This window comes from Lissotriton vulgaris, chromosome 2_1, assembly GCF_964263255.1.
Source record: "Lissotriton vulgaris chromosome 2_1, aLisVul1.2, whole genome shotgun sequence".
NCBI classification, from domain to species: Eukaryota; Metazoa; Chordata; class Amphibia; order Caudata; family Salamandridae; genus Lissotriton; species Lissotriton vulgaris.
In genome coordinates, this window is record NC_141687.1 from 361,730,296 (window position 1) to 362,018,653 (window position 288,358).

Below are 288,358 nucleotides of genomic sequence, written 5' to 3' on the forward strand. Positions count from 1 at the left end.
GTGGTCTGCTTAATTCAGACACTCTGTTCATCACCACCCCCTTTTCTGTATCGTTTTTGGCCACTATAGGTGTGGCAGGGTATTCTCAGACATGAGTCCCTTTCTCACTGCACCATCAGGATTCAAGCAAGCCGGGCCGTAGAAGGCTGAAATGCCAGAAACCGGTCCCCGGTAGCTTGTCTCCTTTCTGGTGAAGAATTGGCTTGGTAGTTTAGTCTGCCCTGTTCCCATGATGCACTGGGCCAGGGACAGACTGATTTGCATATAGCCAGGTTCTGAGCTGGGATGGTGCAGTGAGATAAATAACGGTGATGGATCAAGCCCTGATCTTTGGACTGGGTAAGAGTGGTCTGCTTAATTCAGACACTCTGTTCATCACCACCCCCTTTTCTGTATCGTATATTGCCTAAGTGGCCATATAAGGAAGTACCTGCACTAGCATGGTTACCCCGTCTCATGGTCCACTAAGCAATCCCTCACCCTAAGGGTATCAGAGGGCCTCCACCATAGGGAATCTCTACCTGTGGTGTGGTTTGGCAAAGTAAAAGGTTGGTGTTGAGATGGAGTACTGAAGTGAGGCTCCACTAATGTAGGGCTCAGCTTTCTCCAATCACTATCCACCATGTATGCCTTTCTTTCCATGACTGAGTTGCACTGTGCTCTCAGTGTCAACCTCTGGCTACCTACGGCTGGAGGTTGGGCCCCTTTTGTTGGACCACTGGATGGACAGGTCAGGTTTGGGGCCACTAGGTCCCAGGTTTGCCTGTGCCCAACAGAGTCAATCTAGGGGAGGTTCCTACCTAATGGTAAGGGGGATCCCACAGACGTTTTGGGAATTTTCACCTGGCTAGGGCTGCTGGACTGGGTGCCCTAATCTGCTGATGGGGGCGGTTCCTTTGGACAGGGGGCCCTTTGGGGTCCACTGGCCTCCCTGACCTCTACAGCCCTGGGCTGACTGGGGCAGGGTAGAGAAGGGCAGGTTACCTGCTGCAGATTGAGTCCCACCTTGGAAGGGTCCACTGACATCAGGGGCTCTGCCAGGCTAGGCCCGACTACCTCTGGGGCCGTTCCTTCACAAGGTGTAGGGTCAGTTCCCTGAGGAGGCTGACCCTCACCTAATGTCTGTTGGGAGGGAGACTTTTCTTCCTCCCCAATACTCTCTGTCTGAGTGGAGTGATCCATAGTTTCAGGCTTCACAACACAAACATCTGTTTGAGTTTGGGCTGTGACCATCACAGCCCTACCAACCTTTTCAGGAAGGCCTACAATTTTGGAATGGATTTCTTTTTCTGTCTCAGCCCAGGCTGAGATCTCTAGATTATTTCCCAGTAGAAAATCCACAGGCAAGTTTGTAGACACTGCCACTCTCTTTGGGCCAGTGACACCTCCTCAGCTGAGATTTACTACTGCCATGGCATGATCTTTCTGCACTTCATCAATATTGATCACCTGGTATTTGAACCCAGGTAAAAGTTGTTCTGAGGGGACTAGTCTCTCAGTCACCATAGAGATGCAAGCCCCTGTCTCACTATAGGCCTCAACTTTCTGACCATTGATGAGGAGCCCCTGTCTGTACTTGCCCAAGGTATTGGGACAAGCAGTGAAGTTGGCAAACCCCATGCCATTCTCATAGACTAGAGTTTCTGTGGTAGGGGACATGGATAGGCCAGAGTCCACCTGAGTTCCCCAAGTATACCCAGCCACCGTTTTGGGGGTACTCCCACCACCTGGGGGATTACTACTAGTAGTAACAGGAGGTTTTGGAGTATTACTTGGAGGAATATTTTCCTTATTGTTGTCTTTTGGGCAAGTACTGTCAGTTTTCCAATGGCCAGGTTGCTCACAGACATGGCAATACGGTTTCTTAATATAAGAGGAAGGTGTTTGGGACCCACCCCCCTCAGAGGAGTTTTGGAACCCTGTAGTGGATTTGTCCGTAGATTTATCCCCACCTTTGTCTTGAGGCTTGGTAGAATCTTTCTTCTGGTCACCACCCTGATTGTTAGGCCTAATCCTGGTTCTGACCCATTTGTCTGCCCTCTTACCCAATTCTTAGGGAGAGGTCAGATCAGAGTCCACCAGGTGCTGGTGTCGAAGCTGGTGTTGACAATTACTAAGGATCTGCTCCCTCATAATCAAACTATTCAATCCTGTATAGTCATGAACTTTGCTGCCCAGTAACCAGTCCTCCAGAGCCTTAGTAGCACAATCTACAAAATCTGTCCAATCCTGAGTCTGTGTCTTCTGAGTGTCTCTGAACAGCAACCTATACTGCTCAGTGGTTAAGCTAAACCTATCTATTAGAGCACTCTTCAGGACATTGTAGTTATCAGCATCACTAACTGTGAGGAGCTTATCCCTGCCTTTATCTGAAAAGGAGTGCCATAGTATAGCTACCCACTGACTCTGGGGCACCTGTTGTACTTTACAGGTCCTCTCCAAAGCCGTATTCCACTTGTGGATGTCATCTCCACTCTGGTAGGGAGGGACAATCTTACTTAGGTTTCTATGGTCTTTTGACCTTTCCCTATCTCTAGGGATATTGCTGCCACCAGTGGACTCTAGTCCACACAATTTTCTCTCTCTCTCAAGAGCCAGGGTCTCTTTCTCAAGGGCAATTTCTTGTCTTGTGATTCTTAGCTTGGATTCCCACATCCTAGTCTCATGCTCCCTTCTCTCAGGGGAAGTCATTTTCCTGGGAGCTGAGGCATCTGACCCTATTGAGTCACCAGAGTGGTGGGATTCCCTGGAAATGGATCTCCTCTTTCTGTGCTCAGTGTTAAGCCTGCTTGGGGGCCTGGATGGGAATCTCTCCCCTCCAGCCCCATGTAGGCTTAGGTTGACCTGGTTCAGTTCTCCAACTTGGACCTGATCAGCATCCTCTTCATCATCATCATCCCCTGGATGTACATCATGGGAATCTTCTGTTGAGGGATGCCCCCCCCTACACTACCTGTCTGATCTGGGGTTGCTGACTTTTCTGCATCATACTCCACTAAAAGATCTATCAGGTGTCTCAAGGTTGGACTCTGTCCTTGTCTCAGTTTCCTGAGTGAACATAAACTTCTAAGTTCATTAAAAGTAAATGTATCATAGTGAGAAGGTGCCTTGGGAAGGTCAACTTCTGCTGGGAGAGACCCACTAGGTTCTCCTCTTAAGGACATTTTCTAGTGAGGTGTGGTGTGTGCACCTACCTACAGTAAGTGTTATCTACTAGAACCTCTTTAGGAGTTGTAGCCAGGGTGTGCTAGGCCCTTTGCTCTACAATAACTAAGTTAAGTAGAACTTAAGTATTGTAAGACTTGATTTATATGTACCTTCAGGCTCCTTAATGTGATCTTTCAAATGATATTTTGAGATTATATGGTAAAACAACAGCAAGCTCTAATCCCAACCGCTGCACACCAATGTGAGAAGTTAGCCTGGTATATGATGTCCACTAGTCCACTATTCTAGTTGGCACCTTGCACCAGTCTAAACGACCCTTATGATGGTGGTTGTAAAGTCAACCTTATAGATCAGCTATCCTAGTGGTAGCATGGACCAGCAGTCTTAGGCTAAAACTTCAGAGAGCATGTGAAGCAAGCTGTTTTACCTATTATAATCCCTTGAATACCAAATGACAGGATACCACACAAGGTATATATCAAAATATATATATTGATTACTAACACAACCCCGCTGAACTGTTTATGAGGTCAGAGATCGGGATACATTACAAGTTACTCATTAAGCATACTTTAAGTTGCACAAATACAATTCTGCCCTAGGGGCCTCACCAACCATATACTAAGTAAGTGGTATAAGAACCACTTCAGGAATAGTGAATAGGCCTAGAGCCTAGGGAATCGCTGGGGCTACACTGGACAACCAAGGGATTGGAAGTAGGAGGCCCACGGGAGACGCGTGCAGTGTCTAAACACAGTCGCGAGTTACCAGAGTTATAATGGGAACGTAAAAGTTACAAAGTAGTTGAATAAGGACACTTCCGGATAGACTATGGTAACACTCTTTTAAACTAGGACACTTCGAGAGTCAACACCCTTGGGAGCACTGGAGTACTCGAGTTACCTCACCCAGGGAAGCCGGGTGCATAGGTGTTCTTTCGTGTCGGGTTTCGTCGCTGTTTCTTATGGAGAGCTGCAAAGAAGTGCTGCAGGCGACCAGGAGAAAAGTGTCAGGGTGGATCGAGGATGAGAAGAACCTGAAAGCAGAGGGGACCAGGAAGGAACCAGGCGATGTCGAGTGTTTCATGTGAAGAAGGTGAAGCTTGTCTCTGCAGCAACGAGGACCAGGAGGCGTCGACGACAACCAGGAGCTGGATTCGAGCTGTCCCACAAAAGATCTAGTTGACTGCAGTGTCGGTACCCAGATTGGACCCAACAAGCCTTGGCAAACGCAATCCACGCGGGAAAGGAAGATGGGCTTCAGTTCAGACAAGCAAGGTCTGGGGAGCTTCTCCTTCGCAGGGAAGCTGGAGCAAGCCTAGAGCAACCAGGCAAGTGGTGTAGTTTCAAAAGGAAGTATTCGGAGGGCTTACTAGCCAACGGGCTAGCAACCGGGAATACGCGTCGAGCTGAAATCCAAGAGCAGGCCCAACGCCGCACTCGTGGAGTGTGGAGGGCTGAGTTTTAGTGCAAATGCTGCTCGGGTCTGGGGCTTCTCAAACCCAAATGCACAACTTCGAGGATGCCTCAGAAGCTGCACGGTTTAGCAAAGAGCAGGTAGTCCAGAGTGTCCAGTCCCACGTCTCTCGTGTCCGCCACGGGTCTCAGCTTTGCTGTGGATGTGGATCTGAGTTGGAGAAGTCCGGAAGTCCAGTTCCTGAGTCGCTGAGTCTTCGGGTTCAGGCGGGAACGTCAACAAAGCAAATCGGCAAGTTACTGGTGGTGCCTGATTGCACAGGGTGGTCACTCCTTGGGAGATGTCTTCAGTCTTCTAGTCGGTATAGAACGTCAAAGGTCCAAGAGTTTCGTTTCAGAGTTTCAGTCCAGGATAATCTAATGTCTCTAGACACAGCTCCTATCTTTATACTGATTTTAGGGGCTGGATTACCTGCTAGGCCCCTCCTATGGGTGGACCCTGAGAAGGGGGTGGTTACACGCCTTTTCCTTTGTCCAGTTTTGCGCCAGAGCGGGCTGGAGTGCCCCAGCAACTGGTTTGAACCGGGCTATGCATGGAGCACCTTGTGTGCACCAGGCAGTGTATGGAAAAGCATCTTTCCATTCAACCCACCCTGCCCCAATACACTACAGGCTGACTGGGGAGGTGGTAGCACCTCCCTCGACAGGAAACCTATTGTCCAGGCCTCCCTTGACGGAGTTTTGTCCAGCTGCAGGAGGGCAGACTCGTGTCTGATGCAGCAGCATCCATTTTGTGATGCTGAGGCTCTGTTTAACTTTAACCGGGTAAAGCAGTAACTACATGTCTTCTCCCTCTAGAAGGGTGGAATGCTACCCCCGCCTCCAGAACTGGCGGGGGGTAGTATTCCAAAGTGTTTGACACCTTACACGACATATTTTGATAAAGCCAAACCAAAGTTAGCATTAACCGTGAGGATTATAATGCGCTTAAGAGTATATGGTATGGCTATATCATTGAACAGCTATAAGGGCATGGTTCCAAAAGCTGCAGAAGGGCTCAGCTCATGCTAGAGCACCCTCTCACATAAAACCAAGCACCCTGCCTTCAGGAGTGTCAAGGCCTACCACAGGAGTGACTTATAGGAATATATGTGTCTATATATAAGGGTAGATATAGGTATACTATATCTAAGCAAGGGGTGCTTACTCCACCTTGCCCAAGTTGAGTGATCAGTCTATGGTGTCGGTTTGGATGGCCAGACAGGGGTGGCATAATACATGCTGCAGCCCCTGGTAGGCTTTGGATGCCCCTATGCCCTGGGTACCTAGGGTACACTATACAGGGGCTCACAAAGGTGACCCAATTCCCAATTAGGTATGTACCTAAAGTACATGGAGTCCATTTTACAGAGGGAGCAGATAGCCTGGAGCCCTGAATAGCAGGATCCCAGGCCAACTAAGTCGAAAACCAGCTAAACACTAGCGAAAAGTTGGGGTAACCATATAGTCAGATATCCACCTTCCTACAAGGAGTTAGTACAGCGAGTGCTTTATTCAATAACGGACTACTGAGGGATCACAAAAGCTTTGTGAAAGAAACCGGGGTGCCACAGCAATTATACTTGATACACGCCACACTATTGCAATACATCAAAAAACACTGGGCCCCACAGAGACAAGAAAGTAAAAACCACAAATTGGTTAAGACACTATATTATTTGGGTAGAGGGAGACATCTTATCAAATGGCTGTTCGTGGGAATACGGGCGCATACCACCATAGAGCTTATAGAACTACGTGAAACATGGTCGGGGGACATAGTGCGGGAACTCTCAGACATGGAATGGGTCGGTCTTTTAGAATACCCAAAACAAGTGTCCAGAAATGCTAAGTTTAAACTTATACAAACTATGCTACTTCATAGAGCCTACCTTACCCCAAGTAGACTACAACGGATGTTCCCACCAACACAACACCAATGCCCTCATTGCCATCTGGAAGAGGCCGCCTTAGCTCACATGATATGGGCATGCCCTCATTTGCGACTTTTTTGGGAGTCAGTTAGACTACACATAGTGGCAGCTACGCAGCTAAATCTAGGCAACACAATTGAGGACTGTATCCTAGGCTTATATAAATACTCAAAAAAGCAAAAGGTAGGGAATAGATTTGCCCTAATAATAACAAAAACAGCCATCACTATGCGATGGAAGTCAATGTAACCCCCCACCGTGCACATTTGGCATAGTGAAGTGCTCCACTGGGGTGGAGCTGAGAGCACATACGGCGGGATGAAATTAGGGGACTGTGAAAAAACCCGGAAATCTCTGGAATAGGATGCGATGCTAGAATCCCTTAAAGGAGCGGACTTGGAGCCGGTGGATAACTCCCTGAACATACAATAACCCATAATATATTTGCAGCAAGAGCGAGACACAGTTTAGAACGGATTTAGTTAATAGATGCACGCTAATAAGATGGAGAAGCACAATCCTAGGGAGGGGCGCAGGAACATATACATAAATGATGGTAACGCTGGAGCGAGAGTGGGTGGGGGGAGCGGGGGATGGGATGAGTTAACATATAACCATTATCATCTCTTTTGGTTTTGTTTATTGTAAGGCTAATTAAGAAAGTATAATTCTTGGCTGATGCAAGGCAAAGACGTTAGTGCTGATATAGATAATGTAATGTACAGCTTAATGTATTTTTCCTGCTGAACATCATGCTATATAACACTGCCTTATATGTTGGATTCCCGTTATATGGCTAGCCAATTCGGCTTAATTCGTATTAAATTGAATTTTATTGGCAGAAAACAAGGCCAGCGGGCCGGCCAAAACCTAGGCAGTTGAAGATAGCGAGACAATGAGGTAAAGGCACACTCAAGCCGGTAATTAACACAGCATGTCACCTACAACCCAGAGAGGGCCGGAAGCTTTTAGAGAGAGGGAAGAACCGGAAAGCCGGTCCCACCACAGATGAGTGGCTGCAATGTTAGTGAGCCTCAAGCCTGCAACAAATAGTGCAATTACTCTGGTTCTGCTTTTAACAAAAGCAAAAACAACAAAGTAAAGGAGTCAACTCCCAGACCCATCCATCCCCCCCTCTAATGAGCAAGAGAGAAAGAAAAAGAATAGGAACTAGACTGAAGGCACTTTGAAATGCGGTACTCCACTGAGTCCGAGGGGGACCGGAAGACGGGTGGGGGACGACTCCACTAGGCAGCTACACTTTCCTCAGGAATCAATTTCAAAATCTAAAGGGGGCCAGAATATTGGCATAGTCCATGCTCTTCCCCAACGAAGCCATAGATAATCTCTCCATGCCTAAGAGATGCCATAGTTGATGTTGCCATTGTGTGTGCTCCAGGGTCCTGTTTGATTTCCACCCTGCCAGAATCACCAGGCGCTAGAGCCATCTGTCTCCCTCTAATAGAGTGCAGGGGAAAGGTCAGCGCATTGAGCAACCCTAAGAGAGTGTAAGCTGGAAGCTTGGGAATGGTGGTTTTAAAGACCTTATCATCAAGTATTCTCTCCCAGTATCTAGTAAGTTTTGGGCAGTTCCATAACAAGTGGAGGAGGGTACCAGGGCTACCGCAGCCGCGCCAATAGAGGCCATCGCATTGAGGGTGCCACTTGGCTAGACGGGCTGAGGTACAGTATTATTAGGACGCAATTTTGAAAGCAGTTTCGGCATGACCCATAGAATGTGCTGTGTGGTGGGACCTGTAGAAGACATCTTCACATTTCGTATAGGACAGTGTGCATCCCAGCGCCTCTGTCCAGCCATGTGGACCTTCCTGATGCCCTGGGTGAGAAATTAGTATATTTCAGAAATAAGCCTGCGGTCGTCCTGCTTGCTGAGGAGCCATTTCGCAAACGGCCGCATCGGTCTAATAGCCAGGGGTCGCTTTGCGGCACCCGACACCCAATATATCATTTGAGAATGTAAAAAGAGATCGGAGCCGGAAAGACTGTAATCCCTCTGCAGTTCTCGGAAGGGGATGGTACCCTGAATGTCAAATAGATGCCCCAAGCGCTTGCAACCACCCTCCAGCCATCGCGCAGCAACCTTTTTGTCCGGCCCAGGTGGGAAGTCAGGGTTAGAGAAAATTATTGTCATCGGTGAGGGGAACAAAGTCAGTTTAGCCCTTGTAGCGGCCTTGGCCCAAACGAGAAAAGTGAGGCGGGTAACTGGCGGGGAGTAAAGCCTCCAGGCGTGTGTGGGTTTTGGCAACCAAGCCTCCTGCCAGATGTGGTGTCTTGCCACTGTCTGGTCCATGAAGACCCAGTATTTCTCTGTCATAGGACGGTTCCATTCCACAACATACCGTAACAGTGAGGCTTGGAAATAGCGTGTAATGTCAGTCAGGGCCAGGCCGTCCTCTTTCTTAGGACGTTGTAATAAAGTCCTCTGCAGCCGAGGAGAGATCGGACCCCACACAAAGCGGGTTATCGCAGTCTGGATATCGTGGAACGAGTGCGGCGTGGGCTCCAAAGAGATCGTCTGAAAGAGGTACAAGGCCCTCGGCAGAACTTTCAATTTAACAGCAGCCAACCTCCCAAACGCCACAACGGGAGGAAGATCCTTCTCCTACCTGGCTGCCAAGACGTGGAACTCCCTCACCATCCACCTCCGCCTGACCCAAGACCACCTCGCCTTCAGGAAGCAATTCAAGACCTGGCTGTTCGAGCAGTAGCGGACCCCCCCCCTACCCCAAGCGCCTTGAGACCCTCCGGGTGAGTAGCGCGCTATACAAAAGATTGATTGATTGATTGATCCCAAACCACGTCAAAGGGAGGTGCCGCCAGCGAGCGAGATCTTCAATATGTGAGAGTGGAGAATAGTGTAGTTCACATCAGCTGTTTTCGCTAGGCTTTTGTGAAGGACCAGCCCAAGGTAAGAAGTACTGTCTGTTACCCAGTCAAAGGCAAAGCAGGCCCGTAAGGCATCCACTGTCGGTTGTGCCGCAGTGAGATTAAGTACTTGTGACTACTGCATGTTTATTTTAAAGCCAGAAACTTGGCTGAAGGCCTGAAGATCATCTACGATACCCGGCAATGAGATCAGGGGGTTAGCCACCAAGAAGATGATGTTGTCGGAATAAAGGCTAATGAGGGGGTGATCAAGCCCAAACGGGACACCCGGTGCCAAGGGTTATCCCTAAGCCATTGGGCGAAGGGCTCCATATAAAGGGCGAAAAGCAGAGGGGAGAGAGGACAGCCCTGCCTCGCCCCCTCCCCACCGCAAAGCCGCCCGAGAGCAGGCCATTGACCCTCAAGGGCGCTGAAGGACCGTTGTAGATGCTGGCTACCCATCTCCGAAACCTGGCCCCCAATCCGAAGCGCTCGGGGGTGGCAAATAAATATGCCCAGTGCACGCGGTCGAAAGTCTTTTCTGTGTCGACCGCTATTAGCAGGGCTTCTTTTTTGGACTGTTGCACTTTATCAATTAAGTGGCAAATCCTTTTGGTGTTATCCGCACACTGCCTGCCCAGAATGAAGCCAAACTGGTCAGGGTTGACCAAGCCGGGCATGTGGGAGTTTAGTCTATGGACCAGAATGCTAAAGAACAGCTTTGCATCAACGTTCAGCAGAGAAATCAGCCTGTAGGAGCTACAAAGCTTTGGGTCCTTCCCGGGCTTGGGGATGACCAAATAGTTGCTTGCAGCATGGAAAGCGTAAAGCAATCCGTATCCGCAAAAGAGTTAAACAGACGGGTGAGCAGTGGGGCCAATTCTGCACAGAAAGTCTTATAAAATAGAGCACTAAAACCGTCGGGCCCAACCTTCAGGGGCTTCAACCAGGTGATAGCAGAGATCACCTCCTCCAAACTTATAGGGGCCTCCAAGGCCTCAGCCTCGGTGGGCGGGAGAGGGGTGACCACTGCGCCCTGAAGGTACTCAGTGGGATCAGTCAGAGTGGTGGGATCCGCAGAATAGAGGATTTCATAAAAAGAACGGAAGGCCGCCACTATCCCGGCATCATCCGTAACCGTCGACCCGTTCCTTCCTTGTACCACCTTGACAGCCTGCGCCGCTCGTTGGCTACGGAGGCAGTGGGCTAGCATGGCGCATGCAGTGTGTGTCGCTATGAAGTAGGTGCGTTTCTTGAAGAAGACAAATGTCACCGCCAGATTGTTCAAGCAGAGAGTGGACCGCTTTCCGCTTGGTGGGGTTATTAACACCCCGAGGGTTGAGGCTAACTACTTTAACTCCCATACACGAAGGATGGTCCTACTAAAGTTACCTAGAAGGCCATGGGAGGCATGCTGAGGGGCAGAGCCTAAAAGGGACCCCCGGGGAGGAGGAATGCGGGCAGAGCCGGACAAAAGTGTGTGCAAAGAAAAAGTGCTCACTAGAGAGAGAACCCTCTTCCCCCCAACCCCAGAAATAGAAAACAACCCCTAGAACATTAACCATATCAGGCTCAAGAAGCCCGACCCGATGAAGGTCAGAAACAGTCAGTGTCCGCCAAGGGAGCGGGCCCTCTCCCATCCAGAGAGTAGGTTGGCGACTAACTCCCATCTGGGCTACAAGAGTCTGGGTGCGCGCGGCCCTCCGGCACCGTCGGAGAGAACCATAATGGGATAGGGTCACCTCACATTCAAGCAGGAGACAAGTGCTCCGTACAGGTGGATAGCGAAGAAATGACTGCCTCCCTTTCTTTGGCCATAGTCGCAGTATCCGGCCTGTGGGTAACAGTGCCTCTTCCCACTGTCTGCCAACGGTCAGGCCTGGTGGCAGGTGGATCCGAGGGCTTGTGCTGGTCATCAGGTGAGTTTGGAGATAGCAGCCCCAGAACCGCCTTGGCCTCTCTCAGCGAACTAAACTGTCTCAGCTTGCCGTCGTATTTGAAAATGATGCGGAAGGGATGACCCCAGGTATAAGCAATCCCTTTCTCTATCAGGAGAAAAATGGTGACTGGGCGGAATTCTTGCCTTTTGATCAAAGTGATAGTCACTAGGTCCTGGTAAAGCGTTGGGGAGTGGCCCCTGAACTGCAAAGGATGTGAGTCTCGTGCTTTCCGCAGGATGAGCTCTTTCAACTGGAAATCGTGGATGCAAGCCAATATATCTGGAGGTGGGGCTGTTCCGTGAAGAGGTAGCCTCACACGTTGGACCCTATCAATCTGGATGTCGCTCGTGTGCTCCGAACCTGGTGGAAGAGGGCCTGAGTAAATTCCCTGATGTCGCTATCTTCTGCCCCAGATTTCACTCCGGGGATGCGAATGTTGTTGCGACGGGACCAGTTCTCCTGGTCCTCCTGTGTCCCTGGAGCTCGATGTGCTGTTCCTTGAGCTTCACGATCTCCTGTTGCATCATCTCCATGTCCTCGTCGCCGGATGTCTCGTGGTCTTCCAAAGTCGCCACACGGTCATGATTTCCTCTACATCGCGTCTCACCTCTTTAAGGTCTGCTGCCAGTTGGCCTGTGAGCTCTTGTAAGTCCTCTCTCAAGACGGTGAAGAGCGACATCATGAAAGTCTTCGCTGCAGGCACGTTGGACCCTTCCAGTGAACCTGAGGCCTCCCCCTTCACGTGCCCAGCTATGCTCTGCGGGGGGCCTTCAGCAGCATCTCCTTCAATGAGCGTTCTTTTTCGATGCGCTCCTTCTTGAGTCTAGCAATCGCCATTTGGCAGAGGCGCAACTAGAGCCAAATTTCGGGGGGGGGCTAAGAAAAAATTTCGGGGGGGGGGGCTGAACCTTTAATCAGTAGGCAGAGTGGAGCTGCAGGGACTCTTAGAAGGGGTGAAACAACTGCAAGGCCTAATTAACATTCAAATGGTCTTTTAAAGACCTGTGAAACGTTCAAGTGCGGCTCTGTGTGTGCCCGGGACCTGTCTCGTCCTGGGATGCCACAGACGACGGGGGGGGGGGGCTGAAGCCCGGTGAGCCCAATGGGTGTTGCACGCCTGCCATTGGGCCCCGGCTAGGACCCTGGACCCACTCTGCTTGCGCCAGGTAGTGTGAACTGAACAGTGTGGATGTGTCGGACTGCGTGTAGGTCCTGCACCGCCGTCTGGTGCGCACACTTCTCTTTTCCTGGCCTCGAGGGGGCTGCACTCTCCGCTCTGAATGACCCAGTGGACGGGCGGTTACGAACTGCCATATAAGCACAAACCTCAGGTGCCGTGGGGATGTGTGCAGAGAGTCGTCAAGGTGTGAAGGGGGACTAAGGCGGCAGGTGAGTCGGTACCCATATCAGTCAGCGATCCCCCTGCCAACTGCCTCTGATGTCCGACCTCAGTAGCAAGCTGTATAAGCCCTCCAGTGACAGTGTCCACGGGGCCAGGTCCCCGATGCGGCAGTCCCCCGTGCAACCAGTCGTGGCAGGAGTCAGAGGTAGCAGCCCTCACCAGCGCCCCACAACCGTCCCGCCCCACCGCCCAGCCTCCCGCTTAGCGCACAACTATCAGGCCTACCTCAGCTGTCTTAGAGGAGTAGGCAATGTCCCCGGTCCCAGGCTGAACCGGTGTTCCTGTGACCAGAGGGCCCTCGCTGCAGGTGGCTAATGTTCCCCTCGAGGGGAAAGGTTCGTCACAGGTGCTGCAGAGTGTCAGGGGCAGCCTCGTCACCACAGGCCTGCGCCGGTCACTGTGTGCCACAGTTGATGCCCCCCGCAGGCCAGGCCGCACCCACCAGAGCTCCGCCACGTGTGCTGTGTCGTGGCTCCCCGGACCGCTGGGCCCGCCACGGGTCGCACGGGGAGGACCGGAACACTGCAACCCAAGGGCTCCAAAGCCTGGGCACAGACGCGGGCACGCCGATGCTTGCGCGTCGCCGTCACGGGCCGCACTCCGGGAATCACCGCTGCCACAGAGCGGGTCCGCAGCTCCCACTCGCCTGGAGGGAAGACTGGCCTTTGGTTAGGGCAACCCCGCGTCTCTGCCCGTAAGTGGGCCTAGACCCACGTGCCACGTGGCGTCACTAGGGTTGGTGTCACCCGGTGCCCGTAACTCATGGTGTCACCCCTCTGCTTGCCCACTCCAGGGCCCGGGATAGGCGTATTGAACTGCTCCCATTCGTTTTTTTAACTGTTTTTTTAAGTGCTTGTCCTAATATTATGAATTGTGTATAACTGTTAACTGCAGGTTTGACAATTAGTGTTTCTTTTGTTTTAACGGCACACTTATACACCTTGCCCACGTGGCTAAATACCCTCTTGGATGACTAGTGCGCTATACAAAATCAACATAAATTAACATTTGGCAAGAGTCCTCGTAGAAGTAATCCATCCAGTTTGTGAATTCGTCATTCATTAGTGTTTTCTCATTAGAGAAAAACAACATTTCTGATTCATCAAAATCCCGTTCATGTAGGGAAAAGTGGGTCATGGAAAGAAAAAGTAAGCATCTCTTCTAATATGAATGCACATAATTTAGCATGACAGATATTTTCGAGTTTAAAAGGAAAGATACTCCTCAAGCTGTGACATAAGACACTTCCCCTGCTCTGCACCTCTTCAGAGAAACGGATTTTCACTGCTGTTGTTATATATTCCCTGCTGTATATACAGTTTCACTTGCTGGGAAGTGAATGCTGGCTCTTGCATGGCACGGGGTCCTTTTTTATGTCACTGAACTTTGAACCAGCAGTGTAGGTAGTCCATTCTTTTCAGAAACTGAAAAGAAACCCCTCTGGCCAGTGTGAATATTGGCTACCATATTTATTTTTCATGAAGGCTGGACTCTTGATATTCCATCTGACACCATCTGTTATTCTCCATTGAGGAGGCCGGGGTGTTGGTGGGTAAGCACGAATTAGGTCTGAGGAATCTGAGGTGCATCGAGTGTGGATTGGTCTTACAAATGTGGATATATTTATATTTCACAAAAAATATGGATATGTTTGAACGTAGGTGCCTAACATGAAAATAATTCAAATTGTGCACAATTTTCATGTTTTTCGTTACAACTGATCTCCTTTCATTGCGCATAATGCAAGTTAAATAAGTGCTTTTAAGAATGCACAGCAATGTGACAAAAATATATACTGTTTGCGGTTAAAATCTAGCCTGCCTCACTAAACCTTCGGGACAAGTTGTATCTAACAAACATAAGTGGTTTGTGGGCTCATCAAAGTAGGCAATCCATAAACGGAACCCCTTTTACTAGAGACAAAAATAAAATGATAACAAAATGTTATTATCACTTTCTTTTTTCCTCCTGCTGCGGCAGTGCGCGAGGGGGCGGGCGAAGCTGCAGGGGAGGAGTGGTAGGCACTCCTGTGCTCAATGACTGTTTGGGCAGCCCGTCATGCGCACTCCCGTGTCTCCATGCAGGCTGATGTAGCCTGCATGAGGAACATGCCCATCTGTACAGCCCCTAGCTGAGCGGCATGTCACAGTGCTCAGTCCAATCACAATGCTCCTAGCCTTGTGATTGGCTTAGGAGTGGGAGCCTGGCTGCCTGCTTCCTGTTCTGACCTGGGGTTGGACACAGTCAGCAGGAGAGAAGACTCAGGTTAAGTTTTTATTAATTATTATTTTTTCTTTGAGAGCATCCCGCGAGCCTCCCACATCCTCTCCGCCCGCGCCCACCCGCGAGCCGTGCCAGCCGCCCCTGTTTGTTCGCATTATTATAGATTTGCCGCATTTACCAAATGATCCATCATCTGCAGCATACTCTACAGATTTTAACAAAAACAAAGGCGCTGCGGAAGGCCCTTTGTAAAGCTTGCCTGGCCATCTTTCTGTTGCTTATTGCTAAATTTGATGTGTTAAACTGGTACTAATGAGGTGCAACCAATGCACAAACATTTTCAATAACTGTTAAAAAAAGACACAATAATGAAGTAAAACTAGCATAAAATGTGAAACATTACACCACATAATTGGCCTTTTCTTGCCGCATAATTTTCTCACCTCTGCTGCATAATTTAGCCCTTCCTACGGCATGTTTTCAGTGGTCCCTCTTATAGGGCACTCCTGATCAGCTGGTCTAACATGTCAGCATGTGTGTCGTTTTTTGGCTGTTTGCAGGCCTGTCTTATGGCCTGCTTGGTCAGCTTTTACTGTTGATTTCCCTGCTATGAACATTAAAAATGCCTACGGCAAGCTCGAACCCACGCCGTCTCCCTTTCCTTTCAAAACACTTACACAGTATGACTTTACAAGCTCAAAACGGATGCACTTTGCAAACACATGTAACTTTTGTACCTTTCTAATTTACTAATGGAGGCCTATTTTCTGTCCTAGTCCAACCCTGGACTAACAGGCTAAATGCTATTTTGTTTTTAACGCTGAAACTCCCGTCAATTTATGTTTCTGCAAACGGTGTGATTTACTATCTGGCCTATGTGGAAGGGATCTGTTTATGTTGTTTTGTCTCAGTATGCCAATGTTCGTATGTCTTTCACAGTGTGCTTCCAACCCAGTGTACGTTTGTCCTAGAGGTCAATGTGTAATCGTCACCCTCTATGCCTCTCCACCCATGTCTTCACTCCTTCCAGGCACTCCAATTTGAACATGCTTTTATATCCAAATTATTTTCTACAAAGCTCTATTTTCGTGATCTGTGATTGTAAAGTTTCCAGAAAATTCTATTTAACATTTGCAAGTGGTTTCTAGTAGGCAGGCAGCATTTATGGCATATGCATCGTAGGGCATGCAACGAAGTGCAGTAACTCGGAGGTACATTGGAAGCTCTAGTAGGGAGTAAAGTGCTCTTTATCCAGACACAAAGCCTCATATGACATATTTACAAGAGCCTGTGTTATTTGAGCACGGAGCGGTACAGATGTGACGAACACCACACAGCCTCACCGCACTCAGACCCCTTGAGACCCGGCCCACTTAAAGTCCTGAGTCCATGCCTGTCTTATAATACCGTTCATTTAATCAATAATGGGTTTAGTCTGACGGGGGGTGAGGGGGGGTATTGCCGCCGCATACACGCAAGAGTTAGTCCCTCTGTTAACGACCGCAGTGGCAGTTAGTTCTGCTCCACCCGTGATATTATAAAAACTCTCGCAACTAAGCAAGGAAATAGGACGGAGAATGCCTCAAAACACCTACCACCGGCAGGACTTGTGTGGACTGGGCACCGACGACCCACCTCCGCAATCCGCATGGCATCTCAAGGGCATCGTGGCGCGCTTTACTTTCATTGCTGCTCCATTTTCCTGCCAGGCCTGATGATGTAAAACTCTTTTTTCCGCTCTTTTTAATGAAGTCGTACAACTCACGCTGCACGTAATTTATAACTGCAGAGAAGCAAACTCTCTGCGTACCGTGGCGTACGACGGTGCGCTTGCGTTGCGGGCGGAGCCTATGCCTGCACAATGTACTATAGAAAAAAAAGCACTGGCAGCAGCAGAGAGGCGAGGCTGAGGCTCAGGCTGCACTCCACGGTGCACTGCAGAGCGTCACTACCAGATTGGTGTCACCCCCATGATGGGGTGACACCCGGTGCGGTCCGCACCCCCCTAGTGACGCCACTGGCCGCTAATGCTCGAGCGCCGCCGTCACAGGCCCCACAGGCGGAGGAGGCAGCCGGCACTTAGTCGCTACCGGGAATCACCGCTGCTGCCAGGAGCGAGTCTGCGGATCCTAAGCGCTTTGAGGGAAGTCAGGCTTGTGTTGGGACAGCTCCAAGTCCCTCTGGGGATCAGCCTAGTTGGTGTGCATTATCAAAGCTTTTGTTTTCGGCAAGGCCGGCGGTACCGTAAGGCACGTCCTACACGGCCGACATTATGGCCACGCTCCCGAATTCGGCTGTTTAATGGAAAATTAATCAAATAAAGTAAAAAGAAGTGATACCTATAATCTATATCAGTCGGAAAACTCTTCCCTCGAACAACGAAATACGCGACCATAGAAAAAGAAGCATTGGCCTTTAAGTGGGCTATTGAGTCTCTCCGGTATTTTCTAGACTAGAGGGTAGGGAATTCCTACTATACACGGACCACTCCCATCTTGAATGGCTAGCTCGAAACAAGGAACACAACCAAAGAATATTACGGTGGTTTTTAACTTTACAGCCCTTCTGCTTCACTGTCCACCACAGAAAAGGGAAAGAGAAGACTAATGTGGATTACCTATGTAGATATACTCCCCAGATTATTTTCTTGTAGACAAGAAAGTTAGGGGAGGGGAATGTAAAGAGACGAACCTAAACCCCTACACCAAGTCCTGACTTACCATCAGAGTTGATGGGATGGTCCCCTCTCCAATTTATTGACATACATCATGTTAATTAAAAATTGGGAAACAAACACAGGACGTGACAATAGTAAATAAAAGCATTCCAATTAATTTTATTTACTATTGTCACGTCCTGTTTGTTTCCCAATTTTTAATTAACATGATGTATGTCAATAAATTGTATTAATGTTTTGATCCTATTAGTGTTTTCACGTTTTTGAATTTTCATTTTTCATTGCTTCTTTGTCATGTTTATGTATTAGAGAGGTTATTGTTTGTAAGTACTGTGGTATTAATGTTCATCTGCCCAAAGGGAATTGACTTTTTTGACTTGTGTCTATTGTGGTACCCTATTGATTTACAAAAGGGGGTGGTGATGAACAGAGTGTCTGCGTGGAAGGGTATACTCAGATGTGAGTCCCTAGCTCATTGCACCATCAGGATTCAAGCAAGCCGGGCCGAAGACGGCTGAAATGCCAGAAACCGGTCCCCGGGAGCTTGTTTCCTTCCCAGTGTAAGAATTGGCTTCTGTAGTTTGGTTTGTCCTGTTCCCATCATGCACTGGGACAGGAACAGACTAATTTGCATACAGCCAGGTTCTGAAACTGGGATGGTGCAGTGAGCTAAAAAACGGTGTTGGATCTGGCCCTGATCTTTTGACTGGGTGAGAGCTTTCTGCTTAATTCAGAGACTCTGTCCCTCACCACCACTTTTTGTAAATATTGTGGTACCCTATCCCTTTGGTCTAGGGGTCCCTCTCTCTTTTATTAGAGAGTAAGTCCTTATCTGCCCCTACTGTATCTAAAAGACCCCATCCTCCTCCCCCAGACACGGAGGACACCTCCTCCTCTTCGTCTTCAGGTCCCTCTGGTATTCCCCCTGCTAAAAAGTCACGCAAAGAACATTTTGTTGACGCCTCTTCCCATCCACCGGTCCTGACATTTGAACCGACTGATATCATCCATCCAAACTCCAAGACTTGGTCCCCTGCACCAGAGGTTGCTGATTACATTCAGGCTCATATCCGGGATTCCTTTGATCAGGAGGTGCGCTCTCGGTTACGTTCCGAGTGCCCTCGTCCTGAATTGGAAGATAAATTGGCTGACACCCCTGAGGTCGATCCGACTATTTTGACATACCTCAAAAAATTCACAAAAGATCCGAAGAAAGGGATTGATCGCTCTTGGCGCCTGTGTCAGGATAAGCTTCTTGATCTTCTTGGCCCCCTAACGAAGATCCTGGATTTGGGTTATCAGGCACAGGGGTCGGCATCTGGCATCGACCCGGATGAACTTATTGGATGGGCACAACGGGCTATCTGTTTCCTGGGAAACGCGAACTGTGCCCTGTCCACCGAACGTAGACGTTCCATCTTATTGAAAATGGATCCCCGGTTGTCTGAACTGGCAACGTCTGAGTCGGGCCCCATGGCTCAGGGTCTCCTGTGTGGCCAACCATTTTTAAAGGAGTTGACGAAGTTCGTTGCAACCTTTAGTGGCCTCGACAAGGCGCAGTCTTCTTTGCGCAGGGCCTTCCGCCCGGTATTTGCCAGGGCCGGACGTTCTGGGGGACGTTCGTTCGGCCGAGGTTCTGGTCAGCAGCGTGGCCAGCAGTCCCACCAGGGTGGAGGTGGACAGCGTCAACAGCAACAGTCCTCCTATTCCGGTTCTAAGACGACCTTCTACCCCTCCCGTAAAGGTCGTGGTCAAGGCAACAAAGGAGGCTACGGTGGAAACCAGGGAGGTCGACAGGATTTCTCCTCAGCAGGTGAGCTTGATTCCTTACGACAGTGTTGTTCTGGGGGGCAGGGTGCAATTTTTTCTAGAGAATTGGCGCATGATCTCAAACGATGCATGGATCTTGCAAACAGTTCAAGGGTACCACATCGAATTTTATCACCCGCCCCTTCAGGGTCCCGTCCCTTTTCCCCTTGTTTTTTCCCAACGAGATCGGAAGGTGATTTCCAAGGAAATTGATTCTCTTCTTCTCAAAGAGGCCATTGTGCGCACGACCCTACATCCACAGGGGTTCGCCAGCAATGTGTTTCTGGTGGAGAAGAAAGGGGGGGGGATCTCGCCTTGTGCTCAATCTCAAGGAATTCAGCAACAGAGTGGTCTATCGCCACTTCAAGATGGAGGGTATCCATCTTCTCAGGGATCTTCTACGCAAGGGCGACTGGATGGTTCGCCTGGATTTGAAGGACGCTTACTTGTCCGTTCCCATTTTTCCGCCTCATCGCCGCTTTCTGCAGTTCCAATGGTCGGGGGAGTGGTTCGAGTACACGGTTCTCCCGTTCGGCCTATCGTCCGCCCCATGGTGCTTCACGAAGCTCCTGAGACCAGTTATGGAATTGCTGCGTGCACGGGGGTGCGGCTAATCCTGTATCTGGACGACATTCTTTTGATGGCTCAGTGCCCGCTGCAACTACGTTCCCATTTATCATGGACAATCGATCTGCTTCAGTCTCTCGGATTTCTAGTGAATCCTCAGAAATCTCATTTACAACCCACTCAATCGATAGAGTTTCTGGGTTTCCTTATGGACTCGGTCTCTTGCCAACTTCTCTTGCCTGCCCAGAAGGTCAGGTCTATCAAGAGGGAATTGAAGTCACTGTTGTCTGCACCGAACGTATCATTGCGGTCGATCGCTCGGATTGTCGGACTATTGGCCCATTCAGGCGATCTTTCCGGGTCCCTTACATTATCGGGCTCTGCAGCGTCTCAAGATCCGACACTTGCAGAAGGGTCTTCGTTATTCCGACCTTGTTCCTCTGTCACAGGACGCGAAGTCGGAGATGATGTGGTGGCTCCATCACATGGAAGCCTGGAACGGGAAAGCCCTGTTCGGCTCAACTCCGGACTTGGTGTTGGAGTCGGATGCGAGTCTATGGGGCTGGGGAGCCCGTTGCGGAGACTTGACGACGGGCGGCCGTTGGTCTCAGGACGAATTAGCCCTTCACATCAATTGCCTGGAACTTCTGGCGGAATCTTTTGCAATCCGCAGCCTTGCTCCACAGGCCACCAGCTGTTGCATTTTGCTCCGCATGGACAACATCTCAGCGGTGAGGTATGTGAACAAACTGGGGGGGACACGGTCGAGAATGTTAGCAGAGATTGCGAAGGATTTCTGGCATTTCTGCCTTCAGAGGAAGATCACTCTTATTGCAGAGTATCTCCCGGGTCGCCAGAATCAGGTGACCGACTGGAACTCTCGCCATCTGCTGGACTTCAGCGACTGGCGCCTTCACCCACGGGTCTTTCGAACTCTGTCTCGCCTTTGGGGTTGACCTTGGATCGATCTCTTCGCCTCTCGCCTCAATGCTCAACTGCCCAAGTTTTACAGCTGGCGTCCGGATCCGGAGGCTCTTGCCACGGATGCCTTTCTCCAGACTTGGCCTCCTCAGCTTTGCTATGCTTTTCCCCCGTTCGCGATGATTCCGCGAGTCTTGGCCAGAACGAAGCAGTTTCTATCGGAGATCATTCTGATCACTCCTCTTTGGAGGGCTCAAGCTTGGTTTCCGGACCTTCTGGAAATGAGTTGCTCGACTCCATTCCTGCTTCCAACGAAGTGGAACTTGCTGTTGGATCCTCTGCTCCATCCACATCCTCTAATTCTGTCGGGCCAGCTCCGTCTGGTGGCGTGGCGACTTTCGGGGAACGCTGGAATGTCCCTGGCTTATCTGGAGACGCTGAGAGATTTATCAATGAAGCTTGGGCCCCCAACACGCGCAAGCGTTATGCGTCAGCTTGGCGTCGGTGGTGTGATTGGTGTTCTGAACGAAACCTGGATCCCGCTTCAGCAGATGTCTCTCTAGTTGTTAATTTTCTTGCTTCCATCGCTTCTTCTGGTTCTGCTTACAGGACTGTCAATTCTTTTCGCTCCGCTCTCTCTGCGGGCCATGATTTAGTCGACGGGAAGCCTATTGGGGAACATCATCTCATCTCTACATTACTGCGTGGAGTTCGGATGGCTAAGCCGCCATGTCCGAAATATGTCGCTCTATGGGATGTCTCCGTTGTGTTACGTTTTCTGGAAGCTTGGCCTCCCAACGCTTCTCTGTCTCGTAAGCAATTGTCTGCGAAATTGACAATGCTTTTATGCTTGGTATCTTGTAAGCGTGTTTCGGATGTACGCGCGTTAGATCTCGCGGGTCGTTCTTTTTCCCCCGAAGGCGTTACTTTTACGGTTTCCAGACGTACCAAGACTAATCTGTCTACTGTCACTTACCCAGCGTTTCCTCACAATCCACAATTGTGTGTGGTCCACTGCATAAAAGATTATGAGGTGAGTACTGCTCCTTTTCGTCAGGATTTGTCTGGACAGTTGTTGATTGCTTTGCAAAAGCCTTTAAAGCCTGTGGCGCCAACTACTCTGGCTCGTTGGGTACGCTGGCTTATGTCCGAGGCAGGAATTGATGTCTCCATTTTTGGAGCTCATTCCGCGAGGGGTGCCATGGCCTCTAAGGCTTTTCATGTTGGTGTAAGTTTGCAAGACATTGTGAAGACGGCTGATTGGTCTTCTGATACTGTGTTTAAGACATATTATTTCAAACCCATTGTGGATATTGCCTCAGTTGTGGTGGACAAGCTTTGAACAAGCATAATCTGAGCCTCCTGTCCTGCCATAGAATTAAAAATTTGCAAACATTCGTGACAAGAATTTTCAATTCTATTAAGGACACGGAGGCGAGGATTATCCCACCCATTTGTATTCTTCTGCATTGTTTATGTTGCATCTTTGCTTTGCTATGATCTGCAATGTTTCTTGCATTGATTTTTTCCCCACCCTATGTGATGCTACCTTTCCAAGGTTTTGGGGATATGTGTTACGGCTCTGTTTTTCTTTCAGGTTCGGACCAGAAGTGATCCTTCATCTTGGTCTCTCCTGCACTGTTTTCCGCTCCTTGGATGCTGGATCTGCTGTGTTTCCTGATGCGACTTCTTCGCTTTTGGATGGTTGCCTGTTTCCTGTTGGCCTCTTTTGCGGTTTGCCTTCGGACTTTTCCTTCAGGATGGTCGGTGGTACTTTCTTCAATGACTTTTGACTGTTTATGATTTCCTGGACAAAGAAAGAGGAAGTGTTGTCCTCTATGGTGGCTTATATAGCATGTAGTCTCTATGGTTGCCTAAGGGCTCATGGGAGTTGTAGTTTGCTGTTTTTCTTTACTATGTTCCTATTGGCTGCTGTTGGTAGTAAAGAAATCGAGAAAGCATAATCCTCGCCTCCGTGTTCTTAATAGAATTGAAAATTCTTGTCACGAATGTTTGCAAATTTTTAATTAGCCCCCACCGCAGTGAAATCAATCCCCAGCTCGGTAGCATTCCAAAACGCCCGGTAGTCAGTCCGGCCCTGGCAGCAACTCTGGAGAGTTGTGGCAATTTCCGGTATGTGAGATTAAAGAGGTAAACCGTATTTGGGAGGTTGGGATAAGGGTCGGGGAACTGTGCCCAGTGTAACTAACCCGCTACGGTTTTCGGAAAGGAAGGGGAGGAAGGAGTTCATTATTTTTTTCGGAAACAGGGGAGGAGGAAGGAGCTCATTATTTTGACTTTTGGGTTTTCTTTTATTACTTTTTTTTCACGAGTATCATTGCACTCAGGTTTGTTTCATTTCCCCGCGCCTTCCACCTCATATAGCACACGGGAGACAGAAAAAGTCTGTCTTCTAGAAAAACAACAATTAACTGTTTTCCCCATTTCTTTGGCACAAGCACCTCCGAACTGTGTCATCATTTCTTTAGCACACGACCCTTCACGGTGGTGTGATGAAGGATATTACGTTAAAGTTATGTGGGGCTACAGCTATACTAACCGTGCCTTTTTCTCTGTTATTCTGCTCCCTCAACAAGCCTCATGGGACCCCTTCCGGAACACCGTAATGCCTGGAGGGAACCAAAAGAAGCGGACTTACCGGAAGGATCTCACACTTGTCGGCAACCCTTCCCTGGGAGAAGAACCCCATTGCTACAACTTGATTAGTTATTTGGAGAAGAGCTCCTACTGTATATGTTGGATTTATAATTTGGAATAAACGCCTTTCACAAGTACACACATAAGGCCTCCTCGCTTCTGTTTCCGCCCACCCCTCCCACAGTCAAATATCCAGGAAAGAGCATGTCCGCATGATTGGAGAAAAGTCAGGCATAGAGTGAATGTCTAGGATCAAGGCTGTATCCAATCAGAGCATACATGCTGGAGATCGTTCAGAGGGAGCTCTCATAAAACTTTTCTTAGAGGAGGGAATGGTTGCATGGCAAGTGAGCATTTCCAGCGAGACAAAGCATGTCTAATTAGTTGAAGGCAGATGGACCAGGTACAGAGAGAGATCCACTTTCAGAATTAGGGAACATGTACAAAAAATAGGACGGAGCATGTCCAGATACATGAAAAGCATGTTATGTGTCCAAACACCTGTAGCATCTCTGAACGATGGGTAGTGGGTTTGTGTTTCGGCGCGATGATGGGTATTTGCTCAGAAAATGCATATAGGCACATGCATCAATATTGCTTTTTGCGATTCCTTAATTGCGAAAAATAAGGAATCGCAATTAAGGAATTGCAAAATGCAATGCATCAAGAAATCGCTAACTAAATTGCGATTTCTTAATATTCCTTAATTGCGACTTGCAAATTGCGAGTCGCAATTAAGGAATACCTCCCCATTCATTCCTATGGGCCTGAAGGCTCATAGGAATGAATGGAAAGACATTCTCAATTTGCGATTAGCAATTAGCGAATCGCAAATTGAGAATGCGATTTCAAGGGTGCAGGGGTGTCCAAAGGACACCATGTTGCACCCCTGAAATCAATCTGTGCACATATGTTGTGCACACACATGCCCTTAGGGCATGTGTGTGCACAACATGAAACTTTGAAAAATGCACAAAAGTGCATTTTTCAAAGTTTTCGCGAATTACCATGAGGTTCTACCTCATGGTAATTTGCTCCCCCTAATTGCGAATTCACATTTTTTTAAAGTTTCATGCATTGCATTTAAGGAATCGCAAAATGCGATTCCTTAAATGCAATCGCATTTTGAGAATTCGCACATATTTGCGAATTCTCGAATTGCGAGGGCCTTCACCCATCATACATTCCAAAAGCAGATTTTGCGATCGCAAACGGCCGATTTTTGCGATTTGCATCGTTTGAGATCGCAAAATCCTTTGATGCATGTACCTGATAGTTTGCAAAAAGGGATTTGGCGGGGACAAGGCCAAACAGGATGAGGGCACAAAGGGTGGACAAGATTTCAAAGCGATACAAAAGGGGATGATGGACGGAGCGTTTGAGCAAATCAAACACTCACCCCCAGTCAACTGATCTGGGTTTAAACCATCACCATTCTTTAGCTCACTCAGCCACCCCAGTTCAGACATGGCCATATGCAAATCAGTTTGACCCTGTGCCTCATGGAAACAGTCCAGCCCGAACTGACAAGCCATGTCTTCCCTGGACCGGAAACAAGCATCCTGGGACCGGTTTCGGATTCATAATCCTCATCAGCCAGGCTATCTTGAATCCAGTGGCCAAGTGAGCAAGGGACTCACGTCTGAGCATACCCTGCCAACTTAGGGCGAACAAAGAGGTACAAAAGGGGATGATGGACGGAGCGTTTGAGCAAATCAAACACTCACCCCAGTCAACTGATCTGGGTTTAATCCATCACCATTCTTTAGCTCACTCAGCCACCCCAGTTCAGACATGGCCATATGCAAATCAGTCTGACCCTGTGCCTCATGGGAACAGTCCAGCCCGAACTGCCAAGTTATGTCTTCCCTGGACCGGAAACAACCATCTTGGGACCGGTTTCGGATTCATAATCCTCATCAGCCAGGCTATCTTGAATCCAGTGGCCAAGTGAGCAAGGGACTCACGTCTGAGCATACCCTACCAACTTAGGGCGAACAAAGCGATACAAAAGGGGATGATGGACGGAGCGTTTGAGCAAATCAAACACTCACCCCCAGTCAACTGATCTGGGTTTAATCCATCACCATTCTTTAGCTCACTCAGCCACCCTAGTTCAGACATGGCTATATGCAAATCAGTCTGACACTGTGCCTCATGGGAACAGTCCAGCCCGTACTGCCAAGCCATGTCTTCCGTGGACCGCAAACAAGCATCCTGGGACCGGTTTCGGATTCATAATCCTCATCAGCCAGGCTATCTTGAATCCAGTGGCCAAGTGAGCAAGGGACTCACGTCTGAGCACACTCTCCCAACTTAGGGCGAACAAGGCGATACAAAAGGGGATGATGGACGGAGAGTTTGAGCAAATCAAACACTCACCCCCAGTCAACTGATCTGGGTTTAATCCATCACCATTCTTTAGCTCACTCAGCCACCCCAGTTCAGACATGGCCATATTCAAATCAGTCTGACCCTGTGCCTCATGGGAACAGTCCAGCCCGAACTGCCAAGCCATGTCTTCCCTGGACCGGAAACAAGCATCCTGGGACCGGTTTCGGATTCATAATCCTCATCAGCCGGGCTATTTTGAATCCAGTGGCCAAGAGAGCAAGGGACTCACGTCTGAGCATACCCTGCCAACTTAGGGCGAACAAAGCGATACAAAAGGGGATGATGGACGGAGCGTTTGAGCAAATCAAACACTCACCCCAGTCAACTGATCTGGGTTTAATCCATCACCATTCTTTAGCTCACTCAGCCACCCCAGTTCAGACATGGCCATATGCAAATCAGTCTTACCCTGTGCCTCATGGGAACAGTCCAGCCCGAACTGCCAAGTTATGTCTTCCCTGGACCGGAAACAAGCATCCTGGGACCGGTTTCGGATTCATAATCCTCATCAGCCAGGCTATCTTGAATCCAGTGGCCAAGTGAGCAAGGGACTCACGTCTGAGCATACCCTGCCAACTTAGGGCGAACAAAGCGATACAAAAGGGGATGATGGACGGAGCGTTTGAGCAAATCAAACACTCACCCCCAGTCAACTGATCTGGGTTTAATCCATCACCATTCTTTAGCTCACTCAGCCACCCTAGTTCAGACATGGCCATATGCAAATCAGTCTGACACTGTGCCTCATGGGAACAGTCCAGCCCGAACTGCCAAGCCATGTCTTCCCTGGACCGGAAACAAGCATCCTGGGACCGGTTTCGAATTCATAATCCTCATCAGCCACGCTATCTTGAATCCAGAGGCCAAGTGAACAAGGGACTCACGTCTGAGCATACCCTGCCAACTTAGGGCGAACAAAGCGATACAAAAGGGGATGATAGACGGAGCGTTTGAGCAAATCAAACACTCAGTCAGTCAACTGATCTGGGTTTAATCCATCACCATTCTTTAGCTCACTCAGCCACCCCAGTTCAGACATGGCCATATGCAAATCAGTCTTACCCTGTGCCTCATGGGAACAGTCCAGCCCGAACTGCCAAGCCATGTCTTCCCTGGACCGGAAACAAGCATCCTGGGACCGGTTTCGGATTCATAATCCTCATCAGCCAGGCTATCTTGAATCCAGTGGCCAAAGAGCCTAGTTTAAAACAATTACTGTAATCACACACTGCTCTCCAAACACACATCATCTGCATACACTGTACAGTGCTCTGTAAATGCACCCCAGCTTCACACACTTTATACAGATCAGTAAATGCACCTTAACTTTCGTACACTGCCCTGTAAATGCATTGATTTCATCCTCAGCATCAGTTCCACTGCTGGGGATGGCATCAATGCAGCTCAGATGAGCTATACGTTGGCATATTTCCTCGTATGTACTCCAAAAGCCCGAGTTTCACCCAGTGGTACTGAGGACCGGGTAAAGCTCAAGCAGTTTATCTCCATTTTGCCCTGTAGCACCCATTCATTTCCGAAACCCCCTTCCCCTCACATACAGATTTCCTAACATGTGGGAGTCCCCTTAATCTTTTGGGAGCACAGTGTGGTACTTCACAGGAATGTGGGGTGACTGTACGTTTCACATGTAGTGCGAAGGAGAACAATTAAAAGAGAAACCCAAAGGGGTAGTCACTAAAAAGGGAAAGAAAAGTCAGTAGTGTGAGGCAAATTAGTTCCCTTTTTTACCTATATAGACAGCTACCTACAGATAGGTACACATGAACACAGACACACATCAACCGTGACCATCTCATGTGTCACAAATCCGCTATTATTTGGTTACTCTTGATTTACATTGTTGGTGGAACTCCTCTATGAACCTCAGTCAGCTAAACAGCTGGTAACCAGGAAATCTGTTCAGCTTGTTGTAACTCCATCCTGGGAAAGAAGTCTAGTATGCGTTAGCACTATAATCAGGGAGAGTGGGGGCAGATGTGTGGGCAGATCCAATAACTGCATAATTGCCAACTGTGAGCAAATACTTTTTTTTAAAAAAGGACTTCTTTATTCTATACTACCTTCCAAACTTGAAGCATATTGCATTCTGGGACTCGTTAGCTAATTTATAGTTATAACAAAAATGAAATACCAAACCCAGACATGTAGAGTCTAATGGCTAAGCAGCTTGCTATAGAAAAGGTACCGCAGGAGTCATGAGAGTTTACATTTCTGTGTGTTCATTTATTCGAGTGACAGCTAATACTGGACATCGAGATGGGCAGCTAGCTCTTGAAAATCCCATGTAGAACCTTAATGTATGTTTGTAAAGTACAAAATGTGGGTTTTGGCCAACAGTCAGACCCCCCAGGATATAGCGGCATGGATTAGCAAATTTAGCGGCACAAAAATGGAAATTTAGCGACACAAACATGGAAATTTAGCAGCAATTTTGCTGCATTTTATTTGGCCATTTTTCCTACAACAAAGGGCTCAATAGCGTGTAGAGTGAGTAGCTGTCAAGCAGGGCATAGATCGGGGATTAGCAGAATGCCAAAAAGTTTTGCCAACTCGGAAATCGACATGGAGTCTGTTTTTTTGCCATCAGATGCCAATCGAACTGCTAGATTTACATGCAAAATCCGAGTGGAATATTTCAAAAGCGAACACATTTTTGTACTGAATCAAAAGAGCGCACAGAAACTACGGCCTCTACTTGCTGTTTAAATATTTATTTGTCCAGCAATTTTGGGCTGTCTTCAAAAAATGCAACATTAGAACCCACCTTCCTATAAAAATGTTCTCCTTGATCAATCTATTGGAAAATTTCCAGGAACAAACTTACTTGTGTATCTATTTATTTATCCCAAATTTGTTGGCAAAGTTGGCAGATGGGGCCCTAGTTATTAGCGAACAAAACGCTTTTCCTATAGACTAAGCATTGTAAACATATACAGTGTAACACTGACAGTATACACCTGTGAATGCCATTTGCTCGTCCTAAACACGACGGGCATCCCATCCAGCGCTCGCTTAACTGGGCTGAGTCAACGCTCTTTCTGTGTGTTGTGCTGACATGAGATAGCTAAAGCTGCTTCTAGCCAGACCCGTGAATAGAACCATCAGTCAGGTCTTGTCATGTAGTCCAGACCAGACACTTGGAACTAGTGCGTTAGTTCATGTTACAAGCTGTCTCCATATCTCGACATCTAACTGCTGTCAGGTTTGATCCACGCCGTTGAGTGTAAGCGATTACACATCTTGGCATAAATATATGTCCTTCTTTACTGTGACGCAATCCTGTTTCTTAAGAACAGGGAATGACAGGCGCTACCCGGGCTGACTGGGAAAGATTATGTGCCGGCCGTGGAGCTTCACTGGCGGCTACTATTGTCCCACAATCGCAGGCCGCGTCGTGCGCATTCCTTCATTCGGCCCTCTTCGAACGCGTGGTTTGTCCTCTGTTAGAGCAACTTACAAAGGTGGCCCGCCATTTACCCCCACCCCCCCAAACTGGATCCGATCAAGAGATTGGTTGCCCCCTCCCAGAAATGTGACTTCTTTATAGAGAGAAGTGTGGATGGTGTCGCCTCTGAAAAGTACCGACTTAGCACGTGTTCCCTGTGCAGAAGAGATGCTGCTTTATATGTGGCACAACGTGGCCAGGTGCACTAAATTCACTGTACGCACCAACCTATTATAATCAGACCCCCCAGGATATAGCGGCTTTTGTAAAAATGCAGCGCGATGTCTACAAAAGTGCCGATTTCGCTGGCACTTAAGTAAAAATCGCGGCATTTTTACAAAAGTGGCGATTACGCGGCAAACCGCGAAATCGCTAAATCCTGGAGGGTCTGAACAGTGAGTAAACTGTGGGCAATGAGGAGTGGCGTCACATAGTGAGATAGGAATTTCTCACCTGACCTCACACGCACCTCTCTGGAGTACAAACTGCTTCAGTGCCAGTTAATCACTCCTGGGGAGTTCACAATCAGTAAGTTAATCAAACAATCAATCGAAACAAGCTTGATAAGGTTCCTTACATAAAAAACATAAAAGCACAGTACAGTAGCAAAGACCATAAAAATATGCAATGCATAGACAATTAACCATAAGAAGAAAATACATTAGTATACAAATAAATTAATATCGGAGCTCATAAAAACCCCAATCCATAATCACATAGTAATAAATCAATCACAGATTTTCCTCAATCTCATGGTGGCTCTCTAAAAACATGCCACATTAAAAATAACTTCTTGGGGTAACAATTGCAAATACAGAAACGCGGGAGCACCTGACGTAAATTCAGCAGAGGTATGATAAATACCTTTCTTGGAACCTCATAAAATTTAAAAAACATTTTTAAAAAGCAAATTGTCCTGTGTAAATGTACCATCGCAGCCACAGGACTCCTAAGGGTGACCCCAATTCCTCACCCTGGGGTATACCAACAAGAAATGTAAAATATCAAACCTAAATCTGGTCAACAAGAATCACTCTTATGTGCTTTTAACAATTACCAGATAAGGCTCAATAGAAGGGTGTACTTCAGTAAAAGATGAACGTGTCCACGAGGCTTCAAAAGAGCAATCTCTTCTCTAACGGAAGACCTAAGGCGAGAAATGTTTTCTTTAGCTCATTTCCAATCAGAGCTCATGATTCCTTGCTGTGAGCTATACAGTTCACTTCGACCTATGCTCTGCGAAAGATCATTAATATATTTAAGCCAAGCAATTTGGGATGACCTATCCCACTACATACAATGTTTAAAAATCTCCTTGTTTAATTTTGACGTGGCTCTTGATCAAATATCTAACCACAGCGAAAAAGGACAAAATGCAAATCTGTTTGTTATATAGCCTACCCCTAGTTCTTCGTTCACAGAAAATGTCGGGGCACTGTGCGGGACACATAGGAGGTGACTTCAAAACAAATTTTCCAGTTGGCAATTCAGCCTGATCAACAAACCCTAAAACCTCACTTCTGTAAACTACTTTGGAGATATCATTTCCCTGATCAACTTGTAATAGTGGCTGAATCGGTCTTCTGCCAAGTGATTAACCAAAATTTAAACCTTAAACTTACCTTCCAAATTTTGCACAGATGGGCTTTTATTTCCCTGCTAAAAGTTGTTGAGGGGATTCAAGAATATACTTACAATGTAGTCATGCTTTAAAGACCACAGACTCCGAATTCTAGTTTATGGATTTTATTATAAGGCCAAAAAAAATTGGATATAAACGCATCGAACAATGAGCGAATATAGATACACGAAAATCAATGCAGAGACAAATTTTCACATATAATTAATTTGGCATAGAAGACACAAAGTAATAAACTCCAAAATTAGTATACAGCCCAAGATGGAGTCCTTTCTCATTAGGAAGGAAAGCATAAATTACCTTTCCCTACACTACTCTCTTTGGTTATATTCTTGGCTGCTTCCCCCTACTTCAATTCCCAAAGGTGTCAGCACGTGTAGACTTTCTGAGAAGTACTGACGTCAATTGGGTCAAAATAGCTTAAAGCTATGGAGCTCGTTCTCAGGATGCTCCCTCTCCTCTGAAAATCTAGAAGTCTGATTTCTCTGTCCTTGCGCATAATACAACAAGCATTTACAATGCAACGGTCTCGCCTTTGCAAAAGTTAGAGCTATTGGCATTGTTAATGACAACATTTTTATTTATGAGTTGGTTTTGAAAACAGATAAATAAATGGCATTGTCATTTACAATGCCAATAGCTTAATCTCTCGCAAATGCGAGACCTATTGCATTTGCAATGCAATAGGTTGCGTATTCACACGAGTTTGAGCAATTGACATTGCAAATATCAATGCGTTTTATTTATGTTTCAAAAACCAAAACATAAATAAAAGGTCTCTCACACTGCTGTCTCTCTCATACTGCTGTCTCTCTCACACTGCTGTCTCTCTCACACTGCTGTCTCTCCCTAGAACACACATATGCTGTCTCTCACACTGCTGTCTCTCTCACACACACTGCATGCACACTCGCCATCCGACATTGCAGGAGGTCCCTAGCAACAACATTTCTCAGCATCCACATTCCAAGGAGGGCCCCACCAGACATTCCAGGGAGGGTCCTAAAACTACATTCCAGGGAGGGCTCTGCAGGCCCATTCCGACATATCTACCATCAGACACATTGCTGGGAGGCCCCTAGCAATCTCATTCCAGGGAGGGCCTCGACCGGCACATTCGGGTGGCGGGCACTAGCAGGCATATTCCAGGGAGGATCTCAGTAGACATATTCCAGGGAGAGCTCTTTCATGTACATTCCGGGAGGACCCAAGCAGGCTTATTTAATCGACAGCGCTGGACAGTGAGAAACCCCAGCGGGCACATTGTTAGTAGGACTCAGCATGCAAAGGGGAGGCGCAGTTCAAGCAGGCAAGGGGCAGAGAGCGACCAGTAGGTAGCTTTTCATAAAGAGTCCACCAGGCACATGCCTAGGAGCGCCCACCTGGCTCAAAAAGACTTCAAGCAAGTCAAGTCAAGTCATAAAATTTGTATAGCGCACTACATACCCAGAGGGTTTCAAGGCGCTTAGGAAGGGGAGGAGGATTATTTGTCAAATATCCACGTTTTAAGCTGCTTTCTGAACGCTAGGTGATTCTGGGTGAGGCGAAGGTAAGCGGGGAGTGAGTTCCATGTTTTGGCAGCCAGGTATGAAAAGGATCTGCCTCCCATGGTGGTCTTGTTGATGCGAGGTACAGTGGCGAAGGCTTGGTTGGAAGAGCGAAGTTGGCGGGAGGGGGTGTAGAAGGACAGTCGAGAGTTGAGGCAATCTGGTCCGATGTCGTAGAGTGATTTGTGCGCGTGGGTAAGCAATCGGAAAGTGATCCTCTTATTGACGGGTAGCCAGTGGAGGTCTTTAAGGTGACCAGAGATGTGTTCGTTGCGTGGGATGTCTAGTATGAGCCTGGCTGAGGCGTTTTGGATTCGTTGTAGTTTCTTCTGGAGTTTAGCGGTGGTGCCTGCGTAGAGGGTGTTTCCATAGTCCAGTCGGCTCGTGACTAGAGCGTGGGTGACTGTTTTCCTTGTTTCGGATGGGATCCAGCGAAATGTTTTTCTGAGCATGCGAAGAATGTTAAAGCAGGAAGAGGATACGGCGTTGACTTGTCTGTTCATGGAAAGTGAAGAATCCAGGATGACGCCAAGGTTCCGTGCGTGGTCTGTCGGGATGGGTGCTTTTCCGAGGGCTTCCGGCCACCAGGAGTCGTCCCATGCAGAGGGGGATGTACCTAAGATGAGGACTTCTGTTTTGTCTGAATTCAGTTTCAGACGGCTTTGTTTCATCCATTCGGCGACTTCTTTCATTCCTTCGTGTAGGTTAGTTTTGGCGGTGTTGGGGTCCTTGGTGAGAGAAAGGATCAGTTGAGTGTCGTCCGCGTAAGAGATGATATTGAGGTTGTGTTGGCGTGCGATGGCCGCGAGGGGGCTCATGTATATGTTGAAGAGGGTGGGACTGAGTGAGGATCCTTGAGGTACGCCGCAGATGATTTCAGAGGCCTCGGACTTGAATGGTGGGAGGCGGACTCTCTGGGTTCTTCCGGTGAGGAACGAGGTGATCCATTCCAGTGCTTTTCCTTGGATTCCGATGTTATTGAGGCGTTGTAAAAGGGTGCTGTGGCAGACTGTGTCGAAGGCTGCAGAGAGGTCGAGGAGGATGAGGGCGACTGTGTCTCCATTGTCCAGTAGAGTTCGAATGTCGTCTGTTGCTGCGATGAGGGCGGTCTCAGTGCTGTGTTTGGCTCGGAAGCCAGATTGTGAGGGGTCGAGTGATTTGTTGGCTTCGAGGAAGGCGGCGAGCTGGTTGTTGACGGCTTTCTCGATGACTTTGGCCGGGAATGGAAGAAGCGAGATGGGGCGGTAGTTTTTGAGATCGGTGGGGTCCGCTGTTGGTTTTTTCAGAAGGGCGGTGAGTTCAGCGTGTTTCCAGACTTCTGGGAAGGTCGCGGAGTTGAAGGAGCAGTTGATGACGTCTCGGAGGTGCGGAGCTATGACGGAGTCTGCTTTGTTGAAGATGTGGTGAGGGCATGGGTCTGTGGGGGATCCAGAGTGGATGGAATTCATCAGGCGGATGGTGTCCTCAGTGGAGATTGGGTTCCAGGCGTTAAGGGTGTTTACGGGGGGAAGATGGTCAGCAGATGGTGGGTGGGTAGGCTTCCGGGTTGGTTGTCAAAGCTGTTGTGGATGTCAGCAATCTTGTTGTGGAAAAAAGAGGCTAGGGAGTCGCAGAGGGTTTGAGAGGGGGTGATGTCGTTGGAGTTGGCCGAGGGGTTGGAAAATTCCTTGACGATGTTGAAAAGTTCCTTGCTGTTGTGGGCGTTGTTGTCAAGTCGATCCTTGAATGCTGTTTTCTTGGCTTTTCGGATCAGTTGGTGGTGAGTGCGGGTGGCGCTTTTGAAGGCGTCCTTGTTGCTGGTGGATGGGTCTTTTTTCCAGGCTTTTTCAAGGGAGCGGCACAGTTTCTTGGACTTCTTGAGATCATCGTTGAACCATGAGGCCTTCTTGTTGCCAAGTTTGTGTTGACGTTTTTTCAGTGGTGCTAAGTTGTCGGCGGTGTTGGATAACCAAAGGGTGAGGTTGGAGGCGGCTTCGTTGGCGTTAGAAGAGAGGGCTGGGGAGGTTCGAAGGAGCGATGTGGAGATCTGATCCGTGGTGATTTTGTTCCAGTTTCTTTGTAGAGTTGGTTGGTGGTGGATGATGGGTTTCGGCTTGTTGTAGGTGAAGTGAACGCAGCTGTGATCAGTCCAGATGAGATCCGTAGTGTGGCTGAAGGAGACATGGTTGCTGGAGGTGAAGATGGGGTCGAGTGTGTGACCTGCGATGTGGGTGGGGGAAGTGACCAGTTGTTTAAGTCCGAGGTTGGCGAGGTTGTCTAAGAGGGTGGTGGTGTTGTGGTCGTTGATCTTTTCAAGGTGGAAGTTGAGGTCTCCCAGAAGGATGTAGTCTTTGGAGGGGAGCGCGTGTGGGGTGATGAAGTCCGTGATGTCTTCACTGAATTTAGCGCGGGGTCCTGGTGGTCTGTAGAGGAGGGTGCCTCTGAGAGTTGTCTTGGGGTCGATGTGGATCTGGAAGTGAAGGTGTTCGGAGTTAGCGAGGTTGGCGTCGGAGCTGGTAGAGATGCGGATGGATTTCTTATGGACGATGGCGATTCCTCCTCCTGTATGGTCGGTGCGGTCCTTGCGTGTGATCTTATAGTCATCAGGGATAGCGATGGCGATGTCAGGGGCGGAGGAGGCGTTCATCCATGTTTCCGTTAGGAAGGCGACGTCAGGAGAGATGGTGTCTAGTAGATTCCATAGGTCAATGGCGTGCCTGTGGACCGAGCGGGTGTTGAGAAGGATGCATTGTAGGTGGTTGGGGTCGGGAATCTGTGGTGTGGTCGTAGCGGAGATGTTGTCGGTGCCGCTAAATTTGCAGGAGTAGCAGGAGAACGGTCCATGGGTGTGTCCAGGAGCGGCTTGGACGCAGTTGGGGGCGCGACCGGGGTCAAGGGCTAGGAGGGTGGCGGCATCGTAGGTAGTGCGGGGGGGCTGGGCAGCGCGAGGGGCAGGGGATCTGGCGCTGGGCGCGGTCCAGGCGCGGACGGGCGTAGACGGGCTTACCTTTGGCGCACCTTCGGCGCGGGTTGGGCGCGATCGCTGCGCGTGAATGCTGCGCGCAAATGTATCAGTCATATGTGGATAGTGGGAGGGGAGGGGCGAGGGGGGGTCAGCTGGGAGGCGGTAGCGGGGTGGAGCTACGGGAGGACACAACAAACAAAATGGATGCAAAAATGGAGCCAAAGCGGGTCACAGCCGAAGCAAGCAGGGATCTGGCCACTGAAAGTGTAACACCAAGCTAAGAGCAGGCGATGCGGACAGATGATGAAAAGCCAGGCACTGTATGCCAAGTTATGCTTTCACATGAATCAGACGCTGCAGCGCTAATATGATTAACAAGCTGAAATTAAAGTGACCTTTCCAGCGATTCTGACGAAGCAGCGCCAATGTTAATACAAGCAAATATGGATAACAAGCGTCAGCTGCCTCGATGATGCAGCGCAAATTAGCACAATAGCACAGAGCAGAGCTACGATACCAGGCGCTGCGAGGAGTCAGGGAGCGAGGAGGAGCGGCCAGCTCGGGGCAAGCCCAGATGGTCACAGCGCAGGTTAGGACGGGCCGTGGGTGATATCCGTGGGAGGGGGGGTCAGCTGGGAGGCGGTAGCGGGGTGGAGCTACGGGAGGACACAACAAACAAAATGGATGCAAAAATGGAGCCAAAGCGGGTCACAGCCGAAGCAAGCAGGGATCTGGCCACTGAAAGTGTAACACCAAGCTAAGAGCAGGCGATGCGGACAGATGATGAAAAGCCAGGCACTGTATGCCAAGTTATGCTTTCACATGAATCAGACGCTGCAGCGCTAATATGATTAACAAGCTGAAATTAAAGTGAACTTTCCAGCGATTCTGACGAAGCAGCGCCAATGTTAATACAAGCAAATATGGATAACAAGCGTCAGCTGCCTCGATGATGCAGCGCAAATTAGCACAATAGCACAGAGCAGAGCTACGATACCAGGCGCTGCGAGGAGTCAGGGAGCGAGGAGGAGCGGCCAGCTCGGGGCAAGCCCAGATGGTCACAGCGCAGGTTAGGACGGGCCGTGGGTGATATCCGTGGGAGGGGGGGTCAGCTGGGAGGCGGTAGCGGGGTGGAGCTACGGGAGGACACAACAAACAAAATGGATGCAAAAATGGAGCCAAAGCGGGTCACAGCCGAAGCAAGCAGGGATCTGGCCACTGAAAGTGTAACACCAAGCTAAGAGCAGGCGATGCGGACAGATGATGAAAAGCCAGGCACTGTATGCCAAGTTATGCTTTCACATGAATCAGACGCTGCAGCGCTAATATGATTAACAAGCTGAAATTAAAGTGAACTTTCCAGCGATTCTGACGAAGCAGCGCCAATGTTAATACAAGCAAATATGGATAACAAGCGTCAGCTGCCTCGATGATGCAGCGCAAATTAGCACAATAGCACAGAGCAGAGCTACGATACCAGGTGCTGCGAGGAGTCAGGGAGCGAGGAGGAGCGGCCAGCTCGGGGCAAGCCCAGATGGTCATCAGTATGCATCGGATCATCCTCGTGCACATACCAGACCCCGGGCCCCACCCTCGACTCACCTGGATGAACTGGATGGTGAGTGCGCTCTTGCCCACCCCTCCTCCGCCCACCACCACTAGCTTGTATTTCTCCATGGTAGTTCCGGGGGGCTCCTTTCCGCTCATTCTCGGTCACTGATCCGACTCACAGTAGCATCCAAAGAAAGTTCACAACTGAGACCAAAACTTCTCTCCATAGTGCCCGCTTCCCAATATGGCTGCTCCACCTGCCGGGCTGCTCCCTACCTATGCTAATACATGCTAATTCTCGGATTCATAATCATGAGCAGGTGACTGGCTCTGAGTCAGAGGCCTGCACTTCCCTATTTGGTGAGCTGAGAATGAGTCTGTACGAGGCCCGGGTCTTAGTGCCTGCCGAGCATCTGTTTTGGGTCAACTCAGAGGCTCAACAAGCGGCGCCCACAGCCTCGCCTGACCCCATGACACTCCCTCCTGAACCTTTCTTACAAACACAGAGGTGCTAAGACATTACATTCCCCACCCATGGCAATCACAGCTATTTCTCATTCTACTGTATCCATAGTTCCCACCAGTTAGGGAAGGAAGGGCTCTTTCTCACATCCCTGTGTGCGGCTGCTTCCCTCATACTTAGCAGCCTTCCCAAACCATCCCCTCCCACTTGAGAACCTTGCTGCACGTCAACAAAATATCAGCAAAAGTACCGCAATCTTAGGTTGAAGTTTAATAGCGTTTTTAGTGTACGTGAATCCTACCAACTTTATCGAGTGCCCTGGAGGAGGCTGCATGAAGCGCAGCACTTCATAAAAAAATACAACTATATAAATATGCGTCAACCCCCCCGCCCCCCACACCTTGTACCATCCCTCTCGCATACAACCCCGCCACCTCGGTCTTCAGCAGCACTGCATATCCCCCCCTCCGCCCCACGGACAGCATTCTGGGCGATCCCTTGCAACAGCTGATTCTCTCACGGGTCTCAAGTAAATCAAAAATATAGTTTCCTCCTGCCTCAAAATGATTTGGAATCTATCTGTGCAGTGACCCAATAACATGTAATATTTACTGTTCCCTCCCAGGAGTGGTTTTGCCAGATGTGGTCACACTCCCGTCAGATACTGCTTCAACGTTATGTGCAAACAGGGGGAATTATGCGAAAGCTAAATATCCTACTGCCCAAGTAATCACATCCACCAACTGGAGTAATCCAAGAGATGAATGTCCACATGGGTTGGACGTGCACTTTAAGGGGTGTTCGTCTAGGTGGTCATCTTAAAACATATAGCAAAATATACCAGAAGTCTTAGGGCATTCCTTTATTTAACTTTTGACCATTCAGGACACAGATTATATGATTATAGTTGTAAAGAGAATGTATGGCAAGAACTCATTTCCATCATCTTTCTTGCAACACTGAAATATACTTACCGCACAGTGAACAGTTTGTCTTTGCAGGGCGTCGTTTCACGAGCGCCCTCTGTACGATCTCCATAATGTCATGTCCGAGGTTGTGTCCATAGTGGGTTGGCCGCTTACTGAGGGTTAGGGCAAGGCCTGGCTTTCAGGCCAGGCCATGGTGGCGATCCTCACTGCCTAGAGCCAAAGGCCATGCACAGTGAACAGAGTGAGCTGTCGGTCCATCAGAGTCACACGTCATACATAGGTTGCTAAAAGATGGCGTAGCAGCGCGTTTATGTTGAGAAAATGACGAAGGATAATAAAGATGTGCGGCCTTTTGCAGTGGTTCAACAGAATATCTAATCCTCCGACCCCCACCCTGTATGCCCTCTTCTATTCCTGGCAGTCTGGGTGGGGTGTTTCCCGGTGGGCGGGGTGTTGGGGAGAGAGAGCAGCTGCCCTGGGGGACCGGCTGGTAGGGGGTTCCCCTCCCCGAGGCAAGCCCTCTGCCGGGCTTCACACATGGCGCCAGGAGGGAGCAGATGGGGCATTGGGACGACCTCTACCTGACACCGGATCCTCGGCTGGCATCTTCACTCCGCCTCAGTCCACGGACGGTGAAGAGGCCTCCTCTCTGCACCATCCGCTGGCATCCTGAATAATTCATGCCTCCCTTCACCGTGAATAATGCATGCCCACCGCTTCCTGGGCACCGATTTGTGTTGTTATGTTTGTAGCGCGGCCCAAAAGTATTGTTGTGTTTGCAATTAAACAAATATATCATGCACTGAGTGTGGTCCCGATGTGGGGGTACACTGGCACAAGGGATACCTACCAAATATTAAGGGAATTAAGGTATTCGGGGTCTGAAGTCTCTCTCTCGCTGAAGAAAACAAGCGCTCGCCATAACAGACTCTTTCTGCCGTCCCTTTGAGACTGGCTAGGCCTGACTTACGTTTGTGGTAAAAGCTTTCTTATCTTCTTTATGGGGCGAAACAGATGGCCCCATAAAGAAGATAAGAAAACTTTTACCACAGCAGTAAGTCAAGGAACCCAGTCTGACAAGGACGGGGCTTAAAGAGAAAGAAGTATGTCACTGGGACCTCTTCTCCAATGGCTGGTCACAAATTTTAGCATGAACGGTGACCCCAGCCAATGGAAAAGAGGGGCGGGGCTTAACCTCACTAGTGAAAATACCACTATCTCATTAAATCTCGCCAGCTAGACTGCGCATGTGTGCAGCCTACGCTAGCCGAGACCTAAAAAGGACAAACTCAGCTTCCTCCTAAATGTTTCACATGACAAATCATTTCACTTCTAAAGGTTGTGGTGAATTTCCATTGCTTCTTTAATTAATACTTCTTTTCTTCTAGTGACCTTGAGGTGTAGATAGACCAGGCACAGGAGATATCCTCCCTTCACGCTTCCCAGACTCTTCAAAGACATTCCAGTTATCTCCTTAAATTAAAATAACGATGTTGAATTCTTTATACCTTCAATGGGATGAGAGCATACTGTTCTTGTTCACGAAAACAACTGATTTAATTATTTCTTTTAGCTACCAAGAGTATCGAAACTATCAACAACCTGCAGCCCTGGGCCTACTGTGTAGGCAACTTAAACAACACACAGTTACATTTATATGAATATAATGTCATTCTGCACATTTTGCAAATAATGGTGTCTCTACTACATGTAAATTCTATTTAAAAGTGTATATTACATTCCATGCTTAAGATGTAGATTAAATGCATTTAATAAACATAATAGACTGCACACAATACAAATATGATTGAATGTGTTTAAACCATGAGTATGATGCACCCATATATTTTAGAGTGCTGTGAGTGCTCTATCACAAATCTAGAGGCAAAACTAAACACCGCTGGGTTTGCCCTTATAAAAGCCTCCTTCTTCCTGTGCACCAATGGATGCCAACTCAATGAGGAGTCAATTAGCAGCCCCAGATAAGAGAAGACTCTAGTCTTTGAAAGAGCACTGATGTGATGGTGGTGGGCCCACAAAAGACTGAGACTTGTAAGTTTACTGAGGGCGTGGCCAAGCAGGCTGCGATGGCCGACTCGCTCTGCTGAGGCTCCGCGACCAGGCAGACAAGCAGGCGACACCACATCGTCAAATCTGACACCTAGTCACTTCCCCTGGTGTTGGAACAGAGGCTGTGTGTTATGGTGCCAACGACCTCCTGAATACTGTGGAGCCCGTCGTGATTACTGAAGTTCTTTCCCCCCGGGGCCCGACTGCAAGATGGCGTCCGCCGCACGCACTTGACCCTGATTGTCGCTGAGACCGGATCACCGAAAGGCAAGTCCCCCAGCCCGGGGGTACATAGCTGCTGCCCCAGACGATGACCGCCCAAGGCGGCACTCCCTCGCTCGAGTTCGCTCCCGCCAGCCGCCACATATACCGCAGGCTACGGAGAGGGCCAGGGGCAATCGGCGGCAGCCCGGCGCCTATGATAGTGTGACCTCACCTGAGCGGCAGACTCCCGGGGCACGCGCCGAGTGTGCCTGCCGAGTTGGTCTTTGCCTCCGCCGGCGTGTGGCTGCAGGGAGACGATTTGTTGGTTCCCCCCCGCCCCGGGTCATCACTTGGGGCCTGTTCGCGCCAAGTCAAAATGACTCCAAAATGGTGCCGGCGAAGTGAGATGCTCCAGACCACCAGGAGAATAGCCTTGGGAGATCTACGAGCGGCGCCGCAGGAGGTGAGAGGCGTGGACTGGATCCGACCCCACTGGCGCTGTTAATGCGATCCCTCCGCCCACTGCAGCGCCCAAGAGCTGGCCATATGCAGAGACTACCCCTGCCTGACCCTAACATGGAGGCCTTAGGGGTGCACTGGGCCTGGAGTGCATACTGAAGCTTTGCCCACAAAAACAGTAGACAGGAACCTGAAACCCCCTCGGCGCTGGCCCTAAATACTGCGCTGCTAGCAGCGCGCATAACCGCCAGAGACTAGCAGCGCAGCCTTGAGTGCACAGGGTCCCTCTGAACACCATACCCAGTGAGGGCTGCCGGGTTAGGGATTCCAATCGGGAGAGACTACAGCTGAAATAACCGGTGATCCCAGATACCACACACCACACGTGCTAGGACGCACGTGATTATCGGGACAGAGCGCAACTGTCACTGAGAGTGCCCACCACAAGCGTGACTGGCGGCTCGGCGGGGAGGGCCCAACTGGGGCGGGGTGACCTGCGGACGCACTATGCCCCTTACACCAAATGGTCGACAAAAAAGATAACTTGGCCACACATTGGAACCAGACCAACTACGCCCCCGCTGACAACAGCACAGGGCACGAAGAACCTCACCCCAAACTTCAGCATGGGGAAGCCCAGAGCTTCGCAACAGACAACGCTCCCAGAAACTGCACTGGAGAACCTGCTGCGCACTCATGCACTGGCCAACTGTCCACAACCCAACCGGAACTAACCATCTCAGACAAGCTGGACCAAGTGCTAGTGGCCATCAAACTCTCTAGAGTCTCCATGGAGGAATGACTCGGCACCCTAACCACAGACGTTAGTCTCATCAGAGACGATCATAGAAAATTGGCCGACAAGGTTAAAGGATGGCGAGAAGTTCATAGCAGACCTACAACCTACCGTCAACGCACAACAAAAAATGCTCAGATCTGTTCTGGACCGCCTAGCCACCGTGGAGGAACGTATGGATGATTTCCGGAGGGAGTCGGAGGGACGCATCCACTCGAATACATGGAAGCCTGGGTTAAATCTGTTACCCCAACCAAGGACCGCATGGCTTTCTTCTCAATAGAATGAGCCCACCGGGTTCCAGCCACCCGGACGCCCTCCCTGGCTGATGCTCGCTAAATTTCTGCACTTCCAGGACCGCGACGCGGGGCTCAGGGCCGCCAGAAATACAGGCCCCCCTACAGGTGGAAAACAAACACATCATGGTATTTCCTGACTATGCACAGGCAGTGCAGAAACAGAGGTCATCGTTCCTGGAGGTGAAACGCCAACTGCGGGCCAACAACATACAATACTCATTACTATTCCCAGCCCACCTAAAAGTCATCCATGCTGGCACCAACCACTTCTTCTCCAATGCCAAAGAAGCATGCGACTTGGCAGACCACCACTGCACACAGAACTCCACAGAAGAGGCCACACGGGAGTGGACACAAAAAGCCCCACACAACAGGCGGCACAACTGAAAAAAATCACAGAGACTGCAGGGAAGGAGAGAGTTAACAGAACGTCGCGTCCTGGAATCCCCAGATCTGGAGCAAATCATTCAGGAGCGGCGCTAGGCCCTGCAGGCAGTGACAGATTTGGGGCCTACTCGACCAGGGGAAGACAGATATGGTGCCCCCACCTTTTCTCATCTGAAGGAGAAGATGATAGTGATGAGACTCAATCCAAAACCGACTCCGCCACCTTGCCCCAGGTCACCCCACAAACTCCGATAACGTACACTAAGGAAAACACGAGCTAGTGACCAGAAGTATCCGGTAAGATCAGCGTACATAAATTACCGCACCCCAATGGAACACACCCACAACATGCATCACAACACCTATGATGATTTACTGACCAGATGACCAACATTGATCCTACAAATGCCCTGCGGTGGAGGTGGCAGGCACGCACTGCCACCCCCATGTATTGATTGTTTCTTCTCTAGTTCCATGAAAGTCAGTTTGGACGTATCGGCCTCGCGGATAGGTCCCAGGTATTGGGACAGTTTCCCACCCCCGTTTCTGGTTTTACCGACCTGGTTAACTCCAACCCTTTACCCCCCCCCCCGGGAACACCAGCAACAGGGTAGCCATTACACTTGGGTGGATGTCACCAACCTCCATGTTTGACGAACGCAGGGCCAGGGCACTGCCAGACTCCATAGCACAACCACCCTCCATTGTACCCAAGGGCACAGGTAATGATCACCACACACCCAAATGCAGAGTGCAGACGTTAGCATTATACCCTTAAACACACGGGGCCTCCACACGCCACGCAAACGGTACGCAACATACTCTTACATCAAACGCCAACGCACACAAATCGCGTTTCTCCAAAAGACCCACCTCACAGCACCAGAAATTAACATACTATGGGCCAGATGGCGCGGCAACATATGTGCCACGTCATGCTCTGCATAAGCACGAGGCGTACTAGTCTGGGTCCACCCAGGCACCCCCTTTCAAGAGCTCTGGAGAGTGGTAGACAAAGAGGGTAGATTTGCACTGATGGAGGGGCTCTTAGATGGACAAACCAATCCTATTTGGTAGCATCTATGCCCCGAATATCGACCAGGACAAGTTCTGGGACTCCTTACTGGGGTTCTAGCTCAATTCACATCTATCCCATGGATCCTAGGGGCGACTACAACTGCGCGCTCAACATTACACTAGACAGATCCCACCCACCACCACCACATTCTCCTGCACCGAAGCAGACAGAGCGCTTTCAAAGTTGGGTCACACACTGGGCGCTAATAGACATTTGGAGAGCACACCACCCTCTGTCACGCCTCTACTCGTTCCATTCCATTCTGCATAACCTAAGGATACGATTCGATAGATTCTTATGTTCCTCATCACTGATCCCCAACGTACAGCACTCAGATTACTTAGGCCGCGTGATTTCGGATCACGATGCACACATCTTACGCATTCATTGGAGGCCCCTTCACCCTCCGATGCCCACTTGGCGTCTCCCATGTGACTGTTTGATGGACCAAGTGTTCAAACATGGCCATGAAACAAAACATACAGGACTATTTTACCAACAACACGGGGACAGCCTCTTCCAAACTGGTTGAAGGGGATGCATTCAAGATAGTGGCTCAGGGAGCATACATTAAACAAATAGTAGGGGTGAAGCGCACACTAGAACGCACACTCACCACCACAGAACTAAAATTGACTGCCCTCACAAGACGAGAAAATGCAAATGCTGCAACAGTGTGGACAGCCATAACACAGTACTCTGCTGCCACGGCAGACCTACGCAAATACAACTTTAGAGCCTACGCCTCTCAAATGCATAAAGAAAGAGATAAAATGGGCACACTCTAAGCTTGGCTAGCAAAACAAAACACAGACACAAAACCCATCACCGAGATAATAGGCCCTTCTGGTAACGTAGTGCGATCCCAAAAGGACATCCTAAATGCATTCCAGCACTATTGCACTACGATTTACCGCACCCCGTCACAACTCAGACAGGAGGCGACCAGCCACTATCTGGACCCCCTATCGATCCCACACATCACAGAATCAGAGAAAACCACACTAGACGCCAAAATTCCACTGACTGACGTCACCCATGCCATCCATGCGCAGGCGCGAAACATGGCACCGGACCTAGACGGTCTACCTCTTGAATATTACAGCCCCTTCTCCTCCCTGCTAGTCCCTCGCCTTGTAGAGATGTTCACGGTCGCACTCGAGAGGGGAGAACTACCCAGCTCCCTCCGCGAGTCGGTCATAGTAACGTTCCTTAAACCACACTGAGACCCACAGCACTTGTCTTCTTATCGCCCTATCACTCTCCTCTCGGCCGACTGCTGGGGAAAATTCTGTCCGATAAGTACGAACAAATTCTGCGGGCCCTAGTCCATCTGGATCAGTGCGGGTTTGTACTCAGCAGAAATATGTCCCAAAACATACGTCGCTTGTTCCACATTCAGGATCAAGTGGAAAATACACATCCCAAAGCGGCCTGCTTAATTTTGGACCTCGAAAAGGTTTTTGATACTATCACTTGGCCATACCTTTTCGCTGTACTGCAACGAGCAGGGATAAGTCCAACCCTCCTCGCATACACACGTCTGCTCTACACCAAGCTCACATCTCGTATTCGACTGGGCAGATACATATCATCACCATTCAAGGTAGAGAGGGGGACAAGACAAGGGTGCTCACTATCGCCCATGATCTTCGCCCTGGCGGTAGAACCGCTGGCAATCCGATTACGACAGGAGGGAATCGAATGGGGCATCCCCATAGCGGACACTGTCCATAGCGTCTCCATGTACGTGGACGACCTCCTACTATATATCAGAGATATCACCACGGACCTCACACCTATCTGGACAACCCTAGCGGAGGTTTCAGAGGCGTCGGGTCTTAAAGTAAACTGGGACAAAGCCGCACTCTACCCGTTGCACCCAAACCTCGTGCCGCAAGAGGTACGAATTGGTACACAGAACCTACCTTGGAGCACACACGCCCCCTGATATGTCGGCATCCGCCTGTAACACTCCCCCACCGACATATATGAGGCAACCATCGCAACGTGCTGGCCGGAAGTAGATCGGCGGTTGGATTTTGGAAAAACCTTCCGCTGGCTCCGATAGGCCGTGTGATTTTAGCTAAGAGGATCATTGTCCCCCGTCTGCTGTACCACTTCGCGAACTTACTGGTAATACCACCAAGGGCCTTGTTTTGAGACCTAAACTCGCTCAACAGCTCACTCATCTGTGGGGCAAACAGACACTGGATAGCCCTCACTAAACTGCAATTGCCTATCACACAAGGGGGCCTAGGCGCCCCCTCCTTCGAATCATACTTTCTGGCGGTGCAGTTACAATGGCTCTCGTACTGGACAGCAGGTAGGCATACAGGAGAAAACACACGACCCAGGGCCCGGTCCCTACCCCGGAACTCCATCGCCTACTGCTTCCAGGTACCAAACCTTGACGGACATATCCGTTGCAGGTGTCGGTGGCCCGTCAATGTATGCAAAGAATCCACCGCATGTTGGCAGAGACTCCACATTACTCCCCTCGGCTACCGCTGGTCGGTTGGCCCAAGCGGGAGAAATACTTTAAGTCGGACAACCATGCTCTGTATGTGGATGGATTGCGATATGACAGAGGCGGAAGCTCTGTTCGTAGAAGGTCAGCTCAGTCTATACGACCTACTCATGGAGGACTACGAACTACCCTCGGGACAATTTTTAACCCACCGACAGCTCCTAGAACATTTTTGGCCACACTCTGACCTTTCTACAGGCGAGCCAGCGACACACCTGGTCATTCACACTATCCTACATATGGGTACAGGCTGGCACCTAGTGACATGGCTCTATAAATCCATAAGAGAACTTACAAATAAACCACTGCTTGCTCTCCGAGCCAAATGGGAGGACGAGCTTGAATGTCAACTGCACGACAGGTAGTGGGAGAGGGCCCTAGAGTTTGCCAAAAAAGTATCAAGGAACGCACGTTTTAAAAACATACAGTTTTATGTCCTACATAGAGCGTATCGAACACCAGCACGCCTACAGCGGTTCTACCAAAACACCTGATTTCTCTGCCCCAGATGCCATTCACCAGACGTCACTTTCACCACATGTTCTGGAGCTGCCCCACCCTACGATTGTACTGGTCTATAGTCCTTGAGACACTTAAAGAACTCACAGGTTTTACAGATATACACACCTGGGAGGCAGTCGCTCTCGGAATATTCTGAAGACCAAAAACATACAAAGTGCCCGTCCGCATCACTAGCAACGCTACTAGCTAAAAGAAGCATTGCCATGAACTGGCGAGCCCCACTGGGCCCCCCCTATAGAGGCGTGGGTGGGAGTGGTAAAAAAGTGGGCAGCAGCAGAAAAAGAAACGCTTCAGGAGGAGGAGGTTACAAGACTGCGAAAACAACCCATATCGATGGAATGGGCCCAATTATCACACCAGTAACGGCACTTACAAACGTGAACCAACCCAAACACATCTCAACATACCGCAACAGACTTGGAAGCATGTACCCCAAACGAGAGTACACATGACACCACCCTCACCTCCTCGACCAACACTTGAGGCACACAAAACCACACAGTGCACTACACGGCATACTGCAACCGGCTCAATTGTACAATTACAAATATTTGCCTAAAAACCAGTGCCTTGACATTTACACACTACAGTTGAACTGACCCGGATGCCCTACCCGATGCACACACCCTGGTTCCCCCCTCAATGCATTCCCAGTTCCATTCTCCCCAGTTCTTCCCGACGTCACCTTACAGGGAAGATATGTAGACTGTAACGACAGGTACCCCCTCTGAGTACAGGATGTATGTCCTCCGACTGAACATCACTACTACTGTCAATCAAATAAGTATAATGAGATGTGATGTGATTGTGTTGCAAAAATGTTAATAAAAATATTTCAAAAAAAGACTTGTATATTTCCTCAGTCAGTAAGTCCCATGGGCCTGGGGGTCAAGAGGCCAGGCTGCAACAGCCCTTAGAAGTGAAATTAGGCCATCATGAGCAAGAGAGCGGGAGTGGGCTGAAATGGTAAGCCTTAGATGGCCTAAATCCAGGTGCCCCATTCAGCAGTAAAGTCCTTTACTTCCTAGGCCTCTCATCGAGGATAAATACAAAGCACACAAAGGTTCAGACAGAACGTGAGAAAAGTGCACACAGAAGCGGCTCAAGTGCTCTAACCAAACGAAAGGAACGTACCATGCTTGCACACAGAGGTAGCTGCAGGACTCCTCCCACAGCCTGCCCTTTCAGCAACTAAACCACAACGTAGGTGGGGCCTGCAGTTGCCAACTGACCTGCCTTGCCCAGCCGTCACAAACTGCCTGTCGCTCAGCTTACTAACCTCGCTTGGGCCACATCAGCCAACAGGGTTGGATTGGTAACGCGGGCATTCGGGCATTGCCCGAGGGGCCGGTGTCTGAGTTCTGCTGTGGGATGCTTTTTGGAGCAGTCTGGGGGCCGATTTGGTCGCTGTCTCTATTGTTCGAACAGCCAGCGGCCCAGTGGGTGTCTGAGTGGCCTTTCTACAGGCTGATGGGCACTCGTTACCTCCTGTTAAGCAATAGGCAGAGGTGTCACTCCCTTTGTCTCGCTGGCCGTCCCATTAACGTGTGCACATACTGAGCGGGCACAGGGGGCCTGAGTAGAAGTGGCCTCACTTGTTTCCAGGTGTGTTTCAGCAGTGTAAACTAATGTGTGCATTTTTTTACCCCCGCTTTTTTTTTTATAAGATTATGCCGAAACAGTCATTTGAGGAGTGATTATGCAAATGTGGGCCGATTTTTTTTTGCGTGCCCGGGACGATTTTCAATCCCAATCCAACCCTGTCAGCCAGAGCCTCAGACCTGGCATATGAAGCCATTCCTAAAATGGCCATGCCTAATATGGCCATGCCTACTATCATGACATCACTAAACTGTGACTCTGTCTTGAGGGAGATTCACAGCATGAGCCTGCTCAGCTCACCCCCTCCTAAAAACACTCGATCACTGTTTTTTATCCTAAGCTAGGTCTGTGAAGAGCACCTTCCAAGGATTTTCCGTATGCTCCTACTTTCTCCTTCCATGTAACTGGTAGGGCAACGCCCCTTAATTCCAGCCGCTGCTTGGCTGTAGGCAGGGTCGGATTGGGATCACAATTCGGCCCGGGCACTGACGAAAAAAGTGGCCCATATTCAAGAGGCGTGGCCCATATTTAAGGGGCGTGGCCCACATTCAAGGGGCGTGCCCTTTCATGAAACACTATTTGCACAGACAAGGAATGAAAGTGGGAGAATACTGTTCTTGCACAGGACACAGGTCAAAGGTGCCAATGGCCTACATGCTGAGCAACTAAAAAAATAGCAAGGCCCCTTTCTGTCACAAAATTATTCCAGCCCTCCAGCACAGGAGCTCCTGAAAAGCAGCAAAGCCCCTGCCATTACTAACCTACTTAGCCCTCCCCAGACCTTCAGCTCATGAGCACATGAACAGAGGTAAGGCCCCTGCAATTAGTAAATTAATCAGCCCTCCAGGCCTTGGGAAAATGTCCTGGCAGGGGAGCACAAAACACAGCTTTCTGGATCATCCAAGGTAGCCAGGTAGCCAGGGGGGAGGCTGAGGTGAAGCTGGTGCATGGGAAGTGCCTTCCCAGTGTGTTCTGGCAGTTTGAGTGTTTACCATTTACTGTAGTATTACCCTTGTACCTGTGTATGGTACCCTTTAGTAACTTGCACACGTCACTTTCCTCTGGTATCACACTGTATGCTACCTCTCACTTTTGTTTGCTTTAGATACTTGCACAAGTGCCACCTTTGCCTATGTAACGTTTGTTCTTGTGCTGGAGTGTCTGCCATTTATTGCAGTATGATACCTCTACTTGTACTTTGTACGCTTTTGTAACCTGCACACATATCACTTTTTCCTCTTGTAATGTACCGATTGCTACCTCATGTATTTTGGTTGCTCACTATTGTCACTTTTGATTCATGTAACTTACCGTTTGCTTTTGTAATTTGTCCACTTGTAATTTTTCTCCTCATGTATTATTGCTGTTCCTAGTGTGAAGCGCTCTGACACCTTCGGGTAAGGTCCGCGCTATATAAAATTGCATAAATAAATAAATAAAATAAAAAAAATTCAAACATCACCTGGCCCCCACAGCAAGACCCATTCTTCCTCGTCCACTATGCCCTGAATGTGAAGGGCTGTGGGCGAGGTGCTAAGACTAACACCGTTTCTGGGCTGCATGGGCCCCAGGGGGGCCGAGGTGAAAATGGCTCAAAGGCCTGAGAAACACCTGGCCCCCAGGGAGGCCGATTATTGCAAACAATCACCCCTCCCCAGCCCAGCCTCCTCTTGATTGCTTGGCAGGGCAGGGGTGAAGGAGAGGCCACAGCTGACAATCGCTGTCCGGCCGCACAGCGAGGCTGCTTTCATTTTCTCTATCTGTCTCGTGCCCTCCGTGGGCCGTTTTTTTGTTCTCCCCTTTCCTAGTCCACTCTCTGTGGACTGGGACAGGGGAGAAAAAAACGGCCCACTGAGGCACCGGCCCTTCGGCCCATTCCCGAATGCCCGCCTTGCCAATCCGCCCCTGGCTGTAGGAGGTAGTTTTTTTCCAGCACACACATACATACCAACAGACCCAATTCAGTCCAGAGATATCTGATTTTTTTAAAGTACATAATTACCTATTTTAGCTGTCTCCCACCTAAAATTGCCTCAACTCCAATGCAAGTCAATAGGGAAAATACATCCCTAATTTTTATTCTGAAATCTCCCACTTCTCAGTTTTCAAATGTTGGCATGTATGCGTACAACAAAATGTAAATACTATATAAACTGCACTGCACACATTTCAAATTTTGGGGAGAGGATGTAGCCTTAGGGCTAGAGCGGTCAACTTCGAAGCTGGGGAACCAGGTTCGGGTCTTGGCAACGACGCTCAACACCCTCTGATTCTGGGCAAATAACGTAATTTTCCCGTGCCCATCAAAATTAAATGTGTTCTCATGTAATGAAACTGGATACCCAATGTGTCGGGTCTTGTTCATGCTATATAAAACTCAAAATAATAATAATAAAATATATATATATATATATATATATCAGCAGTTAGGAAAGCATAAAATAATCACATTTTTAATTCATGACCTGTGTGCCACAAATAAACCTACGCGTACTGATGAATCAAATGTTTTATCTGCTTTACAGAATGACCTGACCTTTGTCCCAATAACCGGAACATTGACCTAAAATTAAGACAAGTGGACGCCGGGGTTTCCCCGGGAAATCCGGGACGTCTGACCACCCTAACAAAAATGTATTCAAGGGCTACTTCGGTACTCAATTCGGGGTTATAATAGGTTCCACCTTCCACAGCGATTGCTCACTCTGCGATTGGTATGAGTCTGCGCACTGATCGCCTATCCTCGCTTGTGATTGGGTACAGGGTTCGCCTATCCTCGTTTGTGATTGGGTACAGGGTCGAATACTTTGCCACGATTGGCTAAACTGTCTCTGAGATCCGGAAGTCGGAAGTGAGTAGCTAAATTGGGAGGATGGCGGCTGTCGCAGGTGCAGGTAACAGATCGTGCTACCGGACTGGATGTTTCTCTGGGACGCGGGCGTATTGTCTTGGAAACCGTCTCAACCTTTTAAAAAAAATCAGAATGACTTTATGTCACAGCATACTACCCAGTTGTAATTACTGGGGTTCTCCACATGGCACAGTGATTAGGCTGATCGGGGCACTTGCCAGCTTTTGCCTGGTGTAATGGGTTTTAATGATATGGGTATTTGTATAACACTTACGACCCTCGACAAGGCGCTAACGCCCTTTGAGGAAGGATAGCACCTTACTTCGTGGGAAAACATTGTTACGGATTAACCAAGTCTGATGCTATTTTAGTGACATTGATCTGATAGGATGCTTCATTATTCATATTAGTGACCTTGTCATGCATGCGTGTAATACATTTACCTACAATATGTGTGAGGTTTTAAATCAGTTTGCCATGATGATGTCACAGTGCCTTTCTGCTAGAAGTATATTGTTTCTCAGTATGTCTCTGCCAGAATGTATTCAAGCCAAAGTTGGAAGAGCCCCGGCCTAAGTGGTGTTATTTTATTCAGAGAAACGTGAAATGTGCTTACCAAGTGGCTGCATGCCTTGTGACATTTTCAGGAAGCATATTGTACTAAAGTCTTGTAATGTCGATTGTAAAGTAAAATTCTTAGCCTGTAACATGCTACTTGCTAAAATAATAATTAGAAGCAGTCACCTTGATTTTTTGATTTTTTATTTTTTTATTTTTAAAGACCTTTATTGTTCAATTCTCTTTTACATTTGGCACTTGGCCTCCTACCCACAGGGCCGGCAGCAGGTAATACTGATCGTAGGAAACATTAGCAAGTGAACACAGCCAATGAGCCGGCAATCCTGGGGTCTGGCGGCGTAGTATAAGTAAAGAGTCATGTGAACATAGTTCAATACACAGCACAGTAACAGGCAGGTCTATGCATTTTGTTGTTAGTTTAGACACGTCAATGCTTTGTCAGTGTTGGCATCACTCGAGTTTTGATCCATCCCCACAGGGAGAGGACTATCCGTATGGATACTAAAGGCTATGTGTTCACGATGCCATCCTGTTGCAGGTTGGTGTAAAATAGTATAGCTCACTAAGGCGTGTGTATAAGCGCGTGATGTCGATGGCGCCAGGTTGCGACCGTTGTAACTGGGGCGCAGTTGCCCACAGGCTTAGCAGTTGGTAAGCCTTGTAGTGATGCCAGCGCAAGTGCAGACATCTAAGGTAGCTGCCGGTGCTTGGTGTCAACCGTCCGGTGGTGGAAGACATTGTTTCAGGCCGCGGCCCAAGCCTCTATTGTACGGTGGGTCGTGCCACGTCGTTGTAATAGGAGCATAGTGTGTCAGCGGGTACGTGCTGTCCCGTGATATAGCCATGGTGTGTAGAGTAGTATCGATAGGAACAAGAAAGGGCCTGGTCGGGGAACATGACCAGTGTGGGAACTAGTTCCGGAACTTGTAAAACTATGGGGGTAAACAATAGCGTCTGTCAGCGCGCAAGGGGGGGGGGATGTTCGCAGGTGCAGCAGTGGGTTAACAGTCTGGGGATCAGGTGTGGCGGGGCAATCGCCGGGGTGCGGGGGGGTCCGGGTGGAGGCCCACGGGAGACGACTCCAGGACACAACTATGACAGGGGCCGTTCTCCAATGGACATGGCTAGGATCCGCCATGTAGGAATTGTCGCCCAGTGTGGAGGAGCGGTCAGTGCGTCATCAGCGGCAGGTCGTGTAGCGGGAGCTAGTCGGAACAGGAGCAGCGATGTGGGTGTGGCGCAGTGCAGGTATGTGAGGCGTGGCGAGCGGGTGGGAGCATTAGCATCAGCCCGGGCCGCAACTGCAAGTAAAAGAGGGGGAGGGAGGGGGCGGGGGGGGTTAGAGGGGGAGGACTGTGGCAATCGCAGTGGTCGCTTGTGGTGCCTCCCATCTTTGGCAATGGGCCATTTCTCTTCACGGTGCCTCTTGTTGTTCCTGACAGGTTTGCTGGAAGGCCTTGAGGAGGTCCTCCCAGAGCTGCGCGATTGGAAATTTCCGGAGGCCAGCTGTTTCCTCCCGGATAAGTACTGTGTTCTCTGCCCGTGCCCAGTTAAGGAAGGACGTGTGCCAATGTCGGATGTGTGGGGGGGCATTGGCTTTCCAGTGTTTGGTGATTAAGCTCTTGGCCGTAATCAGGCCCATGTCCCAAAACCTCGTCTGTACTTTGTTCAGTTTTGTGCGCTTATAGAGTCCTAAAATACAGGCCTCTCATATGTGTGGCACATGTTCGTCAATGCTTTGCGCGAGCGAGGATGTGACCTTGTCCCAGTATGTCTGTATGGCGGGGCAATACCAGAGCATGTGCAGCAGGTCCGCCCCCACCAGAGTGCAACGCTGGCAGGCGGTGTCAGTGGCCGCGAAGTACCTGTTTATTTTGTCGGGCGTGAGGTAGGCACGGTACAAAATGTAGAACTGGATGAGTTTGAAACGGTGGGGTTACGCGGGACGTTCGTCGGTCCGGCCAAGATCATTGCCCACTCCTTATCCGTCCAGTCTCTCCCTCTGTCTGTTGCCCACTTCTCTCTGAGTAACAGTGTGGTAGGTTGCGTGTGAGTTAGTAGGGCTTGCGCCAGCCAGTGAATGTTATGGGAGCCGTTGCCCATGACATGCAAGTATTGCATGAAGTAGTGCATCAGCAGTTCTTCCGACATGTCCCCCCAGGAGGCAGTCAGTGTGCGTGTCAGGGACGCATGCAATAAAAACTGTCAATCCGGGAGGTCCGTGCCAGCTGCGAGGTCCGCGAAGGAAAGCAGTGCACCATCAGCGTAGAGGTCGCCTAGTGTTTCCACACCGACTTGTGTCCAGCTGGCTCTGGGGGTGCCCAGAAGAGGAAGTATAGGGGCGTACGGCGTCGTTGTGCGGGTGAGTTTTAGGCATCGGAGGAAGCATTTGCGCGCCACCGCCAAGTGTAGCTGTGCCGGACAGGGGGGCCGAGCCATAGGATGGAACAGTGAGTAAATTTGTGTCTGGGTCCAGATAGTAGAGTCCGAGGCAGTGTCCTCCAGGTTCCTACCGCTGAGCCATCCCGACACCCACTGCATCTGTGCAGCCAGGTAGTACAGTTCCATGTGTGGTACGGCCAGACCTCCCCAATCAGTGGGCATGTATAATTTGTTGAGTGCCACGCGAGGGCGGCCTGCGTTCCAGATAACGCCACGGAGCAGTACCTCCAGGTCCCAAAACACTCTGTTAGGCACGTATGTGGGGATATTCGCAAAGTAGTACAATAGCCGTGGCAGGACTATCATTTTGGCCAATGCCACACGGCTGGGTACATTTAGGGGCAGAGTTCGCCAAAAGCTGATCTGGGCACGAATGGAGGCGATTGCACGCATCAGGTTCCCTTCCAAGATGTCTGTTGGGTTCCGATAGATGTAAATTCCCAAATAACGGAAAGTGGTGGGGTACCACTGTAAGCGCTAGGAGCAGTGACCATGATGTAATTTATAGCATAGGATCACTTGGCAACCGTGCTCTAGAACAGGGGTACTCGCAAACGTTTTCCAAGGGGCTGCAAAGTTTGGTCTTTGGTGTGACCGGGGGCCGCACTGATGTCATCTAGGGAGGGGGTGTAAGGTGGGTGTAGGGGAAGTGAAGCATGTTTATCTAGTGGCTGAACCCAATTGCGCAATGTGAAACCAGAAAACCTGTGATGAATCCCGTTTTCTCCACTTGACCAAATTTGTGTGATCCTAGGCAATTGCCTACTTTTTTTGTCATTGTCACATGTAAGAGGTCCTTGAAATGCATGACTTCGGGATGGGTGCTGTACAAAACCATCTCCTGGTGCTTGGATGTAATCACTAATGAAATTGTTGTCTGGGGGGAGGGGCATGAATGTTTCTAGATTCATGTTTGAAAACCATAACTTAAAAAATATACTTCTGAATGCGCTGCTATAATTTGACTTACTAAGGTAAAATGGTTCTACAGGTCAATGAAATACACTTTTTGAATTTGTAAAAGACTATGTTATTTTTATATGGTTGCTGCCTTTAAGAATGGAAGTTGTGCCCCCAAAGTTAAGGTTCTAGCTACTTCCTTTGCCTAACCTTTAAGTAAGTGTTTGCTGTTTATTTTATTTTTTTAATGTTAGTGCTGAGTTGAGTAAACAGCAGCCCAGTGGGCTGCATGTAGAAGTCAGGAAGGCCGCATGCGGCCCAGGGCCTTACTTTTGAGTATCACTGCTCTAGAACGTCCACACCATAGGTGAATATACTCAACTGTTTGTGCAGTGTATAAACTTCAGTGTGCCTATAAAGTTCATGAACATGTTCATTAAATTGTATTGATTTAATAGATTTTCCATAGCACTTTTATCAGTTCTTTAACAAAGAGGTGTCTGCAGTGGTATTTTTTTTTTTTATCTAGTAGGGGCAGAAAATTAAAGTCCGTGCTCATCCTAGTGACCGCTCATGCTAGGTAAAAAAAGAGTGGAGGTGCATGCAGCCCATCCCCTGAAACCACTTCGATGGCTCCTCTGGGCATGAAGTACTATATAAAACAACAAAAATACAATGCAGTGCATGGCATCAACATGAAGTTGGATTTTGTTTTCTCAACTTAGGTACTCTATTTGTGCTTTGGGGCCTGAATATTCCAAACTGTGGTTGTTCTTGTAACAGCTGTATTTGCACTAGATGACATTATGTACTCCCTGTTTGTCGTCATTATACCATATTTCCAGTTCCGGGCATGTGTGGTATTCCTATTGATTCAATACACTTGCATTCACTTCACAAGTTGGTCAAGAGATAAACTAAACATTACTTTTTCATGCACTTTAGAAAAAGCAAGCATTTCAGAGGAAAAGTGAAGTATGTATTTGTGATGCTAGCATAACAATCCAGGATAAGTGAAATTACAGGAAATATATGTTGCGTTGTGAACTAAAATAGCCCCCAAACTGCATGTCTTTTCAGTACACTTTTTATGTAATGTAGGTATATAGATCTGTGTCAGTGATATATTGATAATTTTGACACTTAATAGGTGTTACTTACGACCCAAGCCAATGTGTTGTGATTTTCTATATCATCCAAGTTGGAAGGTAATCCAACCTTCTAGAAATGTAGACTAAGGTAGAGAATGTGGTGGATGGTAATAGCCTAGGTAGGCAATTGGAGGTGGACACTGAGAGATAGACTGCTCCTGTCAGTTGGTGAAATATGATCAATAAAATACCAAAACTTACTTTGATTGGAATCTTGATCCTTTTTTTTTCCAAACGTATCAAGTTGTGACGAGGATGTGTTTACCTTTCCTAGTTTGTACTGATCACATGCCCCTGACACAGTTGTTTGCTGCAAGGAAGGATGACGAAGTCACACCTTGGATTAAGAGATGGGTATAAGGTGTGAGTGCCTTTTAATTTCCATTTTGAACACATTCCTGGCAACAAGAACAGTGTTGCAGACTGTTGATCCAGACTTCCCATTGATAGGCCGATGTTCAGGATTGTCAGGAGTTGTCATTGTCAGGGTTGCCATCTAAATTGGGTCTGTGAAGATGCCATCCAGAAGGAGGAGTGGAGAGAAGCAAGAGAAGGAGACACTGAAGCTCAACTCGCAGAATTAATTCTAAGAGGATGGCCTGAATATAGATCCATTCTGGAAAATGTTTTGGGTTACTAGAATGTCAGAGAGGAAATGCATTGGACTGGGGATTAGATTTTCAGGGATAAAAGGGTTATTCTTCCTAAGACTGTGACAGACAGACAGAGAGACAGACAGAGAGATGGACAGAGAGACAGACAGACAGACGTAAATTTGGTACATGATGGTCACCTAGGAAGAAGTCTCACCAAGGCCAGGCTACGGGAACTGTATTGATGGCCGGGTCCAGACCGTCAAGTTGAGGCAGTGGTAAAAGATTGTGACTCGTGCCAGAAATGAGAAGAGTAAGACAGTTCTTAATGCATTATTATCCCTAGTTGCTTTTCCAGATGAACCTTGGAAAAAAAATTAGAATTAGACTTTGCTGGTCCTTTTCATCTTTTACTTGAGAATGATCGGTATGTCATACTGTTGGTGGACTATATGTTCAAATGGGTGGTTGTAAAGTGTGTGAAAGAGTTTGCTAGGAGGGTGGTGATACAGTTTTTGAAGGCAGAGTTTACAAGGGCGGGAATACCCAGTTACTTAGTAACTAACCATGGGGTTTTATTGACGTCACAAAAGATGCAAGAATTTTTTAAGGGACTTTCCGTTGTGCATCTCAAAATGGCATTATATTCACCACAAGCCAATGGCTTAGCAGAACAGGTTGGTCAGGTCAAGTGTACAAAAGGCAGTGGATTGTAAGATGCCTTTAGCTAAAGTTTTGGATGAGTTGTGGTGGGCTCCTTGCAATGCTGCCAATTTAGTAACTTCTAAATCTCTCTTATCCTGGATGAGGGGAAGGATGGGAAATAGTAAGCTGAATCCTGCTTGGATGAATGATGGAATTCATGATTCAGGACGACTGTATGATGAAGCAAATTTAATAGTTGCAGAGCAAAAGGTAAAGTCTTCAGAAATACTTACCAAAACAAATATAAGGTATAATCCCAGTCATGATCCTTCATTGGCCAGAACAAATTCTGACCATGTTCCACAGCTGTCCAATGATAGCAGAGTTTTATTTGGGTGTGGACGTGGTGTCAGAACAGCACATAGACCTGGGTGATGGAAGGAATATCAAATAGTAAAATACTGAATGGATGTAACTAGTCATTTTCAGTGTCTTATTGTGAACACATACATCTTGTGTTTGGTCTCCTGAGTGTTCGAGACAGTAATATTCAGATTAACCATATCAAATGTGGCCATGTTTAACATAGCGTTTTGTATTGCTTATTGTTTTGTAATATCTTATTTATTGTTCTTTTGTGGGATTAATTGTAATCTCATGCTTGTTTAGATACTGTTTTTTCCAGTGTAAGGGGGATATGTTGTGATCTTCTATTTCTTCTAGAAGTGTTCACTAAGGTAATGAATGTGGTGGGTGGTAAGACTCTAAGGTGGGCAGTTGGAGCTGGACATTGTCTGTTGGTGAGATCTGATCTAATAAAATGCCAGAGCTTAATTGGATTGGAGTCTAAATCCTTGTATTTGAACCTAACACAATGCCACTCATTGCTCTACCCTAGAAGAATGATAGGTTGAGTTAAATCCTGCAAGCATTCAAATGTGTACTTTGCAAGGCATCAGACTGTATTTGGAGTGTGATCCCAAACAATTGAGCTGTATTAGCAGATTTTAACTTGTGACCTGTAGGTTACATAATCATCTGTGCAACAATAGCATTAATGCACTGAACTGTGTCACTAAAATACAAACCTACCCATCTGTGGAAGGCACATTAACCCTCTAAGCAATTTTATGATTAAAACCTAAGGAGCCTTAATCCCCTAATGTATTTTAACACGTGGTCTCTTTGTGGCTAGTAAAATGAGCCAAAATAGTTTTCCATTTATGTTTCTTTGGTTTTAATTTCTTTGAGGCGGAATAAAAAGACTGTATACTTGTTCGCAGCCCATAACCAGGCTGCTTCTGCCGCTCGTATATCTACTCATGCTCACGGAACCTCTTTGTGTCATCCCTTCAATTTTAGGGCCCCCCAAATAATTCTCTTTGCATTTCAGGCATCGACACCATCCTGCAACTTCCAGAATGCATAAGCTGGCTAAATAAAGCCACGGACTAGAAACGCAGTTTTATGTTGAATTTGAGAGATGGCAGTAACATTAGTAATATTGCAAGTCTACTTTATGCATGCTTGCAATTGTGCTAATACCATGGCTATAAATGCTTTACAGTGTCATTATACAATTGATGATTATTCTTTAAAGTTTCCAAAATTGAATCTAAATATCAGAGCAGAAGTAAATGTCAAGGGTCCTGCTACTGGAAGAAAAGGGATTTTTGGTCTGACTATCTACCCAATACTCATCACTGGCCTGCTATCACAGGACTTTGCATTCACCATCCCATATACTCCCAGATGTTGGAGAGATACCACAGCAAGAGTAGGGATGGAGGGGCTTCTCTAAATATATATAAACCAAGGAGAGAGCGAGGAAGTTGTGGGGAACGTCCTTACCCGCAATTCAGATATACGCATAAACAATGTGGACGGACCCATTGAGAAGAAAGTTTTCAGGACTCACTTTTGTGATTAAACAGTGCCAAGACATCATTATGTTTTGTTAAAAGACCCCTCACACACCAACCTAGTTGGTGTCCTGCTTCATCATGGGGGTCCCAACCGGGCGGCCGAATGCCCCACAGTTGTGCTACAGTGCCTGATTACAGCAGACCTGGTGTGGTGTGCTTGTGTGAAGTGGTGTAGTTCTATTAAAAAAATATCTCTGGGAATCCTTGCCAAATGTGTTTATTAGTGGCGGCGCAGAATACAGTTAAAATCAAAAGTGCAACTAATGGAGTCATTAACTCTTAGTTGTCAGAAGGAGTTCTACATGTTTCAGCCCAAGGAGAAAAATTTGTGGACTTTCGTCAGGACCGGGTGAAAAGTGCGTGAGTGGCACAAATCGTGCCACATGAAAAGTGAATATCCAACACACGCGCTAAGGTGTGTTGTGGTGCTTAGTGGTATCGGTACACCTACTGACCCACTTTGGAAAAACACAAAATAAAGGTGTGTGGCAGAAATTCACGGCCCGGGAGGGGTTCCATCTATACTCACACTTTCGTCAAAACAGAAACCGGCTGAGACCTGCTGGAGTCTCCCGCGGTCCTGGTTGACCTACCACACACCTATCCGAATAAACAAAGAAAATGCCAATGCTGCAAAAGAATTCACATGATCTAAGAGCAATGACCATAACAATTGCCCTAAAGAAACCACTTGTTTCGTTTACAAATCCATACATTTTTTATTTTTGTGTATTTTATATTGTTTGAATAGCGAGCTTTCAATTTATTCAAATGATCTAAAGTGCAAAACAATTTTTTCTTACAAAAAGTTTTTTTAAAATATTTTGAAGGGAGCTCCTTCTATTGAAAATCACACTCTTTCTCTAAAATCTCTTAAGGGCAAACTCCTTCAAGCATACTGTGACACTCATTCTTCTATAATCTCTATCTTCCCATCCAACCATACACTAAATCTCACACCACTCATACAATGCCTACCCTGGGTATTAGGAACCACTTTTTATTCAAGGGAAAGCAACAGTGTTCAAATCCAAAGATTTCAAAATCCTATATGCATCTCAAATCCAAAAACGGCCATCTGGCGAAATTATTACATTTATAATTTTTGTTAAAGATTAAACTAGACAGATTGGCCTAGACAGAACTATGGTCTACGCGTTTCGAATCACCCCTAATGCGGGGATTCTCCTCAGGACCAAGGGTGTCTCTGCAAGACAAGAAAAGATGGAAGAATGTCTTACTAAAAACATGTTCTAGTAACCTCCCATGAGCTGACGACTCAGTCGCAACAATCATCTTACCTCGTTTCGTGTCCAAGATCACGCTGTCAACAAGTCTGAAAATAACAGATTAGTGTGTATAATTATTATATACTGATGTCTGTAAATGAAAGATCATAAACTTGTATTATATTCTGGGGCTGTAAACAACTGGATGGTTTATCAGTGTTGTCTTTCTGGAATACAATGAGGTGAAGCAATACATTAAAATCTGATGCCTTGCAACCGTGCAGGTTTGTATACAGGTTCACTGGTCCTTTAAATGTACCTTGTATCCAAGCTGTCTGTCCATTCTGCTTCAACTTGTTTTTTTCTTGTGTCCAATTTTTGTTATCAAGTCTTTTTACTCTATGGGAGAGGGGTGTGAAAAAGTGGGTTTCATTTGAGTGGCCTTTAGTATGAAACATATCAAATCTCCAAACAGCCTCATGTTTTTGCTCAGAACATGACATCCGAATGCAATTATAAATCGCGCAACATGCGGGCCATTGATTCACAGATGGCCTGTTGGCAGACGTGTCAACTTCCTCCAGGTTACTTTCCAACCTGCCTATTTAAGTGTATCTGTGTTCTACAGAAAAAAATGACAAATGCTTACTTATCGTATTTGTGTTTTCGTATGCTAAATTCATACTGCTTCCACTGTTCAAGCGGTTGTATCCTTGTTAAACTTAGGGAATCCCAGTTCGAACGAGCTAGATATTATCAATTTTATTGGAGATTACATTTGATACTCCTAAAAATGCTCGATCTTGTATCTCTACCATCATTGTCAGCCCGCTCACTCTGCCTCTAGTGTAGAACACACGTTTAAGCCTGTGGCCGCTCTATTGCATGGCGCCTTACCGTTTTCTCAAGTGTAATGCTCCCGGTGCGGTCTTTCCGTTGCTTTGTGTTTGGGACTCGTGTTTCTCTAGTCGCGTATGTTTAGTATTACCCGGCGCCCTAATGAGAGCGTCATGAACCTCAAAGCACCATGGGACATGTAGTCAAATGGTACAAGCTGAAATCGCGTTCTCATTTCTTCACAGCTTGTGAAGTGATTATTTGAAATGACCCTACCTTACCAGATTTCAACAAGGCGAACCTTTTAGGACAATATAACTATAAAATCTAATTGAACCTCATAGCAGGGCACCACGATTCGATATTGATAGCAGGACTTGGGTGGCACTTGGCTCGTGGTTGCTCATATAATATCCATAAATTCAGCAAAGCGATGTATCTCCTCAAGCTGACCCTTAATGTCGTCGTAAGCCTCCTCAGTACATTGAACTTATTACAAGTTGAAAATCTCTGATAGTTCATTCAAACCTTCCACCGCTGAGTTGAATTTGATGATCCATGTAGCTTCTCTCTTTGTTAATTTAGCTTCAAGGTCACCACCTCTAGCATCATGTTCAACTTTAGAAATTACGGTCCATTTTAGGTCCTTGTCTGTATAGGCAAGTGTGTTCCAATGGTTCACCAGAGGGGCAGTATGCAAATTTTTTCATATTCTTGACTTATGTTGCGAAATGCGTTGTCTTATTTCCTGGTTTGTTTTGCCAATATAAAGTTTATTGCATGGTCACAATATTCCATACACGACATTTTTAGATTTGCAATTTGTAAATTGTGTATGTCTCCAGTAAATCCCATTATGTGAAAAAACATCTCCTTCAATTGTTAATGGGCAGCAAATGCACATTCCACACTTATGGTGGCCGGTGATTGGCGGCAATCCAACATAGTCGTATTGTTGCTGTATTTTGTTTTGGTTAATGCTGCTCTGACAATTTAGTTGGCAATGCTTTTCTCCTTTTTGAAAGCAAATAGAGGTACATCAACTAATTTTGGATCGAGATTTTTCACAAGATGCCAGTTTTGGTTAATCTCTTTTTTCAACCAGTTGGACGTAGGACAGAACGTTGACACGCAAACAATTCGTTCTAGTGGATCTTTTTCCTTTTTAGTAAGAAGTGTTTCGCGGGGTGTCCACCATGCTCTCTTTAGTGCCCGTTTCACCAATTAGTTGGGATAACCTCTTGAAATGAGTTTTTGTTTCAAATTGTTTGCATGATGCATATATTCATCCTTGAAGGTGCAGTTTCTTCTTATTCTTAGAAACTGCACATAGGGCAAGTTTTTTATCAGACTGCACGGATGATTGCTTGTATAATGTAATCCCTTATTTCTGTCAGATTTCTTCTTGTGTAGCGTGGTTGCTAGACCTCCTTGAGAAGGGTAAATTTCTACATCTAAGAAGGACATCTTTTGTCTTGAATGGGTCAGAGTGAACTGAATGTCTGATGTTCTACAGTTCAATCATTGGTGAAACTCGTGTAATTGTTGTTCCTCGCCATCCAGTTGTTTACAACACCAGAATATAGTACAAGTAAGATCAACAATAGCCGCCTCAGTTTATGATCTTTCATTTACAGAAATCAGTATGTAATAATTTTACACACAAATCTGTTATTTTCAGACTTGTTGACCGCGTAATCTTGGACACGAAACGAGGTAAAATGATTGTTGCGACTGAGTCGTCAGATCATGGGAGGTTACTAGAACATGTTTTTAGTAAGACATTCTTCCATCTTTTCTTGTCTTGCAGAGACACCCTTGGTCCTGAGGAGAATCCCCGCATTAGGGGTGATTCGAAACGCGTAGACAATAGTTCTGTCTAGGCCAATCTGTCTAGTTTAATCTTTAACAAAAATTATAAATGTAATAATTTTGCCAGATGGCCGTTTTTGGATTTGAGATGCATATAGGATTTTGAAATCTTTGGATTTGAACACTGTTGCTTTCCCTTGAAGAAAAAGTGGTTCCTAATACCCAGGGTAGGCACTGTATGAGTGGTGTGAGATTTAGTGTATGGTTGGATGGGAAGATAGGGATCATAGAAGAATGAGTCTGTCACAGTATGCTTGAATGAGTTTGCTCTTAAGAGATTTTAGAGAAAGAGTGTGATTTTCAATAGAAGGAGCTCCCTTCAAAATCTTTAAAAAAAACGTTTTGTAAGAAAAAATTGTATTGCACTTTAGATCATTTGAATAAATTGAAAGCTCGCTATTCAAACAATATAAAATACACAAAAATAAAAAAATTATGGATTTGTAAATGAAACGCAATACGTGGTTTCTTTAGGGCAATTGTTATGGTCATTGCTCTTAGATTACGTGAATTATTTTGCAGCATTGGCATTTTCTTTGTTTATTCTGATAGTGGCGCAGCCTTGCTGCATTTAAGCCATACCCGTATTGTTCTTCAGCTACCACACACCTAAGCACGTGTGTTGGATATTCACTTTCATGTGGCGCGATTTGTGCCACTCACGCACTTTTCACCCGGTCATGATGAAAGCCCACTAATTTTTCTCCTTGGGCTGAAACATGTAGAACTCCTGTTGACAACTAAGAGTTAATGACTCCATTAGTTGCACTTTTGAATTTAACTGTATCCTGGGCCGCCACTAATAAACACATTTGGCAAGGATTCCCAGAGATATTTTTAATTCGCACTACACCACTTCACACAAGCAGACCACACCAGCTCCACTGTAATCGGGCGTTGTAGCACAACCGTGGGGCATTCGGCCGCCCGGTTGCGACCCCCATGATGAAGCATGATACCAACTAGGTTGGTGTGTGAGGGGCTTCCCTAAATATACCTTTTTATATGACTCACATCATGGGGATCACGTGACTGCTGTTTCTGCTTACCACAGGGTGATCCTCAAGTTTATTTGGTACACCAGGCCCAGGATTGATCATGATTACCATGTAAAGTTGGACCAGGTGCCTACATTAATAGTAATATCAGAGCCATCTGCTTCACTCTTCTCTTGTCAAAATGTTAGCAGAGCCCTTAAAGCAGTTGCCCATCAAACAACACATTACTCTGCTTCTTTAAAATCTGCAAGTGTTTCATTTTAATGCACTATATTGCATTAATGCATTGAGTGGTGATTGATTAGCAAAAGTTACGTCTAAATCTAAATATGTACAATTTAAAAACACTTCCACCCCATAAAGCCCTTATTGCATTGCTGCGAGTGAACTCATAGACAATTCAATTTGAGATAGCACATGTGATGATTTTATACTTGGGTTGTTCACATTGAGAACCAAATCTCTACTAGGGTCTTGAAATTGCAGTCGGGGTAAAATAAGACCTAATGCAGTAAAGTAATGTGCTTAAGACCACACAATGTGGGCCAGTGCTGAACCCAGACTTTGAGTCGATGTTCCCAGTTCAGTAGTATACATCATAGCCACTAGGCAGTTGGTGAAGCAACATTGCTTATTTTAGTGTTGAAAGAACATCACCGTATGGGCAGCCCAAGGTGCTGGGAATATGAGAGTTTCTAACGGAGTGAGCAGAAATGGTGTCTTGACAGGCTTTTTGGCTCTATTTCGGAGTGATAAAGACTTTAAGCTTGCTCACATCTAGGATATCTATTCTTAGATGTGTTGGCCCTTTAAAGCCCTTTCTTCCAGACCTAGAAGAGGATAGCTGCTTTATATGATGATAGATCCCTTACTCTAATCCATCTATTGCCTATTGGCTTTGCCTTTCATTATTTTGCCTATAGTAGAGGTTGGATCCTGTGGTCCTGACTTTATATTACACATTAGTATTGTTTGTGTAGGTACTCTGACAGAGCTAAGGGTTATTTCATCCTTCTCAGGCCTACAAGGCCCAGAACTAGAGACTCCATTTTGCTTTTTATCCCTGCAGAGATGAGATGCTTTAAGGGAAAAGGTAATATTTTGGTTTTGAGCTGTTGTTCGCCCTAAGCGAACCGGAGAGAACCGGCCAGAGCTGAATCTAATCAAGAAGTGTCCCTGGGCTCAGGTCTCTAGACGAAACAAGCAGCTGATCACTGTGGGAGCGTCTAGAGCGAGGAGCCCGGTGCATGGACCTGGTGGGAGGAGGCTGCTGGCTGGAGCTTTCCACTAGAGGAGAGGAATCCATATTAGCGAATTGCAGGAGAGGAGGAGTGGTCAGTTTGGTTCTTGAAGAGTGGAGAGTAGGATGTCTGCTGGAGCTGCAGAATACAGTGCAGTTCTATTGGTTTTCTGGAATGGAGAAAGAAGGCAGATGATTGCTGAAGCTGAAGAGAGAGCAGTAACTATCAGTTGGGACTGCCAGTTTGTCAGAGAGCATTAAAGCAGATGGAGGAGTTGAGGCTGTCAGCTGAAGTAATTGAGCCAGAGGCGTGGAGCTGTGGTGACGGAGGGAGAGACAGAGAGAGCCCTGATCCCACCAGAGTCAGAGAGAAATCTTCCTTCTAATAGGTGAGGTAGTCTAAACTAGTCCAGTTTACACTTACACCTTAATCTTGTCCTTATTCCCTAGGCTATTGTATGTCTAATCCTTTTCTTTCAGCGGTGTGTTAAAAGTTCCTGTTAGTTACAGAGACCCCGTAGATAACCTTGTGTGTTACAGTTCCTGTTAGTTACAGAGACCCCGCAGATAACCTTGTCCTTATACTGTATGTTTAATACCTTTTCTTTCAGCGGTGTGTTACAGTTCCTGTTAGTTATAGAGACCCCGCAGATTTATGTATGTGTATTCTATTGCCATTTTGTAATAAAGATACCCCAGTTCTTAGTGAACTAGTGTGCATGTGTTGTTCTTATGATAGAGAGCGTTTTTATTCCTGCATACAGTGTGTATATCTTTTGTCCCCACACAGTGGAGGTAACCTTGTCTCCTAGTCAGGTATTACTGTTTGAACAGATGCTACCCCTGATCCGGTAAGTGGTAACTGAATAATTAGGGAGAGAGAGGAGCCCTGGAACTGAGGGATAAAGTATATACTAAGTAATTCGGCCATCCCATAATATTATTGTAGTAGCAAACCTTTAGTGGATAGTCAGAGAGACTTCCCAACATAGAGAGAGCTGAAGGTATTCATAGGAAAGTGGTCGTCATTGGTAAGTGGCGTTAGTGAGAGCACTGATTGTGGTCAGTGTGTATACCCGCAAGATTGCGGCTTGAGTGAGCACTGAGGGTAGTCAGTGTGTAGATCCGCCGGATTGTGGATCATGTTGTAAGTGAGTGAGCACCGGGGGGGATACGGTGTTTAGGTCCGCCGGATTGTGGACTGGATAAAGAGAGTGAGCACTGAGGCTGCAGCTCAGTGTGTAAGGCACGCCGGATTGTGTGTCGAGTGAGCACTGATGGTGATCAGTGTGTAATGGTAGATAATCAGAACTGCCCCAGGGTAGATTAGTCTGGACCCATGTGGTCGCGAGACTATGAGGCATGAGTGTGGTGTAGGGCATGGACGTCCTTAGTAATCAGTGAGTATTCCTAGTAATCCCTATAGATTTAGTGGTGTTTCTAATGATATAAGCTTGTATATTGCGAGTTCCCCATCCTCAGGTAGGTACCCAGGTGCCTGGATAGATGGTCCTGAGGAGGGAGGTGGTTACGTTCCGGCTGGGTTGGAGGGGCTCTCAGGAGCTGATCCCATCTGGTCTAGAACCCGGTCGTTACATCTGGGAAGATCAATATCTGCTCCATCTAATTTTACATTCAAATGTATTGTGCCGAGGTGTATTTTAAAAGCATAATTAGTACACCATTTAAAAGTCGACTTACAAAATGAACACATCACATGCTAACTTGATCTAGAACTATATACAAATCTGTCTAGATACAATCTAGGGAAACTATGTATTGATTAGTCATCCAAACAATGATGAGTATAGCAGACCACAACATTTATATATTAGTATCAAATGCTTCACATAACATAGGAAACAAGCGCATCAATAGAGACCATTATATTGGCAAAACAGCGAGTTAATGGGGCCCATAGAATTTTATCTTAAGTTACAAGCTTTCAATGAGACAGATCTGCAAAATGTAATTCCAGTCATTAAAGATACAAACACCTGCTTGTTTTGCTTTAAACAACAATATCAGTGAAGCAAATCCAAGGAAAAACACTTTCGTTCAGTATGCCTGTGTATAGCATACATGCAATCTGCCCTTTGTTTAGCACGACTCTGCGTTTTGAACGCAATTAGAGAGTGATGTACTCGGGATGCTTTGCTTATGTTTGAAATGGTCAACGGTTCCATGGGCCAAGGACCCTCTCGCTCACTTAGATGTCATAGATGGGCCAGTAAGCCCCATTTTACAATTACCCCTCCCCAGACCTAGCCCCATCCACCGTTACCCCACAGCCCCGTCCCCAATTCTTGTACAGTTTTCCCAGCCAGTTAGAGACCAAGCGTTCAAGGCTTTAACAACAAAGATTACGGTGCGATTACAAGTGGTACAGTATTCCTGCTTTTGACTGAGAAGGGATTATAATTGGCCCATAAATTCCAGGCAAGCAGCCACCTGCTAAAAGAAAAAATGGAAATTTGCCCAAGTAGCAGGCAAGAATTTTGTGAAAACATGCAGGAATTGGTGCAGTGACACTGATTTCAGCATGTTCTCTCCGATTCGAGATGTGGAAAACTGAAAATACTGCTTTCTATCTGCCATGCTGTGTGCAGCCTTATTGTGACTTATTACGAGGCCCCTTCTAATCGGGCCCTATGAGTGAATACACCATATCTGTACGACCATTTTGGACTCCGCAGCCTCACATCCCTTTCACATGTGTGAGATAGAAAATGAATACCAAGACATGCACACAGTAAAGTATTATTACCGCTATGTACATACTTATGTGTTTCTTTGTTCTGTGTATTTCACTGTGTATGCATTAAAGTATGTGCACCAGAATGTACACATCTTTCATGCATTCATTAGCATACGTTGCTTATTCTATAGGATTAACCTTTGTTCATGTATTTTCATGACAGCCAAAAAGAGAGAATGGCTAAAAATGAGTTAAAAAAAACCAATTTAGAATCTGCACTTGTGTTTTTCAGCAAGGGCACTACAAAGCATGTTTCAAATTTACGGGTACTAGACTCGCTTTCTAGGACAAGGATAGTTGTAACGTGCGGGATGACCAGCAAACTAAGTTGCTGGATACATATTATGGGGTGGGATCCCAAAGTGAGCCTGCACAAAGGGCTTTGAGGGCATGGTTCATATTGGCTTCTATTAAGGATAGAAAATGGACCTACAGTGGTTCCATTCTCTTCTGAGTACCACTGTTGTGTGGAGGGCTGCTGCCCCACTCACGTAAAGTTCCACTTCTGTGTGCTTAACTAAACTTTAGAGCTAACAACCGAAGTGTATATTGTGCATGTTTAAGAATGTAGTTTGCCTGGTATTTGTAAGGTGTACATGTGATTGAGCAAGAGTAGTGGATGCCTGTGGAATGTCATTTTGGATATGCCTTTCTTTTAGCACAAGACGTACGTGAGATTGTGATCTCTGATGGTGGAATTGTGTTGACATTCCAGAAGCTGGAAGGAGGAGACCCACACACGGAATTGAGGGGAAAAAATAGGGCTCCTTTCAAATTTAAGATATGCCTTTGTGCTAAGCAACACTCTTCTGAATAGACTTCCTGCACTATTATTTGGTGGGCAGTAAGGGTGAAGGTTGAGACTGCAGCACCAGTTGTGCAAGGCGAAGGGAAATCTCAGAACCTATTCGGGGTCCATGGGTCAAGCACGGGCTACTGATCTTCATCCATGGACCCTGGAATCATTTGCCTTTGATGTCCTGGGACCCGGTCTAATATGGCTATGGCTCTGTAAAGTGGGCCGAGTACAGCCCATTCAAATTCTGACTCTCAGTGGTAGTGATGAAGAGCAATTACATGCTTCATAGGAAGATAGTGTGAGGGTGCACAAACTCGGCACTCAACAATCACCATGCATTGCAACAACTGAATACCCCAACTCGGTGCTTTTCTTAGATTAAAAAATAGTACTTTAATCTACTTTCTACACTTTTAAAATGTAACACTACACAGCACAGAAAATAGTTATAATTCTCTTTCTGGTGCTTGGAATTCTGCATCTTGTATTCTGTCAGGTGTCCCCGCCCTCCTTCTCATGTCCAATGGCAAGTCTAGGTAGGTCTCCCCCGGGGTTTACTGTCTCAAATTAGTATCAATGGTTTGGTGTTGTTTACACTTAAGTTCTGTTGCCAGCATTCAGCGCCTTTAGTAATTCTCAAACGTTACAGCCTCACCACAGTACAAGCCCTGGAGTCTGATTATAGCAACAGCAGGGACCTGCAGCTTCATTTTGCTTAGCTCCTGCTTCTGTGAGACACACACAGGCTGGATGTATGATCCACGATTGGGTGAGGACCACAGCAAAACCAACACAGAAACCCATGTCCTTACAGGCAGCTGCTAACACTGGCTAGTAAAGGACCCTCTTCTGGTTCACTGGTGAGTTATGATTTGCGGGCCACCAAGGTCACAACAGCATGATGGCAGCCACTGTAGGGGTGGTATACTCCACCTTGGCATGCATATTCATGATAGAGGCACTGTCCACATTGAACACAAGCTTCTTGGGGGCGTCGACAATAACCATGATTCCTCGGGGAGTTGTCCACTTGAAGAGTCTGCTGCCAGCATGCCTCAACGCATGCAGATCGCATTCCTCCGTTTTCCTTCATCTGGCAGACCCACGCAGCACCAGAGGTCAAGTTGCTGTGGTGTTTCAAGTCATTCACAAGTCTGCAGGGTTGGCAGCAGGGGCGGCTCTAGGCTCATGGGCAGGGAGCGTAGGAAGGGGCCCCCGGAAGAGGGGGTACGGGTGGGGCAGAGCGCGGAGGCCAGTGAAGGGGGTGGGTCAGGGTGTTTGGAAGTGGAACAGAGCTGGAGGCCACCAAATCCCAGCCAGGGGCCGCCACGCAAATATGTATCCATCCTCAGAGGATTATTATATTAAGGATATATATTGGCGTGGTGGCCCCTGAGGTTTGGTGGCCCTGTGCAGGTGCACAGCTTGCACATGCCTAAGGTCGGCCCTGCTGGCAGGCCCTTTCCTTCTCCTAGTAGCAGGTTGGCGTCAATGTACTTCAGGTGAGAGATTCAGCTTTTTCCAGCAAGGTCAGACTCCAGGTGATGTCCTTTCCACCCCTGTGGAGCTGGCTGAAATGCAGGCTCACATCTCTGATTACACAGCAGTCCCCTGAGTACTCTGCAGTGATGCTCATTACAGCAGGGTACTCTCAAGCCTGGAGTAGTCTCAAGGGAGGCACGAAGAGTTTCGAGCTTTCTGGATACAGCACATCTACAGCCACACTGAGGAGGATTAGGAAAGAGACAAAAGACTACTCCTTCCTAAAGGAACCTTCTAATTCTTAACAAGTGAAAGAGCAGTCCCACCTTTACCGCCACCTCCCACCTTCCACGAAATGTCAGTGCTCCTCAGGAAGACTAATCTGCAGCTCCTCTCAGCAAAGGGACCTAATCCAATTTCTAAAGAAGCCTTTTCTCCCTGTCTCCACTTCAGTGTCTGGATCTTCTCCCTCCAGCTTTAGAAATGTCAGAAATATAATACCACTGCCTGAGTATGAGTAAACAACCATACCTCTATTATGTGTACAGCAACAGGCCAGGGGTTTCTAAATTGGAATCCACAGGCCTCTAGTATCATGGTTCACTCATACAAACAATGCATGTACCTCGTAGGCCACATGCACCCATAACATACACTCAGGATGTTGGTGTTAGGATCTCGGCAGGAGCAAAGAAGCTGAACTTTACACTAGTGAGCCAGTATGCCTCCTCTCCTGTGACGGGTGAAAAGATCTGTTCACAACTATGGATTCACTGCTTTAGATGGCAAACACATGAGAGGGACGGTAGTCTTCTGTCAGTTAAGTAAGAGCTTTCGTTTTACAGTACTGGTCCAAGGCCTTACTCGTGTCAAAAACAAGGCCTAGATTTTTGCGCACACACACTGGGGGAAAATAAAAAATAGAAACAGGATACTTAAGACCCTCAGTCAGGCACTCAGGGCAGGGTAACACATCTGTATACCATGCAGGCGACTCTGCCATCCAAGCAGGGACTGTTTAGGTGAGACCCAGGCTTTGTCTGCCCAGGGTTGCACTTTCAGTTGGCTGATGGCAGCTAGACACAGGAATAATACTCCTCGTTGAGCCTCTGTTGTCGGTGCTCTAGGCTGGAGATAACCCTGCTGTGAGAGCCATTGCTCTATATAAAAACTATGTCTTGAGAGCAGCCTGGAAAGGACACCCCGAAATCTATTCTGACCATGCAGAAAGTGGATACACATATCCTGTCGGCTTTTGCTCTATAAAAGTGAGACCCACATCCCCATTTGTTGTTCTAATGCCAAGTCCTCTATAGCCAAGGAAGGGAGTGCTACTCGGAGTACTCGAGAGGACTGCTTTTAAACCAAAGCTGGTGTCTGCCTGACAGCCAGCTTCTCGGAGGTGAGAGGACATCACCTTAGTCCCATTCTTTGCTGGAAGTCCTGCATCAAGCCAGCCTTCCTGCTGAAAGAGGGAAGGAACCTGCCAACCCTGCAATAGGAGTGACTATCAAGAAGGATTGAGGTGCCATGGATCCCTGGTACAGGTCAGACGTCCAGAAGAGGAGGACTGAGGAGAGTAGTCTGTGCACTCTGGTCTGTGGGGAACCTACAATCTCTCAGGAAGTAGTTCCTGGCAGGAACTGTGAAGACGTACCCTGAGAACCCCACAGCCTGGTTGTGGCTCTGATCTAAATCCAAATAAGCCTGTATGTGGCTTAATTGGCCGGACGAAGATCCGTCTGTGTGTGGTGGTATTGCCCTGAAGAAGTTCAGCTGTATGTGGCTGTGTTGCCCAGAAGGCTCTATATGCCTACACCAATCCCAGAGAGCATGCCTGCACAGGGTCCTACCGGTCAAGCATTAATACACAGGCCTTGTGTAGCTCTCAAAGAAGAGCCCCAAGGGAGCAACTGGTGAGTCCACTTCGGGAAGGAGTGGGTACGCTGAGATGAAGTTAGGCGACTGCCCAAAATGACTGTTCCACCACTGATGATAAGAACTGAGCCACGGAACTGTATCAGACCTGAAACTACTGAACTGCAAGAGACTGAGTGCCAATACCATAACGGAAAAGATCTGCACCTGAGCCCTAATCTCGCTTTTACTTCAATCCTAGACACCGAGGGAAGGAGCTGGGGCAAGGTAACAGATAAAGGCACAGCCCTACCAAACATTGGCCAGGGCACTAAATTGTGATGGGTCTATATTTGTGTTTAGTATTCTGTTTTTGTGTCCGTAGAAGTACTTTTCTTCTTGAAAGAATTGCACTGAGTTGAAAATTCATTTATTGTGTTGATGTGTGATTGTTGAGTCCTGAACTCGAGCGCCCATGCCCTCCCTCCTGAGAAGCCTGTGACTGCTTGTCATCACTACTACTTACAGTTAACTGGTGAAGGGTATTGTACTTGGCCAAGTTTCCAGAACCATAGTAGGACAGACACTGAGACATCGGAAGAACACATTCTCAACCCCTATGGTTGATGCCCAGTAGCCCTTGCTTGCCCCATGATACCCTGAACAGGGTTTGACATGGGAATGAAATACAGGGATGCAGGTGAAGGTAGCGCCATGGATACCTAAATCTTTAAGCCAGATACTTTTACTGGGGTAATTATCTGTGTCGAACACTGCAGACATGTTGAGATGAAAGAGATTCCTTGCTCAGTTATGGTCACTTATTGTTTTGAAGTTATACCACAAGTAAATTGTCAGACTCCTGTTGAGGGGGGGGGGGTGCCACAGGGCAGACGGGGAGTACTAGGCCCCAACCATGGCGGTTGAGGTAATTTGCTCAAAATGTTGAGATCTGGTGGTTCTAAGAACGTCGCAGCCCCTGAAGGGTAGAGTGGCCCTCTTAACTGAGGATGAAAGGATATGTCCTCCGTATGTAAATACGAATGACAAAAAAGTATCCCTCCTGAAGTTCAAGAACCTCCACAATGAGAAAATTGGAGGTATCTTATGTGCCGTATGAACAAGATGTAGTTGATGAATTGCTGCTACAGCTGTACCCGGTTACTGAATGGATTGTTGGTGTAGTAGAGGCAGGCAATGCTTGGAGCAAAAGTGTTCCCCGTGGAAGTCCCATGGTGCTGTAAATAGATGCGATCTTCGAAAGCGTAACAATTCTCAGTTAGTGCTAAATCTGTCAATTTCATTATCCAATGGAATGGGGCAGCCCAAGTCCATTCCTGTTCTAGTAGTAGATTGTTGTTGCTCACACGTAGACTTTCCCCCTGCGGGATTCTCAACTTCAAGACCAGATCAGTGTTACTGTTGTAAGGTCATATTCTTCCTCTTTCAGTGTCATGAATGGTGACTCACATTATGGCAAATATCCTCCAACCATATATAATTTTTATTTACAGGTACAACCCTGAGAGGCAGTGCATGCTTTCGGTAATTTGCATGCCACACAAAAAAGACACATAAACACGTAATTTGGGGAGTGACACATCAACTTTCCTGAAGCAGTAATCCGAGGCAAACAAAGGGCACACTTGCTTATATGCTTCCTCACCTGAAACTACAGAAGCTGCATTCCCACCTCTACTATGTAAAAATGGAAGTGCTCTGGGAGAACTAATCAGCAGTCCTCTGCTAACCGTGATCTCACTGTATTTCTAATGTTGGCTCTGTCTCCATCCTCCCTCACTGGAGTTCTGGATCGCCTCCCTCAAGAGACAAGAATGCATTCAATATAATTGAACTCTCTGGGGAAGCTGAATCCACCACCCAGCATGTGCCATGCAAAACGGATCCCACTGATCCTAGCACTCATTCTTGCCACTCACAGTACAACTACCATACATGCTGCACACTCACTGCGTATACAACTCACTTGCCACACATACAGAATATCAACGCCAGGACTTTCAGCTCACCCAGGAGTGGAACTGTACAGAAGAGCATGTCAGTAGACAACACTCTGTTCCACACATAGAAAAAAGGTCTCAAACACTGGTATACCAACACCACTGCTTTATATTTACTAAAGGCATGGACAGTATCCGCTGCCCATTATGATGGTAAGATTTGTGGGGAGCATGCGCTAGCCTTTCTTCTACTGGCTTTTAGAGAGTTAAAAACATCACACTCTGAATTATTGTGGCAAATAATGGGTGATTTTAGTCCCAAATTAATTAACTCGGGGCCAAGTGAGAGGTGCCAGGATCTCAACAATGAAATCGAGCTATCCCGTTGATGCAGAAACAATTTCAAAGACCAGACAAACATGACCAAGATCTAAGCAATGTTTTAAGCAACCTACGCCTATGCACATTAAACAGCAGGTTTGAGGCTGAAACACCAGCTGCTTACTCCCATTTCTCAAGCTCGAAGATAACTACACTTGACTATATTTGGGTGTCATTAGTCCACTTCCCTTATGTAAGCAAGTTCGCAGTACATCCATCCATGGCGAGGGACCAAGCTATGTTAAAATGTGAAGTATTAGTGCTAAGAACCTGCCGTCCCAACACAAAACCATATTCGGAGGCAAGGGGACCTGGAACCCATCACAAGAATAAAATGGAGTGAATACTGAATGTAGATCCATTGGGACCTCTGGCCACAATTTTACAGTAGGAGGATGGGCCCAGAATGACCCATGCCAATAACACAATCATTGTATGGATTAAGAACATGACACATTTACGTGAAGTAAAAGGGAAATATCCAGATTAAAATTGAAACTAAACCAAGCCCTCAGAGCTCAATGTTTGGTCAAGAATGGAAATTAATTGTTGAGGAAAAGGTAGGCAAAATAAGATCGAGCTATAGGAAAGCTTTATACGCCAGATAAAAGAAAGAGGAAGCCAACAGGTGGGTTCAATTCCATGAGATAATCAAGTCGAAAGACCAAGGAAGTTTTGGATATCCATAAATAGCATGTCGTTGGTAAATCGCCAGCAGGAAGCGCCTAATATCTCCCCAACGGACTGGGAAACTTACATTAAAAGTCTACATGTGGACTCATCCGTAGGCAGTTCTGTGCTTGCAACATCGTACCAGGAAAGAAGCATGGGCATAATGGAAATAACAGAAGCCCAATTTTAAAAGGCAATCATTGCAATGCGTGCCAATGGCACACTAGGCCAGAGTGGCATCCCATCTGCAATATTTAAATGTGCCTCCAGAAAATGGGTAGTGGTCATGTCTCCATTATTTCAATCTTATATCCTCGGCGCCACTATACCAGATATTTGGGGAGGCTCGCTTCTGGTACCCATATATAAGAAAGGGGACCGCACTTGCCTGAGGAATTATAGACTGATGGCTCTCCTTGACACAAGGGGAGAATTGCTATGCAAGCATAGAATTGCAGAAATAGGAAGCAGGTAAGAATCTGGTTCCTTCCACCCAAACATGATTTTAAAAGGGCTGCCACATTGAATACAATCTGATTTGCATCACTGACATGATCGAAGAAACAATGGCTGCCAAAAACAAGGCCCTATATGCAGGGTTTATAGACTTCACAACAGCCTTTGATAGTGTTTCAAGAGAGAAACTCTGGTCTACATTAAACAACTGGAGCATTCCATCTCCACTATTAAAGGCCATCATATCACTGTTTTCAAGCACCAGGGTAAAGATTAAAGTGAGCTCTGGGTTGTCAACAACTGCAGAAATTACAATTTATAAAGGCTTAAAGCAAGGCTGTATGCTGGCTCCAGTATTATTCAACCTTTACCTGTCCGACCTAAAAGACCACCTGGAGAAGGCAAGGATGTTTCCTCCTAGGGCAATGGCCCTAAGAATCCAGACACTTCAGTATGCATATGACCCAGTGCTCCTTGATAGGTCGCAAATAGGCCTGCAGAGACTCTTAAATTTGCTGCCCAATTATTGCGAAGTCAATAATTTAAATATTAATGTCACAAAGACTTAAGGTTATGATCATTACCCTTAAGCGTATAAAAAGATAAGCAAGTTCATTCAAGGTAATAGAATTGAGACAGTCGACTCCTACAAGTATCTGGGGGTGTGGCTGGACAGTAGGGGTCGTGCACCACCCCACATTCTTTCTCACCAGGCAGCAGTAAGCTCTTTGACCTGGGTGTTATGTGAACGTCAAAAGTCAATGGTGAGTCTCGATCTCTGCCCCATTTTAATGGTGGTGGCTAGCAGGCTATAACTAACGAGCGCATATGGGGCACTGCCATTTAGAGATAAAATGGCTGAATAGGGAGCAAATCACTTGCTATAAGAAGGATTTTTGCTGTACCTAAATGTAGTTCACATGCCCAAATTCGCTTAGAATTCAGCTTGACTTAACAACATCTGATAATGAATGCAAAATCTTTATCCTACTTACTAAAACCTGAGTAAGAACAAACTGACACCTTCAAACATACTATAAGGGCAGTAATAAACTCTTCACAGCCCAGCTGGTGTTGATGGTTGGACACTTCACTGGCTAATTTGGAAGCCCAAGACTTTTGGACATGCAACCTCATAGCTATCCAGATATCTAAACTACTTTTAAAACAAGCAAAATGAATATCTGTGGATGGGGATGTGCGGTCATTGATGGGAAAGGCACATGGTAGCTGGGTAGCCATGCTTTATGAATCGGGTGTTCTTCCAAGTTACTTTTCCCAACCATTGGGTAAGGAAATGAAAAAACACTTGATGAGAGTAAGATTTGGATTAATTCCCTTTAAAAAGATATTGATACGGCTGGAAGGAACTTGATGATAGCAGGCAATGTAGACGATCATCATTAAACCACATTGTCTGCATTTGTGTAAAGTTACTTTCGTATATTAGATTCTGGCTGCCACCTATACTTCGATTATTAAATATTCGATTATGCAAGGTTGCTGTACAATACTGCTTGAAAGGCAAATCCACAAAGCTATAGGAACGCTTTTAAAAAAAATGTAAGTTGAAATTTCACGTTTGCAAATGTTTGGTACAGAACAATTGAAATACTTGTATCAGCCAGACGACAGATAATGCAGTCACCACAGGCATGCCCATGCGGATTTGCAGAAAAGGGTTGTCCAAATGCCTGCAGGACCTGATGCATATGGCACTTTGACTGTCCTTCAATCGAAGGGCCCCCAAAGTACACTCCCTAGGAGCCACAAATTTCACTTTAGCCATATTGTAAAATCCCTCGCACATTGGCTCTAAGAGAGGGCTGAGAACGTTTGTTAGATTTTCAGGCCGATCTCTTCTAAGCACTTTAATTCGAGGGTATCCCACTAGTAGAGTTTTACTAAAGTGTGTGTTAAATTTTAAATAAAGACGTTTTTAATTCGTAGGGACTTATTACTTGACCAGTTGTAAAATAGATATTTTGAAAAATATTGTACTATTGGGATGATTTTAATTAATTCCGCAATAAAGACTGATTCTGATTCTCATTTGAATGCACCTCTAGGTCGCAGAACAAGTTCTGGACCTTGCATTGCCAGCGACAGGCCTAGACCTCTACCCCACAAACACTAGAATATTGTAGTGGCAGTGCCAAAAAAGTCAGATTACCAGTTTCATATGCAGTCTGGGGCTCGGGGCAGGGATACCCTTCCATGTAGCATGCAGGGAACATTCTAATCACAACAGAAATTAACGCATATTTCTCCAGAAGGGGTGTGTAGTGCAAGTGTTTTGTGGGATACTGTAGATATATGCTTGGAGAATAGCTCATTGCACGTGTATTAGATTTTGTTGGAGAATTGTTATGTTAGGTCTTCATATAATTCTTCAAGGGGCGTACAGAATTGATGCTTTCATTTAGATTTCTTAATCTAAGTGCTTTATTTGCTTCAGTGATTAACCTATAGGTGCGATTTTGTTCATTTTGCCAGTTTTTTTTTACGTTGCCCACTAATTCTCTTTAGTGTCTTTGTTGTAATTACCATGCCATCAGGTCATTGGAGTGATGGGTTGTTTTCTGTTTTTACTCCAGGTTACACGTCTATCTTTTTTTAAGTCTGAAAAGTATAGGGATAGCCATCCGCTTTCAGGCTCAAAGTTACTGTTTATATCTGCGGGGAGGTGGGCACCTCATCCAGAGATTTGATCAGCTATTTGTACATTTTGTAAATGACATGCTGGTTGAGGAGGAAGAAGTTGAGGTCAATATGACAGTCAGTACCAGCATGTTGAAGCCAGTGTTTTGGTTGAGGAGGCCAATGTTGTTCTAATAGCGTTCCTTATTCTGCTCTTAGAGGGCACTGTCCTAGAAGATCATGAGAAAAGGGACCAACTGTGTAAGCCCACCAGTAAGGTAGTATTGGTGCAAATGGAAAAATCTGGTTTGAGCTGAAGATATTAAGGGTTTGGTCTCTAGGGTGCATTGGACTTCTAATTGTCATAGGTTACATGTTCATAGGTTCCCGAACAAGAGGCCTGCTGGGGGTCTGTTCAAAAAGTGAAACAATTTTTTTGCCGTTTTTTAGGATTTTGAAGGAGGTGACTGAGAATTAGGTTTGTGCTTGAGGTAGTGTGCCTGTGAATGGTCAGGATAAGAGTGTATGTGGTTTCTATCACTCTTATTGCTTACTGCAGGCTTCCTGCTTGTGGAAACAGAAATCGGAAAGCTAGACGGCTACAGTGCTGGTAAAACCACTTATGGTTTTGGACAAGCACCAGGTCCTCAGTGATATGTGATCAATCTCTTAACAAGAAGGATGTACATGTACAGTTTTTTCCCGAGTGCAATAATGTTTATGTTTACACAAACTGTTCTCCAGTGGGAGGTACTAAGGACATATATTGATGTTATTGTATTTCCATGCAAGACAAATTATTACTGTATTGATATTTGTAAAGTGCAGCAAATACTTTGAAAGGTGTTCCATCGCTGAAAAGACAGAGCATTAAACAAGGCTAATAGCCACTTATGGAAATGCAAAGATCTTTAAAGACTTTCTGAAATTCAGAAATCTTACGAAGATTGTAAAGAAGGTCATTCCACAATTTAGCTGCTCTGAGCGGGAAAGATTTCCCACCTGAGCGAGACCCCTTAACTGTAGGCACAACCAGCAGGCAAGCCTCTGGAGATCGTAAAAAGACGAGAAGGATTGTAATTAATGAATCTTTGAGCTAAATATTGTGGTCCTGTGTGGTTGACCGTTTTAAAACATGACATAATGCCTTAATAGTATTGACCAGCAGCCAGTGAAGAGCTTACTAGGCTCCAGAGGCATAGCTTTTAAGCCCGAGGGCGAATTTGGGTTCTTCTTTCTGGACTCTCTGTAAACTACTCAAAACGCCTTGGTCTAAAACTATGAAAGGGAATTACAGTAATCCAGGAAACTCAATATAGTTGCCTGGATAACTACATGATGGCCTTTCATGGGAAAGCATGGCAAGATTTTCCTTACCAATTTCTGATGGAAAAAAACAGTTAACACCCTGTGTTTTACCTGTTCTGAGAGTAGCAAGTCAGGCTCCAAGTAGACCCCATATTTTAGACATTCAATCAATCAATCAATCATGGGGTATTTATTTAGCGCACATATCACACGTAAGTCTCATGGCGCTAGCAGACAACTCTGAAAGATCGGCTATGGGTTTCTGCAATTAGATGTCTAACAGCCATGTCTTTAACTTTCTACGGAAGCAGTTATGGTCATTGATGATGCGTAGATGTAGGGGCAGTTTGTTCCAAAAAGTTGCATCAAGGAAAGAGAAAGATCTCCCTCCATTTGTGGTCTTGCGAATTTTGGGAAGTACGAGAAGTGATTGGTTACTAGATCTCAAAGTTCTGCCTGATTGGTCACATCTTAGCCTTTTGGCCCAACAGCTCGGGCCTTTTCCGTACATGTTTTTGTGCGTTAAGCACAAAATCTTAAAACTTATTAGTTTTCTTACTGGCAGCCAATGTAGAAGTTTCAGGTTGGGTGCAGACGGGAATCTTGGTGGAAGATTAAGAACTAATCTGGCTGCAGTGTTCTGCAGAACCTGCAGCCTTGAAAGAACATCTTCATTTATAGACACCAACAGGCATTTCCATAGTCCATGCGGTTGATAATCAATCCCTGGACTAGGGGATTTCTCACCTCCCGTCGGAATCCATTTAAAGACTTTGCGTTGGTTACGCATGATGTCAAAGCAGGAGCTAAATATGTTATCTATCTGGTTTGACATTTATAATTTATTGTTCATTTGGAGACCCAAATTACGGACCACCTGTTTTGGAGTTGGACAGGGGCAGAGATTTGTGGGCCACCAATCATGTGACCAATGCTCATGAGCCTTGCCATAGAGCAAGATCTCAGTTTTGCTGCCGTTTAATTGCAAATTATTAGTATTCATCCACTTATCAATGTGGGACATACAGTCTTTGAAGCGTGACTTTGTTTCCATTGGTTCTGGGCCAAGACTGATCAGAATCTGAGTGTCGTCGGCATACGACACAACCTCCAAACCATAGGATCTGATCACTTTGGCCAGTGGGGTCACATATAAGTTAAAGAGTGTTGGGCTCAAAATCGAGCCCTGTGGCACTCCCATTTTGACTGGTCTACTGCACAAGATGATATTTCCCACCTGTGCTGTCGTAGCTCGGTCAGTTAAGTAACTCTTGATCCACTGTAGGGCCTTCCCCCTGATACCAATCTCCCAGAGCCGATGTTCAAGAATGCTGTGGGAGATGGTGTCAAACGCTGCTAATAAATCCAACAGGACGAGAATAGATGACTGCCCTCTGTCCAATGCCAGTCGGATGTTATCAGTTACTTCCAGCAGAGCTATTTTGGTACTATGGGCTGCCATGAAACGATTGAGAGGGGTCTAACAATCCCTGGCTCTCAAGATGGACAACAAGCTGTTGGTTCACCAGCGTCTCGAGCATCTTCCTAAAATACGGGAGCAGTGATGTTGGACGATAGTTGGAAAGAAGTTTAGGATCTGCAGTAGATTTTTTTTAGTATTGGGCTAACTCTGGCGGATTTCCATATTTTGGGGACTTCAGATTGTGTCAGTGACTTATTAAATAAGTCGGTAAGGTTATCTAACAATGCTGGGGCTATGATTGAAAGAAATCTTGATGGCAAGGGGTCTGTTGGTGAGCCAGATTTTAGTTTTTGCACAACTTTGGTCACTTCTTCTGAGTTACACTGGACAAATTCGTCCAGAATGTGAGGAGGGTCTAAAGCTGTCCTGGGAGGATTACCTAAGACAATAATGTAGTCTTGTGGGGGAAAGGAGTTATTGCAATTTTGTCGTCAAAGAATTTAGAGAGGGCGTCAATCCAGTCTTGGTGGTGGTGTACATTTTTTTTTAATTTGATAAAGCTCCTTATTGGAGTTAGCTGCCTTTTCAATCCGATTTAGGAGAAATAGTTTTTTTGTTTGTCTGATGTTTTCCATAGAATTGTGATGGATACATTTATATATTGCACGATCTATTAGATCTTTAGTTTTTCTCCATTTCCGTTCCGCTGTCCTTCAGGAGAGCTTTGCTAACTTCAGTTGCTCCGTGAACCAAGGGGCAGCTCTGGGTTTAATTTTTAACATTGTAAGAGGGGCAATTTTATCTAACACATTGCTTATTGTTTGTTCAAGGGAAGTTGCTACCTGATCAATGTTGTCATTTTGGCAAAATTGGATGGGGTTGTAGTGGGTTGTAAAAAGGGGTAGGATAACTTTCTTTATTTATTTGACTTATAAAGTGCACTATCACCTTGCAGGCATCCTGGCGCTGGTGGCTCAAAAAGAGCGGGAGAGTGTCAGGCGGGACAGGATGGAGTGAACAAGTTACAGTTATTTGGGAAACAGCCAGGTTTTGATCTTTTTCCTAAAAGGGAAACGCTATGATCTTCACCAGAGTAGTTCTTTCTTTCTTGTGGTCGGGTTTTGATAGTGTAAGCTGGGATAACAAATTTTATTAGGTCATGGTCAGACCATATTAATGGTAATGGTGGGTTAACCTTAATCTCTGTAGAATTAGTAAACAGTAAGTCAAGCGTGTGACCAGCGATGTGTGCAGGCTCTATTACCAATTGGGCTAGCCCCAAAGTGATCATACTTGAGATTAACTGATCTGTGTCAGGATCAAGAGCTAGTTCAGCGTGATAGTTAAAATCTCCTTTTAGAAGAAAGAGATCTGAGGCCAATACGTATGGAGCGATTGTCTCAAGTATCTTATGTGAAAAATCGTTTTTGGGCCAGGAGGTCTGTATACTAATGCTCCTCTCCACACACCTTCAAATGAAACCTCCATTTTAAAGACACATAATTCCAATTTGTCAATACTTATGGTTTCTAAGGCGGTAATATTCACACCTTGGATAGTGCCTATGAGTAGGCCTCCTCCTCCTATTTTTTTTTCCTATCCACACATATTGTATTGTGGTGGAAAGGCAGTGACCACATCTGTGGAGGCATACTCTTGTAACCAGGTTTCTGTAATGAAACAGATTTCTGGTAACTCAGTATCCATGAGGCTCCATATTTCAACCGTGTGTTTGGGAATAGAACGAGCGTTGAAATATATTGCTTTTAATGGTTTTGGGATTTTGGTGTGATTCCGGTAACAAGATGTTTGGGTTATGCTTGGTGAAGCTAATGTGTTAGAACATGATGTCCTTTGCATCCTACTAATAGCTGTGTCTCCTAGTGTGGCTGAATGTCTAAGGTATGGATAATTTAAATCTTTCAGCTACTGACTTGAATATTTAAACAGAGTCATCGTGGTAGCTTACTGGGTTGAAGAAGGAGACGCAGGGAAGTATAGAAATGGGCAGGGGTCCAGGCAGCTGGCAGCGTTCTGGCGCAGACGGGCTTGCTTTTGGCGTGCCTTGGCGCACCTCAGCGCGCATCCGCTGCCCTGCCCCGCCTTTTGTAGGGCTGGAGCCCAGTTGGAAAAAAGTAGCGTGCCAACTGCACTTCCAGTAGGCAAACCGGCAGACCGGAAGTGATAATTGTGCCTTCTCGTTCCTCCGCTCAACCGGCGCAAGTCGTAGCGGAACGTGGACTCAGGTAGTTGCTTCAGAGGTAGGTGATGACAAAGTGTCAAAGTGAAAAAACATATACGACGCAATTAAAAAGAGGGGGATAGCACTTTCTAATCTCCTCTCATTCTTGGCTGGGGCTGGTGGAGTATGCCAAGACGGTGGCCAGAAGTCTAGTCTTGTTGGTGTTTATTATTTTGAATGAGATCTTCCGCTGTAAATGTATAACTTTTTCTCTTTAAAAAAACAAAATGCTGTTTCGTTGGATCATTCTTAGGTCTCACTCACACACCCCTTTACCTGTCTGTTGTTGAAGACATCTTGTCTCTGATACATTAAAATCTATACGTTCTATATTTTTTAAGAAGAATTTTATTGGCAGAAACGTAGAAAAAGAAAAACGTTGCGTGCAGAGCAGAGGGAACATCAGGTATTCTTAACGTGTGCCACATCCCACCTTACACTACCCTGAGATTGTGCGACCAGTATGGATTTGTGCAATAGGGTCCGCATACAATAAGAAGGTCCAGACAACAAAACGTTGCCCTACCCTTTCCAAAGCGTGACAGCGTGGAGGAAGCTCCAATCTACATGTATCCAGCCCATTTTGGTAACTGCTGACCCTCCCTCAGAATCGCCAGCAGACACGTCCAGCCTTTGGAGCATTTCCTCTTCACTGTGTTCTCATTAGATGGCGTGTCACATGTGTCCTTCCATTGCTTGTATTAAGGGAACTACGTTTTTGTTCTTCATTTAGCACTCCATGAGAGTTGAGTTACGTTATTGAATTTTTAAAGCGTACTGATACCTATGCTGGTGTTGTGGCACTGAAATAGACCTGAATAGAACATTTTCAATAAAACCAAGCTTTTAAATTGTTGTGAAAACATAAATGTCCAGAGGTTTTCCGCAGGGTCACAGGAAGCTTGTTCCAATCCACATATTCGCAGCTGCCACTGTAAAAGACCTCTCCTCCCCCACAATCCGAGCCCACTTGAATCCTGGAATTCTCACCAGAGGGGCATCAGAGGTTAATGGATTACAGCTATGGACATAATAAAATAACTTTTATTAGATGTAGCCTGGTCCAGACCTGTACATGGTTCTATGGACAAGACACATAGATTTAAAAGTGATCTAGTCACAGGCTAGTGTAGGGTATCCAACGTTGCTGATGCTGAGAAAAATCGGGGCGTCCCAATGCCAGTCTTACAGTTGCATTTGGAATCCTCTGAAGTATTGTCAGTGATCTAACAGCTGCACCCAAATGGTGAGCCTTGCAATGATCAAAGAGACTAAGATTAACCTCCTGTGCCACCACCGGGCGCACAGCAGATTGAAGAAGTGGGAGAATTTTTCTCAACACCAGGAAGCAGGAAAAACCAGGTGGCGGAGGGATATCTGTTTTTCAAGAATCACCTTATCGTCCAAGAAGAAGCTGAGATGCTCAACTGGTTCGGCCTTGCAAAAAGGATTAGCCCAGGACAGGGACCAAAAATCAGACATAAAAGGACAGATAGAAAAAAATTGCCCATGGTCTAAAGCATCTGTTTCATCTGCATTAATCTTCAGGGTATTAATAATATGTGTTTGCTTGATCTCTCTCCCTTATGTGTGCTGCCTCTTTCCCCAAACCCCTCTGCCTGGTTGCTTCCCTCTCTCCCCATGGCTAGTCTATTCCTTCCCTGCCCTCCAATGCTCATCTGAACCCCTTCCATCCCTGCTGCTCCTGCACACTTAGTGATGTTAATTTCTTCCCCATACACACCTCTGTTCCTCATCCACCCATCCCTGTTACATTCCTTTTTTTAAAATAAATAAATTTATATTTTAGGAGGGCCGAGCAGCTGAACTCTGTTAATGAGCCGCTCCTTTCTTTTTCATGTTCTGTTGTGCATAATTTTTTAATTTGCAGGTCTAAGGTTGGTGCCCGCCATCTTGCATGTGACAAAATAATTTTACAAAATGGCTGCTGCATCTAGAAGAATGAGTGTGCATGTTTTTCTTTTATATAAACCACTGTCAAAGCCAAGTGGTCTGTATTAGCAAAGCCAAAAGGGTGAGACCAGTTTGCTTTACCAATGCTTGTTGTAACAATCAGTGTTAAAAGTTGAAAACCACTAGAAAATAATGCCACCGAATCTCCTCCTGTGCTACTGTGAAGAAATGGAGAGTGTTATATGGTGTGGTTGTGTGCCGTCACCGTGTGATACACTTACTAACCCCTTTAGGTCCAGCTGGTTTAGTTTGTTAAAACCATCTAGCTCAACCCTGGGTATCTGTGGCCCTGAGCAGCAAGGCTTGCACAAAGGAACAAGTGTAAAGCATTTAAACAATTCAAGAAAAAATCAGTGAGACACTCAAGAAATCCGACACCAATTGAAAAAAAATAGACTGTATTTTTAGACACCACAACGAAAAAGATCCACAGGAGGGTTTGGGGTTATAGATTTTACAAGGTACAGTAAATATGTACTTTTTACATAACTGTTAACAAGCATCAGCAAATTCAATTAATTTGACACGAAGAAACTTTATGAGCAAAAACTTTGGTTGCAGTTGGTTAGAGTTACCTTGAGCAACCAACTCCGACATATTTAATTTAATTTAATTTGCGTGTTTATATAGCGCTAGAATCACTCCCGGGGGAGTATCTCCGCGCTTCGACCGCTGCGAAACCCTTCCTGGCTTCCCTGAGAGATGGTCCCTTAATGGGTATCTCCAGGGTGAGACCAGGCATCCCCGGCGGTCTGGTGGGGCCGTTAGTGAAGATGAGGCAAGCTAATGCCCAGAGTTGCCGAGTGTGATCGTTGATCAGAGTGGGCACCGAGGCGAGAGAATTATCGAGTCCGCTGACCCTGGTCCAGAAACCTGCCGCGCCGGGAATCGAACCCTGGTCCCGGGCCGTCCTGTGCTCTCGGGTCTGCCGCCTCTAACCAGTGAGCCACACTACTTCACTGGAGCCAGTCAGGGGTACCAACATGGCCTAATCAGGTGAAAGCAGTCTCCAGGAACGTTTATCTTTTTAAATGGTTTCCTATAGTGATGATGCTGTGGGTGCGTTGCAGTCGAGGGGGGTCTTCCTGTGGCTACTTCTCAGACCACGATTACAAGGTCCTGGTTACAAGGTCAACATCCCTCGAAGTCCTCTCTGTTCTGGAAGAAGTCCAGTTGGCACCAGGCTACCAGTCGTACAGCATGGCTGTCACAGCCAAATCCTTCCTTGGGCGATAACTTGTCTAGTGGGCAACCAAGCTGCACTCTGATGACTTTCCCGGGCTGAGGGAACTCTAGTGCAAATTTGAGTATTGGTCCTGGTCTCTGGTGCTGCGCAGCAGCGGTTGGTGGAGATGTGCAGATTCTGGGCTCCCAACTTGCCCCAGCAGACTTCTCAGCTGTTGTGGCCCTGGTCTGTGATAAGGAGATCAGCCAACGGAACTTTGGAGTCTCTTTTCTTCAGCTGGGCTCTGGATATGACTCGGGACACAGCAAGCACAGTCCCTTCTCCTATGCAAGCCACCAGGTTTCAAAGGTGCACTCCATGACGGTGCAGCCACTCTTTAACAGGTTCTTGTTTCTTGGTGCAGCAGGGTGGTCCTTCTTCCAGTCCAGCCAAGAGCTGAGTTCTGAGTGCCAGGGGTGCCCTGAGCCTCATGGTAAAACCGGTCAGTAGCCATTTTGCTTCCAGGTTCCCTCCCTCCTGATGACCACTTCCTGGGAAATGTGTCATCTTACTATCCCAAGAAGCACCAGTCTACCCACACCTCACATGGCAGAACCCCTCTGTCAGCGTCTAGAGCTCCCAAGCCCAGCCCAGAAGTGTGGCTACCAAGGGGGCTACACTCTCCAGGAAATCTAGTTTCCCCTTCTCTGTCCATAGTGCCAACCTGTTTTCCTAGACAGTGGAGCATCCCTTCTCCCAAGTGTTACCCATTTGCCCTCCAAAGGCGGTATTTCCCTTGAAGCTCGACCCATAGGAAAACACTCAAGTGGCTTCCTGCAGGAAGGAGGTAACACCTCTCACCAGTGCTGGCTTCTATAGTCTCCTTTCCTAAGAGTCATAGCAAGTCTTCCCAGGAGGGCAGAAAGCTGTCTCAGGTACATGCTCCTTGTGCAACCCTCTAGGGCATAAGAGACATAATGCAACAAAGTGGAAACTTTGTAAAAGTTGCACACTGCAACTCGTCCCATTAATTTTGACTTGAGGGTCAAGTTGGGCTTAATGTTGTCTGAAACCCTGGAGTATCCACTTTGGTCGCACTGTTTAGGAGTTAGCACACCTGAGGGGTCATCTTGTAACCTTGTACTTGCCAATGGAGCAACCAAGTATTTTACAATAAAAATTACAGTTTTGCATTTTTACAACCAGAACACGTAAAATACATGTTCTGCCTTTAAAATATTTGCACTCTGCCTTAGAGCCTGCCATGGATAACTTAAACATATTGCCGAGGGAGGTTTAGCTTTGCCATTCCTTTACATGGCAAAGTTGAAGTTGGGCTAGAACTTTAAAACTGCTCTTACAGTCTGCAACAGCAGAATGGGAGACTGTGTCACACCCAGGGTGGCACAACCAGTGCCACTATTTAACTTCCATACCCCGGGCACTCTGTGTACCATATACTGGGGACTCACAGGTAAGTTAGCCTATGCCAGTTGGGTTTAGCCAATGTAACACACGGTAATGGGTCGAGGACTGGCACTGATGTCTGGTTAGCAGGCCTCATTGCACTCTCAAAGTCTACAAACCTTCAGCATCAGTCCAAAAACTTGGAGGTGACCATAGAAAAAGAGGCATTTCCTTACTGCTCCATTTTAAAGTGGGGTTATATTGTGGGACCAAATTGGACCTTGCATCAGTTCTAGGTGATCTCTGTAGGTCTCTTGATGGAGGCAGTGCAGTGAGCTAGTCCTCTGGACTTTACAGCGGTATCTAATTCCTTTGATCGTGACGTGAACAGACTTCAGATGATTAGTATAAATGGCAGCATAGAGCAATGGTTCGGATCGTTTCTGAAGGATAGATTTTAGGTAGTTTCTGTTTTTTGCACAGAAAGTACTGTGTCTAAAATAGCTCTGTTGCATAAAAATAAAACTTAGTACCAGGGTCTGTGATATTTAGAGTGGAACAGAGGCAGACTGCCACAGCGATGGGGTTAGTTGAGGGCTTGTCAATAATGATTGATACAAGCAATTCCTAGGTTTGACTTCTGAGACAAAACTTACTAACATCATATCCGAGAGAAGGAAAGACGTGCTGTGGCAATCAAGAAAGAGAGCCATTCGCTGGGACAGGAGACTAATGTAGACAGCAGCATTGAAGAGTAGTTGTTGAAACCAGGCTCAAGAAAGGGAAACCAGGATACCTGACAGGGGATCACTCTTCATGGGCAGACGACACTGGGACAAGAACACTGTCCCCAGTATATGGAGACATTGACAACGGAACCAGAAAGTACTTACACTGGCAAACGTAAACATTGTCACAGGAAGCGAAAGTGATTGGAACAAGAAACCCCCAAACTGAGATGCAAACACTGGCACGAGGTCTCACCTTTAAGGGATCTCTAAAATTGGCAGAAATCAACCCTCATTGACCCGCAGCACACCACAGGCACCAACATAAATATTAGTCTTTTCCTTAAGAACTCTTAATTTTAGGGCAAGTCAAATGCACACCACACAACACACATATGCAGACAAACACACTCTCCTGCAGACGCATGCATACGATCAGTTGCAAAGGCAGACAAACATTCATAGGGATTCACAAGACAGTTCGTCATACACTTAAGAAGAGCCCACTATCGGCAAATATCACTGCTAATCCGAGACAGACTTCGGCACTATTCGGACATGACAGTGACAGTAAGCTAGCTGTTCAGAAAACCACCAAAATAACACACCGCAGAGTGTATACACTAGGCTCATGGCAGACATACAAATGTGCAATGTTTGTTAGATATGCAAAGAAGTAAGTGTGCTTGGTCGTGCCCCCCCCCATTCCATGAAGATCACAGAGAGTCTTACATTTTCCTTTGCATCTCTTGTTCCTCGTTCTTGGTGCATTGGTGCACGATAGGTCTCATAATTTGACTCTGTATCTGCACCAATGAGTATTATTCGAATGTTAGTTAGATCATGTCTGATGTCTTACTGGCTTGGTCCAATGGAGGCAACTCTCCTCAATTTGTGAGTGAGTTTACACAGTTTGTACTTCTATTTATGATGATTATGTTTGCTTTCCTCTTTATTCCTTGCTATCATCTGTAAAGCGCTCTGAAACCCTCACGGGTCATGTTCGCGCTATATAAAACTGTATAGATAAATAAATAAGCTCAAAACTGCTGAGACCTGTTGTTCGATTCCTCCTTTCAATGAACGGATCAGCTGGCTGCACTCGTTCACAGTTAGAGGTTGAGTGACTAGGTGGATATTGGTCATTTTCACTGAGATGTGCACCTTCGCAAGATCAGGCATGGGGGTAGATTTAATCGAATTAGCTCTTTTATTAGGCTGCAGTGGAGCCATTAATTTGGAATTGTATCCTTGCTATCTGTGATGAAACAGCTGTGGAACTGTATTGATGGCCATAAAACAAACATTAATGTCCTTTTTGTGTCCGAACCTTCCAGGTGGCCTGACATGGCTCCAGAATGCAATGTCCAGGTCCATGTTTGACTGTTTTTTCTGTCTTCTGTCCTACAGAGGCCTCTCGGGGGAAATGTGCAGCGCACGCTATTGCAGTTATTGCCATCGTTGTAGGGCTGCCACTGTGGTGGAAGACAACCGAGACCTACAGGGCCTCCTTGCCCTACTCGGACATCAATGAGCTGGACAGCCTATCTGTAAGTATATCTGGTGACCTACTAGATCACACATGAACATTCAGACATATTTGTACAAGCTCAAAGATGCTTTATTCGAGTTTTTCTCATAAAAGCACATACAATCACAAATATAAAAACATCGATAAAAAAGCTCCACTACATTTAGAAGACATTAATTCATAAGTAAAATTGTGAATATAATATGCAGGTAAAATAAAATACAGGCTATCCCGGAGTACAATAAAAACAATCAGCTGCCTAAAACCCTCTGTCTGATAGTCCATGCCCATCCAAGATATTTGGCTGTAGCTTTAACTAGGGCAAAAAAGTGCTAGTGCAAATAATTCTTAAAGCTACATCGCTACTGGTGGTGCCTAGGTTTTTGCACACTGGTGTTGACCAAATGTGCCTGGGTTCTACATAGGTTCTACAAGCAAATAAGAAGTGACCAATTGTTTCCTTAGGTGCCCCACAGGCTGGACAGTTGCTATTGGATAACCCCCCCCCCACCTGCCTGTTAGAGACCTAAGGGGGAGAGCACCAGCTCGAATTTGAAAAAGGAGCTTCCTATCCCGAGGCGAGGTAATAGCATCCCAATAGGGTTCTAAGCTGGGATACAGTTTAGCTTCTAAAAAGCCTCCAGCCATAGAACCAGACTTGGTGACTCTCCAGTTCCAAGTAGCCACATCTTCCCAATAAATTTCCTTTAAAGCTTTTTTGCTTGGGAATGGGGCACCCCAGAGCAGTTGGAGACCAAGATCACCCAGCATAGTTCTAAGGACATTTAGCCAGCCTATTTTATGGAACACATCCGCTTTGATTATAGCTAGAAATCCCTCGGCGTAATGGTAAAGCTCGGGAGTAGTCCAGAGCCTCCTCCAGTATAGAATCGGACCGAGCCTCGCTAGAGCTACTACAGCCTTCCTGCCCAGATCGTACCTAAGTGGGAGCAAAGGAGTACTTTTGGGAAGACCGGTGATTGCCCTGAGAAACTTATTTTCTGATGTTTGTAATGACTCAAGCTTCTCAAAGCCCCACAACTCGGCCCCATATAGTGCAGAGCAGAGGGCATTGGCCTCGTAGACCCGCAATACTGGCTTAATCGGTTTAGTCCTAGATTTTCTATGCTCCGAACCAAGAGCACCAGCCAATTGTCTAAGCCTTAGGACTGCAATATCTATATGCTGGGACCATCTAAGATCATCTGATACATAAATACCCAGATACATAAAAGATTTAACCCAGATACATAAAAGCTTTGACTATCTCTAGAGGGCGGTACAAAAGGGGGTGGTGATGGACGGAGCATCTGAATCAATCAAACACTCTCACCCAGTCAAAAGATCTGGGTTTAATCCATCACCGTTCTTTAGCCCACTCTGCCACCCCAGTTCTGACATGGCTATATGCAAATCAGTCTGACCCTGTGCCTCATGGGAACAGTCCAGCCCGAACTGCCAAGCCATGTCTTCCCTGGACCGGAAACAAGCTTCCGAGGACCGGTTTCTGGCATTCCAGCCGTCTTCAGCCCGGCTTGCTTGAATCCAGTGGCAAAGTGACCAAGGGACTCACGTCTGAGCATACCCTGCCACACTTATGGCGGCCAAAAGCGGTACAAAAGGGGGTGGTGATGGACGGAGCATCTTGTACCGCTATCTCTAGAGGGCGGTCATTCATACTCAGCTTGGATCTAAAACTTCGATGCAGGACGGTGGTTATCTAACAGTGGTAAAGCCCTGCTTCAAGCAATAAGTTAAATTGTAGATTATCCTCTGCTTAGAAGGGTAAGGTAAAGTGTTAAAGAGTTCGCTACTGGACGATCATTCTGGGTTTATACCAGCCATTTGGGCAGAGTTAGTATCCATTTCATTGAGCCATAGGCTGATGGTTTTGAATAGGTACATCCATTTGCATTCTCTGATGTTTAGTATGGTATTCAAATTGCCTCCACGTGGTGCCAATGAAATCTTTTCCAGTACCAACCATCTGAAGGACTCTGGGGTGTGGTTATGTTCTTTAAAATGTTCCACTAGGGGGGCTCTAGCTGTGGAGCAGCGGATTCTGCTGCAGTGCTGAAATATCCGATTTTTGATTTTCTGCTTTGTCTGTCCGACATACATCAAATTGCATGGGCACAGGATAGCGTAGATGACTCCGCTTGTGTTGCAATTGGTGAGGGATTTCAGGTCTATAGTGAGATTGTTGTACACTATTTGTTTGGTTTCCCAGCATGTAGGGCATGCTTTGCATGTCGTGCATTTAAAGTGGCCAACCACTTCTGGTAGGATCCATAGTCTTTGTATAGTAGGTGCCTGTGGAATGTCCCCCATTGATCGCACCACATGGTCCCTTACACTCTTAGCCCTTTTGAATGCATGCATTGGAGGATCCGGGCTGTCAAGAGTGTCCGCAACCAGACCCCAGTGCTTGTTGACTATTTTCCGTATTACGTTGCTCTTGGTACAGAATGTAGTTACACAAATCATACGTTCTTAAGATGTGGTCCGCATTTTGGGTACCAATAGAGATGGTCTGTCTTGGTACCAGGCTCGTTTACGTGATCTTTTTACAAGACGCTTTGGGTATCCCCTGTCTATTAGGCGATTGATCAGGTCATCGGATTCCTTAAAATAGTCCTCTTTGAGGGAGCAGTTTCTTCGTATTCGGAGAAATTGGCCGAAGGGTAAGTTGTCCCTTAATCCCCTCGTATGATGGCTCGTGTATCTCAATAGCGAATTTCTCTCAGAGGGTTTCCTGAAGAGTGTGGTGTAGAGGTGATCGTCATCCACTTTAATACTAACATCAACATCGACCGATTCTTTGCTCATGTTCATTGTGAATTTTATGTCATCCGATTGGATGTTCAACCATTCCAAAAAGGCGTACAGGGAGTCTTCGTCACCTGTCCATGTCATCAGGATGTCATCTATGTATCGATGCCAGGTGGAGATCATGTCACGATATGGGTTTTCTTGTGCCAGGATACATTGGTGTTCGTATTCAGACATGTACAGGATGGCCAGATCTGGGGCGAATGCAGCGCCCATAGCAACTCCTTTGCTTTGGCTGAAGAATTTATTCTGGAACATAAAGAAATTCTTTGTCATCGCAATTTCTAGTAGGCCCACTATGAATTCAGTAGGGACTGCCGCCGGTTGTTCTCGTCTCTCAAGGACTCTTTTTATACAGTCTAAGGCTGGTCTCTGGGGTATGCTAGTTATAGCGAGACAATGTCCATCGTAACCAGGATTTTGGTTATTTTTATTGAAAGGCGTTAGGTCTATGAAATTGATGACCAGCATTGTATCTCTGAGGTAAGTGGGAGTGGCACGAACCAAACTGCATGGACATTTGCTAACAGGGTACTTGAGATCGAACATCATTCCAACCGGACTACAGGTACGAAACAAACCGACCATCTTCGTTGACAATCCCAAATTCAAAGAGGGTTTCAGTTTTGTGGCCAACAACTGCTCCCGGCACTGGATGGTGCTGGGAGTTGAGACAGCGAAAGATCAGGTGGAACAGCTCACTAAGGAAATTGAAGAACTCAAGGCAGAGATTACAAGTCATTCAGCTTTTGCAGATGCGAAGGACACCTTAGAACAGCTGAAAAAACTCTGAAAGAGTTTGATGTGGAGACTCAAACCAAGAAATTGGATAAGCTTGCTAAGGACATTCAGTATTACGATAGAAAGAAGACATACCCCTACCTACAGCCAGATTACTACAGACAAGATAACCAGGGCCCTTTTTCAAACAGAGGGCGAGGCGGCTACAGAGGCACACGAAGATTTACCAACTTCTCCGACTTCTCCTACAGCAGAGAAAGTTAGAACGAGCAGAACCCACAGGGCGGCAATTATCAACAGCAAGATCAATGGTATCAACCGTCCCACCAACATATGAGTGGACCCCAATCGCCTTTTTTAGGAGACACCCAATAGAGACCACCGAGAGGGAGAGGCAGAGGAGGGGCATGGAGCGGCCGCCCCAACAGAGGCCAGAACCAGCAGAATTGGGATGGTGGCAGACAGCAAGGCCAGAACACCAAACAGGTGAGATTCCAACCGTAGGATCACGGAGAGAGGAGTACCAGGAGGAAGTCCTACAGATGGTAACGGGGGACCCCCGAGGACAAGTCCCAACACCAGCCCAATCATAAATCTGTCCAACCACACACTCACACAGGAGGAGACAAGTGTACTCTGCAAAGGATTATCATTCGTACCTACTTCTCATCCAAACAGATTTAACATACAAGCAGAACTCACCAGGTTCTTTAGAAAGATGAGATTGAAAAACCTCTTCACCAACAAACCACCACCAGCCATGACGGCCTTTACAAATCTACGACCTCCCTCCACCTTCATGCCTAACATGGCATCTGTCTCCCATAAAATATTGACTTATTAGAGTGTGGTGCTAAGGGACGTTCTCAAAGCACTAGTAAACAGGTCCTATGTAAAACACAACATCACAGCAGGAGAAAGGACAGCCTTGGAATAACTCAAACAACAAATCGGTAGTGATCAAACCGGCGGACAAAGGTGGATCCATAGTTATGCTCAATACAGAAGACTATAAGACAGAAATCTATTCACAACTAATGGATGGCATCAGCTATAGACCGGTGGCACTCGATCCAACACAGGAGATACGGAAGGAGATTCTGTCACTCACACAAAAAGCCCTAAAGATGGGATTCGTGACGAACAATGAGCTACAATACCTTAATGTTGAACAACCAAGGATACCTACTATTTACGTACTACCTAAAGTATATAAGAACCCACTGAAGCCACCTGGATGCCTGATCATTTCAGGCTGTGGGTCACTTTTAGAACCACTATGTAAATATGTGGATGTCTTCTTAAAACCACTTGCAGAAGCCACTCCCACCTACCTCAGAGATACAATGCAGGTCATCAATTTCATAGACCAAACGCCTTTCAATAAAAATAACCAAATCCTGGTTACGATGGACATTGTCTCGCTATACACTAGCATACCCCAGAGACCAGCATTAGACTGTATAAAAAGAGTCCTTGAGAGACGAGAACAACCGGCGGCAGTCCCTACTGAATTCATAGTGGACCTACTAGAAATTGCGATGACAAAGAATTTCTTTATGTTCCAGAATAAAGTCTTCATCCAAAGCAAAGGAGTTGCTATGGGCGCTGCATTCGCCCCAGATCTGGCCATCCTGTACATGTCTGAATACGAACACCACTGTATCCTGGCACAAGAAAACCCATATCGTGACATGATCTCCACCTGGCATCGATACATAGATGACGTCCTGATGACAAGGACAGGTGACGAAGACTCCCTGTACGCCTTTTTGGAATGGTTGAACATCCAATCGGATGACATAAAATTCACAATGAACATGAGCAAAGAATCGATCGACTTCCTTGATGTTAGTATTAAAGTGGATGACGATCACCTCTACACCACACTCTTCAGGAAACCCTCTGAGAGAAATTTGCTATTGAGATACACGAGCCATCATACGAGGGGATTAAGGGACAACTTACCCTTCGGCCAATTTCTCCGAATACGAAGAAACTGCTCCCTCAAAGAGGACTTTTTCAAGGAATCCGATGACCTGATCAATCTCCTAATAGACAGGGGATACCCAAAGCGTCTTGTAAAAAGATCACGTAAACGAGCCTGGCACCAAGACAGACCATCTCTATTGGTACCCAAAATGCGGACCACATCTCAAGAACGTATGATTTGTGTAACTACATTCTGTACCAAGAGCAACGTAATACGGAAAATAGTCAACAAGCACTGGGGTCTGGTAGCGGACACTCTTGACAGCCCGTATCCTCCAATGCATGCATTCAAAAGGGCTAAGAGTGTAAGGGACCATGTGGTACGATCAATGCTGGACATTCCACAGGCACCTACTATACAAAGACTATGGAACCTACCAGAAGTGGTGGGCCACTTTAAATGCACGACATGCAAAGCATGCCCTACATGCTGGGAAACCAAACAAATAGTGTACAACAATCTCACTATAGACCTGAAATCCCTCACCAATTGCAACACAAGCGGAGTCATCTACGCTATCCTGTGCCCTTGCAATTTGATGTGTGTCGGACAGACAAAGCAGAAAATACAAAATCGGATATTTCAGCACTGCAGCAGAATCCGCTGCTCCACAGCTGGAGCCCCCCTAGTGGAAACATTTTAAAGAACATAACCACACCCCAGAGTCCATCAGATGGTTGGTACTGGAAAAGATTTCATTGGGACCACGTGGAGGCAATTTGAATACCATACTAAACATCAGAGAATGCAAATGGATGTACCTATTCAAAACCATCAGCCTAGGGCTCAATGAAATGGATACTAACTCTGCCCAAATGGCTGGTATAAACCCAGAATTATCGTCCAGTAGCGAACTCTTTAACACTTTACCTTACCCTTCTAAGCAGAGGATAATCTACAATTTAACTTATTGCTTGAAGCGGGGCTTTACCACTGTTAGCTAACCACCGTCCTGCACTGCTTGCTCTTAGAAACAATTATGACATGCAGGTTGTACTACCACACGTATATGTACTATGTTATCAGGACGTGTACTTTCAGAGGACAATATCCATCAGTAGTTATGACATGTATAGCAACAATGTGAGATGCAACTACGCGTGTAATGTATCCTTGTAAACACTGTCATATATGTCAATGGAGCGACGTATGCTACCAGAGGACAATATTTATTTAGAGTTATGACATGTATAGCAACAATGTAAGATATAACCATCCGTGCACTGTACCCCTGAAAATTTGTTATATATGTCAATTAAGCGATAAATTCTGTGGACATTTCACCCTTGTAACCATGCAGGAGTTAGGTACTACTATTCTAGACACACAAATGCTTTTATACAATCGTGAATCCCCGTACCACCAGCGTTTTTAGATGACTACTGACGAGGCAAACGGAGTTTTGCACTGACTCCCTTTACTTCCAGCCTATCGCCCTTTTGAGACATTCCCTGGCTCACGCCTCACACGTTAAATGAGGAGGCAATTTGAGACCTAACGCGATTGGCCCGTGATGACGAGCCCCTTTCTCAACCAGTACTCAGCGGCTGCACCGCGAGCATCGTCAGATGCAGTAAGGAAGTCTAGAGGACTGACGACGGTCACCGCGCTTGGGTAAGTAATCTTGCCCCCTTCTTTGGAACCTGCATAGTACCCTGTTCCAACAGCAACCCGAGTCCTGCATGTCATGCGGCACCGGTCTGAATGTCTCCTAACCTTGCGCGTTAATAATTTCGAGGATTTTGTTATTTTTTAACGGCGCTTCTTTTCTCAAAAAAGTCCTCCCAACCTGCACGTTAATTAGTCTGTGCAAACTGTTTCGAATTTCGAGCATTTCGGCCCAGCCTGTATTCCATTGAGTCTTGAATACATGCGCTCAGGCACTCGTAGCTCATAAGGCCCCGGGGCTTTTACAATATCTACCCTTTTAAAACGAATCCCTCCCAGCACTGCGGGCCCTACGCGCTCACCGCTCTACAATGGCTTGTCCAACTAGCGCGCACAGATTAGTCCCCATGTACTGCATCTAAATGGCGGTCTTTCAATCTTCCCTACACAGCGCGCTGAATGTTTGGAAACACCAGGATTAATCCCTGATACGATGCCTACACTCCAGTAAGGATCAGTCTCCAAGTAAGTTCCCCTTTCTACATAAGTATATTGCTTCTGGCAGCCCGGTCTAGCTAGATACTGAGCCCCAGTCTCTACCAATTATGTCTTAACAGAATATCAAGGAGCCAGCCCTGGCCCACCCCAAGACGGTACAGATGCTAACCGTTCTTTGATGTATGTAAACCCGTTCTAATTTTTATAAATACAACTGAGTTCACTAACCCTTTCCTAAATGTAACTACAGCCTCCACATTATTCTTGTAGGCTCTCCTTTCTCACTGTCCTGATGAAGACCCCAACATGAGGCCACAATTACCCTTCTAGCGTACTATGGGGGTCGAAACGTAGACTACGCCATCCCAGCACACCATAGGACGCAAATAAATATATTAATTTGACCTATTTGTGATGCAATTTTGGAACCTTTTGTACACTTTGATTGTAAAGGCGTGTTTTGATTTTAACGTGAGGTCTTTAAAAAGTCACACCACCTTTACCCGGTCCCTCACAACCTTCGCACTTTCCCTTCCCTTCCCACTGAGAGCACTCTGAAATGTAATGATTTAATAATTGCACTCAAGTACTTTTGTTTATTGAAATATTTGATACAACTAAGCTGATTAATGAACGCAAATACCAGTATTGCGTGAACACTGATTATGCAGAAATAAATGCATACAAATCTTTCCCTTTTTGATTCCTTTTGATAAATGTGTGTAAATCTATGGTAAATGGTTATGTGGCGACTATCAGCTTGATATGGTACAGACTAAATATTGTACATGAGTCACATTGCACCCCAAATGATGTAGGGCGGTACAGGGTGGAAGTCTGATGGGATCTCTTTGAGCACTTTGAGAGACCCAGCGATAGATTTCGCTATTCATTGGTCATAGCACATATCATCACTGGATAAGAAACACACCTACTTTTCTGACCCCTTGCTATTCTTAAGTTGGTATTCAAGTAATTGTTAGGGCTGTAGCATTGGTTGGTCCTAAAATATTCCCTCGGACCCCCTCTCTTTGTTATAAATTGTGAATATACTATCCTTATAGGCCTTTCTAGCAATGCGAATAGCCGTCAGTTCTCTCCTCTTGATAGCGGAGCCTAAAGCCAAGCGGGCATTCCTGCACTGTGTATTATACCACTTTGCTGGCTTAATAGTTACCCAACTGATCCTCTTTATTGGTTTCAGAAAATGGTTCCTGATAATAGAAAAAAGATTATCGTGGATTTCTGTTACTGTATTTGGGCATCATATGGTTGAATTGACCTGCTCCATGCCCGTTATCGCTTTAACCGCCTCAGCCTTAATGATATCCATAGACCGTTGGTTGGATAAAACATATGGCCATTTTAACCTGCGCATATCATTTGTAGGAACAATCGAGGGGACACTACCCCTCCCTGAAGTCGGGGTCTCATTGTCGGGTGTCCACCATTTGTGCTCAACGCACAACGGGTTATGATCGCTTTCGATCCTCCATTTAACTTCCATGTCGCAGACTAATTTTCAAAGTTTTAAGCTACACAAAACAGTCTATTCTACTCCTATATCGCCCATTGTCAAAGGTGCATGCCCCCGCCTTGTCACTCTTGGTCCTCCCGTTTAGTGCCCGAAAGCCCCTTTCGAGGCAAATAGCATTTAAACAGACAATTTCTTCCGACCATCGAGTGACAGGATTCAGTTCTAATTTGGGGACCCCCCATTGCCTATCCTCTTCCTCCCCAGCAAAGTCGTCACAAATGGTCAAATGTTCAAAAGTGCGGTTCAAGTCACCGGCTATGATAATGTTATTGTCCGGCGAATGGGTTTCAAGGAGGGAGGCCAAAGCCGCTAAAACTTCTGACCTCCCACCCTTATTGCCCCTGGCATAGACATTATAAATGTCGAGCCATCCTAGAGGACCCAAATCCACTTTAATGTATTTGATATCTTTACTTACCACCTCAACCACCTTGACAGTTAACAACATGCTTTGCTGGACCCAGATAGTCAGGCCACCCATATGACGACCCTTAGGACCTTTAGTTGCTGGAACCAAATAATTGAAATACCCCAGGGCAAAAGAGGGTTCACACAGCCACGTCTCCTGGAAAATGCACACGTCGAAGGTGTTAACAAAGTTTAGCCAATCCTGTGATTCCTGTTTAAGGCGCATGCCAGCTATGTTCCATGAAACTAGCTTTCCCAAACATCCCACTCACCATAAGAAAGTCCTGGGGGGGGTGCCTACTGGGGAAGTAGAAGGGGGAGTAGCATTGCAGATAACTGCAACAGGATCAGTATTTCCATTTATCATATCAACCCGACATAAAGGATAAACAGGAAGAGGGTTAGTCTTCCTGCAAGTGACAGCTAGCTCGGTTACTACGCAGTCAGTCACAGTCATTGAGGCCCAAAAGGACGTTAAATCTATCTCTGTGCCAAGCTCTATTTGTTTTCGTAGGTTTTGTATTCCACCCTCCTGTTCCCAATGGAAAGCGAAAGTTATTTGCGGGCATCTTATTCATGGGGTTCCAGTGACTAAAATTGCCCTGAATACCTGGTCTGTAAAAAAAAACCCCAGAGGCAGTATTTCAATGCCCTGTCCATTTGTACTTCGCTCTGACTCCCTAAGGATCCTAGCTACTGGTATCGGGCTATTAAAATTTATGACTATACAATCGCCCTCTCTGTTTTTCCTAGAGCTTCCCAAGCATGCAACTCGGCGGGCCATAATTATATTGTGACCTACCATATGCCCTCCTTCAATATTTTGTGAAAACCAGTGAGTAACCTTGTCCTTTAATTGAAAATAGTCTTCTCTTTCCCCTTGGCGGAGAGGAAGGACTTTGGCCAAGACCACCATTAAAGGAGTGCTTTGGGGGGTAAATCTAGGGTAGATAGGGTGCCTATGCCTTGGACCGGCTTATTTGGATAAATAGGGCCCTTGGCCAGGTTTAGATGGCTGAGCACCGACTTCCTGATGTAACTGCAGCGCCCCTGTGAGGCACTGGCTTACCTCAATACCCAGATCTCTACTCCTTGGGACAGTTACTCTATTGTCACTGTTTAACGCAGGCCCTTTCACTGTTTGGGATGCAAGTTTGCATGGAGATGTTAATTGGGAATCATTGTTAACTGCCCGTTCGCCTACTTGTGTAGGGTCAGCTCCCACCATCTTGTTAGCGGATAAAGAATGTAACATTTTAGAATAGTTGGTAGTGACTTGTTCCAACTTGCCTAAACTAGCAGTGATTATTTTCAATCTCTCTATTAGGGGGGAGTATCAGAGATCTAATTGTGTGTTCTAACTGCCCCAACAGAGCCCCATCACCTTGTACAGCAGCTATTGGCTTAAACATTGGGTGAGGTTGTACCGAAGTAACAGGCTGAATATGGTTCGAAGTGCCCAGAGATTTGGCCCCTTTATACATTATCTTAGGGATTTTTGCTCTTTTACCTTTCTGTCCACCACCCCCTCGCTTTCTTTTGCCTGTAGGTAAATTACATGAAGATGGAGAATCAACTATATGGCAGTCAGGGATAATCGGGGGAGGAGTTACACAGGGGACAGTTAACACCTGGATGGCACTACCTATCTGTGAGTTCTGTGAGCTATTCCCCAAGGAGATATTACTGAGCGAATCTAACTCTATGCTAGTCTGTGGCAATCCCAAGTCACTTAAGCGTTGGCTTATACGGTTCTCTGGAGTGGTGCAGTGCTGAATTAATCCCAAGGAGGACCGGTTGGAAAATAATTCGGTCGACAATCTTTTTTCAGCGTCAACTATTTCTTGATCCAGGGCGGCTGCGACCCGAGTAATATAATTGTCTAGAGTTCCCATTAGACTTTGACTGGTCGATTTAAGTCCAGTCTTACCCCCTTTATCCGATTGAGTGGGCATGTTAAAGGAACAAGACTCCGGTGAATAGGTTGACATGTAGCAAAATAGTATACACGAAACAAATTAGTCCTTAATAGTTATCAAAACGACTAGTACACCTAAGGGTAGTAGCAATATGTTGAACAGAATTTTGGTGGGGTGGCCCAGCCCGGCCTCGTCCGGCCCCAGACGGCCACAGACTTCCCCTTTTGCCCAGGCTTAGCCGGCGCCCGCCTGCGCGCGTTTTGCTTGCAATGTGATGGTAAAGTAATAGGAGGTAGGGGGCGGGAAGAGGACCAGCTGCGGCAAATCAGCGCCGCTGTGCACGCTGGTCCTCTCAGTCCCGCGGGCGATCTTGGGGTCAGTCTCTCAGTCCGATGGCAGATACCTTCCTCACGCTCCACAATGCGAGCGGCGCCCGTGCAGCGGGGGCCGCAAGAAGTTGTTTTTTCCCACAAGGAAGGTCCACGATATCCAGGAGTCCCCAGCAGCAACACCAGCTCTCCCTCCACAAATCAAAGGGCAGGTAACACCAGGTAGGCGCTCTCCACAGCGAAATTTAACCGGACAGGAAGTGGGGGCGGGAAGAGGACCAGCTGCGGTAAATCAGCGCCGCTGTGCACGCTGGTCCTCGCAATCCCGCGGGCGATCTTGAGGTCAGTCTCTCAGTCCGATGGCAGATACCTTGCTCACGCTCCACAATGCGAGCGGCCCCCGCGCAGCAGGGGCCGCGAGAAGTTGTTTTTTCCCCAAAGGAAGGTCCGCGATATCCAGGAGTCCCCAGCAGCAACACCAGCTCTCCCTCCACAAATCAAAGGACAGGCAACACATTCAGACATATTGGAACTGGATGCCCTGCTGATGAGTGAATCCTCAGATTTCTCACTTTCCTGGTGGCACCAAAACCTGTTTCACACTGTAGTCTGATAAAGATGTGCGCCTGTGAGTTGGAAACTTCTAAATCAATTGGTAACTGATTTCACCACTATCGTAGTATCACCAAGAAGTAATGTGCCTTTCTGCTAGAATTTTTTATCTCAAATTCCTGTTGGTCAGTCAAACCCTAGCACGCAATCTTGTGTAATTGTGCAAACCTACCAGACCAGGCTGCTATACGTGCACACCTGCTGGTAACTGAATGTCCATAGCAACACCTTTCCTGGTATTCTAGAGACCCTTCCTAATCCCCAGCCTTCCTACCCTTGTTATCAGTGATCCCATATTGTCTCTTTTGCACCATATCTCAATACCACTCAAAACTTCTAGGCCATGCTACTGTGTTCATTCATCTTTGGGCTGTGATTTATCACAACATTCCTGTCCTTAAGTTATAGGAACCGAGGATAAGACCTAAAGTGACAGTAGGAGATAGTTCTGTGTCTGCTTGTCATAATGCTGTTCCTCATAGTTTTTTGTACTGCAGTAGTGTGCCAGGGAATTCTGTGTGCTCCAGAAATGGGCGTTTAAGCTTTTGTTTCTAATTTCTAAATTAGTTAAACAGCGCCACCACATGGCAGATGGTTATAAGTGCAAGTGTTGACAATTAAGTGCCGGTGCCAGCACCTGAAACCACAGGCTCAAATTAAGTACTGGTGCTGCTTTTGCTCCTTCAGAGTTGCCAGTTAAAGACTGTTCACATTCAAGATGTTTTTTCTTGTGGCCATCGGTGAGGTGCATCAATGAGTTGCAAGTACTGACCGTCTGCCTTTCCCATGCCTCTCGGGGGTGGTCCAGAGTGCCTCATTGATCTGCATATATGGGTTCTGTGGATCTCTGCTGTATTCGCATGGTTTGTGTGTGCTATGTTTCTGTGTCTTTGGGATCCCTGTTTGATTCATTGTCGTTCCTGTAGGAAGTGCCCTTTTTGACCTTGTTACATGAACGTTTTGCCTGGTATTCAAGGATCGACTTGACAACAACGCCCACAACAGCAAGGAACTTTTCAACATCGTCAAGGAATTTTCCAACCCCTCGGCCAACTCCAACGACATCACCCCCTCTCAAACCCTCTGCGACTCCCTAGCCTCTTTTTTCCACAACAAGATTGCTGACATCCACAACAGCTTTGACAACCAACCCGGAAGCCAACCCACCCTACCATCTGCTGACCATCTTCCCCCCGTAAACACCCTTAACGCCTGGAACCCAATCTCCACTGAGGACACCATCCGCCTGATGAATTCCATCCACTCTGGATCCCCCACAGACCCATGCCCTCACCACATCTTCAACAAAGCAGACTCCGTCATAGCTCCGCACCTCCGAGACGTCATCAACTGCTCCTTCAACTCCGCTACCTTCCCAGAAGACTGGAAACACGCTGAAAAAACCAACAGCAGACCCCACCGAACTCAAAAACTACCGCCCCATCTCGCTTCTTCCATTCCCGGCCAAAGTCATCGAGAAAGCTGTCAACAACCAGCTCGCCGCCTTCCTCGAAGCCAACAAATCACTCGACCCCTCACAATCTGGTTTCCGAGCCAAACACAGCACTGAGACCGCCCTCATCGCAGCAACAGACGACATTCGAACTCTACTGGACAATGGAGACACAGTCGCCCTCATCCTCCTCGACCTCTCTGCAGCCTTCGACACAGTCTGCCACAGCACCCTTTTACAACGCCTCAGAAACATCGGAATCCAAGGAAAAGCACTGGAATGGATCACCTCGTTCCTCACCGGAAGAACCCAGAGAGTCCGCCTCCCACCATTCAAGTCCGAGGCCTCTGAAATCATCTGCGGCGTACCACAAGGATCCTCACTCAGCCCCACCCTCTTCAACGTATACATGAGCCCCCTCGCGGCCATCGCCCGCCAACACAACCTCAACATCATCTCTTACGCGGATGACACTCAACTGATCCTTTCTCTCACCAAGGACCCCAGCACCGCCAAAACTAACCTACACGAAGGAATGAAAGAAGTTGCCGAATGGATGAAACAAAGCCGTCTGAAACTGAACTCAGACAAAACAGAAGTCCTCATCTTAGGTAAATCCCCCTCTGCATGGGACGACTCCTGGTGGCCGGAAGCCCTCGGAAAAGCACCCATCCCGACAGACCACGCACGGAACCTTGGCGTCATCCTGGATTCTTCACTCTCAATGAACAGACAAGTCAGCGCCGTATCCTCTTCCTGCTTTAACATTCTTCGCATGCTCAGAAAAACATTTCGCTGGATCCCCTCCGAAACAAGGAAAACAGTCACCCACGCTCTAGTCACGAGCCGACTGGACTACGGAAACACCCTCTACGCAGGTACCACCGCTAAACTCCAGAAGAAACTACAACGAATCCAAAACGCCTCAGCCAGGCTCATATTAGACATCCCACGCAACGAACACATCTCTGGTCACCTTAAAGACCTCCACTGGCTACCCATCAATAAGAGGATCACTTTCCGACTGCTTACCCACGCACACAAATCACTCTACGACATCGGACCAGATTGCCTCAACTCTCGACTGTCCTTCTACACCCCCTCCCGCCAACTTCGCTCTTCCAGCCAAGCCTTCGCCACTGTACCTCGCATCAACAAGACCACCATGGGAGGCAGATCCTTTTCATACCTGGCTGCCAAAACATGGAACTCACTCCCCGCTTACCTTCGTCTCACCCAGAATCACCTAGCGTTCAGAAAGCAGCTTAAAACGTGGATATTTGACAAATAATCCTCCTCCCCTTCCTAAGCGCCTTGAAACCCTCTGGGTATGTAGTGCGCTATACAAATTTTATGACTTGACTTGACTTGACTTGTATTTGATGTGATTTCAACTGGAAGTACACAGGGTTCCTGCTAAACAGGTCTCCAGTGCCAGAGCTCTTTCCCAAAACTGTGCAATTGTTTGCCCAGTTGGCAATCCCTTTAGTGCCCTCTGAAAGTCCCTAATAAGTGGTACCCCCAGTGCAAAAGAAGCTCCCTAAGGACGGCAGTATGAATTGTGCCAACCTAAGGGTCCCCTCACCAAGCTCATGTAAACTGCCACTACAGGCTGCATGTCTTGGTGCAGACAGAAGTGAAAACACGACATGGCACGCAATCTGTGTGCCCTGCCTGCCGACACTGCATGAAGTACAAGTCACCCCTACTGCAGGCCTTACCACTCTAAGGCAAGGTGCACTATACTACATGTGAGGGCACACCAGCATGACTAGATATGCCCCCGTACTGGTCATTTCAATTACTGTCAGTACAAGTGATCAAGGAAGCCATCTTAAAAACATGAGCTGGACACTGGTTAAAACAAGTTCCCCAGCTACATGATGGCTTCACTGAAAATAGGTATGTTTGGTATCCAACATCTCGTAATAATAAACACACACTGTTGCCAATGTCGGATTTAGTAATACATGGGCACAGAGTGGTGCCACCTGAAAATCCACCAGTTACTGGTATGCTGACTGACTGTTTTTTTACCAGCCTGCCACCAGGGAGGGTTTCTGACCCACAAGGGCAATGGCATTTGCTCTCAGAGGGACATAAACCAAGTCTGCTCGGGGAGAGAGTGCTTTGCCTCCCCGCTCATATGATGACCTGCTGATTAGCCTTTCAAGGCATGGTATGCAAATCTGGCTTCTCTCACAGGAGAGGAAACTGTTGCAAGGATCCTGCTCATACACAGAACTGTGCACAGAAACCTAGGACATCAGTGAATTGTGGTGTGTCAGAAACTCACCTCAGTACCTAGAAAAACCCTAACCAGCTAGCATCAGTGTCGCATTAGCTCTTCGTCCTATAGCAAAGTAACCAATGATTAGACAACCTAGAACATGCGACTTAGTACAAACTCACTTCCCAACGTTCCTGAGAACACTCTATCGTATGCTCTCATACCAGTCCACAACAGGAGGAAATAAGAGACACAGTAAGGTTAAAATATTTATTTTAACAATGTGATTTCAGGTGCAGTATCTTAGCCAACATAAGCAGACATATGATTAGAAATAATATGGTCAGCATTGTTACAATTCCATAAAATACAAAAGGAGAAATCATATTTCAATGATTGTTAAAACAGGTCTTATAGCACCTAGTTTTAACACCTTCCTAGGAACTATGTATTATAAACTAAAGAAGGTCTCTTAGATTTGTATGGGGGACCCCATTACCTTTCCGCTCAGTAAGAGTAAATCACCTAAGGATCAGCAAAAACTCTCTTGCATCCCTGGAAACGAAATCTTCCAAGTGAGTGAAATCATGGCAACTGTGAAATAATAAGGGTGCCAGAATCTCATTTGACTCATGGCTGCCAAATTGTTGTGTCTAGAAAGCGTTACTCAATCATGTCGAACAACAGCTACCACGTTATGATAACCTTGATGGCTTCAGTACTCACTGTGCAGAATAGGGGCACAATGTAAGTCTAGAGATGTCGAAAACAAACCTTTTCTAATGTGTAGACCTTCACGAAGCCTAACTTACAAAAACAGCTATGCAGTGTTGTGTGCAAAAGCGGCAAAAGGTAAAATGGCGTTTAAACTTTTAACAAGCTATGCTAACATAACATGCCTGCAAAACAGGCCTTAGGCCACACTACAAAACATACCGCCTTTGTCCAGAGCCCTTGGGCACCTGGATAGGTGGGAACATTATCTAGGCAAGACAGGCGTGTCCACCCGTCAGACTAGTACGGAGCTGCTTTCCTGCAGGCACCCCCCAAAGAAGACTGTGAGACTCCTTAACCTCAAAAATCCAATGCTGAAAGGCACCACCGAATCTGTGTCATAGCCCGAGCTGAAGTGGGCCAACTGTGCCAGCATGGTCCCCTGGCCCTCCAGTGACAAAGCCCACCTGGTACTTGCCCACTGTGGACTTCCCCCCATGCTGCCTACAACCTCTGTTAGCATGCCTCCTCTACACCAAGTGCGCCAGGTGACGGAAATCCGACTCCTTAAGACACCTCTGCACATGTCGCAGCAAAGTGCCTCAATTCTGATTTAAAGTATCAAAAACCTGTTTTCTTCAAACCTGCTATTTCAAGAAGTAATTACCTAATTTCGATGATCTTGGTGCCTAAAGTTACATAAAGATAAGTGTTCTTTTTATAAATTGGTGTAGATCTTATTGAGCCGTGTGTGTCATTTATTGGCTGTGTGTGCTCTCAGCAGAAGTCTAACACTCCTCTTTGATACGCCTAAGGCTGCTCGACCACAATACCCCCTAAAAGAGCACATTAGGATTTCTAGAGCAAGACCCTGTCCATGCTTAAGGGAATACTTGAACTCTTTGAACAATGTACCTCTTTTTTGGCATACAATATTAAAAAAACTGCTTCCTACAATTCCTTTATGTTGCCTGTGTGTGTCAGTGCTGTGCCTTTGTGAACCCAGTATTCTGCAGTGATGTGCATTAGTAGTTCCTCTGTGCCTCAGTAGAGGTGCTCTCCTCAGTCCTGTGTGCCTCAGTGCTGCACTTTCACTATTGCTGTGTATCTCAGTAGCTTGCTGATTTGGTTCCTGAGTTTGTTCATTGGTTTTCATGGCAGAGTGCTGTGCAGTCAAGGTGCCTACATGTTTCAGTGTTGTTCTTGTGTATGCTCAGTTCCTCAGTACTGGACTCTACAGGTACATTGATGTCTCAGTGGTGGGCTGTTCTATTAATCTGTGCTGTATTGTGTCAAGTGTGACTTATTGCTGCACTCCTATAATTACTAATTGTTACAGTGTTGTGGTCTCAGGATTCTGGAGCTTTTAATTTATTTGCCATTGTTGTTCCTGAGTACTCTTCTCGTTTCTTTTGCAGCTCATTTTGACTGTTCCAGTTGAAATTGTTTTTGCTAAAGGTGTCCTGAGTGTGGAGCAATTAAGGAAGATGCCATCGTCTAACCTCCTGGACAGGTCCTCCAAGTTAAACTGTGCGTTTCCCCCAGAAAAATATATTTGCCTAAATGTTTTTAAACTTTTCTTTGTGAGATGCTGCTTACTTATTTTAGCTTGGCAAGAAATAAATTATAAAAGGGTCTAGACACTTTTGTTTATTTGTATTGTTTTGATTGTCACATACACATGCATTTCTCTCTTCCTATTAACCAGTTTTTAAATGTGCATTATAACACAAGTGGTAACTGATATTTAACCTCATATTTTTGTCCTTAGTGAAGACCACATACAAGCGGAGGTATGAGATCAAATACAGAAGAGCTACACCGCAGGAAGAGGCGGCGCTTGGGGGCCCAAGTCTGCAAGGTAAGAAGGCAGTTTCTTCTTACAGCGCCTGCATGACGCAAGTACTACCAATGACAATAGATAAACCGCTTTAAACTCTGTTTTTGTTTTAGCTATGTGAAACTGCCAAAATCAATGTGGAGGCCTCTCACATGCTCTAATCTCCCACTCCAAAAATTAACCTCTTCGTTGCTAGACACCCCCCCCCCACATTGCCCCGCCACCCCGCAAACCTTTTTTTGGCTATTTGGGGTAGTACGCACTTAGGCCCCTGTAAGCGTCTGTTATTTTCCTTGCAAATGGTATCACCAAATGGTTTGTGGTGCTAAAATCGCCATCTTCTCAGCTTTCAGGAACAGACAGACTTTTGTCAGAAAACCAAAAGTTTCTACTAAGTTTTGGCATTTTACTGGGACGTAGCCTATTTTTCCTATTGTTTGTGCTTTAAGCCTCCTGGTTATGTTATTTGATGTTAAAGGAACTTTTAAAGCGCACGTACACCAGAATGTTTCATGGCACTGGAGTCCGAGGGATACTGCCGCTTAAATGGTTTAGTCATACGCCTGGTGGAAGAGCCACGTCTGTAGAAGTTTCCTGCACTGAGCGTAGGAGGTCAGTAATCTGATGTCCAAATGGAGAATTCCAGAGTTGGATGGGATGACTAGGAGATTCAGATGGGAAGACTGAGAAGAGACGTAACCATGAACCGGAAAGGATACATACACTGGGCTGTTGCCATGAAGAGCTTGAAAGATTTTGCAGCTCGGCTTAAATACGCTGCGTTCGGCTATTGGGAGCTAGTGTAATTCTTCCATTAACGGGGTAACCTGGTGCCTTTTAGGATGGTGGTAAATTAGTCTGGCCACCTGGTTTTTGCACCAGTTGCAATTGTTTCGATTGATATGCCGGAATGACAATGTAGAGCGAGTTGACATAGTCCATGTGGGAGATTACTAGGGCAAATACTATTTTGGTCAGGGCTTCAGTAGTAAGGAATATGTTGATCTGGGAGGCGCTAGGGGGCGCACAGCGGAATGGCTGCCTGAACTGCAGCTCCGCCGGGCGATCGCCAACTATGTGACCTAATGCTGCGGTACCCCCGCTAATCCACCCTCCGAGCCCAACCGCGAGTAGGGGAAGATGAGCTGCATCGACCGAAGTGGAACAATTCGCCCACCACTCGGTGATTACTGACTTTTGCCGTGTGTAATGTGTTGAGCGGACGCCCGCCTGACAACATGGCCGGCGTCGGTTGGTGGACCTCCGACTAGCGATGTATCCTCGACATGAGGTCGGACTCCTGCACCAGCGTCATCGTACCGGGGGTGAGAAACTGATGTCTGAGCCCGAATAGCTATTGTAAATTGCCTCTCACCGCCATATACGGCCAATTGCTACTGCCGTGTCTCCGGACGTGTGCCTGACAAGATGGCGGCGCTTGGTACCGGAGTGAAGATATCGTTACCCTCGCGCCAGTAAACACGGATTGGGCCGATTTGTACTCTCCGCCTGGCGGATACATAGCGATCAACTGCTGCTTGAGTCGCTGCTGGTTAATAGCGCTTGCTGCCTGCTCTCAGATAGTGTACCATCGCCGTCTGCAGTACCGTCTGGACGGGGGATCCGCCGACCTCGCGCTCAACTCCGGCACCAGAGGGGCTCACGTGGGAGGCCGAGACTCTAAATCCTGCTGCCTGCGGTGGGGACCGGACCGTGATACGAGTGCTACCTGGCCATATTGAACCGCGCTGCTGCTGACGTGGCCTGTCCGCGACCCCCCCCATAACCCACGCAGCCTGGTGTGAGACGATCGCTGCCCTTCTCCCCGGTCGCAGGGGCAATATTAAAGGCGACAGCCCGAGACTCTGGGCAGTAAATCACGGCGACAGCGGTAAGAGTCACGAGGGCGTCTGGGCCCGCTTGCAGGAAGGCGACGTCCCCGACCGCCATCATGGGGAAACCAGATAAGCAGCAGCCTAAGATCTCCTTTGACAACAGAAAGGCGGCGAAATCTACTGAGGAGGTGGTGGAGAATGGAGGCGCTGCCGAATCTATGCCCAACAATAACATTGAGAAGATCCTGATGGCGATTCAATCGAACCTGCAGGATATCAACGGTAAGCTGGACAACCTGACTTGCAGAATGGACAGCATGGCCACTCGACAGGAGAAGCATGGCGAACGGTTGGATGAGGCCGAGGCTAGAATTTCCGCCGTTGAAGATGAAGCGCGGGCCTCCACCTCCAAGTGCACAGGCATGGAACGACTTCTGGAGGTGATCAGGGCGAAGGAGGAGGATTTGGAGGCGCGCTCGAGGCGCAATAACGTGCGGATCACGGGCCTGCCGGAGACGACCAACACGGGGCGGATGGAGACCTACGTCGAAAATCTGTGTAAGGATCTCTTTGCCGTGGAGGCCTTATCGCCAATCTTCATAGTGGAGCGGGCCCATAGATCGTTGGCCCCCAGACCACCACCCGGTGCCACACCTAGACCGATTGTGGCGAGGATCCTAAATTACCGGGACAGAGACACGATTCTTCGGCTCGCACGTGAAAAAGGAAAAATACAGCATCAAGGCAACTCACTGGAGTTCTACCCGGATCACACGGTAGCGGTCCAACAGGCCCGTAAGGAGTACACCTCAGTGAAGGCTAAACTGCGGGATTTGAACATTGTGTACTCAATGTTATACCCAGCTCGACTTCGAGTGGTGTGGAAGGAGAAGGCGATTGTGCTGGCAACGCCCAAGGCGGCCCTGGACTTTGTTAAAAAGGTGCAGCGTGAGTCGCGAGCAGACTCGCAAAATGATCAACAAAGAGACTTGGACTGAAGCCACCGACGACATCCCTCGTCGGACAGCGGTGAGTTTTGTTGTGCTGTTGACTAATGAGCTTTGCCACATGGCCGCTGATGGCTGCACTGGGCAGGCCCGCCTGGTGCCTAACTCCTAAAGGTAGACTATGGCGCTGTTACTGCACTAATTGTATATCTGAGGGGCTGTCATCCATTGTAGCAGCGGGAACTACTATGCACCTCTGTATTTGTCCTTTGACTGTTACTTGTAACTGCCCCCTGCTAACATGCCTTCTTCACGGTGCCTTTGCTCATGATACCTAGCAGTACTGATGCGGTTTTTGACACGTGGAATGGTCGGCAAGGCCCTTCCCCCTGTATTAGATGGTGCACCACTTCATCGTGAGCGCTAGGGCGTAGTAAACGTGAGAGCATATCGTGCTACGAGGTGCGCGGCCATGCGGTGTGGAGCCTGGCGGTCGTGCACCCACTCCTGCACGCCTCGACTATACTGCCTACTAACAGTCCAGCACCTGCTATATGGGGTGAACTGAACGTTAAGCAGGATGTGGATTGTGGCGGCCACCGCCGTCAAATGGGGTTGGAATGTCGCTGTACTACCCCTATAACACTGCTACTACTTGTGTAATATTACTGTGTACTTGGAGAGTGGAGGGGTCAGCGGTAGATGGTCACATGTATTACGCATTCATAAAGTATATATAGTATCGCCTGCACCTGTCCTCCGGGTGAAGAATTGTGCTCGTGGCGGTCCTCCATGAGGGAAATACCCACCACGAGTTCTCAGTATGGGCACTGAGTTGATGGTTTTGTGTTTGGGGGAATGGTGCTCTGAGGGGATATGGCTTCGGCAGGTTGGGGTTGCTGGAGTGGGTGGGATAAGGGGGGGGGGGTTGTTTGTATGTTTACGAAGACCGACAGCATTGCATATGTATATCTTTTTGGTTTCTCCACCGAGATTGCCTGCCATAGGTATAGTTGTTCTTTGTGCTGAGAGTTGGAGTGCATCATTTGCAGCGGTGGAATGTATAAGAATGTCAGGTTTTGCATTATCTGATGACAATGGGTTCTAGGGATACGGACAGACGGGGCTTGAACGTTCTTACCTGGAACATACGGGGGTTCTCGAAACCTCAGAAGATCAGACAGGTTTTTGCTAGTCTTACCAGATGGAACGTAGATATAGCGTTTCTACAGGAGTCACACCTCGCACCACACACCCACACGCACTTAGGGACGAGGTGGGCTGAGTCCATATACAAAGCCTCCTACTCATCTTACTCCCGTGGGGTGGTCATTTTGATTAGGAAGGGGATCAGCTTCAAGACACAGCATGTTACGCAGGATCCCTCTGGTAGGTACGTGTTGGTGTCGGGCACACTGAGGGGCCAGCGAGTGACGCTTTTTAACGTATATGGGCCAAACACTGACGCTCCGGAATTCTTCCGGGAAGTCTGGGGACACTTGCAAAAACACGCCAGCACACACATACTATGTGGGGTGGACTGGAATATGACTCTGCAAGACGGGCTAGACCGCTCTTCTCATTCACTAGAGCAGCACAAGCAGTCGCGACAAATGGTGTGTCACATGATGCAGGACCTAGCCTTAGCGGATCTATGGAGGCTGCAACACACTGACGCGCCAGGCGCCACACACATAACAGCCTCTCACAATAGCTGGTCCAGATTAGATTACTGGTTGGGTTCAAGGGACTTGGCTCTATGGGTTCGTCAATTACAGGTATTACCCCGCACATTGTCCGACCACAATCCGGTCCTGTTGCAAATGGACATTCCACGATACACCCCCCCCCCTTCCAGTGGCGATTTAATTCCCGGGCCCTCTCAGACACAGTGTATGTGGACACCATTAAAAAAGCGATAAAGGACTACTTTGATATTAATGCACAGACAACGGAAGACCCGTGCCTACTTTGGGAGGCGTTCAAAGCCACAATTAGCGGTGTCTGCATTAGCACCACAGTAGGGGTACTCAAAGACATTAGGGGCCAGATCCGCCGTTGCGAACAGCAGATGAGAGATTTGGATTTGCTGTATGAGACGACTCAGGATGTTTCACTACTACCGGGGTTACGCGACGTGCATACTGAGCATGCGGACTTCCTGGAGTCCGAAATAAAGTACTTGGATCGTGCACATGTGGCTAGAACATTTGGAGAGGGGGGTAGGCCGGGGGCTCTGCTGGCACGGAAAATTTGTGAGGGACGGGGACAATCAGCGATACTGAGGGTTAAATCCAAGGAGGGTATATTTCAAACGCACTCTGCAGATATATTGAAATGCTTTGCAGACTCCTTCGGCTCACTATATCGATCACAACCCACAGCACCAGCGGATGAAACATATGACTATTTGCATGATGTGGCGATTGGCTGGCTGTCGGATACACACAGGGAGTACTTGGCTAGGCCCATAACAGTGGAGGAAGTAACCGAGGTGATAAGTTTCCTACCAAATGGCAAGGCGCCGGGCCCGGACGGGTACACCTCTGAATTTTATAAACAGTTTGCGGACATTATCGCCCCATATTTAGTGGACATGTATGGTGCCTCCTTTGAGAAATCGTTACTCCCCCCCACACTGCGAGAAGCCATGATCATTGCTCTCCTAAAGCCGTCCAAAGATCCAGAGGACTGTGACTCTTACAGACCTCTGTCCCTGATTAACGTGGATTCGAAAATCCTCGCTAAACTCTTGGCAGGTCGACTGTCCCCCTTGATGACCCGACTGGTCCTTCCGGATCAATCTGGGTTTGTGCCCACCAGATCCACCTCACATAACACTAGATCCCTATTTGCACTCTCACATTACCTTCAACCCTCGGTTAAAGCGGTGGCTGTCATGCTTGACGCCGCGAAGGCATTCGATTCCATTGAATGGCGTTACATGATTACCGTCCTAAATAGGATGGGGTTTCCTAAACGGTTTGTGCAATGGGTCTCCTTGCTTTATACACAACCGCGCGCAAGGGTCAGAATCAATGGATATGTTTCAGGACAGTTTGACTTTGAACGTGGCACACGGCAGGGCTGCCCGCTCTCGCCTCTATTATTTGCGCTGGCACTGGAGCCACTAGCTTGCATAGTACGACAGAACTATAAAGAATCTGCTCTGCAATTCGTGGCTAGGCCACTTCACATATCACTCTACGCGGACGATATGTTACTGTATGTCCGTGACCCGGAAACCCATCTAAACCCGTTGCTCAGGGAATACATCCGATTTGGCGGACATTCGGGGCTGGCAATTAACTGGGCTAAATCCTCCATAATACCCCTCACTGACACTACATCGCCCTTTGCAGTAGACTTCCCGTTGGAATGGCAACAAGATCCGATTCGCTACCTAGGGGTCATGTTTCACAGGGATCCAGAGGTGGTCCTACGGGCGAACTACGGGGTGGTACTCTCTAAGCTTGACGACAAAATCCAACGCTGGATTCACTTGCTGCTATCATTAGCTGATAGAATAGCTATTGTCAAAATGAACGTGCTACCCAAGTTGTTATACATGTTTAATAACATACCGATCACGCCACCACAAGCAATATTCCGCCGTATAAACTCCCTGGTGCGGACCTTGATATGGGCGGGCAAACAGGCTCGTATTGACTTGCAGACACTTACACTTCCATTTGCGCAAGGTGGGTTCAGTGTGCCTGATTTTCTCCTCTACTACCTCTGCGCGCAGGCGCAATATGCGGCATATTGGTACCACGCGGTCCCGTATCTCACACACGCGGCCATAGAAGAAGGGGATGCCTATCCTGTCCCCCTCACTGCGATCGTCTCGCACGCACGGCCACCGCTACATGCAAAGGACATAAACACTGTAGACACCACGGTCAAAGCATGGCACAGGCTTGGGCAGTTGGCTCACAAAACCCCGCTGTATGCACCGGCCATGCCATTGCAACATCATCAGGCGCTGTCAGTCACTGGGGAAAAGGTTGGAATGTCCTTGCTGAGTAGAGCTGGTATTGACAAGCTGGGCGATGTGTTTCAAGCAGGCACGTTCAGAGGCCTAGACCAATTGCATTATATCCAAAATCAGACTCCCATGTTTCGTTTCACGTACTACAAATTGACAAGGGCGTTGAGGGAACACTACCCGACATTCCAAACAGAGCCAGAATGCCTTGCACCACTGCAACTACTGATTACCACTAATGATCTCTCACATCTGGTGTCCAGACTGTATACAGCTGCACAATCGGAACTGGCGGGACACACTCTGAAGGCTAAGGGGCGGTGGGATGCACTATTAGACACGCCACTGACGGATGAGGAATGGAGTAGCACCTGCGCTTTAACACAGATACTGACGCCCAACGGCAATTTGAGAATTATCCATTTTAAATTTCTTCACCAAATCTACTACACACCGACAAAACTGCTTAGGTTTGGTTTACAGGAGGAAGACAGGTGCAAGAGGTGTAATAGGGAGGGTGCGGATTTTGCGCATCTGGCCTGGGACTGCGCTAAGGTAGCGGGGTACTGGGGGGAGGTTACTGCCACGCTAGCTGTCATGTTGGAGGATGAGGTGCAGTGCACACCCAAGGTTTGTTTACTGGGTATTGTGCCCCAATTCAGAGCGTTGAAGCGCAGGTTCTGTGCAATTGCTTTGCTGTTAGCAAAAAGGCAGGTGGCGCAATGTTGGCACAGCCGTAAGGTGCCGACGAAGAAAGCATGGCTGCATGATATGGCCATCTGCCGGGACAAACTGCAAACCTATGAGGAGCAACTGCCAGCGAAGTCCAGACCGAAGAACATTTGGTGTTTCTTAACAGACTACCTCACCTCACTGCAGGACAGTGAGGAAGACTAGCTCATGTTTTTTGTCTCATTCTGACATGAGAGATGTCTGGTGCACCAGTTCGTGCCTGATGGTGGCAGACCCTTGGTGGGATCTGAAGCTATTGTCACAGTTGATGTCTAGGCTGTGTGGGATGGAACTGTGAGGCCTTGGTTGGGGTATGTTGTTTTTCTGTTTTCCTTTTCTATAAAATGATAAAATGTAAGACTCACATCATTTGTCGGCTAGGAGGCCTACGGACGGTATATGGGGTAGCTCAACCTTGGAGTAATGTGCTGCTCTTCATGGCGTATTTGTTTTCTGATGAATGATCGTACCAACGTAGCGAGCCGGCCCCAGGGTTGTAGGCTCATGCTGTGTAAATTGCTTTGTGCTAATAAAGGTCTTTCACAAAAAAAACAAAAAAAAAGGAATATGTTGATCTTCTTGATCTTTTGAAGCTGAAAGAAACAGGAACGAACCACTGTCCCAATCTGGGCTTTCTTAGATAGGTCACTGTTGATGATGATGCCCAGGCTTTTAGTTGAACTCGAGGGGAGGGGGTTTCCAGTCCGGTTGGATAGAAGTTGGAATTCCAGGGGTTAGATAGCCCGCTGACTAGGATCAGCTCAGTTTTATCCGGGTTCAATTTCAGGTAGTTGTTGTTCATTCAGTCGCTTATGTATTGCTTGGTAGATTGAAAGTTGTAGACGGAGGATGCCGACTGATCAATATCAAAAAATCAATTGGAGGTCGTCTGCATAGTTGAAGGTGTAAACCTTCCCTTCTCCAAGGAAGCGAATGAGGGGAAGTAAGTACAGGTTAAAGAGGAGCGGTGAGAGGGAAGAGCCCTTTGGCACCCCACAGGTCACTTTTACCTTGGGGGAGGAGAGGTGGAGAGGCGTACAGCTTGAGAGCGGTCTTCCAGAAAGGATAAGAGCCAGGCCCTGTTTCCTGGCATTACTGACCCAGTCGGCCAGGAGTTCATGGTGGACCGCGTTGAACTCTCCGGTGAGATCCTGGAGTACCAGGGCCTGAGTAGTGCCCTTATCGGCCCCCCTCCTAAATTTATCTAATACTTTGAGAATGACCGCCTCTGTGGAATGAGCAGGACGGAAGCCCGCCTGGTGGGGGTTCAAGATAGTTGGAAAAATGAATAAAGGTGCTGAGGCAGCTTGTCACATGGGCTTCCAGAACCTTAGCTACCAAGGGGAGCAGGGAGATGGGGCGTTAGTTCGTAAGAGCTAAAGGGTCTGCCCCTGTTTTCTTTAAGATAGGGACAAATTCCGCTTTTTTAAATACTTTGGGAACAATGCCCTGATTAAGGGAGTTATTCAGAAGTGCAAGTGGGGGATCCAGACATATGATGAAGGCTTCCCTTAATATGTGCGGAGGGCAGCTGTCCGTAGGAGAGCCAGATCCTTCTTTTCTTAGAAGGTTGAAGAAAGCATCCTTGATAATAGGAGGAACCTGCTCCAGCAAGTGAGGGTTCCTGAGCGTAGATGGTTGGGCTTTAGAAGGGGCATTAGCAGGTATGCTAGACTTGATGGTAACAATAGTGCTTGAGTGGGGACGGGTTTTGCTGTGCCTCTATCTGGCTTGGATAGTTCAGCCACAATAGCGAAGATTTCCTTTGATTTATTAGTAGAGCTGAATATCTTGTTGGAGAAATAGGCGGCCTTGGTTTGTAAGATACAAAACGGGATGATGGACGGAGTGTTTGAGCAAATCAAACACTCACCCCCAGTCAACTGATCTGGGTTTGATCCATCACCATTCTTTAGCTCATTCCGCCACCCCAGTTCAGACATGGCCATATGCAAATCAGTCTGACCCTGTGCCTCATGGGAACAGTCCAGCCCGAACTGCCAAAGCCATATCTTCCCTGGACCGGAAACAAGCATCCTGGGACCGGTTTCTGGCATTACAGCCGTCATCAGCCAGGATAGCTTGACTCCAGTGGTGTGCAGAGCACAGGACTCACGTCTGAGCATACCCGTCCCACTCGGGGTGACCTATGCAAAAAAAACAATAATGAATCCCGGAAAGCTATACACTTCTGTAAAGTAGACACAATTCTGAATTGAGCAAGGGGTCTTTTGTTTAGATCCTTCAAAGTTTTCTCATAGAAACAGTTGAAATAAAAAAAATATTGAAATTGAGTTGAAAAAAACAGCCATTTGTGCCAACGTTTACACCTGTAGCTTCCGTGGTGGTAGATTTTTTAAAGCAATATACTGTTACATCCGCTGGACCCTTCTGGTTGTGGTGATATATCGGACTAGTAGGTTCACCAATAAGCCAAGGTACCCAGGGCAATTACTGAGCTGCGCCTTGCAATGGTTTTTCATTCTGTACCGAGTATATAGCAGTTCTATTTGTAAAATATAAAGAGTGAAAATAGGTATTAAGGACACCTATGTATTTCTGAAATGGGAATAACATATAGAGTTTAGAAGCAGTAGGTATTTGCACATCTCCCAAATTGAATTAGAGGACATGTGAATTAGAGGGCATTTTTCAAAATGACTTATTCTTTACACATTCTCTTACATTTGGAAGGCAGAAATGCATAGAAAGTCAATTGGTAATAACACTTGTTCTATAATTCTGTGTTCACCTAAGTCTTCCAATAAAAATGGTACCTCACTTGTGTGGGTAGGCCTAGTGTCCCCGACAGGAAACGGCCCAGAAAGCAAAGTAGGCACATCAATTTTTCCAAGGGAAAACTGACCCTTTTATCGCAATGTGCCTAGCTGTGGATTGTTGACCCTAGCTCAGCTGGTACATAGAGAAAGCAAGCAAACCTTTACATTTTTTAAAACTAGACATCCAGTGGAATCTAGGATGTGTTGACTTGTGTTGCTCTTAACAGGTTCTGTTGCCCAAAATCCCTTGCAAACCGCAAACTTTGCAAACAAACCCTAATTTTTCTCACATTTCTGTGATGGAAAGTTCTGGAATCTGTGGGGTGCCACAAACGTCCACCCACTCAGCATTCCCCCAAGTCTCCCGATAAAAATTGTACCTCCTTGTGTGGGTAGGCCTAGTGCCCACGATGAGAAACCGCCCAAAATGCAACATGGGCATTTCACATTTTGAACTGTGAGGAAAATGTTATAGCTACATTTGAGGTTCCCAGGGGATTTTGGGTAGGAAAATGTTGGAAGATCCATTCAAGCCGCACCTCCCTGGACTCCCCTGGGTGTCTAGTTTTAAGACATGTCTGGGTTTGGTAGGTTTCTGTAGATGGCCGCTGAGCAAAAGAGTCACATTTTCCTCACTTTTTTTGTGAGAAAGTTGTGGGATCACAGCAACGGCACAGGTTTTCTACCACTCCGCATACCCCTTGGTCGCCCGATAAAAATGATACCTCATTTGTGTGGGTGATACAAGTGCCTGCGACAGGGAAGAGCCAAAAAACTGAAGAGACTGAGGGCGAACCAACGTGGGTCCAAAAGGGCAGTTTCTTTGTACGTTTTTATGCAGACTCTGCTTTGTGCACCCACAGAAGTGAGGTATCATTTTGATCAATAGACTGAGGGGAACCCTGGCTGTTAGGAAATGTGTACAGGTGCGATGATTACTGTGAATAGCAAGGACCCCCTGGGTAGTAACAATCTATAGACTCCTAGGGCAGGGTAGCAACATATGCGAGAAAAATCCTAGGACGTCTAGGTATATGAGTGTACAGATGAGACAGGCCAGTTATCAAGAAGGAATAGTAGGGGAGAATTAGAAAAGTTATATAAAAAGTATATTTTTATTTTGTATATTTAAAAATCATATTAGAAATGACAGGGGGTCAAACCAATATGACGGGTTTTAAAATCGCTTTGTCAAAATTACATACAATAATCATAATGAATAAACATAAAATTCATAGTACATAAAATAATGGAATATATTAACAAAAGCATACAAATAATCACATCAAAAATAAAACAAGCATAAGAACTCGACGCGCGTTTCGGCAGGAGACCGCCTTCTTCAGGAGACACAATTTTAATTCCTGAAATACAGTTTAAAAGGGAATTAAAATATTGGTTTGACCCCCTGTCATTTCTAATATGATTTTTAAATATACAAAATAAAAATATACTTTTTATATAACTTTTCTAATTCTCCCCTACTATTCCTTCTTGATAACTGGCCTGTCTCATCTGTACACTCATATACCTAGACGTCCTAGGATTTTTCTCGCACAGGTGCGATGATTATACAGCTTTCTCACACAGGACTGTCAAGAAAATATTACCTTTTAGCAAAATTTGAGGTTTGAAGGGGATTTTGCGTAGAACAAACACTGGGAGATCCACACCGCCACTCCACACACACCCAGGTGCGGACGGTGTGCTGGATGAGCGGCAGGGTGGACGTCACTGGCTGGGGTAGGTGGGGCGGGCATAGGTGTCACGGGTGGGGAAAAATAAAAAAAAAATAAAAAAAAAATTACTTGCAGTCAGCCGCGTCTCACACTTCTCCAGGCAGCACAGTCTCCCAGAATGTCATGCGGCCAATCCTGAAGCTCCTCTCACGCATGAGAGCAGCTTCAGAAGTGGCCTGAGCGCTTTTAAATGGCTCTCCAGGACAGACTGTGAGTCTGTGCCTGCTCTCTCCAACCCAGCTGCGTTACTGAGTTGGAGAGAGCTTTCACTGCGCATGACGTTTTTTAAATGGGTCGGGGCTTTGGCATGCCCATTCTAGAAAGCTCCCATCCCGGACCTACAAAATAAATAGTCTCTGGTTCCTAGTGGGCTTTCTGCCCCCGGGGGGGGCAGATCAGAGGCTATTGCCCCTAACAGCCCCAAGGGATGCAGAAAGACTGTTCCATTTGTTTTCGGGTGTGGGGGGCACTGGCATGCCCTTTTTGGGCAGCCCCTACCCATACTTATAAAACAAAAACTTAATCCCGGGTGCCTAGTGGGCTTTCTGCCCCTCAGAGGGGCAAATAAGGGGCTATTGCTTACCTCTGCTACCGGGGGGAGGACAGAAAGACTGTGGGAAATGTTTTAAGGAGTTGGGGCATTATCATTGCCCATTGAAGTTAGCCCCCACCCCTCTTTTATTAAAAAAAATCCCTGGTATCTAGTGGGCTTTCCACCCGGGGGGGCAATGACCCCAATTTTTAGAAAGACTGTGAAGGTTGGTTTTTTTGGGGGGGTTATTGGCATGCTAATTTTGGGCATCCTCCACCCTTAGATGTACACACAAAATAAATCCATGGTGCCTACTGTGCTTTCTTCCCCCCTGTCTTCTGAAATACTGAATTTTGCCCAAAACATTGGGGGGCGGCTGGGGGGCTGGGGTGAAGCAGAAGCCCTTGCCCAAGGTGCGCTCCCCCCTCTTTGGTGCTAGTGGGTGGAAATCTGCTCGGGGATTGCCCTTTTGCGGCACATCTACCTACGTGATCGAGGGGCTGAGATAGCTCCACGTGCAATTAGGAAGTGCAACTGAAATGAGCCGATCAGCTTCAGCGAAAGTACATCAGAGCGCCAGGAGCGCTGATTGTCATTTCACTGAAAACACCAGAAAGGCCTCGGGAGCTGGGTAAGCTATTCCCCAGCTCCCGAGGCTGTTTTGGACTGTAGGAAATCTCTCTGGTGCTTGCACCAGAGGGATTTCCTGTGCCATGTACACGGACGGTCGGGAGGTATCCGACACACACGAGCACTGTAGTGTTGGACGGCTCCTGGCTGGACAAAGTGTTAACCTTTGATGTCAGAGGTAATTCTTGGAGGGGGAGATTGGAGCTTGTGTGGCCGACAGCAACATTGCAACATTGTATTTTTGCCACTTTTACAAAACTCTGAATCGGGAGGTGTGAGACTAGCCTTTAAATCAGTAGTCTCCGGCCTGAATCATTGGGTGGGGTGTATCTCGGGGGGGGGGGGGGGGGGGAGGGGAAGGGGCAGTGGGTTGGCATGTCTGCCAATGCCTTCTAGTTAGCATGGGGGCATCTTAACCACTTTACCTATTTTCTACCTAAGAGTGTAAGCCACAGCTTTCCAAACTGTGTGGCACGACACATTACTGTGTCGCGCCCCAACCGTAGGTGTGTCGCGTGATGAAATGACTTCTGCCGGGAATCGGCAGAGTCGAGCTGCAGGGGCTCTTAGAAGGGGTGAAACAACAACAAAGTGTTGTTTCACCCCTTCTAAGAGCCCCTGCAGCTCGACTCTGCCGAGCATTTCACAGCTCTTTAAAGACCTTGTGCATGTTAATAGGGCCTATTAACATGCACAAGGTCTTTAAAGTGCTCGGGTGCCGCTGTGAGCGGTCCCGGGGCTGCCACATACGACAGGGGGTGAGGGGGGGATGAGTGGGGGCTGAAGCCATCTGATGCCAATGGGGGTGGGGGCTGAAACCCTTTGATGACTACATCAACCTCTTCTCAGTGAGTCCCCTAAATTAAGCGGTTCTGGAGTTCCTGATTTCGCCCCTTCCCATGGGACTGCCGACAGAGGGAAACGCTCTGGTTTACATTGTCAACCCAGGCTCACAGGCTATCTTCAAACTTTGCCTTATTAGACAGCTGTGAGAATAGGAAGTGATCAAATGCACCGAACACGGGTGCGCTGTAGCATAAAACTCCGATTATGAAGATTAGCACAAACAACCGGAAATTGCGCAGGCCCGGAGAGATCTCTAGTGCAAACCCCCGCCCCCCAATCCCCTCTTCTCCCAACTTTAATGGACGGACATGCGCCAGGGCGCAGGTGAGCTCTGATACTGTATCTTGGTTCAGTCGATGCTGCCTCCAAAATACGGCCAGGGCTGAAGGCAGCGCAAGGAGGGTGGGTTAAAAATAGGATGAAGGGTCTACACAGAGCCCTGCTGCTGGGATGACACCAGGGCCGGGAGGATCACGTCTGTATTTGGGGAATGCTTCAGAGGAGCAGACAATAAGAAAAGAGAACAGGAGGAGTGTGAGCTGATCAGCCAGATGTGTTCTCGGCCTTTGAACGGAAGGAAGGGGGCATCAACCAGAGTTTTAAAGTACAAGAGATGCCAAAAAGCAGACAAGTGTCTTTAGCATTATTAACTCTAATATAAATACAAGTGTGCTTATTGTCTCTTATATAAATACAAGTGTGCATCATGAGCAGCAGTTACAGTGCTTTGAGCCTGTGTGTGATAGGTGTCAGGAAATTATATATTTTTAGCTAGACGGGGCGACGTCCGTCGTTTTTTCCCCGCCCGAGGCCCTCTGGTGGAACAATAGAACATCAATAATTTGAATAGTTTCTTCCAAAGGTAAACCTTCTAACGTCACAATTCTCAAAGAAAATGGCATGGTGTTTGTGGGGTGTGCCTGTGGGTGTGTGTGTGGGGTGGGTTGTGTGGGGAGTGTGTGGGGGGTGTAGGTGTGTGTGTGGGGTGTGTGGGGGGGTTTGTATGTGAGGGTTGTGTGTGTGGGGGGGTTGTGTGTGGGGGGGTTGTGTGGGGTAGGGTATGTGAGTGTGGGGCCTGAACCCACCATAGGTGGTTCGGGCTCGCTCGCTGCACTTCCTCACGTTACCGTGTCCCTGAATTTTTTTTCACAAAAAGGTGTGTCACCAACCTGAAAAGTTTGGAAAGCTGTGGTGTAAGCAGAGCTACAATGAAACTGTGCTCTTCTATACTTTGGCGGGGGGACGCAATCATCGGGGACAATATCACCTACTTAACTCACAGATAAACATATGACCCAGATGGCGACCTAGTAAGTTGCTCGGCTCAATGCAGTTCGCCTCTGATAGCCATTTTGATCCTTGGTAGCCGGGCCCTCCCCTCGCCTGCACCACTCTCCGGAGGCCCGAGAGATGACGACTAGAGTCCTTGACCACTCCGAAGGAGGGCACCCGGTGATCGGGCTCAGAGACGTGGTAGCTGGGTGCAGCCTCAGAGGCTCCACCAGCTGGAGAGGAGGTGCAGATGCTGTGAGGCCCAGGCGAGTAAATGGGGTTGCCTTTCGGTCGGCCAGTGCGTGACTGCTGACCACAATTCCTCCCACAATTCCCCCCAGGCTCAACCCTGCACAGGAGAATCAATGCAGATGGATGTATCGCAACCCAGTGGGACAATTGCAGGGAGGGCTTTGAGGCCCGCCCAGTGTGATTTCTGGCTGAGAGCCAAGCCTGCGCCACATGGAAGCGGGAGCGGTGTGGGCCCTCGACCTTGACCCTACCTTTGGGCTCCGCAACTGAACCAGCGATCGGCAAACAGTGCTAAGTGTGCAGGGCTCAGCTCCCCCAGGAGGAGAATGACCCATCTCCTTCCCCTACCGCAAGATCGCTGGGACTGCTGAGACCCCCACTGAGAGAAGCGACATGAGGGCCCTTGAGAATGGGGCATAGCCACTGGGCTGAGTGTGTAACCCCCTTGAATTGGTGAGTGGGCTCAGCTTGGCAGTGAGGGGTGGGACCCACAAGGAAATCCCCAGCCAGCTTGCAGTAATACCGCAAGATATTGAATACGACCGGAGGGGACACTTCCTAGCGTCACCCCTCATCCATACCTGTACTGAGTGTGCCACCACTTACAGCCCCATCCTCTGCCTCTACAACCTACACCATGGTGAAACTGAAGTGCCTGAAAACTCGGGGACAAGACAGGCTACCTGACAATGGAACAAGGAATTAGGACCACACTCTGGGGATACCCACCGCCCCTGGGGCTGCAATGCATGTACTCACCACCAACCTAGAGGATATATTAAGGGCTGTTCACAATGTGAAGTCCACTCTAGAGCCAAAATTGGACACAGTGGCGATCGAGGTGGAGCTGTTTAGGACAGACCACAGTAAACTTATGGAACGGGTGGAGAAAAGTGAGTTGATACTGGAGATTCTCTTTTCCTCAGTGCGGGACATGCAGTCACACATCAAAGACCTCCAAGATGAAGTTTGCTTTTTGAAACTGAAGGTAAGTGATGCTGAATATCTTTCCCTCAGGAAGAATGTGCGCACTGTGGGCCTACGGGCCAGGTGTCCCAGTAAAACTCTACCTCAAGACGTGGTTTGTGGACAAGGTGCTGGCCGTTAAACAATTGTGCTTCTTCTCAGTGGAACTTGCACACAGAGAACTGGGGTGGTAACCGCCACTGGGGGCGCTCCGCTGACCAGTGGCGTTACCCCCTCAAGCTGACCATCGGCTGGAGACACATTTTTTTTCTGCATACCAACTTGGAGACAATCATGAGAAATGTTGCACGATCCCCTAACTACAACATAGATCGGGGAACACATAGAACACTATTTCACAGAGAATGAGGGGGGTGGCATCTAATAGATTGATAGAATGGAATGCATTTAAGGTGGTACTGAGAGGGTTATATATCAAGACACTCCACTGCATGAAACGCACCATAATGCTTTGGAGGACCGCATATGCACACTAGAATGCGAGGCAGTAGACACTGAACTGGCTCGACAAGCTCTTTTCACAACCCGAGCGGACTACAAGACTACACTACATGGGTTAGGACACCTCAAACATAGGGAGGTAACGGGCAGACAACATGGGGAGGGCCACAAGATGGGACACATGCTTTACTGGTTCCTGAGATCAGACACCCAGAGGACCACCCAGAGGACCACAATTGCAGCGATTCGGGCCGCTGATGGAGTGGTGATCAATGCATTATCCATGATAAACAAGATGTTCAGCGAGTGCTATGCCACACTTTCCACCCCGGGACCGAAGTGAATGAACAGGGGTGAAACAATACTTGAACATAATCCCCCTAGTCTCAGTGCTGCCTGGAGAACTGCATTGGAGGATCCCATCAGCTTGGAGGAAATACAGGAGGTGATAGCCCAAATGACCAGTGGTAAGACACCTGCCCAGATGGCCTCCCTCTGGGATTCTATGCTGCTTTCCCACCATTACTGGTAGCATGTCTGTTCAAGACGTATGAGTCAGCAAAAGAGATTGGTCAATTACTCAAGTCCGTGAGGGAGGCTTTTATAGTGGTTCTGCCGAAACCCGGTAGGGATCACCTAGTAGTTGGCTGCTGTAGGCTACTGTTGTTACTGAACCTAGACTACAAAATTCTAGGGAAAATATTAGTGACATTAATGTATAGCTTCCAAAATGTCTTAATCGCAGGTCGTCATAACTTTTTAAACCTTAGGCTCCTAGTTGGGATCATGAAACGGGCCAAGCACCATTACTAGACTCACTGTGTGGCCTCACTGGACATTGAAAAGGCCTTTGATACTCTAAGTTTGCCTTATTTGCTGGGAGTGCTACGTCAGCTAAGCCTGGGCCCTGGATTCCTCCAATGGGTAAGTCTCTTTTACAGAGATCCGGAGGCAAGAGTGCGCACAGAGGGACTGATATCATCCCATATTCAGATCAGTAGGGGCACCCAGCAGTGATGTACACTTATCTACGTACTAGCTATAGAGACCCTAGCATGTGCCTTGAGAGCGAGGGCACGCGACTTAGGGATACAGATGGATGGAGAATGGTGGATCGAGTACGCAGATGGCGCCATGATATATTTGCATGGGGGATGACTATCGAACAAAACCTCGCCCCAGTGATGAGTGTTGGAGGAATTTAGAAGGACCCTGGGCATCCTCCGAACGCGGTGCTATGCTTAGCAACTGACTTATTTAAATACCTGGGAGTGCATATCTACCTTCCCAAAAAAGATCTGTTTGATGGTAACTTGGGCAAGGCTTTACCTCAATTCGGGACTCCCTCCCTTTCAGGAACACTCTACCGCTCTAATCAATGGGCCGATGAGCTATATCCAAAAAATTGATACTTTGTAGTTCCTAGGTTATTATATTTCTTCTTATTTTGAAAACGCACTTCTTCAAAGATTTGTGGTCCTTATTATGGGAGGTGATATGGGTCCTGGGGAGGCACAGGGTGGGGTAGACTGATTTCTCCCACTCTCAGAATGATGAGTATTTATCTGCTTCCAAAGCAGCAGCGCAACTGCAGTGGCCCAAGCAATGGCTAGCAGGGTCAGCTGATTCTCAGACTTATTATACAAGCACATTTAGATGGTTTGTCGTTATTGTTAGTCCTTTAGGAAGTGGATGAGAAGCGGACAGCCACCAATCTGCTGTTTCGGACAGCTTTTTGGCGCTGGAAGAGGTACGTGAAGGGTGAACCCAGAAAACTGGTGCAAGCACTGTAACTACCCCTCTTGCCCATACCGTAGAGCGTGGTGCTAGCAGCCATACACAACATCGTCCCTGGTTGGAGGCGGACATGAAAGTGTGGGGGGAAATATTTGCAGAAGGGACACTGCAACATTTCCACAACTTGCAAGAGGCTTGTAATCTGGGACGAGCACTTTTCTACTACACCCATAATTTTAGCCGGCATGCTGTAACAGCACTTTACACAACCCTACTACACAGCAATGCACAACAGCCAGGACACCACAGAGTGGTGGGAACATGCGTTAGGTGTGGAATTGTCAGGACAACAATGGGAGAAATGCTTAAGCGCCTGTTAAAGGGGTCTTCAGAAACGCCAGAATGCGATACGTAACGTTTATCTACTTACATCATACTTATTAACCCCACAACAGTTGGGCCGCATGTTTCCAGGATTGGAAACCGCATGCCTCAGATGCGCGGAGGAATCCGCGGATTACCTGCACATGGTGTGGCGCGGCACGGTTATACTGAGATACTGGGATGCCATACTCCATCATACCTCAACATGCAATGGATGCCGAGAGATGTGTATGCTAGGACTAACGGCCCATTCAAAAAACAAAAACATGTCCCTCGATTTATTGACCTGGCATTTGTGCTTGCCAAACAGCGCATTGCCATGTCATGGAAGTCCGCAGTGGCACCGTCACGGGGGGGACTGGCTGGCATAGCTGCGGAAATGGGCCAAAGTTGAGACTGGCATGCTGTGTGGCCCCCCTGAATGAGGGGGCATGAGGCACAAACTACTCAGAGGGCGACACTTGGAAGCTAAATCACACACTCATCCCCAGTGAACAGCAGGCTCTCTGCAGTGGAATAGCAGACACGGGACTGCCTGCGTTGGAGGGGCGATTGATCAGAGCGAGAACCCAAAGCATTTCATATAGGGACTTGGAAGACATGGCAATGCTACGGTAAAGGCCTCTGCTGGTTACATTACTCCTCCGGTAAAACACTTTCAAATAGTTTGTAATAAAGTTCATGTAGTTCAGTTGTTGTTACACAGGTATCACTGATGATACTTCTAGAACTGTTAGTATGTCACACCCTCAGCACTGGAATTGCCTAGAAATATTTGATATTGATGTTAAACATCCCACATACGTTGTCTGTAGCTGTTGTATAAAAAGATAACTATATAATAAAAAAAAACTTAGAGGTAAACATGCTGCCTTATCAGACTCCACCACCTATCTGCCTTCCCACCCTTTACCTGGAAATCTGAAAAAAACTCCACCTTGAGGAAAACAGGAAGAAGGAACAGTTTAGGAACCTGATCTCCACAGCTTTTAATGCCAGTGACCAGTTCCAATAGGACTATCTTTTTGTTGATCAATTTGGTAGCTGTGTCAATTGTGCCAGGAAAAGGTCTAGGGACGTGGGGCAGAGAATTCCACTTGTTTGCTTTTGGAATTCTTTCCCCTCAAATGAGCTTTTTGGTGAACTTGAAAGTAGAGCCAATGCTAGTTTTCTCAGCTATGTAGGGACAAGTATGGCATCACTGCTGAGAAGTTCCTCTTTCTGCATTACTAGCAGCCCTTATGTGAGGTCTTGCCCACACTGCAACCCTTGTGCTGCCCTGACCGGCCCCTGAAACCCTTCTGTGTGCCCTCTGCCCGCTTCCATAATCTCTTCTTGCCTACTAAGCAGCCTCTCTAGGTACCCTGACCGCCTCTCATATCGTTGCTGGTCTTTCCCATCAGTGGTTTCCCTCTGTGGGCCGCTTTGCACCTGTTCTGCCTCTTTATTTGCTGCCTTTTGCGTTGCCCCTGCTGTTCCTGTATGTGGTCCCACCCACATGCTGTCACTGTGTGCCCGCCTACCCCTCCGTGTGTTCAAGCCCTCAGTAGTCCTCCAGTGTGTCCTTGCTGCCTTTGTAGCTCTGTGTGCAGCCGTGCCCTGTCCTGGCAGCCACTGTGCCCCGGCTCATGTAATACTGGTGAAGTCAATAGGTCAAGTTTGTAAGTGAAATTTAAGCCAGACCTATTTGCTTTACCAATGCCCTGCCATTGGGCAAGACAAGAGGGCTACTGTTAAATTACCCCTCGACAATGGACAAGGTGAAAGGGTGAAGGAGACATTCTGCCCAACTCTCCTTATCCTCGGGCAAGACAAGGAGGGATGATTTGTAAACCCCCAACTTGCTTTTTTCTGAGTAGGAGAGGGGGCCATTCCCCTGCTAGCCATTGGGTAAGGTGAATGGGGGATTTAAACATATCTGAACAGTATTTCACAAAACCAAGAAAAGATACCGAATGATCAAAAGGCCGATGGGCCATAAAATGTACAGCGTTCTTGATGTTATTCGCACACACAAATTTCCAATCGGAAATGCCATTTCATAGTCACACGCTATGAGCATCACTAGTATCCTAAATTAATTTCACATTTCCCTCTCCCTACTCCCTCTTTGATACCTGAATAGGACGTGCTAAATATACACAACTGACCACCATGGAGGGGTCTGCTAAAGGAAACATGGAATTAGAAATCCAGCTTCTGGCAAAGGCAGTAATATTAAGGAGACAGTCAGAGCAAAGCCTAAGAGCAATTGCAGGGTCTACTTAATGTGAGAGGTAGTAATATGTGTACATTTGCTGGGTCAAGTGGTAGAGGATCAATAGGCATTGGTAAGCTAGAGTGGCAGGAATAGATGGAGATGGGACAGTGCCAAGGATCTGGTGGAGGCAATAAAGGTAGCCTGGTGCACTGAGTCTTCATTATATTAAGTTCAAAAGTACATATGAAAAATACACATGCCACTGCGTTTTAGTAACTTTTGAACCGTTTGAGCGGGATACACATTTTATTTGTTAAAATTTGCAGATTAGCAGCAGATGATGGATCATGCAGCAATTTGGCAGATCCAGATCTCTTTCAAAGCCTCCACAGTCGCATAATTAGAGTGGCCCTGGCTACATGCAATGTCCCTCTATGAACAGATAGTTATCCAGATAGGTGTTCATATAAACTGCACCAGAGTTGTGAAGCTGAAAGTTTACATCCGACACAGATGGTCATTCTCAGTGCAGTGTTGTAGTGCAAATGGTCTCATGAGACATTGAATTTTGTGTGAGGAGGTAGGAGATTTGAGTGGGTCAGATACAATATGAAACCGGAAATAACACTCCATAACTTCAGTACCCAGTTAGCACTTCACTTTGGAGAACAAAAAGGATGTTTAACAATTAAATAAATTTGTGGGCAACAAGAAGGCCAGCAAGTCGCATCTGCCGAAGCGCAGATCACCCAACCTTAATCCTGTCCTCAATCCTACCTCTAGAGCTGCCGCAGGCGACCCCGCTTGTTACCCGCTGCCCCATGGAGGTCTAAGTGCCAGCTTGGCGCCGTCGTTACAATCCTTCGTGCAACAGGGTGCGTAAAAATAGAGGAAGGTCGGAAATGCATGAAGCAGCCCAAGATGGCGCTGTGACTCCGGATCTGTAGCAGCCCCCGGAGGAAAGGGCGTCCTGCGACAGATTCGCTCCGTGGTTGTAGAGGGAACCTTGGAAAGTAACCAGGCAGGGAAGAGCATACAACAGATACAACCTAGAGGCAGGCTACCAGGATAGTGAAGACGCGAGCAATCGAGTCTGGTAAGAAGACCGAACGCTGCGTCCCTGCAACGCCGAGCGCTGGCTGAGTGGAGCAGCCGTGCAGCGGGAAATAGGGGGTCCCGTGGGTTGCCCCGAAGAGGCAGAAGATAGTGGGGGGACCTACTCATCTAGGAGCCAACACATGCGCGGAGGACGGAGCTGCCCGTTTCCAATCCCGACTGGGGGCAGGCCTATGAGTCTGTGAAGGAGGAGGCGGGAACGCATGTACGCAAATAGATCAAGGCTTCACGGCTGGGCCCCGCCACAAGATACATGCTGGGTGCCACGCTTTCGGGCATGAGACCATGGGCACGTTTGTACTTGGGCTCGTAGATGATCGCCCCAATGGAGAGGGAGCCTGGTAATCACCCAACGGGGCCTTCCATGTTTGGAGGCAGTCTTGTTTACCTTCACAAACACCCGCAGTGACACTGACTGGGACTTCTGAAGCCAGGGACACATGGAGCAAATTAGAGGTGAGGCAACGAGGCAGTGAACCCAAATCAGAGATAGATACTGGCGGCAGGATGCGGGGAAGCAAGTTACTCTGGACTGGCATTGCGCGGCGATCCTAGCTGCAAACCCCACTCCGGAACAGATACAGGGGAGGATGACCTGAATACCGTGGGGGGTGCAGTGGTGAAATCCCCGCGAAGGAAGTGAGCCCGAACCGCAGTGCCGAGTAGACAGACGAGATAAAGGCTCCACATGGAAGCGAGAGACACTGATGGATCAGCACCCCTCTCTCTCTTTTGCTCAACAAAGAGGAGTTTGCTGTCTACTCAGTGGTGGCCCGAGACAACAGTGAGGGCCTTAACCTTGTGGGGATTTGGTAGCAGGAAACGTGGTCCATTGCACCTTGAACAAACCTGAAGGTAGAAACAATCTGGCTGAACACAGGTGAGGGGGCCCAGCAAGCTACAGACTGAGTGAATGTCACTGCGCTCCGTAGCCGGCTGTCAGGGATACCTGTAGACCAGGGATACCTGGGATACCTGTATATGTAACGCTATATTATAAACGACGAATCTTGCTGGTGGGATATCAACAGGAGTACAGCTTCTTAAAGCGACGCTGCGTAAGATGTCAGGGTCAGATAGCCACAAGTGTAAATAAAATCTGTATAAGGGAGAATCACGGCCTTAGGCGGGGGTTCCGATGCGTTCGCTGCAGTCGTCAAAAGTCAGACGCCGTTGTGGTGAAATGGGAGGTTTACTCAAGAGTCGTGGTTCAAATGCCACATCAAAGACAGGGGTCTGTAGGAGACGTGGTCACTGGCTTACAGCGGGGTTCAATGGAGCAGCAGTCATCGATTCGTCATTTATAATATAGCGTTACATATACATCAGAACCAGCCACAGTAGTATTGGAGAGAGCAATTGCAATTGAATCCCATGTGCTGTATTTCCCTAATAACTCAAGGACCTGGATCCTTGCGAGGTACCCCTTCCAATATCTGATCAAAGTTTCCCAGACCAGATTCATTGCCCCACCTTCTGCGTCCCTTGTCCTGATGAAGACCCTCTAGCAAGGTTTACACCACGCCTGCATCTGTTTGGGTCGAAACGTCGACACTTCCTCCTGTGTTCAGCCTCTTCCCTGATTTATCATTTGTGATTCTGTTCTGTTTGAGGCATGATCTTTGAACTAATTGATGAATTGTATTTTCCATTGTGTTAATCAATTATTATTTCTGGTTTATTCAGGTCTTAGTGACCATTGTTATAATTCCCATTCAATACCTTCACCATCCCATCACTACCCTTCCCTGTCCAACTCTTTAGGGGCATCAAATGTGATTTACTATGTATTTATTTTATGAATGATTTTTTACGATACACGTTGTGAATAAAAAGAATGTTGTTATAATTTTCTTGCATTTATTCAAGTTATCTTATCATGGTTTATTCGTTCTAGTATCTGGGACCACATTGTTTGTATCAATTATTCACCCAGGTCCCAGCGACTTTTTGGTTTAACCCGTGTTTTTACAGCGCGATCCTATGGGAAGCATACAAGGCAGTAGTTTTGGGTAGGCTACAAGACATAATTGCGCAAAAAAGAAGGGAGGAAACATGCCAAATGGAAGCCTTGGAGACTAAGCTACTGGACTTGGAGGGAACCATTACCCCTTATACTGAGACTGCTGCATTTAGACAACGCAAGGTAACGAGAAGGGAGGTTCGGGCTCTGGCTGATGGGGAAGTTAAGACTCAAATTCAGGCCACACGAAAGAGACTCTACTAAACAGAAGATAGGGCGGGGCGACTCCTAGCTTGGCTGAACCAGAAAGAAAGAGAGGCGAATTGGATGAGCCAAATAGTGGAAGCAAACCGGAATTATACAACAGCACACAGCATTGGGGGAGCCTTTGCGCGCTACTATGGCGAATTATATGAGGGCAAAACGGAAGTGGGTGATGCTCCGATAACGACTTATCTGAGTGGCATAGAGATGCCTACCCTGCGACCAGAGGACAGTGAGGCCCTGGAGGCAGACTTAACCCTAACAGAGGAACAAGAGGCTATTCATAAACATAAATCCGGAAAAACACCAGGACCAAATGCTGAGTTTTTTTAAGCAATATGGTAGCTGACTGTCTACCCGGTTTCTAAATATGTTCTGTGTGGCAAGGGAGGACGGGAAATTGCAACCAGGCCTCTATTAGGCCACAGTGGTGGTTAGACCCAAACCCAGGCAAACCCCCAGAGAGATGTGGCTCCTACCATCCCATCTCTCTACTAAATATTGAAACCAAGATCTTGGCCTCCATTCTGGCCAAGTAACAGTAATCACCTCACTAATTCATAGAGACCAGTCAGGCTTTATGCCTAAACGGGCAAAGCGTTTCAACCTCGACAGACTTGTGAAGTGGTGGGACACAGTAAAATACAGTACTCTACAGCTGAATCTGTTTTGTTAGATGCAGAAAAGGCCTTTGATACGGTTCATTGGCCATTCATAAGGCAGGTCCTCATAAAATTTGACTTTGGGATGAACTTCCGGACTTGGGTTGATCTACTATACCCAAATCCTAGGGCAAGTGTTAAAGTCAATGGTATAAAGTCCGCAGATTTTTCAATTCAGAGAGGTACTAGACAGGGTTGCCTGCTGTCCCCACCTACTCTTTGCACTAGTATTAGAACCACTGGTGTGCCTAAATAGAGCTAATCCAGTCATACAGGGGTTTCAGGATGCCAAGGGGCTGATGATAGACAAGCGGATCTCTCTTCATGCGGACGACATCCTGCTATACATATCTAGCCCGGACACAACGCTGCCTCTCATATTCCACCTGGTTAAAGAGTTCAGTACATATGCAGGTTATAATATTAATTGGGGGGAGTCTAGTCAATACCCCACGGGCGCACAACGGCCTTGCACTCTATAATGGGGCATCTACACACTGTCAAAAATGGCTTCATATACCTAGGACTGTATATCTCTACGAATGAAGCGGACTGCCTCACACATCACATTAAGCGGGACCTACAAGAATTCCGAGAAGACATTGTCAGGTGGAGACATCTCCCCCTGACATTGCTACGGAGGGCGGCCATGTACAAAATGATTACGCTCCCCAAACTGCTTTATATCCTTCAAAATACGTATGACAAAATCCCAGATGCGATCTTTAAGGCAATTTCAGATGAGGTGCGAACACTGCAATGGGACAGCGGTCACCCACGAGTAGCACTTCATACTTTGTAGCGCAGTCAGTACAACAGCGGAATTTCCCTCCCAGACATACTGGCCTACCATAGAGCAGCACATCTGATAGTCATTAATGAATGGGGACATGCACCTGGTGACCACCCTACATACATTCTGGATAGGTTACAATTCCAGAAATACTCCCATCTGCATTACATTTATGAGGGACCATGAACGTGAAGTTTATTACCCGCAACACAGAGGGTGATTGAAACCTGGAGAGGGGCGGAGAGACAGATGAAATGGAAAAAAGACTAACTAAATCCACACCGCTATGGGAGGGCAAGCGACTGCTAGAGTTAGCAAAACTGCAGGGCTTCAAAGAGTGGAACACAATTGGTATCACAACAATAGGGGTATAATACAGAAAGGAGAATTTATAACCTTTCCAGAGCTCCAAAAGCAGTATAGTTTGTCCAATAAACAACAATACAGATACATACAACTCAAGCATGCCTGGAGAGCGCTAAAACCTGAGATAACAGATATCCCAGAGTATGCCCATTTAGAAGGACAACTTCTACAGGAAGAAATACTGAAAAAGGCAGTGTCCTGGACGTACAACGATAATTCATAATATCTCTGACACATTATCTCCACTTCTAGTGCACCAGTGGTTTCCTCCCATTTGCCTATAAGACATCGACTGGTAAATGTAAACTGATGCATCCCAGAGAAGTAGCAATTAAGCTTAGGTTACACCTAATACAGTTCAAAGTCTTACATAGGCTAGATTATGATACAGCCAGACTCCACACCATGGGTAGAGAAGAGACCCCAGAGTGTTTACGCTGTAGGGTGGATCAGGGTTCCTATATTCACACTCTATGGGAATGCCAATTAATACACAGGTATTGGTTATGGATAGTAACAGAGCTTAACAATTCGCTCAAAACTCAGATCCTAATCGACCCAAAATGCATTCTTCTAGGCATACACCCAGTGGTTGGCATTCCCAGACACATTCTCCTACTGAGTAACCTAGAGCTGATAGTCGCTAAGAGAGATATTGCCAAATACTGGGGTAGCACAGAATTGCCCACCATAACTGAATGGCGGGCAAGTATGGATTTATACATGGAGCATAAAAAACGTTATGCAAGGCAAGAGGGTGCCCCAGAAAATTTAGGAAGACATGGCAGCTGTGGCTGACCTATTAAGGACTACAGGTAATAGACGAGGGCCCCAACGAGACGCAGTTTAGTACACAGGAGGAGGGCACAAAAGGGGTAATATGTTCGGGGTCCATCAGGGGGACAAGTTAAATAAAACATGTCTAATGTAGAGGATGAGATGGTGGGGGGGAAATGTCAAAAAGACTTATGTTATGGTTTAGCCTGCATTTGTACAAAGACTGGTTATAGATTATACTCCTAATTTTGTAACATATGAGCTATACCTGCGGATGTTTTGCCTTTTTCTTTTGAAAAGAAATAAAAACCGTTTTAAAATAAAAAACAACTAAATACATTGTTCAGTCAAAAAAAGATATATGAAAAAACTGACATGGTGCTTGCACATTCTGGGCCTGAATTACAGCCCCAAACACTTTTGGAGCATTTAAGTACAAGGCACTTAATTTCTGATGGTATTAGTGCTAGGGCCAGATTTAGATCTTTGCAACTTGAGACTGCTGAGGTGGCGCACCGGCGGTAAGACTGCCAAGATCTAAATCAGGTCCCAAGTCTTTTTTTAGGTCTCGCCTGCTTAGCTGCGCATGCGCAGTCTTGCTGGTGAGATTTTATGTTTTTAGGTAGCTTTCACTAGCGGGCTTTAAGCCCCGCCCCTCTTTCTCATTGGCCGGCATCACCGTGGTAAACCATTGGGAAAGAGGTTAGTGTGACGTACACTTTTCTCTTTCACAGACGGCCCAGTTGGACAGGCTAGTCTGACTTCCTTCTGCCGTAAAAGCTTTCTTATCTTTATGGGGCCAAACACATGGCCCCATAAAGATAACAAACCTTTTATAGACCTCTCTGACTGAGAACGCATGGATGACCATAGAGATGTACGTGCTGTAGTCATTTGTAAGAAAGAGCGCCCGCATGTTTTCATACAACGGAAGTAAGTCGCCAAAGAGCGGAAGATGTGATTTAGGCTCTCGGCTTGAATGTAAACTAGCTATTACATGGGAGACGCTGTCTTTTCTGCATCCGTTTCATTTGGATGGAAGTGTACTGGGTATGGCGGCTCTCTCTCTGTATGTCAGGGATCCTTGGAGTGAGGTGGACAGCCAATGTTTTCAAAAAGTGCTTTTTTCCCGTTGGTATTCAAACGTATTATTGCTTTAATTTTTTTCAATGTAAATTCCTTCATGACGGCTTTTCCATCTCCCTTCTATTCTGTCCTTCCCCTTTGTATGATTTTCGCTCTCTTGCTCTCAATGTCTGACGGAAAAATAAGGGCCAGTCCTCACAATGCAACCCCCAGCACAAACGAAGCAGTGAGTCACAGAAGCCGGGACTCTGGATTCCAGCCCCGGAGAGGGCGGTGCAGCCTCAGCTAATTCCCGGCCTACAGGGTTGAGTCACCGACCCCTCTCCGCCTCTGCACACAGCGCAGATTTCTCTTTCCCGAGAAACAAAACTCAACGCGCTGTAGTTTCGTTTTCAGAGCCGGGCTCCCTCGGGGGCAGGGCCATCCTGGTTACCTCCTGTTGTGCAGCTCAACCGTCGCCTGCAAATGCGAACTGCAGAGTAGCTGTTCAAGCCTCCCGCCCTCAGAAGGAACTAAAAAGAAGGACGATAAACTCCTGCTCGGAAGCGGCCCTCTTACTGAGGTATGGGTGTGTAAGTAATAGGAGAAATTGTTAAAAGAGATTCTCAATTCGCACAGTTTTCCATTTTTCTTACAAAACCAAAACGTTGAAAACTTTCTAAGGCATGTTTCAATGCACAACAGTTTTGGTGTGATAAAAACAATTGTATAGAGATTTCGTAAGTCTTTGCTCGGAAAACAGAAACTTATACATAACTGCTTCATAAATACTATTCACTACTGAATTAGGGCATGCACTCTTCGATGCGTGCTTTTCTTGTCTGCAGAGAACCTAAGCGGCCATCAATGAGTGCACTATGTCTGTTTCGACTTAATTCAGGGAGGACATAAAACAAGCATTTTTTTAGTTTCTATGCTGCTCCTAGCCCGGAAGGTTTGTGCGTGCAGATCCTTATACAGCAGGCGCCTTTGGTTAAACAAGTTTTACAAGAACCGCATTCACGTTCTATATTCTTCAAAGCGCCTAGAGGCGATCTATTTTGGATTTGTTGAATGGATACAGAAACTATGTAGGTCTCTTAAATGCATACAGAAGCTTCTTCCACTACTTCCTCGGGCATTCCTTCCCTCTCCCTCCGCCGGGGCTCGGGCTGCGGGGCCCTGCTGCTTTATTTGTTTGTGTTCAGCCCAGATCGCAACACGCAACACTTCCTCTCTCCCTCTCTTTCTATATGTCCCTACCTCCCCCTCCCTTTTGGCCGACCTAATATCTTCCTATCTTGTCTTACATTTCCCTTACTTGCCCCGCCGCCCAAGGCATACAATGAATACAAAAAATGGCCCTTAAGGTCTCCCCACTGGCTGTTTACCCCCTCAACCATTCGTGCCAGTAGTTCACATTTACACAGCCAAAAGGGCTGGGCTGTACACATAATTCAGAGAAAACTGGGAACAGGAAACACATTTACTTAAAAGGCCAACTAGGATAAGTGAAATAAAGTCCAGTTGTGATGTCACATAAAACTGTTGTCATGTACCACTTCATTAGGCAGTTTTAAAGGGACTGGCCTCTTATAGGACAGCGCTCAGCCTGGGTTGACACGTTTGCAAGGGCTCCTGTGTGCTGGATATATATATTTCTATCTTCAGCCATCCACGGCGCAGGAGCGTTGTGAGAACATGCTGTGTGATCTTGCTAACCACATTAGTAGGTGAATGTGATCTTGCACTGTTTGTTATCTACTGGCCTGATGTCACAGTTCAATGCACTGAGATTCACTTCTGGTGGTCCAAAGCTGCTTCGGTTGGAATGGCTCGTGGGCTGAGTGGTCTGTCGTGTCAAGGTGTGCCAGAGGCTTAAAGCTTCACCAGCGTGCAAGGGCAATTGCATAGTTATTAAGCCCCCATCACTCCACTTTTAGTCGAGTGTTGCTGTGCTCTCTTTTCCTTCCTCCTTTCAGCACAGGTGTCAATCATGAGACTGTAACAGCAGATGGCTTGATATTGTAAACTGCATTAGTGATCTGACCTTGTGATCTGATCTCATAGTCCGATGGAGTGAGAACAATTTTTGTCCACGTTTAATGCTGTGATGTTAGTTAGTGTAGGTGTTGTAAAGATTTGCAGAATTATGGGGCAGTGAGCGTTTCCACAACATTCTGTTACCACACAACTGTTTGAGTGAAGTTGTCATTTTACACCAGAATACTCAGTTAACACTGGCTCTGACTTTAAAAATTTATTTTGAAAAGTATTTTTTGGTCCAAAAAACCCAGAGTAAGTGATGTTTGTCTCTGGAGCAAGAGTAAATTACTCAAAGAAACAAGCATTTGCATAGCAATAGATCTCGCATTTACGCGGGTTTGAGCTATTGACATTGCAAATAACAATGCCTTTTATCGCTCGCATTTTGTATTTGAAACCTGAAGCGGATTTGGTCCTTCCTGGACTCCTCTCTACTGTGCTTCCTAAGGGCTTCCCACTTGACCCGCGGTCATACAGACTGTTTCGTCAACCTGCTGGGCCTGGGACAGATTACGTAGGCTTCTTGGCCTGGACCAGTTGTATTCACCAGCCCTTCCTTTGCCCAATGCTTCTTGGTTCCTGATTACCGTGGAATTAGTTGTCAAAAACACATTGGCTAAATTCCACAATCATACCATTGGTGACCTCTTTCCTGGGGCCACGCTTTTTCCACATCTGAGGACCCTCGTTTCACTGAACGCTCGTTCATGGACTCCTTTGTTTTGACTAGATTACGCTCCATGATGCAAGCTTAGTTTCCTACATTTCCATTGCCTCCTGATCCTGCTCCCCCGCTTACGCTTCTCATCCAACACCCATCGGGGGCACACATGGTTTCTAAATTATACAAATTGTGCAGTGCCTCAATCACCGCTTTGGACGCTAAAGTTCGTATGGTTGGGAGGAGGATCTGGGGAAACCCATCTAAGACATTCAATGGGAACAGTGCTGTAAGGCTTCAAAGGAAATTTCCCTGAACAGTAGACACAAACTCATCCATTTTAAATTTCTCCGTAGGCTGTATCACACCCCAACACGCTCACATAGAATAGACCCTAGTCGTCCCCACCACTGCCCCAAGTGCAAGGCCCCCTTTGCCGATTTTGCCCACCTCTCTTGGACCTGTCCCCTTCTCCATGATTACTGGTTCCAGGTACACCGTACTTTCAGTGACACTTTAGGCATTAACCTGGTCCCCACTCCAGAAATTGCGTTGCTAGGCTATGTTTCCAACTTCCCATGTGCTGTTCGAAAGCTTGCCGCACTGGGATTCTTGCTGGCGAAGAGGGAAATTGCATTACTATGGTGTGATAGACGACCTCCGAGATTGAAGTCATGGCTTGGGAGCATGGCCTTTTGTAATACTAATTGTGTGGAGTACTCTACACAGGTCCCTAGTGCGTCCAGACCTGTTTATATTTGGGGACCATATCGCTCCTACATTACCAAGATTGCTGCTGACCGTCAGTCTCAACCAGAAAATCACATAGTTCCTGAGGGGATTGGCTGATTTGCCCTGCAATTGTAAACTATATACATCTGTTTTATATCCGCTTGATTTTTTGCCCCTTGATGTCATTTTTGTGGGACTGAGTTTCATGCTATTACATATATGATATAATGTTAGTGTCGTTGTATATGCCTTTATTTTGTCCTTCTTCATTTCCTCTTTCTGTGCCTTCTATTTCACATAGCCCTCCATTTATACAGGTCATTGTTTTTTTTAGTAGCCCGAACGATATACCATGTATTAATGTGTGTGTTGTATGCGCGCTTTCTATTTTTGAAACCATTCCCCCCGCTATATGTAACGTGAAATACATCATTGTCTTATTATTTGAAAATGATAAAGTTTTTTAAAAAAAATGCCTTTAATTTTTGTATTTGTTTATAAAACAAAAAGCGTTGTCATTTACAACGCCATTCCTTGATTAAGTAATCACAAAGGGGGAAAACACATTTTCAATGCCAATATCTCAAAACAATGTCATTGCAAGACCTATTGCATTGTAAATGCTTGTTAATCTTTGGGAGCGCTTGAGGGCTGGGGCTTTAGCCAGGGATGCAAGTGTGGGGAACTTAGCTTCTCTGGCCTTGTACTAATAATGTATCTATGAGACGAGGACACCCATGGGCATCTCTAGTTTGACCAGGACCTACTTGGAAATAGTTCTTTAAATTAATGCTCTGGCCATAAATAGAAATAACAATAGCTCATCAAGCATAAGGTCTAGAGCATAATTCCAGTGGCTCTGGAATCATGACAAAGTCCTCTAGCCAGCAAAATTGGTTGCTATGATGTGAAAGGTGACAGCTTACTGGTCCTTCTGAACTAGAGAAAGGGAGCAACTTAAGAGAATCTCTAGGTGTCAAAGACAGTGCAGGCCAGCCTTTCCAAATATCAGTAGTTGACATTGTAGCTCCTAAATCATGACTATGCATTTCTTGAATATTACATCCACCTAAGCTGCTGAATTGTTTAGACCTCATGTTTCCAGAGTTATCTTGGTCCATCCAGATGTTCTCATTCAGCTCTTTCAATCGACTGGGCCATGTGCCGATCTTCCAGTGGATCAGCTTGACTGTTCCCCAAAAATGCATTCTGGCTGTTCAGCTGGTAAATGGGTTCTCCTCTGTGCCAGTCACAGCAGCAAAGCAATAGCTGGCTTCCCAGACTCGGGCCAGTCGCAATGAGGAATTATAGCAATGCAGATAATCCACTCCTGCTCACGTTGTCCTCTTTTCTACTACTTGGTTAGACGACATTGGTGCACTAATACTGGCTGAGAGGTTCAGCAGCTACAACCCTCTGATGGTCAATACAGGCCACAGCTTACCAGAGAGTCTGCAACATTTGAAAGTTGAGATGCTCCTGTAATCATGAAGTTCCACCCTGTCCTTGTTGCTGAGCAAATTATAGTAAATGGGGAATGGATGAGTTTCAGCTAGGCAGGTCATACATATACTGACCAGAGGGTAATAGGCTTAGACCACCCTCACAACATCCAGGTACATAAGTTTTAGGGAGGGAAATGAAAGGGTGTATATACATATTTGTATATTCGAAATGGACATAATCAGCGTATATTTTTATTAAAGGTTTTGTAGATCTATTCAGTTTGTGTATATTTCTACAGGCATTCCCATTGAAAACTAACTATAAAAGTTCCCTTCACCTTCGATCTATCTGCTGCAAAGTTGACAGAAATTCAGCAGGTACTTGCAAGTCGCTGTGGGTGTCTACTGTAACGAGGAGGAACGTAAGAACGAGAGGGTTGTCAGCTAGCTAAGAAGGTCTGTGGCTGTTAATTGTACACAAAACCAGAGAGAGGGGGGGGGGATAAGGAGCTACGTAAAGGTCCAGTGACTCATGCTCCCGAAAAATACACTACAACCAACGAGAGTCACTGTTACTAACCGAGGAAATCAAAGAAAGAAAGCTGTTGTCGTTCTACTACTGTGATTACTGGGGACAGTGTGTCCTGTACTTGGTGCCCTCACACACCCCGAAGGATGTCATGATTCATCATTGGGCTATTGCTCCTCATCAGGCCGGCGCTGCAATGCCCTACAGGGCTCCCGAAGGGTCATTTTTTTGGAGATCTTTTAGATAAGGCCGTAAGAGTGCGTGGGGGTGAATGGCAGTAGTGTCCTAACGTTAAGTTAAAAAATGACTGGAGGGGTGCCTAGAAAGTTTATTGAGAAAGAGTCCCTCTGTCACTAGTAAAAATCAAGAAGTTAGTGCTGCTGTGAGGGATGTAGTTGCCCTCTGTAGCTAGGTTTGTGACACACCCCAGTAGGTATGTTTTTTAGGCTGCAGAGATTGGGAAGAGTAGTCTGGGCGATTGTTGTAGATGTTCGAATTTTAATGTTTTACTTATGAAAAAGCTAGATAGCTTGGAAAGGGATATAGCCTTTATAAAGAAAATTACAGTGCATCTCCTAAATCGGGAGGAACTGCATAAACAAAAAACATTACAAGCACAATTTGCACTTACAAAAACTCTGGCTATATCTGTGCGACCAGTCGCACCTAAACAGCTAGGAAGAGAGGCCACAATTAAACATAACATACAATTGGCCAATTTAGGAGCCTCCAAAGCCCCAGGGGAATCAAGACTTAACACCTTGGCTAATCATACAGTAGCTAAAACACCTGATAGGCTGAGTTCATATGCTGATATGGCAAAATGGAGTAGACTAATTCCACAGCATAGAGTTATACAGGAGGCAAATGATATAGCTAGGAGAACAAAGTGGAGTACTAATTTACCAGTCACACCCGGTAGACGCTTTAGTGGCACCGTTTACATGACCGAGGTCCCCTAAACTTGGAGGTAACAACTCTCATGAAAATAGTGAGTCCATACGTAACAAGGCCATTCACTGGCTCCATAATGTAAGAGGGTGCAGATCAGTGATCAGAGAGGATTTGACTAATGTAAAAAGACTCTCCCTACCTAACTCAGTAACTGACTGCATTGAATTAAACTTTGCCAACTACGAAATAGCAGATAATCTGGCAGCCCTGGAGTTTAGGACATGCCCTCCTTGGCATTCCAACATTCAGATTAGACATAACCCTTTATGGACTAGATCCAGTGCCGATGAAGCATCAGGACTTAACAATATAGACTGACTGTCAGAGGATATTAATTGGGTTAATTTTTCTCACATACATACCCTGGACAAATATAAGCATCAGTACAATCTCACCATAAGATCCTCTGATATGTCAGCTAGGAAACTTAACGTTGAGTCCACTGATGAGGTTGCATCACCTGGGGAAGAAAAGAACATGGAAGTGGCTAAAGCCCCGAATCATTATCCAATAGCAGAAGAAAGTATAACATCTGAAGTAGCCAACACGAAGTCAGTGGTAAATTTAAACACAAACACCATCAAATTATTTTCCTGGAACATAGTGGGACTCCAAAAGAATATGACAAACCCTGAATGGAATGCTTTTGTAGACAGCTTTGACATCTGCATGTTTCAGGAAACCTGGAGTACATCTCCCCTGTTTAAGTGTGGTCATTCCACTCACTTTATTCCTGCCTCCAGTACAGGAAGGGGCCGCCCATCGGGAGGTCTGTTGGTATGGATTAGTGTGGCCCTGAACTGGACAGTGACTGTCCACACTTATCTTCTCAGGACATTCTTCACATTACTGTTAAGGCCCCCCAATGTGGAAGCTCAATGGAGCTATTTGATGTGTATGCTAGAGGATCTCCGGGAGGCCAGACCTCACCCACCATAGCCATATTGGATGCGGAACTAGCAGCCATTTCCCCAAAATCTGGAGTAATAGTAGGGGGGAGATTTTAATTGTACCTATGAACCCCTCGGTGAGGAAGACCTGACAGGATCTAATGATGAGGACTTAAATCAGTCCATACCGCCCTTATCATTACCGTTAATCAAAAAATGGACACCTAGAGTAACCCAACTAAATGCCTTGACACAAGAACACAACTTACGTGCCCTTAATGGTAGAACAATCTCAGATCCCAACGGTGCAATGACCTATAATCAACTAAGCTGCCCATCTCGCATTGACTGTATTCTGCTCGACATAGGTTCATGGAGTAAACTAATTGACATGGAAGTAAGGCAGAAACACGATAGTGACCACAATCCGCTCTGTATGGAACTTAGTTGGGGTAATGAAAGGGCAGGGATAATAGGCCCACTAATGACCACAAAAGAGGTGGCTCTGTCTAACTGCAAGTGTAAATTAAAATGTATCAAGGTGACATGTCAAGAAGAGAACCTAATTTGCATTAAAGAAATAGTAGAAACAGGAACCATGGAACTTCTATCCTGTAACCTGCTGTATACCAATGAGAAGTGTGCCAATTTCATGGATGCCTATAAAGATCTAACTGAGAAAATTGGCTAATTTTTTGTTATGGAAAACATCAAAGTAGGCACAATGAAAAATAAGTCAAAAGTAGGCACACCCTGGTACACTGCAGGATGCAGAACAAAGAGGCAGGCTATAGCAAATGCAATTAGGAATAATGATCCCATTGCTGTGCGGATGGCAAGAAGGGATTACAAAGCCTGCATTATTAACGTAAAGAAGGAATGGGAGGAAGATTATTGGCAGCAGCTTAAGGACGCCGCAACCTTGAGGAATTCTACCCAGTTCTGGTCTTTGATAAATAACTATGATAGGAAAGGAGCAGAGCCACTCCAAAATCACATAACTGAGCACCAATGGTACTCCCACTTCTCTAGTTTATATTGCGTAGAAGAGGAGATATGCCAATCGTGAACAGAACCAATGGAAGCCCTCTCTACTGAGGAATTAGCAGCAGCAGAGCCCTTTACAGTACAGGAATTTTCTGAGGCAATCAGGTCTATCGTCCCCTCTAAAGCCGCTGGCCCCGATGGCCTACCGGGTGACCTTTATTTGCATGATCCAAAACTGTGGTCCGACTATATTGCCCCACTAATGAACCTAATTCTCCATGGTTACCCTGTTCCAGATTCATGGAAGGGGGCTGAAGTAGTGACAATCTCCAAAAAAGGTGACAGGGAGGACCCTGCAAACTATAGGCCAATCAGTTTAATTGATGCTGTTCAAAAAATAGTTGGCAGGGTCATCATAAACCGAGAAAACAAGTGGTTAGAAGGGAGGAATATCCTGTCCCACTTCCAAGCGGGGTTTCGTAAGAGCGTGGGCACAATGGACCTGGTATTTAGGTTCTGGGCAACATACTGGAAAACTGTAACCATCAAAAAGGGGAACCTATACCTGGCCTTTATTGATCTAAAGAGTGCTTTCGATCTGGTCCCTCGTGATAAACTCTGGAGGGTGCTGCTGGATATGGGGATCCCGCGATACCTACTAGAGCTTACAGCCAAACTCCATCAAGATAATTATGCCAAGATAAGATGGGGTAGGCAGGGTCAGCTAACAGAGAAAGTGCCTGTGAATCGAGGAGTACACCAGGGCTGTGTGATGGCCCCAACATTGTTCTCCCTATTTGTTAATGGGGTGGTAGACCATTTGAGGGAGGACAATGCCGATGCCCCGGTCCTGGCGGGAGAAAAAACACCCTCACTCCTCTTCTCTGACGACACGCTCTTGCTCTCCAAAACCCCTTCTGTACTCCAGAAACTGCTAAATAAATTCAGTCTGTTCTGTGAGGAACGTGGGCTGACCATTAATACATCTAAAACCAAGCTAATGGTCTTGCCCCCTTCAAAGAAGGCAAACAAAATTAACATCACTCTTGATGGGACCCCCCTGGAGGTGGTGGAGAATTTTGATTACCCAGGAATTCGGTTAAACAATAAAATGAAATGGGACTCTCACATCTCCAAGATGTTGATAAACCTGAAGAGAGTGTCTGGTGCTATTCTGAGGAGCCAGCGCATGTCTGCAAGTAGGTCCATAGCCCCTGCACTTGCAGTCTATGAAGGAAAAGCACTGGCTTCTGCAGTTTATGGATCTGAACTTTGGGGCAGTGTAAATATAATAGACTTGACTAGAGCTGAAAATAAGTTTTTGAGGGACCTAGTTTCTCTCCCCACCTCCACTCCCTTGAAGCCTCTTCTCCACGATATGGGCAAACGCTCGATATCAGATATAGTTCGCCTTCGTCCTTTGCTGTTCTGGGTGCGCCGGAGGAGGACCCCAGAACTAGCAAACTACGCTCAGGTAATGGACGAACTTATCGAACTAAACGGTGCGAACAAGATTCTGTGGCTAACCAAACTCAAACAGATGGTCACCAAGGTGGGTTTGGCGGAATCCTGTATTACACAGACCCCCTCCGCCAAAACAAGTAATGAAGAAAATCTATTGGGAGTGGTGCCAGACTGAGGAACTTAGGAACACTAAGTGGGGAGTTTTAACTGCTCAATTTTTAGAGCATAAGCCCATCATGAGGTTCAAACCTTTTTTAGATTTTATTCAAAGACCCAAAGATAGAGTCATCTTTTTAAAAATGAGATACGGGACACTTCCACTAAACAAATTCGTGGTTGGTTGGAAAAGTAGTCAGGCCCCAGATGGCTCCTGTCCATGTTGCCCATGTAAAACTGAATCCTTACCGCATTTCTTGTTTGGATGTAAAGCATATAAATATGCAGGAGCAAAATGGTTGAAATCGGTATGCTTGTTGATAGGGGTAAGAGATTTTAGAGTTGCTCTTCGTATCCTTTTAACTGATACAAGCTCCCTAGCTGTTGTATGCAGAGTTGCTAAATACCTATCAATTGCATGGTATATCCGCTCTAAGTCGCTAAACTATAAAAATGTTTAGAGCCTGCAGGAATAGAATCCTTGTTTGTACATTACTGTTATCAATTGAGAGGTCGCTTAAAAATCTTATTTTTAACTGTATATATGTATTTTTATTGTTTTTAAATGTGACTCATCACTGTATGAAATAGCTACAAATCGCTCTTTTTAATCTATTTTTACTCTCTTGTCACAATGTATGTTTGTTTGTACTTTAATGATATTTTATATCGAATAAAGTATAATAAGAGTTTTTTTAGGTCGACATGTTTCGCAAAATTTACCGGTCTCAGGAGGAGATTCCATGCGCTTCTTCAGGACCAGAACGCTTGTAGTAGTAGAGAGAATGGATTTGTGGCCTGTGGTACTTAATCTAATGCCACTTAGAAGGTAAGGAAGTAGTATTCTGGACCGACAAAAGCATAAAAATAAATTAGAATTGAGTTTTTATACATGAATATTTAAGGCCGCCAAAAAAGTGGCCTGGGTCCTCCATTGGTGGACCAGGTGCTTGTGGTCGTTCTTTTTTTATTATTAGCATACATCATGTGAGGCTATAGTGAGCTATGGAAAAAAGTTAATAACATTATAGGACGAACAACCATATAGGTTTACGTGTGAACGTTTTGAGCCATGGCGAAAATGCTAAATTATGATTGCAGAACAGACAAGACATATTGTACCCAATAGCATTGTCAAGATCGCCATAGTCGGTAGGCAAGCTATGGTGCATATGACATATACATATACTAGGTCCCACCATTGATGGTAAACCTCAGGTCACTGTGTACAAGTAAGAGCAGGTAAGTATTGGTCGTAATGTGCTCACCCAAGATTAGCGGGAGGAAATCCCCATGAGAATCGGCTGAGAGTCCCTCAAGACCTGTTGCAAGCATTCGTAAAATTAGGCATTGGTAGCGTGACATAGAAAAGCAGCACATGGCCGCTCTAGGTGGCCAATTAAACAAACAATGCAGCGGAGAAATATCTACTTGCAGTTCCTCGTAGGAAAGGATGCCCGTACACCTACCCGACCTTACGCCGTCTCCGCTGGTACTGGGACATTGCAGATGCAGTGTTTATGCAGTGCTCTGGAGACCGGCCTGGGGGTGTGGCAGTTCTGGGTCACGTGTGGAGCTGTCAAGCAAGAGATGTGCTTGGAGTCTGCACGCTCGTGCTATATTGAAATGGTCAACCCGATGAAATCGGGGAAGTGTGAGTGGGTATTACTGCAGGAGAAATAATCAGTTATTTCTAGGAATGCAAACCACGTTTGGGGTCGCCGAGTGAAAATGAGAAAGTTAGAGTAAATGTATGGAAATCACGCGTTGGACCGCAGAGCCACGGACGTGCTTGGCGATTGTATAAGCATGGATGGGTGCCATGTTGAGATGGTCATCCCGGTTTATTAAAAGGTTAATAAAGGTAACCAAATTGAGAGATGCCCAATTTTTGTGATGGCACCTATATCGATCTCTTGCATGCTACAATGTGGTGAGACTAGGGAAGAAAAAACCACTGAGTGACGTGATTAATCATGGTGAACAGGTCCTAATGTGATGAGGGTATGGCACTCTTGGATCACGTGTCGTATTTGTTGAGCACTGAAAAATGCTCAGCAGGTAAGTACGCATTTGCTGGTGTCACACATAAGCGATGTGTCCGGTTCTTGGTTTGCATGGTAATTACCATAACCCTTAATAATGTACGTCATGAATGTTGTAGTTGTACTAAATGCCAGGAGGATACTCAATGGGATTTGTAGAGGTCATTTAAGGCCATACTGCATAGTTTCCAAATGTAGTGTTGATATGCTTTGGGCCAAGGTATAAACCAGGCGACTAAGAGTGTCATAGGAGTTCTATCCAAGGGATTTCATCGTTAAGACCCTGCGTGTTCGTCTGTAGTCAATGGACCCATCTCTGTTTTTTCTGGAACAGTGTTGCAGTGTTCCACTGTTCCACTGAGGGTAGGTCTCTAAAATAGTCCAGTAAAGTGGCTCAGTCATGTGTTTCTCTATGTAGTGTGTGCTCATTTTTGTAGTCCTGAGTCTGCAGCGCACACTGCTCCTATGTTCATTCATTCTTACCCTGAATTGTCTGGTTGTCATCCACTCATAGAGGAGATTACAGGCACACCTAATGAGGTAAACATAGTTTTTGGTGTTGCAGTTGGTGTGTGTGTGTTGTGTCCATTTTATGTCACCAAGCTGAAGATTCTCGGTGTGGGTGGTCAGGGTGCAGACATTGCAATTACCACAAGGGTAATGTCCTTTTACAGTCAGGAGGTCCCATAAAGTTGTTTGATCAGTTTAGTGTGAGGTCTGGTGTGGACTAATAAGTCTTTGAAGTTCTGTGTGTATGTAAAGGCGAATCTAGGGCGCTCCAGGTTAAGGTCTCCTGTATTGATAATGTGCCAATCTTTAAGTACTATATTTCTTACTTTGTTGGACTTAAGCATGAATGTGGTCACACATGTGACGACGTCCTCGTGTGGTTTAAGGTGACTCTCCAAAAGGGCATCTCGATGGTTGTTGCGTGCTCTTTTTCTTGTATTTCTGATGGTTTGCTTGGGGTAGCTCCTTTTCTCTAGATTCGCACTTAGCCTGTCAGCCTTTAGTTTGTAGTCATGGATGGTACTGCAATTTCGTCTTAGCCTCAGAATTGTCCATGAGGGAGAATTTCCCTCAGGGCTTTAGGATGGTGGCTGTTGTAAGGCAAGAGACTATTGTGGTCAGTGGGTTTTCGATATGTTTTTGTGGCAGCTGCTATCCAGTTTGATCAATAAAACCAGGAAGGGAATTTCCTTTGTTGAGGTCGAGAGGGTGAACTTCAGTAAAGGATCCTGCCGATTTATTCAATCATGGAATTCAGTACAGCGTTTCTCCGTGCCAGTCCAAAGCATCAGAATGTCATCGATGTAGCGTTTCTGTTCTTTTATCTCCTTGAAAAGGGGATTGTTGTCTGTCAGTATATGTAGTGCCTAAAAATTCGCCATATACAGACATGCCAAACTCGGCGCAAATGTACTACCCATGCATGTCCTGTGGACTTGGTGGTAGATCCTGTGTGGGATCTGAAAAAGTTGTTCTTCAAGGTCAATTCCATACATTCCATGATGAAGTCAATTGGTAGAGGTGTTGTGGTTGTAGTAGTCCTGAGGGCCTCTTCAATCACTCTGATGGTAGCCTCGTGTGTATAGTGCCACCACGTCAAGAGTAAAAAGTAGGGTGATCTCTTGGGGTTCCGGGAGGTTCTGAATGAGGCAGATAGTGGCTTTTGTATCCTTCAAGAATGATGGTGTTGTCTGGACCAAGGGTTGTATAAAGTGGTGACAATATTGGCTGAGAGGTTTGAGGATAACGTTAATCCCAGACACAATAGGCAAGCACGTCTCTTGCTTGATGGCTCCACGCGTGACCTGGAACTGCCACACCCCCATGCCGGTCTCCATAGCGGTATATAAACACCGCATCAGCAACGTCCCAGTACTGTCGGAGAAGGCTTGAGGTCGGGTAGGTGTACGGGCCTCCTTTCCTACGAGGAACTGTAGGTAGATATTTCTCTGCTGCATTGTTTGTTTAATTGGCCACCAAGAGCAGCCATTCGCTGCTTTTATCTGTCATGCTCCCAATGCCTAATCTTATGAATGCTTGCAACAGGTCTCAAGGGACCCTCAGCCGATTTTCATGGGGATTTCTTGGGTGAGCACATTATAACCAATACTTCCCTGCTCTTACGTATACACAGTGACTTGAGGTTTGCCATCAATGGTGGTACCTAGTATAGTGTATATGTCATACGCACCATAGCTTGCCTACCGACCATGGCGTTCTTGACAATGTAACTGGGTACTATATGTCTTTGTCTGTTCTGCAATCAAAATTTGCTATTTTCGCCGTGGTTCAAAACGTTCACACTTAAACCTATATGGTTGTTCGTCCTGTATTGTTATTATCTTTTCTCCATAGCTCACTATGGCCTCACTTGATGTATGCTAATAATTGACAAATACGACCACAAGCACCTGGTCCACCAAGGGGGGACCCAGGCCACTTTTTTGACTGCCTTAAATATTCATGTATAAAAACTCAATTCTATTTTATTTTTATGCTTTTGTCGTTCCAGAATACTACTTCCTTACCTTCTAAATGGCACTATATTAATGTCCAAAGGCCACAAATCCATTCTATCTATCACTACACACTTTCTGGTCCTGAAGAAGCGCATGGGATCCCCTCCTAAGACCGGTAAATTGCACAAAACATGTCGACCTAAAAAACATACCCACTAGGGGTGTCAGACAAAACTAGCTACAGAGGTTCATTACATCCCTCACAGCAGCACTAACCTCTTGGTTTTTACTAATGACAGAGGGACATTTTTTTCCACAATAAACTTTCTCGGCACCCCTCCAGTCATTTTTTAACTTCACATCAGTACACTACTGTCACTCACCCGCACGCACCCTTACGGCTCTGAAAAAGTGACCCTTCGGGGGACCCATAGGGCATTGCAGCACCGTCCTGACGAGGAGCAATAGCCCAATGATGAAGCCTGACATCCTTCGGGTAGTGTGAGGGCACCAAGAACAGGACACACTGTCCCCTGTAATCATAGTAGAAGAACGACGACGGCTGTTCATTGTACTCCTGGTAAGTTTTCTCTTCTTCTAGGGCTTCCTCAAACACCAGGACGTAACTCCTATCCAGTTGCATTTGACTATAGACAGACTTTGAGGCAACTTGGTCACTGAGATCTTCCTCTATTTCAGAGGACAGATTCTGGGCGAGCAAGCTTACCATCAGCTTCATGGGTGAAAAGGTAGCTGTAGGAATGCTCATTGTGAGCTGTGTTTGTGTCAACAACTGACTTAGCTAATAATGCTGCCAGTGTTGAAATAGATGGTGTTATCGTCGAAGGCAGTGTCATCGGTGAAAGGAGGGACATCTATGGATTGGTTGTCAAAGGTGTCATCATTGTCGATGGTATTGCTGTTGACGGGATTTTCGTTGTCGATGACTATCACCAAGTCATCGATGAGACTTGTCTCATAGGAACTCCAATGAGAATGCTGTCGACAACAATGTTTTTTTTATGATTGATGAGGATGATTTCATAGTTACCAGTGAAGACAGCATTTAAGCCAGGACCGCTTATTAATTGGATTTTCGCTCTGTTTTTGTGCATGTTGGCGTTTGTCCTTCCTGTAGTGTTCTTCAGAGAAACTGCAGATGCATTGTTCTTTCAGGAACTCTGGACGTGGGCCATGTAGGCACTTTTTATGGAAAAATTAGAGTACCTCTTTTCTTACTACTTTAAAGCTGGTTGCGGTGTCTATGGTTAGCCACACAGATTCCAGGGGACATGGCCACATACTGCTAAACCTTCCAATTTGAGGACATTTGACCCACAATCTGCCTTATCTGCAGAAGAAGATGAAAATATGCTGATCCCTGCTAAACGTGACAAATCAGAATACACCCTACCACTTTAAATCTGTCTGCAATGTGTCCGACTAGCCAGACTGAACCTTAGGAAATGAATCCTATTATTGCTATCCCTTCCCATTGTGAAGATATGATGCCCAATCCGACTTTATCAGCATTAGAAGAACCAAGTTTGCCGTCGGGAACCAAATACTACCTACCACTTTAGAGCTGGTCGCAATGTTAATTCTTGGATACTTGGTTACATCCTGCTAACCCTTCCCTTCATTGAGAAATGGCCTGCAATCTACCTTTATCAGCATTTAAAAATAAAAGTATGTTGAACCCTGCCAACCAGGAAAATCAAACTATTCTTACCATTTTATGGTTACCCTGGCTGATTCTGTCCTGCTGCTACGCCTAATGGCAGATATGTCGCTAACAACATGCTGATATCAGCATTTGAAGCACATTGACACCCACCCCACCAGAAAATGTACACACTCCTAACGTTAATCAAAAATATTTTGATGACAGTGACATCCTTTGGTGCAGTCTTTAAAATATTGCTCTCAAGTCTGCCCTTCAGCAGATGAGCTTTTACTCACTTGCAGTGTTGTATAGACTCATTTGTATAGTGCTTATTACCCGTACGCAGCGGGCTGAAACACCCAGACGGATTGCAAGCTACGTATGTGAGTAGTTGCAAGTTTTTTTTCTTGTTTTGAGGGTATGTGGGAAGTGTTTTCATGTTGTGCGTGATGACTACTGAGGTACGGTTATTATGTTATGGGACACAGAGTCTGTCCGTGTGATAAACGAGTGTTTGTGACAGACAGAGATGCTCATTTGAATTGTAATAAGGAACAATAGCCATATAGGCATCTACACTGCACCAGCATAACAATAGGGGCAGCAGAATTATATGTGCGTGTACACCAAAAAGTTCAGCCCTTCTGGAGTATCCCTCATGATGGAGCTGTTAGTAACATTTGTGCAGTGTTTAGTCATAAGGGTGTCCACGAGCTTTTCGGATGACAAACCTGTACACCAGAAGGAGAAAGGAGGGACTAATGGAGAAAGCAAAGTGGACTAAATGATATTTTCCAAAGTTTGAAGGGTATAGGGAAGGGTACGTATCCCACTAAACTTCTTCAGTGGATGCAACAAATGCCTTTTTTCTAGTCTCAGTTAACATGAGTGTATCAGAATTGTTTTTTCACCTGTTTTTCTTATCCTCCAAAGGTACTCTGTTTTCAGTCCACTTGGCTTAATATTGTCTTAACAGTTATTAGATCATTATTTCTAAATTGATGATTCTGCCTCAGCACCATCTTATGATAGATCTTTCTTTTTACCTGCATTATTACGTGGGTATTGTAACTGATTTTGAATTATGACAAGCACTGCTTACAAAACCCATCATTCCTTCCCACTGTCTTTAGATATGCTCTTAACCCTCATCCTCTCCCTTTTTACTTTCATGGACCCCAGACACTCAACAATGTTCCTTCCATGATCCCTGTCCTTCTTGACTCTTATTCTCAACCCCTCCCACTTGTGATCCTACTTCATTTTTTCTTACCCTCTTTCCCAGATCAATTTCCCCTCTGCTCTCATCCACACCCCTCTATCCTCATGTATTTTCCCTGTTAATCTGTGTGCAGTCATCATGCCCGTTCCTTCTCTTCCTCACCTTTTGCTGCTAACCTTTACCCTCTTCCCCCAGAAAGGGAAGCGGAGGCTTCAAACTTGTCCATACTGTCAGATGTGTCATATGTTCCATATGGTTAATGCTTTTTTTTTCAGACCCATGACTCTTGTTAAAAAGTGTGTTAATGACCTCTTTATCTCCAGGATGTGACGAAGTTCTGTATCAGCTGGACAAAGGGACCCAGGGTTCATTAACAGTGTACGTGATCCCAGAATCATCTACCCTTCTTCCTCAGGTAGATGCTTTTCTTTTTCAAACAGTCTTGCCACCAATATGCCTCTATGTCAGAAGAGGTCTTGTCCTCTAGCTTGCCCTACCTCTCTGGAGTTCTCTCCTCCAAGATGCATATGGGGAGGGAGAGGGAGAGAGAGAACATTACTATAATATCACTATGCGGGAAGGACTGGAGAGCTATTTTCATGAAGTTTTTCCCATTACCCTACGTTATAGTATTTCAATTATTTATTTTTACAGTTAATACAAAGACAGTACATGTCTCAAGCCAAAGGATTTGGCAGGTAATGGTAGATTGCAGCTAGATATTTAGATAGTGTAGGTGAGCAGCGGGCCCCTGGATGATCTGATTTATAATATTTATGGACGGGGCTGAATGTCATTGCAGAATACTTCATATAACTAAACTAACTCCGCATCAAATGTCGATGCCATAACAAGCTCCTCTACATCATGCGCTGTGCTCTTCGCAAAGAGAAACCTGCCTACCTCAGAAATTAAACTCTTCCTTCACAACCAAAGAAGCATACCTCGGTCAGCACCACTGTCCTTTGGCTCAAACAAAGAAAGGCATTCACCTTACTGAAGGGTGAACATAACAGTCAACACGCCTCTTCTCAGGGACACTCTTTTACAACACATTAGAGCCACCACCAACTTCTTTCCTTTGAAGAAACCAATGCAAATCAACCTCTTCTCCCATTTTCTTTACCCTTTTGAAGTTCATTACAAAACTTATCCACCATCCCTGCCAAAAAGACTGTCACCTGCTCTGAAGAGAGCATCTGCAGCATCAAAGAGGATACACTGTGTCCTCAGTTGAGCAGCAGATTTCTGTAAGGCAAGATTTGTTCTGCCATATTTATTGTCCTTTCTACCCTTTCGGCCTTGCAGGGTATTGGTGTCTACATAGGCAAGCACCGTAGTGCTGTGATGGAGAGTCTGCATCTACCTTCTCTGAGAGTGGAAGAGGTTCTGGCTGTTGTGAACAAGAAAGCGGAGCAGATCGTCCAAGCCATGTGTTTCAATGATGATGCTATTATGGCTGCATTATCTGATCGAATTCCTATTGGCCAGTTTACTAAGGAGGCTTATGCAGACAGCAGACGAGCATTCAAATCCAGCCCAGGTACATGATGGTGGGAGTTTTGTGATGGTTGCTGGATTGGGAGCTCTAGATTACATTATGGGTGCACTATCAGAAAGCTTTTGACCTCATGCTAAACCTAAATAAAAGCTTATAGTGGTGAGCCAGTATTTAGTTTGCATTCTTTTGTAAATGATATATACTTTTACACCATGTGGGTGCACTTTACCATCTCCTTCAGGAATGCTTTGTGGTGTCACCCAACATGTTTTTGATGCTGTCTGATTGGTGTCTGTGGTGTTTTCTGCCCCTGCACCTATCTTTGATCCATTTCTGTGTCTGACAGTTCAATATGCCTGCCCTACTCTCTTGCTCTGCGCTCTTTGTATTGACATAAGTCCCCTCCCTTTGATGTCTCCTCTAATTTGCACTAACTGATTCCCTCTGTACATGCCATGATTTCTACCTCTACCTGGCCCTCTTCTGTGCCTTCTCTGCACCCCCCCTACCTGATTACTTAGACCCCTGTGCCTGTTCTGAACTGTTCATTTGCTCTCTAGAGATCTGTGTCTTCTCCCTTCCGATCTATACTTTGATCACTCACTTGGTCCGCCTTCTGATTGCTTCTTCTGCTGTGCGTAGACTGAGATGCTTGTGCACCCTCCTTCATGTGCTTGCTTTGATACAAATTTAGTAGCATCCTCAGTTGGGACACCTACCCACTCTGCTGCGGTCCATGCTCCTGCAATCCTTTGCCTTCTCGTAATACCCAATACTCTTGCTCTTATCTCTGCTGTCCTTCTATGCCAAGTACTGATCTCCTCTCTCTTGATTCTCAGGCTATGAGATAACGTTCAGCTTGCTGAACCCAGACCCCAAATCGCACGACCTGCACTGGAACATTCAGGGTGCTGTGGACGGCTACATCCAGCCATTCCTGGACAAGCTTGCACCTGTGGCCAATGTTTCTGTAGACTCTCAGGTGGGCTGGACTCCTAATCTCTATTTGTATGTTTGAATGGAGTTCTTTTGGAACTAAAATGTACTTCTTTCTCCACTTTAGATTTTATACTATGCTGTACTTGGGGTCACACCTCGCTTTGACAAAGCATCTTCCGGTTACATCCTGAATGCTCACAGTCTTCCTCATGTTATTAACCCGATAGAGGCCAGGCTTGGTAAGAAGCACAGAGTTAATTAATTTTTCAAGGTTATTACCTTGTATGACATAACGCAGCTGTATTTATTAATGTACTTGCTGAATATCTTTAACAGGCTCTTGGGGTTACTTCAAGTAATACATTGGAACTTAGCCATAAATGGTAACAAAAAGGCAATTTATGGTGAGAGAACTATGTTTGGGGGACTGATTATATTCTCACATCAAACATTATACGTTCGTGGGTAGGACAAGTTCAGGTTGCACCCTGTGCAAGTGATGTACACCTTGAAGAGTTGGGGAGCTGATGAGACTTGGACCCAAAGGAGGTGGTGTTTAAGACCATTTTAAAGGTGCCCTAGAGGAGGCATTTCTTATGCTTTGGTTGTACTGATTCAAATGTGTGGTGAAAGAGGGGACACAGTACTGAATCTGGAGGCATTGAGGACTTGTGGTACTTAGTTGATGTGGAGTTTATGAAAGGTTGTCAGTAGTCAAGAGTGTGAAGGGAGATTTGTCTGTGCAATGTAAGTGGTGGGCATGCTGATCTGCATGTTTGAAGCCAAGGATGAGAAGCTTGTAACATGACCTGTGGTATACTGTGGCAAACGTTTATAACCACAGGACTCTGTTCTAGATCGCGTACATCAGGATATATGCTGGGTTGGGAGTCATGTGGCTCACAAGCAGTGGGGCTGAGACTAGAACTGGAAATCCAGTCCCAATACGGAGGCTTATCGTCTGAGTCTGACTGACAGTCTGATTCAGAGACTGCAAATTATACACCTTTAGATCTCACCGAATATCAGTGGCCGTGTAAACCAGTTTCCTTGCTGGTGGCTGTACATCCTCCGTATGCTACCGACATAGGATTCTGAGACCAAGGCTTGGCTTTCCGTTTAATATAGTGGGACAAGCAGTCTCCCACTAGCTTCAACACTGTCTTTGAGCCTTTTCTTCCTGCCACATGTTGTTTACTCTAGGCACCATATGTTTGAGGTAAAGGCAAAAAAAAAACTTTGGGTGGAAGGCCCTAGGTATTAAAGAATTCCTTTGTTTTCCAACTATTCTGATTTCCCCCTAATATCAGGGCATCTTCTAAATGTAAATGTCCAATTTTTAATTATGCTTAACTGATGGTAGCCATTTTCTGAGTGCTTCAGTTATGGCAGACGAGGAAACTAAAATAAAGAGAGAGAAAATAATTGGCTCAGGATTGCATAATTAGGCCCACTGGAGAAGTATAAAATAGAATTGAAGCTTCATAGTCAGTGTCCTTTATCACTGGAGGGCTGATAAAAATTTCCGGTGCCCTGGATATGTTGTAGATTAGGGGGTGGGGGTTAAATAGGCAGGGAATAGGCATGTGTGGATAGTCCTACTTGTGATTTAGCTTTTACAGGTCTGTCTCAGAACTAAACCGTGGCGCAGCTGAATGGTGATACAACAAAGAACGTTCTACCCTTATGTATTCCTTTCTTGCTACAGGTTCCAGTGCTGCCTCACTTTATCCGGTTCTGAACTTCTTGCTGTATGTCCCTGAATATTCCCATTCGCCTCTCTACATCAAAGACCATGATGGAAGCCCTGTAGTCACTAATGCTTTCCATAGTCCCCGCTGGGGTGGAATCATGGTAAGGAGCCTCTAACTGTAAGCATTCTCTGCCATAAGAAGCTATGAAGTTCGCATTTGGATAAGGTGAGTGATAGGTATTTGAGGCAATACTAGTAGTCTTGAACAGTTTGGGTGCATGTAGGGGAAAGTGATGCTGAGATGGAGGTAATCTCGTGGAAAGCAAAGAAAAGTCTGAAATCATCTTTTAATGGTGCATATTGGATAAAGAGTCTAGCATAAGTGAGCTGTAACTGGTGTAGTACCTGCAGTACTATTATTTGTGCCAAGACCAAACTGAAGCCAGTGTCCACCCATAAGGTTTGTGTCTATATTTGATAAACAAAATGTAAATAAATCCATTGCTCCTGTAGTTGTGTTATGGCCTCTTGTATGCAATGTTTGGAGTTAGTTTTAGCTTTACGACAAAAATACAAAACTGGCAGAAATGTGTAAAATCTGAAAATGAAGATATTTCACCCACTGTGACATACACTAGTTGATGACCTCTGAATAGATCAAAATAACCTTTTTACAAGGTGGTACTCTAAATGAGTTCTCTTGTATTGTGAAATCTTTATACAACAAATATGACCAAAAGCTAAAGACCCCTTATACCTGGGGAAATATATAGCAACATCCCCTCAAAAGGAATACCACCAACCCGATCCTGTCAACTAGTTCATTAACCTAGTATGCACTTTGCAGGGATTGTATTTGTTTGTTTGTTTTTGTGTGTCTGTCTGTAGAAAGGCTGGAATTAGATGCATCTCAATGTAACCCCAAGGAACCTACTTACACATTTCAATTATTGCAACATATTAAGAATTCTCAACCCATTCCAGCAATCCAGCTTGAGCAAACCTCCTGGAGGCAAAGAAAGTGCAACCATGTTATCGTGCAAGCAGTGAACCTTAATTCTAAGTCAGTTACAGGTTTGCTCCCCTTTTTAATTACATTTAGGAAGAACCAGTCAATACCTCACTTACACAACTCATGTCCTTGCTCTTCATGTATCATCGAGGGTATCTCAGGATCCCACATCTCTGCCTTCAGGCCTTTCTCTACAGATTCCTTTCTCAGGTGCTACAAAACTCTGCTTGTGTCTCCCTGCTTAATTCTGGGAAAATTGGCACCTAGTTCTTGGAGGGATGTAATACTGAAGCCCGGCCGAGAAATACTGAGGAAAGGAAGACCCTATGGGCAAGAACTAGGGACTCTTCATGACTGGCAGCCAATGTAGTCCTGAGATGGGGAGAAATACAATCATGTCGGGAAAGTTTCAAGATCTGATGCACCACAGCATTCTGGACTATGTTCAGCCATCTGCTCATGTTCTGCGGGAATGTAGAGAAAGAAAAACTATTTAAAGGCCTAAAGCCTTGCAAAGCATGAGCCCCTCCACCCCCCACTGAAGACACCAGGGACTAGAAGGAAAGATGATTGTCAAACTTGGCCCCTAGATTCTTTTCCGCTAATGTCAGTTGGGGAGGTTATGGTAATGTCTCCGACCAACAGCTCTGCTGCCAATTTGTTTGGAAAGGCCTGAACAGAAAAATTTTGGTCTTCATTAAATTGCATTTGATGTGACTAATGCGCATCCAGTCGAAACCGCTCGTAAGTGGCTTAAAGTGTTTCGGGTGGTTGTCGACCCAGTCTCTAGAGTGGAGCAGCTGAGTGACATCCAAGCCAAACAACTCAACATGGGGTACCAATGGGGCTATTTAAATATTGAATAAAGTATGATCATGGATGAGGACTGTGGCACCATAATGTTGTGGGATCTGATCGCCAAGGAGAAAGGTGCCAAAACAAACTGCTTGCCATCCCTTCTCCAAAAGTGACTCAACACAACTCAGTGCCTGGCTGACGACCCCTATATTAGCTAGAGTTGAAGGGGAATGTGAATGGAGATGGTATCAAATGTTGCCAACAGTGGTTCCTTTGTGGCCACTATCGCAGAGTCTGCCTCTTTCCCAAGCAGCATTTTTAAAAAAAAGTATGAAAATTCAAAGTGGCCAGTTTTCCACTGAGTTCTTGTTACAGGAGAACACAGAATTCTGATGACTTGCAGAGCCGGCATTGTTGTCCAAGCATTCCAATTTTCTCTTCAATTGTAGGATAGAGTGAGACATTCTATCCTGGAACTCCAACACCTTGCACACCCTTTGAAGCCCAGACATCTGACTCAAACTACCCTATTTTCACCAGCTTGTCATGTGTGTCATGAGGAGATTTCTGTCCAACAGCATGTGCAAAGATCTTGGAGCTGAAGACATCCTTCTTACTCCCCCAGCCCTTATTCTCCTTAGATGACATGGAGCTCCGGTGAATAAGGGAACTACCCCTGAAGATATATGGGCAGTTTGGGAGGGTCGGTTAACACCACCAAACTCTGCCTCCAGAAGGGAAAATGTCCACAGCTTTCAAAGAAAATAGACTCAGTCATTCCTTCTGTCTCTGACCGTCCAGCTGTGGATTATGTGATAAGAGAGGTTAGGATTTTCAGAGGTTTTTGAGGACAAAGGGTTGTGGGCTATACAGTCACCAGTTTTCTAGAGCGTGTGGAAGATGAGTAAGGTGTTTGGGTATTGTTTTCTGGTCTCTTAGCTTGAGAGAGGCCAGCTGGATTCTGGGAAGCTGGTGAGTAGATGATTAGATCAGTCTCATTGGTTGATATAAAATTTTGATTTTGTCTGGGGAGAAAGATAGGAGCATGTTGTGCTTGCTGTGGTGACTGTTTAGGTTAGTTAATTTGTGACTGATTTTCCCTCTTCTTTGTTCTTTCTCAGGTTTATAATGTGGATTACAGTGAAGAGCAGGAACGTGTTCTCCCCGTCCGTGTTGATATTGACATGGTTAAAGTAATGGAGGTCTTTCTGACCCAGCTTCGGTAAGATGGAAGCAGGAGAGTTTGTCAGCCATTGCATTTCTTACCCTCTGTGGTTCACCAGCACTTTGGCACTGTATTTTCTTTCTGACTTTAATAGCTTGCTTGAGGTCTTCTTTCTCCATAGTATCCCATTATTGAAACTAACTTGTAACCATAATACCTGTACCGTAACTACTGGGGGTATGAGAGTAATTAGATCCGCTCTGTCCTGACATAAAAGTATATTACAAGTTGACTTTAATAGGAAGCAGTATATATATTTTGAAACCGGGTGTGGCATTTGATAAAATATATACTTGTTCATGGAACAGGTTGCTTCATAAATCTACTTGTCCTGTAAACAAATCTACTTGTCCCTTTGGTGCCACGTAGTGTGGTAAAAAATCATGGCAGCAGTCTCCTTAAAGAACTTTGATAATAGCCTCTCTGATTATGTGAGGGCTCATGCTATAGTAGGGCTTGAATATAAGCAATTCACTGATTTTGACACTTTCCCTCAGATCTCTATATTAGGCAGGTAGCGGTCAGCAATAGTTTCAGGGTTGGAGTGCCGTTGTGAGTCTGCGTAAACCAATTAACTTGCATGTGTTAGGGGTCTCTAAGGTTTTCTCATACTGAGGAGGTTGGAAATTTACCCTTGACAAGGGCTGTAGTAAAACGTATTCCAAGGTTGTGAAAAAAGGACTTGAAGAAAAGGGAATTCGTAAACACTCAGCAGATCTTCATGTAAGCAAATCTACACATGCATATTTATCCAGTATTGGGGTACCTTTCATAGATTCACATGCCTGAATCATTCCCCGTCACCGAGGCGGGAGTCCCACAGTAAATAAAAAAGCAGTGCCAAAAGTACATGATAGTAGTAGGCCCAAAGAAAAGGCCTGAGGCCTAGGACCTAGTAGCCTGTCTACATCATTATGCTAAAAAGACCAAAGTCTTTGTTCCAACTAATCAGCTGTCAGCACCCTCTAGAACACTCTCTGCCGAGCCAGTTCTCCCTGATTTTCACCGCACGTCGTCTGGAAGTGAGCCTCGCAGAGTGCCAACTCAGTCTATCCTCCAAGATGTCTGACAAGAAGGCCTTGTTTAAACCTTGCAGAACTTGCACCAAAAAGAGAGTCTATGTTGATGATCAACATAAGGAATGTATTTATTGCCTCTACCCTAAGCATGAAGCTAAGGATTGTAAGATTTGCCGAACCTTCCCTTCAAAATCTCTAAGGGATAGGGAGGCTAGAGTTCTGTTGTGGCTAAAATCTTCTTCTAATGAAGATGATGATCGAGCCTCAACCTCCAGCAAGAGAGCAAGATCTCAGGACGGTTCGTCAAGTGAGGGGAGAAAACATCTTAAGTCCTTCCACTCCACTTCTGGTCCTAATCAAAGGTCTCCTTTTGCTTCATCTGGGCCTATACAGTCTCCACAGGCTTCAGCTCTCAAGGACTCTAAAAGACTATTTTCCAAAACTGTGAGTAAAAGCTGTTCTGTTTCTTCAGCTTTACCTGCGTCAACTATTTCTGTCACGTCTTCAGCTCCTTCGTTGACGGCGATGATTTCTACTACTTCTATCACTTCACCTATCCTGTCGACGAGGATTTCTATTGTAGCTAAGAAAACTGTAGTCGAGCAATCGTCGACGAAGGCCTCATTGACGAACCCGACAAAACATTCATCAACGAAGTTACCGTCGACAAAGCTTCCATCATCAATGAAGACCTCTTCTGTGCCGTCTACGAGTGCCCCTTCGACAAAGAAACCAAGCCAGTCGACGACGATTCCATCAACGTTGAGCTCGTCGACGATGGGCTTGTCAACGCCAAGTCCGCGACGATGGTTCTGTCGACGTAGAGTCAGTCGACGATGGTCCCGTCGACGTCGAGTCCGTGACGATGGTTCCGTCGACGTCGACTCCGTCGGCGTCGAGTCCGTCGACGATAGTCCCGTCGACGTCGAGTCCGTCGACGACGGTCCCGTCGACGACAACAAAAATAAAGAGTACATCGACGGTAACTCCAATTCCAGTGCTACCGTTGCCGACTGTACCATCTGCAGGAGTGGGGACTGCTTCAACTAAGTCCTTAGTGGCGGTAACAACCTTTTCAGCGCCTCTTTCATTAAAAGGCTTTCAGCTTAAATCTTTCCAAAGGCATGCCTGTTAATATATCTCACCACTTACTCCATTTTACCTCCTCGAGACAAATGCCCAAGAGGAGGATGATGATTATGATGACAATGACGATGAGGATGAAGGAGCTTTTGGAATAGCTCATCATCCTTCCGAACTAAACATCAAATGTCAAGAGGATGAGGAAGATGAAGAAACCTACACTGAACACTACTATCAGGAGGACATTGTTGTTCCTCATCACACAGGATACCAGAGGTACTCTCGGATGTCGGATTCCAGCCATCTGCCTCCTAACCTTATTTAGGACTTGCAGGCCATGTTAGCTGATTATAGGCAGCGCTTTCCCCCACAGCAGGTCATTCCACCACCTTAGCCTGTGGTACTTACAGAGTCTGTTCCTCCACACGAGGTTCCGGCGCCAATTTCTCCAGTTACAGAACCTCCTCGGGGGCACCAACCTGCTGAGCCTCCTCGAAGTCTGGACACCTCTTCTGATGAGGAGGTGGAAGAAGGTGAGCTTCCAGAGAATCCTCCCTTGTATCCGTGGGACTAATATATTATCCCCATGCCGTCTCCACCAACTCCACAACCATTGGACTCGCCTACAGAAGATATAGGTGGATTCCATAACTTCATGCAGCGGGCTGCTGCTAGATTTCAACTTCCAGTAACATTGGAACAAACCAAATGTTTCCTACATGATTTTAAAAAGAAAAATTACCAGAGCAATTCCAGCAATAGTTTATATATGGAACGAGGGCATCAAGATAATAAAAAATCCTGCATCCGTGCCTGCCGTGCTTCCACGGATTGATAAGAAATATCGTGCTCCGGCCAACAGTCCATCCTGCCTCATCGGACACCCCAGGCCGGATTCAGTCATTTCACAGGCCGCCCAACAAAGGTCTAAAAATCGGGCCACACCCATCACTACACCACCAGACAAAGAGAGACCCCGTCTTGACCTCATTGGTAAAAAGATTTCGACCATGGCTGCCGCCTTCATCAGGGCAGCAAACTCATTAGCGATCATAGGGCGTTATGATCGCCAAATGTGGTTGGACATGGCTGGTCTGATTGACCTCATTCCAGAGGACAAGCGACAAGAAGCTCGAAAAATTCTACTCAAGGGAGAGCGCGCAGCAGCAGAGACTATCGATTGCGCTCTGGACATTGTCAATACAAATTTCAGACAACTGGTTGGGGCTGCAGTTCCCAGGTGCCAGGGTTGGTTAAAAGCTACCACCTTCCGACCAGAAGTCCAGACAAAAATATTAGATATGGCCTACGGCGAATCTTTGTTTGGCAAACATATTGATGAAGCCGTCCAAGCAATCAAGAACGACACTGATACGGCAAGATCTTTAGGTTCCCTACAATACAAGCGTGGGACCTTCAGAGGTGCTACAGGGCGTGGCTATTCCTCCTCTCCTTCCTTACAATCAACAGAACAGGCAATATCAGCCTCAATATTGGCAAAATTACCAATCCTCATACCACCAATCCAAAACGGCTGGTGTCTCTCGCCAAGGAGGCCGAAAGCGCTCCAACAATCAAGGGCGAGACTCTAATAGAAAACAGTGAGTTCAACCGGGCATCAATCACACTTCCTCCCCTCCCTGTGGGCGGGAAAATGTCATCTTTTCTGGATCAGTGGCAAAAAATGTCCTCCGACCAATGGGTGTTAGATCTCGTAAAAAATGGACACACCCTTGGAATTTGTCAGCAAGCCACCAACCACTCCGCCCAGGGGACCCCCCTCCCCCTCGTCTTCACTTATTGTTCAAGGAAGCTTATCCAATATTCCTCAAGAACGCTATAGAAAAGGTCCCACTACATCAGAAACGGACAGGTTTCTATTCCTGTTTTTTTCTGATCAAAAAGAAATCAGAGGAATAGCGACCAATCCTGGACCTTCGCAGCCTCAACAGATGCCTCAAAAAACAGGGTTTTCGCATGGTCACCCTCTCAGAGATTCTAAGCTGCCTGAACAAGGGAGATTTTATGGCTTCCTTAGACATGGAAGACACGTACTTCCACATTCCGATCCATCCAAAACATCGAAAGTATCTCCACTTCACTGTGGCTGGCACCCATTATCAGTTCAAAGTACTTCCGTTTGGGCTAAAATCGGCTCCAAGGATCTTTACATAGTGCCTGGCCCTGGTAGCGGCAACATTGCGCTCTTGGGGATTCCAGGTCTTCCCGTACTTGGACGATTGGTTAATCAAAGGTCCTTCAAAGCAAAATGTAAAGACTGCCGTTCCAACATGTCTCAATCTCTTTGCATCTCTGGGACTAACTGTGAACAGAAGCAAATCCCAGTTACATCCAAAGCAAATCCTGCCGTTCCTTGGAGCACGTCTAGGCACGATACAATGCAAGGCATTCCTATCTCTAGAAAGACAACCTCGCCTCCAGAAACTAGCACTCCGGGTCACAAAAAGAAAGTCACTTTCTGTTCGCCTGTTTGCTTCACTCCTGGGAAGGTGCTCTTCAGCCATAAATCTCATCCCTTTGGCACGCCTGAAAATGAGACCTTTACAGGAGGAGTTACATCTTCAATGGCAGCAAGCAACCGGTTGCTTCAAAGGCATCATCTAGGTCACACTACGCATGGTGGATGCTCTCCACTGGTGGTCACAGTTACCCAATCTGACACAAGGGCTCACGTTCCTACAAAATCCCCCAGATTTCGTTCTGAGAACGGATGCATCCATGGAGGGATGGGGAGGTCATCTCCAAGATTTACAAATACAAGGCAAGTGTTCTCAGCAGTACAGACATAGACACATCAACAGTGTGGAGTTGCGGGCAATATTTCTATCTTCCAAGGATTTCAGGGTCTTCAGTTCTAGTTAGAACCGACAATACCACCAGCATGTTCTACGTGAACAAACAAGGAGGAACAAGATCGGCAACGTTGTCCAAGGAGGCTCAGGATATATGGGAATGGCTTACACTTCACAACATAACTCACAAAGCTGAACATGTCAGAGGCCTCCACAATACCCTAGCGGACAAACTCAGCAGGTCCTTATCAGACTGCCACGAATGGGAATTAGACCACGTTCAGGTGAACAGTGTTCCAGGCTTGGGGCAAACTGACATTAGATTTGTTTGCAACAAAGCAGAACAAGAAATGCCAGTATCACGCCAGCAGATACCCTCAACAGGGATCAAGAGGGAATGCCTTGTCCATGCGATGGTCAGGGATTTGTGCTTACGCTTTTCCCCCAATCCTGTTCTACCAATGGTGTTGCGCATGATGAAGTTGGAAGGCTGCCGTCTCATCCGGATTGCTCCCCGGTGGCCATGCCAGTACTGGTTCCAAGAACTTCTTTTGCTATCCCAGGACTGGCCGATCCGTCTTCCAACTCCAACAATGCTGTCGCAGAATAAAGGGCAAATACTTCACCCAGACCCTCAGTCTCTAAATTTACACGAATGGCTCCTGACTTCTTAAAATTTAAAGACCTTCAAATTCCTCAGGATTGCCGTGACATCTTAGCAAAATCACGAGCCCAGAGCACACTGAAGACTTACCGTCTTAAGTGGAAGAGGTTTTGCTCTTGGTGTGAATCTAACAGTTTGCACCCGATAGAAGCTCCTGCAGAACAAATTCTTCCTTATCTGCTACATCTGGATCGCTCTGGACTCTCTTTTTCATCAATCAGTGAAAGTCCATCTAGCTGCTCTATCCAGATTCAGGAAGGTTGCTAGAATTCCCTCATTATGTTCACCCTCTTTAATCAAGCAGTTCATGAGAGGTCTTTTCCGATCTTTCCCTCCGGTTAGGCCTCCTCCACCGGAATGGGAACTCAATACAGTCCTCAAACAGCTGATGAAACATTCATTTGAACCCATCCACAAAGCCGACCTCAAATTTCTCACATGGAAGGTCGCCCTACTTCTACCTCTAACATCTGCCAGAAGAGTAAGCGAGATTCAGGCGTTCACTATTAAAGAACCATTCCTGCATTTCTCTAAGGATTATGTCACTCTCCGAACTAATCCTACATTTATACCTAAGGTACCATCACAGTTCCACTTAAATGAACTACTGAAGTTGCGAACTTTCTTTCCAAATCCTACTACACCGGCAGAAAGAACACTACATTCTCTGGACAACAAAAGATGTTTAAAATTCTATCTAAAAGGACAAGAGGCTTCGGAAAATCTGATCAATTATTTGTGGCTTACGGTCAAACCACGCTGGGTACAGCCGTCACAAAAGCCACAATTTCTAGATGGATAGCCTCCGCATCCATTTCTGCCATATCAAATCGAACAGGCCATTACTGCAGGAGTGACACTAGAAAATATCTGCAGTGCTGCGACATGGAAGAATGTCCACACGTTCACAAGACATTACTGCCTTTAATCCACAAGCCAAGAGGATGCGGCAGTTGGTCAGGCTGTCTTACAACACCTTTTTCTTTAAGAACAACTTCAGGTAATCTGTGTGCTTTATTTTATATTTACAAAGATGTATCTAGAAAATATATATTATGCATTTTGATGTATATGTATAGATTTCAATTTTAACAGATGGATGTACGTGATGTTTAGATATCCATGGCTTTATTGCTCTATGAATGTTATTTCTTTACATTTCTGATCATGTGTTACATGCGGAAAGTTGAGTTACTTTACACTGTTTGATTTTTAGTTTGGATGCAACTGGGAGTTTATCAGTACAAGTCTCCCACCATCCGCAACCGACTATTACTTGGCATACTGCTTGCTACTCTGATTCAGGCATGTGAATCTATGAAAGATACCCCAATACTGGATAAGAAAACAAGTTACTTACCTGTAACTTCAGTTATCCAGTATTGTGTATCTTTCCTAGAATCACATGCACACACCCTCCTCCCTGGAGAGTCAGTTCTCTATTTTGGATACTCATTTCCCACTTGTGCTAACCAAAATCTGAGGAGAACTGGCTCTGCAGAGAGTGTTCTAGAGGGTGCTGACAGCTGATTGGTTGTAACAAAGACTTAGGTCTTTTCAGCATAATGATGTAGATAGGCTACTAGGATCCAGTCCTCAGACCTTTTATTTAGGCCTACTACTATCATGTACTTTTGGCACTGCTCTTTTATTTACTGTGGGACTTCCGCCTCTGCGACGGGAATGATTCAGGCATGTGAATCTATGAAAGATACCAATACTGGATAACTGAAGTTACAGGTAAGTAACTTGTTTTCATACTCATGCTAAAATGTAGTTCACCGATATTTTCCACGAGGACCATTTCCTGGCCTACTTCTGTAAATTCTTGTAAATACATCAATCCCGAAAATCTGCACTAATGCAAGGTCATATACCAGGGTGCACTTTTGTGACTTCTTTTAAGAATTGGGACCCTAATTAGGTCTGGCGTTCAGCAAGACATTTTGTTTTTAATAAAGTTCTATCTCTTTATCAATCTGCCATCTGGCCTCACTGTGAGTGACTGCATTTCGCTCTTTTTCTCGGAGCATATTGATACACAAGGTAGTTTTGTTAAGTACCAGGAACTACTATAGCAATATGTGTATTTTGAGGCCCAAAATAATTTCACTTTTTGCCACTGTTTGTTATAATTGTGAGGGCATTGCAGCTCCCACAACATTAAAGTTTTACAATAATCAAGTCAAAACAAGACGTGTATTGACAAAAGCCAAAAGGCCGACCACAATGTCATACTTTTTGGCTTTGCCAGTGCTAGTTTATTTTCGTGTTTTCCATAATCTTGTTGAAACTGGTTGCCCTGATTTTCTATTATGACTCATTTTGGAAATACTAGCATGTATCAACACATTTTACTAAATGATGCTTAAAGAAATGGTACCAAATTTTACATTAGTTTAACAAAACGTGTTTCCTAGTTGCATTTTTTTAACATTTCATTTTGCAAGCAAAGAATCATCAGTCTTGCTTTCCAGCTTCCTCAGTTATCTGCATCTAATCAGAGGGCATTCATACGCAGCCTCATATTGTTGAACTTTGCAAATGTGTGTTCACATTTTGATACTGGAACCACTGTCAGTAGTGCAGTCTGAACTTACAATATTTACTGAGTGCTCACGCTAATAATAAAGGCTTTGTAAAAATGAACCATTAATACAAGTTTCAACAGCATTAACATATGGACGCAAATATTACCTTAACTGCAGACAATGCCATTGTACTGTAATCTGGCAGCCAGTTTGTGCTGCAGGAGGTTCGGCCTACTTGTCCCAAGGACAAAATAAATATGAAACCTTGTTGTCCTTGACCTCAAACAATATATCCTTGGCGTCACGCTATAGGAGTTTAATTTCCACTTGGAGAAGAAGGAAGATCCTGATACTCACTCCCTCCTTACGGAAATTAATGCAGCAGGTCTTACGCAACTGGTTCACTCACCTACACTTCTAGCGGGACATACATTGGACGGAGTCTTTTCCAATCTTGACTCCTTGACCATAGAGCACATATTACCTCTCACATGGACAGGCCATTCTGCTGTCTGTTTTATTATTCTCCCTCTGACGCTGACTCTCACAAAATCTTGCAAACCAGGTTCTTTAAATCCTGGAAAAATATCAATGGTCTTGAATACACCAACAACTTGGACGCCTTGAAAGAAATTGACACTGCTGATCCAGAAGGCGCAGCTATTTACAACACCAGGTGTATTAAGACCGCAATTGACACCTCTGTTCCCATTAAAAAACGTTCTTCTAACAGGCGTTTAAACTCTGCTCCTTGGTTCACTGAAGCAGTTAGGTTAGAAAAGCAAAGCTGTAGACGCCAGGAACGCAAGTGGGGTTCTAACTACGACCCCCACGAGAAAAGCTGTTATAAAGAAAAACTAAAAATTTACGAATTATCAATCATTAGTCAGAAAAGTATTTTCTTTAATAATCAAATCGAATCAGCTCAAGATTCAACTAAACAACTTTTTCAGGTCGTTTCTCATCTCTCTGGCCACGATAAACCTTCCACTGCAGAAGCCTCCCAATCTATGTGCAATGCACTCTCCACCTACTTTCAAGAAAAACTGTGCAATATCTATTCCAATTTTAACAAGTCCACTAACCATGCACACCAGACCGATTCCCACATCACGTTCAATTCTGCTCCCCTTAACTTCTCCACAATTCCCAATCATCCCAATTTTTCATTTAGTCACATTTCGCCTGAGATGGTCCACAAACTAATGATGTCGATCAATTCTGGTTCACCCGATGATCCTTGCCCACCTTCAGTCATTAAAATGGCTCAAGAGAAGATTTCTATTGCTCTCGCAAACATCTTTAACGCTATGATTTCATCTTGCATCTATCCTACTATATGGAAAAAAACAGTTACTAAGCCTCTTCTCGAGAAAACTACTCTGGATCCTTCCAAAGTAACCAGTTACAGACCGATAGCATGTATTCCCTATCCATCCAAGATCATTGAGAAAATCATAAACATTCAACTATCCGAATATATAGACTGCAACAACTGTCTGGATGCCTCCCAATTTAGCTTCAGGAGGGGACACGGGACCGAGACAGCATTAATAAAAGCCTCAGACGAGATACGAATGATCCTTGACAAAGGAGGCACTGCGGTGCTCATACTACTCGATCTGTCCGCGGCTTTCGACACAGTCGATCACTCTATTCTGATCGACCGTGTCGGAAAAGCTGGAATATCATCTGATGCTCTCTCACTCCTGGCGTCCTTCCTGACAGACCTAGAACAATCAGTCTCTATGGGTTCATTCTCTTCTGACTCCTTTACACTACCTTGTGGAGTCCCCCAGGGATCCTCACTAAGCCCAACGCTTTTTAACATTTATGTGACAGACTTAGCGAGGATCATCAAAGCTCATCGTCTAGCAGTTACATCGTACGCAGACGATACACAACTTGTCCTGGCCATCAACAACAATGGAATGAAGGTTGCCAACAACTTCCAAAAAGGAATGACTGCCATATGTAGTTGGATGCACTCGAATTGTCTGAAACTCAACTCGGACAAAACCGAGGTGATGGTGTTTGGGAAACTCACTCCTGCATGGTCCTCTATATGGTGGCCGCAAGATCTTGGCCCCCCGCCCAATCCTGTTACTAAGGTTAGAAATCTTGGTGTTATCTTTGATAACAAACTTTCATTTAATCAACATGCCAACTCTATAGTTTCGGCTTCATTTTTCATACTTAAAATGATAAAAAAAATCCAGCCCTATCTTCCATTAAACACCATAAATACCTTGATCTCTACCTTACTAATGTCCCGAGTTGATTACTGTAATGCACTCATGCTTAACGCCCACGAACAAGTAGTCCACAAACTTCAGCTGGTCCAAAATGCGGCTGCTCGACTCGTCACAGGTACACCAAAATTTAAGCCAATTTCCAATACCATCCGCAATCTCCACTGGTTGCCGATCAGACAACGTATTAAATTCAAATCCCTCTGCATTGCCTTCAAGATCATTCATGAAAAATCACCAGCCTTTCTTAAAGACGCCCTCCATCCCTACCGACCTTCACGCAATCTTAGATCTGCTGATGCTAATCTCCTGGAAGTAATTAAAACTAGAAAAGCAACCTGGGGAGATAGATCTTTTGCAGTAGCCACAGCTAAATTATGGAACACCATGCCAAGACATCTAAAAAATGCTCCAACATTACTATCCTTCAGGAAGCAATTGAAGACGTGGTTGTTCATTTATTAATCTCCTTGACTCCCGGGCCCAACCTTCGATTTCTGTCTATCAAAGCGCCAAGACACCCTTGGGAATCGTTCGCTCAACAAATTGCATAAAATAAATAAATAAAAACACCCCTGTTTAAAACAACACTCACAAATGTACAATAAGGTTAAATAGGAGTTACGATACAAAAATGAGAACAGAAAACTTACTTGTTTACTTATGTCATGATCAAATATTTTCTTTACATTTATTTTTCAATACAAGTTACAGTTACATCTCTGGAAACAAAGAGAAGCCATGGTGGAACCTGAGAAATCCGATACCCCACATATCTGTATGTTTTTTAGGAGGGAAAACATTGGTGAAGCATCACTTCTCCAACAACCAGAGTTGCACCTTTTCTGCTGTTCATTGATTGCAATGTTCCTAGGCACATCGAACCAGCTAGTTTGGCTGGTGTTTTGTAATGAGGCAAACATTTAAGGTTTATAGTAAATAAAACCTATTGATATGTCCAGTACCCCTTCCTCAATATACCTGAGGCATTGCAAAGAATCTAAGCTAACATAAGGGTGCTGCAAATCACCCTGACTGTCTCACCCAACATGTTTTTGAGTGGATCCTTTCAGATGAACTTCAGAGGTCTGGCCTGTCAGAAATTATATTTGGTCCATACTGGTTCTAAACGCATAAACATAGATGCCTTTTTAAGAGGAGGAGGATGACCTTTCAACCGAATCAGAGTACAACTGTTTGGGGTATTTATGCTTCTGAAATGAACCTGTCTGATGCCAGTATTCTACATACCCCATATAACTGAGCCCTCATAGCAAATAGATTGTGTTGAATTAATTTAGTCACCTGGTGTCAACTTCTGGTAGATTTGGAAATCTGAATGTTAATGAAAGATTAATGTGTCTGCAAAATCTCCTTGATCCTTTTTAGAAAAAAACAAGGATGGCTTTGAGTAAAGCAGGATGAAAGGTTCACTAGCTTAACTGGCTTGACAGACAAAAGTCCTTGTAATCTTTAAGCAGTTTTTTGGGAAACAAGTTATAGGCTATGAATTTAAGGGCAATCTGCAAAGCTTTCCAAATCTGAACTGCAGAGATTGCGCACAGAGGAAAATATGTATAATCGCCTATTAATAACACTCAACCTCAGAGGTTCTTTAAGACACATTGTACAGGGCTCCACCAGGATATTTTCGTCTTAGTAACAAAATAGTCATAACATTGTTAATAAAACTTAGAACATAGATCATCTCTTTCTCCAAAGCCTATTAAGGCAATGGTACTACTTGTTCAAAGATTGCTTTTGGGTGTAAGACTAAGTTGCCATCCCCAGGTTGCCTATTTTGCCCTGAGAAAGCAAGATGTTGAAGACCAGATATTCAGGCATGAAGTCCACAGCCTAAATGAGATGTGGAAATGGGTCACCGAACCCCTTCCTTTGACATCATTAGAACCCTTTAATCTAGATAGAAGACAGAAAAAAAGGCTTGGCTGTTGCAAAATCAAATCAGTAGAGCTACCTCTGAGACAGCTACATTGGCTCCCGGTGACTTTTAACACCATCTCCCATAGCATCTTGGAACATCAGCTCTGGGAGATTGGTGTCAGGGGAGACGCCCTCAAGTGGTTCAAGAGTTACCTTACTGGCCAAATCACAACAGTACAAATGGGTAACGTTGTTTCATGTGAGAGACCGGTCAAGATGGGAGTGCCACAGGGCTCTATTTTGAGCCTGACTCTTTTCAATCTGTATATGACGCCGCTGGCCAAGGTGATCAGATCTTATGGTTTTGATGTCCTACCTTATGCAGATGACACGCAGATCTTGGTCACTCTTGGCCCAGACCCCGTAGAAACAAAGCAGCGCTTTGAAGAATGCATGTCCCACATTGATAGGTGGGTGAGTACTAATCACCTTCAATTGAACGGAGGCAAGTCGGAGATTATGCTTTTTGGTAAGGCTCAGGAGCACTGGGCTCATGATTGGTGGCCCACCAGCCTTGGCCCCTGTCCAACCCCCAAACCGACTGTACGAAATTTAGAATTCTATATGCCGGATATTTATGCCTATATACGGGCAATGTGAATTGTACCTATATAAAGGCATGAATCGGGAAAATTCATACGGAATCTAAATCGTCATACAACACCCACTCCACTTTCTTACGTACGACATTACTAAATTCTAAATATATCTATACATGAAGTACTAAAAGCATGTTTCAAATAAATCGTGAATAATACATTCAAACTATTGCATTGGTGCTGTACACATTAAAGCAATGTTTCATTCTGAGCATATATTGACATTGGAAATGCTAAATGAATGAATGATTAAAATATACATTTATGAAATGGCTCAGAAGAAAAATTACCGAAACCATTTCATGTCAGGTTACATAAAAACTGTTTGTTTGTGACAAGGACATATATTGTCTCTGGAAGTTTTCAAAGAATTCTTGTTCTCTATGAATAGTTCTACTATAAGCAGATTACAAATTTGGGGAAAAAAAAATATTAATCATAGGAAAAAGAGTTCCGAAGTTAGTACTTTGTTTTGGAAAACGAAGGTCAAATTCAAAGTCTCTCAGAACACTGTGTGCCAAATCAAAAGTCAGTGTTAGGGCTCAGAGAAAAAATTAAATCTTCTACGTCTGTTAACAAAAAGCCGTCTACCATTGTAGGCGAAAGTTGGATTACCTCGTTTAGAAGATTAACCGCACAAATATGTGAAGCATCGCCGTCAGCATTGGTCGCATTAGCAATGTTCGTACTGGATGGTACCTGCGCGCCTGTTTCCTCTCGTACCTCAGCAGTTGCAATTTGCGTCTGTGAGATCTCAATGAATGCCGTCCTCCTAATTGGTAGCCGCTGGGGACAACACAAAGCATAGGCCGTTACTGGTTTATGCAAAGTATCATCATCAGTTGGCATGACTGCTGGGAGTGTGAGACAGGTGTCTAACATGCATTCTTCTCCGCATAGCAGGCAGCGTAGAACAGGTAAGATGCAATCTTGCCAAATTGGTCTGAATGACAGAAACCATGTGGTATTTATTTCTCGTAGACGAGGTAGTCCCCAAATTTGGACGATGCGCTCACGACACTTCATCGCCAGTAGAGTTGTCTCCATGGAGAACTTGGTGTCGCTGGTGAATCGGCTTGCCATATTGCAGCAGTAGGAGCAAAAATAGTATCCCTGAGTCCTAAAAGGAGGGGGAATCCGCCAAACACAGAGTGCACAAAGTTTGGAAATATTCCTAGGACTGCTTGAAAAAGTGCTAACAGTCCAGAAAATACGGTTTAAAATACATGTACAATACCGCTTGTATCAGACATGTTTAAGATACGGCATAAAATTTCTGAAAAAATGTATAGGGCAGTTTATAGTCAAAAGGGCATGTATCTCGGCAGAAGTCCTTGCGACTTGTAGATCATAGGTTTCTGTGGCCGAGGTCAGTGGCACAGTTTTTTGTAAAAGAATGGCTTTCATTCTGCTTAGAGTATCAATTCGTATAGAAGAGATGTTCACTGAAGGCCAAAGTGGCGACTTCCTGGCTGTCTTGGTTTTTGGCAACAATACTTGCATACAGCAAGTGACCCTGGATGACAGTTACTAGATATGGTATACCTGGCAACATGCCACAGCAGCTGTGATCGTTCAACATGAGGTAACTTCCATTTGAAAGTTGTCCAAAATTGGATCAATCACCGCAGCTGGTGAACCTTGCAAGTGGCAGGATAAATTATTAGAAGAACTATCACAACCCCCATGTAAGTTTATACCCTGACAAAGGAGAGAACCGCTCAGTGCGTTTTCACAGTGTGTACCGCTAAGAAACACTTCTCGTCCCCCACTCCAACATCTGTGTGTGTATGGTAATTCCCAGGATGTCTTAATGTATTCTTTACCCAACCTTTCATATGTGCCGTCTGATATGTGTTTTAGGCAATACTGAAAATGGAAAATTGTAACAGGCAGAGTGATTGTTCCATGTATAATCTATTCAGTAGCTGGTTTCTCTGCTACCGTAAATGGCAATCTTTCCAGTTTTTCAATGCTCAGCACCGTATAGTCTGCTCCCCTTTGTGCCAATTTGATCTGTTTATAAGTGAGATTGAATTCTGAAAACAGTGACGTAGTATTGATTAAACTCCACGGCACATAGCCTGAACGAAGGTTTTGCAACTCCAGCCTAATAGCATGATAGAACGTAATTGCGACTGACCATGTTGCAACATGACCAAGTCCTGTTCCATGATGTCTATGGCAGAAGACACTATGCTGTCCAATGAATATATCTGTGTTTTTAAGATATCATGCATGTCTTAGGGCTGACTACTTACAACAGACCCCACACATAAAGCTGGACATATCTTAGACTGCATCAGCTCCGATCTCAACACCATTACTGTTTTAGCCCCCCTGCCCCTAACCTGGACTGATCACAAATTCATTGCATTTAATCTTAGAACCAATGAAATAAAGGTAACCAAGCCAGCTGTGGCGAGCAATGAGAAGCCCACCCCGCGTTGGGCTAAAATCATTGACCACCCTGACCTTACAAGCTGGGTAAAAGAGAGCAGACCATCCCTGCATGGGGAATTGATCCCTGATAACCATTGTTATGAGGGGTGGATGAGATCCATAGGGGATAGGATGACCTCCCGGGGACCACAAAAACCGAAATCCAGACAAGGGAAAACATCTGCTCCCTGGTTCACCTGTGGATTAAAAGACACATTACAAAAAGTGCAAAGACTAGAACGGAGATGGCGTAGACACTACAATAATGATGATCAGGAGGTCTTTAAGATAGCTAGGAGAAAATATCACGCATCAATCAAACTCTCTAAATCGACTCACTTTACAAATTTGATTGAAGCGTCACAAAATAAACAAAAGGAAATTTTCCAAATTGTAAACAGTTTTAGAAAATTTCTGTCCCAGGAAATCCCGCCTTCTCAGACCTTCTGTAACGAAATAGCAACGTATTTCGAACAAAAAGTAATAAATCTCACTAAAGATTTTCCATCAAATCTCTCAAGAAGATGAAGAGAATACTCAGAACAAAGTGTCTAGGCCAGTTAACTGGGACACCTTTGCTATGATCAGTCTTGAAGATCTTCCCAAGCCATTTCCAAAATCAAGTCCGGCTCACCGTTTGATCCCTGTCCCCCTTCACTGCTTCAAACAATTAAAGAGGAGGTAAACCCTGTGATCAATGCTATTCTTAATTCATCACTCCAAACTGGAGAGATTCCAGCTTCCTGGAAAATCGCAGCGGTTAAACCACTACAAAAAAAGGCCTTACGTGGCCCCTCAGTTCTATCTAACCTAATCTAATCTAATCTCCCAACTCTCTGCCCTATGTAAATGTGCTGAAGCTTCTGTCAATAAGCAGCTCTCAACATTTTTGGAGGAAAATTACATCCTTCACCAAACCGAGCAGGTTTCAGAGCGAGTCACTCTACAGAATCTACACTTCTGTCAACCAGGGAGACCATAAGAGCTGCATTGGATCTGGGTAAGAGGGCAGTTTTGATCCTCCTAGATCTATCTGAAGCGTTTGACACGGTGTCCCATGCTATTCTATTACATCGCCTGGTCAAGGCAGGCATAGCGGGCACCGTGTTAAAATGGTTTAAAAACTTCCTGATGCACAGAAGACAGATCACCATGCTTGGACATTTCTGCTCTGAAGAGAAGATGGTTGGTTCAGGGGTGCCTCAGGGCTCTAGTTTGAGCCCTACCTTGTTCAATCTGTACATGGCCCCCCTGATCAATCTTATCTCATCCTTTAACATCAGCACTATAGCATACGCCGACGACACTCAATTAGTTCTAGTTTTGGATGAAGACTCAGATAAAGCCGAACTGGTTCTGAAAGAGTGTCTGACGGCGACCTTTGACTGGATGAATAAAAACCACCTCAAATGTAACTCTGCCAAAACAGAAATCTTACCATTTGGTAAAAACAACCTCTTCACCCCACATACCTGTTGGCCAACAGAAGCAGAAGCCCCGCCAAACACCATCATAGCAGCACGTAATCTGGGAATAAAATTCGACGAGACTCTCTCGTTTAAACAAGAGGCTAGAGAAGTTGCTGGCTTTTGTTTCAATATCATAAAAGGCCTTAGGAAATTTTTCGATCTTCTGCCTCTATCAGCCTGTCGCACTGTTGCAATCGCGTTGATCACATCAAGGATAGATTACTGCAACAGCCTTTATAGAGGGGTGGTGAAATCTAACCTGCATAAACTACAGATGGTACAGAACTCGGCAGCGAGGCAGGTTCTCAGATGGCCTAGAAAATCTTCGGCCTCGGCCGCGTTGGATATGCTGCACTGGCTTCCCATCCAAAAACGCATCCTGTTCATGGTCCTTGTGATTACTTTTAGGGCCTTCCACAGGCGAGGCCCACGATATTTGTACAACAATTCAATAGATACCACCCCACAAGAGAACTCAAGTCAGCTACTGCCAATCTGATGACTGTCCCCAAATTCAGACTGGCCACAAAAGGAGGAAAATCCTTGGCAGTCATAGGTGCCAAGGCATGGAACAAACTGCCTCACCATCTTCGAGCAATCACCTCCGAACAGACTTTTAAAAAATCCCTCAAAACCTGGATTTATAGTCTAGCTGACTCATTCTGCAAAACACTTGTTTAATCCCCCCTCCTGTAAAACACCGACGAACAGTAAAATCCTACCATCATATCAGTAATGGAGTTAAAGCGCCATGATGCTCCCTGGAGTGACCGCGCGCTATACAAATATTTTTTCATTCATTCATTCATCTTGGAAGACAGAGTCGTTAACCCATTGTCAACCACAGAGAGAGTTTTCTCTAAATGAATATGATCAATTTCTTGTATCCTTTCTGCAGTCTCTGCTTGCGTAATCTTCCATGCTTCATTATAAGCAGCATAGATACCAGCATATATATAAACATTTATAATGCAGTTTTCTTGGTCCTAGCAAGAATTCCCCAAGATCAGCGCCAGCTTTGAGTAAAGATAAGTGTTGCTTTACATCGTTAAGTGTAGATCTTTGTAGCCAATCAAGGCAGAGTTTACCTACACTGAATGTTGTTACTATTCCAGGATGCTGTCTTTGTACATATCTTGGGTCTGGCCTATTGAATGTGAAACCCTGTGTTTTGTTCAGGAATCTATCTTGACAGTTGTTTGTATATGTGGGCCAGATCAACCATTTATTTCAATCTGGATCTGTTCTGTTGTGATGCAAAATAGTATGTACGTCAACCTCCCCCTTCCGAAGTGTTATTACTATCAGGTGTAGGTGTAGGTGTAGGTATGGACGGATTGTTCATGTCTTTGATATTGGCTAACCCAAGGCAAGACATCTGTTGGACAGTGTCATTCAAAAACATAATTTGTTCAGGGATGATACGGGCTCTAAACTTAGCTTCTACCCCCTGTACCTGCCAATCTTTTGTACCCCAGACCATTTTCGTCTCCATGTTGTCTTTCCAAAAGTCGAAACCTAGTTTAGACAGTTGGGCATAAAAGGCTTGTGGTAAATATTTTACCGTATCATTTTTCCATATAATTACAAGTTCAAGAATAGCTCAATAAATGAAAGGCAGAGTCTGGGGTGTCTGAGTCTTAAAGGGCTTTAATTCAGAAATGACTCGAGTCAATGGAGATCTATTCCATCAATACAAGGGTTCGGGCATGCAAGGGAAGATGTCAGGAAAGATGTCAACGATTTATTCACAGTACATGGCATATATAGTAAAATGACACAATAGCATTGCATACAGTAGGCGTGATTAGTGAAATGTATATGATAAGAACATATGTGCGTAGCAAAAAGGCGTGAACATGGGTGTGCACAGAGGCGTGAACTAGAAACGTCACAGAATAGTGTCATAAGTGGGTGGATGCTTAGTGAATTCTTGCAGAGTCAGCTGAAACTTATGGCCGGGATGCGCGCACAGCTACTATGACGTGTGATTGACGTATGTCTGGAGGAAACTAAGAGTCTGACTTTTAACACTAGTAGAAGAGACATAAGTCTGGTATGTCAGATCGACCTGTTCCTAAAACATATCTGATGTCTTGTGTTTGGAGGATGTTCATACTGGAGGAAAAGGTCTTTCGGGCAGAGGCTATGCTACACTGAATGTATGCGTGTCTAGGTGCAGATGCGCGGAGCCAGGGCCTACCATGGTAACGGGAGCAATGAATTACATGAAGAGGACAGGAAGGCTTTACCCTTTACTCTGCAGCCGGGGAGCTGTTTACTTATTTTACTAGACAGGAATGTGTTTTCGAGGAGGCTGAGCTGGCTACGCTGATAACTTGAAGGCAAAATACTGTTTTTTGGCAGGCAGAGCAGGCCGAGCCGGGCACCGCTCGCTTGGCAGGAAGTAAGGCAGAGGTCAGGGATGCATGTCATCTCCACGTTGCAGCTCTCGGAGACAGAGACAGGAAAAAGTGGTTCAATGGCAGGAATCAGGGCCTAACTCGGCAGAGCCAGGAAAACGTGAAAGTGCACCATGTAAAGACGGTGGCACGGCATACTTAGGAACTGAATTATCAATCCATTCATGGTGGATCTGGAAGAGGACATGTTAACGTTGGACGCAAACGTATTTGCGTCATCAAATTCGGTTGCAGAGGGAAGTTACATGCACTTTAACTCGTACATGGAGGCGATGGGGTACTCGTTAGGGGACATAACTGACCATAAAAATTCCAATTACCTCAGGCTGCAGAATAAATCTGTTTGGTAGTTGTTAACATACTCTTCATTCTTGTTTTGTTTACATTTTTAAAGTTAAATGATTCTGCATTGGATGCATTGAACCCTGAACAGTATGGAAATGTCATTGCAAACGTTTTTGAGCTGCCCTTTGGAGGCGTAGGACAATGTTACCATTGGTTATACATTAAAACATTTCTAGGATCTGCAGATTTGTGCAAGAAGTGATGACCATAATGATTATAACAATACATTTGTTCATAGTCTGATGAACCTTCTAAATATTCATGATTTGGGAATACTGCAGACATTTCTAGGTCTGACATCATATTATTAACCGTCTCGAAGTCCCAATCATCCGAAAAGGTACTAAATTAAACAAAGTCACTTAATGAAATTTTGAATAAGTGTGTAATCTTAAACAGCTCAGACGGGCCAAAAATGTCACATTCTGTTTTGTCCCAATCTACATCACCAGGTATAGGAACGGCTTTGATGTTCACTTATGACAAGTCTCTTTGTTCACGATGGGATGATTTGTGTGGCTTCAGGAGTAAGTTGGCCTTCTTACTTGCTGTGTCCATTTTGACATATCTTCCATTTATCAGCATACCCTGAGTTATTACCAAAGTCAACCAAACTAGAAGAAAGAATATTCCCAGCACAATCCAAAGTTCAATCCATGGTGAAACCAGATACGTTTTTTTCCAGGGGATGAAAAAAGTCAGTTGCTTGTTCTTTGAAAGTTCTTTTTGCTGGCGTTGTTTCAGGTTCGCTGGGATCCTCAGAAAACGTATCAAAGTTAATGAAATAGCCAAAGGCAGTTCTGTCAATAGTTGGGATTGCATCAGGATTCGTTGAAATTAATGGAACCACTTGTTACTTCTTTGTAGACAGGTGCTACTTCGTTGTAGACAGGTGTTTCTTGACAAACTGTTATTTGGGTCTCAAGAGGTACAAGTTCCATAGCTTTGTTGCATAGTCCTTCTTGTCGCACTGCAGATTCCTCAAAGGTGATGAGTCTCTCAGTTTGAAACTCTTGGATTGTAGCTGGAGGAGTGCGTCTGCTACATTGGCGGGTCCACTTGGCCTACTGCTTAGTATCGGCCACATAGTGTGGTTTAATCAGGTCAATAGACACAAACCTGTTCTCCTTTTTACCAGGAAGGGGTGGCAGTAAAACTGTTCTTGATCTGTGGATTGCTAGGACAGGTACTGGTTGTCTGTAAGAAGGCCCAAATTCCTTCTTGTCCGCGATCTTTTCTCTGACTAGATCACCAAGCTTTGGGATCCTTGCTGGGACGGTTGGTTTTTCCCCAGTGGTCGTTGGCTTCAGGAACACGTTACTTTGTTTCATTCTTAGTTTATTTAAGTCCTGTAAAACAGTCAAACGATCTTTGATATCAAATTTCTTTTGGTCCACCACTGATGTCTGACAATCAAGGTCTGCAACCAACATTCTTGTCCCAAAAAGCACCTCATATGGAGGGATACCCCCTAGAGAACTTCATGGCAAGTTTTTAAGACTACGTTGGACACTTATTAGATGTTTGACCCACCCGTCACCCGAACCTAATACCCTAGCTGTTATAGATTGCTTTATGTCCCGGATTTTTCTCTCCACAACCGAATTTGCCTCAGGATGGAATGGACTAGAATACTGGAATGCAGCGCCCAAATTGGCCATGGCCTCTTTGTAAGCTCGAGAGCTAAAACGCAGGACCCTGGTCAGAATGTAGCGTGCCGATTGTGTATGTGCCCATAAAGACTCACAAATCTTTTATAACAGTTCGTGCATCAGCCGAGTCCTGAGGCCACATCCAAACGAACCTTGTCTTAATATTTGTGGGATTGCATTTAGATAGTCTAATGCTGCCTAACAAAGGTGTCTGTACTGGGCTTGCTATGCTATAGTCGGGAATCTGGCGGCGTTCTGGGCAGCGATCTCTTTTGAAGTCTATGGAGTCAATGACAAACATATGAATGTGAGCATTCATTCCTGGACACCAGCACATCTCTTTTACAGTTCATATCGTTCTAGAGATCCCTTGATGTATCAGACCCTCTCCCAAATGTGCTTTGTATATCAAAGCTACTCTACGTTTCCTGTTTGGAATTACTCTATCCCCCCCACTCCAGGGATTCGAGCAAAAGGAACGTTGTTTGCATCAATTATATATGTGTTTTTGAGTGGAAACTTATTAGGTAACACTGCCCGCTGCCTTTGCATGTAGCATTGACGGCCAGACACTTTTCTAAAAAGTTGGCTGCCAGGTTTTTGCCTTCACTTGATAACTCATATCCTAGGAAGAGGCCGTTGAGATGGGCAATTCTTAATTTTTTAAAATTTAATTTATACCCTTCTGAGGCGAATCCTAATATAATGGTGTTCACCCTGTTCAAGTGCCTATCCAAGTTATCGTCTGTCAGATAGAAGCCATCGACATATGACCAGACCCCCCAGGATATAGCGGCATGGATTATCAAATTTAGCGGCACAAAAATGGAAATTTAGCGGCACAAATATGGAAATTTAGCGGCAATTTTGCGGCATTTTATGTGGCCATTTTTCCTACAACAAACACAGATATCTTAGTTTTTTTAGTTATTTAACAACATGAAGCTATGTATTTTTGATTTCTTTACAATGTAGACACTTTGGGGCAGATTTACAAGCCCCTTGCGCTGCTTTTACGCCGCTGTTGCGTCACTTTTGTGACGCAGCGGCGGCGCAAAAGATGCACCATGGTGCGGGGTATTTACTACGTGACGCATCTCCCAGATGCGTCACGTTGCAAAGCCCTGCGCCAGAAGAGGCGTACCATTGCAGGTCAGTTTGTGTCTTGCAATAGCCTTAGAGCTTGGTGCCACTGTACCTGCTGCACTAATGATGGCTATACCTATCGCCCCTTTTATTAGTAAGCACGTTAAATAGTGCAGTGTATTTTGAACACGACCTGATATCCCACCGGATGCCCGTTCGACAGACCTAACCACTAGAGAAAGAGCAGTCAAAACCGCCAAGTGGTCACTTGTTAAACAGTAGCGAACTGCATGTTGGTACTTGTAGTTTCGTTGCAAAATGTCAGCCTACAAATCGTCTCCGATTTAAAAGCGGGGACTGGTTGAAGTTGACACCCATGACATGGGGCCACTTGACGCCCGTGTTAAATTTCTCGCCTCTAGGATTTTTCCCATGGCTCACTCCCAGGGAGAAATGGTCTGCAATAGGTGAGCTCAACCCTCTGACTTCATCCCTTGTCCAGCGCGCCTCTGCAGATACCCCGTCCCGTGTGCGCCTCAGCTCTCTCGGCTGAGTGGTTCTGTCTGTTTATATTGAGGGACAGACATTTCTGCATGGCGCTCCGTCTCCAAGCCAGCGAATAGGGTGACCAACTGGCATTGGTGCAAATTCAGGACGGTGAGTGTAAAAATTCAGGACAAAGGGTCAAAATTCAGGACACAAATTCAGGACAGGAGCTCAAAATTCAGGACAAAACTTCAGGACAATAGGTACGTTTTACAGACACATCAGAGGTCGCGCAATAGTATATAAGTAAGCCAAGCCATTTCCAAACATATTCAACTGTTTGCAAACCTATCCATCATGTATCCTTCCATCTATCATTTCACTCATCCATCCCTTCATCCATCCACCCTTTCACTCATCTCCATTATCCATCCACCCTTTCACCCTATCCATCTGTACACTTATCCATCCACTCTTCATCCCATCCATCCATTCACTCATCCATTCAGCCATTTACCCTTTCACCAATCCAGCCATCCTTTCACTTACTAATCCTTCCACCCATCCACTATTTTAGTCATCCATCCATCCTCCCTTTCTCTCTCCATCAACCCTTTCACTTAGCCATCCTTCCTTCCATCCTTTCACCCACCCATCATCCATCCATCCTTCCCCTCATCATCCATCCTTCCCCTCATCACCCATCCATCCTTTTCCCTCATCATCCATCCATCCATCCTTTTCCCTCATCATCCATCCATCCATCCACTCTTCATCCATCCATCCTTCCCCTCATCATCCATCCATCCATCTACCCACCCACTCTTCATCCATCCATCCTTCCCCTCATCATCCATCCATCCTTCCCCTCATCATACATCCATCCTTTCACCCGCCCCCTCATCATCCATCCATTCCCTCATCATCCATCCTTTCACCCACCCCCTCATCATCCATCCTTTCACCCACCCCCTCATCAACCATCCATCCATCCCCTCATCATCCATCCATCCTTTCACCCACCCACCCATCCATCCATCCATCCTTCCCCTCATCATCCATCCATCCGTCCCCTCATCATCCATCCATCCTTTCACCCGCCCCCTCATCATCCATCCATTCCCTCATCATCCATCCATCCACCCTTCCCCTCATCATCCATCCTTTCACCCACCCACCCATCCATCCATCCATCCTTCCCCTCATCATCCATCCTTCCCCTCATCACCCATCCATCCTTTTCCCTCATCATCCATCCATCCATCCATCCTTTTCCCTCATCATCCATCCATCCATCCATCCACTCTTCATCCATCCATCCTTCCCCTCATCATCCATCCATCCATCTACCCACCCACTCTTCATCCATCCATCCTTCCCCTCATCATCCATCCATCCTTCCCCTCATCATACATCCATCCTTTCACCCGCCCCCTCATCATCCATCCATTCCCTCATCATCCATCCTTTCACCCACCCCCTCATCATCCATCCTTTCACCCACCCCCTCATCAACCATCCATCCATCCCCTCATCATCCATCCATCCTTTCACCCACCCACCCATCCATCCATCCATCCTTCCCCTCATCATCCATCCATCCGTCCCCTCATCATCCATCCATCCTTTCACCCGCCCCCTCATCATCCATCCATTCCCTCATCATCCATCCATCCACCCTTCCCCTCATCATCCATCCTTTCACCCACCCCCTCATCAACCATCCATCCATCCCCTCATCATCCATCCATCCATCCCCTCATCATCCATCCATCCATCCCCTCATCATCCATCCATCCATCCCCTCATCATCCATCCATCCCCTCATCATCCATCCATCCTTTCACCCACCCATCCATCCATCCTTCCCCTCATCATCCATCCATCCTTCCCCTCATCATCCATCTTTTCACCCGCCCCCTCATCATCCATCCATCCCCTCATCATCCATCCATCCATCCCCTCATCATCCATCCATCCTTTCACCCACCCATCCATCCATCCTTCCCCTCATCATCCATCCATCCTTCCCCTCATCATCCATCCTTTCACCCACCCCCTCATCACCCGTCCATCCATCCATCCCTGCATCATCCATCCATCCTTTCACCCACCCATCCATCCTTCCCCTCTATCCATCCTCTCATCCATCCATCCATCCTTCCTCTCATCCATCCTTCCCTTCATCCATCCATCCTTCCCCTCATCCATCCTTCCTTTCATCCATCATCCATCCTTCCCCTCACCCATCCATCCATACATACATCCATCCTTCTCCTCATCCATCCATCCATCCTTCCCCTCATCCATCCATCCTTCCCCTCATCCATCCATCCTTCCCCTCCATCCATCCATCCATCTCCTCATCCATCATCCTTCCCCTCATCCATCTTTCCCCTCATCCATCATCCAGCTACCCTTCCACCCATACATCCATCTATTACATTTTCCCTCCATCCTTCCCCTCTCATCAATCCATCCATCCTCTCTCATTATCCATTTATTCAATCTTTCATTCATCCATTCACCCTTTCACTAATTCATCCAGCCCTTCACTTACTTACTTACTCGCCGACCTTGCCATATTAATTTTGAGCTGAGCCCTTTTGAGAAGAGGCCCATCAAGAACTTCACCCTCGCTGCAGGGGCCGTTCCAGGACTGGGACAGAAGCCACCCAGGGCGGAGACAGGATCCACCACAGGGGGGGACAAGAGCCATCACAGGTGTAGGTGGACTGGAGCCACAACATGGGGGGACAGGAGCCATCACAGGCGGGGGGTGGACTGGAGCCACCACATGGGGGGACAGGAGCCATCACTGAGGGGAGGGCAGGAGCCATCACAGGAGAGGGAACATGATCCACCAGGGTGGGCACAGGGGTGGGCATGCAGTATTCTAGTATCATCTTGGGCTCCTCGCCCCCTCCTTCACAAGACAACGAGAAGACAGGCTCTCTGTCCAAAATGCCACCCCCCACTGTGATGTACAGTACTTACAGGAGATACTCTAAGAGAACTGATTGAACTGATTGTCCTCCATACTCTGTTCATCAGTGTGGGTGCGACTGTGCCATTTCTGTATTTTCTTAAATTATAGACTGCATGTTTGAAGAACCGAGGTTTGCTTACAGTTTAGTGACAGTAATTACGCTCTGTGAAGAGAACCACGTGCTGCCTCGGTGTAATCAGGGGTGTAATCTGGCCGAGTCTCGGATGTTTGGGGCCCTGGGTAGAAATGGAAAGTGTGAGCCCCCCTCTAAATAGCAGAGACATGACACATTCAGGGCTGTTTGCATGCGAATAGATGTCGCAGCTCCTGAACCTGCAGCCCCTCTCTCTCAGTCACCTTCGAAGCACCTCTTAACAGGTCATCAAGGGCTGGAGGTGTGAGGTTTGCCATCCCGCTGTGACGCTTCAATGCTGCTGAGTATCTGAGGAGCTTTGGTGCAGCATCGGAGACAGAGGCACAGAGGATAGCCACATAAAGCAGACCCCCCAGGATATAGCAAAAAATGCCGCGATTTCTACAAAAATGCCGATTTCGCGGGCATTTTTGTAAAAATCGCGGCATTTTTTAAAAAGTGCCGATTTCGCGGCAAATCGCGAAATCGCGATATCCTGGAGGGTCTGTATGACAATGCCTCGTCATCATAAGTTTGTAATCACTCTATTAACCTTGCTGAGAATAACCCAGGACTAATCTTGAATCCTTGAGGGAGACAACAGAAGTGACGCTGTGTCCCCATGATTGAGAAAGCGGTCAAATACCTACTTTCTGGTGGAATGTTTTGACAAAAGAAACCATTAGAAATATCTAATGTGGTTTTATATTTTTTACGCACAATATTATTAATTAATGCCGTACTGTTTGCATTTTGCACTGCAAATGTTTTGCAACTGGAGTTTGGTTGTCTGTAATCCAATACTAGACGATATGTATTGTCTTTTTTGGAGACAGGAAACAAAGGATTGTTCATTGATGAGGTGCATGTTTCAATCACCCCCTGGTATTCAAGTTGATCTAAAATCTCCCTGACTTGTTTTTTATCTTCTTGCTTAACTGGGTACTGCCTTTGTGTAGTTGGTTGATTTTTTTAACTGGATTTTATGGTGATGTGAGTCTTTATCCCATCCTACATGATTTTTATATAATGCAGGAGCTTGGGCTACTGCCCATTTCCTGGCATAGGTATATTTTAAATGTATTGGAATGTGATTAGAGAAGGCTGGCATAATGATGTCTTTGCCATGTGGGCAGTCCCTGACAAATTCTGGTGGCCAGTCTTGTTTAGCTATAAGAATGTCATAACCCTTAGAAAGTCGCTCCCAAAAGAGTGCTTTAACTTTTCTTGGTATGTCTCCCGCCATTCGGAGTGTTATTTAATATAACTTATGTGGAGAACTAACCCTGGTATCTGCAGTTTCAACTTGAATGAATTCATTCAAGTCCACTGTCTCCAGAAGACCCGTCAGGTTCTGGCGAGCTATTGTGACTTCTGCTGCGCTGTTCAACATTGTCTGAGCCCATTCTCCGTTCTTGAGCTGTGTCCTCAAGATCTTTGGCATGTCTGATATTTAAACCTGCTACCTTTTTTTTGGTGAATTGAGATTTTTTGTTTTTCTGAACGTGATGATCGTCTTTGGACTTCAAGCATTCTTCCTTGTTTTCTGACCGTCTTCTTCTTTCGGATTTCTGGGATGAAGTCTGAAAGGTACGAGAGGAACGTGTATCAGTATCTTGATATCTATCAGGTTTTCTCAAATGATCCCTATTCCTGAGGTTATACCTCCTTTCAGAGGGCTCCTTTTGAGGAGATCTACCTATGGAATGAGAACGCTTCTCTTTAGAAGTTTGTTTGCTAGTTTCTTATCTTATCTTAGGTGCAATTTATAAAGCGCACTGACACCGAAGCTTCCTGGCGCTGATAGACAGGGCAAGTGAGGGGGTAGCACAGGAGGCGGAGTACTAGCAGAGGGTGGGGAAAAGATGAGTTTTTAACAGTTTTCTGAATTTCAGGAGGGAAGGGGAGGATTTGATTGAAAGAGGAAGAAGGTTCCACTTCTTTTTAGAAGGAGTAGGAATGTTTTTAGTAAAGACCTTTTCAGGACTTTCAGCCAGTTGGGGGGGTTTCACTGCTTTCCCACCCAAACTGTGTCTGCCTAATTCTTCATATGATTTTTCAATTATTCTGGCTAGGTCTTGTGGTTGCTCAGTTACATCAAATTCCCTTAATTTCTGGAGGATCGCCATTGATGCTGCTTCACCTTTAATGTTAGCTAATATTATTGCTGAAACCTGTTTGAAATCTTTTAGTAGTTTGATACCTAAATTTAAAGCAGGTTCTGCCCTGTATTCATTTTGAATCTGTTTCAGGACATCAGGTATTACCACCATAGACGAACACCATGTGTTTTAGTGTAGATAGCAGCAAAGACTGTATCCCATGTGGTGCAGTCCTCCAGATGTGGTGTGATCCCCATTGGTAAACAGATTGTTAAAATTCTGTGTTTCTCATGAGGGCTAGTATTAGGAAATACTGCTTCGATTTGGGTAATTTTTTGAGCTATCCAGAATGGAATTTGTTCACGTTTTGCAGGTAATTTACCTATGACTGAGTGTAAAGTCTGTGGTGTAATTTTTAGTGTATTCCCCTGGTGAGAGGTATGTTGTGGAATAACTACTGCAGGTTGGACTGTAAGAGTCTGCATGACATATTGAACCAATTGTCTATAAATTCGGATTAACTCTTTGAGTTGAGTTAGTAATTCTGTATCTGACATTTTGTCAATGTCAGGATGTGGTATATAGCCGGCTAAAACTGGCCAGGTTGCTCCTGGTCTACCAAGCGGACCGAGCCTGGTAATGTGATTTAAATGTTTTAGGGCACCTTTAAACCAGAGCTCATGCTCCTGGTATGTGAGTGGAATTTCAATATCCTCGAACGGAATGTATTCCTCTGGTGGTTCATCTTCTTTAGAGAAGTGAAACATGTGTGTTACTAGATTTGCTTCTGGGAAGACTATCCATGAATAGAATACCTCTGTCTAGTAATATTCATGTGCCTCTATCACAAAAACTGCCCTACCACCTCTTGATGTAAGGCCATGTTTTATAAGTTTTATGGTGATGGCTTTTCTTAAATTTTGAGGAAGGAAAACCTGTACAGTTTAAAGCTTGTACGGTGTTATCGCCTGTAGCTCCACTGGCCCCTCGATTATATTCGTCAGGTATTTTGTTGACTGTAAGTTTGCAGAGCAAGTTTTATGGGAACAAAGATAAGGTGCACAATATTTTGGAACACTGTATCCTTCAATGTTGGACAAACCAAAAAGCTAATACATAGGAGTTTTCATCCTACTCCGCTATGGCGGATATTATCCTTTACCCACTCCAGACGTCTATTGGAGTATTACGGGAAAAGGGGTCCCCGAGAAAAGAACAATTGAGTTACTTCAGTATCTAGCGTTAAATTAGTGCCTTACCAAACCATTGGGCGCCATGTAGTGTTGTTCCTATGTTCCCAATAGGCTCTGCGCATTGGAATAATATACACTATAGATTTGACATAGAACTGAGGTCAGTATGTCTCTATCGAGTATACTAAACTTAATTGTGTGTGCCAGCTAACTCAGAGGTCACTAGAAACTTTCTCCAGTAAACAAGAAGGGATTAGTCTCTGACAACCGCATAAACATGACAACTTTGTTTCCCCTAGAAGCGGAACAATATCTTCAGAGTCGTGGAAACAATAGATAACTATTTCACTCAGTCAATCGTGCATGCTTCGTTTCTACAGAGTTGCATAGAAATAGTGAGACGGGCGTTTCAATAAAAAGGGTTTATTGAACAGTCTCATTTCTCATGCAAGAGATATGAACTGCTACAATCGTTAGACAGAATGCAAAGTATAATGCATACAGCGTAAACAGTCATATAAAATAATATTGTAATAGCAATGTCTGTTGCTATGACACATATAAAAATACATACATAAATAACACAGGCTAAAATCCTCAACTGGTGCTTCTAAAATACGCCTACCCCAGTGTACCTAACCTAGGTCTAGTACAAGGGAAGAAATAGGTGCTGTCTTTAGCATAGGTTTAGTTTTGCCAAGAATTGCCAAAGGTTTCTCTAGGTTTTAATCAGCTCCATACCTTGGAATGAGAGCGGTTGGTATCTCCTTCCCGGGACTCGATGTCCCAATACCCCCGCAAGGGGAATGAGAAACAACTGAAGCTGGATTCTCAGCAGGAGGATGACAGATTCTGGTCAGTGCGTCAGCTGGAGAATTGACTTCCTTTGGTACTTACTGTAGCGAGCTGCGTCGTGCAAGTAGGTAGTTGAACTGCACTGAACCACACCGTGCTTTGCCATAGCAAGTTAAGGTATATTTATACCTTGAAGGTGTTTAGGAATGCCATCTTTGTCGTAAAGTCGGGCATATGACCGTCATGGATGAACCCCTAAGGAATAGATGTTCATGCATGATAAATGAGTTCTTGGAGAAATCAATATCCAAGCAAGGGGAAGTACCTAACTGCTTAAGAGTCTGGTTTTCCAAGAACTCGTTGTGATGTAGATGAACGGATGGAAGTAGCAATGCCTATATTTGGGTAGCATGGACTATGCCTAAATAAGGACTGGATATTTATGCCTATATACGGGCAATGTGAATTGTACCTATATAAGGGCATGAATCGGGAAAATTCATACGGAATCTAAATCGACATACAACAATATGGACAACCAATTGTCCATGAAAAGTCGGACCAACCATATTATCGGTACCTGTTTTGGAGTGATGTGTAATCTGCTAAAGGTCTTCAAATGGATCCCTGTTGAGGCCAGGAAACCATTAGTCCAGGGACTGATAATGAATCGTATGAACTACGGAAATGCCCTGTTGTTCTCAATCAATGAAAGTCTTCTTAACAGACTTGAAATCTTGCAGAACACTGCGGCTAGGCTGGTCCTAAATCTTCCACCTAGATCTCCCTCCGCCCCTTGTTTAGGATCCTTACACTGGCTCCCGGTCAGAAAACAAACTCTATTTAAGATCCATTGTCTGACACATAAACATATGCATGGCAAAGGTCCGGGATACTGGTCCAAAAAACTATGTTGGTACCAACCTCGCAGGGTGTTAAGATCCAACAACGAATCATTGCTTACTCCTCTTAGAATCCGTACCGTCAGAAAAGGAGGCAGATTCTTTTCCTTTGTCGCCCCGGCATCCTGGAACAAAATTCCCTCAAACTTATGTACCATCACTGATCACAACTGCTTTTGCAAGAAGCTAAAGTCATGGCTATTTGACAACTAAGCAAGTACTCTATCAGAGCCGTCTGCAAGCGCTATGGAACTTCTGAGTGATGTGTGCGCTGTACAAATTTCCCTGATTTGATTTGATTTGAATTTAACTGATATTTCTACTTTCCAGACCGGAACCCACATAGGCTTGCTGTAGAAGAAAGTAACCTTTCTGATAAAGATTTGTCAATATACCGTCATCACAGAGGTGGACATATGCCATTCTGTTTGCAAACTTGACACACAGCTATGTCTGATGGAAAAGGAAATTCCAAAGGCATAGAACAGCTGTCATTGCTCTAAAGGCAATGTTTAATACTTTTCTTACGCAGTCAGTCTTCCCCCTTACCCGCATCTGCTTTGCTTCATGAGTCTTGATTACCTGTATCCCTGTTCAGATTCACTGATAAAATGGAAACTCTCCAGTTAAGGAGTGGCCCTGCAGGTCTGTGGTAAGGGAGGAAATTGAAGGCATAGGTAACCACTCAACAGATGTTGGAGACTGTTGAGAAGCCTACGTAAGATAGCGAGGATGGGCCAGAAATAGAACAAGAACTCCAACTGCATGAAAAATGTAACCTAAACCAAAACCTGGATTTTGGCCACAAGGTATTTGAAGATGTCCATCCTATTGTCTTTCATAAAAGTCGTGAAGATATTCAGTAACAGATCATCCCCAAAAACCTATATCAAACTCACTGAAATATCTGTGTGGGACTGATAGCAATGCTTCTGGCCTAAGGGTTTGATTATAAGTGGCACAGTAATTGCTATCCACCCGAAATTATCAGTATGAAGGCCTCGCAGACACAACAGTGTCTGCTGCACGAGAACAATCATCCCTCATGCTATGGAGAGGCTACTGGTGTTACCAGTTCAAGGCAGTGAATTGGACAGACTACATTCCAGAGAGCCCTATGTGCACTACGTCAGCATACAAATGTAAAGCGTCAGCACAGGGCTTCGAATCAACTATGTAAAGAGTTAGCACAGAAATTCGAGTCATTAGAGGGTACCTTTAATTGATGTCTGAAGCATTTTCAACATGGATTCTTTTGTATTCTAGAAATCGTTTATTTTGTTTTTCCTGATACTTTTATGTAAAGGAAGGGACCGACTGCTGTTTTTCCCTCTCTCAACCAACCTCTATATCTTGAAGGCTGCTTTTTCTGGGCTTTTTTTCTGGGTTATTGCTATGTTACCGCTTTTGGACTGTATTGCATTGTTTCACAAGGCTTTTATTCTCTTCTTCAACTAAATTCTGCTTTACGAAATGTACTGGCTGACGGTTGCCAGCTTTTGGTTAAATATAGACTAACTTTCCCTGCCACTTTTCTAATCTCAGGTCCTTGTTCGTTCTTATGTGCAGTGCTGGTGTTCTTTTGTCCTGTGCTTTTTTTTCTCTTTTTTACCTGCTCTTTCATATCATGCTCTAACAGAAGTGTAAGTCTCTTGTAGCTTATTCCAGCATCACTTCTGACAAAAAAATCTTAGTAACCGGATAGAATTATTGTCTATGGCATTGAAGATCTGCCCACTTCCAGCCACTACCTGGTTCATTTTGAAATCCCGGTTCTCGAAAGGACTGCAAGTCTACTCACACATTAGTATTATATCGCAATTGTAAGTCAGTCAATCAATCCTATAACCTTTTGCAGACACACTCAAGTAAGTTAGTCTTTATGTTGTCAACTTAAAGGTATAAATGAAAGTTAATACCCAGAGAAATGATTTTAGACCAGGTGGCTTCTATCAAAACTAACTAAGAAGGGGACCACCAAATCTGTTCTATGCCCCTAGTATAGCTTAGGACTCGAGAAGGGAAAGGAATCGCACATTTTGTATGATCCCCGTGCCAGAAATTGACTATACTAAACTAATGGATAAACATAATCGTCTTTTTAGAAAGACGATGGGAAAACTATTATTTACAAACCATCTTCTCTGCTTCAAATTCTGGTCAGAAATTCTTCAAACTTGTCCAACAGTTAAACAATCTCGCAGCCAGCAATAGTAGTATTTCATCAACACTAAAATTAGTGAACACCTTTTCCTCTTCTTTTTCTATAACAAAGTGAAAAACATCAAGGAAAAACTTGCTTCATATTTGATGCCACAGAATGACACACCCTGCCTCAGTGACTTCTGATTCACTTTAGAGACATCTTTCACCTCCTCTGCTGCCTCTCAGAAGAGAAGTGTTAGAAATTGATAGCCACGCATAAACCCTCAGGATTCCTCTTGATACTTGTCTGTACAACTCAAGCCTCTGAGTCAATCTGCTCCTCCAGCTATTCCACAGATCATCCCTGACTTTGTAAGCTCTGAAGAGAAACTTGTAGCCTTCTAAAATGGAGTTTGTACGCCCTAGCCTGAGAAAGTCCGGAGGATCCACCCACCTTCTATCTGATTTCATTTCTACTTTTCATGGCAAAACTCATGCAGACTGTTGTCACTTCCCAACTACAGTCATTTGTCGAAACCAGTAATCTGTTAAATTCCTCCCAAACTGGTTGTAGACTGGCCATGGTACCGAGCAAGAGATCACCTCAGCCACTGGTGATCTTAGAATATTGTCAGGCAGCAGAGATTCGGTAGAATTATAATTCTATCTCATCATTCGTGGCCCCAATTTCAGTCTTGTACCTCTGACCCGTGTTATACTAAATTATTATATAATGATGGAAAGTCATGCAAAGGGAGTGATAGGTAAAAGTAAGTATCCAAGCATGCATACATAAAGGATAGTCTGTATAAAGTATATCCCAATGTTTCAAGACTGAAATTGGGGCCACGAATGATGAGATAGAAATCAGAAGGTCATAATAATAGAACTGATACGTATTTGGAGACAAGGACCCCAATTCACAAGGTTACGACTCGTTAGGCATTGAAAATAGTGGTAAGGCGAATATGAAGATAATGGCTTTAATATAAGGGATCGCAAGCAATAAGGCTATATCGACAATGTATTTGAAAACTGGCGAACTAGAGAAAACAGACTCTTTCCCCATGATGGAAAAATAGAGATTGGTGAGACAGTTCAAGAATGAGAAGGTGATTACAAGAGAGTGAACTTTGAAACTATATCCCTGAGGAAGTCATAGTGTTGTAGAACTACACGAGGAAACACGTGTTGGCTGGTGTACCGTGAACCCATGTTGTGGAAGAATATGGAAATAAACAAAGAAGAACTTTAATCTGGAGAGTTCTGCACTGATTGTTCATAGAAATTGGGACTGTGACATATGCCAATTGATTTGTGTCAAAACTGTTATCGATCTTACAAATAGAGTGCTCGGAGGGACCTGGTTTAGAATTAGTTCTGCCCAAAAGGAACATTGTGGGTGTTGGATCCGCACCCTCTCTCCTTGAAGCACCACATGTGATTGTGATTATATACATACCCTGATAATATATTGGAGAGCGCCCATTTGTCTGTAGGTATCCATTTGTCTGTAGCATCTCATTATGTCCCCTGAAGACCACATCATGTCTACCAAGGTACTGTTCAACAGCTCTCATACTGTGGTGATGGTTGATCGAAGTATATAGGGATTCTATATCCATCATCAAGAATAAATAGTCTGGGCACCAATCAATACTATTGATCTTTACCAAAAAATCAGTAGTGTCCTTCAAATATGAAGGTAGGTTTGTCATGAACGGCTGGAGATAGTAATCTACATACTTGGAGATGTTTTCATTTATGCTACCAATGGCAGAAATGATGGGACGGCCAGGGACAGGGGTAACCAATTTATGAATTTTGGGGAGGAAGTACAGAATGGGTCTGATCGGATGTTCAACATTAAGAAATCTAGATTCTTCCTTGGATAGCAAACCCAACCTTTGCCAATTAACAATCTTTTTACGTGTGGTATCATTGCTTTTGAGCATGGCAAATTGTGTCGATATAGCATAACACGAAGGATCAGACAAATGTCTTTCGGCCTCAATCACATAATCAGACCGTGACCACAATACCGTGTTACCCCCTTGGAGAGAGAGAGAGAGAGAGAGAGAGAGAGAGAGAGAGAGAGAGAGAGAGAGAGAGAGAGAGAGAGAGAGAGAGAGAGAGATATATATATATATATATATATATATATATATATATATATATATATATATATCAAACAATTCCCACCACTTGCGGCGAGGAAGGAACTCAGACCACCTCAACGATTCAGGCAAGATGTTCGTTTATTTGCGTTTTACCTGCAGCCTGCAACAACGCGTTTCGGGCTTCAAGAGCCCTTGATCATATATATATATATATATCTCCAGCCAGTACTTCTCCAGTAAGGAAAAAGGAATCCGGGCCACTTTGAAGTGCAAAGCGTGTTTATTTTTGGCTTTCTCGACGCGTTTCGCAGTAACTACTGCTTTTTCACGAGATCGAACCAACCAGGAAGTGCATGTTAAATACAATCACATGGTACAGTCACATGGTATTACGATCATACACATGGAAAACAGACTACCAATTCATTTAGGGCTGTGTCCAATGTAAATACTCGTTGTGCAAAGGAATGAACATAATAAAGTTTTCATTGAAAAATAGAATAAAGTAGAATAAAGTGCAGAATGCAGTTCAATGATTTCTCATACACCTCCTTATAAATTTAGGCAGTATTCTCGAAATAGATGCTTGGATACCTGAAAGTTTCTTGGCGCCCCAAAGTGCGGTTGCTGCGTGCAGTGCAGCCCAAGTGGGCTTAGTGAGATTCATGCGTGGTAGATGCAAGAGGAGGTGGTTTTCATGCAAACGGCACGAGGCAGTCGTGAATTGATTCATTCATACTGTCAAAACTGGGATTGTGCCCAAGTGGGCCAAACAATAGTCCCTTATACAATATCACAGTATAGTCCATTCATACATTTCATGCTCATCCGAGTTTTAGATTCTGGACAGATTCCCAGGCAATTCTGTAAACAAAGTGAGAGACATGCGGTGAGTGAAAGTACTTAAAGTGACAAATTAAAACACAGAATTGGTTAAAAAACGGCAGACCTATACACAAGCAGAACCGCATGTTAACCTAAATGTACATTCAATTCCTCATGTAGATTATGCCCATTAGGTTGGGTTGTCCTATACTTGATGATCAGTCTGGATTCCAGTCTTCTCATCTCTTTAATACGGTCTCCCCCTCGTTCTCTTACCGGGACTGTTTCAAGGACACAGAACGAAAGTAGATTGGCATTACTCTTGTGGTGTGTGGCAAAATGCCTAGCAATGGGATATTGCTTGTCCCCATTGGTTATGGCTCGCATGTGTTCAAGCACTCTTTTCTTTGCTTGATGTTTAGAACTGCCAATGTAGTGCAACTGACAGGGACATTTCAGTGCATATATAACATGGTCAGTTAAACATGTCACATGTTTGGTAATTTTGAACCTGTCGGTGTCTTTTGACAGTTGAATCTCCTTTATGTTTTTACTGTTGCGACAGGCTTTACACCTGCCGCACACGTAAAAACCTTGCACTGGATTTCTCTGTTTGATCGTCTTGGGTAGCAGAGTCGAACAGAGAAGATCTTTCAGGGATTTGGGTCTTCTGAATGTGAGCTGGGGATGCTCAGCAATACCTGGAGCCAAATCCTTGTCAAGTTTTAAAATGTTCCAGTATTTGCTAAGAGATTTCCTCACCATCTTGGAATCACAGTTGTAATCAGTAATGAATCTACTGATTGTCTCCTTGTTTGACTGGCTCTCAGGCGTATTCGGGCTGAGAATGCCTGTTCTGTCTCTCTCTTTGACTGTGGCCAAAGCCCTGGATATGCATTTGTGGCCATACCCTCGCTCTTTAAACCTTTTACTCATAATGCTAACCTCATTGTTGAAGTCTTGTTCATCAGAGCAGTTCCTTTTCGCCCTAAGGAATTCCCCTACTGGGATGGAGTTGATGAGGTTGGTGGGGTGACAGCTATCAGCGTGTAACAGGCTGTTTCCAGCCGTGGTTTTGCGAAATAGTGTTGTGGTAAGGATATTGTTCCTATTCTCAACCCTGACATCAAGGAATTCGATAGTGGATGGGTCAGTACTGGAGGTGAAACTAAGATTGAACTCATTAGAGTTCAAAACCTTGACGAAATCAATCGCCTCCTGCTGGCTGCCCTTCCATACGACGAAGATATCGTCTATGTAGCGCAGCCAGCAGGCGACTTTAGTGAGGAATGCTGGGGACTGGTATACCACCGTTTCTTCCCAAAGTCCCAGGAACAGACAGGCAAAGCTCGGCGCAAAACAAGTCCCCATCGCCGTGCCAAGCAGCTGATGGTAGACTGTTTCGTTGAATAAAAAGAAGTTTTTGGTAAGGCAAGTGAGTGCCATGTCGAGAATCATCTCGGTATGAAGGAGATATGAAATGGACCGAGCCTTGAGGAAATGTCTGCATGCCTCAATCCCAAGGTGATGGGGTATACAGGTGTAAAGGCTATTTACATCGAGTGACATAAATAACCATTCGGGGTTCCAGGGCATGTTGTTAATTTTTTGAAGGAAATGGCCAGAGTCTCTGAGATAAGATGGTAAGTTTAGCACTAGTGGTTGGAGGAAGAAGTCTACATATCTGGAGGTGTTCTCCCAGCAACTGCCCCTGGAAGATACGATCGGTCTGCCAGGGGGGTTGGATATGTTTTTGTGGACTTTGGGTAGGAGGTACAGGGCGGGCAGTTTAGGGTGTCTATTGAGGATAAAGTTAAATTCCTCTTTACTGATGAGCTTTTTTTCTTTCCAGTCATTAAGCTGTTCAGTATATTTGGCAACACAGGTCGTGTATATTGCCCTGTTGCTTTTTTTCATATTTTGTACAATCACTTAGCTGGGACAAACCCTCATTCACATACATATCACGGGGTAACACCACCATGTTGCCCCCTTTATCGGATTTCTTGATGACGATAGATTTGTCATCACTCAACGATTTGATCGCTTCAAATTGCAATCTTGATAAGTTTTGTCTGACATGGTTATTAGATCTAGATAATTTATCAAACTCTTTGATCATGGCTTTTTCAAAGGTATCTATGTACTCATTGGTGATTTGCGGCATAAACACGGATTTAGGTCTAAAGCCAGTACTCGCATGCAAACCAACATTGATATCATCGGGAATCACATAAAATAATGGATTTTCGAGCGTGTCCAAGTCTCCTCCCAGTTCATGTAGCAGATGTAGTGTTTCCACATCATGGCCTGTGATACTGGTGGGTACTTGTGCAGTCTCGCGAGCCTCAGAGGAAAGTTTTGTAGCGTGCCACTTCTTGAGGCGCAACTTACGTGTGAAGTAAAAAAGGTCAATGCGACTTTGGGTATAGTCAAAAAAGGATGTGGGGCAGAAAGATAATCCTAGGGAAAGTACCTCTCTCTCAGCCGTGTTCAGCTCCCGGGTGGACAGGTTGATGATGGTGTTGGACTCCATTATTTTCCTCTTCTCTGGCCCCTTGTCCTGGATCCCACCGGGCTCGATATGTTGCTGTTGTTCATATTTAGATTGTTCTTCCGGCGCCTTTCCCGCCTTGACCTCGTCCTTTTCCTCCTCCGGATGGCTTGTTTTGCCCAGTGAGTCTTCCCTGGGCCACCATGTTGAACTCCATTAAAATTTTCTCTTTTGGGCTCATAAGCTCAGGGTTGCGTGTTGGTATACTGCTCGCCCCAATTGAAGTTGTAGCTGGCTCCCTTGTATCTCCATGGTCTTTGTTTGCTGTCGTAATTGCTTCGTTCGGAGCAGAGGAAGGTGTATACTCCTGTGTAGTTTTTGATCGCAAGTGATCGTATCGTTTTGCAAAAGTCCACACTTGCCCGCGCTCGTAGTCATTGCGGTCACGTATGAATTTGCTTTCTTTTTTGTCACGAATTTCTTTTTCCAATTTTTCAAGTTTGATTTCAAATTTTGCCATTTCACTCTCAAAGTCCCTCACGTCTTCGTAGAGGCTTTTAAGCTGATTGGTAATGGCCTCTATTTCTGAAGCCAACTTTTCGCAATGTTTATTTGCGTATTTCACCAAGATTTTGAGCATTCTCAGAGAGCATTCGTGACTATTCCCCGCCCATTCTTCCACCATGTCCGGGTCAGGCCCTGACTATTCCCCGCCCATTCTTCCACCATGTCCGGGTCAGGCCCTGACCCGGACATGGTGGAAGAATGGGCGGGGAATAGTCACGAATGCTCTCTGAGAATGCTCAAAATCTTGGTGAAATACGCAAATAAACATTGCGAAAAGTTGGCTTCAGAAATAGAGGCCATTACCAATCAGCTTAAAAGCCTCTACGAAGACGTGAGGGACTTTGAGAGTGAAATGGCAAAATTTGAAATCAAACTTGAAAAATTGGAAAAAGAAATTTGTGACAAAAAAGAAAGCAAATTCATACGTGACCGCAATGACTACGAGCGCGGGCAAGTGTGGACTTTTGCAAAACGATACGATCACTTGCGATCAAAAACTACACAGGAGTGTACACCTTCCTCTGCTCCGAACGAAGCAATTACGACAGCAAACAAAGACCATGGAGATACAAGGGAGCCAGCTACAACTTCAATTGGGGCGAGCAGTATACCAACACGCAACCCTGAGCTTATGAGCCCAAAAGAGAAAATTTTAATGGAGTTCAACATGGTGGCCCAGGGAAGACTCACTGGGCAAAACAAGCCATCCGGAGGAGGAAAAGGACGAGGTCAAGGCGGGAAAGGCGCCGGAAGAACCAATCTAAATATGAACAACAGCAACATATCGAGCCCGGTGGGATCCAGGACAAGGGGCCAGAGAAGAGGAAAATAATGGAGTCCAACACCATCATCAACCTGTCCACCCGGGAGCTGAACACGGCTGAGAGAGAGGTACTTTCCCTAGGATTATCTTTCTGCCCCACATCCTTTTTTGACTATACCCAAAGTCGCATTGACCTTTTTTACTTCACACGTAAGTTGCGCCTCAAGAAGTGGCACGCTACAAAACTTTCCTCTGAGGCTCGCGAGACTGCACAAGTACCCACCAGTATCACAGGCCATGATGTGGAAACACTACATCTGCTACATGAACTGGGAGGAGACTTGGACACGCTCGAAAATCCATTATTTAATGTGATTCCCGATGATATCAATGTTGGTTTGCATGCGAGTACTGGCTTTAGACCTAAATCCGTGTTTATGCCGCAAATCACCAATGAGTACATAGATACCTTTGAAAAAGCCATGATCAAAGAGTTTGATAAATTATCTAGATCTAATAACCATGTCAGACAAAACTTATCAAGATTGCAATTTGAAGCGATCAAATCGTTGAGTGATGACAAATCTATCGTCATCAAGAAATCCGATAAAGGGGGCAACATGGTGGTGTTACCCCGTGATATGTATGTGAATGAGGGTTTGTCCCAGCTAAGTGATTGTACAAAATATGAAAAAAGCAACAGGGCAATATACACGACCTGTGTTGCCAAATATACTGAACAGCTTAATGACTGGAAAGAAAAAAAGCTCATCAGTAAAGAGGAATTTAACTTTATCCTCAATAGACACCCTAAACTGCCCGCCCTGTACCTCCTACCCAAAGTCCACAAAAACATATCCAACCCCCCTGGCAGACCGATCGTATCTTCCAGGGGCAGTTGCTGGGAGAACACCTCCAGATATGTAGACTTCTTCCTCCAACCACTAGTGCTAAACTTACCATCTTATCTCAGAGACTCTGGCCATTTCCTTCAAAAAATTAACAACATGCCCTGGAACCCCGAATGGTTATTTATGTCACTCGATGTAAATAGCCTTTACACCTGTATACCCCATCACCTTGGGATTGAGGCATGCAGACATTTCCTCAAGGCTCGGTCCATTTCATATCTCCTTCATACCGAGATGATTCTCGACATGGCACTCACTTGCCTTACCAAAAACTTCTTTTTATTCAACGAAACAGTCTACCATCAGCTGCTTGGCACGGCGATGGGGACTTGTTTTGCGCCGAGCTTTGCCTGTCTGTTCCTGGGACTTTGGGAAGAAACGGTGGTATACCAGTCCCCAGCATTCCTCACTAAAGTCGCCTGCTGGCTGCGCTACATAGACGATATCTTCGTCGTATGGAAGGGCAGCCAGCAGGAGGCGATTGATTTCGTCAAGGTTTTGAACTCTAATGAGTTCAATCTTAGTTTCACCTGCAGTACTGACCCATCCACTATCGAATTCCTTGATGTCAGGGTTGAGAATAGGAACAATATCCTTACCACGACACTATTTCGCAAAACCACGGCTGGAAACAGCCTGTTACACGCTGATAGCTGTCACCCCACCAACCTCATCAACTCCATCCCAGTAGGGGAATTCCTTAGGGCGAAAAGGAACTGCTCTGATGAACAAGACTTCAACAATGAGGTTAGCATTATGAGTAAAAGGTTTAAAGAGCGAGGGTATGGCCACAAATGCATATCCAGGGCTTTGGCCACAGTCAAAGAGAGAGACAGAACAGGCATTCTCAGCCCGAATACGCCTGAGAGCCAGTCAAACAAGGAGACAATCAGTAGATTCATTACTGATTACAACTGTGATTCCAAGATGGTGAGGAAATCTCTTAGCAAATACTGGAACATTTTAAAACTTGACAAGGATTTGGCTCCAGGTATTGCTGAGCATCCCCAGCTCACATTCAGAAGACCCAAATCCCTGAAAGATCTTCTCTGTTCGACTCTGCTACCCAAGACGATCAAACAGAGAAATCCAGTGCAAGGTTTTTACGTGTGCGGCAGGTGTAAAGCCTGTCGCAACAGTAAAAACATAAAGGAGATTCAACTGTCAAAAGACACCGACAGGTTCAAAATTACCAAACATGTGACATGTTTAACTGACCATGTTATATATGCACTGAAATGTCCCTGTCAGTTGCACTACATTGGCAGTTCTAAACATCAAGCAAAGAAAAGAGTGCTTGAACACATGCGAGCCATAACCAATGGGGACAAGCAATATCCCATTGCTAGGCATTTTGCCACACACCACAAGAGTAATGCCAATCTACTTTCGTTCTGTGTCCTTGAAACAGTCCCGGTAAGAGAACGAGGGGGAGACCGTATTAAAGAGATGAGAAGACTGGAATCCAGACTGATCATCAAGTATAGGACAACCCAACCTAATGGGCATAATCTACATGAGGAATTGAATGTACATTTAGGTTAACATGCAGTTCTGCTTGTGTATATGTCTGCCGTTTTTTAACCAATTCTGTGTTTTAATTTGTCACTTTAAGTACTTTCACTCACCGCATGTCTCTCACTTTGTTTACAGAATTGCCTGGGAATCTGTCCAGAATCTAAAACTCGGATGAGCATGAAATGTATGAATGGACTATACTGTGATATTGTATAAGGGACTATTGTTTGGCCCACTTGGGCACAATCCCAGTTTTGACAGTATGAATGAATCAATTCACGACTGCCTCGTGCCGTTTGCATGAAAACCACCTCCTCTTGCATCTACCACGCATGAATCTCACTAAGCCCACTTGGGCTGCACTGCACGCAGCAACCGCACTTTGGGGCGCCAAGAAACTTTCAGGTATCCAAGCATCTATTTCGAGAATACTGCCTAAATTTATAAGGAGGTGTATGAGAAATCATTGAACTGCATTCTGCACTTTATTCTACTTTATTCTATTTTTCAATGAAAACTTTATTATGTTCATTCCTTTGCACAACGAGTATTTACATTGGACACAGCCCTAAATGAATTGGTAGTCTGTTTTCCATGTGTATGATCGTAATACCATGTGACTGTACCATGTGATTGTATTTAACATGCACTTCCTGGTTGGTTCGATCTCGTGAAAAAGCAGTAGTTACTGCGAAACGCGTCGAGAAAGCCAAAAATAAACACGCTTTGCACTTCAAAGTGGCCCGGATTCCTTTTTCCTTACTGGAGAAGTACTGGCTGGATATTTCTGGGATTCGCTATCCCGTTCGAGGCCCGCCTTTGAAAAGCGGCAGGGTTCCACAGCGACTCAGGTGGTTGGATATATATATATATATATATATATATATATCTCAGGCTTCAGAGGCATTAAAACGCTGTTCAGCAGCATGTACTTTGAAAAGGTAATGCAGATTAGGGAGGGTGTAAGGCGGGAGTAGATCACAATAAATAAGTTAATGAAAAAAGTATTGAGCGCAGCATAGTCACCTCACATAAAGACAATTTAAGTCACAGAGATGGGAGAGTGTAGTGAATGGCAAATTAACACGCCATCATGGAGTATGGGAATTGATGCAGCTGATAAGAAGAACATGTCTATCTGATGTATTCATTTGTATCCTCTTTTATCCATCTTATTGCCTTCTTTCTGCTTACAACAGGTTACTCTTTGGGATTTCAAAAGTGTCCATCCCAGCGGATTTTCATATGGAGAGTCCTGGTAATGAGGTCTTGTCAGACTGGGAGCTGGATCGGCTGCTGTGGACCAGGACTGTCGAGAACATAGCTACTGTGACTACAACCTTGACCTCCTTGGCTCAGTTGCTTGACCAGATTGGAAATATTGTTATTAATGACAATGTGGCCTCAGAGGTGAGTCTTGAGGGCACCGGCTGGGTCTTCAACCATAAACTCTGCCCCATGATCGTTCCCATTTACGGAATCACTTTAGCGCTTCTTTTATATATACACATTAGTTCAGCAAGAATGTGTCTCCTAGTAAAGTTGAACAAATTTCTCAATATCCAGTAAAAGGTTACACAGCTGATCATTCAGAGCTCTGTTTTTGAGGATAGGTAAAGCCTATGAATAGTGAGCTTGCAGTATTATCTCATTAGTATGTGAGCTGTCATGGCTCTGCCACTAACCCTTTGGTATGTGAGCTTGCATGTCTTAAACTATGAGGCCATGGCAGTATTTCCTCTTATTGGGTTTATGTGGTGGGGCAGAGTTGTTACTCATATTGATTTCCCCTAGGTAGATTTGTTGTGTGGGTGAGCGGGTGGATTGCCTCCTTTATTCAGTTGTGGCTTGGTCGGAGAGAGTCCCTCTGTGTTAATAAGGGAAGCGTGTATAGCTAGGCTGAATAGCTGTGCAGAGGGAGAGGCAAGTATAACCTCTGGAAGAGGTATGAAGCGAGACTTGCTATGCTGGCATCTATGCTTAGAGGAAAGCCTGGTTGGGGGAAATTGCAGACTGCAACTTCTACTTTATATTCTCCGAAGTCAGAACTGGTCATTATGACAGGAGTCTAAAATTAAGCAAGTCGGCAGTTCCTAATTCTGCATTGCATGGGATGTATACCCTATTCAATATAGCAGTGTAGTTAGGTCATGAAACCTCGAGAATCACCCAGTCTGAGAGAATGTGATGGCTCCCAAGACAGTGTTCAATCTGACCTCAGTTGCACCACCCGGTATTACTCTGGCATGTATAAGCACCAGGTACTCAGCCAAATAAAACGAGTACTGAGACTGAATGATGGAGTTGTTAACACAATGGCCTTCAGTATAAACGGCACAGCAAGGGCCTGTCCAGAAAGTCCCGCAACCAGTGTTTCCAAAAGTAGACCTGAGCATCCAGTGAGCCTATATGTCTAGATGATGGTAAATTCAATCTGTTATAATTAAATGATATGCTGCTAATATTGACTGATTTCCTCTTACATTATGTGTTAAGTTGGTTGCATTTCTATAGCTCTTTCATGTATTAGTATGGTACTGTTGCTCTTTCTTTAACTGGGCACCTTTGTGTGGTTAATGGCCTTTATTCTATAAGAATGAAGATATTGTTCAAGTGTATGTAAATGTATAGGAACACTGCCACTCCAGCACCTGTTCAGTCCTTGTCCAGGTGCACACTCAGAATGCAGACCTGTCAGAGCCTGTTTGGGGGACCACAGGGCGGACTGGGGTTCCTGGGCCTTAACCTTGGTGGTTGAGGTAGTTTTGCTGCTGGTGCTCAAGGTCCATCCTACTGTGACTCTGCAAACTGGGCCAAATATATCCTTTCAGTAATAGACTTTCAGGGTAGCAAGAGTAAGGAGTTAAATGGAGGGTGAGCAGTTAAATGTTTCTCAGAACGGTAGTGAGGTAACAAAAGATCTGAACATAACAGTAAAACAACAGACAGTGGAGGCCCATTTTGGGAGCGGCAGCCGGCTGGTTTGACTATTGAGGACCCCACACTTAGGTGGTGGTGCTGGTGTGGGGGCTGATGCAGGCCCGTTGGGAAGAATCAAGCCTAGCCCCTCCTCTCTGGAGGACACTTTCAGCATACTGCAGTGAACACCGCCCCCCCCCCCTCCCACACCCCGCGAACATTAAGTTATTGGCTGGGGGCCCTATCATGACTAATGCTTCTGACTGGGCAAGGCTGAGGCAGCCCTGGATGAATGCAAGCCTTTTCTTGCGGCCCCAACTAAGCTGTACCTGAGAGCATCCTTGGACCACGGGGCCCATCTGCGATAGGTGCACTGCTGGAGCAGATGTATTCCTGTGGACCCATTGAGCTGTGGCGACGTATGGCTCTGGTGCTTTAAAGTTGGACTGATAAAGGTGAACGAGAGTGGTTTCTTTTCCTGCCAACTGGAAGCTAAGCTGAACTCGCTGGGCTCCTTGCAGAGAGGGAAGTCCCCAAATTGTGGGGGAGGGGAGTGGGCTTCCTTTTATTGGATGTGAGGGGCCCAGATTGCCGCCTTGGGCCAGGGTAGCGGCCCCAAAATGCAGCAAACGAGAATGGACAAACATATGGACTTTCCGAGATCCACAACATTCTGCGCTGGGCATTAAAAGGGAGGAACCTTGGAGGTTGCTGAGGAGCCCATGAGAGCCGAAATACTAGTGCCATCGCGACCACAAAGCATGCACTAAAGGGTAAGATTGACTCTATCTCCATAGAGGTCAACCTCCTGCATGCAGATGTGTGCAAAGTGCCCTCTTTGTGATAGAATGTGCACACCAGCCTTCACCAGGACCCCTGCCAAGGGCCTTGATAGTGAAGATGTTTAATTACTGCGATCAAGACCGTATCCTTCAATGGATCCGTAAGCACGACAATCCTAAATATGAGTGCTATACCATCCGAATTATCCCTGACTATACGAGCAGGGTACAGGCCCTGCGGTGCACGTTCTTGGACGCCACACAAAAACTCTAATCTTTGAACGTCAAGTATATGTTGCTCTTCCCTTCAAAGTTACGGATGGTGTGCTATGGTCAATCACGATTTTTAACAAGTCCAGAGGTGGTGTGGACCTGGATCGCTACGGTACATCAGGAAACGGACAGTGTGCTGGGGAAATCCACAGGCCCGAGCCTGAGCGGGGGTGCCAGGCCCAGTGACTACACTGAGAGTCGACAGTAGAGCATGAAGACCATTTAGAGGTGCAGCGGGATGGCATGTTGGCTGTTGCGTTGGATGGCTCTCAGAGGGATGTTCTGGGCGGCCATCCAGAAGATGCCACACCATAACAGACATAGAATATATGATGGGCATTGAGGAGGCTTCATGAGATTTGAACATGTATTATACGGTGCGTGCTCCACTTTGACATTCAAGATGGCAAATGATGGTGCTCTTCCCATCTGGTGTCTGGTTCTCTACATAGGGAGGGGATAGGGTGTTTGGAGAATCCTGGATTGTGAGAACAAGGCTGGCTTCGGCCGATGTGCGACTCGTAACCTTACAGCCCCTCCGCATATTTAAATAACTGTTAAGTGTTGGTTACTTATAAACCTTATTCAGACATAGATGCCATATTGAGAGAAGAAAGTGGGGTGACACTCAACAGCATCGCACATTGGAAAACATCTCTGGAATAGAAGGGTTTACGTTTACCTGGGAGTGGGGTTCTTTTGGTTCTGTTCATTTTACTGTTTTGAAATTGTTGTAAGGCTGGACTTATTTACAAGCAAAGTACATGCACACAGACCACCAAGGGGTTGTGGATAGAGGGAGGGAAAGGGACTGGCCTTCCTACACAGGGCATTGGGAGACGATGGGTAATTTTGCAGCAGAGCTTGCCACAGAGGGGCTTGGAGTGACTGAAGAATCTACGGTAGGAGAGGTGAGAATTATCAAATCAAAGGTCAGAGGCATGCAGGTCTACACAAAACGTTGCATGGTGCATACTTACCTTAGACACTATAGGGTGGGACTAGCCCTTCTGCAGGAGGCTGACCCATAGGAGAATAAGAAAGAAGAAATGGTGGAAGCAGTTATACACATCCACTTACTCCTCATATGCGAGGAGTGTTGCCATATGGATTGCTCCGGGGGTGTCTTTCCACCTAAGAGAGGTGTACGCAGATGTTGAGGCCCAATATCTGTTCCTCATGGGAAAACTGGATGGCAGGGACATAAGTTTCTTGAATGTGTGCGGTCCCAGCTACGATGACAAGTCCTACTTCGGGAAGTTGATAAACATGATTACACTGCACATGGAGACGCCCCTAATTTGGGCAGGGGATTTCAATTATATTTTAAATGGGAATATGTACAGGTTCCCCCCTAATCATAACAAAAATCCTGCTTTACTTTGGGCTTGTTAGAGATGTCCTACTCAACGCTAAAAAAGGAACTAAAATCTCAAGGGTTAAACATTTCCGAGACCGATTTGGATCAGTTTGATTCCCCTAGATTGGGCTTTTTGCAGTGCCATGGCGTTCTTCAGATAAGTCAAGTTAGACTAGATTAGCACAGGAGTCAACTTGGGTCCAGGCATATAGTGGAAAATAGAGAAGGCAAATTGAAAATCACTGTGCCCCAATGGGAGGGAAATAGGAGGAGTCAACCCCATTTGGCAAAAATAGGTATAACTGTCTAGGATGGAACGAGGAAGTCAGGGGGATTGGAACAATTGTAGTACTGTAGACGAAGGATGGGAATGGATGCACGGAATTACCTTGTTTTCCTGAATACACGTGGATTCAGTAATGTATCGTAGCAGCACATTTAAAAAAAAATTTGATCAGTATGCAATCTTGTCTTTCCAGGAAACATGACTGTGCAAGGAACCCCCCCAGACAGATGATTTATTATCAGCTTTTATTATAAAAGATTGCTAGTTTCCCGGTAAATGATGCAACCAGAAGAGATGTAACCTTGCTAAATGTTCTTACATTGAATGGCTTTGTGAGTCTTAATAGCTGCGTACCTACTGATATCCCAGCAAGGAAAACCTTTTATGCTTACCAGAATTGTCCTATAGATTATGTGTTTTTCCAGGCACGGGTCTTTAGTCGTATTAGGAAATTCTAGGTATTACAGATGGAGGAGAGTGATCACTGCCCTTTAAGTACACTGCTTAGTCTGGGCGTTGCTTCAGATTAGAAGCTGCTCCCTGTAAAGGTTCGGTATCCAACACGGTTAAAGGCAAGAATGTCTGAGAAGCATTTAAATCAACTGAAGGCTCTTCAATACAATGATAACGACATTACTGTAGAAGAGATACCCCCAGACTTAATTATGTGTTATTAATCAAGGAAGTTGCAGCATGCCTAAAAGTCGAACTGAAGATTTTATGCAAAATGCAAGATGAAAACACGGTTGAGAAATACTCGAGGAACATTTGGTTTGACAATAAATGTAGACTTTTAAAAAGCTGAATAAGAAATCTAGAAAAATACATAAGGGTCTCAAGAAGCAAAGAGGGTATACACTGATTCAAATGATTTAAGAAAAGTACTTAAAAATCTGGTAGCAAATAAAAAATGGGTACTTAAGGAGGAATGTTGGAAAGTCATGCTTGAGACAATAGAGTCAATTAACATCAAACCTTTTTGGAGGTTAGTAAAAAATGGGACATGAAAAGCCCCGGGGAAATCGACATGTTCGAGGGAGGGGATGCTTGGGTAGAATACCTGGAAGAACCTTACAATAAAGATGCTGTAATTACTCAGCGCCCTGTAAACCTTCATATTAATGCAGAAATAAAGGAGAGGTTTTCAGCACCAATAATGAAGAAGACAATTGAGTTATTAGAACTTACAAGGGCAGCCGGGACAGACATTCTACCAGCAATAATAATAAAAAGCAATATTGCTTGGCAGACCAGCTTGCTCTATCCCCTTTTTCAGAAAATCCTCCTGACCGGATGTTTTCCGGATAGTTGGAGGGAAGCAGTTATTAAACTTACGCATAAAAAAATGGGAGCTTTCCCTCCCTGGAAGCTATCAGCAAATAAACATGTTTGATGCGAGTGAGAAGTCTGTTGAAAAATCCTTTTGAGGATGTTGAAAGAATGAGCAGAAGCAGACTCACTAAACCCCCTAGAGCAAGGAGGTTTGAAAGAGGGGAACTTAACGTCAGACCATTGTTTTAGTCTAGGGCATTAGCCAGGAAATCAATAGAGCAATTTGGTAGATTATACTGCTCTTTTGTGGTTTTTCGCTCCGCTTTTGACTCTGTTGATCAAGCCTTGGTATGAGAGACACTAAGAAGCTATGAAATTCCGGATGGTCTACTCCTGATTTTACAAGAACTGCATAGAGATAATTGGGCCCATGTGGAATTAGATCTCAAGGGATCTCTTTCAAGGAGAATAAACATAAGAAATGACCTGAGACAAGGGTATGTGTTAGCCCCCATTTTGTTTTCTTTTTTCTTGGCTTATTTACCATAAACACTGAACCAATCGAATAGCTTCAGTCCTAAAATGAATAGCATGTAAGTTGCCTCTTATATGCAGACGATCTAGTAATTCTAGATCTGACAGAAATTGGCCTCCAGAGAAAGCTAGACATCTTCTCGGATCGTTGTAGGAGGGAAAAACTAATAATAAATATGGAAAAGGCAAAAGTGCTTCCAATTGGGAAGAAGAGGATAAAGTCGGTTTGGGCAACAAATAAAGTCAAAATTGAGACAGTTTGCAAATATAAATATTTGGGGATGTGGTTCTTAAATAATGTGTTGTAGATGGAACGTATTGCATCTCTGGAGGCTACGGCACCCTCATCCATAGTGGGGGGAAGAGGCTAGGAAATTTGACAACCAGTTCGGGGACCCCTCCATAAGACCGGTGCTGGCACCTTATCGGGGAATGATAAGATTTCTGATTCAGTATGGTGCTGAGGTAGTCTGTATCAGTGGGAAATCAAATTGGGACCTTGAAGATGTGCGGTACCTAAAAAGATGACTCTCTCTTCCCCCATCTTCTATAGCCCAAGCTGTTAAAATGGAAACTGGTCTGACGGGATGGACTCATTTAGCATATGCAGAGACAATGCAATTCTGGACAAGAACAGATCGTGCAGAGCTCCACAAAATCTCATCACTATGCAAAAAAGAAATTGTGGAAACAAGTTAACTTGGACAAGATTTGTTAGAGGGAGGATCCTCAATTGCTGCCAGAAATTAAAAATAGAATGTGAGATTAATCGGACTTGCGTGAGTAAATATGAGCTCAGAAGAGCAACTCAACAGGTATGTAGAGAGTAAGACTTAAATTATTTACGGAAAAAGGAATCTATGTCCCTCCTGATAAAATCGTGGATGTGGAGGAGACATTTCCTTATTTGGCGAAACTACCTAAGGTATGGCTACAACGATATTTATTGAAATTTAGATGCAGGGTAAACCAGGTTTTAATTTGTAATGCTGATTGTGGATTGTTTGTGGTTTTTAGCTCAACAAAAGTATTTAAAACCAGAATATGATATTAGGGAAAGGTGGCAAGCAGTTAATCTACTCTTGGATATGCGGTTCTTGGATGTAACCAGCCCCTTGGAGCGATTTTATTGTATGATAAATTGTGGTAATGTTGTGTTTTAACTGTGGGTTCGGCCCAGTTAAGTTAATAATTTTACATGTTTGCATTATGGTTTTATTGTGCTTATGTTTATAGACCAAAGTATAAAATAAATATATGTTTGACTGACTAGACTCTGAGGAGGGAGGGTTTGGCTTGCCAGACATGGAATTATACTATATAGAGCCACAGCTTCAACACGCTGCTCAGTGGTGTGGATGGGCCCAATGATGAGAAACAGGTTGGTTTACCGATTTATATGGAGTGCTGCGGTGGGATAGGCCTGGAACCTTGATGGTGGTGGGGGCGGGACAGCGTCTTCGGGAACGAGTAATGGGCAAATGCCTGTACATTAGTACAAGAAGTATTGTGCAAGGCGAGTCTTAAATTGGTGCACTTCTATGTTGCACATTGTGCTTACTTATCACCGCAGAGATTACATAGCAAATACAGAACTGGTTTGGATGCTTGCCATCGGTGTGGAGCAGCGGAGGCGGACTTCCTGTACATGGCTTGGGGGTGTGTGGGTTGGTGCCATATTTGAGCACAATCACACTGGGACCCTGGGAGGTGACTGACCTATGCATACATAGCTCCATATGCCACTGTCTGCTACACCTCATACCATGCCTTGGAGGAAGTAAGGTTCATTATATATTTTCAATGCTGGGCCTCGTATTGGCCACCAGGAGAATCGCTATTAGATGGCCGGTTCCCAGGCCCCCCACAAACGACCAATGGAACAGGGATATGGGTGAGTGGGCTTTGGCGGAAGAACATCAAATGTGAGAAGTCCGAACTGACGAGAAGGTAGAGAAGGGCTGTTTTGATTGGGCAGGAATGCTGCAAGAACTTTTGGCCCCAGCCTTGGAGGGGAGCTCTGCTAATGGCTAAGTCACTGGCGCACCTACACAGGCGGCCTGTAATACTTACCCCAATAGATGGCTGCTGCTGGGGTTAGTGTGTGTTGGGGCCCCTGCAGAGGATGGTGCAGGAAGGAGAGGGTGCATGAGTAAGTACGCGAATAATGAACACTTGCAATGTCTTGTATACTGAACTGCCTGAAGTTGTGCATTTGTGTGGATTCATCATAAAATTTGAAATAAAGATGTTAAATCTAAGAAGGATGTAGCACCAGGCTTTTCGGATTGGTGGCAGAAATGCTGGGCAGTACGATGTCACCTTGGTGCACAATATTTTACTGTCCAATCACCAGAAAACATGCTGGGTTTTCCTCCTACAGGACCAGGCACTCTTCTTTCGTAACTGAGCAAACAGCCAGGCTTCAGGTGGTGTGTCTTAGTCTACTGTGTGAAAACTTGAAGGCGACTAAGTGTTCAGCCGAAACAAACATCTCTTGGCCATTCAGATCACAAAGTTCACGTAACCTCCCCCTCCCCATAATATTTTGCACCAATTTTTCCATGGACAGAAGCAGCAGGTTCTGTGCTTTTGGAAGTGCTGGTGAGTATGGTAATGGAAAGCCTAGCCGTTGGGCAAGTCTTTTCCCTGCCCAAAATCTTGTAGCCCTCGTCTTTACCTCTCTGGGTCTTCCCGTCGGTAACCGAGCCACAAGTGGTATACCCACCATTTGCCCTTGTTCAGGTTTGAAGTATGGAAGTCTAGAATCCGGAATGTACCAATGTCTGACAAGCTGTTCCTGAGCTAAAAGATAGTACAACTTGTGTTTCAGGACCTCCAGTCCGCCCTTCTCATAAGATAGTGTAAAAATGTCACAACTAACCCTGGGTTGTTTCACAGCCCACACTGGTTTAAGCAGTGAGCTCCTGGTCATCTGGAAAAATGTTGTGTAAGTGGGATGGGTATATTGGTAAACAGATTTAAAAATCAGGTGAGTACCACCATTTTGATTATGGCTATTCTGCCAGCAAGGGACATGGGGAGTTTAATCCAACAATCTATTTGTGTCCATAGCTGATCAATATTTAGGTCATAATTCAGACGCAGTATTGTCTCTATCTCTGTGAAGGATTATGCCCAGATATTACACCGAATCTGCCATCCTTTGAATGGGGAATTCAAAGTCAGATTGAAGCATGTGCTCAGTGAGGGGAAACAGCTCAGATTAGTACCAATGAAAGGCCAAACCAGAACCCCACCAAATCTAGCGATTTCACGGTCCAAGGCAGCAATATTCAAGACTGGTCTTTGGCGAACAATAGTATGTCGTAAGCATACATGGATGGTAGCTTTTGGCAGGTACGAAGCTCAAGTCCTCTGTGTAGATGCCTCATCTGTAATTCTGCACCAAAAGGTCTATGACGAGGACAAACAGATGGGAAACGGGTATAATGCCAAACCATTCACCCGGACCCTAGCTACAGGTTATGGGTATAGGAGCCAAACTAAATTAGTATAGCCTTAGGGCATTTCCATTTTAAGTAGTACTTCCATAAGAAACAACAATTGCAGAGAATCAAATATTTTTTCAGTGTCCAGAAGAACAAGTATGCTTCTAAGTCTGGGTTCAGATGATTCACTGCAGCTCAAATAGTGTAGAGATCAATAGCTCTACAACTGTTAGGCAAAAATCCAAATTGTACTTGAGAGAGACGTTGTTCCATAAGTACAGTCAGCCTAGCTGCAATCACCATAGCTATTATTTTACTATCTATATTTATCAGAGATAATGGCCTGTATGAAGCACATGCCATGGGTACTTTACTGGGTTGCAGCAGTAGCTTAATCGCTGCTTCGCGGAGTGATGGTGGTAGAACGCCTTTGTCCAGGTACTAAGCACATACCTCGGGGAGGTGAGGATCAAGTGTGTGTTTGTATGCTTTCTAAAACTCTCCTGTCCGCCCATCTCCTCTTAGGTCCTTATGTCCCAGCAGGCTTCAGTGGCTTACAGGATCTCCTCTACAGTTATGGGACAGACCAGGAATTGTTGCTGGTCATTGTCTGGCACGGTCCACCCACACCATTGCAATATCATTAAGATAGGCTTGTTTAGAGTTTGTGGTCTCCGTAGAGCATGATGTATATACATTTCTGTAGTAGAGGGCAAATTCTTGGTTAATGTCCTCGTTAGTCAGTAAGGTTTCACCTTGTTGTGTGTGCAGTTGAATGCCATGGTTTCTGTTTCTGTTTCCCTTTAGCAGCCATGCTAGCGTTCTCCCTGGCCATTCTTCCTCCCCATAATCTCAGGCCAGTGTGTATTTCCCCAAGTATTTAATCTCCCTGTCTGCTAGAACCCTAAAGGACTGTATGAGGTGTTGTAGAGTGAGGAGGCACGCATCAAGATAATCTGCTGTGCTGAGTCGTCGAGTAATTTTAGATCTCGCTCAACCTTCACTATTTATTTGCAGATATCTTTCAGCACCCCTAATTGTTTTTTATGGCCATGCCACATAAACTTTGGACTCATCCCATAGTGACAATTGGGTCAACACTGACCTCTTGTTAAGATGGAAATATTCTACTATGGCCTCCTAAATCTTCGAATGGAAAACCTCATCACAAAGGGCATCACTGGGGAAGCGCTGCTGTAGATGGCATAGTCTGGAGCATGGCATTTTCAAGACTAGTTTGACTGGGAAATCATCTGAGAGTATGTGTGGCAAATATAAAATCTCAAGAACCCAGGCAACTGCGGTTTTTGAGGGGAGCCAGAAATTTAAATAAGATTGTGTCCTGGTGGGAGCTGAATAGAAAGTGTATTCCCTCTTCTGACCATGGTGCAAATGCACTGAACACCCCAACTGTTAGTGGTTCCTGCCCCAGTCCAACCCAATCATAATTGGCGGTGGTACACACCATGGCTGTTGGCAACACACCACAGGTTTTCTACCACTAAGGGGAAAAAGGTACATTGAACAGGTATATAATGCAACACAGGTCAAGTCTGTTCTGTTCGATTCTATAGACTTGCAGATTATGCAAAGGGATATGTTAGTACTTCTGCACAACAGCTGTAGAAAAGAAACTACAATGAAAAGGCAGCCTGAAATAAAACACAGGCTATGTCCAGCCGACGCACCGTCATCTGCCGGAGCTAAGTTCTTGGCTTCTCTCTGTCATCTCACACCGATGACCTGTCAGATTAAGGGAGGTGATGACCAAGGTTTGATGTACTTTTTGCAGAGCCACCGTGCGTCCGATGGGTTAACATATACATGTGATCTCCCCTCAATGTCAACCTTTAGTCGTGCTGGGTACAGCATACCATATCAGACACCCTTAGCACAAATCAGCTTGTTGACATCAGCAAACTTCTTTTGGGCCACCTAAACTGATTGTGTAAAGTCAGGGAAAATGAACGGCGTTGTACCTTGATATTGCAGAGGCCCCTACTCTCTGGCAAGATGTAAGGCTGTGTCACTGTATTGGAAGTTTAATACTAGGCAATTTGAGGTCTCGGCTGGGTGGATGTGGGCCCTTTCAACCAGAAACGCCTCTAGAAGCTGTACTTCCCAAAGAGTTAGGAGAGTAATCCCTCCATAAAAACATCCTATGTTTGTAGACTCTGCTATCCCAGAGATGCAAAAATATTGCAGTAAGACCTCGCCTCCAAGTCTTCATTTTTGGCCATCATCGAAGTGCGTTCTTTCTATTTTAGCCACCTTGGTGTTGTTGGATGTGGCATCATCCTCTTGGGCCGAGATGTGCCGCTTCGAAAGCCGATCTGGCGCTATGCCTGTCCAGTGTTTCCGAGAGTCTGTCCAGCATGGACAACATGGAATCCATCTTAGCATCTATAGATTGGAGCCCAGACTTAAGCTCCAGCAGAATGGCCTCTATTCTGGTTCGTAGACCCTCCAGGCAGGCCGTCCGACATGCCCCCTTCGTTGTCTGACATTGTGGTCATCTTGCCTGTAGTTTTCCTGGGATAAAAATGGATTTTACTCTGTCTCAGGTCCCTTTTTTACCACGATGTTCTAAGTGCACAGTTAATTACTGAGAAATAGCAGGGAGAGGAACATTCAAGTGCACACTACTGCGTCAGTCTAGTCTCTTGGTCAACTCAAGTGGGCTTGAGGGAGACACCGGTAAGAGAGGCGCCCCATGGGGGCCTGTTCAAACACAGTGCATCACCAGCAGGAAGGAGCAGTAACTAAGTGTTGGACCATTGCATCAATCACCAACCCCACCTTCAAGAAGCCCTGGTACACAGGATAGTAAGGGTCTCCTCGCTTAAAGCACCCCGCGAGGTCCAATGTTTCTGCCAGGAAATGGACAACTACTCGGTACCAGCCGTGCACCAGTGACTTCCTCACATCAAGGATCTCACAGTTCCAGGCAATGAGAGCCTCTGGCACTACTCCACACAATTGCAAATGGTGAGCGTGAGGATCCAGGCGTTGTCTAACAGGCCCATGTCATGGTCAGGGGGGCCGCTGTTATGGCCTGAAGCTCACTTACAGTCCCTAAAACCTCCAGGCCTTTGAGTCCTGACATGGTACATTCAAGTACCAAGGAGCTCGGCGCAAGGAGTTAGCCAGGCATCAGACAAGAGCACCCTCCGGCGCCAGTCGCTCCGAGGTTTACTCCGAAACCCCAATCTGCTCCCAGGAGAAAGTGGGGTCCCTCTTTACTGCGAGATACATGGTGACTGCAGAGCTCCCTGTTAGGCAGCCATCTTGGTTGCCAGAGTGGTCAGACAGCAGGACCACTTTGGTCATTTCTGGTAGGGCTCATTGAATGGTGCTGCCTTAAAGCAGCCCTATAATTGCCTCTCGATCCATCAAGGTCACTTTTAAATGGAAAACGGGGTTGTGCCATCTCCCAATCATTCAGGCATTCACTGCTAGGATCTGTGCTGCCCAGTAGTAGAGGCAGACATCTGCCATGCCCATAACCCCATCGTATGCTGATTGTACACATTTACCAAAAGCCAGCTGAGGCAGCTATTTCTGCCAGAGAAAGGCACACATTTTTCTTGATAGATCCTCAAACCAAATCTGTGGAATGAGCAGGGCAAGGTTCTGGAGAACGTAAAGTAAATACTGCAGCACCAACATTTTAAACAGGGCTACTCTACCAAGAATGTTTATGGGGATTTTTGCCTATCGAGTAAGGTCCTCAGTTAATCTAAACCAAGGTGAACAAGACTTAACATCTGCGTCATCCCATGAGGCGGACCCTCCTTCATCGGGGCCTGAAGCTCTTGCTCTAGTGGCTCTCACAACAACAAGGCCTCCTGCTGTAGTCCATGCTACTTCTTCTCTTAAAGCAGTTGCCCTTCTAAAAGATCAGCGACTGATGGTGAGATTCACCCCTGGCATCCCTGAGCTCTCATTGGGTGTTCCACCCCACCCCCTCAATATCTGACCATGGCTGTTTTCAAAGGAATCATGAAGCCGGTGATTGCTGGTCACTAGACAATCTCTCTGGGTCTTCAAGAGATGATGACTGAAGTGAAGTCACACCAAGAGATGCATGCTTTATGTCTTCCCTCGTTTACCCTAAACTAACCCTGGTCTGTTAAGATTCTCATTAGCTGTTTAATCAGGCCCCACAGCCCCAAGTGCTTGTGCGTGTGGAGGAGGTCCTAGTCGCTGAATAAGAGGAAGGAGGCCAGGAATTACTTCCCTCAACTCGGGGAAGCTACTCTACCACTCTACCTGGTTTGGGAGCTTGACTTTTCTTTTCCAGAACATTTTTAATTTGGGACTGCAATTGTTTTGAACATTTACATTACTTTTGTGAATGTAAACCGATTTTAACAGTGAACGTAGACGTATACCCTGACATTCCTAATATGTTTTTTAAGTTGGCCACACCCCCATCAAGTTAAATCTGCCTCCATGAACTAATGCTCTATTTTTGTTCTTTTTTCTCCTTCAAAGAACAGTTGACTTTTTTTTTAGGGCAAATGCTGGAAGATTTAATGTGAACTTTATTTATACATAAAAATATTTTATAACTTATAAGTAGTTGTGTTTTGTACGTTTGTATATGTGAGTGTTGGGATGCGTATGGAGGTATGTGATTGTATTGTTCTAATCTGAGGCTTATTGTTAAGGTTAACACACTGCAGTACACCATTGTAACGCACACTTATTCATGGCTAGATGAACAAAATATGGTGCACTGGTAAAGTAAAAGTGAAATTTATTGAAAAAGATCAATAAAAGTGTTTCCACGTGCATTGAAAGTTGTGGGAATGGCAATTTTCACAATTTGAATGTTTTTGTGAGGATGGGCGATTTACTAGTAGATTATAAGGTCATAGGAGTGAAGTTTGATGTACATGCTGGGTTGCACATAGAAAATGTAAGGTGCACTCCAAAGAAGTCAATTGCGCAGAAGCATATTTTGAAAGTTTCTTTTCTTTATTTATATACTGTCATTTTCTTTAAAAAAGGGCACAGCCTATACGTTTCATCCGCAATACGGGTGAATTTCCGACGGGATACACGTCGGAACTCATTGAGGGGAAGTACATCTTGCCTATATGGTCCCCGTCTCGTCTCCGGGAATGGTGCCTTAATGTAGGATACGATGATACTACATTCCCATGACGTCAAGGATTGCGTGGGGCAATCAATGATACTAGGCCAATAGCTTGAGATACAATTAATTTATATGAAGGAATTTTATCTACGAATCCACCTGTTCTTATTTCTATATGGAACACATATTGAGTTTGAACTAGAATCGGATCATTATTTGGGGTTTTAAAAAATTATTGGTTAACGCCAGAACCTGAATACCTGGGAGGGTACTACCTTGATGAGGCCTTTTTGTGAGGACTCTTTTTCAACTGACATAGATCACTATATTTAGGTGCTCTTTACGTAAGCCCTGACGAAGTTCCTGTGGCACTAGGGGAACGAAACTCGTTGGCTGTGCCCTTTTTTTTAAAGAAAATGAAAGAATATAAATAAAGAGATGAAACTTTCAAAATAACCTTCTGCGCAGTTGACTTCATTGGAGTGCACCTTCCATTTTCTATGTACATTTTGCTATCTACGCATCCTTTGGAAGCGGATGTTGGGGAGCAGTTGCACCAACAGATATTTGAAACAGATGGAATTAATGTGCTTGACCTTGGTCTGCTGCTGTGTTTTATGGTACTTTTCTTGTACATGCTGGGTTGTTTGAGTGGTTTTCGGGAAGTTGGAGGATATGATATGAGAGGTGGGATGTACACATGTTGAATAAGACCTACTAGACTAACTGTAGTTGTAGAGTGGGAGCTGGTAGGTTTGTGGATGGCTATGAAGGTGGGATGTTTATGGGAGAGAAGAGCTTTACCCGTTGCTGTTGTGTCCTAGAGGCATATACATTGACCCTCCAGTTTGACATAGGCATTGTTTCATAGCCTTTATCATTTGCATGGCCATGCAAATGATAAAGGCTATGAAAAAATGCTGCCTTGCATTACCCTGCCCTTACAAATAAATATGTCTGGGAGAGATATTTTAAACTCTTCCAAGACACTGTCTGTCTCTCCATCACTTCAGGTTCCTGGTGAATTAGGGTGGTGTTAAGGGTCTCCCAATTGACAACTGTCTCCCCCTCAAACACTATTGTTGCTGGAAAAACGACAGCATGTTTACATTTGTAGCAGTCTACCAATGCCAATAGGTTGTCGATTATATTGAGATTTGACATCTGGGAGGCTGAGGGAAGGAGAATTGGTAAATGGGGAGAAGTCCTCCACAACCAGGGGGTCTCTCTCAGAAGGTGAAGAGAGACCGGACTTCCTCCTACGTTGGAGGTTGTTGCTGGGGAGTCAACTTGGGTACTTATGAGCTGTGGGGTGCATTTAGGAGAGTCCTGCCTAACCAGTAGGAGTAGCCTTACACTAATAGCTACTGGCTGCTGATTTGCAAATGATGTGTGTTGCCTAGAAGGGAGGCTGCTGGCCAGTCTTGACGAGTTTTTGGAGAGGTTGTCATGGGTGAGATCAAGTGTCTCCTCCTTTTCTTATTCTTTGGTGGCCGTGGTTTTGGTGACTTGGAGAAGGATAGGGTTTTGTCTCAGTACTGCATGCCGCACTCTGCTTGTGGATGGTAAGTCATCAATGACAATCTATGCGTCTCCAGGAGCTTAAAGTAATTGAGAAATACAATTTGTAATTTTCATATTAAAAATTAGCTTTAGCGCAAATACAGAAACGTACAAATAGATGAATCTTTTACACGTGATACAATATTACACATATGATACAATTCAAAATTGCTTATTGCTAGTTATTAATTACTATATGGCCAAAAACATCCAATAATCGACTATATTGCATGCTGCAGTCACTGCTGCTACTAATGTAGACAGACCCTTAGGTGTCAGCTGCTGCACCTTGAGCCTGGAAAAAGTTGGCGAACATACGATCCTGGCTCCAGTAGCTGGTAAAAGTATTTTTTTTATTAGTTTTTCCAGCAATGGGTAATAGTGAAGGTTTAGACTAACTTTCTCAAGGCTATTCAAATCTCTATTCATGAATGAAATATTCTCTTAAGAGAGAACTATGTCAGTGAACCGAGATCTTTATTTTTTATGAATCATAATTGTATAAATTAATTTGGAAATTACTGTAGACCGTAGCAGATGTACTGTGGACACAGGCCCGCCTTACTGATGGAAGGCAGAATGATTGGAGATTTTTGCTTGAATTAAGGGTGGGACGTAGTATGGACATCATAGTCTGCTGGATCACTGACGCTGTGAAGATATTCACATGTTAAGGAATAAAAAAAATGTACTTAAATAGTATAAGTGTATAGTAAGGTGACTGTGATACACATGCCAGAAACCACAACGTCAAGGTCTTGTGGGATAAAGTGAATAATATAATTTTGTTATTTCTACACCTATTCCGAGATTACATGAAATGAAATTAAAGTAGTATGAATGAAAATTGATGTGAGCAGTGGGGATGTGGATGACTAGACGTGTTCATAAGGGAGACAGAGAAGGATGTATTTCATGACATAAAGACAGCAAGATTAAACTTATAATTCTTGCAATTAACTTTTCATTTAGGGTTTAGCTTATTTATGGAAGAACATGTTGACCATCTAAGCACTTATGAAAAGATATATACTGAAAAAATAAATGTTACAGTAACGTTATAGTTAGGTGAAATGTTCTGTAATAACGTAACGTTTTAAACTCTAAAGAAAACACAGAAACTCACTAGTTACACTTATCTCAAGTAACTATAACTCATGTCCCAAGAAACACTATAACTCACACCCCAGCCATGCAAAGTGTTCTCAGCATGAATTTCATTGCAGTTGTTGCAGTGATATTATTTATGATGTCATAGAATATCTCTTGAGCTTTATAATATGTGGGGTAATTAGCAGTGCATGCGAAGGTATAGTTACCGGAGGACTTTTATCATTTCACCTAACTAAAGATACTTTGACCTTTAGTTTTTTCAGTGAATGTCTAAAGTTTTTTTTAACATACAGGAATATTTTATTACCATACTTAAATCCAACCCCTGCTGCACACATCCTTTGGAGGTCTGAGGTTGGCCACAAGCCCTGGCCTCTGGACATCCCCAACCAAAGGTAGCCCAACCCCGCACTGCGCAGGGCCTTCAGGTGTGCACGGGTGGGGGAGGTGGGGTGTTGGCAACAGGGCCTGGCCACAGCTAACCCCTGAATGCAACCAACGGGTTGCCGCAGGCAGCCTGGATTGACCCTTTGCTAGGTTCAGCCATCCACTGGGACCAAAAGATGTATATCACGAGGAGGAGGTAAGCAGCCCCACCCTTGCCAACCCTTATTAGGCCCGGGGACACCACCCCAGGGCCACATTCAAACAAAAAAGGAGGGGGGCTGCCCTGGGAAACCCCATCCACAGGAGTCCAGTCTTTTTGGGCCCCGTGGCCAAATATAATAAAAAGGGGGAGGGTGGCCATGTTGGCCGCCTCCTCTGAATCTCATTAGGCCCTGGAACCTCATCCTCCAGAGATAATAATTAATAAAGGGGGCAGAGCATGTGGCCCTTCTTCCTGAGCCTAATTAGGCTCCAGGGACCCCATTCCTGGAGCCAAAATATAAATAAAAGGGCCCAAGGGAGGGGGTCCCCGGGCCTATAAAGACTCAGGGAGGAGGGCCACATGGCCCCCTTCCTTCTTTATACATACACGCTTGAGCCAAAAATGGCTCGAGGAGGGGAGCCGCCATGGGGTCCCCAAGGCTAAGTGTGGCTCGGGGAGTAGGGGCCAAAGTGCTCCCCTTTCCTTAAGCAGTACTATGGGCCCTAAGAGACGTGGTCCCTGGGACTGAAAACAGCTTAATTTTGCTGTGGGTTTGCGTAAAAAAAAAAATATATTGGCCTCCTTTGGGTCCTACACCATCAGGCCGATGGAATCCTACCCTTCACCTGTATGTCTTTTTAAAACAATGTTTTTGTGTAACTCTCCGGTTAATGAATATGTTTGCATAATCTGTTTAAGTTCTTAAAAAGCTTTATGAAGCTGTTTTAAATCATAAGCACAATCCGAAGTTTTTACCTTATCTAAACCTAACTAATGCTGTTTGAGTACGTGTTTGAATATTGCTACTGTGCCATCTTGTAAGTGAGTCTAAAAAGCAAAAGTCTTTAAGCTAAGCATTTTTATGAGTATCTAAAATTATTTTAATTCTGTATTTGTTGCTCTCAGTTGAGGTCTGGATCAAAGAAAATGTTACTGTTTACTGTTGGGAATCGGGACTGATAACCGAGTCGTAAGATAGCTGTCACCACCTTTTGATTGAGGCGGTGGTAGTTAACCAGATCTCAGTTTAAGATCTGGCGGCTTTGGGGATCCTCAGTGGCGTGATATATACAAATTGTTTTACCTTAATTTCTCCAAAACTACTAAATGGATTGACACCAAAACACTAAAAGCACTCTTTCTGATCCCGCTTTCTGCCAAATTTGGTGTAAATACTTTCAGCGGTTTCGGCTGTGGCTGTGTATTAAGTGTCCATGGCAAAATTAATGGGGAAAACGTGCTTTGGGACTGCCCCCTATTTTTTCTCAACGGCCGCTTGACAAATCACCCCGAAACTTTCCAGGCGTAAACTAGTCAAAAAGAAGCACTTTTTGGGACGTTTCATGGAAATTCGGCAAACGGGACCAAAGCTATTGGCAACACAAATAAAGCTCTTCGTTGGAAACACGATTCTAACTAGAACTACCCAGGGGCGACCACCACTGGGTAATATATATGTATATATAATAATTTTTCTGAAGACTTGCACACCTTTGGTATCTGACTGTTGTACGTGCCCAATCTATGTATACAAATTGTTTGGGAAGAAGAGGAAGTGGTGGCAGTTGAGTGAAGGACAAAGCATCACCTATAAATAATAATTCGATATGAATGAGGACATTAGACAGCTATGAATTACAATGCAACTCTGTACAGAGTAGGCTGTATCTCAAAAAGTGTAATAAAGATTCAGTAATATAATTACTGAGGAATGACAAACCAAGACATACTAAACTCTAGTCTTTGAGCGATATTGTATTATCAATATTGTTCCTTTGTGTGTGATTAGGATGCATGTAATCCTTACGCATTTAAAGGGGGTTAATCAGTAAAAGTGAGATGTGTGGCTATCTATAAGGTTGGTAAGAGTGACATGTTTGTGGGGTAAAAATGTATTAGTAAAACAGAAGGGTTTAGGTTTTTACCTGACCTGACATTGGGATTTTCAGCAACTGGCGGACCATGTATCAAGTGTGTAGTAGAGAGGATACATTATTTGAAGGGGTTGAGGCTGAGATGGTATCTGGGTCCTCTAGGAAGAGCTGTTTTCTCCCGTAGCCTGAAACCCCTCTCATTCACCCGCCTCTTCTTGTCCTGCCATTTTCTTCTTTGGTGCAGCCCATGAGTTTCCCTGTAATGATCAATAACACAGGAAACTACCAGGTCTGTCTCCTCTATGATTTCCTCCTCTGGAGTAGAGCTGGCTGTATTCTGAAGGGTGGTGTTGAGGTAGGGCATCGTGAAAGTCTCAAAGTTCAAGGGGAAGAGGACAGAGTCTAGGATGTGGGCTGTATTTATTCGTTGGGGGGAGATGGTGTGATTGAGGTCGGGTAAATGTTGTTTTATACTTCCCTATTCTGAGCTTTCCGAATATACCATGAAGATCTCCTCCTATACATCTGTATTTCAAATCTACTCCTAAAGTTACATGTAGTTATTGATCAGAGCCATACTTTCTGTCGTGAGAGTACCCACCCTCTCGTGTTTGGGGGTCGTAGGCAGAATTCTATATTTGCTGAGATCCCCACAGGTAGATTTCCCTTTGTGATTTGGGGGTTTAATTATAATTTATGTTATGAACATGAATCTGATGCAGATGCACTTTCACTGTTCGTCTACCCTGATCGCAGATAAATGTAATACATATTTGGGTCAGACTGTAAAGGGCTTTTAACTATACTTATAGCTCAGAGGCAACACCAGTGAAACACAATGTGTATTAATCGGAAGTGAATGCATCAAAACATTAGGTAGTGGTAATAGTTTAGTGTTGTGATTCACATGCTCTTTGTATAGTGTATTCCTGATCTTGGCAGATTGCCCAATGGACTAGCCGGCTGTCATTAATTTAGATAAAAGGGGCTAGGATTAAACTGCTGACACAGAAGCTCCTTTTGGGGAAAAGCATGCCTTATCTACCAGTTGATATTTCGAATGCCAATGACTACTTTAACTTGTTGGCGTGATACAGTTTTTAGATTTTTTGAGACTTACTTATTTATTTGAGTTTTTATAGGGTGCGAACTTGACCCGTAAGGGTATCAGAGCGCTTTACAGGAATAAGCAGTAGTAGACAAAAAGACATGATGGGCGATTCTGGTTCTGTTTGATGTGTAAGAAGCGCCTTGATACCCTTCGAGTCAGCAGAGGGTTTTAGAAGCAATACGTTAAGAGTGAATGATTATGAATATGTATGTATCATGAAATAGGTGAACTGTATAATTTCTTTGAATACATGGCAAACTGGTGTACATGTGTGTATAAAGTGACCTTTTTTCCCTGTGCTGAGGTCTGACTATTTGATATTTCCCCCCTTAGGTGTATCGAGCTGTCTCTGCGGTGCAGTTGGCTATGTCCCATCTTGAGAATGGCATGTTAGAGTTTGCTTTCCAGGCCAGCAAGGAAGCCATCACATCCTCTGAGAAGGCCTTTTTCGACCCATCCCTCCTCCATCTCCTATATTTTCCCGATGACCAGAAGTTTGCCATCTACATTCCACTGTTTCTGCCCATGGCTGTGCCCATCCTCCTGTCTCTTTTAAAGACAGCCAAAGAGTACAAGCAGCGCAGGAAAGAGCCCGCCAAAGAAGACTGAGCTGTGCTGTTCCTCTGGTGCACAGAATCAAGTGGTGCACTCCTGTGAAACCTCGGGTTTGCTGCAGTGGAGTGAAATGCTGGACTCTGCTCCATCTTACAGGAGTGCATTGGTGGAGGGCACGTGGGAAGGGACTGTGTATTGGATTTTATGCTGCATGAAGGGGGAAATAACTACTGAAGGCAAATCCTTTGTTTTCTCCAGTGGTATTTCTGAATGTTGAATCCATCCGGTGGCCATGGTGAAAATTGGATTATTTAGCACATTTTTTCACCCATTGTGGTGGAATTGATTTGGACTTGAACCCAGCTGTTTGTTACTAATGTATGTTCGCCTGCTGTCCTGCCCCAAGCCATTGATGGCAGATAGTGCCCCTTTGGGTCACTGCTGTTGCTCATGTGCATAGGGAAGGCAGAGACGCAGAAGAGATGGGTGTCATTTGGACGCGGGGTTGCTGGTTCAATTTGTGAAGTGAGACAGGCTCCTAGCCCTTCCTCTCTCTCTGCCTTCACTGCAACCATATACTACAAAAGCATTTTCCACAGACGTGCGTAAGTTCTCAGGATGGTTGTATTTTTATGGATTACTTGAAAGAGGAGGAAATAAAACGGCGATAACTGTAAAACGAAGGAAAACCGGCTGGCTGTGACTTTTTTGCTGCTGCAGAATATATTGTTATCTCATGTCACATTGAATGACGGATCAAAGTATTTAATGCCGGGCTTTTATTCATCCACTCATTCATGGTCTTTCATGGTTGATGAATGTTGTAACAGCTCTCATTTGTACGTTTTCTTGTAAAGCCACCGTGGACCGACCTGGCAAGACTGATAACCCAGGCAAACATTTTCACTTCAGCCTAACCTTGCACTGTTGTAGAGAGCAAGCATCTAATATGACACTAAGTATGCCTGTCATCCAGGGGTGCCCTTAAGGAAAGTGAGACCCTCTCCCTCAGAATGTGACCACCCTTGCAGTTTTGCATCTGGGTGGTGACAACACCCTGCTCCGCACCCTCCCAGTCTCCTCACTGCCCCGATACGAGCACCCTACATGTCACAAGTTATTGGGAGCCTGAAGACCACATCATCCCCACCTTGATGGACGTCCACTGGCTCTCCCTGCCTGGTCTTCTCTCTTTCAGGGCCAGCTAGATCATTTCTAAAGCCACTGCAACTGGCACTGCCACCTCTCTGGCTGGCAAGATGACATTTCCAGTGACTCTTGGCACACCCACAGCCAGGCACCACCAGACTGGAGAAGACACGAGAGAAGGATAACCAACTAGGCAACAGGACTTCTCCATCCATGCACCAGGATATGGCAGCACACCCCTCATCAGTCAGGACCACCGCCTGGCCATTTTCAGTTTAAGAGTGAGCTGTAGACACACCTCTGTAAGGAGCATCATGATAGTGATGCAGTAAATTGGACTTCCCTCTCTTAGGACTCCGTCCTTCCAGCCTAGAATGACTCTTTATTTGTCTCTCTGCCATCTACCCAGTAGAGTGCTCCATTTCGTATACAAACCCCGCATGCTGCAGAAGCTAATGCCAGGGGTTCTTGCTGTGGTGTGGCATGGCTTCCACTGTCCCGCCTCTTGCAGTTTCAGTGATAAACGGTCACTCCTTCTGTCATTGCACAGGCTAAGTAGAGCTTGCTTGGAGGGAAGCAGGAAAGCAGTGACTGGATGTCAGCCAAGGTTCAGAGCTGCTTCTGCCACACGGTGCCACCATTGCCTGCAGTCATTCATCCACGGACTACTCAGGTGGGACCTTCCTCGCTGCTCGCTCACTTCCATCCCAGCGTCTAGTCTACCATTAAGATCACTGGTGAGACTCGCTCTCTCTTGGTGTCCAGGCAACCAGCAGGACGCGGTCTGTGAGCATCCCCTGCCATAGGTTGACCCAGTAGGCTGTCAGTGATGGAGTGCTCACACTGCAGTCCCACCAGCAGTAACTAATATATCTAATAACTAGCATTGGCAATGTCATTAGATTTGGCTGTAAAGTGCTAAGAGTTGCAAACAGCACTTGTCATGCAGTGTTTGCATGTGTTAGTACATTCAAGCCAGATGTTGAGCCGACGATACTGACATTTATTTTATTGTGCACAGTGACTGACAAAAGAGCATGCTGTGATGCACTTTCTCAAACTAACATCTACACAGTGACTCCGACAAATTGATACAATGTGACCCACAAGCGCTCACACGACACAAACAGATTTACACTAACACACACTGTGACACCAAACAATGATGTTAATAATAATGATGATGTCACTGCTGATATGACCTGTATGTAATGTTTAGCTCTTCTTGTAACCCCATTGTCCGATCTTGTCTAGTGATATTAGTGTCCCTAATGTGCCTTAATGAGGTGATCGTACTGTATGCAACGTTCTTGGGCGGAATAGGGCTTAAAATCTGTGTGCACATACCAGTGAATATGCAGGACAAGTGTGTACTTGCACAGTTTAGTGACACTGAATGTACATACTATTGTCAGTTAGTGTGTATATGTTTGTGTGTTCTTGATTGATTGGTGGTGATTGTAAGGAGTGTTACTGAGTGCAGAAGAGTGTGGGTGTGAGAAGTGCGAGTGTGATTCAGCGGTGTGGGTGCATGTGTGGGAAATAGTGATTGTATGTTTGATGTGTGGGTAAGCTCAATAGGGAGGTGTGTATGAGAAACCGAACTTGTCTCTGAGTGTGCAAGTAAAAGTATAGTTGATTGTACAGAGGGCGTGACAGTAGCATGCATGAGTGCCTTTGTGAAGGTGGAAGCAAACCCTCAGTCAGTAAGTTAGTGAATCGGCGAGTGAGATAGCGTCACTGAATTACTTTCATAGCATCTGAATGTGCACCTGTGACAGTGTGTTAGTTGGTAATGTGTGGGCACATTGCAAGCACACGAACACATGTTTACCTCTCTGGGCAAGAGCAAAAGCTTGGTTTTATGCCACCAAATGTCCCCATAGTGTGAAATGTATTGAGTGGAGCGTGTAAGGTTTGGGACGTGAATCGTACAGGGTCTGCTTAGAGCATTGGGGCAGCAAGTGCTCTCTGGGCCCCAATGCAAGGAAGGATAGTGGTTAGCCCCATCCCTGAGGTTTGTGTTAGTCATTACTTGGGGGAGGGGCGGAGGTGGCCCGGTGCCACTGCACCTGCTGCACCTCCGCTTAGATGTGGGTGCGTGGTGAAGATGCACGCATTAGTGCAGCACTTCCCATGTTTCAGAGGGAGTACGGAGGCTCCCAAGTGCTGTCCCTTTGCATCATGTCATGTAGGCGAGACAGACGAGGAAAAGGCCACGTTCCACTTCCTGCAGAGGAAGAGAGCTAAACGGAAGTTACATGTATTTTGCACGTTCTCATTACACGCCTTAATGCAACTGACTAGTGCTGTTCTGTTAAGTAAAGCCACTTATTGTTTTTTCTCTTTCCTCTGCGAGTCAAAGTGGATGATTTGTTTTTGTTAGGAGGGCAGAAACAACAAATACATTTATGTTTTTGTTTTCGCTGCCTATGTATTAAAATGCTGCTTTTCATGAATTTATCTAGGAACACTTATTTTCTTCTATTTTTAACACTAGTTCCTCCTCACACCTCGTGATTTTGAAAAATATAGCTCTCCTGTGCTATTCCCCTCTCCTTCAACCAATTGTTGATCGTCAAGCCGCCCTGTCGTATCAGTAGTGTGTACTGTAGTGCACTTGAAGGCAGCCGATCTAACAGCAGTAAATTAGCAATAAATACACTCATAACAAAGCCCACCTAGTCATATTAAATATCACAAGCTGATGTACAATTTACATAATCTAAGCAAACAAGGCTGGAAACAGAAGACAAGCAACAGAAGGTGCGAAAATGTACACATCGTAGACACGAACAACATTCTATATGATTACAGCACACAGGGAGAGGTAGGCGTGGCTCTCTTGGGTTTGAGAGTGTGGCAGCTAATATAATACCATGAAGGGAGATGGGCTATTTGTACCTTTACCACCCAGGCATTTTTTCGTTCATAACATACTTTTTATGCTATTTAACAAACTGATTTTATGGTTTATGGATGGGTAGAGGTAAGGGAAGGTAGATAATTTTAGGGTTCGGGGTAAGTAGAGGTAAAGGGAAGTAAGAGTACGTTTAGTATATAGGAGTGAGTATAGGTAAAGAGATTTCTGGGTGATTTGGGGGTTCAGAGGTGGGTAAACTTAAAGGGCATTAAGGGTGCAATTTAAGGTTCAGTGGTGGGTAGAAGTAGAGGTAAAGGTGATTTTAGGGTTAAGGGGGTAGAGGTTAAGGAAGGTATGGGTGATATTCGAGTTTTGGGGCGGGTAGAGATAAAGAGCGATAAGATTGAAACAAATCTTTTGAAAGCAGTGCATGAATAAAACATCCTTTTAAATTCTAAAAGAGGCAACCAATAAACAAGTAAATGTGACAGCAGGAAACATTAATTCAGAGAAACATATAATGTATGGCAACAGTCTTTCATAAAAGGAGTATGTGTATAGCTTCATCATCATTTAAAGTAACAGGTGGCCAAAATTTATGATTCGGCTTTGGTCACATACAACAAAGTTTTACTATTGCTAGTTGTGTTCACCTCTTGAAACTCATCGTTGAAGCTTGCATTGCCCTGTATTTTTAAGTTGTCTTGCAAGCAAAAATACACAAAAAAAGTACCACAATCCCAGAGCAAGCAACACGAAGAACACCAATTAATAAATCAATCAGTACCTGGCCCATCCTCCAGGGAAGAAACAAAACACTAGGAGACAAAGTGAAGCCAACATGTGCTCACCAATGAAATGGAATGTTAGACGGACCGGGAGGGTCGGCCGAGGACAAGGGGAGAGGTCTCCGGGGAGAGCCGTCTCCAGCGATCGTACAGACGAGTAACTTCCCCCCCACAGATGGGCACCACACAAAGATAAGGTTTAACGTTCTTTATATGCAATCTTTAAGTACGATAGAATGGTACAAGGAGGTCTGGACTCAGGGGTCCCCTCGAGTTTAGTCTCTTGGATGGGAAAGGGGGTAGCGGGACAGTCTCGTTACCAATCTGGTAGAGGTGATGATACGATGGATAGCTCACAATCCTCGAGCTCGGTGTTCTAGATGATCGGGCCGCGGCGGAGCCAGCAGGTCCCGAGATGATCGAAGGTGACGACGGTCCGCGGCGGTGCCAGCAGGTCCCGGTGAAGATGGTAGTTACAACGGTCCGCGGCAGTGCCAGCAGGTCCCGACGAGGTTGAAGGATTCAGAAGGTTGCGGCAGCGCCAGCAGCAGTGGCGGTTCTCACATGGGGGCGTTTGGGCGCCGCCCCCCTGCTTTCTCGCCGTGCGAGAAGGCAGAACAAATGCTAGTTATCATATTATATAAGTTATATAATATGATAACTAGCATTTGTTTGTGCCTTCTCGCACGGCGAGAAAGCAGAACAGTTTCCTTGTTTACAGTGGGAGTGTGTTACTCGAGGGCAGGGGGAGTGGCTTGGGGGAGTGGCTTGCCCACTATTGTTAATACTGACTGTTTGGACAGCCTGAGGCCGGCGCCCAAACAGACAGTATTAACTACAATGGGAAAGCCACTCCCCCAAGCCCCCCCCCCCCTGGCCTCAACTCTCCCTGTTCTCTGTATGCTGCAGCAGCAGCATACGACAGAAAATTACGTCACCTGGGGCAGCCGGCCGCACCAATCAATCTGCGGCAGTGGAGAGGGAGGCTGCCTGCCGCGCCGCCTTCCTGATGTAGTGTATGTAGTGTATTTTATATAGCGCACTTCTACCCGGAGGCCTCGTAGCGCTGTATTCATACCGCTGTGGAACCCATCCTGGCTTTCCTATGAAATGTCCACTCCTGGGCACCCCCCAAGGTGAAGCCAGGCATCCACAGCGCTGCTGGGGCCGTTGTGGAGATTAAGCAAGCTATTGCCCAGAGTCACAGAGTGGGACCCATGATTAGACTAGGCACGAGGCGAGAATTATCACGTCCGGGGAAATTGAGTCCAAGAGCCGCCGAGGCGGGAATTGAACCCTTGTCCCGGGCCTGACCTCTGCATCAGGGTCTGCCGCTCTAACCATTGAGCCACACTTCTCCACTTCTCCTGATGACGTGCTGCAGCGCAGGACAGGACTTGAAAACGAGGACGGCGGGAATCGGGACGGAGTCTCTGGTAAGTTTTTATACTATTTTATTTAAAATATATTGGTTGTCGTACCCCATTTCCAATCCCCCCCAACCCGTAATGCCGGCGAATTAGAGCCCGCCATTAAAGGCTGTTCACCCTTGGTTTATAAAATGTGAATCAAAAGTTTTTTGATGCAAAACAGTAGAATTCTGTTTCAAATCGTGTATAAACTGTGTACATCGATCCGAAGAGTCATATATGCGCCGTACAAGAGCATGCATGTCTTTTAACCGTCATCATTTTTTTTTTTAATGGTTGGACCTTTTAAAACCTCTCGGCTGAAGTCCCTTCTCGCTCTCTCATGAATACAACTTACAAGCATTCCGCCTCGCGCGGCATCGGTAGCATTTCTAAGTGTATATTCAATGCCAGAGTGAGTCACGCGCTGCGGAATGTTGGATAGCCAGCTCGCCACCCCCCCTCGACACATACCAGAGATGTCCCTCCCCCGGCATCGCGCCTGGTTCGAAACCCCGAGGCCATGGCGAGAAATGATGGAAGTCGTCGGCAACCCGATTACTTTATTTCACAATTATTTAATGATAACATTCGTTCATATTTTTATGGTGCAGAAAACACACAGAATGGAAGTTTAGTTTGCATACACGCAATTAGATATTACACGTCTCTTCAGCATTTGTGACCTTAAGGCTAGTGGAAGCCATTTGCTGCTCATCATCTGTTTGAAGGGATAGAAGGCGGCCCATCTGGCGCGGGGATTAGAGTGGGGTGGGGGTGTCTGTGGGGGGAGGGGGGACCCTCACACCTCCAGATCAATTAACACCAAGGTCCAGTGTCACCTCGGGAGCCCTGCGCTCTGGGGAGGGTCGTGCTGTGTGTGCGCTCCGAACGCTATCAGGTGACCAGATCAGACACTCACAGGCCCGGCTCCTGACCCCGGCTGCATGCACAAGTAAGCAGGGTGCTGATGAGTCAGAAGCCAATCAGTCACTTGAACTAGGCATTCAGTAAAAACTGTACTCATTGTTTATACGCAGTTCGAACGGCGCGCAGCGATAAAATTTTAAGATGAATACAGATTGCAAAGTTGCCAGAACAGGCTGAGGCATGACCATTGCAGGTGCCCCAATGTGTAGCGCGTGAAACAGTTGAAGTGCAGAAATGTTATCTGATGCGATGGGGGTGGCTGTGCCCAAGTAACAGGTGCCAGAGCTCACCAGGGAGGGGTGCAAGGCAGGCGGCAGGCTCATGAGCCGACTCGTGTCATTGTAAAAGTCAAAAGACCAAAATCACGAGGCACTTGTAGGAACTTTTAATAGTTCATGTTTCCTTACATCCTTTCGCCTTGTTATTGGGGTCACCTTGTATAGGGTCGTGGGCTTTTCACACACACCTGCTTGCTCTCATATCAGTTCTGAAGGAATGCAGTGCCTTGCGCATCGGTGCTTTTAATTATAATGTGTTGTGAGCAGAGGCGTACAGCTACGGTGCAGTAAGACTTTCATTTTACGCCCAACCACTTTCAAATGTCACCAGCCGCCACTGGCCAGCAGGCAGGACAATCGTTCGCAAGGTAGGACTACGGCAGCGCCAGTAGTCCGTCAAGGATGAGTTCGTCGCGGTGTCTCTCGACTCCAGGATACAACTGCCTTCCTGCTCTGGAGCTGCCCCAGTTATAGGTCTGGCGCCCTTTGATGTCCGGACCCTCGCACTTGGAGGTCGGGAGGTCCGGGATGAGGGAGTCCAGACACCCAGCAGGGGGGTGGAGCCAGCGGCCGGGGGGAGCTGGGTGCGATCGGCACCTGGCGGGGGAGAGCCATCGACACTTCGATCTCCCCTTGACCTGCCAAGTGGGCCGTTCACCTCCTGGGTGGATGGTGGTGCCGGGATGTCGGGGCCTGGCCAGGCCCAGGGTTAGGGTCGATCTGAGGCCACGCGGCCTCGTGGTGCAGTGTCCAAGATGGCGGCCGGGCCGGCCGAGGGAGCTGGAAGGGATTCGACCACACGACACAGAGATGTCCGGGGGCAGGAGTCCCGCCTGAGACGGGTTGCGGGTTGCTTCTGTGGGTAACATTTGGAGGACCGGGGCTCGGGCCCTGTCATGCGGGGAGGAGGCAAGCCCCTCACGTGGCCTGTCCAACATGCGTCCCCCCCAGCTGAAGGCGGGGAGAGTCACCCATCCTCTTGGGGACTCTCCTCGTCGAGGCGGAAAAAGCGAGACAGGCCATCTGCGTTGGCGTGGTCTTGGCCAGGTCGATGTTCCACAGTGAAGTCCATCCCCTGCAGGGAGATGGACCAACGTAATAGTTTTGGGTTTTCCCCCCGCATCTGCATTAGCCACTGCAGGGGCCGATGATCTGTCTGCACCCGGAAGTGGGTACCGAAGAGGTAAGGCCGGAGCTTTTTGAGGGCCCACACCACTGCGAAGGCCTCCCTCTCGATGGTGCTCCAGCGTTGTTCTTGGGCCAGGAGACATCTGCTGATGAAGGCCACTGGTTGGTCAAGTCCTTCGGGGTTCAACTGGGAGAGGACTGCCCCAATGCCATGGTCGGAGGCATCCGTTTGGACGATGAACTCCCGACTGTAGTCGGGGGCCTGGAGCACAGGGGCAGTGCACATGGCGGCCTTCAGCTTCTCGAAGGCCGCTTGACAGTCTGGGGTCCAGTTGACCTTCTTTGGGTGGTTTTTGGATGTGAGTTCCGTGAGGGGCCCCACAATGCTGCCATAGTCCCTCACGAACCGCCGGTAGTAGCCTGTGAGCCCCAAGAAGGCGCGGACCTCGGTCTGCGTGATGGGGGCTGCCAGGACTGGATGGCAGCGATCTTGAGTTGAAGAGGGGCTACCAGACCGCTTCCCACCTGGTGTCCGAGATAGGTCACGGACCCCTGACCGATTTGTCATTTGCTGGCCTTGATCGTGAGGCCAGCCCGTTGGAGGGCCTGCAGGACCTCTCGGAGGTGGTGGAGGTGGTCGGACCAGTGGCGGCTGTACACAGCGATATCGTCCAGGTAGGCGGCGCTAAATTCCTCGAGTCCGGCCAAGACCTGGTTCACCAGTCGCTGAAAAGTAGCTGGGGCATTCTTCATGCCGAATGGCATGACCTTGAAGTGGTAGTGGCCATCAGGGGTGGAAAAGGCGGATCGTTCTCGAGCCCGGGGTGTGAGGCCGATCTGCCAGTAGCCCGCTGTCAGGTCGAAGATGCTGAGGTAGCTGGCAGCTCCCATGCGGTCGATCAGTTCATCTGCTCGGGGGATGGGATGGGCGTCGGTTCTGGTGACAGCGTTCAAGCCCCGGTAGTCGACGCAGAACCGGAGCTCAGGCGTGGTGCCGGGGGCAGCAGCTTTGGGGACCAGTACCACTGGGCTGGCCCAGGGGCTGTCTGAGGGCTCGATGACCCCGAGCATGAGCATCTTGGACACCTCCTCTTGGATGCAGGCCCGTACCCGATCTGGTACGCGGTATGCCCGATGTCGGATAGGGGGACTGTCCCCAGTGTCCACGTCGTGCAAGCACCAGGGGGTGACCCCTGGGGTGAGGGAAAACAGGGTCGCAAACTGCCGCAGGAGGTCCCGGCAGCCTTGGTGCTGTTCCGGGGTGAGGGCTTCTGAAAGTCGGACCCCGTCCACGGAACCATCTTTCTCCCGGGTCTTTAGGAGATCCGGGAGGGGCTCGGAGTCTTCTTCTGCTCCGCTGTCTGTAGCCATCAGGAGGCTGAGCTCCGAGCGCACGAAGTGGGGTTTGAGTCTATTGGCGTGGAGGACCCGGAGGGGGTTCCGTGCAGATTCCATATCGATGAGATAGGTGACGGGGCTCTTGCGCTCGATCACTTTGAAGGGCCCCGTCCACTTGTCCTGTAAGGCACATGGTTCAGTGGGGGACATCACCCACACTTGTTGGCCAGGTTCGAATTCGATGGAGGAGGCATTTTGATCGTACCACTTCTTCATGTCCTCCTGACTGGCCTCAAGGTTCGCTTTCGCCATTTCTCTGAATCGCCTGGTCTGATTGCGTAGGGTCAGGAGGTACTTGAAGACATCTGGAGGGGTCTTTAGGGGGGGCATCTCCCAACCTTCTTTGACTAGGCTGAGGGGCCCTCGCACAGGGTGTCCGTATAAGAGCTCTAACGGTCTGAAGCCGAGGGACTTCTGGGGGACTTCTCGATACGCGAAGAGGAGGCACGGCAGTAGCACGTCCCACTGGCGACGGAGGGGCTCTTCCAACCCCCCAATCATCCCTTTGAGCGTGCGGTTGAACCGTTCAACTAGTCCGTTTCCTTGAGGGTGATAGGGGGTCGTGAATCGGTAGGTGACCCCGCACTGTTGCCAGAGGGACTTCATATATTTTGAAATAAAGTTTGTGCCTCGGTCGCTGACGACTTCTCGGGGGAAGCCCACCCGGGAGAAGATCCCCATCAAGGCCCGGCCGACCACCGGGGCTGTCACAGTTCGCAGGGGAACAGCCTCGGGGTAGCGAGTGGCGTGGTCCACCAGTACCAGGATGAACCGATGTCCTTGTGCTGTACGGGGGTCCAGGGGCCCCACAATGTCTATTCCCACCCTCTCGAACGGGGTGGTGACAACTGGGAAGGGTTGCAGAGGTGCTTTAAGTTTGCGGCCGCTCTTCCCGCTGGCCTGGCACGTGGGGCAGGAACGGCAGTGGTTAAGGACATCGTTTCTCATCTTGGGCCAGAAAAAATGGGTCACCAGGCGACTGTAGGTTTTGTCTTGACCCAGGTGTCCAGCCAGGGGGACATCGTGGGCCAAGTTTAGCAAGAAGTCTCTAAAGCAGAGGGGCACCACTAGTACTCGACTGGCCCCTAACTCCGCGATTCTCTGTTCACTGTACAACAGGTCGTTGTCCCAATAGATCCAATGGGCTACGGAGGTGTCCCCTGCGCTCTGGGCGAGGGCTTGCTGGCGGAGTCCCTCGAGGGAGGGACAGGTCTTCTGCTCTTGACGGAACTGTTCCTGGGTGGGCCCCCCTTCCTGTCGCCACTGAGCCAGGCTGGGAAGGTCCTGGGGCTGAGCAAGCCCTTCGGGAGTTGGCCCTGGGGGATCGGTCGGGTCGGTGTCTTCTACTGGAGCGACCGGGGGAGGAGGTACTGGCCATTCGGGTTCTTCGGGTCGGGGGATGGTACGGGCCGCCATGGCCCGGGTGGTTACGCACGCCCAGTCCGGGAGGCCCAACATCCCCAGGTGCTCTCTTCTCTCTACGGCGGCCCACGGGGAACTCTCAAGATCATTCCCCAGGAGACCGTCCACGGGGGCATCATCTCGGACCGTCACCTTCAGCATGCCGGAGACTCCTTCCCATTCGAAGGGGACGCAGGCCATCCGACAGAGACTCTCCGAATTGTCGGCTGAACGGACGGGGCAGAGAATGTTCGGCAGGATCTGTTCTGATGTCACCAGGTGACAGCGGACGGCCGTCACACTGGCCCCTGTGTCTTGTAGGGCTTCGGCCCTGCGCCCATTAATGTTCACCCACTGACTATATTTTCTGGTGTTGGCGGGTAGGGGAGCCCGCGGGACCATGTCTCTTCCCCCTAGGCACGCTAGAACCATGGCGGCCGGTTCCCATTCTTGTTGTTCTTGCTCGCATTCCTCCTGTTCTTCGGAGATCTGTTCTCCCCCCAGGGCGGCGGCAGCTACCTGGCGGGGTCTCGGAGTCTGGTACTGTGGACAGTTCGGGTCACTTGCGTAGTGGCCGACTCGCTGGCATCGGTGACACGTGACATTGGCTCGGTACCCCGGGCGCACTGGGGGGTTGCCCCGGGGCGGTGTGTTGGCAGCGGGGGCGGCCGGGGCGGTGTCTCTTCCTCGTCCCTGGCCTCCTCCTCCTCCTCGGGGACGGTGCTGACCTTGGTTGTTCCGGTGCTGTTCGTGCGGCCCGCTCCGGCCTACTCGGGTGATCTCCCACCGGTCAGCCTCGGCGGCGAGCTGCCGTGGGTCCGTCAATTTACTGTCGAGGAGGTGCTGCCTGAGCTCGACGAAGCAGTTGTTAGAGAGGTGTTCCCACACCATGAGATTAAAAAGTTGCTCGTATGTTGTTACATGGCTTCCCTTGATCCACCCCTCGAAGGCTCGGCTGAAATAGTTTACATATTCCACCCAAGTTGTACCCGGGATCCGGGTGCAGTCTCGGAACCGCTGGCGGTACATTTCGGGTGTGAGCCCATATCAGGTGAAGAGGACAGCCTTCATGTGGTCATAGGAGGTCATCAGATGGTCCGGGAGCTGTAACAGGGCATCGCGGCCCTCATTGACGAACCTACCCCATAGACCGGCTCCCCAGTCACTTCGATCGATCCGGTGGGATGTCATGGCGATCTCGTAGGCCTTGAACCACTGTTGTATGTCGTCATCTCGGAAATACTCTCGAACGATATCCTTGGGGATGTGTACTTTCTTTTCTGCTGCTCCTGGGGTGCGCGGTTGCTCGGGCACCCCCAGTTCTTTGTTCTGCTTCCGTAAGTCTATTTCTGCTAGTTTGCGCTCGTGGTCATACGCTAGTCTCTTTTCTTCGAGTTCTCTCTGTCTCTGTTTTTCTTCCCGTTCTTCTCGGAGCCGCAGATGTTCTAGGTTCAGCTTTTGTTCGGCTAATTTGAGTTCACCTTCCATTTTGAGCCGGGCCATTTCTAACTCATGAAGTCTGTTTTTTTCTCTCTCTTGGATCTCTTCCTGTTAGAGACCCGTTCTTCGCTCCTCGGGAGCCGTGGCGTTCCTCTCTGATGCTGCAACATTTTGGTCCGGGGGTCTGCGGCCCCGGTTTCTGCCCACGACTCAATGGCGTGTTTGAAATCGTCTTTATTACTCAGACCGGTGGTGGCAATGCCTAATTCAATGCAGAATTGTTTCAGCTCACGATGGCTGTATTCTTCCAATTTCTCCATCTGGAATTTCTCGGTGGATCCGCTTTCTTTGGTTGTCATTGTGGTTTCGTCGCGGGGTGAGCTACTCTCTGTACGATTACGCGTTGATTCGGATCGCGCCGCTGGCCACCAATGTTAGACGGACCGGGAGGGTCGGCCGAGGACAAGGGGAGAGGTCTCCGGGGAGAGCCATCTCCAGCGATCGTACAGACGAGTAACTTCCCCCCCACAGATGGGCACCACACAAAGATAAGGTTTAACGTTCTTTATATGCAATCTTTAAGTACGATAGAATGGTACAAGGAGGTCTGGACTCAGGGGTCCCCTCGAGTTTAGTCTCTTGGATGGGAAAGGGGGTAGCGGGACAGTCTCGTTACCAATCTGGTAGAGGTGATGATACGATGGATAGCTCACAATCCTCGAGCTCGGTGTTCTAGATGATCGGGCCGCGGCGGAGCCAGCAGGTCCCGAGATGATCGAAGGTGACGACGGTCCGCGGCGGTGCCAGCAGGTCCCGGTGAAGATGGTAGTTACAACGGTCCGCGGCAGTGCCAGCAGGTCCCGACGAGGTTGAAGGATTCAGAAGGTTGCGGCAGCGCCAGCAGGCAGGACAATCGTTCGCAAGGTAGGACTACGGCAGCGCCAGTAGTCCGTCAAGGATGAGTTCGTCGCGGTGTCTCTCGACTCCAGGATACAACTGCCTTCCTGCTCTGGAGCTGCCCCAGTTATAGGTCTGGCGCCCTTTGATGTCCGGACCCTCGCACTTGGAGGTCGGGAGGTCCGGGATGAGGGAGTCCAGACACCCAGCAGGGGGGTGGAGCCAGCGGCCGGGGGGAGCTGGGTGCGATCTGCACCTGGCGGGGGAGAGCCATCGACACTTCGTCCTCCCCTTGACCTGCCAAGTGGGCCATTCACCTCCTGGGTGGATGGTGGTGCCGGGATGTCGGGGCCTGGCCAGGCCCAAGGTTAGGGTCGATCTGAGGCCACGCGGCCTCGTGGTGCAGTGTCCAAGATGGCGGCTGGGCCGGCCGAGGGAGCTGGAAGGGATTCGACCACACGACACAGAGATGTCCGGGGGCAGGAGTCCCGCCTGAGACGGGTTGCGGGTTGCTTCTGTGGGTAACATTTGGAGGACCGGGGCTCGGGCCCTGTCATGCGGGGAGGAGGCAAGCCCCTCACGTGGCCTGTCCAACATGGAAGAAAATAAAAGTGACAATAAAGCCAACCAATGGTAAGTAATGCACGGGCTAAAAGCCCCTTTTTTTTTTTTGTAAATCTTTTTATTAACAAATTGGCAAGAAAAAGAAAAACATCAGCTGTGTCAACAGTTTCATCATTGGTCAAATTAAAGTATCGCTCATACAGAATTACAAAGACAATATATAATTTATGGCTCACGGGGATTCCTGCGCTTCCGCTTCTGCTCGTCGCGCCGGGGGCGCACAAATCTCTCCGCGTTGGCTATTACAGACCCCCCAGACCTGGAGAACCCCTGGTCACATATAGAGATTTCTCCCTGAACATACACCAATCCATGTCCTCTGCCCATTTGGAAACCCGGGGTGGTTGGCTGGCACCCCACAGCTGAGTAATATTTAGTTTCGCTACCATACACGCCAGTGTCACCCATTGCTTCCGATACACATTCAAGTCCGTGGGTTCCAAAACATTCAGTATACATCTCCGGGCCTCTGGTCGTATCTCCTCTCCCAAGGCGTCCCGTATCTCGTCATGAACCTTCGTCCAATATTCTTGTACTTCCACGCAGTGCCACAAAATATGCATAAAGGTGCCAAGCTCTCCATATCCCCTTCGGCACTCTCCACTCTCCATTTGCCCCATACGTACCAGTCGAGACCCTGTAATGTACGACCTGTGCAAGATCTTTAATTGCACCAGTCTAAGTCTCATCAGGATCGCCACCACCTCAGGGAGGAAATCGCCTCTGTCCAGTCTTCGTCATCTAGCTCTATCCCATCTGCACTCTACCGCATTCTGATAAGTCCCAGCAGATCCTCCATATTATTAATAAGCTTTTTGCCTGGGACGACTCCTGGTGGCCTCCCGCCCTGGGCACCGCACCGCACCCAAACCGACAGACCATGCACGAAACCTGGGCTTCATCCTGGACTCCTCCCTCTCCATGACCAGGCAAGTCAACAGCGTCTCCTCGGCGTGCTTCAACATCCTACGCATGCTACGAAAGATCTTCTGGTGGATCCCCACAGAGACCAGGAAGACCGTCACCCAGGCCCTCGTCACCAGCCGACTGGACTACGGCAACGCCCTCTACGCCGGGACCACCGCCAAGCTCCAGAAGAGACTCCAGCGGATCCAAAACGCCTCAGCCAGACTCATCCTCGACATCCCACGATCCAGCCACATCTCCGGACATCTGAGAGACCTTCACTGGCTCCCTATCAACAAGAGAATCACCTTCCGCCTCCTCACCCACGCACACAAAGCCCTACACGACCAAGGCCCGAGCTACCTCAACAGCCGAGTCAACTTCTACGCTCCCAAACGCCACCTCCGATCAGCCAACCACGCCCTCGCCGCCGTCCCCCGCATCCGAAGAGCGACTACAGGAGGAAGGTCCTTCTCCTACCTGGCCGCCAAGACCTGGAACTCCCTCCCGTCCGACCTGCGCCTGACCCAAGACCACCTCTCCTTCAGGAAGAAGCTGAAGACCTGGCTGTTCGAGCAGTAGCGGCACCCCCCCCCCCCCAAGCGCCTTGAGACCCTACGGGTATGTAGCGCGCTTTACAAGTGTCACTGATTGATTGATTGATTGATTTGTATATTAAAGAGATAGTCTTCTCGGGGAGGTGCCTGTCTAACACTCGATCCTCGAGAGGAGAGGCCTCTGGGAGCGTGGTGTCTCTAGGTATGTGCGTGAGGAGGGCATGTCTAACATGGAGGTAACGATAATACTCACTATCATGTAGGTTGTATTGCTGTTTGAGAGAGTCAAATGTATGTATTGTGTCCCCTCCCCACACGTCTTTGATCTGAGTGATCCAATGAGATCCCACTTGCCAAATCCCTTAGATTTCCACAAACTCCCGAGTCTCCCAGAATTCCATAAAGGAGTAGCTAAAGTTAGCTTCCCTTCCCAGGTAAGATATCTATTGGTAGCATACCACACATGGACTGCATGTGCCGTTTGGCCCGCTAGTGAGAACCGCCTAGGCCTGGCATAAAGCACCCTGGTGAAATCCCCACCTGGCGCCTGCCCACTATCCATGGCATATCCTGGATCTCCTGGAGGTCAGTACACTACGTGGTTCACCACCGCAAGTTGTGAAACCCAATAGTATTTCCGCAGATCTGGCAGTCCAATCCCACCACCATACCATAGGAGAGTGAGTTTAGAGAATGCTATACGGGGTCTTCAGTCCGGGAGAAGCTTCCTCTGAAGAGCCTCTATTTCTTTGAAATAGGATACTGGTACCGGGTCAATTGCATTCTGGAGTACATACAAAAATCGGGGAAGAGCCATCATCTTAAACAGCACCCCCCCTACCCAACAGGGATAGCGGAAGAGCCTTCCAGCGCTCCACGTCTCTTTTAAACCGGTTCAATGGAGGACCCAGATTGTTGGTATAGCGCAACTTCGAGTCAAGTGTTATATAAATACCTAGGTATGTAAACCCTATTGGCTCAATCTGTATAGGGCATGACTGTGGGATTACCTGTGGCTCGCATGCGAGGACGAAGAGCACCGATTTCAACCAATTTATAGCGAATCCGGAGTATCTTCCGAATATGGCTAGCACATCCAGAAAACCGATCAAAGATATCCTAGGGTTGGTAAGATAAAGCAGAATATCATCGGCATATAATGAAATTTTATCCTCCCACTCCGGCGGCCACCACAGGCCACGTATTGACCGATCCCATCTGACCCACGACGCTAGAGGCTCCAGTGCAAGAGAGAAGAGAAGCTGGGACAAAGGGCATCCCTGTCTCGTGCCCCTACCAAGGGGAAAATCAGCCAATTTGCAGTTGTTCACAACTACTCTGGCCAAGGGATTAGCATATAGTAAACGTACCCAACCAATAAACTCTGGTCCAAAGCCCATCTTCGCCAGTACCGCGAACAGATAGGACCACTCGACCCTACCGAACGCCATGGTGGCATCCAATGACACTAGAACCGCCGGCTCATGTATCTTCGGGGAACTACCCAGGATCCCATGCAACCTCCGCAAGTTGAGAGCTGTGTTTCGGCGCTGCAGGAAGCCAGACTGATCGGGGTGTATCAAAGTTGCGAATACCTTAACCAATCTAGTGGCGAGTAGTTTCGCCAGGATTTTAGGCTCGGTGTTAAGCAGTGAAATGGGCCTGTATGAGCAACAAAGCTTCTTAGGTTTGCCTGCCTTATAAATAACTGCAATATTTGCCTCCATCTGGTCATATGGGAATTGACCTTTCTCTCTACTTTCTGTGAACATGGATCGTATATATGGGGCGAGTTTAGGAGCATTCCGTTTATACAATTCTATTGGGATTCCATTGGGGCCAGTCGCCTTCCAAGATCTTACCCCTCTAATTGCCTGTGCCACTTCATCGTCTGTAAAAGGGGAGTCCAAATATCCCTTAACATCCTCAGAGCGCTCTGGCATACAAATATTCCTGATCATTTCACTGTTCTCAGCCTCTGTATATCCACCGACCAAGGTGTATACACCTCTGTAATAGTCAGAGAACTCCTCCGCCACTGCCTGCCGGTCTGTGACCACAACAGAATCTATTCCCTGCAATTCAGGTACCAGCCTCGATGCCCATTCCCCACGTTCAAGCCACTCAATCAATTTACCAGCCTCGTCTCCGTGTTCATATATTCGACTTTGGAGGACATTAGTCTGGGCAATCGCCCTATCTCTGGCTAGGCCTTTATATTCATCCTGTCGTAACTTCAAAAGGTGTAGGTCTTCCGGAGTGGCCGATCTACCCACCTTTTCTTCCAACCTTATCACATCTGCCTCCGCCCCTTTTTCTTCCCCGCCACCAAAGACCGGACCTCCCCCTGTGTGGTGGTGAGCCTCAGCAAGGCCTACCAGTGCAAGGGATTCCCCCCTCTCTGCACAGAGTCTTCAGACCAATAGGAATTAGTTGGCACAGAAACTGGAATAGAAAGTACAATGTTTATTACACCTCATGAGGTGGAACTACATTCACACAGCACCCTTCAGTAATGTATGAAGTAGCACACTGAATAGAAGGAGCTTGGTCCTTTTATACCCACACAGGGGCTCAAATGAAGACGATACTAGTAACAAATGCTGGTTTTAGGTACATATATGGTCATACAGAAAATGCACAGTCAACAAGTGGGAGGAGCTAACAGGGGCTGTATTTGGCAAGCACATCCTGACAGTTACATTCTAGTGGCAGCTGCAAAGACAACTGCAAGCTCAACTGAGCATGTGTGAAGGTGGAAGATGCTAAATATATCTCGTCTCTAGGCAGATTTCAAGAGCAGTTAACAGGAAGGTAGGACAGAGCACATGGTGAGCACATGGTAGCACATGGCAAACAAAATGGATGACAGAAATACAAAATGGATTCCAAAAAACGGACAAGATAGTCTCTAAATACAGGATGTCTTCTGCTAATGCTTAACCTAATTGCTGCCAAATTACAACACCCGCACCATGGTCTTATATGCTTCCCCCAAAGACTCCGCTGAGTCAACAGTACCCACATTTTCCTGGAAGTATCGTTCCGACATCATGACTATCTCTTTTTTAGTGGCGGGGTCTTTTATGTGCCACGCACTAATAGGAGCAACTCTGCCAACCGCAGGCTGCCCAAGCTCCACATGCAACCACATTGGAGAATGATCAGAGATACCACTTCCAAGGTAACGTGCCTCTTTCACTGTAGCCACCGTAACCGCCGGTATCAACACGTAATCTAATCTGGACATGCTGTGGTGCGCGGCGGAAACGTGTGTGAAGTGCGTCTGTGTCTGATTACGTACCCGCCAGCTGTCCACAAGCCCAACCGTTTCAAGGAAGTCTGGGAGCCACCTCTGCGATGGTCTGAGTATCTGTGCCGGATGCCTGTCAATCTCCCTGTCAAGCACTGCATTAAAGTCCCCCCCTAATACCAAGAGGCCCAGGGGCAGGGTGAGAAAGACAGCCCCCAGGTCGCGGAAAGTGTCTGATTGGAAGCCAGGCGGTACATATATTGACAAGAAGTATCTGCCCCCCACTGTCCCGAGACACCGATATATCGGCCCCTTTGGTCGAACCACGCTGCCTGGATTGTTAAGGGAAAGGAGTTCTTCATCAAAATACCGACTCCCCTGGACCCCGTGGTAAATCCTGCATGAGCCACCAATTTATACCACCTTTTTGGAGAGCCATGCAGCGGTTGCCAATGAGTTGTGTCTCTTGCAATTGCACTACATCTGGGGAGTGCCTTCTCACCAGCTGATTAACCATTCCTCTATTGATCCTGTCTCCTAGGCCATTCACATTCCAGCTCAGCACCTTTATCCCTGATCCCTGACTAACATACAACATTTGACCAGTATGGGTATCATCTAACTGTAACATTGCCACCTGATGCATAAAAGAAAAAAAATAAAGTAACCAAACAAAACACAAACAGTCCCTGAAACATGGAAATCACATGGACTCCCAACCCACCCCCCTCCCTGCACCCCTGCGCATGGCTAGCGCCCAACCCCAACTGGCAGTGTGCCTGTCGCCCCATTACCAAACTACTGATGAACAAAAAGTAGGAAGGAAGAGGAAGTCAAGATCCAGTCACTCCCCCATTCCCCTAAGAAACCACCCCTCTCCCTGTCCGCACCGAGTCCTGGGACCAAAATCAAAACAGTACACGTGGGTTGGACCCAGTACCTGACTCTCCAAAAGTCCCAGACAATCTACGGTCTCCATCATTCCTCTTCCTGCGGTCCACCGTCTCCATTACAGTCTTGTCTCTCTGGTCCACTCGGGGGACGGCTCTCCAGCCAGTCGGATGCCTCCTCTGGGACGACGAAAAACCAGACCCTCCCCTCAGCCTCGACCCTCAACCGGGCTGGGAACATCATTGCATATTTCAGTCCTGCATCTCTGAGTTTCCTTTTCACAAGGAAACTTTAGCACTGCTTCTGAACAGTCTGGGTAAAATTCGGGAAAAAAGAAAGAGTGGCATTCTCGTATCGAAGAGGGCCCCCCGATCGGGAGGCTTGCAGGAAAGTGTCTCTGTCCCGAAAGTTTAACACCCTAGCAATCATCGGGCGAGGAGGGGGCCCCTGGCTTGGGTCTCCACCCCGGCACTCTGTGCGCTAGTTTAATCGTGAAGAAGTTACCAAGCCGCTTTCGCTTAAGATGGTTAAGGATGATATCTTCGATGAAGAGGTCTGGGGCCGGGCCCTCGGCTTTCTCTGGAACACCAATAATGCTGACATTATTACGTCGGGCTCTTCCCTCATATTCGTCTAACTTCCGATTGGTCAGGGCACCGGAGGCCTTGAGGTCTCACACTTCCTGCTGGAGCTGTGCGACGTCTTCCGTTAAGCCGGCGGTCTTAATATCCAGAGGCTTCACTTTCTCACTCGTCTTAGTATGGTCAGCTCGAATGAGATTGATCTCTATGGGGACCGTGTCCAACTTGTTGTCCAGAGACTCCATTTTTGAACCCAGGGAGGTCTTTACCCTATCTATCCCCACCATCACGTCTAGTAAGGTTGGTTCAGACGATGGGCCAGCAGACTCCACTCCGACTGATTGAGCACTCCTCAAATCCGGCGGCGACCCCGAGGCATCGTGTACTGGTTGAGTTTGTTAGTCTGGATCTGCCGTGACCCTTTAGTGGATCTTGACTGCTGTCTGACACCCTCTGATATTGACGCCATCCCTGGTGTCTCTTTGGTGGACCCTGGGTCATTCCACTCCTCACAGACTCAACCACAGCGCGCTAATCACCCAATCAGAGGGGGCGGACCATCAGATGTCAACACCGATCAGTGCAGGCCACAAAACAGGTATGTGGTCCGGTCCGGCCACAAAAATGTATTCCCCAAAGGCAATTCGGACCACCAACATGCGGATCTTCAATCCCAGGGGAGGCACAGGGCCAAGGGATCCCCATCCAGTTCACTTAGGATCGCCGCGTCCAGGACCACCCCGGGCGAGCCAGCCCCCATGCCAGCTCCCAGCCACAATCTCCACTGCCCTTCCACTGCTCTCCGCAACTCTGGCCTCCTCAGGTACCCGAAATCCCAAGCTCCCAGCCGGATCTATAACCAGGGATATGCGTGGGTTTCACCCGCCGTCCCCACCAACACTCTCAGGGCGGGCCCCCAAGGTATCCGGTCTCCCCTCAGTGCCAGGTGTCCTTTATCCCCTCTTTTGTGAGCGCCTTGCTGTGGTACGCTCCAGCTCTCGGCCCCGGTGGGGGGGGCCCTTCTCCCCAACGGTGATCCTCCGGCCCGGACAATCAGTGCTGGTCCCTACAGATGCGCGTGGGCTCCGGGGGTTCCCATACGTTATCAGCGCACTGCACCGTGATCAGCAGTTGCGCACACTTCTTCTCAGCAGATCCGCCGCGTCTGAGCCCCAAGCGGCCTCCGGGCGAGATGACTCACAGTAGCCCCGCTGCAGCCTCTAATCAATTAAATTACCTCCTTATGGAGGGGGGGTCACATCTCAGCACTCTCCGCCGCTCATCACCAGTTTCTGGCAGTGGCGTGTCTGTACCGGGGCCCGCAACGACCCCGGGTCCGCGACCCCAGTGTTGTTGCACTGGCGGCCAGAGCCCGGGCCAACTTTAGCCCCCGGCTTTGTCCACTCCGCAGGCCTCACAGGATGGACGACGTAGCTCCAGCCCTCGATGTCGCAGCGGGGTCGGAGGGTCCGCAACTTGCACCGCTCACCGTCAGACATACAACGGAGGGGTCTATGTGCAGGATTTAGATAAGGTTTTTAGGGATGAGGGGACAGGAGCGGAGGAGCTGTGTCTTTAGGCGGCCATCTAAGACCGGTCCGTGACTCCTCCCCTAAAAGCCCTTTTTAATTTGTTTTATTTACGGTCTTGTCTACACAGCACATGCACTGTGCTGCAAGATGTGTTGCTTACTATTCAGTGGGCTCATAACCTGCCCACAGCATACCAATCATTGTTTTCATTGCCACTCATGTTTGCAGTCTTCAATTGCTTAGCTTTCGTAGACTGCCCTTCCTTTCATGTGTTAGCTTCTCCCTGGAGCATGTACCAAATACATGTGTTCTTTGTCTTTTTGCAATGCATTTTTTTAAATTATCGTTTCGTTACTATACTTGGAAGTGCAACGTGCTTTCCGACTTTTAATACAGGCATGGGGCTTCTTATTTATGTTGCTTTCACTCAATCCGACGTTTTAGTTACTTACATCTACAACTGTACTACTTCACTCTACTTAGTGCCATTCTACAGCACACTGTGCCACTCTACTCCACTTCACTTTACTCTACACCAATCTACCCTACTATTTGCCACTGTATGCCACTCTCCTTAATGCCACATGGCTAAAAGACAATCGACAAAACCAATAGCTCTCACATCGGTGAGACCTGTTAGCTTTGCCAATGCTTGTTAGAGGTTTTTTTTAAATAAGAAACAACAGATCATCGCAATAGATAGCACATGTGCTGTCTCAGGCAAGTCCTAAAAAAGGCTGTCTCCACCTTCTAGGAAGCAACTTAAATGTCCTACACGGGAAGCATAAATGAAATAGAGGAAGATCTAACTCTCTTTGCTAAAGTCTACCAAATGGAAAGCATGATTTAAAGAAAAAAATACTACAAGCACTATTTCAGAGGGAGCACACAATTTCAACCAACCTGTGGATGAAGCCAAAGCCCCTACTAGTGATTCTCACATAACTATCTGGAGACAGTTGTGTTGCTAAGCCAGCAATTACAAAGTAAGACAAAGAAAGGCTCATAAAAATTGAATACAATAATCTTAGCCTGTTTCAATGTACAAACAGTCCATCTCAGACCTAACTGCAAAGCCATTACATCAGCTAAGAAAACATCAAAGTCCTGATTCCCAATGCATTTTTATTGAAAGGTGTGATTTACTCTGGGCCTGATCTATACTATGGCAGATGGAAGTACCGTCGCCATGGAGGAGAATTTACCCCCGGCATGGTGAAGGTACTCCGCCCGCCGGCCCAGCAGACATCTCCTGCATTTACAGGAACCGCCATGACAAGTTCCTGTAAATGCATGTGAATGTTTGGTGGACGGGTCGCAGGATTTTTTTGGGGGGCGGGGACGGGGATAATGACCTTAGACATTGGAGAATTCTTTCAGGGCGTGGGGGCAGTTTCCAGTTTTCACTGTCCATTACTGCCAGTATTTCATTGTCTGTGACAGACAGCGAACGCTTGCCACATATTCACCCACTCTAAATAAGGCAAGAGAACACTCAAACCTCCGACAGCCCTTACTCCATCAGGCTATCGGAGGTATGTAGGCACGGAGACTTCTATATGCGGAAGTTTCGCCCGATTTTAAATGAGGTGAGCGGAACTTCACTTTGGCGTAGAGGGAACTTCTTCAGGGGTAACAAGCGCTAAATAAATGCAAACTTTTTTCCCTCTTCTACCTATCCTTATCAAGCCAAATAACTGACTAACATATCCACCACTCAAATGACTTTCATATTTCACTATACTAATGTACCACTAATCCTTTATGGGTTCCGGGGTAGTGTGCTACTTGCCGAAAAAACGCTGTGACGCCTCTTCAGGGGTAGTAAGCACTATATAAATGCAATTCCAAAACAATACTCCTTTACAACGGCATACACTCCATTAACGTCTAAATCAGACCATAAGTCACATCTATTCACAAAATTGTCTTTGTGAATCGGGATTTGAGACAGTTGTGGAAGATTCCATTAAAATATAATGTTATCTAACCGCGCACAGGAGGGCTTTAATGTGGAGTGGGGAAGGCAGCCAGTGCCGCAGTCTGAAGTGGGAATTAAAGATTGTGTAAGGAGCCTAAGAGGTTTAAGCTTCAATCTCTGCAGTACAAAAGGTCAGCCCCGGTCTGACACGATTGCAAGAGTTTAGGGCGGACTGAAACCACCACAGAATAGGAAATCCCAGGCTGCCTGGCAGTAGGCAAGTCTCTTGCGACAGGTCACAGGACGATGCCGATGACAAGGTGGGTTGCAGTTTGTGTGTCCCCCCAGCAGAGTCCAAAGAGGTCCTCTAAACAAACTGCGGTGAAAGAGTAAGAGGTGTAAATGTGTTGCACAACGAAATGACAGTAGCAGAACAAAGTGCACGCTTCGTAGTGTGCCCCATCTCATTCTAACTCGTGGAGTATAACACCCCTACTTTCTAAGAAAACACTAGCTCCTGCCTCCCCCTCCATCAAATTCGCTATATTACCATTATCTACAGAGATAAAACACTTTATCAAGACTCTCGAGCGATGGTTAACCCTTTCCGTCTGCCCTGACGCCCCGCGCCACAAACCTGTTAAAGCCAGTGGTCGAAGTGGGGAATAAAAAGTAGGGGAACAGTGGGTGGAGAATCAGGGGGCGGTAGTAACCGAAGATTGGATCAGTGGGCGGAGTCAGGGGTGTGGCTAGAAATCGCAAAACATACCAATTTTTAGTACGTTTAGCCTTTTTTAGTGACCAGTTACAGCTAATAACGTTATTTAATTCAAACAATGGATAAACATGTTTATTTGAGGTTTAATTCAGGAAAAAGCAAATACTCATAGGGAATACAGGTTTATGTAAAGCGCGCGAAATATAAGCAGGAACAATGGCATGGGCGCAAATTCAGGATGGTGAGTGTAAAAATTCAGGACAAGGGGTCAAAATTCAGCACACAAATTCGGGACAACAGGTATGCTTTGCAGACACATCAGTGAATGTCATGCAATAGTATATAAATAAATAGGCAAGGAACATAAGTACAAGTCACTTCTACCCCGTCACCGCTCCTTCCCTGTCATTTCCCCTGCCCGGTCACCACTCCTACCCGGTCACCGCTCCTGTCCAGTCAGCACTCCTGCCCCATCACTTCTCCTGTCCCATCACTTCTCCTGCCCCTATCAATTCACTGCCCCTATCCATTCACTGCCCCTATCCATTCACTGGCCCTATCCATTCACTGCCCCTATCCATTCACTGCTTCTGTCTGTTCACCACTCCGGCCCGGTTACCGCTCCTGCACATGCCTAATCACCGCTCCTGCCCCGTCACTTCTCCTGCCCCATCACTTTTCCTGCCCCGTCACCTCCCCTGCTCCGTCACCTCTCCTGCCCCGTCACCTCTCCTGCCCCGTCACCTCTCCATCCCTGTTGCCTCTCCTGCCCGGTCACCTCTCCCGCCCCTTCACCTCTACTAACGGGACAGCAAGTAAACAACCTTCATGTATGTAAGTAACTTGGTCAGCGCGCAAATGATTCCATTAGCACGGGTCTTTACAGGCAGTGGTTTCCACGAAAATTCATGCCTTTAGAGCACATTCACTGAAGGGAACATTCACAATCGCTTCAAACCACCATAACTTGCTGTAGAAAACTGGGAACCTCCGAGATACTCGGTCAAAACGAACTCTTGGTCGCCTTTTCTGGTTCAGAGCAATACATGTCCAGTTCATTACAGACTAGAACAATCCCCAACACCCCAAACCATTTTTATCCACAAATGCAGCGTTCAAAGCTGTGTTAAAAATTACAGGCCCTGAATAAGCAAAAGTACACAAAGCATACAAGTCGATAAGCAAGTATCACGACAAAACACCAAGAGACTAACATCACATTACAGAATAGGCCTGGAATGTTAAATTAGCCGCTGTACAGGAAAACCCCGAATTATTGTCCGGAAAAAACTATAGAGTATGCTAAAGCCACGGTGTGGCTGTGGATCCACAGTTTCTGGCCCTGGTTGCTTCATGACATTCGCAGGAATGGACATCTTCAAGGAGCTGGACAAAGGAGTATCAAGTTTAAACTACATCAGTTGGCACAGAAAATTAAGGCCTAAAAACACCAGTCACAATTTTTCATGCGTTTGTTTTCCTCACAAACTTATTACAAAGACATCTTACCACCTTAACCAAAAAAGATTTCATGCAGGTTTCGCAGAGTTGGTGGCAGGTTCCCGACAGTCCTCTGTCTGGGGAAAACTCCTCTGTAATCACCAACTCAGCATGACATGCTAATGGCAGACGGCGGCGCATTGTCATTCAAAAGGATTAATCTGCCTCAATCGGAATGACAATGGGCCGCCCTCGGTCTGTGTGAGCTCTGGGAGGGGCTGCAGCCTCTAGAGTTCAACAGAGAAGTGTGAGCAGCTCCTGGAAGATGAAAGAATAATCGTTTTGTAAGTTGGACTATTCTTGCCGTCCCGGGACGATTTTTTGAATGACAGAAGTAGGGGAGCGGACTGAAAGAATTTTTAAAAGTAGGGGCAAGCCGTGCCCTTCCGATCCCGCCCACTTCTACCACTGGTTAAAACAGAATGGCAACAGTGCGAGGAAAGAAAACCCTCTCCTCGCCTTCCCCCTTGTGTCACAGTCCATGAATAAACCCCCCCTTGAACTAAGAGGGCCCACTCCTGAGTTTAAGAAAAAACCCTTTCTCCTTAAAGAGCCCGTCGCAGCCTCCTGTGCTCTTTATTACTTTGTAATATGTGCCTCTAACGTTAGGTAACCTAACCTCCAGGGATCTTTTGTAAGCGCCATCCATGCTCCTGTACATCAGGCACAATGAAATATATTCATTGAAGTGCTCGATGACATTCATGGCCTGCGGCTGATAGATGTGGTTGGTTACTGTGTTTTGTGTTAGTTCTAGTTTTTACACATGCGTTTGTTTCGCGGCCTGGCGGCAGTCCATAGTGCCAATATCAGCAACACTCCCCATACCACAAACAGCAATATTATTAGGAAATAAACCACACAACACCTTGTATGTGGAGAAAATTGCTGCAGGTTTATTTGCATACCAAATATGCCAACATGGTGGGTTATCTAACGGGCGATCAAAGGGCAGGCAGCCACTCCGCCGCCTGCCCGCCAAATTACATCGTGGCCGTTGCCAATCGGTGCTTACCAATTTGAGGGGAGGGGATGACCCCCCCACCGGTAGACTGCCAGTCTACGCCCTCACTCACAGCCCGAAGGGGAGGAGCGTTCCAGGCAACCCCCGGTTCCTCAGGCTTACAACCGCCCGTAGGACTAACGGGGCGCTGTCGCTCCTCCAGGGTCCAGCGCGAGGACTTGCTGGTGAAGTCGGCCTTTGCACCATTTGTGCTCCTGAAGAGAGTACCCCTGAGTACCTTTCCGCCTCTGGATTGCCCTGCAACTCCGCCTGCAACACAAAAAAACAAGGTAGAACACCTCTCCCACCCCACCCTTGCACTTACGCCGGGTAAGCGGTAGGAGGGACACTGCGTCAAGGGCAGCGACAAAGAGGCCGCAAGGTGGGGGGAGAGGCACTTATACCTCATCCCCTGCCCATCCCGTACCGGAAGTGACGCTGCACGCAAACCCCTAGGGGGTCCCACAATGCTGGACTGCCTTGTGTGCCCTCATGTGGCACTAAGGCTGCCACCCTCTTATGAGGGTCCCCTTCGTGGAACACGGGCAGCCAACATAGTGCCAATATTGGCAACACTCCCCATCCCACATACAGCAATATTATTAGAAAATAAACCACACGACATCTTGTTTGCAGAGAAAATTGGTGCAGGTTTATTTGCATGCCAAATATGCCAACATGGTGGGTTATCTTATGGGTATGGGCGATCCAAGAGCATGCAGCCCCTCCTCCGCCTGCCTGCCTGATGAGCCAAATTACACTGTGTCCGTCGCAATCGGTGCTTACCAATTTGGGGGGAGGGGGTAACCCCTCCCACCAGTGGACTGCCAGTCACCGCCCTTACTCACGGCCAGAAGGGGTGGAGCGTTCCAGGCAACCCCCGGTTGCTCAGGCTTACAACCACCCGTAGGACTAACAAGGTGCTGTCGCTCCTCCAGTGTCCAGTGCAAGGACTTGCTGGGGAATTTGGCCTTTGCACCCTTTGTGCTCCTGGAGAGGGTACCCCTGAGTACCTTTCCGCCTCTGGATCGACCTGTAACTCCGCCACAGCTCTGGGTGTGGCCAACCGTTCCTAGGATGCTTGATTCCGGTCCAGGGAAGACATGGCTTGGCAGTTCGGTCTGGACTATTCCCATGAGGCACAGGGTCAAAACTGATTTGCATATGGCTATGTCTGAACTGGGGTGGCTTGGTGAGCAAAATAACTATGGATTAAACCCAGATCTGTGACTGGGTATGAATGTTTTGCCATTGTGCAACATTCCGTCCATCAACTTGTGTGTTTTGCTGTTCACCCTATGTGGGAAGGGTATGCCCAGACGTGGGTCCCGTGCTCACTACGCCACTGGAGTCAAGCTATCCTGGCTGATGAAGGCTGATAGCCAGAAACCGGTCCTAGGATGATTCCGGTCCAGTGAGGACATGGTTTGGTAGTTCGGTCTGGACTGTTCCCATGAGGCACAGGGTCAAGACTGATTTGCATATGGCCATGTCAGAACTGGGGTTGCTTGGTGAGCAAAATAACAACGGATTAAACCCAGATCTGTGACTGGGGGTGAATGTTTTGCCATTGTGCAACATTCCGTCCTTCAACTTGTGTGTTTTGCTGTTCACCCTATGTGGGAAAGGTATACCCAGACGTGGGTCCCGTGATCACTACTCCACTGGAGTTCAGCTATCCTGGCTGATGAAGGCTGATAGCCAGCAACCGGTCCTAGGATGCTTGATTCCGGTCCAGGGAAGACATGGCTTGGCAGTTCGATCTGGACTGTTCCCATGAGGCACTGGGTCGAGACTGATTTGCATATGACCATGTCTGAACTGGGGTGGCTTGGTGAGCAAAATAACGATGGATTAAACCCAGATCTGTGACTGGGGGTGAATGTTTTGCCATTGTGCAACATTCCGTCCATCAACTTGTGTGTTTTGCTGTATCTTAGATGTGACACATGTACTCAGCACCCATTTAATGTTACTGGTCTTATATTACCGCTCCTGACACCTTACGGTAAGGTTTACGCTATACGAAATCACAATAGTAACTGATGGTTAAATAAACGACCCAGGACAGTAATTCCATGTGAAAGTTCCCCGCATGACACCCAACCATAGAGCTGCTCGAGAACAGGCAACAACACCGTAGGGCACCCGGTGATCTTACACGCCATCCAACGGCCGCTGAAAACGTGTTCTGCCTGTCCTGCTGTTCTTTCATTATGTTACACTTTGTGGAGGGTGCTAAAGTGGGCATGTGACTTCGTGTTTCTTAGCTTGTCCACATCGTTGCATGAATCCCCCTCTGCTGACATTGCCGCGAGCTCCATACTACAAAGTAACACCACACCAACAAGCCAGACTTAATGGGCGATAGTTGCATAAGTCAAATCTCAACTATGACTCCTGAAGCTGAAAATTGTGCATAACTCCATGTGCCGTCGACTGGCAATTTGCGGCCTACATACTTGGTTCGTGCTACATACTTCAAAAGGGACACTACACCCACAAGCCAGACTATTGGGAGATAGTTGAATCAGTAAATAAGCAACCACTATGGCTTCGATGTAAGGATTTTGTACATGCCTTGGTTCTGAAATGAAGAGGCTGTGCAAGATCATAATCAGTCACTTTGAAGTTACCTCACCGACACAACCACCTACACAACTACCTTTGTCGCCACATTACTCTATTGCACAGTCCAACGTGAGCCACCATCGACACATAGCTAACAGCTATGGTTGCTACGCTCCCATAAAACATCAAAGCCCGCGAAAATGGCCCCCGTACTAACCATGGTGCCACACCTCAAACTGGCTCCAGTCCCACGTTGCCCCACAAAGTGTCACTAGACCACATCAATGCGAAAAAGCATTTCCATTCTTTGCGCTGTGAAGGCACCCCTGCGGCCTTTCCTTGAAGAGTCACCAAATCATCAAAGAAATAGTGATGGAGTTGAGACATAGATGCCATCCATACTACTGAATTAAATTAGCGAAAATAGTTCTATGACAGGAAAGCATTGAATGAATCGCTCATCAAAGTCAAAGGACATATCAAACCACTTGGGTCTACCTTGCTGAAAAGGATAGAGCAATACCCATGAACGGTATTAGGGAATGAAGACATTATTCATTCATGTTCAGCCAAAGTGAGAAACCCTGCCCCCAAGAGGACTTCCCACTTTATGGCACCCAGGCAGTACAAATTGGTTTACCGCACCAGTATTCAGCCATCTGATATACTGTATTGCTCTGTTGCAGGGATTCTGCTCAGTCACAGAACTGTGCACAGAGACTCAGGACCTCAGTGAAGTAGGGTGTTCCAAAACTCACCTTAGTACCCAAAATCCCCTACCAGACTAGCATCAGTGTCACATTAGCTCTTCGTCCTATAGCAAAGTCACCAATGATTAGACAACCCGGAACATGCGACTTAGGATACCTCAGGTAAGGTGGAAAACATGAGCACTCTTTCGTTATACTCTCATACCAGTCCAGAACACGGAGTAAAGGGAGACACAAGCAAGTTTAAAATGTTTATTTCAACGCCGTGATCTCTGGTGCAGCATCTTAGCTAATACAAGCAGACATATGATAAGAAATAAGATTGTCAGCAGTTACTATTCCATAAAATACAAAGGGAGAAAGCATGTTATAATGCTAAATGGAAACAGGTTAAATATATACCTATATTTTACCCTCCCTTACTAGTAGGTTATTTTATAAAAACAGAAGGTCTCTTAGGCTTGCATAGGCGACCCCATACCTCAGAGTTTAGCAGGAGTGAATCACATTGAGTTCAGCACAAGCTCTCAGCATATGAATGTTCTCCAAGAGTGTTCAATCATGCCTTCACAGTGTATTATTACAGGCGCCAGTATCTGAACTGTCCGCAGCTGCATATATGTTATGTCTAGAACGTGCGCTGATCAGTTCGAACAAAAGCAACAGCGTTGATAACCTTGAAGGCCTCGGCACTCACTGTTCAGACTATGCTTACGAGGCAAGCCTAGCAATGTGGAAAAACAAGTTATTCTCATGTGAAGCAAAACTCTCAGCCTAACGTGAAACAATAACTAACATATGCCATGTGCAAAAGAAAGCAAAGAGTAAAATGGCGTTTAAACTTCTAATAAGCTCATGCTAACTTAACACTGTATGAATGCAAGGCTCAGCCCCACCACACCCCCCCTTGATGGGAGCATGAATAAGAAATGTGGGCAAAGCAGGAACGCAGAGTTCAAGTTCGAGAGAAAGAATCAAGTTCAAATTTGCCATAATGGAAAAAACAGGAGTGAATCTCCGAATTTTGAAAAAAACCTTCAAATTAACAGTCGTGAAAGAGAGAGTGCTGGAAATGCACCTCACTCCAATAGTGTATATGCACAGTACTTTGCAACAGTCTCCAACAGGAAGTCATTGTTCTCATCTGAAAACATTTCAGCCATCTAATTTAGTAACGAGAATGAACATACATGTTCCTCAATAACCGGAGCCTCTAGTACCATCAGAGGACAACTCAGATTTACCTCAATATAACTGCGTGCCAAGAATTCATACACCGCTGCAAAAATATTCCAATGTCCCAGGACTCCATTCATCGCTGCAAAGGCCATAATCCCGCCGCCTGAACATTCACGAGCAACTAAGGGGCTCATCAGTTGATCATAATCTGCTTTGGGAGACACCGTACTATAGAGACACAAATCCAGAGCCTATTCCAAATCGCAGCCCAGGCAATGAAAGACAGTCTGGACGCATGTGAAAAAGGAAAATCAAAAAGATAATCCATAAGCTGCACTCAATGTAGCAAGAGGCAGCGCTCCATAGAAATTAAGCATTCGGTTGCGGAGCAGCAACAGCCGGGGCAAATCGTCTCGTGGCACAGGATGTGCATCCATTCTGAAATAAGCAAAGCAGTAGACGCACTCCTCCAACCAGAGCAAGCATTCTGTTAAATCTGTATTTTCACTATATATATATATATATATTTTTAGGTTTGGACAACTGAGAGACACCATTAAAATTAACAATCTACTCAGTTGATCCAATTTTAACTTTATTCACTTTGTTTTTCACTCACTCTTTTTCACTGCTTATTCAGTAGCCACAAAAGTATATCAAAAAACATAACTACATTTATAGTAACACCACATTTTCTAGATAACACAGACTTATAGGAACTACACATAGCCTTGAAAACATCTGTAGGCTGTGTTGTGTTGTCTTGTCTCCTGGGCAAGAAGAACCCAAATGATGCGAAAAAGGATGGTACAGAACGGCTACTGATGGGAATATTTGCCCATGCCCTTGAGTCTCAACTCAGCAATCATATGTCACACTTGTTTGCACTTTGGGTTTCCATCATTCTATTTGTACTATGTTGAGGTCCGTTTCCACAGTTGAGTCACCTGGTGTGTTGACCCCTAGATACTAATTGTGTTGAGAAAGTTGTGCATTCTTCACCATTCAAATAAACCTCTTTCCCTCCCTCAGGCACCTATAGGTAAATGGTAGTGACCAAGCTTCATGGAGAAAAGTGGTACCCAGAGGTTCATACTGCCAATAGCATAGTACTTCATGCAAGCTTCGAACTTGAACAGAGGGAAAGGTAATGTTATTAGCCCATGTATGAGCCACACAGCAGAATTTGTCTCGGCCACAGAAAACAGTAAAGGCTCCAACTTTTCAATATGTAACATAGAAAAAGTTGCATCTTTCACAGACATAAATTGCTGTTTGTCAGTCAAATTAAAAGGGGCAAATAATGAGGATGTGTTCATGTAGTCCCAAGGCACTCTCCCAGACTTTAACGTTTGTATAGTCCATGCAAACTGCATAATGGAACGCAATTGATTTTGTCCATGGTACAAAACAGAGACATCTTCTTGCACAATATCAACAACAGACGAAACACTATTATCCAAAGTGTGAATGTGGGAAGAAAGCATGTTAATGCTGGTATCTACAACTGCTAGCACTTTTTCTAAATTAGCTTGATCTATAGCTCTTAAGCGGAAACCAGCCTCAATTTGGGACAGTTACCAAACTTCGTTTTAAATAGCATATATCCACCGTTTGGATCTGCCAGAAGCAGGGCCCTTGACAAAGTCATTCAGATCAACATCGTCAGTCAATTTAGACAAAGGAAGCTTAACTGACCTTAAAGTGGAGTGTTTGAGCCAATTCTGACACAGCTTTCCTTACAGAATAGGTAGTCATAGAATGGGCACTCTCAAAACGGGGATCCACAGTAACCTGTGTGTAGCCAGGGGCTAACTCAGAAAACGATGTTGGCAAGAATCTGCACTTTTCTGCCACAACAGCCAACCCTTAGGAACCAAACTGGATATGTTGAAAGTAGAATTCAGCAACAGGGTCTGTAATTCCCTGATAGAAATACTGGTATAATTATCCCTACCGGAGTATTCTTCCAACTCTGGATAAGAAGGAGCATTACATTTTTTAGTTGTTTAGTATAGCCAATCCAAAGCAGGTGGTTTGTGAAATAGTCGAATTAAAAAAACAACATATGGTTTGGAATGAGACATGCACGATGCAAAGCCTCTGTGCCTTGCACTTGCCAACTTTTAGAACCCCAAACAGATTTAAGATCAATAGTATCTTTCCACAGTTCATAGCCCCCCATGACCAATTGGTCAAGAAAGGACTCGGGGGCATATGTAGGTAATTTCCATTTTGCGATTTTCAAATTGCGATTTTTAAGGAATCGCTATTTGAGAATTGCAAAATGGAATGTATGTAATAAATCGCAATTTTTTTGCGAATCTCTAAAATTCCTTAATTGCAATTAGCAAATTGCGAATCGCAATTAAGGAATCAGTGTCCCATTCATTCCTATGGGCCAAGAGGCCCACAGGAATGAATGGGGATACATTCTCAAATTGCGATTTTCTATGAGAAAATCGCAATTTGAGAATTGCAATTCCAAGGGTACCAGGGTGTCAAAGGACACCTTTTGCACCCCTGGAATGTGCAAGTAAGTACATGTGGTGCACATACATGCCCACATGTCAGTGCGCCACATGGCACTTTGAATTAAAAAAAAAATGCATTTTTGACAGGAAATTGCAAAATACCATCTACTTGGAGTAGATTATATTTTACGATTCCTTAAACCAAAATCACAATTTTCAAGGCATCCCTACATAGCATTTAAGGAATCGCAAAATTGTGATTCCTTAAATGCTTGAGAAAAATAGGGAATCGCAATTTTTGCGATTCCTTATTTTGCTATTATTATTATTATTGGACATTTATTAAGCGCCTGGTTACGCCACTGGCGTGTCCCCGCGCTATGACAAGTGAAGTGGCTGTCCCCCCTCCTCCCACAAAAGCTATCCGCTGAAAAGATGCGTTTTAAGTTTTTTTCTGAACTGGACTTCGGAAGGTTCGAGTCGAAGTTCCAGCGGAAGATTATTCCAGCGCTTGGGAGCAAGGTATCTAAAGGATCTACCTCCCATGCGTGCCTTGAATACTCTTGGGACTTTTAACAGCCCGGTCTGGGAAGACAGAAGACTGCGTGCGGGCTCATAGTGGGATACTAGGCTCTGGAGCGGAAGAGGTGCTTTACCGCTCAGGATACGATGACATGTGGCAAGGGCCTTAAACTCCACTCTCCTCTCAATGGGGAGCCAATGGAGGGCCCGTAGAGCTGGTTTGATGGAAGACCTCCTAGGGAGCCTGAGAACCAGCCGCGCTGCAGAATTTTGAAGAACCTGCAGGCAGCCCATAACCCTGCCTGTGGCCCCCAGATAGAGCAGGTTCCCATAATCAAGTCGGGAGGTAACCAGGGCATGCACCAGCGTCTTTCGAGCAGAAATGGGAAGCAGATCTAATACTTTCCTAAGGGCTCGTAGAACACTGAAGCATATCCCCGCCACCCGACCGACCTGTGGACCGAAGGTGAGGTCCTTATCCAGCCACACGCCAAGGTTCCTGGCCTCGCGGCAGGGAGCAGGAACTTCACCCAGACAGGGTGGCCACCACGCCGACAACCACGCAGACGGCGCTCCCCCCACCACGAGCACCTCGGTCTTGCTACCGTTCAAACTTTGCAATTCCTGAAGATGTCCGCTGCAAGGCCGGGCGCGCGCGATAGGGAGATGACCAACTGCGTGTCATCGGCGTAGGACACCAGGCGAAGACCGTATCCCTCCACGATGGCCGCCAGGGGGGAGACGTAGATATTAAATAGGGTTGGGCTCAGGGACGAACCCTGAGGTACGCCCTGGCCCAACTCAATCTCCCTGGAGTAGCAATCACCCAATCTGACTTGAAAGCACCTGTCAGACAGGAAGGACTTGATCCAGCCACGCGCAGCTCCTGTCACCCCTCCTCCATTCAGACACTGTAGCAAGGTGGAGTGTGCTACAGTGTCGAATGCTGCGCTTAAGTCAAGTAGGATCAATGCCATGGTTTGGCCCTCGTCCACTCCCTGTCTAAGTGCTTCCACCGCCACGAGAAGAGCAGACTCCGTCGAGTGACGGGGGCGGAAGCCAAATTGCGAGTCGTGGAGTAGCGAGGCCGTCTCCACAAACTGCATAAGCTGTATGTTGGCTATTTTTTCCGCCACCTTCGCCATATAGGGCAGGAGGGAAATGGGACGGAGATTGTCCAGTTTTTCAAAGCTGACGTTGGTCTTCTTTTGCAGAGGAAGTACCACTGCCTGCTTCCATGCCTTCGGAACCACCTGAGACTCAAAGGAGGTATCCAGCAAGTGACGCACATAGGGCTCCAATGCTGGCAGGCTGTCCTTTAGCCGACTGGGAGTGGTCGGATCTCTAGGGGAACCGGATTTTATAGATCCACAAATACGGAGAAGTTCCGTAGTGGAAGGAGTAACAAAAGTGGTTAGACGTTGTTCCCCTTTCATTCTGGAGGATTCCAAGGGGGCAGAGCCACTGTCTGTCCTCTGGGGAAAGGAGTTATAGATATTGGTGACCTTGGTTGCAAAGAACTCAGCAATTCGGTTACAGCCCTCCGTGGTGCAGAGTTTCTTAGGCACCGCGGCGGGTTTTCCTATCGCAATAGACTTATAGATAGAGAAAAGCTCCTTGGTGGACTGCTCTGCTTCCTCTATCTTATTGCAGTAGTACAATGATTTGGCCTTCCTAATCAGCGTGTGATAAACACGTCTGCAGTCTATGTAAACTGTTTTGGCCTGAGTGGAATAGGCAATCCTCCATTGCCTTTCGGCGCGTTTACATGCTGCTTTGGCCGTTCGCAAATCCTCATTGTACCAAGGTGCCGATCTTTGCACTCGGCCCCCCATTTTCGCCATACCCAATGGTGCCACCTGATTCAGGGCTTCCATGATGCGTTGGTCAAAGTTGGAATTAATTTCATCTACCCCATTGCCCCCAGGATGACCCTTCTCAGTAAGTGCCAGATTGAATTTGGCCTGGGAGAACGCTGCCCATCTACGCCTTGGGTGTTTATCAGCGGGGGGGTCACTGGGGCGAGGTCCCTGTATTTCGATGGTAAAGGGGACGAGGAGATGGTCAGACCAAGGGATGGGAATCGGGGGTTGGGCGTCTACTTGGTTCCAGTTTGCAAAAACTGGGTCCAGAAGGTGGCCCAGCTTATGGGTAGGATGCAATACCTTCTGTTCGAACTGTAAGCTGGCCATTGTGTGACATAGATCACTCGCCACCCTATCCGTAGGGGTATCTAAATGCAGGTTAAGGTCCCCTAAGACCAGGTATTTGTCCGAGCGTAATGCGGCTTCTGTGACGCCTTCCACTAGCTTTTAAATAAAGGCTGCAGTGGAGCCCGGAGGACGGTAAATTAGGAGGCCTTTCAGAGTGAAACCGCCATTAATAGAAATGGAAAAGGCACCAGCCTCGCTGTCGTCAATCATAGTGCGATCTAGCTGACATTGATAATCTTGTCTAGCAACTATGGCTATGCCGCCCCCTCTTCCCCGTATCCTGTCTAGCCTTTGCAGACAGTAACCCTCTGGAATGGCCTCAATGATCTCCGGCATGGAGTCTTGGTCAAGCCACGTTTCCGTGAGGAAAAACAGATCCCATTGTTTTCCAGTAAGAAGGTCATGGATATCAAGAGAATGTTTGCGTAGGGAGCGTACATTCAGTAGGCCACATACCAAAGTATGCTGGCATGCGGTTTGTGCCTTACCTATGTTAAAGGTGTAATTACAATGGCTGCAGCCCACGTTGTTACCTGCCTCAATGCTGTGTGGGCATAGTCCACGCAGCTCTCTGCGGAGGAGAAGTAGATCATCTCGACTCCAGGAGACTTGGTGTAATGAAGAGGCAGGGGGACAGGCCCTGGGCCGCAGTCGGCCGCGGACGGGCGCAGACGGGCTTAACTCAGGCGCAACTCCGGCGCGCCTTCGTCGCGCCCGCTGCGCTGCCGACAGCACATCCGCCTTATATCCCCCCCAGCGTCCCAACAACTATAGCGCTGCTGTTCCCTGCCGGAAGTGCCTGTCTCGGACCCTCCACGCCCTCTGCTCAAACGGTGCTAATCACCGGCGTCAGACCGAGGCGGGAGGGAGGGGCGAGTCCAGCACTCCGTTGCCAGGCAGCAGCACCTGTTTGTCCGCCCACCGAGGCTCCGCCGAGCAAAATGCGGAGGACACATACACCACGCTGTGCAAAGCAGCCTTCACAAGCCAGGTGAGGAAAAACAATTGTGCAGGTTTTAAAAGAGTTAAAATGCTCACGCGCCACAAAGCATGCGAGCTACACGCAAATGCGCTTTAGTAAAAAGCGGTAGGGACGCTGCCACAGTCCACTTACTATGTGGCCCATACATACCAAAACGCCGTTTGCGATTCGCAAATGCCAGAATTCTGCGAATTCCGGCATTTGCGAATCGCAAACGGCTTCCTACATTTGCCCCTTGGAATATAATAATTTAGTGGAGAAGTGTGGCTCACTGGTTAGAGCAGGCATACCCTGAAGCAGAGGACAGACCCGGGACCAGGGTTCAATTCCCGACGCGGCAGGGTCTTGAGCTCAAATGTCCATGGACTCGATAATTCTCGCTTCGGTGCCTGACCTAATCATGGGTTCACACTCTGCAACTCTGGGCATTAAGCTTGCTTAATCTCCACAATGGCCCCCCCGCAGCGGGATGCCTGGCTTTCACCTTGGGGATGCCCTGTAGGGGCTATCTCACAGGGAAAAGCCAGGACGGGTTCCCAAGGCAAGCGCGGAGATACCCCTTCGGGGGTCGATTCTGGCGCTATATAAGAAACATAATAATAATAATAGTGTGGGTCAGTCTAATTTTGGAGGACTTTTCGGTCATCTTAAAATAAAATGAATTAAGATTGGACTGATTTAAATCAGTAAAATAAGTGAATCTCTTTAAATAAGAATTTGAGCTGCCTTCCATAGGAGCGGGGCAATGTTCCTATTGCGTATAATTAACCATATTCTTCCTTGTTTTTGCCTTATGCAGGTAGTGATTGCCATAGTGTTGATAACAGAACAGATCACCATAATTAGCAGAATCCAAGTACAAATCCTCAGCATCAAAGGCAACATAATATTTCAAACCTAAAAACAAAGCCTCCACGGCTTGAACATCGCAATCATCAGAGTGTATATTTTGTTTTATCACATCCCCCATAGAAACTCTTAGTACATTTGTGACATTTATAACCTCTGTGGGACCATGTGTCTGAAATTTAACAGCATCCCATGCAATCCCATCTAAAATGGGCCAAGCAGTAATGTTTACAAAACTCGGGTCCCTCTTCAATCTGTGTGATGAGGAATGGGGTGCCAATGTTCCATTGATATGTCGAATGGCAGTCCTCTCTTCAACGTAGTGTCCATTCACAAGACGGAAAAAATACACCACAAATCCAATTGACATAAACAAAAAAATTGAAAAATTACAAACCAAATGTAAGTCCAAGGAGGAATCAAAAAATGTTTTTTAAACCATGTTGCAAAAACAGAAAGTTTTGAAGGGGACTTCGAGGTCGTAGCATTAGTGTCAAATGAAAATCTGGACTCAGTGACCAAACATGTTTGTAAATCGGGCATCGATAAGTTTGTGGGGTAAGTATACTCAGTCTCATCAAGTTGAGCATCAGGAGGGTATTCAATAAAGGACTAGAAACTGCAGGCATCTCTAAGGCAACGTCAGGCCTGTTGTTAGGAGCCAGAGCCAAAACAGAATTTCTCAGTATCGATGGACAGGAGACCGCAGGTGTCATACTAAGAAGAATCAGCCACTCAAGGTAATTTGATATTGTCAATGGAGATGTTCCTTTTTTCCTTTCGACCTGGAAGTGGTGGTAAAATGACTGTTGTTGTGCCCTGCACGCCAAGTACAGAACTGGAGCTTGAAATGAGGGCAAGGCCTCAACATGGAAAAACAAACAGTGTGTTAATGCAGACCCAAGTATGCACCCAAGTGTGACACAAATGTGTGAGCTAAAGCTCGAGGGCATGGGTAAATTTTCCCATCAGTAGCCACTCTGTACCACCCTTGTTGACATCATTTGGGTTCTCCTTGCCCAGGAGATAAAGAAAAAAAAGCCTGTTGATGTTATTGAGGCTGTTCCAAGACACTAAAAGTGATGTGATGTCAGTACTAGATATAAATGGCGACTGAAAAAAGCAGTGCAAAAACTAATAAGTGTAAGTGAGAAAACAATTAAAATTGGATAGTACTGAGTAGATATGAAACTTTCATTTTCTTCTCAGACAGCACAGAAGCTGGTCCGGAGACACCGACGGACAGAGCGGTGCTCCTCTATACCTGAGCTGCAGCCAGGTGGGGTGAAGCACCATCACCACAACAAATGGTCTGTGGTGGATCAATTTGACCTGGATCTTGCAGGTGACACTTTTTAACTTCACTTTATAGTAGCAGTAGCTAACATCGGGTCCTGAAGAAGGCATTGGTACTACACCTACATAATGCTGAAACATGTCGACCATTATTGCTCACAGATATTATGTTAAATCTGTTTTTGCACTTTACCTTTTAGATTTGGAAAACTGAGAAGAAAATTAAAGTTTCATATCTACTCAGTATTATCCAATTTTAATTGTTTTCTCACTTACACTTATTATTTTTTGCACTGCTTTTTTCAGTCGCCACTTATATCTAGTACTGACATCACATCACTTTTATGTGTTGAGGCCTTGTTTTCACAGTGAGTCTTTTTGCTTTTCCGACTCCTAGATATAACTATTATTTTGATGTTTCAGTCGGGGCATATATCTAAAATGGGTCGTTAAACCTGTCCTTGGACCCTCTTTTACTGAGGTTGTTGATGCTTGAAATGAGGGACCAAAATATTTTTTGTTCTTGATCTTCTCTCGGACCAGTTCTCCAACTCTGAGTAGCCAGCCAACTACCGGAATCTGTAATGCAGCATCAGATGTGGAGGGCAAGTGTTCCTTTGCAAGACTGTCTCTCGTCTCTTGTAGACTCTGTAAAACATCACAATGTTCATCTACGTTAAAGGGGGCAGCAGTCGCCGCCTGGTCTAGACCTTCAAGGTCCGGGACAAACATTTTGATACCAAAGAGCATCTCGTATGGGGTCTGTCCACCCAGAGACCTTCTAGGGAGATTATTAAGTGCACACTGTGCGCTATTGAGATGGGCCAGCCAGTTCCTGCCAGTACCTATATCCCTAGCTGTCAATGATTGCTTTAAATCACGGTTCATCCGCTCCACAACACTATTACCCTCAGGTCGGTATGGAGACGAAAATTTGACTTGGACCCCCAATGAACTCATGGCATCCTTGTATGCCTTAAAGGCGAACGCTGGACCCTGGTCTGAATGGAAGGTGCCACACACAAAAATTCCCACAAAGACACGCAAATCTCTTATGACAGTTCGTGAATCAGCACTCCGGTGGGGTCACACCCATACAAAGCGCGTGCAAGAATCAACTGCAACTAAGATGTACTTATACGCAGTATCAGAAGAAAAGGGACCACAGTGATCCAAATAAACACAACCAAGTGGTTTATTAGAAATGTACAACTGTGTTTGGGGCGGATGCGCAGCAGACGAAGGCTTTATCTACTTACAAATGTCTCATTGAAGGACATAATCACGCGTCTGTTTGTACAGTCCCGCCACCAAAAGTGAAGTTGTAGCTGAGATACAGAAGCCGAAACGCCCACATGTGCGGATGCAACACCTTCGTGGGCAGCTGTAATCAAAGCTGACCTGCGGTCCGGGTTGGGAATCAATCTGTCTCCAACGTCTGGTATTTTCACATAAGGAATTTTATCAGGACTTAAATGATAAGAATACTTTGAAGGAAATCTAGTAGGATATTTACTTCCCTTCTCAGTAGCGGCAATTGCTGCCAAAATGTCATCATCAATCTTACTTTTGGAACGTGTAACTGTAGCAACCAAATATGTTGAAACTACTGTTTTCGCGGTCTCATCGGCCAAACTATTGCCAACAGCGTGAACTCCCACACGCTGATGACCAAGAGTATGAATTACATGCACGAGTGGCAGCTGCTCTTAAGTTCAGCCACTCGGACCCAGATCATTTTGTGTTTTATTGTGCTACCTTTGGAGTCATGATAATCGTTTTGAGTCCAAAAGAACATTGTAAGACTGGACACAGTTGTAAGAGTCACTCACAATAACAGTAGTCACACCAGGGTCTGCGTACTCCAATGCAAGCATCAGAGCACGAAGCTCCGCTAACTGGGCGGTACAGTCCCCTATGGGCCGGGATGCCCGCCACCCCCTCCCAACAGTATTCCCCATGGGAGGAGACAGACACAAGTTTGAACTTTTGGAAGGCGGGGGGAGTTACCCCCCCGGCCGTATTTATTAAAATATGAAACAAAATTTAAAACTTTAAATTAAAACGTTTCATGAATTATGTACAATTTTACTTCCATTACATTTTGATGAAGACAAGTTCTTTGGCTAACCTTAACAGATCTCTAATAAAAAGGTTTCCTAGCCGAGTCTAGCATCCTGAAAATGCATAACATCCTAAAATAAAATTGTACATCCTAGCATTAAGGGCCAACGGCAAGGTCTTAACCGGTGTCAGATCCCTACTACCAAATTCCCGCCCTCACGGTGTGAGTGGCGCATGCGCAGAGGACTTTACCCTCGCTGCCAACTGTAACTTCCCTTGTCGTGGGGGCCCCCTTTCACTCGACGCCATCTTAAATGTCATCCGAGTTCTTGTGCGAGGTATACGTAAGAAGGACAGCATGGACTCCCCCCCTTCCCCACACTCTCTTCCGCCGGAGCGGATATCCGGCCCCCGGGAAATTCGTAGGAGGGGCATATAGCCGTCTCCCCCTGGGAGGGGCCTATGGCTTCTCCCCCTAGGCGACCCATCCGTAGTGGGTGCCGCCTCCCCGTGGGAGGGGCCAATGGCCGCCTCCCCCCGGGCGCTCCCATCCGTACTGGGTGGCGCCCCCCCTAGGGACCTTGAAATCACTGCTCACCGATCATGACCTTACCGCACGACCAAAATAAATATGACAGTTGTTTTACCTACTAAGGAAAGAAAATACGCCTAATCTGCAACAGCTTGCCAATTCATTAACTTTGACATTGCTACAAAGGGAAAAAAGTCCTAAAGCACAAGACAATTTTATTATTCGATACGTTCCTCTACTTTTCTACAAAGGAAAAAAGTCCTACAAACATTTATTCAATCAAAGGCATACCTCCATGATGCAAAAGTGACTGTATCTTTTTAATACATTCGAATAACACCAACAATTACTTTATTCAAACAAAAAACATTGCAAAAAGGGGCTGGTGGGTGGGTCAAAATTGCCGCTTGTTACTTCGAGGGCTCACGAGCGACGAGTGGTGCAGCCTTCAGAGCACTGGAACAAGAGGAAGCTTCGTTGGATTCCCGCTCTATTTATCCATCTGCGGGAGGGCAGGGGCCGCCTCAGGTACGCCCATCCGTGCGCGGACTTCCGGGCGGGTGTCTAGGACAACCCCTTCTGGGCGGGAAGGGCGTGCACCGGCTACGCCGCTTTGGGCATACCAGCCGAAACACGCCCCCGCCCACAACGGTTTCCCGAGGGGATCGGGGCACCCATCCATACATTCGGGGGGACCGAGTGGTCTTCCCTTTCCATATGGGCCGGGATGCCCGCCACCCCCTCCCAACAGCAATTCCCCATGGGAGGAGACAGACACAAGTTTGAACTTTTGGAAGGCGGGGGGGAGTTACCCCCCCGGCCGTATTTATTAAAATATGAAACAAAATTTAAAACTTTAAATTAAAACGTTGCATGAATTATGTACAATTTTACTTCCATTACATTTTGATGAAGACAAGTTCTTTGGCTAACCTTAACAGATCTCTAATACAAAAGTTTCCTAGCCGAGTCTAGCATCCTGAAAATGCATACCATCCTAAAATAAAATTGTACATCCTAGCATTAAGGGCCAACGGCAAGGTCTTAACCGGTGTCAGATCCCTACTACCAAATTCCCGCCCTCACGGTGTGAGTGGCGCATGCGCAGAGGACTTTACCCTCGCTGCCAACTGTAACTTCCCTTGTCGTGGGGGCCCCCTTTCACTCGACGCCATCTTAAAGGTCGTCCGAGTTCTCGTGCGAGGTATCCGTAAGAAGGACAGCGTGGACTCCACCCCTTCCCCACACTCTCTTCCGCCGGAGCGGATATCCGACCCCCGGGAAATTCGTAGGAGGGGCATATAGCCATCTCCCCTTGGGAGGGGCCTATGGCCGTCTCCCCCTAGGCGACCCATCCGTAGTGGGTGCCGCCTCCCCGTGGGAGGGGCCAATGGCCGCCTCCCCCCGGGCGCTCCCATCCGTACTGGGTGGCGCCCCCCCTAGGGACCTTCAAATCACTGCTCACCGATCATGACCTTACCGCCACAGGCCGGATAGTTGACCGACTATCCGGCCCCCCCACACCTCCTAAAGGTCATGTCTCCTCAATGCCACTAGCCATGCTATGAAGTCTCCTATGAGTAAATCATTCCCAGCCCTGGACAGGTGAACCCTGTCATTCAAATAACAGCGATCACCCCGAATACACCCATGGGGAATGCTTTGCAAATGCGCGGAGCGAAACAATTTCTCAATTTTGTTGTTGACCCTCTTTACCGAGTGGTTCAACGCCGTCACAGAGATACCCCCCGCCAGATTCTTCTGGGGATCATGTGGGACCATGCAATCGTACACCCTGGGAGCCTCCTAGCCAACCAGCTGACTGCCAACAATATGTGTTCAACTAACACCCGTCTTCCCAGTCTTACCAAGTCATTGCCTCCCAGGTGCACTATGATTACAGATGGCGGTGACCTTTGCCGCCCTAAGAGTTCCTCCACAAAGGTTTGAAATTGGTCAAAACAGAGGCCTCCCTTCCCATGGAAGGTCACTCTGAACCCGTATTCCCCAGATGCGTGAGTCGCGTCACCTGCCTTGAATACGTCCCCGGCACGCCTCACATATGAGTGGCCCACGACCCATACCACTTGATCTCCAGTCGGTGATCCTTGACCGCTGGTCCTCTGGTGTTGGGTCGATCCCAATTTCCGCCCCGCGTCACAGGCTTGCGAAACTGTAATCCAAATAAAAGACAACAAGCGTGAGTGCATTTCATCAGTCTTTTACAACATGTGCAGTCGCACATACCTCTTGAAACAGTTCGAGGACCAACGGCCTAACTGCTTCACTTCTTCCGCACCCAGACCCCGAGCCGTAGCCTCAGTAGCGGCCCCTATTCTGAATGAGTGGGTCCCAAAATCGCACGGGTTCAAGCCCGCCGCAGCAATCGTAATTGCCAGCACCCTCCGGAACTGAAATCTCGTCAGGGGGTGCCATCCTTGTGTCTAAGCAGGGTCCACCCCCATGTTGTCGACCTCTGTGCCAGGTAGTCCTCTAAGTACCTTATGGGACAACTGGAGCTCCCTTGGGCGCGCTGCAAAACCACACTATTCCCCAAAGCTTCCTGGTCTGTCTTGGACCTGGCTATCGAGATCAGCAGAGAGTCACCCCGTACTTGAACATGATCCCTGCATAGACCTCCCTCAACATCCTTCTTGTTCCTTGCTACGAGTTCACTTACCCGCATGGCCCCGTGGAATGCCAATGCAAAAGCCGCTCGGAACAGAATTACCTCGCTGGGCGAGGAGCATGTCTCATCCAGTTTTGCTAGTAGCAGGGACAACCTGTCTAGCCCAATCGGGTGCCTTGTATCTTGTATGCGACCTTCCAGGCGCTGCCAACCGCGGAGCGCCTTCCTGACTAAGAAGGAACCCGTTGGGTCCCGTATCCCATGGAGTTGTGCCATGAATGATATCGCTGCCCTATATCTGTTGGCAGTTGCCGCCGATCGGCCTTCCTTATGAAGTGCCACCAAAAACCCGAGGAAGGATTCTTCCCGCCCCCAGCTATGGCTCCCCACCGGCCCTAAAGAGGCGCAGTATGAACGAAACGCTCCTTCATAAGCTTTCCTTGTCCTGGGCGCTAAGCTGGCTGCCAAGAGGTCTTGTAATCCGTGGCACCGATCTGCCATAGTGCTTCGGGGAACGGTGCCGTCACTAGTTCCGCTGTGGGTAGATAACCCCTGAAAGCCTGCATGTGTGAACGAGAGAGTGCACCAGCTGCATTATTCAGTACACCCGGCACATGTTTTGCCCTGAATTGTACATTCAATCTCATGCATCGCAATACAATTTCTTTCAACAATCTCAATATCCACTTGCAGCGTGCTGCCTGGTGATTAATACACTCGACCACCGTCATGTTGTCTGACCAAAACACCACTGAGCGGTTCCTAAAGTCTTCCGGCCATGCCAGCAGAGCCACCCAAATGGGGAATAGCTCCAAGAACCCAATGTTACCTGTTAGGCCACTTGAGTGCCACCACGTCGGCCATGTTTGCGCCGACCACCGGTTACCAAAAATTGCGCCAAATTCCACGCTCCCAGCCGAGTAGGTCCACAAACCCAATTCGGCAGACGATGCTGGGGGTTTGTTCCACGCCACTCGACCGTTGAAATCCGCCAGGAATGCCAACCAAATGCGCATGTCCTGGCGAACCTCTGCCGACAGTCTAGTGCGGTGGTGACCTTCCTTGAGGCCTACCATAGCTTGCGCAATGGAACGCGAGAACGGGCGAGCCATCGGTATCACTTTTAAGGCAAAATTAAGCTGACCCACTGTCTGTTGTAACTGGTGTAGGGTCACCTTGTCCTTACTGAGACATTGTATCAAGGAAGCCCTGAACTTGGCCATCTTCTCAATTGGCAGACGGAAACATCCTTCCACTGAGTCGAGCTCAATTCCCAGAAACTCTAGTGAGGTAGATGGCCCCACCGTCTTACCTGGCACTAATGGGACCCCAAACTCACGCATGAGTGTGCAGAAGTCCCGTAGTGTATGCGCACATTCCGCAGTGTCCGCCGGACCTAGAAAAAGGAAGTCATCTAGATAATGCATCACCCGTCTATGCCCAGTGGCCTCGGTGAACGCCCATTCCAAAAAGGAGCTGAACATTTCAAAATAGGCACATGAAATTGAACAACCCATGGGCATACATTTATCCATGAAATACTTCCCTTGAAACGTGAATCCCAACAAGCGCTGGTCCTGAGGATGTACCGGGAGCAACCTGAATGCCGATTCGATGTCTGATTTTGCCAACAGTGCACCGGGGCCCAGGCGATTCAGCAGAACGACGGCATCATCGAACGATGCGTATCGAACTGAGCACACCTCAGGGTCAATGGCCTCATTCACCGAGGCCCCCTTAGGGGCCGACAGATTGTGAATGAGTCTATACTCCCCCGGGTCCTTCTTCGGGACCACTCCTAGAGGTGAACACACAAATTCCGACACTGGTGGGCAGGCTGACCTCTTTCGTTATTTTCATGGCGGCCACCGCCGGGTTATGTTGAATAGACAGTTGGTTCTTACAGAAGGGGCTCCCCCGAAAATTTCCCGCCGGGATTCTGAAGCCATACAGAAAGCCATTCCTCAAAATCCCGGCGGATACATGATCTGGCTATCGGTTCAGCCAGGGGGTCAAAGCCAAGATATCGATGGGCGAAGATGTTTGCTTCCAAGGCACCACCTCAACCCTGCTTGGATCCCCCCCTTCCTCCCGCCCCATTGGACTTGGAGCGGCAGCTAGTTTCAGGGTGTGAGGAATTCCCACAGCCCGAACAAGCGTGCCGGAACCTACACGTTCCTTGAGGCCTGGTACAGGTTCCTTTGTTGAATCCCCAACAAACCCCCCGCTTGCCTCCATTCCCGCCGGACCTGGGATGCGGCTCCCCCCCGGGGTTCGTCCGAAAGGGCTGTGCCGGCTTCTGTTGGAATGTCCCAGAAACGCTCGTGCTCGGCACTGACGTTCCCGCGGGTCCCGGCAACAGTTGATTATGCCAGGACACCGTGTCCAGACAATCCCATGTTAAAGCCTCGTTAAACTCCTTTGCCTTTCTAAAATTAACGTCATATCCCTTCCATTCGTTTCCCCCGTACATTGCATAGAAATTCATGATCCTGTTCTGATAACATGTTAAGTCGGGCAACACTTCAGGTTTACGCTCCCCCATTACTGCAGTGAAAACAGAAAAGGCCCTGACCCAGTTCACCATGGTCTTGTCGACCCTGAATTCCGCCATCTTGGCCCGCCATACGCTGGGGTGCCATAAATCCTTCTGGGTCTTTGCATATTCCATCTCTCGATGGTCAGTCAAAAGTGAAAACATATTGATGTATTTGTCCCCCCATATCATTTCCTTCGTGGCCGCCGGAATGTGCTGAGACAAACTTTCCCGCCTCGAAGGCACTGAACTCTCCCCTACCAATGGCAATGGTCTCTTACCGGGTTCAGCCGCCGTGTCCGTTGTCTTCGCTCGACCACCATCCGTCGTGACCCCCGTCGCTACCTGTGGGGGAATATAAGGTACATTCGCTGTCCCGGCATCCCTTGACTGCCGCAACTGCTCAATAATTAGTCTAGCTTCCTCAGCCGGATCACCCGCAGCCACAGATCCCTCTGCTCCCTTCTTTAGCCAAGGTAATACTGCAGCCAACTGAAGGGCCAGTTCCGGGGGCATTTGGTCATCCCCAACTGGCGTTATTACTACGGGGATTGGTAAACCCACCGGACCTGGTACCGGGCTACCCACCGGCGCGACTGGGCTGTCCGCGCCCGGGCTCGATGGAGGGATTTCTGGGATTGGGACCTCCCCAGAACCCGCCCTCCCCTTATTTCTCTTACCCTTACCCTTCGGGGCGACATCCGGCAAGGCCGGCCCTATGACCTTCTTAGGCCGCCCCGAGAGGGTGTTCTGGGCTGCCATCTGCTTCTTGACGTCCGCTAAGCCTCGACCGATTGCGTCCACTTTACCCATTTTCCGGTCCATCACCGCTACTCGGTTCACCAAGGTGCGTAGCATCTTCTCCATCTTGGAGCTCTTTCCCGCTTTCTTGCCAGACATGCTCTCGGTTACTCCGCTCGACCTAGTCCACAGGGTCTAGACCTTCCACACGCCTGACACTGGAAGAGAAACAACAAAGATTAAAAGTTCTCAAAATTGCCGCTTGTTCCTTCGAGGGCTCACGAGCGACGAGGGGTGCAGCCTTCAGAGCACTGGAACAAGAGGAAGCTTCGTTGGATTCCCGCTCTATTTATCCATCTGCGGGAGGGCGGGGGCCCGCCTCAGGTACGCCCATCCGTGCGCGGACTTCCGGGCGGGTGTCTAGGACAACCCCTTCTGGGCGGGAATGGCGTGCACGGCTACGCTGCTTTGGGCATACCAGCCGAAACACGCCCCCCGCCCACAACGGTTTCCCGGGGGGATCGGGGCACCCATCCATACGTTCGGGGGGACCGAGTGGTCTTCCCTTTCCATAATGTCTGTGTATGCACGACATCGGACTTGAATTCTCCATCCACCATGGTACCAACCACAATAGTGCAAGCTGAGACGTATGCATGCTTAGACCCATGCACAACTTGCGCAGAACCATCAGTGTAAATGATACAATGGAAATCTTCTAATGGGCGCATAGTCAAACGGGCAGGATGAACAAATTTATACTGCAAATACTCCTGCGACCGTAAGGAGACATCAAAAATGAACGTGATATCCGGAGACGTCAATGATGTAGCCCATTGTATCCACCGTCGGTGCAAAGCTTTAGAATTTGGTACACTAGCTTTTGTCACTGCCTCCAAGGCAGGATACGGGGTAACAACAAACATGCGTTTTCCTTGCGTCAGTGAGCGTTCCTTTAGAATCGCCATTTGCACTGCTGTCAAAACTTTTTCCACAGTGGAAAACCGCATTTCAGCAGAAGTGTACAAATGTGACTTGTAAGCGATAGGTACTGTGTCCCCTTCGTTAAAAGTAAGGTACGTGAAACCCACCACCCCAGGTACAATTGGTATCACCAGGTTGGTGTGGTTATCACGAGTCAGTAAGAATTTAGATTCAAACATATCAGCCTGCAAAGATTGCAAAACGGCAGAATGTTCAGGCAGCCAGCACGATTTGGTAAAAGTAGGTTGTATCAACGCATATAAAGGCTTGATATGCTGGGCATACTCGGGAATGTAAGTACGCCCGAAATTCAAAAGTCCCAGCAAGGATTGCAATTTTTTCAATGTTATAGGAGCGCGCAGTTGTGCGCATTTCTCCAAGAAGTGAGGAGCCAATCCTCGACCTTCGTTGTTGAGCTCATAGCCTAGGAACAACACTGTGTACTCTGCAATGTGAGACTTTGCAAAGTTAAATTTGTAACCGAAGTCCCCCATATTGCAAATGATGCGGTCAACGTGGCACAGATACGCCCATATCTCGTTATCTGTGAGATAAATGTCATCCACATATGAACACGCATCTGGGTTGATTCTCTCTAAAAGAGAAACTATGACCTCTCGCTCTATGGTAATCTCCGCCGCGCTGTCCAATAGCGTCAGCGCCCACGTCTGATTCTGAATCTGCGTTCTCACTATCTGTGGCATATCTCGCTGTTAAAGCGGCAACTTTCTTTTTCTGAAACTGGGGTCTTTTCTGTGAAGAATCGTCCTGCTTGCCTTTTCCGTCTTTTGGGCGGGGCTGGTCGTGACTCTGCTGGCCACCACTTCCTCTGCCGTTGCCTCCACCAACGGACGATGAGGCCGATGTGTCCTGTAAAGAATGAGGAGAACGTTGATCAGGAACCTGAAATCGATCAGGTGACTTAATCGTAGCGCGGTCGCACAAGTCATAAGAGTGCTCAGTAGACGCAGACACAGGTGATGTTGGACGGGACTCCTGTTTCTGTTGTTGTTTTTCCTGTTTCTTGTTTTTGTTCCAATTTTGCTTTGGAGCTTTGGGTTGATCGTCTTTTTCAGACTTCGCCCCCTGAGTCTGTTTTTTATCTTTAGCAGAAAAGGGCTTGACACCTAAACTATTACGGCCTATCGTCTTAAAAGCCGCAGTAATAATTCTCGGTAACTGACGGGGTTTATGGGCATCGGGGACCTTGCGCTAGGCATTAGACATTTGGAAGTTCACTGCATCTCCCTTTATATTAGAAAGGACGAGATCAGAAACTACATCAAATGAGCCAACGAGTCTCATTCCCAATTCAACCGCAGCCTCAGGTCCGTGTTCATCCTGAACGCGTTTGATGACTGTCGGCAGGACAGCCATTGACACAACCGAAGCACCTCGTGTACACTGCTGAAAAAATGAAACCCCATGACTCGCAGTCACCGGCTTCAGGCACCAAGTCCTTGGGCAAACTAATTGTAAGAATTCTGTGTTTTTCCACAGGACTCGAATTAGGAAAAACTGCTTCCAGCTGGTCAAATTTCTCGGCAAGCCAGAAAGGCATATCATCCTTGTCATGGGGACGCTTGTCCATAACTGCATTAACCATGACGGTTCTAAGCTTCATCCCGCTCGGTCCAGCTGGGAGCGTCGCAACACCAGGGGCCCCGCCCTGGAAATTCCAGGTAATATATTGAACCAAGGCCCTAATAACTCCACTTGGGGAGTTGTATAGGGGCCTCAAGTCAGCAACTGGGACAACCCCCGCACGAGGTTGCAGGGTAAATCCAGCCAAAACAGGCCAAGAAGTGCCTGGAATGGACAAAGGACCTAATCTAATGGCTGTTAAACTGTGGGGAAGGGCGCCATTAAACCAAACGTGGTGATGCCATGCAGAAATCGGAATTTCCTGTGTTCTTTAAGGAACATATTCCCCGGGCACAACTGTGTGAGTGTAAGCGTGAAACACCTGAGTAGCTGCATCCACAGGTGGAAATCTCACCCATGAGTAGAAGATCTCAAACGGGTAAGCTACCTCAGCACTCGCCACTAAAATAACCGCCATGCCCTCCGAGCCAACGTTATAAGCATGCAAATGATTGCGGACCGCAATGCGACTATGCTGCAGTATGTCAACGTCAGCCATAGCGACACAGTTAAGAAAGGTACAATGCAAAACAATGTACCACAACTGGGTAGTAATTCAAAAGGAAACCGTTTTGAAAGATTCAAGCTCGAAAAAACCTATGTAACTATAGGTAGGTTTATCCGTCACCACTGTTAACTGGAAACAATAGTGAGGAGGTTAAGGACTGATATAAGCACTACTCAAGCGTCATGAAATAAGGCCACCAACATATGGGCGCCATGTTGCAGGGATTCTGCTCGGTCACAGAACTGTGCACAGAGACTCAGGACCTCAGTGAATTAGGGTGTATCAAAACTCACCTTAGTACCCAAAATTCCCTACCAGACTAGCATCAGTGTCACATTAGCTCTTCGTCCTATAGCAAAGTCACCAATGATTAGACAACCCAGAACATGCGACTTAGGATACCTCAGGTAAGGTGGAAAACACGAGCACTCTTTCGTTATACTCTCATACCAGTCCAGAACAGGGAGTAAAGGGAGACACAAGCAAGTTTAAAATGTTTATTTCAACGCCGTGATCTCAGGTGTAGCATCCTAGCTAATACAAGCAGACATATGATAAGAAATAAGATTATCATTATAGTTACTATTCCATAAAATACAAAGGGAGAAAGCATGTTATAATGCTTAATGGAAACAGGTTAAATACATACCTATATTCACCCTCCCTTATTAGTAGGTTATTTTATACCTACAGAAGGTCTCTTAGGCTTGCACTGGCGACCCCATACCTCAGAGTTTAGCAGGAGTGAATCACATCGAGTTCAGCACAAGCTCTCATTATATGAATGTTCTCCAAGAGTGTTCAATCATGCCTACACAGTGCATTAATAAAGGCGCCAGTATCTGAGCTGTCCGCAGCTGCATATATGTTATGTCTAGAACGTGCGCTGATCAGTTCGAACAAAAGCAACAGCGTTGATAACCTTGAAGGCCTCGGCACTCACTGTTCAGACTATGCTTACGAGGCAAGTCTAGCAATGTGGAAAAACAAGTTATTCTCAGGTGAAGCAAAACTCTCAGCCTAACGTGAAACAATAACTAACGTGTGTGCTGTGTGCAAAAGAAAGCAAAGAGTAAAATGGCGTTTAAACTTCTAATAAGCTCATGCTAACTTAACTCTGTATGAATGCAAGGTTCAGCCCCACTACAAGCCCACCCAGGGCACCCTGTCCGGTTACAGCCAAGGCAGACTCACCGCAATGCCAACTGAAGGCAGTGTAAACACAAGTTCTGACCTGGAGCTGTTCACGGTGACACATACATAGAAACGGCCAATAATGTGCTAAACTAGAATCCGCATTGGCCAGCGCTACATTACACATGAGACCACGAGCTACCAGAATCGGCAATCCTAACATAAAAACGTCTCACATGGCACTATTCGTTCTCTTCCCTTGCTCTGTGAAACAAGACAATGGCGAGGCAATCCTGGAGCTCCCTCACTGCTGTTCAAAGCAATCAAAGAAAACACCCGTGCCTGTTGAAGCCACCTGATGGAACAAGATCATGCCATTCACAAACCAGGTGTGTGGTGCATGGCCTTAGGCCAAACCCAGGCGTGTGACTACCGGACCATGCACAAGGAGAGGATAGATTGAGTCTACAATATCTCAATCTGGAACCTGGCCCGGGACCTACACATAAGGCAATGTTGCTTAATTGATCTTCCCCTGATACACAAGTTGCGATCCGGCGGCATCACTTACACCTTGTCCCTCATTCAAAATAGTTCAGCACACCCGCCCTGTCTCCTGAGAGATCAGGAATCCTGTTGCTTTCCCTCTCCTCAGTTCAACCTGGGGTGCTGCCGGAACCACCAATGGGAAAAGGCGACAACCACAGTCCTGGCCCCTGCTCATTTGGACCGGAACCTGCCCAAGCCCCGCCCACCCAGACCCATGCAACGCACGCCCCTGACTTGCCAGGTCGTGCCTTCCATCTTTTGTTTTGCTAGGCCGGAGGCGGCCTGGCTAGAACCGGGTTGGGGGGGGGGGGGGCAGCACACTCTGGCGGCACCCTACCCACTAGCGCCTGCAAACCGGTGCGTCTGTTGCTGCCCCAGCACGCTAATTTCTGGGGCGGGCACCATAGTTCCTGTCGTGACGAGGAGGGCCCCCACGTTCCCGTGGCCCGCACCCTGCGACCACTGTCGTGGGCCCGGGACAACGCACAACCAGGCAGCGGGCCCGTAGATCCAGCTCACTTGCCTCCCGAACGAAACGAATAAATTTTTGGTGGCCGCAGCCCATGGCCCGCTATTTCTGCCCCTCATGTCGGGACCGCAGACAGCTCTAACCCCCAGACTGTGTAAGGCCTGTGAATGAGCCACCTTCTGTTAGTGAGGACCCTGGCACCCTACCCGCGTCCAGCTTACTCGGACGTAGAGTCCCAAAGCATCAGCCCTGCTCCGCAGCGTCCTGGCGGTTTAAATTGCAGGTGTGATCTGTGGCTCATGAACGCCCCCCCCCGGGGCGAACAGCACTCCTGTGATGAGCCAGTATTTAACATGTGTACAATATCCCTGCTGACGCTAGACTTTCCCCCCCAAGGGGGTATTCCTTGTAGTGTAAACAACTAAACTCATAAAGAGTTGTAAACATACTACAAATTCTATGAACTCTATCAGTGCTTACACCAATCGAAAGGTGTTGTTCTCAAAATCGACTCCCCAAAAGTTCAGGGCTAATCGGTTACAGGCTTGCAACATTTATTTTGCTGGGATTCAAACCCAGGGCACGAGTCGGGGTACCACGCGGGTGGACGGCATCCCCCCACTTATTTCCGAGGGTTTTTCAGGGTGGACGCCGTCCACCCTGCTAAATCAAAATCGCACAAATAAAGCATTTCCGGGTGGGCGAGTGGCTGCTCCGATGCTGTGTGAAAGCTCAGACCCCCAGCAGCACCGTAGAGGCACAGCGGGATGGCAACCCTCACACCTCCAGCCCCTGATGAGCTGTTAAGAGGTGCTTGAAGGTGACAGAGGGAGGGGCTGCAGGTTCAGGAGCAGGGGGCATCCATTCACACGCAAACAACCCTGAATGCGTCTTGTATCTGCTATTTAGAGGGGGGCTCACACATTCCATTTCTACCCAGGGCCCCAAACATCCTAGACTCGGCCAGATTACACCCCCGATTACACCGAGGCAGCACCTGCTTCTCTTCACCGAGCTTAATTACTGTCACTAATTTGTAAGCAAACCTCGGTTCTTCAAACATGCATAATGTAATACAATAAAGAAATGGCACAATCGCACCCACACTGATTAACAAAGTATGGAGGACAATCAGTTCAATCAGTTCTCTCGGAGTATCTCCTGTAAGTACTGTATATCACAGTGGGGGATGGCATTTTGGACAGAGAGCCTGTCTTCTCGTTGTCTTGTGCAGGAGGGGGCGAGAAGCCCAAGATGATACTAGAATACTGCATGCCCACCCCTGTGCCCACCCTGGTGGATCACGTTCCCTCTCCTGTGATGACTCCTGCTCCTGTCCCCCCATGTTGTGGCTCCAGTCCACCCCCGCCTGTGATGGCTCTTGTCCCCCCCTGTGGTGGATCCTGTCTCCGCCCTGGGTGGCTTCTGTTCCAGTCCTGCAGCGAGGGTGAAGTTCTTGATGGGCCTCTTCTCAAAAGGGCTCAGCTCAAAATTAATATGGAAAGGTGGGCGTGTAAGTAAGTGAAGGGATGTGTGAATGGATGGATGAATTAGTGAAAGGGTGAATGGATGAATGAAAGATTGAATAAATGGATAATGAGAGAGGATAGATGAATTGATGAGTGAGGGGAAGGATGGAGAGAAAATGTAAATAGCTGGATGTATGGGTGGAAGGGTAGCTGGATGATTGATGAGGGGAAAGATGGATGAGGGGAAGGATGAGGGATGGAGGGGAAGGATGAATGGATGAGGGGAAGGATAAATGGATGAGGGGAAGGATGGATGGATGGAGGGGAAGGATGGATGGATGAAGGGCAGGATAAATGGATGGGATGGATGGATGGGTGAGGGGAAGGATGGATGAAAGGAAGGATGGATGAGGGGAAGGATGAAGGATGGATGGATGAGGGGCAGGATAAATGGATGGGTGAGGGGAAGGATGATGGATGAGGAGAAGGATGGATGGATGGATGGGAAGGATGGATGGATGTGGGGCAGGATAAATGGATGGGATGGATGGATGGATGGATGGGTAAGGGGAAGGATGGATGGATGAAGGGCAGGATAAATGGATGGGATGGATGGATGGGTGAGGGGAAGGATGGATGAAAGGAAGGATGGATGAGGAGAAGGATGGATGATGGGAAAGGATGGATGATGAGGGGAAGGATGGATGGATGATGAGGGGAAGGATGGATGGATGGATGAGGAGGGGGTGGGCGAAAGGATGGATGATGAGGGGAAGGGTGGATGGATGGATGGATGGATGATGAGGGAATAGATGGATGATGAGGGGGTGGATGAAAGGATGGATGGATGATGAGGGGAAGGATGGATGGATGATGAGGGGAAGGATGGATGGATGATGAGGGAAAGGATGGATGGATGGATGATGAGGGGAAAGGATGGATGGGTGATGAGGGAAAAGGATGGATGGATGATGAGGGGAAGGATGGATGGATGATGAGGGGAAGGATGGATGGATGATGAGGGGAAGGACAGATGGATGGATGGATAGATGATGAGGGAAAAGGATGGATGGATGATGAGGGGAAGGATGGATGGATGATGAGAGAAAAGGATGGATGGATGATGAGGGAAAAGGATGGACGGATGATGAGGGAAAAGGATGGACGGATGATGAGGGGAAGGATGGATGGATGATGAGGGGATGGATGGATGGATGATGAGGGGAAGGACGGATGGATGGATGGATGATGGGTGGGTGAAAGGATGGATGGATGGAGAGTGGGTGAAGGGATGGATGGGTGGGTGAAAGGATGGATGGATGAAGAGTGGGTGAAGGGATGGATGGATGGATAAATGGGTGGGTGAAAGGATGGATGGATGGATGATGAGTGGGTGGGTGAAAGGATGGATGGATGAGTGGGTGGGTGGATGGTGGATGGGTGAAAGGATGGGTCAGTGGATTGGATGGTGGGTGGGTGAAAGGATGGATGAGTGGGTGGGTGGATGGTGGGTGGATGATGGGGGTAGATGGATGAGTGAAATGATGGATGGATTGATGGATTGATAAGTGCAAGGGTGAATGAATGGACATATGAGTGAAAGGGTGGGTTTAAGGATGGATGAGTGAGTGAAAGGGGGGGTAGATGGACAAAAGGATGAATAGATGTGTGAAGGAGTGAAATGATAGATGGATGAGTGATAGGGGCAATGGATGGATTCATGAGTGGATGAGTAGATGGATGGGTGGATGGATGGATGGAAGGAAGGCTAAGTGAAAGGGTCGATGGAGAGAGAAAGGGAGGATGGATGGATGACTAAAAGAGTGGATGGGTGGAAGGATTAGTAAGTGAAAGGATGGCTGGATTGGTGAAAGGATAAATGGCTGAATGGATGAGTGGATGGATGGGATGAAGAGTGGATGGATAAGTGTACAGATGGATAGGGTGAAAGGGTGGATAGATGGATGGATAATGGAGGATGAGTGAAAGGATGGATGAGGGGATGGATGAACGGATGGATGAGTGAAATGATAGATGGAAGGATACATGATGGATAGGTTTGCAAATGGTTACAAACTTTTGGAAATGGCTGGGCTTACTTATATACTATTGCGCGACCTCTGATGTGTCTGTAAAACGTACCTATTGTCCTGAAGTTTTGTCCTGAATTTTGACCTCCTGTCCTGAATTTGTGTCCTGAATTTTGACCCTTTGTCCTGAATTTTTACACTCACCGTCCTGAATTTGCACCAATGCCAGTTGGTCACCCTAATTCTTTGTGCGGTAGAACTGAGGCTCTTTAACACAGCAGCATGAGAGTGACGAGAGAGAAACCTGGCAGAGTGCTGCCAAAGAGCTCTCCCACTCAGAATATTTCATTATTCAAGTGATCGTGAACAATTAAGGGTAAACTGAGATGTGAAAAACTAAACACAATGTGATGCGGCTGCACGAGACTTGAGGAGTTAATTAAGTATTAGTACTAGCAAGTGTGCTGTAAGTTAAATTAAAACATTTTACATGCACTGTGCGCCTCGTGCGTGTAGAATCAGAGTCCCACTAGACCCGGCCCTGCCAATTAAGTGCCGGCGCTAAGCACTGGCACAAATTAAGCCCTGCATTGAACAATTGACACCAGGCTACAAAATGTAAGTATTATTATTATTATGTTTCTTATATAGCGCCTGAATCGACCCCCGAAGGGGTATCTCCGCACTTGCCTTGGGAACCCGTCCTGGCTTTTCCCTGTGAGATAGCCCCTACAGGGCATCCCCAAGGTGAAAGCCAGGCATCCCGCCGCGGGGGGCCGTTGTGGATATTAAGCAAGCTTAATGCCCAGAGTTGCAGAGTGTGAACCCATGATTAGGTCAGGCACCGAAGCGAGAATTATCGAGTCCATGGACATTTGAGCTCAAGACCCTGCCGCGTCGGGAATTGAACCCTGGTCCCGGGTCTGACCTCTGCTTCAGGGTCTGCCTGCTCTAACCAGTGAGCCACACTTCTCCACAATGATAGTGTACCCTTGTGTGTTCTTCCGTGTGTCGCTGTTTCCACATGGAATGTTTAATGATGACAGCAACGCCCCCTTCTAGTTTGTGTTGTCGGTCTGAATTGTATAATTTTGTGGAATGGGGAGGTGTAGGATGGCGCTGGATTGTTCATTTAAACATGACTCCATGATGACGTCTGACTTGGCATTACGTATGTCAGTATATTTTTAATTTAGGCTCAATCCTGTCAGTGTTTGGATAATTGCACTACTGGATAGGGGGGCACAAAGTTTTGCAAAGGTTCTGCCCGCTTTCTTCAAGGGGTCCCTACAAAATGACATCATGAGCTAGGCCCACCCCGATTTTATAGTAAGTAGTCTCTGTAAAGGGGGAAACAACCATTACAATGCATGAGTCATAATCGGCCCTTTTTTTAGGAACTATCACAAAAATAAACAGTATTAATACAGAGTAAAGCAAGGTTTATATTTTGTTGCACTGAAGTAAATGAAGGCAAATAAGTCAAACTAAAATATACCAAAACTAAATACATTTCCTAAATTAAATAGAAATAAATAAATCTGCTAAAATAAATACAATGGCCAGTTAATATATCTAAAATGTAGTCATTGACCCAAGTTAATGCCCCGGCAGCTCCATTGTCTTCAGCCAAGATTCCCAATGTTAGACTAATGTTCTGATTTGTTACCTTTGCTGCAAATTGTAAAGCGTTCTGATATCCTTCGGGATCAAGTTTGCGCTATATAAAACTTTATAAATAAAATAAATAAATCTAGCCACAGCTAGAGAGAGGCAGCTGGGACAAAACTATTTAATACAGAGTCGCTAGTTTACAATAGGTGGGGAGATAACAAATAACACTCATCGATAGAATAACGTGAATATGGAGCCCTACTGTGTGTAATAGTCATTGTCGAGTGTGGGAAGCAGCCTCTCTGGGAACCTGTAATGTATACAAAATCTTGCAGTCAAACTTTCCTGTAGCGTTTTGAAAATGTGTTCATGTCACCTTCGCCAAACTTCATCCACATTTGGGCTGCTAATTCCTCCATACAGGGACCTTAAGTCACAGGCTTAAGTACCAAGCAGCTTCAATTGTTAAATCTTGCATTATATGCAAATGATAGATCTGCCTTACATGTGATGTCACTTCCTGTTGTGATGTCACTTCCTGTCGTGATGTCACTTCCTGTCGTGATGTCACTTCCTGTGACCACGCCTACCTTGGAGAGTCCCCCCACTTCTTTTTTTAGGACTTGTGCCCTGTTCAAACCCATCGCATGTGGGCAGTGTTACCATTGCACCATGCTACCTCTGCATTGCCTGGACGATCCACAATACATATGCCGAGGTACCCTCCTCCCGATGTCGGTTAAATACTACTAAAACGATAACACAAAACAGTCCGTTATCTGCTGCGCATATAGACCCTCCAAATGGAACTAGGAGAAAAAGATATTTAAAACCAAATTATTTATCTCCTACCACAGGGGAGAGCGACTCCGAGTGTACTTAAAGTAGGCAATTCCTACCCTCCTCCGTAGAGAATGCCCTTTGTTTGCTCAATGCTGCCAACACCCTTCCTGCCATTGTCTGCACTGCAAGACCAGCCTGTGACCGCATCGTGCCCAATGCACCAGACAGGGCTGCGAGTCACCTTCAATACCCCACTCCCTTTCTCCCATTGGACACCCGACGGGAGGCCAGACAACGTGCCCCAAAGTTGCAGGACCACAACGAGCAAGCACAAAACTCACCGCAACCAAAAGGACGAAACGCCCTGACGTGCCTGCCAGCGTGTCTGGTGGGAGACAAAAGGACAGCGCGGGGATCCCAGCACAACCAAACGGCGTCAAGGGCAGCGACAAAGAGGCTGCCAGGTGGGTGGGGAGAGGCACTTATACCTCATGTCTCGCCCACCCCTTACCGGAAGGGACGCTGCACGCGGGCCCCTAGTGGGTCCCACAACACTGGACTGCCTTGTGTGCCCTCATGTGGCACTAAGGCGGCCGCCCTCTTATGAGGGTCCTCTTCGTGGACCATGGGCAGCCAATATTCTTGAGAGTGCAGGGGTGAGAGAGAACGGTTGGCAGGAGACCACGATGGCCGCTCACAGACACGGCTCCACAGGTCGGTGTCCAAAAAGGGCTGACATCTGCCTCTGCCACAGCTGGAGTGGGCAGTTCCGGAGCAGACAATAAAGACCGACTGGTGGCGCCGCGGAGCCCCTGATGCCCTATGATTACCTCGCCCCTAGCCCCCCTTCAGGAGGACCCCACTTGAGTTCCTCAGAACCCTGAACCCTGACCCCCACTGCACCTGCTTCACTAATAATGGCTACTGTCTTGAGCACTGGGCTGTTTCCTCTACCCTTTGTTAAAAGCATGGCCCCCATCTTACCTCCTCCTCCTCCCTGTCATGTCTCTGATACCCAAACTAAGGTGTCTCCTCAGCTTCATTTTCTCCTCCCCTGCGCCGTTGCTCCAAGGCCCAAAGCAGCCCTTGCACAAGTGTACAGTGAGCCACAATGCAAGCAAGGAAGGATTGTAAAAAAAACTATATTTGGTGTTTAGTTGGCCCCCTCATACCTCTCGAACTGGGTGCCATGGCACCTGCAGCACCAATGACGCGTTCAGCTCTGTGAAGCAAGCTGTCTGAGCTTCCCACACCCCAGGATCATCACTCCTAGGCCTGAGGCACTGAGAAGGTAAAAGCCCTACATCTCACCCCTGCAACCCTTTTTACGGGCCCTCTTGTGTACGTCAAGTGTGACATGGGCCATAATACTAGGAAATGCCCCTCCCCTGGGCTCCCCCTTTCATTCTCTGTTGTACAGAGGCCATAACTGAGATGCAGTAGCCGCTCACACCTGTGGTCCCAGTGCCACAACACCTGTTGTGCTAATGGTAGTGATATCCCTTAAAAAAAACAATATGTTGACCCCCCCCTTTACCTACGGCATCTCTTCCAGCAAGCTCTCTTCATTTGTAAACAAAAAAATGAGCCCCCAAATCTCTTGGACACTATCCATGGATCTGGATCCTTACTCTTTC

At 46.5% G+C, this 288,358-nt stretch overlaps 1 protein-coding gene across 1 annotated transcript; it reads left to right on the forward strand.

The window, feature by feature from the left end:
* The first annotated feature begins 51,352 nt into the window (after nt 1-51,352).
* Nucleotides 51,353-227,755, forward strand: PIGS (phosphatidylinositol glycan anchor biosynthesis class S). The gene is made up of 12 exons (XM_086955161.1): nt 51,353-51,413; nt 90,445-90,584; nt 108,858-108,969; nt 109,211-109,300; nt 155,176-155,267; nt 156,161-156,395; nt 157,193-157,335; nt 157,417-157,531; nt 159,001-159,146; nt 161,917-162,017; nt 205,485-205,695; nt 226,851-227,755. Exons 1-12 carry the CDS (start codon nt 51,392-51,394, stop codon nt 227,124-227,126), a joined length of 1,683 nt encoding a protein of 560 aa, XP_086811287.1. The 5' UTR covers nt 51,353-51,391; the 3' UTR covers nt 227,127-227,755.
* The last annotated feature ends 60,603 nt before the right edge of the window (nt 227,756-288,358 follow it).

Excerpts from the sequence above, each read along its gene's own strand:
- PIGS (XM_086955161.1), top strand. The coding sequence starts at position 51,392 with ATGGCGGCTGTCGCAGGTGCAG. Across the intron at positions 109,301-155,175 it reads TGGGGGCCCAAGTCTGCAAG|GATGTGACGAAGTTCTGTAT; the intron begins GTAAGAAGGCAG and ends CTTTATCTCCAG. Across the intron at positions 157,336-157,416 it reads ATGTTTCTGTAGACTCTCAG|ATTTTATACTATGCTGTACT; the intron begins GTGGGCTGGACT and ends TCTCCACTTTAG.